Raw genomic sequence first — 210,384 nt, 5'->3', positions numbered from 1 at the left:
TTAAAACAACTTAAAATTTGAGATAACTTAAATATCCAACTTAACTAAACATAATTTTAAGTCAAGCACAAACACTTACTTTTAAGTTGAAACAACACATTATTACTTATTCTAATGTTAATTTTAAGTCGTGTAACTGTAGTATCCTTGGATGTTAATATATTATATAATTATATCTAATATATACAGTAATTGCAACTTCATCATTATAAATGTGTACAAATACATATAGAAATGATCAATATAAATTACATTAAAGTATATTTTAGTTTGCCATGAATGCTTGTCAGTGCAATTATTATATTTCAAAGTCAACAGAATTATGAAATTATATATAAAGATGTGATTAAGTCCTATTAAACAGGGTCAAAAAGTGCTCTTAAATTTAACCAACTGCATTTAACATAAATTTAATCTAAACATTTACATTTAATTGTAAATAACATGCAATTACGTGTCTGAAAACATTTCATTTAGTTCTCAAATACTGTAAGTATATTCTTTTAAAGCATATTATTTCCATATTTTTTTCACAAAGGAGTCATTAACCTTTATACACTTGCTGAAGCACAACATTTTTCACTCATTTCCGGGGTGAGAAGTGTTTGAAAAACTATTATCAGATTCAAAATGTATGCCTCAAGAAAAGTAGGTTGTTTTAAATATCAAATGTCTGTAACCTTAAAATGAAAAAAAAAAAAAAAAACGATTAAAATAGTGATTTTGGCCTGTCCCACCTCAGGTCTATAAATTAAGGTCTATATTAAGCTGTATTTAACTATTGTAGAAGCTGTATCCAACTTTTTTAGAAAATCTATTTTAACTGCATTTAATGAAACACTCCAGATATTTTAATTTTATTTTATTCCATTTTATTTAATTTTGTTTTATTTTATTTTATTTCAATGCAATGCAATGCAATCACACAACTATTGGTTTTAAATTGTATTTATACATATCCCAAATCATGGAAACAGGGTTTCGGATATTGCATACCTCATAGAAAATGAATTGAGTTTATATGATATTTAATTTGACCTCCTGAGGTGGTCATTCAACATTTTCTGAAGCAGCTCCTTTCACTAATTTCATGCATCATTCAACCTTTTCTTAGAAAGTGCCTTTTAGAACAGGCAGTAAGCACAAAACCCATAGGCTTTTATTTTTTCAAGATTTTACACATCCAGGCAGACTGAAGCGCACTGTAGTCTAGCAGGGCACAGCTATATTTAATGAGTCTAAAGAGTATAAGAAAGCTTGAATATAACTCCAGTGTCCTTCGTTTGAACTCACGTCTGTGAATACGATGAGTCCAGCTTGTCATGTGCTTTTAAAATAAAAAACTGAAGGGTAATGTAGAGAGAGAATGAGGAAGTAATGGTGTCAGGGGAAAGCAGCAGTGAATCAATAATTCAGTGTGAGTTCCTGTTATTGCCAACATAATGCAACAGGTGCACACTGAGCACTGAGACATATGTACACATTACTGCGTGCTCGTTTACACTATAATCAATAGATTCTCAGCCAGTCAGTATGGTTGATCCACTTCAAGATCCAGTTGAATGTTTTTCCTGTGGTAAGGAAAATAGAAATATTTTAGTTGGTAAAATGATAGGATTCATAATTAAGGTTTTAACAGAATGAAAAAGAATCATGTATGATTATCAGTACAATAACACAAAAAGGTTTACAGTGTAATCCTGTATTGGTGGTTTGCTTGTATGGGCAAGTAACTGCAATTTCATGTGAGAGCCAGAAGATGTCAGTCTTTATCTCAGAATGAGAAAGTGTCTGGAACACTTCAGTGATGTGTGAAGATTTAATAGTTTTCTTTTCTTTTTAAAATCGAGTTTGCAATGTAAATGCTGTACTGTGATAAGCACATTTGAAAAAGTAGAAGTTCAAAGTAAAAAAAAGGAAAGGAAAAGTAGTTTTTGTAGTTACAGTCCAACTTATCCCCAGCATATTTCATAATAAATAGATCAGCATATGCATACAAAAACATGCTGTGGTTTAAAAACTGAATCAGATATAAAAACTGACTCAAAAACTGATCAGGTATAAAATAAGCAAGAAACAACCCTTTAGTGAAAATGTAACCCCAAAAAAAGTTGTTGATTAATTGTTGAGGCCTACAATGTTTATTACATATTATAAACTATATGCATGACCTAGTTCAAGACCTAGATTTCTTATAAAGCACCAAACTATCAAACAACACCATAATGAAATATATTGCATGAGTATGACTCTTAGTCTTTTGAAGTTTTGTAATGCTTTGTGTGACGAACAAATTAAAAACAAATTAGTGATTCTCGGTCTATCTTTATTTGTTTATGTAAACTATTCCTTCCATATCGACATTCATTTTGCATCCTATGCAGCATTTACTTAGCCAAAACTAATATGATGAATGAACACCGATATATAAGTGTGTGTGATATGACTGTGAAGAGGTTTGAGCTGCTCTCTGCATAGTCAGCCTGAATTAAGATGCCTGCTAGGCAACTAAATGTAAATTACTCTTATGGGCAATCAATGCAATGACAATACTGATGATAACACTCAAAGATTATTGTTTTCAAGCAGCTGCTTCATTTTGTATGTTAAGAGAGAGCATAAATGGAGTGAAAGTAACAAATGAATCATACTGAATAACACCAGGCTCATACTTTTAAATAACATTATTATTATTTAAATATTTATTATTATTATTATTATTATATAAAATATTTATTTATGTATTTATTTATTTATTTGTCTACTACTATCTGTGGTTTATGCCATAGCTCGGTTTAGCCTCTATCAAGCTGAAATGAAAGAGAACCATTGTGCCTAGGGGTGTAACGATAAATCGATTAATGGATCGATACTGTGATTTTCCTAATGCATCGCCATTCTCTCTTGAATCGATTCTGAACTTAGTTTTTAACAGCAGATGGCGCTCTAGGCTCGTTTTTAACTGCACACTCAAACGCTCACGAAGAAGACCGCTTTTTTTTTTTTTTTTTACATTTTCTATCTATCTATCTATCTATCTATCTATCTATCTATCTATCTATCTATCTATCTGTCAAAAATCTTGAATCCAATCCCTCACATAAGTAGCCTACTTTTACACAATTTAAAGCGGGAAACCAACGTTGTATAGCCTGTTAGTGCCATAACAGAGGGTGTATCGTGTATTCTACAGTAAAGGGATAGTTCACAAAAAAAAAAAAAAACTTTCATTGTTTACTCACACAGTAAACAGACGCTTCCATTGTAAATTTTTTCAAAGTTATATATACAGTATGTATATATTACAACAACACATTTTTTTACATGGTTTTTTTTTTTAAATGAAAACTGCATTCCATTAATGAAAATATTTTTTTTATTAATTTTTAAATGATTTATTTACATTGTGCTAACGACAATCGTGAGAACCCTGACAGATTTCATCATGAAATTAACCTTAAATTTACATTTTATTATTATTATCCTTGAAAAGACAGAAACAATTTTAAAAATAATTAATTTCAAAATTAATAATTATGAAAATATTAATAATGTAAATATTAATAAAAACATGTAAAACATATATATATATATATATATATATGTATATATATATATATTACAAGAACAAATATACTTTTGCATGCTTTTTATTAATGCAGTTTAATTTTATTAATGACCTTTTTTATTTTATTAATGTTTCAAAATCACAATTGGTAGATTAACTATAAATATTTTTGTTATTATTACTATTATGAAATTCATTGAAAAAACGAAAATCCTTGTAAAATAGTCGCGCCCCCCACCCCCTGAAAGTCATGGTATAACTGAGTGGTCGCTGTGTACATTCACTGGCTGGTCGGCTGAGAGTGCTATAGTGTACTGCACTGCACTCCCATCTTCCGTGCTATAGGCGGATATAAGCCTCTCGGGTGATGATACACACTCTGCAGGGAGAGGATTTTTTCGATGAGGAAAACATTCTCTGTCAAATCGTCACATGGGGTCAATCGCTTCCTGCATCGCGACTGAACCACTGTACGCGTTTGTGCGTTTTGTTTTTGCCGCTAGACTCGTGTAGGGTCGCATCGTTAAGATTACCGTTCCTCGCGCGCCGCTGATGTCACATATTTTATTGCGATGATAAGCAAAGTTAAAAATGCCATGTCCTCGCTGGTGGGCGGAATTATCCCGCACGGCCACCACCACCACCACCATCAGCAGCAGCATGGATCCGCGCAGAACGGCGGCTCTGACGGACTGCCGCCGCGCTTCCCCTACAGCAGACCCGAGTTTCTGGACCTGACACCGGAGCTGCTGCAGTACTCCACCGAGCACGCGTCCAGACCGGTCATCGCGCTCAAGAGAGACAGCAGGCTGCCCTGGCGAACGGGATACGCGGAGTGAGTCGTCCGTTTTTTGTCTAAGACGCGCATAATAAATCGATTGTGGGTTAAAAACGATACGGCTGGAGTGACGTCATTGCCCTGGAAGGTTATATGTCAAGCCTAACCAAGGGCAATGGCTCATCCTCCTCCTCCTCATCCTCATCCTCCCAGCGTTCTAGAGTCAGCTGGAATGTTGGCATGTTGGAATGTTTTCACCGGAATGTCTGGTACCTGCACCGATGACGTAGCTTACAGTTTGCTGAACTGATACATTTAAACACGAAAATGCTGCATATGTTAGTTTATACGCGTAGCTATTATGCATAGGATACTGTAGCACTCACTGAATGCATCTTTACCACAGTACAGGAAGTAGAGTGCACCACAGTACACTGCATTCCCGCTGCCTGCGCAGCTGAGAGAACACACAGTGTTCAAAACCTGCAAATGCCTGATTCCAGGCCTAAAAGTAAATCTTGAATCTTGTGAATTTCTTTCGTCGTTGCGCATTACTCTGGTTATGCTCAGCTTCAGGGCTGTTGTCCGAGCAGTGGGAGACACCTGGGAGCATTGTCTCAGGTTCCAGTGATGCACTGGGGCACTAAGGCCCTGTATTATATTGCTGCATTCTAGTCATGATACGTGCACTTATTATGGTTGTAATTAAAAGGGAAATCTTAGGTCTTACAACTTTCCTAGTTGCGAAAATAAAATAATTAAAAATTAAGGTGGAATCAAACTGGTAGGCTATTGGTCAAAAATAAGTAACTGTGAATGTTAACTGTGCCATATGCTTATGTATGCATTATGCATTTACTAAATGATCAGTTTATAAGGTTTTCTAGTATTTTTATAAAAATAAAAAAAAGATTTTTAATACATTTTAGTATTTATAATTGTTGATTTTTTAAATATTATATTTTATATAATAAAACATTTCAATATTAATGATTAAATATGAAAGATAATACAATTTATTTAAGACATGAGCAAAAAAGTTACAGTAATGTGAATATAGTGTAGGTGAATATCATTAATGGGTGATAAAGGACACAAGTTGTAATCTCAGAGGAAAACTTTTTTTCTAAAACATTTTTAGCAAAATTAGAACTGCATTATCAGTGGAAACTGCAGTGTATTTTATTTTGTGATTTTTCTTTTTTTGTGTCATAGAAAAGTATTAAGCCAGAAAAGTAATGGTCAAAAGGGATGGGAACCATGACTTTCATCAGGCGTGGTCTGTTGAGTGAAGATCAAGGCCGTACTTGCAAACGGTGGCTAAGATTAAAGCCAGGATGATGATGCAGTCTTTGAGTCATACCATCAAATTAATGAATATAATGTTAGGTTGTTTGGAAAAATTGTAATATTTATGTAACATAGACCTTCTGTGTGGAGTGCCCAGTGTGTGGAGGAGCTATCTGAAGGAAGAGAGACTGCGAGAGAACAGGCGCTGATACTGAAAAAAGCCCTGTTAGCCTCTGGTTATTCAATCTATTATTAACTACAGTACAAGAGGAGAACTTTGTTTGAGGCCGTGTGATGATAGCATTTGAAACTGAGTGCATTCTCTCAAGTGTCGAAACAAACAGACTTTGTAGCTGGTCGCTTTAGCATGTGCTCACACACACGCTAACAAACAAAGGTGAAGGTAAATACAAAAGGTTTTAGCAGACATTGATAGTGATCATTTTCAGCAGCTAGTTCAAGTCCACATGAAACAGTCGTCACAATCACTTTTAGTTCTAATGTGATGTATTTCAGAATAAAATATGCAACTAGAAAAACACAAGATGACTGTATACTAGCTGTTTTCCAAGCAATTTCAATTAATTGAGAACTGAAGCTGTAAAGATGCAAAAGCACCATAAAAGTATCATGGAAGTGTTCTATATATCTTCTGTGATATGTTTTGAAGACAGACTAAATACACCAAAATACAAGCTTCGTAGATCTTGCCTTATCGAATTTAACATGAATGAAAACGAGGCTATGAGGCCATTTTTACCATGGCAAGCACTATATAAAGGTCCTAGATCATGTAATTCTAACTCCCAAAACAGTTTATAGAGTATTTGTTTACTGAAAGCTTTTTCTGAAAGACATGTCCTTAAATGAACAATCATTATTATGTTGTTAAATAACAGTATCCTTTGAATGCACTAGACTTCTGTTACTCACAGCCTCGTTTTCATTCCTGTCAAAAATGAAATATGGCTCTATCCTGACTAAAGTCTATTGATAACTTTTCCTGAGATGAGCTGTTAACCAGATCATTGAATCAGAGGGTTGAGAGTCAGATCAGTTAGATTCATAAATTAATCATTCAAAATAGTGTTGTAAAATATACTTTATACTGTATATGGTTTAAATATGTGTTTCTCACACATGCTATTGTAAGGCTTCATAAGACTACAGCACAAAAGAATAGGTTATAATACCTTTATAGTGCTTTTGCTCTATATCTTGCAAATACAAGTTTCATTGTAATTGCAGCCAGCACAATTCTTCAGAATTTTTCCTTTGCTGTTCCCGAAAAGAATTAAATTCGTACCAGTTTGTAACAATATGAGAGTGAAAAGTCCCTTTTAAATTCTGACAGAGTCTTAAGACTTTAGATTAATGGCAGCACTGTAGACTCTTTTTCTCTTAATCTCTTTCTCTCACACACACACACACACACACACTTACTTATTATCTATAAGATATTGTTGAGTCATTCACTGTGGATCAAGAATATTGGCTTTCTATGAACATGGTGTTGCCAAGCTGGCAAGGTTAAAACAGATTCATGCTGCAGCAAGCACCCACGCCACAATACATGAGTCCCTGTCAATAAATGTATGACTGCAAGTGAATTATAATGTTTGGTTTTCTGTAGGGATGGGTTGATACTAGACATTCAGTCGCCCAACATCCAACTAGTCAATTAGTGAGTTAGACTTGTTTATCTAGATTTTTTTCCATTTCATGTTTCAGTTTTGATATCATAAGCGACAGTGCTTCAATTAGCATGTTGACACTGCTCTTTGTTTAATTTGTATGCTAAAACCTAGTCAGTTTTGAAAACATGCACTTTTGCATTGAAGAATCCCATTCAGAAATCATTTCAGTTGGACCTGAACAGTTTATGTGACACATTTATGTGCGGCTATTAAACGAGGGGTCAGTGCAAACAATATTAATTATCCAAATAATGGGATATACTTTCGTTTTTCTGCTTTTTAGATTTCTTAATCTACTTGACAACTGACTAAGTCAGCAGGCACAAGTCAAGAGAGACGGTGCCATAAAAAGGATTTCATTTATTCTCTATTCTTAAACACAGTGGGTGGAGGTGAAGAATTGCTCATCAGGTTTTTCGAGTTAAATTGAAGCCGTATCCCTCTCCTGAGCTCACAGCTATGTGAGGATAAAACTAGACACAATTATATAATACACATAGTAATCTTCCTTTAAAAAGACACAGAAAGTGATTATTGGGTTTGATTAAGAATACTCTACAGTCCTTTTTATCGCATGAGGAAGGATATTTGTTGAGCACAGATTTCCTGTGTACTAACTCAGTGTATGTGACTGATAAAATGGACATTTGAATGTCGTTAAATGAAGACGTTATGTTTATATAGTCTAGCCTGAAGATGCACTGCATTATTGAAACTCTTCTGAGAGTGTCAGATCAATGATGTGAAACATGAGATTGTTCTCATTTGGTATTTACACACAATACCAGCTTCAATTTTTTTTAAATGCCATGTAATGAATCACTCCGTAAAATCATAATATGTTCACAAGCAAAACATCTACCAAAATGTATGATTTTATATGTTTCTATAAATATTTCATTTTTTCATAATATATGACCAATTTAGAAAAGCCGTCAATGAGAGAAATGTTATTTCCTGTAATTCTACCATTCCCCCAGCAAGCTAACTGGTTTATGATATCGAGCCAATCCTTGACTTTTGATTGTGAAGAAACACGATATTGTTACTATTTAGCGCACATTCTGGGTTCAGTTTTTAAAATGCTATGTAATGAATCACTCAGTAAAATCATAATATATTCACTAGCGAAAAAGTCAACCAAAATGTTTCGAAGAAATATTTTTCAAAATATACAACTAATTTTTAATAGCCGTCAATGGAGAGAAATGCTTTTTCCTGTAGTTCTACCATACTAACCAGCCGAGATAGGTATAAACGGAGGTCGGAGCCAGCTCCAAATGGTTTGGGCCTTGTTAATATGCCCTATACCAAACCCAACCCAAACCTACCCTCCCTCTTGGAGCTGTCCCAACCTACTTGCGGCATAAGTCCCTCCCACTTGGAGGTTTCCGGGCTGCAGCGATATATACTTGAACCTTGTTTTTTATTATTATTTTTTTTATTGTGATGGTTTCACAAATCAATTTGCACTAAATTTGTGCTGCACAAACTTAACATCACGCTGGCATGTTCATAAAAATGAACTTCAGCCCCTTTCTAATGTTAGAAATGGGGATCCTTCAGAAGACTTGGCACGAGGAACACTGACTGCTCTCAAGAAAGAAAACCATTGTTAGTTAACCAAAGTCACCCAAGACAGGAAATGCTAGTTGTGACTTTTTTATCTGGTGTAAAAGCCTTGCTAATAAACTGTTCAGTTTGTGGCTTTAGCTCATTGCTCTACTCTGTATTTTCCACAGACAGTGACTTTAGTTCTGCTTCCTTTGCAGTAAACGTATGGTTGTGCTTCTCTTGAAAATCACTATTTTCCATTTTAAGTGTTACTTTCATTTAAAGAAATTGTACTGTTTTGAAACCTAATGTGGCGGATATGAAGTGACCTCAGAAGAAGGAACTTGCTGCAAGGAGACACTTCCTCTTTTGAAAGTAGCTTATAGTGGGACTTTGTCAGCTGAATCTAAATGTAAAACCACAAGCAGAATTCAGTTTGTATTGTGCTTTTCACGATACATAGTGTTTCTAAGCAGCTTTACAGAAAATCAATATTGATACATTATAATTAAGGCAATATTACACTTATTGTGGTATATTGTTTAAGAAATCATTAGCATTTTTATTTAGATGATGTGTCAACTTGTTTGATAAAAGTACTGTTGTATACCTAAGACTGGCCTGCTTTCTGGTAATGCTTTTGATTATTTTCTATTGTTTGAGCTTAAATATTCAGTCTGAACTTTTGAACTGCTTAGTGTTCCATTTGTAGAAGAAATATTGAATAATAGTCACAAACTTTTGAAGAAAAGACCCCTAACAATTCTAAATATCTCGTCAGGTCTGCTGGCTCATGACTGAGGCCTGAAGCATCTTACTGCTCTCAGCAGATCAGGAAGAGAATGGCTTTTTATAATCCAGATTTGTGAAATAATGGCTTTATGTTTCTCTTCATGTTAGACTGTCGTCGTACCAGAAGTCATATTTAGCTGCATAATAGGTGTTCTCAAATCTGAACGTTATTAAACACAATTAGTTGCACCTACAAACAGGGACAAGGGCTTATTGTTTAGTAATTTCCAATAAATATTTCTGCTTTGGATCTGTTAGACTATTCAAGATATATTGATATTATATATATATATATATATATATATATATGAAAAGTTTATTTGCAAAAACAGATAACTCCGTTTTTAACAATTCTCAGAAATCATGTTTTTTCATTGTGCTTTCCAATTAATCTCAATGGGTTATTTGGACTAGGTTAAAAAAATAACTTTAAAAAAACAGCTAACTAACACAATAAAACAAAGTTATCTGTTTTTGCAAATAAACTCTTCATTTACATATATATATATATATATATATTTGTGTCCCTATGACAATGGAATTGTTTAGCTGGTTATTTTTGACGCATGGTTGCAGCAAACAGCGAAGGTCATTGTGTCGCTCACTGCATTACCTGGTCTCTATATAAAACCATAATTTTTTTTCATGCTTGCAGCTGATGAGGCAAACTTTACATGTTTTTCTCATCATTACAGAACATACAATCTTTACACTACAATTTATGAGACTATACTGTGCAGAATTGCAGTGTAGCACTGATCACGAACCATCTGACATCTTTTGTTCTCTTACACTCTAGTATAAAATCCATTAATCTCTCACTTTATGCCCTCATATATGGATCAGGTTTGCTAGCCCAGACCAGCTCTGCCTGGTGGGTCAGATTACTGTGTCTTTCTGGGATACTCTTTTCCCTCTCCTCTGTGGTAAATGAAATCCTTACATTTTAAAGCTCCATACGGTAGCATTATTTAGACTGTTTAAAGATTACTCTTTCCAACTCAGTATAATGGAAAATAATATATTTAAATAAATGCTGTTCTTTTGAACTTTCTATTCATCAAAGAAACCTGAAAAAAAGTATAATGGTTTCGTGAAAAAATAAAAAATTAAATTAAACTGTTTTCAACACTGATAATAATAAGAAATGTTTCTTGAGCAGCATATTAGACTGATTTCTGAAGGATCGTGTGACACTGAAGACTGGAATAATGATGCTGAAAATTCAGCTTTGCATCACAGGAATAAATTACATTTTAAAATATACTCAAATAGAAAGTAGTTACTTTAAATTGTAATAAAATTTCACAGTATTATTGTTTTTTTAATAAATGATTAAGTGATTTGGTCTCTCTTTCAGAGTGATAAATGCTGGGAAGAGCATGCTGAATGAAGACCAGGCTTCCTGTGATCTGCTGTATATCAGGAAGATGAGTAGCAAGCAGCAGCGCTCCTCCATGCTGGAGGACAGTGGGGTAAGTAAGTCTTAGACACTATATCCTGAAAAGACCAATGCAGGATGTAGACCTGTAGATGTAGGCCAAACTGTATTGAAATCAATGGTAATGTGAGTCTTCACTGCGCTTCAATTCTTGGTACCAATATTTATGAAACCACTGAAACATCTATAAAGAAGATTCCTAATCTACTTTTTAATGGAACTATTGTGGATCAATTGAACTGGGCAAAACTGGTCTCAGGTAAGATTATGAAAGATTTAGCTTGCTGACAGAGCACTGAACTCACTGATCCTGGCGATCCCATTGAGCTCAGGCATCTGTTGCAGAAACCTAATCTAAATTGAAAGAAAATCCAGATATACTTGGAAGGCCTGGCATTTTGAAACTACATTACAGAACAATAACGTTCTTGAAATTTACCAAAGTTCAATTCTGAACGAATCCCTTGGTGATCATTATGAAAGGTAAACTAGCTTTCAACAAGCACACTGACAATTCAGACTTTTATTCTCACAATTGCGAGTTTACATCTCACAATTTTGACTTTTTTCTCATAATTGAGTGATATAAACTCATAATTGTGACTTATAAAGTCAGAATTGCATGATAGAAACTAGCATTTGTAAGAAAATAGTCCTATAGTTTAGTTATAGTTTATATAAAATAAATCAGAATGGCGAAATATAAACTCACAATTGCAAGAAAATGGTAGAATTGCAAGTTTATATCTCGCAATTCTGACTTAAGCAAGTTTATATTCACATCATGCATTTCTGAGAAAAAATGTCAGAATTGTGAGAAAAAAAGTCACAATTACCTTGCTGTATTTTTTATTCAGTGACAGAAACAGCCTTCCATAGAAATGCACCAATCCACCAGTAAACGTCAGCTAACTCAGTTGCATTTGTGGAGTTTGTCTTTTGTGCCTTAATAGGTTATAAAATGTATAGTTCTGGTTCTAGTTGCTGATTGGTCAGTAGGGTGCTCATAGCTATCGTGGGAAGCTCAATTATTCAAAACTACATCAAAATATAGAACAGCATCTCGTGCTTCATTGCATAATTGCTGATCTAGAATGATATAAATGAAGCTGAAGTTTCCAATACAAGCTGACATTCAAAAGGACTTTGTGTCTCAGCAAGCATGTTGAAGTGAAACTTACTTTTTTCCTTGTGAGAGTTTTGATCATGTGATGTGGTCTAGGTAGTGTTTTCACCAATTCTGGACTTATGAACTTCAAAGTGTGTTTGTGTTTGTATGCGGGCATAAGACTGATCTCTCTGATCCTCATCCGCAGTCTTACCCCATAATAACATGTAATCCAGTGCAAAAGTGGAAAACGTCCCCTTAGATAATATTGCATTGACAATTGAATAAGGAGGATTGTGGTGTCTGTTCAGAGGCTTTGGTATTGTGCGATCTGACGAAATCCTCCCTGTTACATTCCTCTCTCTTAAAAGGGTCCTATTATGCGTTTTCTGTTTTTTAAGTGTGTAATGTTGCTGTTTGAAAATAAAAAAAGATCTGCCATGTTACAAAGCTCAAAGTCCATTCTAAGAGATATTCTCTTTAACAGTAAACACTTTTGAAGAACTACAACAAACGGTTCATTTGGACTACAGTGCAATTCGCAAAAAATGTGGTGAGGCCTGGTCAAGCTTCGCTAGAGAAGACAACGAAGAAGAAATGCTTTAGTAGCGTGTCGAAGAGACGTTGTTTTTTTTCACCAAAACCCCTTTGTTTGGGCTTCCTAAGGTGGACGAACAATGAAGCCAAAACATCTCAGTATGGCCCTGTCATCTTGCGAAAATGACGGCATTTGGAACCAGTCTGCTCAGTGGTGCCTGAGTCTGCGCATTAGTGATTATGAGGTGGAGCCGAGGTATCAAAGTCCCACCCACACTCCTGCAGACCCAAATGCAATCATGACCACATCCCATTTTTACGCCATTAAATAACTAACTAAAAGCAAACTGGTTAGAAAAATTAACACTTTAACTTATTTTTTAGCATGGCAAGAACCACCAAAAATGACTGAATCCATCTTTGGGAAAAATTTAATTGAAGTGTAATTTAATGATTTAGTTTGGCTCACGTCCCACTCGTTTACATGGAGAGGGCGGGGCTTATGATCTATACAGCAGTCAGCAACCAGATGGCGATGAAAATGTTTTGGTTTCACTTTGCAGGTCGTGAGCATCACACTCGGGTGTACGGAGCCCCACACATGACATGCATGAAAAAAAGTAAATTGTACGCATGATTTACTAATTCATTCCCTTGTTTTACTAAATCGTGTGGACAATTTACTAATTCTTTCCCTCGGTTTAATAAATCATGCACACGATTTATTAATTCATTCCCTCATTTTAAGTAGATTGTGCACTCGATATAGTAATTTGTTTCCGTATTTTAAAGGGGTCGTATGATGCGATTTCAAGTTTTCCTTTCTCTTTGGAGTGTTACAAGCTGTTTGTGCATAGATAAGATCCCTGAAGTTGCAAAGACTAAAGTCTCAAAACCAAAGAGATATTCTTTATAAAAGTTAAGACTCAACCACGCCCCCCTAAAACAGCTCATTCAAACACGCCCCCACATGTCTACGTCACGGTGTGGGGAGATTTGCAAAACACCGCCCAAACGTATACGCAATGAAAGAGGGCGGGACTTTTATTCTTGCTGTAGTATTGTTGCTGCTGCCGGCGCCATGTCCTGGAGACGCTGTGTTTCGTTGTGAAAGCGAAACTACTTTGTTTGGGCTTCCAAAAGAGGACACAACTAGAAATCAGTGGTTAAGTTGTATTTACAACACTGTTCCAGAACAGTTCAATCCAAATATTCGAGTGTGTGCAGCACATTTTACAGAGGACTATTTCCTGAACCTGCGAGTAGCCTGCCAGCTGTGCTCAAAGACTGTTTCTATAAAGTGGAGCAATTCCAATTTGCAAGGACAGTCTGGCGCTTCTGACTCACAGCCTGTAAGTATGTTTTCATATTTAAAGAATTTGCCACTGACTATAAACGCGAGTTTTGATCTGTGTAGAGTAGTGCTTGTTGTTTGTCGTTTCTCTGATCACAAATGCAGATCACTAATGTTTACGCGGTGCGTTTTATTGTTTTTGTGTCGTCGCACCGGGACATGGCATCACAATACGGTAAGGGGCGTAACATTTCCGTCTCACACTTGAGGTATTTGGCTAATCACAACGCACTGGATAGCTGGCCAATCAGAGCACACCTTGCTTCTCAGAACGATGAGCTTTGTAAAAATCTACGCGTTTCAGAAAGGCGGGGCATAGAGGAGCAACAATAATGTACAGTATGTGGAAAATAATGTGTTTTTTTAACCTTAAACCGCATGAACACATTGTATTACACCAAATACACAAAATAATGTTCTTTTTAGCAACGTCATATGACCCCTTTAAGTAAATCATGCGCACAAATTAATTTGTTGGAATCGCATAATTGCATGGAATCGTTTTAAGTGAGAGGTATCTACATCGGTTTATGAGAATGCAGACAGGAAGTAGAAACTAATTATTATTTTATGCACGCGATTTACTTAAAATGAGGGAATGAATTATATCGAGCACACAGTTTACTTAAAACAAGGAAACAAATTAGTAAATTGTGTGCACGTTTCGAGAGAACAAATTGTGCGCAAGATTTACTTTTTTCCCCCCTATATGTCGTGTGTGGCTCCGTAAGGGTGCGACATTTACAGAACTCACTCTAAGTGGTTAGCCAATCACAATGCACTGGGCCAGCTAACCACTCAGAACACATTTTGTATTTCGGAGGGAGCGGCTTCATCAAAACAGGAAGTAATTGGTGTGTTTGAGACAGATTTGGAAACGAGGTGCTGCAATAATGTAAAACATGAAAAATTATGTGTTTATGGAATAGTTAAGCATGAAAACCTATTCTAATACACCCCAAAAACTAAGTCAAGTAATAGGACCACTTTGACCTTTCTCACTTATGTTCAAGTATCTAATATACTAGTAAAATTGCACAGGATAACTTGGCAATGGTTGATCTGTATTTGGTTTTGTTGACAGTAAAAGGTATAGAACTAGGTTTTGGGTGTTGCTAATGTGTTCTGAGCATGATGCTGTATGGTTACCAGGGAGTTTTATTATCATGTTGTGTTATGGTTGCGAAGACATTAAGCTCTCTATTTAGAGAAACAGTTGAGTTCATTGCCGAGATCTCATTCACAGAATCGCAGGTAGTTTCCAACAATCAGAAATGGACTGGTAATCTCCAGCAGTGTTTACTCATGCGAGGTTGTTAACCAGGACACTGACCTCTCTCCTCTCTTCCTTCGCTTCTGCTTGCATCACGTGATGTTGCCCTCCCCCACTTAATACCCCTCTCAACTCCTCTAAATCAATTATATCATCCTATCATCTGCTGCGCTGCCTGTCTGTGAGAGTCTATATACAGACAAACAGGCTGATAAAAGGATAGCAAGGCCACATATTCACTTGACTTGGACCTCTTGCTCTTTAGAATCAGAGATCCAGCCACAAATGTTTGCTGCTGCCACAGGCCTTCCCGGCTGGCTGTTGATCTTACATGACTGAGTGAGTGTAAGCTCTCTGAGTTAATCTCGTCAACAGGTAATGACAGGAAATTGAGATTGGAGAGTATTTCTAGAAAAGCTATGAAATGGGTCCAGATGCCCCCCGGTGGTTTTGAAAAGGCTTTACATGTTACTGTGCCATCTTGCATTGCTTTTTGATACTGATTGGTCTAATGTATCATAAAAAAATAAATAAAAATAAATAAATATATATATATATATATATATATATATATATATATATATATATATAGATATATATTTTTTTTTGTCGAACATTTTCTAAATTGTATAACTGATCTAAGTTCCAGACTAATCTGCTAGCGTGATTGGTTTATTCAAAACTACTAGCTTTTGCTATGGCAAATTATTAAAGTGGAAGCGTGTCAATATTTTTTATTTTTTTTTACAATACTTCCTCCTATTCCAGCTGTGGGGCAGGTATAAGTAAACCACTGGTATTTCGAGCTCCCAAAGAGTGTAAACATTGTGGTTCATTCAAAACATTGCACTGTTTGTTTGAAGTAAGAGGTCAAGGTTCAGCTAGTTAGCATAAGCCAATTAGCCCCCTACTTGTAGAAATTGTAACTACAACAGAATGAAGCCTCTTAAAAAGCATAAAAATAAAATGCATCTTTTCAAACGTAATCTGACTAAATAAAAAGTGTACATATATATATATATATATATATATATATATATATATATATTTGAATGTACATATGTCTTTATATTATATTACTATGTATATTGTATATTTTTATGTATTAAATTATATATATTATATTTTATATATTTAAATAAATCATTACTAATAATTATCAATTATATGAACAAACAAATAAATAACTAAATAACTTAATTCATTCTAGATAAATTGTTCAAATAATCAAATATTTAATATGATGGGATAGGCTACCTGATAGTCATTTACTTATTCTGACTAAATTAATTTTATGTATTTTTTTTTATTTACATACATTACAATTTATATAATTTAATTCAATTTTCTGTATATATTATATTTTTTTATTGTTTATATACATTTTTACTAACTAATAAATAAATAATCGATCAATCAATCAGTCAAGTAGGCCTGTCCCAAACTTATCCAATTGGGTGCATTATATTAAATTATATACACATTTTTTTAAATTAAATTATTGTTGTTGTTATATTTGTTATATTATTATTAAATGTTTAATATAATAGACCCAATCGCATAAGACAAGTTACCTGTTTATTTGAACAATGACATAGTGTACAGGAGTAAAAATAAGTTATTGTTTTTGCAATTCGGTTTCATGCCGCTAATGGTGCAGAAATGACACACCTTGCCCTCTTTCTCATCCCTTCAGGACACCACGGGCATTCCCATGCACTTCTGGGGAGTGTTTGATGGACATGCCGGCTCTGGTGCTGCTCTCATGGCATCCAAACTTCTCCAACGTATCATCCGCGATCGGCTTTGTGACGTGGCTCATCTTCTCGAGAATCAAAACAATCCTCCACCTATCTGTCTGGCTAAGAACGGGAGCCCCTTCCAGGCTGAGGCGAAGAAAGGGGCCTGTCTAGATGGAGAGGAGAAGGATGGGCTCCTGGATGAGCCGCGGTTCCACATGGAGAAAGACATCAGTGTGGAGAGCCTGGTGATGGGGATCATAGAGACCGCCTTCAGAGAGATGGTGAGAACTGTAAAAGATAAGAAAAGCCTGTTTTTATGGAGGACTAGGTGTACCAATTCAAATTTAAATAAAGAAATTATCAATTTATTCAAAAATACAAATGTATATAAAGAAATTAATCATTTTTCAAATTGACATTGGAAATAATTCATTTAACTCATGTTTAAATGTTATTAGATGTAATAATAAATTGATATAATTTTAAAGGGCAACTTTTATAATGCATTTAGTGTCTTTAAAAATAAAAATTATTGATCAACGTATTTAAAAAATACAAATGTAAATCAAAAAAATGTGTCATTGTTTGAAATGACAAATATTTAAAACAATTTATTATTATTAAATTTATTGAATTTGTGAAGTCATGTTGTTACATGCAACAAATAATAATTTGGTATATAATTTTAAGTGCAACATTTAAAGTGCATAATTATAAAGCATTTACCAGCTATTTTTCTTTATCCCTATGCCCGTTTAGTTAAAAATGTTATTGGACACTTCAATTCAACTACAGAATTTCTAAACATTTCTAAATATGTCTATATAAATGTCTATTTGAACAGTGATATATTAATGTATTATTTTATTTGTTGGCACAGATATTTAAATGTTAAGACTGGGCATTTAATATAGAATTCATCTTGAGATTTTGCTGAATGTTGTGTAGATGTGAGCAAACAGAGGAGATAACTGAGTCTGTGTCTGTGTGTCTTACTCTATAGGACGACCTGATAGAGAAGGATAAAGAATCTTACAGCATCTCTGGCGGCTGTTGTGCCTTGATTGCAATTCACTTGTTGGGGAAACTCTATGTAGCAAATGCTGGAGACAGCAGGTAGGAGGACTTAAAAGATACAGTGATTAAATGTGCATGTTACATTAGCAACTTAAAAGGTCTATTTTAGTTAAAAAGCTTAGTATACAAAATAAATTAGGTTGAATGTCGACCATAATCTTGCCAAGATGCAAATTCTAAACTGTGAACTTATATATCATAAGAGTTTATTGAGTGTGATGTATTTTTGTTACAAAAGGACATTGTATTATATTTGCCACAGTAAACACTGAAATGTCTGTCTAATGAAATATGGAGGAAATTGTTGTTGCCTGAAATGAAAAGATGACATAAATATGTCTCTAAGGAGACAATGTGTCTTCTGCTTTACTGTTATTGCAACAGTACATTCCATGTTAATTTTGCAAAGATGTTGGCCAAATGACTCAATTAATGTGACAGTTACCCATGATGATAATCTTGGGGATTTTAGCAATAAATTAAAAAATAATTGCAGTAGGTACTGTGAATGGCATATATAACTTGCTATTAACAATATCATCCAGTCTTTTATAAGTTGCTTAGAAACACTTGTAAAATTCCCAATGCAATTTTCCCACAGAGCTATAATTGTCCGAAACAATGAGGTCATCCCAATGTCCAATGAATTCACACCAGAAAGTGAAAGACAGCGGCTACAGTACCTGGTGAGTCATGTGGTGTTATTGTCCTAATATAATTCCCATTCCATTTCTAGCTTGATGCTAAATTCTGTGTCTGCTCCATTTCTATTAGATATTCTGTAACCCTTCCACCGCGTTTGTGCTGTTTTTGTCTAGGGCTTCCTCAAACCGGAGCTGCTTGGGAATGAGTTTACACATATTGAATTCCCCAGACGTATCCAACACAATGAACTCGGCAAGAAGATGCTTTTTAGAGACCACACAATGACTGGCTGGTAATTCTAAATGGGATGAACTTTTAAACAGGCTTAATTTTATAAAATGAATTGTTATTTTATGTACATATATAAAACATAACCATTACCTGTTATTATTTCAGGGCATATAAGATAATTGTAGAAGATGATCTCAAGTTCCCGCTGATTTATGGGGAGGGAAAAAAGGTAAGTGGATAATTCTGCTTCTTTTAACTTCAAAAGGTCCAGGTGCTGTAAATGGATTATATTTAAAGCTGCATAGCGGTAACATTTGTTACAGACCTAACATATAATCTAATGAAGGTGTCTGAAGCTTTTTTCCGCACAGTTTTCACAGCTATTTATTACAAAGCAGGAGTAGTGAGGTGTTGCAAATGGGAATTGCTAAAATGTTCTGCCAGTTGTAGGCCAGAATAATGTCTCGTTTGATAAAGTTTGCATGAATATAAAAGAACCTTTTTGCACTAATGGCACATGAATCTCCAGCTGTGAGTGTGTGTGTGTTTGTGTGCTCTTAGGCTCGAGTCATGGCTACTATTGGAGTAACGCGTGGTTTAGGGGATCACGACTTGAAAGTGTACAACTCCAACATTCATATCAAACCTTTCCTATCCTGCTGCCCAGAAGTGAGTATATTATTGAATATTTATATGCAAGGCCATTTATTTACTCATTCAAATAGCTACTAGGTATTAAGTCACTTCTTGATTGAAATGGACAGGTTACCCAAAATGTTTCATTACATGTTATTTTAAACCTGTTTTTGTGTAAATTAAAAATATATGGCATATGAAGCATAACAGCTTCAAAGTAATATAATATCACGCCCATATCTAGGTCAAGGTGTACAACATCTCTGAGCACAAACATGGGTCTGATGATGTCCTGATCATGGGTAGTGATGGACTATGGGACGTTACAACTGACAGAGATGTTGCTGACGCAGTATCCACTTCCTTGTCTGGTCGTGAGCCCAATGATCCCTCGAGGTAAGTGCTAGATTTTTCCATCATAACTGACCTGATCACATAATGGACAGCACACATTTTCCCCACACATTCACGAAAATTTATAAAACATTTACAAATAATAAAACACTAACTACCATTCAAAAGTTTGACCTCGGTAGATTTTTTTTGTCTTTAAAGTCTCTTATGCTTACCAATGCAGCTTTTATTTGATCAGAAATACAGTAAAAACGGTAATATTGTGAAATGTTATTGCAGTTTAAAATACTGTTCAATATTTTAATATTTTTAAAAAGTAATTTAAAGTTATGGCAAAGCTGAATTTTCATCAGTTTCACACAATCATTTAGAAATCATTCTAATATGCTGATTTGTGCTCAATTATTATCAATGCTGTTGCGCTGCTTATTTTTGTGGAAACCATGACTTTTTTTTTTTTTTTTAAGAATTTTTAGATTTTTTTGAATACAACTTAATTTATTTATTCTGAATAATTTGATATAATTTCAATTATATATTTATATTTTATATAATTTCAAATATTATTAGATACAATTTGATTATATAATACAAAATAATTATAAAATATAAAAAGATACAATATAATGAAATATAAAGCCTATATACATACATAGTTTTCTTTATTTGAAATAGGAATCTTGTGTTACATTATAAATGTATTTTCTGTCACTTTTAATCAATGTATCCTGAATAAAAGTTTTCATCTTTAAAAACCTTTTGAATGTTAGTTTATATAATTATGCATAGTCAGGATAGCAAAATAAATGAGTTGATAATTGGCTGAATCGGGTGTGTTGTAGTAGTTAGACCAGTAGATGTCAGTGTACAGTTTGTCATCACCAAGGCCTTCTATTGTTATATTTCATTTACATCAATGTTCAAATGCTGATGGCGTGTTTGTCGTTTCATGTTTTTAAAGGTACACTTCAGCAGCACAAGACCTCCTGATGCGCTCACGTGGAATCCTGAAGGAGCGAGGCTGGCGGCTGCCCAATGAGAGACTTGGCTCCGGTGATGACATCACCGTGTTTGTCATTCCATTGGCCGGGGCAGAGTTAGAAACATGACCAGGTTGGTCCACCTTCACTGGACAAGCACACCAGGACACGTCCCTGGCTCCATCCCAGAGAAAGGGCTAGGAAAACCAAGAAATCCATTTTCAATCCGTCAGATGGCTCGGATACGAGAGACGTTAAATGCCCCTTCCCCTTGTCCTCCTTCTTCTCCTCCGAGTCGTACCATGAATATCGTCAAGTCCATGTCAGGTGTGAGGTGACATCCATCAAGTGCCATTCCTCTCGCTCTCCTTTTCCTTTCTGATTTGTTGAACACACCTCTGCAAGTCAGTACGGGACGGTAGGGCTTGTAACCCTTGAGTATTCTTTAACATCGGTGGGCCGTTTGAATCTCAATCTCAGTGTGGCAAAAGGAATAAGCCAATACTGCTAAAATAAAATAAAAGCCCTGATGGCAAGAGAAATAAAATCCGAAGCACTTTATATGTAGCAGAATCCATTTGAGCTGTAATTTAAACTGCTGATTATATTTCCTAACTGGTCGCTGACTGTCTCCAAAGAATGTTTCTTTTGACTGAGTTTAAGGTTTTCTATAGCAAGATGCAATCAACAACAAAAACCGATGGGCATTTCCTGTGAATGCGGAGTTTTGTTCATTTCAGCTGTTTCGGGTTCAAACAGCATCCTTTTACATGGAAGCAAGGCAAATGTCTATATTCTGGAACTAGTATTAAATATAGTTCTGTAGAACTAGGCTCATTTTCCCTAGACCTTCAGAAAGCCATGTACAAATAACCCAAAACATCTAGTACAGCGTAAGTCATTGGCGTGCACCAGGCTTTCCATTCACAAGCAAACTGATTGCTTGAACTGCTGTAGATTTGAACATCGTAGCTGAATGACCTGTTTATTTTGCTGTAGATAAAACCTAACTTGGTCTAAACCGTGTCAGTAAAGAATTTCAAATCCTACTACCATTTAGATCCAAACCTGGAATTAGTTTCATCATTCATCGTTTTTTTTGTACACCTTGAATGTACCTGATTTCCTTTACTTGATGTTAGTGTTGTGTCTGTGAAGTATATAGTAAATATATATTGATTTCTGCCTTTCAAATAATGATTCATTGTCAAAGGATTACTCTTTGCAAATTATGTGACTAATTCTAAATAAATCTATCCTTTTTATAATGGCTATGTTGTTATTTTTGTGCTACATTAATTTGCTCTATTGTGCATGAGAAATTTGTGTTACTGGCGTTATTTTTGTGCACAGTAGCTTGTTTTTAGAAGCAACTAATAGACCCTTATAAGGACTATAATAAGGATTATGATATATGCTGTTCAGTATAGTGACCAGTCACACTCTGACTCACTCTGACAAAAAGAAATAAAAATAAAGCTGGCACTGGGGTGGTACTTATATGTACTATTTAGGTACTACACTTTAGGTACTGATATGGGTACCAATATGCAAGGTTTAGCACTAAATAAGTTACTAAATGTAGCCTACCTTTTGAAAAGATACTGCCGCAGTGACAGCTTTTGTACCTTTTTTCTAGTGTAGCTTTTCATATTGATCAAAAACACAAAATAAAAACAGATATTAAATCATTGAGACCTACTGAAGGCTAATGATGCATATTTTACAGTGAAAAAAGGTAATATTTTGAAATGTTATTACAAGTTCAAATAACTTTTCTATTTAAAATGTATATTTTAAAATGTAATTTATTCCTGTGATGGCAAAGCTGAATTGAAGTATATAAGTATTATTAAATAGAAGTATTTTGTAACATTATATAAATCTTTTCTGTCACCTTTGATCAATCTAATGCATCCTTGCCGAATAAATATATTTAATTAAAACAAACAAAAAAATCTTACTAACAACAAAAATTTGAATGGTAGCTTATTACAGACTTTTGTGCAAAAATTAAACAGTAAAACAATTATGAAACAATTAATCCAACAAAACAGCATACATAACTTACATATAATTATTAAACCATTGTTTTAGACAAGAAACATTTCAATAATAATAATAAATACATGCATTGAAAACAAGTAACATTTTGCTTATATTAAATATATTCATAAAAAGGCCACATTTTATCCTACTTATACAGACCTTGTCTGAATGCATGGCAGCTTATATGTGATCAGATATGCGACCCAAAAACCAGTCATAAGTAACACTGGTATATTTGTTGCAATAGCCAACAATCATTAGGATATTAATCATGAATATATTTTGTAAATTTCCTACAGCAAATATATCAAAACTTTTTTTTTTTTTTACTAGTAATTAATATGCATGGCTAAGGACTTCATTTGGACAACTTTAAAGGCGATTTTATTATTTTATTTTTTTTGCACCCTCAGATTCCAGATTTTTAAATAGCTGTATCTCGGCTAAATATTGTCCTATCCTAACAAACATCCATACATCAATGGGAAGCTTATTTATTCAGCTTTCAGATGATCTAAAAAACTGACCTTTATGATTAGTTTTGTGGTCCAGGGTCACACATTAGAATAGGAACCAGACTAAGAGCAGTGAGTTTTTGTGGTGTGTGGTGTGTGGTGTATAGCTCTCCACAGCGATCAGAATGATGTCATTATTATCGGTGGCGGAGGGAGGGACCGCAGTGCTCCTCCTCAGCGGCGAACCGCCTCTTCCTCCGGTCAGCATTCAGCAGCGCAGCGGGCGACTGCGATTCCCATTACAGCGGGCGGGTCTTCTGCGAGTCGAGCCTCGTCTCTTAGCAATAATCGCTTGAAATTTCTCCACATTGAGCCTAAAACTTGGACACGAGATCGACAGGGAATTTGAAGCCCGCGAGTAAATAAGGTATTTGTGTTTCCATTTGCGTACATGACATCTTATCTTTGACATGTCGGACTTTAGGAATGTTGGTAGAAAACAAGTTTGTGAGGCGGTGCGGGGAAAGTAAGGTGGTGGCTGGGAGACGCGATAGTTCCTAAACGAGCTCGTTATTGTTTTTAATGGCCTGCGTTTTGTGGGAATTATGCCAGATTTATAGTTTAAACCGACTAGGCAGTGTGACAACAGTGAGAGTTCACATTCACAGTTCTGTAGTGAGTTATAGAGGTATTAAAAATGATACTAAACACATTTGCGAATCATAAAGCTCCGCGCGAGTTTTGGTTATTCTTCGATATGCTGCGAACTAATTAATTGTTTGCTCGCTGTTCGACGTGCCGTTTCTAGTTGTGACTAAATCAGTTTCCTTCAGTCATACAAGGGCGTTGCAGTCGACAGCGCTTCAGTTGTGTGCAAAACTTTTCCTCTAAACCCAGCCGAGCGACTAACTAACCTGTTGTTCCACCGAGGAGTCTGTCAAGATGACATGTCGGCTCGTCTTATAGCGCTGCCTTCTCAAAATGTGCCTTAGGCCAAAGGCTGTGTTCTGTGGCAACCAAATACTTGGATAGGACTTAAGAAAGGCCTGATCTTTAATCCTTGAAGTGTTGTAGGCCATTTTATGCTCATTCCGATAGCCTTGAGCGACATTCCATACACAGATATCAGTATTGTATATGATGTAAGGAAAACTGTTGTCTGCACAGTGTTCCCATGGTTCTGGAAAACCTGGAAATCTCAGGGAAAATCAAAAGTTTTATTTTTCCAGGCCTGGGAGATTTTTCATGGGAATTAATAAGATTGTAAAAGAATGTAGAAATTTTTAATAGCTAGTCATTTCATTTTTCCTAGCTCTTTGACTGTAAAAGGCTTTTGCTTCTCTTCTGATTGGGATCTCTATAAAATTATTTTAATAGTCCTTATCCAGTCATCACAACTGGAAAAATCATGGAACTCAGATAGAGAGGGTTATAATCTCACTTTGTGAATAATAAGATGTTTATAATGTTTAACATGGGAATGAACTCTTGTTTCAACATCAATCATACGTTGTATGATTATACATTTTTAGATTCTATACTGGTCATCATTTGCACTATTTATTTTAATTTTTTAAATTGTATTTAATTTTTTTGTAATGCATTAAAATCTAGTTTGCATGCCCAGAAGCAACTCCACTAACACAAAGAATACTATGTTTTGGGCCCATTTTAATATGGGTTACTTGGGAAATTAAATTTTTGATTTATCAATAAAACCTGGGGTTAACATTACCTGAAGAGACTTTTAGGTTTTGTTCCATACAAGAATCACACATTGTTTTTTTTATTTTTTAAACTCAAGTTCCTATATGAAATGATTGTGCAAGTCAAGCATGTAAACCCCCATCCTTGTGTTATGTCTATAATTAACTTTTTAGCAACTTAAAAAATAAATTGGACTGCTTCATAATGAATACTTATGCTTTGACACTTTGTAATTAATGTTGTAGGACAAAAAGTCAAAATCTTATCAACACCTTGAATTAAATTGAAAAAATGCTATTCAAAAACCAAGAACACATGGCTCAAAAATGCCTAATTCTTATCCAGGTTTTATGACTACAAACTAAGCTGAATAAGTCTTTTAGAAAAATCTAGTTTTAAATACTTTTAGACATGTAGGACAGATATGTACGACATAATGTCAGCCACAAGTAGAATTAAAAGGCTATTAACAAGGCTTGTCGGGAAATGACAAGGACGGAGCGCTGCCTAAATCCAAAGCTTATTAACTGTTGGTTTGCACCTCCTGTTTGTTCATTGTTATTCTGATTATTTAATGCATTTTATATTGGAAGCGAGACGAAGTTGGTGTCAAGACAATTCATCATGCTGCTGATCTAATGACTAAAGACTAAATGACTGCGATTTATATACGCAATAAAAAAACACAAGTTTGATGATAAAACTCTTGTTGCTGTTTTATGCAAAACATCAAAACTTTGAAAAAGTCTGCTCATGTAATAGATTAGAGTCATGGCATAAATATATTACGCCCATGGTGCATTAACAACACTTGGAGTCTGACCCCAGACTGAGATAAATGAGCTAATATGGATTGTAGGTTTGCTGGAAATGCCTCATTGACTGCTTTCAGTCCAGCTCCGCATTACGAACTGCACCCAGAATCCTCAGCCTGCTTCCTGTTGCATTAAGCTTCTGGCTGCCTTTGTCAACCTGCCATCTGGTGAACTTTGCCACACTTTTCAAATATTTTCCTGGAGCAGAAATGCAATTTCAGGTCCACAACCCCTAAGGCACATACACCATTTTTTTTTAAATTACCATGTGGTGTCTTCGAGTCACAGGACACACTGTCAAAACTTTCTGAGATGAAACCCTAGTTAGTCCAAATTCCACAGCAGCCCCAAACTGAATCAAAATATAGTTGAATTACATGAGAGAACCTGGCAGTGAATTAGGAGAGAGGTTCTCCTACACACTCTGATGGATACAAGGAAGGCAAACTAGGACAAACGTTATCACTGTTTACCTAAACCAGATCTCTTCAGTTTATTATCTTCAGCCTTGATGAGGTGTTCATGAGGTCGTTGTGTTACTCCCAGTGTCATATATAGGCCATCTGTCCCTCGTGCCATAAAAAACTTAATTTCATTCATCATATTTTTGTTTTGGTGGTTTTATGCCATTTTTAATGTAAAGTTCTGTTGTTAAAGGGATAGTTCACCCCAAAATAATAATTCTGTCATTAATTACTCACTCTCATGTCGTTCCAAATCCGTAAGACACAAATTAAGATACTTTTGATGAAATCCGAGAGCTTTTTGACCATGCATAGACAGCAATGCAACCGACACGTTCAAGGTCCAGAAACATATTAAGGATATTGTTAAAATATTCCATGCGACATCAGTGGTTCAACCATAATTTTATGAAGCTACGAGAATACTTTTTGTGTGCAATTAACTATGCAGGGTCAGAAAGCTCGCAGATTTCATCAAAAATATCTTAATTTGTGTTCTGAAGATGAACGAAGGTCTTACGGGTTTGGAATGGCATGAGGGTGAGTAATTAATGACAGAAGTATTATTTTTGGGTGAACTATCCCTTTAAGTTTTAAGTTAAATGTAAGTTGTGACAGATGCCTTCTTGAGGAGATTTTGTTCATTTAACTCTAGTCTTTTTTACGTCAGCAAGACTCAAATTGTCATTCTTACCGTTCAACCTAAACTATGAAATGGTTGTCAGCCAACTGGCAGGTACAGTACTTTAGTTTTTTTTTTAGTTTTGGACTTTGATCAGTAAGCTCCTACAAACAGTTTTTTGGAGACATTTCAAGTGTTTGAGTTTGCATTTGAGTACTTTGCTCTGGTTGTGTAACCTTATAACCTTACTTTAGTTTAGGCCATGGGGAGTATTTGACTGTTAACTGCAATAATATATTATATTGCAAGTTACTATGTAGTTTGAATGGAAAAACATATGTGTTTGGGATTAGTTGGACAGTCGTCTCATCCTCAACTAGCAACTTGTTCTAGTTTTGTTGCTAAAAATAATGTTTGTTTAGAAGAACTTCTGGCCTTGTCCAAATGTGTCACAGGAAGCATATTTAAGCTGCTGCTCTTCACATGGATTTGAGTTTCTCAAGTGTTCTGCAAAGAACTGAATCTTTAACAATAGTTCAAGATGTTTAAAGTTCCTTCAGTTTGCTTCTGTAACCTGAATTACCTGTATGTGTGTGCTTATCTTTTGTCAATAATTGTAAAGGCATTTTCATGACTCATTTGAGTGTTTTGAACACATGAATCACTACAGTGGTTAAAGGCCTATTTACAGGAAGATGGAAAACGGCAGGGAATTCCATGCGTTTCAGACTCTGCTGAGTCTACTTAGTTTCTCTTTTGATATCTCAGAAATGGTTTTGAAAAGGGAATTCTCTAATCAAACACGTCACACTTTTTATTTTTTTAAGTATTGTGTAGCATTTAAAATAACGAAACCCTCTTGTCACAAAGAGAAAGGTTAGTTATGAAAGTTAAGATTATTATTATTATTAGTGGTGTTTGGTTGTCAAAGTTACCATGTTAACTTCTTGTGATAAATATGATTTAACGTACATAATTTTATATGATTGTTTCATTCAGTCTTTTAAAAAGATTTCTAAATATTATATATTTCTAAATAAAAATTCTAAATAATATATATATATATATATATATATATATATATATACATAGTAGACTTATTCTATTCACAGTTTGTTAACTGTAACAAAATAGCCTATCTCTTCTTTGCTACATTTATACTATGATATAAAGTAATATTTCTATATTATATAATCAATAATTCTGTTCTGTATAGTATCACATTAGAGCAACAAACGCGTATGATTTAGTCAACTTCTTTTCGCCAGTAATTTCTAAAGTCTTCCCTGTGCTCCGTCTCTTTTGGTAGAAACTAAACCCCTGTGTTTCCTGTGGGTGGATGAAGCTTCGTGTGAGAGAGACAGAAACCCAGGCCGTACTAAAAATAAAGTTCTTTCTGCTCCTAGGAAGCACAATCTGATGGAGGCCTGTTGATAAGTGGTCGTGTTAACATACGCCCAGACAGTGGAGAAGAGTGTGAGATTACTAAGGAAGGATAGATGAGCGTTGGGCGGCTTGGAAGGATATGCACAGCTGTGCTTTCCTACTGGCTCACATTCATCATGGATGCGGGACAAATCTCCCTCATCGCCCACATAAAGACCCAAGCACGACCTCTCTCACTTCTTCCCCAGAATTATCACACTACCACTAGCTCCTATAAGCAAGCGAGTTAGTGTGGAAATTGATGTTGGCGATCAAATGCATGACAGATTAATGCGATAATACATGCTCCTCAGAGATCTCGCTAAGTTGATTATGAGTAAATGCTTTCCACTTCCGCCAAACTGACAACTTGCGGTTTATAGTGCAAATTGATTTGAACTGTGTAGCCAGAGTCCAAAATGAACACTCACCAAATGGCAGATGTCACTAAAATTGGGATTGCTGAGTAAATGCGACATACTACAAGGATGGAATCAAACTGTAAGAACATTGTATGCGATTAAAATAAAAGATGATTGTTTAAAAGATGTTGACAGGTTTGGTTGGGTTCAGAAGCCTTGCGTGTATTTTGATGTGAGTTTTGTAGCCCATGAGGATTGTGTCTGCAGGGTGAGTTTGATATCAGGTTCGTGTTAAACAGATGTTCATATCATGTTTACATACACATTTTCCTCATCTGCTTTTGATTCAGCTGCATTCATGTGCCTTCAGGTCTGTTTTCTGTTATGGTGCACAACATATGGCTGAATGATAAAGAAAACATGTGGCTGCAATTTAAAAAAAGAGCAACACAAGTTATTTTGGTGTTGCATTGGAGCATCAATCAAGAGCTGTTGTAGTTTTGTGTTGAATTTATGAAGAATTTCCTGGCCACTCTTATAAATAATGAAAGTGAATCTATGAAGCTGTTCCTAGGAAAACGCCATATAAATATATCCAAAAAGTGATCCAAATATGACTTCTGAATGTATTAGATTGTGATGTGACAAACAGATGGAAATTTCTTGATCTTCTTTCATGAGAGTGATGACTGATGCAACAAATAAAATCAACGAATAATTTAGGCCAGTTTTGTGAACTGATTCAAATGAACAATTTGCTCTTTTTGGACTGGATCCCAACTTTTTTTATATTTTACATTGAACTCTTACTTTCCAAAGAAAAAAATGTCATGACATGGAGCCATTTGTTGTTATAACGAATCTTATTTTTCCCTCCTAGGTATGGCGGCTATCAGGAAAAAGCTGGTGATCGTGGGAGATGGAGCGTGTGGGAAGACCTGTCTCCTCATAGTGTTCAGCAAAGACCAGTTTCCAGAAGTCTATGTGCCTACTGTGTTCGAGAACTACATTGCAGACATCGAAGTCGACAGCAAACAGGTTGGTATTGATTCTTGGCTGCCTCCAAATCCCCACAGCCTGTTTTTGTACAACTCTTCTCAACAATATTTCCAGTCCTTGAGTTTTGGGTTGGATATGAAAATCTCTGATTGTGAAAGCCAAGCTGAGATCTGTCAGTAAACCAGAACATATTGTGAGTTTTTTTTTTTTTTTTTTCCAGTTTTGCCGTCTTGTTCATTCTGAAACCAATGTTGAATCTGTCAACGTTGTTATTTTAGTCTGATGACAGTATATCCTCTATAGATACATTATCCAGATGTTTATTCACACAATCGAGCCAGTAAGTGTGAAATAATAGTCATTGTTTTGGAACAGTGTTGGTATTGTGAACTAAAACTATTAAAAACTATTTTCCATAATTGAAATAAAATAATATATATGAAATGAAATACTAAATTTAAAAAACAATAATAAAATGTAAAAAACAATTAGTAATTAGTAAACATTAGTAATGTTGCTTTGGTGACTAGCTGAAATAAAATTAGGTTTATGTTGAATTATCAAAATGACTAAAACTAAAATAAACAGAAATAATGGAAAAATGCAAACTAAAAAAAAACATAACAAAATTGCTAATTAAAAAGTAATTGTTTTGGAACAGTGTTGTCATTGTGAACTGCAAGTATTAAAAACTATTTCAATAATTTAAAAACTGAAATAAAATAATATATAAGTATTAAATGGAAAAACTTCAACTTAAACATAAAAACTAAAATTAGTAATGTTGCCTTTGCAACTGTCTGAAATAAAATAGGTCTAAGTTGCAGTACTAAAATTACTAAAACAGAAATTAAATATAGAGGGAAAAAAAGCTTTAAGAAAAGACAAAAGCGCAAACAAAATTACTAATTTTAAAAAGTCATTGTTTTCGACTTTGGACTAAAACTATTAAAAACTATTGGTAACACTTTATTTTAAGATGTCCTCGTTACACAAGTTTCATGCACTTAATATTATAATAACAATATATTACGTGCAAGTAACCCTAAGACAAACCCTAATCCTAACCATATAGTAAGTACATGTAGTTAATTAATTAATTACTCAGTTCTTTAAATATATATATCTCAAATTAATAAACCATATAATAACCGTAAATAAATAATTTAATAGTATATAGATAATACTAAAATAACAATTATTAGCCCATAGTTCTGATGTTTTACAGCTGTGACCACTCCTAAATCTAAAGGGGACTTGGCAAAACAGGAAATGGCTGTTCTCTCTGGTTTCCTGACTGGACTCAAGATATCCCGCCCCCTGCCGCTGTGACTCGCCAACCCTATATAGCATGATTAAACAGACCACTTCATTTCCTGTGATGGAAGAGGGCTTTTTTGGGAAGGTGGGCTCATTCTGTGTCTCCAGCACAGGAAATGTTAAAGTTAAGGAGCAGGATGGCATCTCTTTTAAACCCCCTCGCTCTCTCAGCAGTGTTACGCTGCTTAGTTTGTCAAAATCTAGAAGCTTCCCAGTGGCGATTGAGCATAAATCTTTCCGTCCTTTGGGGAAAAAAGACATTTGTCTTCATAATCTTTCTCCAAAATGTGGTCTGCAACCGATATGATGTTAATTTTTGGCTGATGCAACGCATGTACATGCCAAGGTTATTATAGTTTTGAATTTTAAATTTTCGTTTTCAAATTTGCTATAAAATTCAGTTTAGATTTTATTAGTTGAATTAATATTTTTTGTTAGTTTTAGTTTCCAAAGAAAGACGTAGGCATAATTTAACGTCGAGCACACAAATTTAACGCATGCTGAGATTGATTAGATGGTAAAATTATACAAATAATAAACCAAAGGAAGCAGTCAAGACTTTCTACGAAATAAATCTACACAAGTTGCGCTTAATGTCATATCTAATGGTGTTGAGATATTTAAAATAAATGTAGCCTAATTTGGTTATATGTCTTTTTTTCTTATTTAACCATAATTATGATATTGTAACCGTCGTGTCTTGCTCACTTTTCCGTGAACAGCCGCGCAGAAATCATAACTGGGACTAATGAAATTTAATAATAACGGTATTCAGTAATCACATTTAACAGTAATGGCTCATATTTGAATATGTTCTTTTCTTTATTTATGAAGAATTACAAGCGTGTGTATGATGTGATTTAGCCTATGCTTATTTGCTCAAAAGTTTGGCAGAGTGATCACAAGATGCTATGCCAAGTTTTGTATTGTTTACAGAAAGGATGCGCGTTCTCATCTTTTTTTCTGTTAATTATCATGTTACGCTGCGTGTCTGCTTTTCTTCAAAGCACCAACTTAGCCTAATATTGGTTTGATTGCTTGTGTTACATGAGAAAATAAATAATTTTACCTACCTGATAGAGTTATGCGGGTGCAGTTCGGGTCACGACTCACGGTCTTTGTCAAACAATTCTGGTCTGGTACAGAAATAAATTAGTGCTGCTGTAGGATAACGGGTCGGGTGTTCTGTTAAGTACTGCTGGTGCACGTTTACCAAACAGGACCCATGCAGGACTCTGTTTTAAACTGCTTTGCGTCTCTGTCTGATAACCCCATGTGCGTGATGCGGCATTGACAGGTATTTCCCTAAACTGTCACACAGTTTATATATTTTTCCGCCAAGGTAATGATTACGAAAACTATTATTTATTTTTGTTCATTATTATTTTATTTCAGTTAGTTTTAGTTTTTGTTTATGAAAATAACCTTGGTACACGCTTTGAAAAACTATGAGCCATCCAAAGCATTATGGGCTTGTTTATTCTGCACCTGAACAGATTATTATGCTGTAGAGTTTCAGATCAGTGCACACAGATGGAAAAAAATAGTCTGGTCTCTGAGTGAATTGAGGAAAGGTTGTGTAATGATGTGGCATCAGGCTCGGTGTATGACTCATTGATGCTATGAAGCCTCATTGCTGAGCTTCAGTCCTACAGGAGAGCAGAAGGGATGGAGTTTGATTCCCTCTAATCAGCCGTTCAACTAATTCAATTCATTAGGCTTGTTGTGATTGGATAAGCCAAGCCTTGCTGTGGCCCTGTACAGATATGAAGAATGACATATGAAAAGGATTGAGTTCATTTGCATTTTCCTTAAGGATCTACTACAGTATATCTGAGACCACTTCACTGCAGGTTGATAAATGTTTTTTAGATTATCAGAATTAATCTGACATTGAAAACAGATCAAGGTTTTCTATGACGGGTTAAAAGTGCTATTTATTTATTTTTATTTATTTATTTTTTACATTATTTTCAAAGATTTTGACATGATACTTTCCCCCCTCTATACCTGTTAATTTATTGTAAAAAAAAAAAAAGGAAAATAAAAATTACAAATGTATTTCATACATACAATGACTTAAAAATGACTTAATTTTTAAAGTTTAGTGTTTTTTTGTATACAATGTATTTTTTTTTTTAATATTATTAATATTTGGAATTTAAATATTTGAAATTTTATTTATTTTAAAGTTTTGTTTTAAAATATTATTATTTAAACTATTTAAATATTTGAAATTGTGTTTGATAATTAATTTATTCTTAAAGTTGGTTTTAAGATCATTTTAATATTTGAAATTTAAATATTAAAGATATTTGAAATTTTGCTTGTTTTAATTATTTATTTTAAATATATTTAAATATTTATTTTAAATATATTTAAATATTTTATTTAAATATATTTTTCAATTGCTAAATAAACCAGTATAGAATCGCCAACATGCAGGAAGCCATTTTTGGCACGTGACAGAAAAACTATAAAACAGGAAATTATATACTAGAATATGTATATGTGTGTATATATATATATATATATATATATATATATATATATATATATATATATATATATATATATATATAATTAATAAATGAGTAAATGATCATTTTAAAAGTCAATAATTCATTTTAAATAATTATTTTAATTTCATTTTAAATAATTATTCTAAAATGAAATAAATTAAAATTAAAATAATTATTAAATGTTTTATTTAAATATTTTTAAATGTCAGACATTTTGTTTATTGGCTGTAGCATAAAAATAGTTGTTGGTATTATCGGTATTCCATATTTGTGCATCTGTAGTGTAGAGACGCTAAAATACATTTAGCAGTGCTTAGTATCCTGAATATATCTGGTCAATATAAGTCTAAATTGAAAGGGCCTGTGTACATGTACATTGTTTATCAATTTGCACTGGCTACCAATATCTGCTTGCAAAAAATTCAAAGCATTAATGTTTGCCTACAAAACCACAACTGGATCTGCACCCCTTTGCCTAAATTCATTACTTCAGACTTATGTGCCCTCTAGAAGCTTGCGTTCTGCAAGTGAATGTCGCTTTATTGTGTCATCCCAAAGAGGCACAAAGTCACTTTCACGGACGTTTAAATTAAATGTTCCCTCCTGGTGGAATGACCTGCCCAACTCAATCCCAGCAGCTGAGTCCTGTGAAAAACACATCTCTTCCATCTTTATTTGAGCCTCTAACTCTAGCACTCTCTATTATAATTCTGTTCTTAAAAAAATAAACAAAACAAAAAAACTTGTCCCTTTTAGACTTGCACTCTATTCATTTACTAACTGCTTGTTTTCTTAAAAAACAAACAAACAAAAAAAACCAAACACCAGCTTCTCAAATAATTTTGTATTCTATTTGTTTTCTTTTTATTTATTATACAATTAACAAAAGCAAAAAAGGTCACTAACACTAGCTTGCTCTATTCTTTTTCTATTTTTTTCTTTTTATTTATTATATAATAAAAAAAAAAAGAACCTTGCTTCGTGTACTGCATTAAGCTAACTGAGACTTGTTATAGCACTTGCGTATTATTGCTCTTTTGTTGATTTTTATTGCTGCCATTGTCCTCATTTGTAAGTCGCTTTGGATAAAAGCATCTGCTAAATGACTAAATGTAAATGTAAATGCACTCACATGTTTCTAATTAGCCATCTTAAGCCAGAACTCCTATTAGGGATGTGTAATGCTTATTTTGTGCCTCATTTCTTGGGTTGTACACTCCTAAGTGGATGCTTATTGAGACAAGGTTTATAGGGTCTTAAAATATATATTAAGTGCACTTCTGCTTTTGTGTAACACATTTGATTGCAAATTAGTCATCATGTGAAGTCCAGCATGCTGTACTGATCATAAAAGGCTTTGTGTAGCTGTCACAGCTGAGCTTTGTCACATTCGGTCCAATTATGATCCACAGGTGGAGCTGGCATTGTGGGACACAGCAGGACAGGAAGACTACGATCGTCTGAGGCCTCTGTCTTACCCAGACACAGATGTCATCCTCATGTGTTTCTCCATAGACAGTCCCGACAGTTTAGGTAATCCCATTTCCCGAAAACCAAGAAATCTTGTTCATATCTTTCATTTTGGCTCATCCTTATTTAGGTCAAGGCCTTTCTTACTGGAACAAACGATTCACTGAATCATCACTGTATGCAGGAAGTTCCTGTGTTTTGTCTAAGAGCCGAGGCGCATCATGATAACTCTTGTGTCCATGACATCACTGTCCTTTATCTCCACCAGCTTCCCGAAGGAACATCCTGGTTCTCTTCTGTTACAATAAGTGTCGGGAAGCTTGAACAAATTGGACTCATGCTAGCATTGTAAAAGAGTTATTGCAGACAGTTCTGAGATTATTTGTCTGAATTCAGCCGCCTGATTCAGCAGAGTTCATAAGATCAATATTACATAAAAATATCAGTCATATAATTCATCTAGCAGTGAAATGAGTGTTGGAATGGAACCACCATTATTCTTCTAAACATGAATTACTTCTGAATAATAGGATTGGATTTGTTGGGACAAATCTCTTATTTCACTCATACTTCATTTGGGTCACATTCACATTATAAAACAACGTTCTATAAGACCATATACAAGTATTATTTAACCTTTTCACGTTTTTGTGAACCATACTTTTTTTCACCATATTTTTTCTTCATACAGTACCTACAGTTTGAACGTTTGGAAACACTTTCTTATATATTTTTCTTTCTTATATATCATCTTTATACAATTTATTTTATAATACTACATATATTAATTATATATTTATATAAAATTATATAAATATAATTGTTTTCTTTATTTCAAATACAACTGAATCTAAATTATACATATTATATATATATATACACATTTTAAAACCATATATTTTTTAAAAGTTATATAAAATATAATGTAATATATTAATCATTAATATTCATGCTTATATGAAATTTTTGGAGTGTGTTTATGTGTGTGTGTATACAGTGTATATATATATATATATATATATATATATGTACGCACGCAGACATTTTGAGTACACTTTCTCATATTATATTACATTATGATTTTTATTTCATTGATGTACATTTTATATCAATAATCCACTTTTCTTTTAAACATACTAATGTACATTTACTAATACTAAATACTATACTAATACTAAAGTATACATGTACATTTTCTATATACATATGTGCATGTATATATTATATTATGATTAATTAAAAATATATTTTCATGTATATTTACAAACTTGGAAACACCATCTTATGTTACTTTGTATTATTATTTAATGTATATCCTGTATATATATTATTTATTATACACTATGTATAGCATTTTCAATGTGTTTTTTTCCTTCATTTGAATGAAATCAATCTTGAACGTGTGTGTGATTTCTCAGAGAACATCCCAGAAAAGTGGACGCCGGAGGTGAAGCACTTCTGCCCCAACGTTCCCATAATCCTCGTGGGCAATAAGAAGGATCTGCGGAACGATGAGCACACACGAAGAGAGCTGACTAAGATGAAGCAGGTGTGTTTCCGGGGCCGGCCGCACCTCCTCTATGGGGAGTCCCATTAAAAAGCTCTTAGCAGCCAGCATTACTGCCACTCTAGAAGGCCTGATCGTTATCATTTGTCAAACTCATCGCACAATCAGTCCAGCCTCTAATAACCAATGACTGATGCCCCCCATATGATGCATCAGCGATAGTGTTCAGTAATCTGGGCAGACGGCCTCCGTTAAATCGATCCATTTAGTGAGCAGTATTAACATCGTATGTCATAAGTCGGACAGACAGTGTTATGCAATTTTGACGTCCATCATTCAGTAACAGTAATTTGGTTTTAAATCTTGTTGCATGTAATGATTCAGTTCCAACTCCTCTGTTTTGCAGGAGCCAGTTAAACCGGAGGAGGGCAGGGACATGGCCAACCGCATTAGCGCCTTTGGCTACCTGGAATGCTCAGCTAAGACTAAGGAGGGTGTGAGAGAAGTATTCGAAATGGCCACCAGGGCGGCGCTGCAAGTCCGCAAGAGGAAGAAGAGGAGCGGGTGCTTGCTGTTGTGAGAGAACTTTCCGGTCTTTTCCAGAATGATCTCCATAATGACCAGGAAATACCAAACTCCACACAAAGAAAAGAAGAAGAAAAAAAAAAGAAAAGTTTTTGACCAAACAACATAAATACACTGGACTGTATGTCACATTTCATGCAAACTAACAGGTGGGAAATGGAGGAATGTGAATAAAATATGCATTAAATGAACAGAGGCTGAGCAGAAAGGCAGGTTAGATCAGTATATGATATGTCTTGATTTAGTTTTCCTTATGGCACAATGATTTTCAGAATACACACTTTATTTTTTTTTTCTTCAGTTTGTACTGTAAGGATGATGTCGGTCGTAACGGTATTGTTTTTTTTGTTGTTGCACATTTATCAATCGACTATTATAGCTACGTCTGGTTTTCATATTATTGTAATCAAAATTAATATAACCATGTAGAAATATCTTAATAGCACAGAATTTGGTAATAAATTGAGTGCCTTCATCACCATTCCCTCCACAATTTGAATGTACTCTGGTAAAGTGCTAGTTTTGAGCTTCTCTGTGACTTTACACACTTTTCTAGTAGTGAGAAACTATGTATTTAAATGTATTTAAAAATCTCCAGTAATATTGAGTATGTTTATATCATTCAGTCCCCAAATAAATAGTAATTACTTGTACTTCGAAGGCTCAGTCAGGTCTAGAGCCAACTGCCAATTAGGAATCTGACTTATTTCATTTGTATTATCCTATTTGTCCTCCACACTTGCATAAATGTGCATGCGTTCACATGGAGCTCTAAACTAGTTGAACCTGCCTTGAATATCTGGGCTGAGCTCATGCTGTCACCTAATCTGACTGTGTTGTCCTCACCTTAGCCTGTTGAGTATTGTTAATGCAAACTTTACATTTTTAAGTCGTTATCACTTATTAGGTTTCTAGCACTGCAAAACGTCAAATAAATACACCGATGATTGCTAGCAAATGTGTATTAGTTAGAAGAGGCCTTGAGTGCCTTTCCTTTTCCCACTGAATTGTGTGCCTTTAGTTAGCGGTCTTTAATGGGTTTGGTTTGAGATGAACGTTTATGTGCATGCACACGTTTTGTCGCAATCAGTGTTGTAATGTTGCACGCCAGTAAATCATGAGGTGTTCTGGCCATCCGGGTTTTGAGAATAACCGTAGCTAATTATACAGAGTTGTGCTTCTAGAAAAAGATCTGTAGCTTTTATTCGCTGGTGTAGAATCCATATAGTGCTGTCACTCACTTCCACTGCTGTCCCCTGCTGGTGCCATGAGATGCCTGACTTGAGGTAAATTAGCGATGCTACATAAATCCGCCCCCGTGTTTCCTGTCTGTGTTGACAGTTTGAGCTAGTGCTGAATTCATTAGCATGGTGTAGCTCAGTTTCTCTCGTCTGCTAATGTGAAATTAGAGGATGAAAAGCACAAAAAAATTGTCAAGGAGGTGTCCTGGGTCATATTTCAACCCCCAAAAAAGAACACAGTTTGCATTAAGAAAATAAAGGGATTTTTGTGGAAGATGTGTGCAAATTTCATTAAAAAAAAAAAAATTATCAAATATATATAAAACTCTGATGTGTGTATACATAAACATGTACATTTAATATAGTTTTTTTTTTTTTTTTTGTCTCAAGGTAAAATATGACCCAGGCATCTCCATGTTAGGTTCTTCCAAAAACTTTGAGAAACATCAAATCTTCCTTGTTTCGGTCCACCAGAAGCACACAGAACGCGAAACTAACCATCTGTATAATTCTTGAACACCTGGAACACTCATGGCAATGATGTCTTAAGTTATTAAACTGGGCATTATTAAAACACTGACTGTGCACAAGGAATATCCCATTAGACCAAGTACAAAATACTACCTGCTAATAAAAGAGGAACGTTCTTTAGCTTTTTTTTTTTTTTTTCTCAATGTACTGATTTGTGAAATCCTCGATGCAGATGTGAGAACAGACCCATGACCGTTGTAAAGTCATTGTCTGCATGAGCAAATTACTACAACGACCAGTCTTGGCATACAGAGCTCCTCTTTGGACTCTGAGATCAATCTGCTGTGTGTTCATAATATGGTCTCTTCCTTTTTTCTGGAAGTATTAAATATGATTTATTAATCCTGATTTTTATGAGTAACAATGCTCATAGTAACAATGCTTTGTAAACGGGACTAGTAGTAATTGTTTGAATGAAGTGAAACCAACCTATGTTAATAAACTATTTTTTCGAAACAAAACAATGTTGCACTTTTTTCCTTTTGTGTGAAATTAAATGCAATGAAAAATCATCCATTTTACAAATGCTGGACCATTTAATGTTGAAAAATAATTATTTTGCTAAAGTATTTTCTGCCTAATTTTTAAGTACAACATACAAAACAATACCACCATAGGCATAAAGCCATGCATTCCATACAATATTCTAAACATAACACCATAATGCCATAAAATCCAAGTTTTTTTTAAACTTATCTAAAAATAAAAAAAGCTAAAGATACAGTATATACTGGCATGATTTGCATTGACAATTTATATTATTGTTTTTATATTATTTTAATAGCCATTTAAAATAAAAGACACTTTGTTTGATAGAAACATTTTTAATTAATTAAAGTGCTGCAGTAAAGTGCTAAAAAGTATTTGAAATAAGTAAATCTGCATTTTCAGTGATAAAGAAAAATAAAAAAGATTTATGTAATAAATGAAAAAAATGAAGCATTAATAAAAATACAGTGTTGACTAGTGAAAACAATGATGCGATTTTTAATTTAGATCAGGTTGCACAAGTGCTACAATCTGTCCAGTATTAAATCAGTAGTGAATAAATGGAGTGTTTTGCTGAATTACCAATTGAATCATTCATCTGCATTGTTTTACAGGCAGAAATCAACAATAAAATCAGTTTGTCAATACTGCTTTACCGATAAAAATAAATCAAATTCCCATTTGCTCTGGATGTAAGCGATGGTCTCATTTGATTGTTGTAAATCTGGTCCTCACTGCTCAGATCTCCACTCCGGATGCATATGCTGCTGTAGTGGGCTCTCGTCTATATCTAGACACAAACGCGCAATGAGTCATACCAGCACATAATATAGTTACAGTTAAGGTCTGAAAGTGTTACATAAGGCTGCGTACCATCCGAGCTGATTTTTAAAGACGCCAGCCGGCTGACCACATCCTCCTCTCCTTCTGCATCCTTGTAGTCGAAGCCAGTGTAGCCCTGCTCGAGCTCACAGTACCGGATAAACCTACACAAACAAATACACATTAATGAACTACTCCATACAGACTATCAGTGTGACATTTTGCAACCATTTCCTGAAATGAAACAGAACTCGTTCCACTTTCAAATCCACGAACAAACGAAATCAAGTATCAATCACAGTCCAAAACTGGTGTGTAGTGCTTCTAAATATAACTGTAAGAAAAACAGGGAGATTTTTCTCTTGGGCATATGGCCAGTGTAAAGCGAGGTCATTGTTTTGCATAAGAAATGGTAATATGGTATGTTATAAAAGACCCTGGCAGCCAATCAGATGGTTTGTAAGTTCAAAATGGTTTTGTAAATTTAAAATGGTTTGCAATTGGCCTGTAGGCGTTAAGACTATTTGCCATTGGGTTGGTAGCAGGTTAAGCTTAGAGGAACATACATTACCTCTGCCAAGTAGTATCCTTGCTTAGGATGACTGGGTTTCCCACCACAATGAGCAGGGCTTTGGCTCTGGTCATGGCCACATTAAACCTCTGTGGGCAACAGAAGGGCTTTACTACAGGATGGCATCATTTCTCTAATCTAAGTCCAAACAGATGGTCAGAAAAGTGTTTGACCTCTACTGCTTTGACTATGAGCTTCTGTGATAGCTTGTAGCTAAAACAACCGCTATTCGATTCTACAAATGCCAACCAGTAACTCTTGTTCAGACTTTATAAACTTATGATCAAAAGTTTGGAGTTAGTGTGATTATTTTAAACAAAATGTATTAGTTTATTCAGCAAGGATGGATTAAATTGATCAAAAGTGACAGTAATATTATTTCTGTTCGTCAACGAATCCTGAAAAAATGTATAACGGTTTCTACAAAAATATTGAGCTGCACAACTGTTTTCAACAGTGATAATAATAAAAAGAAATGTTTCTTGAGCAGCATGATTTCTGAAGGATCATGCGACACTGAGGACTGGAGTAATGATGTTGAAAATTCAGCTTTGCTTCACAAGAATAAATTACATTTTAAAATATATTAAAATATAAAACATCTATTTTAAATTGTAATAATATTTCACAATATTACTGTTTACTGAATTTTTGATCAAATAAATACAGCCTTGACAAGACTTTAAAAACATTACAAATATTTCCAAACCTTTCCAAACTTTTGAACAGTAGTGTACAAACAGTATATATATATATATATATATATATATATATATATATATATATATATATATATATATATATACAGGGTGCACATAAGTGGTCCGCAGGTCCGCATGCGCGACCAAAATTAAAAATGCGCTGTGAAAATAAGTTCTGACAGCGCATTTGCGTACCGACATGGTTGACAGCTGTCAATGCACAATTACCATTTTAGATCGACAAACTGTACTGTATAAGATTTCTATTAAAACTGAAAGCATAATCTAGGCTACCCGCTGCCGTTTTCAAAGCAAAACTGTCTGTGACATTTCATTCACTGACGCAATTCCATCAGCAGCGCTAAACCCGGAAGCACATAATACTTACTTACCGGCAACCCGCCAAAATAAAAGCTCGCTGATTTTACGTTTGAAAATAAAAATAAAAATAATGATAATAATAAAAATATTAACATTTTATTTTTAAGTTTACTATAAAATAATTGCATTTTTATGCAATACTGCCTTTTTATTTTAAAATAAAATAGTATTATCACACTTGATTATTTAGTTTATTATTTTTAGTTAGTTATTTTATATATTTTAAAAAAAAAATAACTAAGTAAAGTGCAATAATATTATAATCACTATTATTAATTAATTTTTTTATAGTTATATTTTATGGGTCACACTACATGCCATGGCCCGTGTGAGGACCAAACCAAATCACCAGGTTCTCATATGAGAACCAGGCTGAAAAACTTATGTGCACCCCTGTATATATATATATATATATATATATATATATATATATATATATATATATATATATACCAACTTATTCAATAGAAATGAACTACAGACCTTCTCATTTGAGAGGAAGCCAATGTTGAAGTCTTGGTCCATCTTGACATAGTTGACGCTACTACGGACAGTAGAGACTATGATGACTTTCCTCTCTTGCCCCTGAAACTCTTCCACTGACCCCACCTACAAGAACCAAATAACAAACAGCACAAATGACTCATAAATGAGCTCGGAGAGGGAGAAAAAAAATTAATAAATAAGTTAAAATCACAGGCCAACCTTGATCTCTTTCCACTTGTTCAACTCTGACACAGTGTTCAGAGCTTTCCGAATTTTTTCCACCTAAAATGAATAAAAAATCTTTTGTTAAAGAGTATAGAGGGGTATTTATTTCTAATATTTTTTAATAACTTTTTTCTTTTTGCATAAAATAGCTATAAAAAGTGTTTAATCCAATAGGATTAAAATTATACATTTTATTCATTACTCATTATAAAGTAATTTTACAACACAAAGTAAAAATATCCATTCTCAGTCTTGCCTGTTTCCTGTAAGGAGTGATAATGCCAATGTCATTGGTGCTGAGTTTCGGCAGGCCCTTCTTGCCCTGCGTTTGAATGAGCTCGTTGAGGTAGCTGACGATGACCTCGATCTCAGTCACGTTGAAGAATGAAGGACTGTTGGCCTCCCTTTCATCTTTCCCCATCACTCCATGAAACACGACAGGAAATCCCTGTTCATTACAGAAACAAGAAAAATAAAGGTTCTTTATCGGCATCTATGGTTCCATGAATAAAATCCATGGAACCTTTCAAGGTTCCTAATAATGGAAAATGGTTCTTTAGATTTAAAAATGGTTCTTTTAAGAACCTTTATTTTTAAGAATGTAGAAACAAGATCATACTGATTTACATACTTCACATTGTGTTCAGTATATTTTGGTTCTGATTCTGTTTGGACATCCAATTATCTACAAAACCATGGTCAAACTAAAAAGTTTTTGTGTAGTGGTCTGGTACCTTCTTAGGGAGATGCTCCCAGCGACAGAAGGCCTCCCGCTCCATCTGGTTTGCAAACACCTGCAGTTCATTCTCATAGAAGAGCTCGTTGGGGATCTTGAGGATGGCGGGATGAGATCTGGGATGGGGTGAGCCGAACTTGACAATAAGTGATCCGTCATTACTTTTGACATTAAAAATGTACGAGTGATAAGATTAGAACCTGTAGTTGTGCAGAAGTTTGGTGACGAAGCGGGTGTCAAATCCAGAATGACCATCCTGGCTCTTCTGATAAAGAGGGTTCTGTTTCATCAGCCTCTCCAGGAGGGACTGACCTGTTGCATATTAAATGGTATTAAAAATATCATTTTAGGACTGAATTATAGCTAAGTTTAAGAAGAAGAAATAAATGCAAAATATAATAGAAGTCATGAAACATCTTTGAGTACCCAGTCCGTGAAGTTGTGCCAGTGGAGATCTCAGAATGGGGCCCAACTGCTTCGGGTCTCCGGCCAAAACCAGCTGGCCCTTCTCAGGGTCGAGCAAACCTTGGGCAGAGAGAGAAAGCGCAGTGTATAAATGAACAATCTGTTCTTCTAATTCAAGTTCTCAATCTCCTCTCCCAACCTTTCCTCATTTACCCGCGATCCCGATGATACACTCAGGCTCCATGGCTTGTCCGGCCTCATCTATGAAGATGTGTGTGAAGTGACCCTTACCAACACCTCCTGTCACGAGCCTGAAGAACACACAAATAGATATTCATTTTTAGCCAGCAGAGCAGAACATCCCAGCTAGCACAAAGCAAATTGAGAGAACATGACAGGACTATTATGATACTGCACACAACCAGAATGGACCGAGTTTCAGGTGCTATATTAGTGTTACGATTGAGCTTCCTGTACCTTCCAGCGGTGACCAGAGTAACAACAATGACACTGTAGCCCATCAGAGCTTGTATAGATGGGAGCAGGAAGCTGTCCTCAGCCTCATTCCAGTTACTGTGTTTCTGTAGGGTACAGATATAAGAATTATATATATATATATATATATATATATATATATATATATATATATATATATATATATGAGATGGAAATATATAACATTTTATTTACATGAAATAATTATTTTGAGATATTTTTGCAGTACATCTCTGATAAATGTGACTACATATACATATAAATATAAATGATATTAATATACTATATTTAGGTATACACCTTTTTGGTTAATCTGAGTAAATTGAGTGAACAGATAGATAGATAGATAATTACATATATATATATTATAATATATTCATAATATTTACCTATATAATATAAATTATAATACATTTTGTATTATATACGTAAATATTATTAATACATTATAATTCATATAATATTATAACGAAAGGTGAAGTTGAGTCATTGGGGTAGAGTATTCTGCGCAGTGTGCTGGTGTTACCATCTCCATATTCCATGCATCCTTTTGTGCATGATCTATACTACATACAGCAAATACGAGTAATGGTAGTATGTCATTCCAGACACTCCCCATGTGTATGTCTTACCAGCAGTTTCTGCGGTAAAGTGCGTGGGTCTCTACTGGGGGCACAGAGTCGGTAGAGGCGATGGCCATCCACATATCCTAATAACCTCTCACACAAGAGGTCACAGGCACTGTTTGAGGGAGCGCAGGCCAGGATATGGGTTGTAGCCTTGGATTTATTCACCTGGAAGCAATAAACAAACACAAAGTCATGTGTCACATGGCTGTTTAAGGCTGCATTAAACACGTGAATGAAGTAGTCCTTATGATTGCTTTTACCTGCTTTATGGCTTCCACCACTGTGACAGTTTTGCCTGTGCCAGGGGGCCCAAAGATCAGGTAAGGTGCTGGTTTGGATGTGCCCGACACGATGTGCTGCACTGCCGCCTTCTGCTCAGGGTTGTTCTCTAAATCTTTATTGAACATGCTAGAGGACAAACATGGTAATGTTTGACAAAAACGCACAGAGTGAGGACCAAAACTCTAAGACCACTATTTTTCCCCTTATTTTACACAGTGAAACATATAGCTCAGGTTACAGTATCTTTGTGTTCCTATCATTATCAAAGAGGAAATTCCTAACGCATGTGCAGATGTGCTGTAGCTGTCCATAAACTGATGTGTGTGAGTGTGTGCACTGTGCATGCAGACCTGAGGTGTGGTAGTGCAGTGTGTCCAGTGCCCTTGTCAGAGGGGAACAGCACATCTCCCAGTCCATGCTGGCCAGCGAGCTCCACTGCCCTGTGCTGAAGCCTTATGGGGAAGCGATTGATGTTGAACTCTACATTGAACTTCATATTGCTAAGAAACTTCTGGAGAAGCCTAGAAACACAGAACCAAAGACGTTAGTTCATGTTTTTTTTTTCTTACGCTTACAAAGGCTGCATTTATTTGATTAACAATATTGCAAACAAGTATTAAAAAAAAATAGTAAAAAACAATTATTATTACAATGTTACAAATGTTTTTTGTTTTTTATTTAAAAATATTATAAAATATAATTTATTAAAATGTAACTTATTCCTGTGATGCAAAGCTGAATTTTCAGCATCATTACTCCAGTCGTCAGTGTCATATGATCTTCCAGAAATTATTCTAATATGCTGATTTGTTGTTCAAGAAACATTTCTTATTATTACCAATTTTGAAAACAGTTGTGCTGCTTCATATTTTTGTGGAAACTGTGACTTTAATGAACATAATGTTCAAAAGAACAGGATTTATTTGAAATAGAAATATTTTCAAACAATGACTTTTGATCAGTTAAATGCATCCTTGCTGAATACAAGTATTCATTTATTTAAAATAAAATTAAAATAAATAAGTTTCTTTAAAAATAAATAAAAATCTCACTGAACCAAACTTTTGAACAGTAGTGTATATATAAAATTTATGTAATTACTATCCATGAAAGCTACGTTTCGTGTTCTCACTGTTTGTAATATTTCACATTTCTTACTTCTTGGAGAAGCCGAGTTTAACTCTGTCAAGTTCTACACGATGGACATAGCCTTCATAGACAGTGATGGGCTGGTTCCTGTCCTCTGATAGACAGACGTTCAGTTTATCTCCTCTTAGTACAGATGGTCTGTTCTCTGCCACCCCTGGTACCTGAGTTAAAGACAGAGACAAAGTAGTCAGAAAAATAAAAAATTCAGTCCATCTGGCATGAATAAGAACACATCTGGTTTTAGATAATTGTGCTTCTCACTCACTTTGAGAATGAGCAACTTTTTGTTTGATTTGTCGAGGGTCATGGTCTTGCCGTAGAGATCGTACTTCTTGATGTCCACCTCCATCTGAATCTCTTCTAGGTGTAGGAGGAGGTGAAAGCGCTCAGTGTAGTTCTTCATGCATAGCTGACTGTCCAGCACTCGCCTGAGAACATACAGATACATACTCAGAGAGAGATCTGTGTAACTAACTTTAAACTTCAGTACATCAGTTCAACACAATTTCCTTGCTGTAAAAATGTCCATGCTTGCTTGCCTCACTCTCAGAAGTTGCTGTCGTACTGAGAGTGAAAGGCCCTCGGAGTCCTCCAGCTTGTGTTTGGCCAACTCTTTCAAGTAGGCTGGGTACTTATATAGATTCAACTTCACCATAATCCTCAGAGTATGTGTGATGAAACTGAAAAATACAATGGGAGAAAGAGTGATTCAACAATATTGAACACAATAGATAGACAGATAGACAGACAGACAGATAAATAGATAGACAGACAGACAGATAAATAGATAGACAAGACAGACAGACAGACAGACAGACAGACAGATAGATAGACAGACAGTAAGAGACAGACAAGACAGAGAATAGACAGACAGACAGACAGATAGATAGACAGACAGACAGTAAGAGACAGACAAGACAGAGAATAGACAGACAGACAGATAGATAGATAGACAGACAGACAGTAAGAGACAGACAAGACAGAGAATAGACAGACAGACAGATAGATAGATAGACAGACAGTAAGAGACAGACAAGACAGAGAATAGACAGACAGATAGATAGACAGACAGACAGTAAGAGACAGACAAGACAGAGAATAGACAGACAGACAGACAGATAGATAGACAGACAGACAGTAAGAGACAGACAAGACAGAGAATAGACAGACAGACAGATAGATAGATAGACAGACAGTAAGAGACAGACAAGACAGAGAATAGACAGACAGACAGACAGATAGATAGACAGACAGACAGTAAGAGACAGACAAGACAGAGAATAGACAGACAGACAGATAGATAGATAGACAGACAGTAAGAGACAGACAAGACAGAGAATAGACAGACAGACAGATAGATAGATAGACAGACAGTAAGAGACAGACAAGACAGAGAATAGACAGACAGACAGACAGATAGATAGACAGACAGACAGTAAGAGACAGACAAGACAGAGAATAGACAGACAGACAGACAGATAGATAGACAGACAGACAGTAAGAGACAGACAAGACAGAGAATAGACAGACAGACAGATAGATAGATAGACAGACAGTAAGAGACAGACAAGACAGAGAATAGACAGACAGACAGATAGATAGACAGACAGTAAGAGACAGACAAGACAGAGAATAGATAGACAGACAGAAAGACAGACAGATAGATAGTTAGATATAGATAGATAGATAGATAGATAGATAGAGACAGACAAGACAGAGAATAGATAGATAGATAGATAGATAGATAGATAGATAGATAGATAGATAGATAGATAGATAGATAGATAGATAGATAGATCTAACCTCTCAGGTGGAACCCCTTCTTCTACAATCCTTTTCTCCGGTCGGAGTCGCCGGTTCTGTTTGGGGTTATATGGACTCTCTGGGCCCAGTGTCTCAGCTAGTCCCGACTGAACCACTGCCTCCAGTTCCCGGACTATACAGAAGGGCTTAGCGGAACCTGGAGGATCTGCCTCTGGACAGAACTCAAAGTACATGGTGGCTGGAAAGTGCCCATGGTGTTGGACTTTGTAATGCACTTCAACAGCATAACTCTCACCTAGCAGATAGATATCAATTTGACATTTTTGTGAGCATCTTAATTTCATTTGAACATCAACCAATCAATCTATCTATCTATCTATCTATCTACAGTATCTCACAGAAGTGAGTACACCCCTCACATTTTTGTAAATATGGTATTATATCTTTTCATGTGACAACACTGAAGAAATGACACTTTGCTACAATGTAAAGTAGTGAGTGTACAGCTTGTATAACAGTGTAAATTTGCTGTCAAATTTACAACACACAGCCATTAATGTCTAAACCGCTGACCGCAAAAGTGAGTACACCCCTAAGTGAAAATGTCCTAATTGGGCCCAATTAGCCATTTTCTCTCCCCGGTGTCATGTGACTCGTTAGCGTTACAAGGTCTCAGATGTGAATGGGGAGCAGGTGTGTTAAATTTGGTGTTATCGCTCTCACTCTCTCATACCGGAAGTTCAACATGGCACCTCATGGCAAAGAACTCTCTGAGGATCTGAAAAAAATAATTGTTGCTCTACATAAAGATGGCGTAGGCTATAAGAAGATTGCCAAGACCCTGAAACTGAGCTGCAGCACGGTGGCCAAGACCATACAGCGGTTTAACAGGACAGGTTCCACTCAGAACAGGCCTCGCCATGGTCGACCAAAGAAGTTGAGTGCACATGCTCAGCGTCATATCCAGAGGTTGTGTTTGGGAAATAGACGTATGAGTGCTGCCTTCACAGGGCAGCATTCCAACATGATAACGACTCCAAACACAGCTTCAAGACGACCACTGCCTTGCTAAAGAAGCTGAGGGTAAAGGTGATGGACTGGCCAAGCATGTCTCCAGACTTAAACCCTATTGAGCATCTGTGAGGCATCCTCAAATGGAAGGTGGAGGAGCAAGGTCTCTAACATCCACCAGCTCCGTGATGTCGTCATAGAGGAGTGGAAGAGGACTCTAGTGGCAACCTGTGAAGCTCTGGTGAACTCCATGCCCAAGAGGGTTAAGGAAGTGCTGGAAAATAATGGTGGCCACACAAAATATTGACACTTTGGGCCCAATTTGGACATTTTCACTTAGGGGTGTACTCACATTTGTGGCCAGTGGTTTAGACATTAATGGCTGTGTGTTGAGTTATTTTGAGAGGACAGCAAATTGACACTGTTATACAAGCTGTACACTCGCTACTTTACATCGTAGCAAAGTATCATTTCTTCAGTGTTATCACATGAAAAGGTATAATAAAATATTTACAAAAATGTGAGGGGTCTACTCACTTCTGTGAGATACTGTATCTATCTATCTATCTATCTATCTATCTATCAGATGACGGCCTCTTTTTCTCACCTGGACAGAGGAGAAGAGGAGAAACACGGTTCACTCTCCTCTCATCTATGAGAGTGAAGCAGCGCATCTTGTGCAGAGCTGTGTAGTATGTGAAGTACACACAGTTCTCGCCACGGTTTACGATGTGAAACTTCACCACAAATAGCTTCCCTTGCTCCTTGATGATGAACGTAACCTTCCCTTTGGTGGCCTTGGGGTCAGAGGTTATTTCGACACCTCCTTTGTCCTTGATGAGTTCAGCTCTGAAAGAGAAACATGTAACAATAAGTTTCAAAAGTAAAATGTGCCACTGAGAAGTGACGCCTGTGATAACATTCATATTATTAATTTTTCACACATGCATCATGCATTTAAAGGTGATTTTGTTCAAACAAGCAGAATTATATCTCTGATGATGATCACCGTTTCACTCTGAGTTTGTTGAGGATTTCTGAAGCGAGCTTCCTCTTCGGGGTCAGGACAGGTTTGGGGGAAGAGGATGCTGGGACAGAATCTGGGGCCAATGTGCTGGTGTTCTGCTGTGTGAAAGATTTCCACTGATCGCAGTAGTACACACGCACCTGTCAGAGGAGGGGAATGATGAAATGAAAATATGCAATATGAGTTTCTTGACAAATGGACTTAAAGACACAATACATGTTCATTTGATTTCACCTTTGGTTTCCCGTGAAAAATAACTTTCCCAGGCCTTATACTGGCTTTATTAAAAAATGATAAGGCACTGATCACATTGGAAAATTTAGGTTCTTTGCTTCCATCCCTGAAAAAACAAAGGAAAAAAAAGGAAACAATCACATGCAACTGAGTTAAACCTAGAAAAACCTTACAGTCTATGAGAAAAACAAAGCTATTGCATCAATGCAGATCCTGGACAGTGATATCACACACAACACTTGTCTACAAATGGCACACTATGTTTTATTCCAAACTTTGTATATACAAAGACAAAATAAAGCAAAACTTGACATGAATGAATCTTGTAAAACAGATGTGGCAGATACTGAACAGATGACTCTGAGTCATTGTGGCAAACCTTTTAAACTCAAAGTTGTAAATATCCCGAAGCTCGTTTCTGTCTGTTTTCGAGATCCTCTGCCCCAGAAACTCCAGGAAATCAAGCCCTACTTCGTATGATGTTCTGAGAGAAGGCATTGTGCTGTTGTTTATATGTCAGTAGTTTGGGATGTTATCTAGACTAGGCGATTCCGGAATCGAAACTGACTGTACGCAGTCTAACGGTGATCAAGCAAGGGTACATCGGTAAAGTATCGTATTTGGTCTCAAACGAAGGAGCCCTGACAATTTCTTCACTACTTATATAAATTACTTGACTGCTTGAATGCTGAATTATTCCAACAATGCCAATGCATTAACAACTTAAACATCAAAATGAGTCAATGCTTTGCAAACACTGCGCAGTTACCGGTCTTAAAATTTTATAATGAGATACTCTCTTTAGTGACACTCCCTAAATCCGTTGAGTTACATAAGATCCATAGAGGAGATACCCTTTTCATGGATAGTTAATTATCTGGATGGGGTTATTTAATTAAAGTTTTTTTTTAAAAACTCAGTGGGGATTGGTAAATCTAGAACCTAGAAACGAGACATCTCTATTTCCGTCAAATCAGAGAAACTTGTAGTCATAACCAAATATGGCCTGATTCAATTTTTATTCAGTAGATTATATAATGGAAATTTAAGTATGACCAGTTAAAGCAAGGTAAATTAGTTTATAATAGTAGTATTATGAACAAGTGCAAAATAAAATAAATTAAATTAATATTTGGTATATCATACTTATAGAGATGCTTTTTTAATAACATTTTGTATTGAGAGCAACATACAATATATAATATAAATTCAAGAGCATAAACAGGATACAAAACAAAAATTCTACAGGTTATATGCCTGGATAATCGTGTAAAGGATTATATATTTTGATACAAAGACTTTTTAACTTTTTAAGTTACATACAACATATTATTATTATTATTTATTTATTTTTTTCATTAAATCTCATATGGTAAACAAAGTGTAATAACCAAATTTCAGTAGCTAAATATAACGTTAAGTATGTAAATGTGTAATTTTGAACTCTTTAGTCATGTTTATGATGGTTTTCCCGTGATGCAGTTTGACAGGGCAGGTCCAGTTGAGCCAAGATGGCGGACTTTGAGGAACAGCTTTCCGACGAGGAGAAGGTATGTGATTATTGATTCAGGCTTCCTGATTTATCTTCCCTCCTCTGTTACTGGGATATGTATAACTTATATATTGTCACGAACATGTCATAAATGTTATTACGCACATTGGATGTTTTAGAGTTTACAAAATCCGTGATGAACAGCGTGCTAAGGAAGCTAGCAAGCTAACTGAAACTCGATCTAATCGATGATCGCACTCCTCACAGACGCTAGAACGTGTATATAGTGACTGAGATTAGAGATTAATGTTATTAATACTTAACTACTGTATGTAGAAAATGTATTCTATTAGATAATATTTGCGGTTTCACATCAACATTGGAAGTATTACTGAGTTTACGGACTATTAGAAGAGGCTCGGATTGGTGCATCTAAATCAGGAAAAATTACTTCATCAACTTAATTAAGACAACATTATAAGATATATTCGTATATATTTGCGACCATGAACTTTTTTTTTTATTATTTGTCACATTACTTAGTCTCTTAGTACAGTTAATTTTCATACAAAAACTTATTTAAGATCAGTTTTCCCGTGTTGCTATGTATTTGTTTCTAATAGTATCCAATATATAAATGGTTACATTTAATTGTCGTTTTAGATTCATGTAATAAGATCAAGGGGAAGTGTTTTTCTTGCACTAAAAAAACAGGGGCGCAACCTCAGCTCTGGTCTTGTTTGTATTCTCAGCTGAGTGTCGGTGACCCAGCCCTCTTTCTGCATGCTCTTACATGCGAGCGGCTCTTCCTGCCTCACGCCCCCACCCTCTGCCGCCGAGCCGATGCGAGTCAAGGGCTGTTCTAATGCGTGGACTCGCCCCTCCGCCTCTGCAAAATCGAAACAGTCGTGTTGAGGCCAGTTGAAGGAGGGAAGAAGCATTTCAGAAATGCTTAGATGTGGAAAGTGTGTTGCAGCTGCAAACTGCTCAAGATAAGCTAGATGTGATATTTAGATTCCACTGTTATATTATTCAGCACACCAGTGGGAGATAAAGACAAAAACTTGTCTTGTGCTTCAGGGTTACAGGTTTCCTATGATTGAAAAAACAAAACAATGAAATTATTAGTCGTACAGGATAATATAGGATATGTATGATAATATTGAGCAAAAGTGTTAAATACACTAATTAGTATTTAGATGTTTTGTCATATTAAACAAAAAGCTATTGTCTAGTGGGAATTGAGCAGTTTCCTTCTTCCTACTAAAAGTGTGAACAAGATGGAGAACACAACCACAAAAAATTATTTTAGTATAGCAGCGGAAAAAGCCAGTTGTTCGAATTCTAGATTATGAGTGATTTGTCGATTTTCAGTTATTATTGTGTGTACCAATTATTAATGCAACTACAGTAAGGCATTGATTTCCCTCACTGCGTATCAGTAATCAAGGTTTTTGAACATGTGATTAGAAACCAAGAATAGCAAATTGTTTTAGTCATCTCGTGATTAGAACAGAAATGAACGTATGCTTTGTTTTCTATGCACGGATCGAAAACCATTTTCACACAGATGCTGTATCATTTACTGGCCGTTTCTATTTCTTACTGTTCATAAAATGGTGTATTTTGTATTTATAGAAACTATACACGTTTTCCACTACCCTTGAAATGTTTTGGGTCAGTAAGATTTAAAAAAATATTTTTTGAAGAGTCTCTTATGCTCAGCAAGGCTGCATTTAAGGTAAATATAGTAATATTAGAATTTTAAAAAACAGTTTTCTATTGTAATGTATTTTAAAATGTAATTTATTCCTGTGATGCAAAGCTGAATTTGCAGCATCAAGTATAAGCAATGCTTTATACTTTTGTCTTAGTGATAACAGAATTATTTAACTGTTTTTTTTTCTCCCCTTGCATATTTGTCAAATCTTTGTCACTAACAGCATAATATAGGAAATGGCACCCATCAGAATAGCATGATTTTGTAGTGACAGAAGTAGTGACACATTTTCTTAAAATCTTACAGTGTGATTTAAACCATTATGTTGCATTTCTATTGTGAATTATTATTATTATTTTTATTTATTTATTTTTTTTTTTTGCAGCTTGACTATAGTTGTTTGTGGACAGAATGCTCTACATGTGTTCTTTACAATATTTGTTGTTAGTCTGTTTTTGTCACTGAAGACAGAGCCTGTAAAGGTTTCCACATTCAGAAGTGCTGGAATGGGTCCAGAATGGGAAACATCCATGGAGCCAGAGCTGGACTCAGTGTCACCGGCCCTTAATGCTTACATGTGCACTGCTAAGAAAAGCCGCAATTCTGCAGCCTTCTAAGGAGTGACACAGAGAGGGGCTCAGTGTGTCATCTCAGGCAGAATTTGACCTGTTTTCAAAGGAAACACAAAGATATACCAGCTTCCTTTAGTCGATATGTGTTGTTTAAGTTGCTTTTGGCTCCTAGATTCTCTGGAAATGTGTGACAGTGGCATTAGGCTGTGATTCATAAAAATCGTTTGTATGTGTACCATTCCGCCTATTCTTGAACGAGACAGTTTTTCTTGGGTATTTTTGAGGTGTTAGATTTTTTCTGCAATAGTTTGAATAAACACTGACATCTCGGTTGTGAGTTGTGCATATGCAAACACCGCTCTTGTTTTCTTCATAAGTGCTTTTGTTTTTCATCAGGTCCGCATTGCTGCAAATTTTGTCATTCATGCTCCCCCTGGAGAGTTCAACGAAGTCTTCAATGGTAAAATATTCATGCATCATATATAGAGGCATAAAAAAATAAAAATTATTCAGACAGTTTGGGGTTGGTAAGATTTTTTAATGTTTGTGTAAGAAGTCTCTTATGCTCTCCAAGGTTGCATTTATTCGATTGAAAATACAGTAAAAACAGTAATATTGTGAAATATTATTACAATTGAACAGTTTTCTATTTTAATATATTTTAAAATGTCATTTATTCCTGTGATGCAAAGTGAATTTTCAGCATCATTACTCTGATCCTTGATCCTTCAGAAATCAGAAATTTCCTTCAGAATAGTTTTTTCCCAAAAAGTCTGTATGATTGCATCCTACTGAATAAAGAGTTTTTTTCTTTCAAAAACAAAAAACTTACATACCCCAGGTTTTTGAACAGTAGTATACTGTATGTTAGGAGTGATTTCATTATATTTTTATGCCAGAATATGACTTGTTGTCTGACATCATAATGTTCTCATGATATCACATGATGTCTTTTCTTTGGTTTCAGATGTGCGGCTACTGCTCAATAATGACAATCTGCTCAGGGAAGGGTCGGCTCAGTGAGTATCCTGTATTTATTACAGTATATGAATGCATATTATTTTACTGTCCTCCCTGTCTCCTTCATAAGCCTGTTTTCTGCAAGCAAAATATATAAATCTAGATTCTCTTCAAGATATGCCATGAGTATGCAACCAGTTTTCAGTGTCTCTTTCAGTTTAGATTCCCCTTCACTATATGAATAGATCTATGGAGAAGTGGTATATTTAGCTCCCTGGCTTTATCAAAAACCCTTTATTTAAATTAGATCAAATTTTGTGAATCATTAATCTGTGATGAACTGATAATGTTGCAAATTTTGAATATATTACACTAAACACATTGTTTTCTGTTTGTGATAGTGCCTTTGCCCAGTACAACATGGATCAATTCACACCTGCTAAACTTGATGGAAGTGAAGATCAGGTGATTATAACAATTACTTTTGAACTGAAAATACACCCTAATTAATATCTTAACATACATTCACATAGGCATATTGTGCATGATGTACCAGTCCACGTTATTCCAAAGAAACTGTAAACCACCTTGTCAGAAACGTGCTCTCCCTCTGAAATAATGTTAACCAGTTGCCAAATATACAACTACAACTTCCACAGTAGGAAAGAAGAGTCTATTTAAACTGAATGTTGTATTAAATTGTATGTGAACTGCTTCCAAACTGCAGGTTTTGATCACAGAGCATGGAGACCTTGGCCACGGACGTTTTTTTGATCCTCGTAAGAAACAGTCGTTCAAGTTTGACCACCTGAGGAAAGAGGCGACTGACCTACAGTCTCATGAGGGTGAGGCGGCCCTCAGGCCGTGGAGGGATGCTTGTGACGAAGCTCTGAGGGCGTACGTCAAAGATCATTACCCCACTGGAGTCTGCACTGTGAGTTCACTAGATAAAGGAACAGCTCATTTAAATCTGCAGTCCGTAACTTTTTTGGGGTTAAAAAATGATCTGAAATCAATATTTGAGCAAGTACATAACCAGCCAGTATTCAAAACTATCACCTTACTTTAGCCCGATTCACTACGGTTAGCTGATAATAATGTTTTCTAATTTGAGTGGTACGGGTAGGTTTCCGCGGGAAATTCGAGCAATGCGCTGCGTCATTACTAGGGATGTTCATTTTAACCGTTTAACTGTTAACCGACTGATAAGAATTTTGACCGATTAATACAATCAGTTAAACGGTTTAAAGTCACTTATTTATTTATTTTTTTCAGTAATTTATCAAGATATTTTAAAAGGTTTAATGCATGGTTAAAATAAGCTACGCGTATGAAAAAAGTTTTTTAGAGAGAGAGAAAAAAAAAAACATAAGTCGCATTTTATTATTTCATTCAGAAATAGGCAGACGCGAATTACAAATATTATAATAAACACTGTAAACATAGCTATGCTATTTTAGTTCCCCTCACTCCTCAACAAATCCTTTCAATCAACAGTAGGCTATTTAGAAAAGAACAAGAAATAAAAATGTAAGAAGCTATAGCGACAAACCAAAACGAATTAAGGCTAAAACGAAACTGAAACCAATGTTGGGTCTCTCGTTCGACACAAAATCAAATGTTTCCGTATTCGTGATGTATTTGAATGCCAAAATATTATTTATCTTTTATGTATAGGCCTACTTCACTCGCGTTCCAATATCCACGTAAAACAAAATGTTTTGCATAACTTCACGGCAGTACGGTGATAACGCTTAACGGCACAGATTTTACTACATATTTAAACTGAGCAGTGGTTTGTTTGTGTTTTGTTTTTTCCCATATGTTTTTTTTTTTTTTTTTTAATGAACAGGCTACTATGTGTGGCGCTGGAGAAATCACTTGATTTTTTTTTTTTTTTTTTTGTTCTTCCTTCTAACAGTGGAAGCAACTACTCCTTTTAGTCATGAAGATAATCGGAATTGTAAAAGGTTAGGGTTGTTTGCTGCTTTTTGCACATGTAAAATTAATCCCCGGAAAACAAATGTTAGTATTTTTAACGGGTCACAGACACTTATTCTTTCTAATTTAATTTTAGTTCTAATTTAAAATAATCTCGGTTAATGGTTAATAATCGGTTAATGAGCGTCGGTTGTCAGGTTAGGAAAAATAACCGAAATGAACATCCCTAGTTATTACGTCACGTCTGTAAACATAAAGAAGTTTTCCCGGCTAGTAGGCTATCGCATGTGAAGATCCTGCAGGTGACAGATCGTTTATAGCCTTTTCTCACAGCAGCTAGAATAATTAAATGTATCATTTTGATGGCGGATTGTAATCCAGAAAGGATTATGTGTGTATATGAAACACATGTGAATGAAATTAAATTATATTCCAGTTTTAAATGCGCTTCTGATTGCAGATAGCCTGGGATTACACAGGATTTTTATTTTAAAGACAACCAGTTCGAAGGGAGCATAGTTTGCTTTTTGGGTTAAAAGATAAAATTAGAATGGTATGACAATTACATATTAGACTGCACAGAAATTTAAATCTACACGCTAATACACACTATACTCATTGTCACGCAATGCTGATGTTGTTAACATTAATAATTTGAGAATAAAGTATATAATGATTTGCACGGTTAGATGTGATATGTGCTAACCGTTCGTTAGATTTAATTACCATTGGTAGCGCGATTTATTGTAATTATTTTTTCCTCAGTTGGTCAGAACAAACGTGGCAGACTTGTTACTTGTTCAGATGGCAATATATGGTGAAAATTCTTATTTGCTTCATATATTCCAAGACGTAGGCTAGAATCTGTTATTCCTGAGTACAGTATCCACACCGATGCGGTGACTGACTGTCACACATTGACCTCAAAACATTAGATTCATCCGCGCTGGAGCCGTGCCGGAACACCGTATCACAACCCTGTGCACGGAAGACAATTCCGCACAGAGCTGCAATTCCAGGTTTTCAAACAGAGTAACAAAATTTACGGACTGCAGCTTTAATAAAGCAAGTTCTTAGTGTTTTTTGCAACATTTTTGCTGACAGATTCTTGCATTGTTTTTAGGTTTATGGGAAAACCATCGATGGACAGCAAACTATCATTGCTTGTATCGAGGGTCATCAGTTTCAGCCCAAAAATTTCTGGTAATTTCTTTATCCTCCTCCATTTAATGGTATGACTTGAGCTTTAAATCACATATTCAAGTAGTGGTGCTCTTGCAAGTGACTCAGGTTTGAGTCTGACCTGCAACATCTACCAATATCATTTCTCACCTCCTCAATTTCCTGTCCCTCATTTATCTTTCTGATAAAAAAGTAAAAACATAAAAATAATAATAAAAGCAAGCACATACCCCTAAACGTAGTGTATGAATTTTATAAGGTTATTTTGTCTTTAATAATCGGAGTCTGATAGCCCCTCCCCCTTAGCGATGTAATCAAAGCCGCGATGGTTGAGTGCATGAAGTGCTCAACATTCCACACTTCGTTTTTTAGATTATTTAAGTGCATCATCCAGGTATTTAAAGTGCACTTTTTTGTTTTAGAATTTTCTATGCAAATGCACTACTCGCACAATTTATTCTACAAAACATCATAGAATAGTGCATAAGTATGCGATTTGGGATGCACCTCAAATAAAAAGTTTGGACACGACAAATTTTTTCTTTCTTTTTTTCATGATTTTAATGGCGGTTTAATCTAAAATCTCATGCTTGAATGCATTGGTTTTAATACATTTTTAATAAACCAAATATAAATTCTGCCCTATTCAGACAGGAATTGTTTCTCATGCAGACGTTGGTTAAAATATATTTACACGGCTTCTCAGTGATAAAACTGATTTTATATGATTTATTTTCAATGGAGGAGCAAGTTGTGTGATCCTACAGACCCAGACTTGCGTTTCTCATATGTTCAGTCACAACACAACAGTCACAATTTTATCATTTCAAATGGTTGATGGATATCATTTTTGAAATGTGGAAATTAGCAGGAATAAGTTAATGCAGCCTTTTATTACATTAGGTAAAAATCTGACCCAGCTGCTGCTTGGTCAGCTAGTAAAATGATTATATAAATAATACATATTTAGGGCCCGAGCACCGAGGTGCGAGGACCCTCTTGGAATTGCTCCGTTTATTATTCTTCTTCTTCTCCAAAGTAAATCGCATTTTTGAGGGCCTAAACATGCTCCAAAACTCATGAAACTTTGCACACGGGTCAGAACTGGCGAAAATGTACATCTGATATGGGTTTCAGAAGTGGGTGTGGCAAAATGGCTCGATAGCGCCACCTATACAATTTCAAAAGAGTGCACCTCGAGCTACGTTTTATGTACATGCACGAAAATCGGTACACACGTGTAACTCTATTACCTACAAAAAAGTATCTTGGTACAAAATCCAAAACCCAACAGGAAGTATGTTATTTTGAATTTCCTGTTCAATTTTTGTGCAGTTTTTGCAATTTCCAGGCTTCGTACTTTGACGAACTCCTCCTACAGTTTTAATCGGATCGTCTTCAAATTTGCTGAGTGTAATCATAAGGCCTTTGCGATGTTAAATTACTTAGATCTAGAGTTTTCGTCAAGGGGCGTGTCCCTGGGGGCCTGACAAAGTTTGATGTTTCGCCATGAAACAGGAAGTTGCTGTAATTCAGGCAAGCAATGTCCGATCTGCCCCAAACTTCACACGTTTCATAGGAGTTGAGTCCTGAACAAATCTGCATGCTCATATTCAGATATAGTTATAGCGCCACCTGCTGGCAACAGGAAGTGACATGTTTAACACTGTAATGGACTCCTAGGTGCATATTAAAAAGTGTCAACAAGTGATAAATAGGCTGGCAGCATGCTACAAGCATACTAAAACATGCTAGCAACACTTAGCTAAGTGCTAACGCATGCTAGTAATGCAGTGAAACGGGAAGTTGCTGTAACTCCGGCATGCAGTGTCCAATCTGCCCCAAATTTTATAAGAGGCCTGTCCTGAACACATTTACATTCCCGTATTTGATTATAGTCATAGTGCCACCTGCTGGCAACAGGAAGTGACGTTTTAGACTGATGCACTATTAGCAACACAGTAAAATATGCCATTGTGTGCTAAACATGTTAGCAACATGCTCAAACATGTTAGCAACAAAGGGCTAAAGTATGCTACTAACTCCATCAAACAGGAAGTTGTTGTAACTCAGGCATACAATGTCCAATCTGCCTCCAACTTCACATGTTTGATTACAGTCCTGGCCTGAAGACATCTACATGCTCAGATTCGGTTATAGTGATAGCGCCACCTACTGACAACAAGTGGAAGTGACATGTTTTACACAGTGATGCACTTTTAGCAACACTGTAAATTATGCCATTGTGTGCTAAACATGCTAGCAACACTTACTAAGTACTAAAGCATGTTATTAATACCATGACACAGGAAGTTGTTGTAACTCACGCATACAATGTCTTATCTGCCCCAAACTTCACACATTTTATAATAGCCTTGGCCTAAACACATCAAAAGGCCAATATTCAGTTATAATCATACCGCCACCTGCTGGCAACAGTAAATGACTTGTTTTACACTAACTTAAACATGCAATGTCCAATCTGCCCCAAACTTCACGTTTGATAAGAGTCCTGGCCTGAAGACTTCTACATGCCAAAATTCAGTTATAATCATAGCACCACCTGTTGGCAGCAGGAAATTTGGCATATATAAATTACTTTTACATATTCCTCCCGTATTTACCACTTTAAAAGCATATTGCCCGCTGTTTGCTGTTTTTCTATGGCCACGGGGTGGCGGTGAGCCTGGGTGCGAGGGCCCGTTCATCGCTGCTTGCAGCTTTAATTTAAAATTGTCTTGCATTGTATTGCAACTTTAAAATATGAAAATCTTTTTTTCCTAACAGCTGTTACTTTTCTTTTTCATTTCAGTTTTAGTTATTTTAGTACTTCAACTTAAAACAGATGAAAGAGAAGTGTAGCCTTGGCAACAATCTGACGTAAAATGCATTACATTATATTCATACTTTATATATACATTAAATATATTTTATTTAAGTTAATGTTCATGTAACATTACTTTTTATTGTTTTAGTTAAAGATAAAACCCTGGCAGTGATACATTATTGTATGATTTCCCAGGATTCATCCCTTGAATTTGTTTGAGAGAAATCCTCTTGTACTAAACTGTGGAATAACAAAGAATTATGTGTTACTAGACTTTTCACTAATACTCTTAACATGTTAAGAACCATAATAATTGTTCACTCTTTGCTTTGCATGATGCTTTATGCCTGACGCAGTTACCGGCTTTGTTCCAAGTATGATATATGATCTTTAGATGTGGGGAATGAGCTCTGCCCCCTCCCAGATCATGAGACTATTATGTGTCTTTGAATGGAGAACAGGTGCACTAGACTGCAAAGGTCACCTACTTGTAGTACTGACAATCTAGTTTGGCTCTTTCACACATACAGATAACACAACACATGGCTTAACAGCACAAAAGAGCATCATCTTTAAGCAATGTGCACAAACACTGAGATGTCATGTTATATCCGTGACGTGGATTTCTAGGAACTAAACAGTGAATGGTTTTTGCATACTATGGTAATTATGACGGATTGCATGCAACATTGGTTTTTGTAGGACAATATAGCTACTAGAAATGCCATCAGTCTTGTTCTTCTTGTCCGTAAGACCAATTTCTGATAAACTTCCTCCATTTGCCTGCATACAGGAACGGCCGCTGCCGATCGGAATGGAAGTTCACCATTTCTCAGCCCACTGCTCAGGTGGTGGGAGTGCTGAAGATCCAGGTTCATTACTATGAGGATGGCAACGTGCAGCTGGTCAGCCACAAGGATGTGCAAGAGTCTCTGATCATCTCTGTAAGTTATTTGAGCCTGAGCTGCTTGGGTTTTTGAGTGAGTATGCTTCCTGTTAATGAGTCAGTACAACACAAACAACCTGCCTGATAAAGGAACAGCCGACTGCCCCGTGAATGACTTGTCTAATGACAGTGGGTGTGGTGCCGTTTTGATAGATGAAGCACATGATGTCTTTTTGGTACATCTGTTTTCTGGACTTTGAATTCTTGCTGCCTGGCATGGCAGAATATTTACTAGTTAAGTTTAGACTACCGTTCAAAAGTTTATTTTTTTAAATAATGTTACATTTATTTTTAAAGAAATTAATACTTTTATTCAACAAGAATGCATTAAATTGTTCAAAAGTAATAGTAATTAAATTTATAAGGGATCTACAAGGGATTTCTGTTACGTTTTTCAACATAATACTAAGCTAATACCAAGAAATGTTTCTTGAGCAGCATGATTTCTGAAGGATCATGTGATACTGAAGACTGGAGTAATGATGCTGAAAATTCAGCTTTGCATCACAGGAATAAATTACATTTTAAAATACATTCAAACAGAAAGCAGATATGTAAAATTGTAATAATATTTCATTATATTACTGATTTTACACCAAATAAATGCAGGCTTGATGAGCAAAAAGAGACTTCTTTCAAAAAAATCTTAGCAAACCCCAAACTTTTAAACAGTAGTTTATATTAACGCCATTTCGAATGGATTTTCTTTAAGTGGTATTAATTAAAATAGCTTTTTTTGTGAATATACAGTTTGGCTTGCCAGAACTTGTTTTTCATTTAGTCAGCCTGCTGGCTCAAACTTTGACAACAAATCTCTTTTTCCAATATCCCAATGCTCACTTATGACAGCATTAGAATGATCAATTAGAAAAAGGATCAGTTAAACACCTGATGTTCTTCCTTTTCCTTTAATTTTGTTGTACTAGCGCCATATGCTGCTTTGTTGAGAGAAAACAAGAATGAAATTGCCCTGCAAATCCATTTAATTCTGACCAAAATGAACAAATTAAACACTAAAAGAAACAAATACTGTTTCTGGAATACTTCTGGAATTTGCGCAAAATTTTGGTAATTTAGTGATTGTTTTTGCTCTTCTTTTCCAACAGAATGAGGTAAAGACTGCCAACGAGTTCGTCAAAATCATTGAAAATGCTGAGAATGAATATCAGGTTTGTTGATTTTGATTGGTTAGTCATTATTTTACAGTATTGCGATTGCATGTTAGTCTTGATGGAGGAAGAAATGAATTATTTTTATAGCACCTGATCATATCTATGATGTGCGAAAAGTCATAGATTGAGATTTCCTGTCGTTTGCCTTCCAGACGGCCATCAGTGAGAACTACCAGACCATGTCTGACACCACCTTCAAGGCCTTACGCCGGCAGCTTCCCGTCACCCGTACCAAGATCGACTGGAACAAGATCCTCAGCTACAAGATCGGCAAAGAGATGCAAAATGCTTAGACACACGGCATGCCTCCGCTCCTGCTCGCGTTACAAGCAAAGAGACAAGCTACGAGGGGCCCATATCTAAACCTGAACCTATACCTGAATCAAGGGCAGGGCCAAGGCGAGAAGGTCCTTCAAGAAGTGTGCTAAAAATGTGTCTGTCCTTTTTTTTTGTTTGTTTGTTTTCCAGAAGCCACGGTTTGACCTCAGCTGAAGAGACTGCCTCCTTTTCTGTATTGTAGGAGGGCTGCAAGCTTGTTTTAATGGGTTTAGCAAAAGTTTTTGCTGTTGAACAAATACCTCCCACGACACCAGTGTACAGCGTCATAAATGGCCCCCCTAATATCACTTACGCCTCCCCTAGATCAGCTTTCCCAATGCTTGACACACTGAACTTTTTATTGCACTTGGCCCATATGATCAATTGAGTCCACTTTGTTTACTTTTTTTAGCAACTCGACAAAGTTTTACTTCATGTTGAGTCATAAGATATAATTTATCAATACGTAGCCCGTCAAAGCTCTCTGTCTGGTCATAAAGAATGTCATGACACCAGTTTTCTGATCAGTTTATAGCATTGTTGTAAGGTGCCATCATTTGAATGTGCTGTCAATTGATCACGGAGAGGGTTGTGCCAAAGTGAGCATTGTATTTGTACAGTAAGTTGTTTCAGGTTACTGTTCTGTGTGGAAATGGTCCCATCGTCGTACTCTGGTGTCTAAGAATGGTATATATACTGTATGCAGTTACACAAAATATTTCACTTCACTTCAGCCTCCTACCCTAGCTTTTATTGCTAACTATTTTTTACAAGATGTAAGAACAAATATGATCCCAGAGGAATAAATGATTTGCACCAAACTGACTTCATTACTATTATTTTTAATGTATTGTAACACCGTTTAATGTCATAATATTAAAATGCCGTTATACTTAAAATGAGGGGTGTAAATTTGCTCTGATGTCAGTTTCTTTTTTATCATTTAGTAATGCATTATGAATTCTAAAATTTGGCCCTGAATCAGTTTAACATTAGTTGTTTTGGTGTTCAGAATTATTGTTATTATTTTAATTAGTAAGCTGTTTTTATGTTGTATTTTTTAGTGTATTATTATTATATCAAATTATAAAACATTCTGTAATTTGTGCATTTTTACACCCCTGCTTAAATTGCTAGAATATTTGTTTGGTTCTTGCCATAAAAAGGATTTTAAAAGATTCAATAGATATACTATACCTATATACATTAGCCCTAGAAATTAACTTTAATTTTTTTATTTTTTTCAATTAAATTTTATTTGGCAAATGGTGGTATTTTTCCTCTGAATTGATTTTAAGTTTATTTTATTTTTTAATATTTAAATGTTTTTTTTTTCTATTTATTTTAATATTTAAATGGTCTTTCTAATATATCCATTAAATAGGTTAACAACAGAAAATGTTAAAATATGGGCATTGTATTGTTATTTTGTGAATAGTAAAATAGTAGTACGTTAGAACGATATTCTGATCAGCCAGTTTCACTTAAAAAACGTTGTATACAGTATATACTGCAGTATGCTGTTTTGGAATTCTAATAGGTTTGAAGCCGTTGAGTATAAATGAACGGGAGCTGCGCCCTCTAATGGAGAGCGTCGGTACAGCACACTCTCCTCCACTATCCCACAATTCTAATGTTTACGGCTAGTCGGTGAAAGATGGCGGACAGCAGTGGCAGTAATCCTCAATCACCCGGTTTCACGGAGAAATTAAAATCGTGGCTGTGCTGGTCGTGGACGTACATATGTGCGCTTTGGTTCGCCATGGTCTTAACGATGGTTTACGTGCTGAGGAGCCCACTGAAGCTGCAGGAGACCGTTAACGCAGGTGTGTGTTTATGATCAGCTGTGTGGATGTTTACAGCTCAACACAGGATATCTTTCTGCTCATTGAAGGAAAAGTTAACACAAATACACGAATTCTCTCGTCTCTATGCAAACCCATGTGCGTTTAATTTTCTGTGGAATATGAAAGGAGAAATTTGGAAGTCAGTGCTTGTCGGAGTTTTCCATGCAATGTCAATGAATGGTGACTGAGGATGTCAAGTGTCCAAAAGGACTCTAAATTGCCATTAATGATCATAACAGCACTCGTATATAGTCGTGCAGTTGTTTGAAGTCATACTATAGCGCTGTGAGAGAAACAGACCTGCGTTTAAATTCATTACTGAATCACTGAATGTGATGTTTACTTCAGATAAAAGCAGCTGTCAAATGCAAGTCTAGGAAATGTTATGTTTTGTACATTAATATAATTCTGAAATCAGTGCACTGAAGCTTCGCTCGTATGTCTCATAATTGTCACATTTTGTTATGGTATTATTAATATCCACAAATGTTTTAACTTTTACATAGTGAAGTGTGCATGTGATGTTTATGTAGTAGCATTGCTATGACACAGTAAACAAATAAAAATATGTTTAGGTTTTATCATCATTATTTTTTATACTAAAGACGTTTTTCAAAGTTCTACACAAATAGTCGAGTAGCCTAACTTGTATATATATATATATATATATATATATATATATATATATATATATAAGCTACTTCATTTTTCATTTACTGTTTTTAAGATTAATTATTTTAATATAAATTTAAAATGTAATAATTGTATAACCATAATTTATGCAGGATATGAGTTTAATTTTATTTATTTATTATTTAAATTTTTGTACATTTGTTTAAAAGAGTTGTAAGACAATACATTTCTGGTGTAATTAATTATTATATATTTAAAATTTACTAAATACATCCCCACTACATATATATATATATATATATAACTATTTTGCATTGCTTTAAGCTAGTGCTTTGAAATGATTAATCGTGATTAATCGCATCCAAAATAAAAGTTTTCGTTTACATAATATATCTGTGTGTATTGTGTATATTTATTATGTATATATAAATACACACACATACAGTATATATTTTGAAAATACATGTATATATTTATATTCATATAAGTTATATATAAATATATTTATTATATAAACAGTATATTTTACTGAAATATGTACTTGCATGTTTGAGTTTTTATATATACATAATAAATATACACAGTACACACACACATATATTATGTAAACAAAAACTTTTATTTTGGATGGGATTAATCGCGATTAATCGTTTGACAGCACAACTTTAAGCATTTTTCAAGACTGACAGGTGTTACAATTTTTTCTTAATGTGAGTATGTAAAAATGATTAGACTTTCTCTGTCTTACTATATTGTTATTCATCCACAGCATCTGTGTTTTTAAACACTCTTACGCCTAAATTCTATGTTGCGCTGACTGGAACCTCCTCGCTCATCTCGGGCCTTATATTGGTGAGTCTTTTTCTTGGCTTTGGTGAATTGGTTGTCAAATAACTTAACTTAAATACTTAATAAAATAAGTAATAACTATACTAAACAACTAACTTCAGTTTCAAAGCTGTGTAAAAAATCACACTCTTTGTGTTTGTCTTCAGATATTTGAGTGGTGGTACTTCAGGAAGTACGGCACGTCCTTCATAGAGCAGGTGTCTGTCAGTCACTTGCGCCCTCTACTCGGAGGAGTGGAGAACAGCAGCTCTACGGGCCTCTTCTCCTCTGTAAACGGCGATACCGAGCCGAGAACCAATGTTGCAGGTTTCTGAACGTTACTACATGTTTATCTTTCTAAATATTATAAAGTGAGTGGAATATGCAGCTATTATTTAAATTTTCTTTCAGAATGCAAAGTGTGGAGGAACCCACTGAACCTATTCAGAGGTGCAGAGTACAGCAGGTATATTGTTGGACGTTTCTTTAAGGTTTCAGTTCATTTCAATAATATTTGACTTTTAAAATATGATATAATTTTATTATTTAAAAAAATCATATTCATTCATGATCCTTTCATTCCAGGTACACTTGGGTGACGGGAAAAGAGCCCCTGACATACTACGACATGAATTTATCAGCACAAGATCATCAGACCTTCTTCTTGGGAGACACTCAGCAGCTTAGACCAGAGGACTCTGGTTAGTCTCATGCTCTTCCACTTGAAAAAAAACCCTAAATTTAATGAGAATTGATGTTTAATAATGATTGGTATCTCTCTTGTTTGTTCTGCAGTAATGCAGAAGGCCTGGAGAGAGAGAAACCCGCAGGCACGAATTCGAGCAGCTTACCAGGCAATTGAACTGAACCGCGAGTGAGTTCCACGCATCCTTGTGATTTGATTCAATTTACCATCGTCAGACGTGCCTCATCCAGTCAGATTTTACAGCTGAAAGGGTCCATTTAATAAACAGCCATTTTTGTTTTTAATTATATAATAAATAAAAACAAAACGGATAGAATAGAATAGAAAAAGAATAGAGCATGCTAGTGTTAGAGGCCTTTTTTGTTAGTTGTGTAATAAATAAAAAGAAAAAAAATAGAATACAAAAAGAATGAAAAGAATGGAGAAGCTAGTGTTATATATATATTTTTTTAAGTTAAACGTAATATTTAAAAACATAATAACGCAGTTAAATGTAATCTTATTTTTCATAATGTGCATTATAAACATGATGCCTAAATTCGCTTGAAACTTGTCATTTAAAAATGCTATTTTAATTTTTAATGTTATATTTTAAATTTATTTAAATATACAACAGCATGAAGTTGTAATATAAGCCATGCATCGTTATTTAATTACTGGCTTTCTGTTTCAGCCAGATGTGAACATTGATTTTAGTTTTTCTAATTCTCTTTTTATTTTTTGATTCTATTTATATCTATTTTATCATATCGTATTGGATATTTAATTATGTATGTTCATTTTCTGTCAGTTGAAGCTAATCTTATCACATTATAATCACATAATCTTAAATATAATAATAATAATTTAATAGCACTATTAAATGTAATATTTTCAAAATTAATATATAATAATTTTTCACACTGTGCATTATAATGTTGATGCCTATTTTTATTATTTCAATTATTTTTATTTTTATTATTTGATTCATAACAGTATGTTATTGTATTATAAGTCATGTATTGTTACTCACCCTAACATATGAGTAATTACTGGCTTTTCTGTGAATTTTATCATCAGTGCATCTCTAATGTTGGCATCAAATGGACTTTTTCTGACTCTCAAGCATATGACTCATTTATTTGCAGATGTGCTGCAGCATATGTGCTCCTGGCCGAGGAGGAAGCCACAACCATCACAGAGGCTGAACGGCTTTTCAAACAAGCGCTTAAGAGTGGTATGAAACTTTCACACTGTCACACGCATATATAGCCAGCATACAGTAACTCACACTGTTGCTTATTCTCGTTGCTTTCACAGCCGGTAAAGACACCAATCTTGTGGTCTACATCAAGCGCAGACTGGCCATGTGTGCAAGAAAACTGGGTCGCGTCAAAGAAGCTGTAAAGATGATGAGAGATGTGAGCGAAGCAATATAACACTTAACGATGTTTAGGTGTTGTAGCTGTAAAAAGTGTGTGTTTTAGTGATTATCTTATGGCGCTTATGCCTTGCCACATAGACTTTTATAGAAATTGTTTTACAGTAAATTAGATTTAGGTTTTTTCTTTTTGAGGATCTAAATGATTTTCTGTGGTTTTCCACAACATTATTGAACATTCCTGTAACTTTAGTGCAGATATAAAAATAATTCAGCCTTTTTCTATTCAGTCCACATCTATAGAATATCCTCAGGGCTGGTTTACATTTAACGTTTACCTGAACTTACCTTAATATTTTCTTTATGGTTCTGTACATTAAAATATTTTCTTTAGGATTCTGTACATTAAAAAAAAAAAAAAAAAACTGAAAGAGAAATGTTGAATTACAACAATAGATTTAAAAATGTGAAAATCTTATATAGCATTTTTATGCCTAAAATGTTAATGTTCTGTAATCAACAGAGAGTAATTTCTGGTATAATAATTGAACACTTACCATTTTTTATGAATGCACTGGAGCTCAGCCTTTACTTGAAATGTAACATATTACTGGACACATTTTATATTATTTTATTTTAGTGGTATCTTGCACTTGAATTATGTTCTGTTGTGTAATATTGGCATTTTCTTGTTTCCTTGTACAGTTAATGAAAGAATTCCCCTTACTGGGAATGTTAAACATTCACGAGAACCTTTTAGAAGCATTATTAGAGCTGCAGGCCTATGCCGATGTACAAGCAGTCCTCGCAAAATATGACGGTAAGCTCATTTAGCTGTCATGTTACTGTATATTTCAGAGAGGACAAGGAAGAGATGCTAGTATCCTTTTTATTAACTGTCTGATGTTTTCCCCCCTCAGATATCAGCTTGCCAAAATCAGCTACTATATGCTACACATCTGCCTTACTGAAAGCCAGAGCAGTGTCAGATAAGTAAGTTTTCAGCACCCCTTTTTTTATTATCAGTTATGTATAATATTGAATAGCATATTACCATATCATAGCATAGGTGATGTTTATGGATGATAGTTTGCTGAATGAGTCTGTATGTGTGTTGTATGGCAGGTTTTCACCTGAAGCAGCGTCTAGACGAGGTCTCAGCACAGCAGAGATGAACGCAGTAGAGGCCATACACAGAGCTGTGGAGTTCAACCCACACGTACCAAAGGTTCGAAAGATTCTTTTTAAAGGGTCCAAAATTCTGCATCATATGGTGATGACCAGTGAAATGAAAACATTTACAGATTTATTACTGTATTTTGCATAACTTAAAGCCAGGAGATCAAAATTATTGGTAACGAAATGTTAAACCACACTTAAATTTTGTTTCTTATACACTAACATTTAGGAGGTCTCTTATGCTTAATAAGGCTGCATTTTTATTTCCATTAAAACAGTAATATAGTGAAATATGATTACAATTTAAAATAACTGTTTTAATATATTTTAAAATATAATTTATTCCTTTGATGCAAAGCTGAGTTGTCAGCATCATTATTCCAGTCTTCAGTGTCACATGATCCTTCAGAAATCATTTTAAAATATCCTGATTTGCTGCTTAACAAACATTTCTTATTATTATCAATGTTGAAAACAGTTGTGCTGCTTAATGTATGTGGAAACCTTGATCATTTTTTTTTTAGCTTTCTTTGATAAATAGAAAGTGCAAAAGAACAGCATTTATTTAAAATTCAAATGTTTGTAACATTATAAATGTATTACTGTCAATTTTAATAAATTTAATGCAGCCTTGCTGAATAAAAGCATCAGTCCGACAAAAAAAAATCCAAAAAACTTTTGAACGATAGTGTATATGCAGTACTATTTATGCAATCGCGATTAATTTGTCACCACATGGAGTTCTGGAATTACAACAGCAAAACAAAACTTTTGACTTTTTATCTCAATTTCTGATACAAAATTTTGATTGGTTTCGCTAACGTCCAATAATAAAAAATAAAAAAAATACCAGTTTCAAGTCATTTATTTGAGACATTTCTAATTCGACTTTATTTGGAGTACTACTTGTGCACAATGCACATTTCTTAATATTAAGCTTAAAATGTGTTTTAATGTCACTTGATGAGGATTGTATGATCTTTCAATAATATCAGTCTTTATACTTCAGGTGCACTTTAAATATCTTGCATGTACTTCCAGTAGTTCCACTTTAGCACAATCAAATACACTTCAGTATATCTTTAGTTGGACTTCAGAACTATTTCTGCACAATTAAAGTGCTTTAAGTACAAAAGTACTTGTTCCAGTTTAGCTGATTTGAATCATACCAGTTTAGTATACTTATAGTACAATTGCAGGATATTTTTATTAAGTACATAAATATATAAATGGATTTGTAGTATACTTAGCATGAAATAAATGTATTTCAATGTGTTGTTACTTGCCCACACATCAGCTTTATCTCACTGTTATGCATGAGTGCAGACTCATTGTCATGACCAGGAGGTGATGCTGTTGAAGCACACTGCAGTCCTCTGCACTAAACAGAAACCTTTCTAATATTCACGTCAGGAGTTCATCGTACACAGTTTTACATTGAACATAGTTGCAGGTGGGCTTGTCGACCCAAGACTGTCGTGCATAGATTTTCGTAAGCTGTGTTTAGGGTTTAAGTTGTATCACCTTTTTGCTCTTTAAAGATGTTTAGACCCTCATCAACTACTTCTTTCTTTGTACCTGGTTCCAACTTGCAACTTTTCAAAACACTAGATCGGACTTCAAAGTGCTTAACCTCTTCACACCCAAACACACTGTCTCAGTTGAGGGGTATTTACGCACATGCGTGCAACTCAGACGTGCTGTATCAGACTACAAAGAGCACCTGTTTGAGATGTGCAGCAAATATCAACACACACACACACACATACACCTGGTCTTTCATTTGCCAAATCTGCCCCTAGAGCAAAAAGGATGATCCAAAATGAGCAAAGAGGGTGTTGAATGTCAGTAGTATTACTATTACATTTGTGTGATCACTTCAGACAGAGACTTAAGGATATACCGCCAGCTTTATAGATTGAGTATTAAAGATGTGGACTTGTAGAATTTGGGCAATGCAGTTACTTTTATGCTATTACTACACAAACATTAAGACACAAGAGACCAAAATTTGTGTCCTTTATATTTTTATTATGTATAACAGTTTTATAAAAGGCACTTGATTACTTGCTAAATATTATGGTCTCTCCTACTTATTGCTTATTTCGGTGGTTTTCAAACTTTTTGATGGAAATTTCCCCCAAATGTGATCCCATTGATAAAATAAATACTCAGCTGTAAAGCAAACTTTACAAGTTTGATATTCTAATAACATGTTGTTTCGTAAATGCATTGTCATTGTACTGAAGCCAATGAAAATTACTAAAATATTATCTGGTGAATATATTTACTTTTATATTAAGTTGACAACATATACCACCATTCCAGTTTGAGGTTGATAGGATTTTCAAGAAGAAGCCTCTTGTGCTCACCAAGGCTGCATTTATTTGATCAATTTGTGTAGCTTAAAATATAAATATAATTATATTTAAAAATATAACTTATAAATAAATATAATGTATATATATATATATACACCAGTCACATTTGATGAATTTAATGCATCCTTGCTGAATAAAATCTAAAAAAGACAAAAAAAAATTAGCCCCAACTTTTGAACGGTAGTGTATCTTTTTCACCTTTACAGTGGGCAACAGTGGTAATATTAGTTTTATAGTAAAAAAAAATAAATAAAGTACTATAATTTGTTAAATGTATTAAATTATTGTTAAACATTGAATTAATCTCTTAAATGGTAACTTTGCCATCCCAGAAAAATTATAATGCATGATGTCATCTGTCAGTGTAAACCTGTACCTCACCTTTGCATCTCCAAGACCACCGCAGTGTGATGTCATCATACAGGGTCTGTACGTTCAATTGAAAAGAGATATGAGACAGATTGAGACATAGGTTTATGGGAGTTCAGCAGGGGCTTAGGAGGAACCTCCACATAAAAGAGACCCATCAGTGACACTTGATCCGCCATTAAAAGAGGTGACCGTGTTTGTGTGCGGGCATGTTGTGTAGAACAGCTGCCTGTCGAATGTCAGCATGATCATAAAAATTACCCATGTCTGCGCGCATATGACATATCCAGCATGGTGATTGTTACTGAAAGACATGTTTGGATATTTGTTCATAATTCAGAAGGTGCGCTTGACACATTGTAGAGGGAATCAGTCGAATTGAGCTGTAATGTACCATAATCACAGCCAGGGGCATTTGGGTAGTTTATCCTCTGGATAATACCATTTAATCCTGCTGTATTGCCCTCCACAACATTCACCCCGGGGCCCAGAGCAGGGGAGAATTTAAGTATACAGGCTCAGTATAAGTATAAAGCTTTCATATGTACACTTTAAGAAATGTTTGGCCTAATACACAGTGTTAATATGAAATAATTTTTCATATAGATTTTTTCACAGGTGTTGTACCAGTTTTTTTTTTTTTTTAAGATTTATTTTTGGTGTTTTGCCTTTATTATGATAAAAGGCAGACAGGAAGCAAAGTGGGAGAGAGAGGGGGTGGGATGAGGAAATGTCCTCAAGTCAGGATTCGAACTCGGGACGCCTGTAACGGCGTTATATGTCTGCGCACTTGCCTACTGAGCTATGGGCGCCGACATTATACCAGTATTTTGAATTATGCATTGCATTTTGTAGTGTTTTATGGTTGAATGTCTGGAAAATGTACTAGTAATTTTCTGCCAGGAAATTATCCTTTTTTCTTCTTTTTTAACAGTGTGTGGGTAAATATCTAGGTCACATTTCACCCCAATATTAAAGGGGGGGAAAAAACATTATATTTAGCATTAAGAAAATAATGACCATTTTTGTAAATTACTTATTTTTAATATTTTTGTCATTGTAACATTATTTTCATGTCACATAATTGCCTGAATGCATTGTTTTTTTTTTTTATTATTTAAGTTTGATAGTTTTTATGTATGTATGTATGTATTTAAATACTTTACCATTTATTAATAATGTAATGTTATACATAATATATTTATATAATGAAAATAATTGTTTCTATAATACCTTTTTGCGTTATGTAAGAATTGAGAATGCTTAATTTTCTTTTAATTTCTTTTGTTTCATTGAGTTAATGTAATTAAAATAGTTTTGCTTTGTGTGTCGTTGCAGTATTTATTAGAAATGAAGAGTCTGATTTTGCCACCTGAGCATATTTTGAAGAGGGGAGACAGTGAGGCGGTGGCGTATGCTTTCTTTCACCTGCAGCACTGGAAACGGGCTGAGGGGGCGCTCAACCTACTACACTGCACCTGGGAAGGCAGTATGTACAGTGCACATCTGTTCTTTTTTACATACAATCACATTCATGTATAGAATATGATGATTACCATACTCATTTACCATGAAAATTACAAGGTACTTCTGTAATACTTATAAAATCATGGCATGCTATTATCATCATGTAGTATCTGAAAACAAAAAATGTACTTTGTTGTAAGCTGTTTACTGTAAAACAAAATGTAATTCATCTCACTTGATATCAGTTGACACCTTTTAACTCTTGTAGCTTTTCGGATTATTCCATACCCCCTGGAAAAGGGTCATCTCTTCTATCCTTACCCAGGATGCACAGAAACTGCAGACAGAGAGCTTCTGCCTTGTAAGTATACACTATATATTTTTATATATCCGTTGTTATGCATAAATTGTTAATGTGCCATCACTTTAGAGTGATTTCAATAAAAATTGTGCATGCAAAAAAAGGCCCATTGTCAATAGTGTAGAGATGAAGCACTGCTCACACAGACGTCACTTTCTGTTGGCCAGTTTGCCAAATTCACAACCTGAACATGAGCGAAATCTGTGTGATAAACTACAGATTATGTAGATTCTTATTGGAATGACAGGATTTCGCCCCTGAAATTTCCCTGAGCAACAGTAAATGTGACCATACCTTTTGCATAAGCAGAGTGTTAAAAGTCAAGTGGTTCGAAAATGATTAAAAATAACAGGAAAATAGGGTATTTATTGACCTGTTTTTAAGATAAATAAATCTGTCTTTATTTTTTTTATTTTTCTTCCAGCATTTCACGAGGTCTCAGTGTATCCGAAGAAGGAGCTTCCTTTCTTCATCCTCTTCACAGCAGGCCTGTGCTCCTTCTGTGCCATGTTGGCCATGCTCACACACCAGTTTCCAGAGCTCATGGGGGTCTTCGTCAAAGCTGTGAGTATCTGCATGCCTCACCAAACCCAAAAGTTTTGTTTTTTTTCTCTTGTCCCTCTGTGCCCTTATTTATTTCGTTTTTTGTTTAGAAGAGAAAGTACACAATCACTGAACTCCCAAGATAAACATTTCTTTGTGTTGCAATATAAGAATGAAGTCTGTCAATGGTATTCTAGATGGTACAAACTGCGGCTCATTATGAGACCATATATATATTTAGTAATTTCACTTTATTGGCAATGAATAGGTCCTTTTCGTTGTCGTTAAAGTGAAGTAACTGAACATAAAATATAGGAGCCTAATGCTAATTTTAGAAGAAAATTTCAGGCTTTTGCATTTCAAGTATAGTATAGATGGAAAGAAACACAGAGAGAGAGAGATACATTTATATTATCTTATAATTCTTAAATAATATATGTATAAATTATTAATTTATTGAATAAATTAATAATATAATATACATAATGCAAACATATCAATATTATTAATATAGATTAATATATATTTTATATAAATATATATTGAAGAGTTAATTTGCAAAAACTGACAACTCAAACAGTTGGGTTGTTTTGATTAAGTAATAATAACATAACTTAAACAAATACAGGTAATTTACTAAATTAAAGTTAAATTTTTTTAAACTTTTAAAAAATGTAATTAAATTTTTTTACATATTAAAAGTTTGTTTTATAGCAAAAGCAGATAACTCCAACAGTCGTTTTTTGGCAAAAGCAGATAACTCCACATTTCATGTTTTAGAGTTTAAGAAAACACTCGTTAAATTTTTGTAATGTCCTCAGATGACAATGTAGATGCCTGACAAACGTTGTTGTTGTGATATGTATGGTTGTGATTACACGCAGTACAATGAGCTTTTTCCTCACCATTGTAACGCGCTGCTTTTGCAAGGTTACGTGAAAATGTTTCAGCTTTTATTTTCCATTTACGCCCTTAAGAAGATATCACAGGTTCATCAAGTTCGTCGAAATTATCCATCCTCGATCACTTTTAGTCAGCTTTGACGAAACTTCTTCTTCTTCTTCTTCTTCTTCTTCTCTTTTTTTATTGGCGGCTCACAATCACAAATTGAGCATTAACGCCATGGATCAGAGATTCTAATCCCCTAGTCTCGTGTAGATTGACGGCTGAAGGTCTGGAATGCATGGCTGCTTATACTGGCCAAAGCCCGCCCATGAGGCCGTTTGACCGACATGTCAAACAACCAATCACAGTTCGTTTCGTTCAGTGTCACGTTTCGGGGTGTGGAAATGTCGCCACAATAACAGACCATTGTGTAAAACTCCCGGACGTATTTTAAAGATTCTATGCTGCGAACTGTTGTAAACACGACGGCTTTCTTGTTTCGTGAGGGGGTTTGGCGTCACGGCAACTTTGTTTCCAGGCGGAACGTTAAAGAACGCGACACACACGTCTCCCGGAAATCCTGTATAATTCAACCAATCCGATGACGACTTGAGATTGAGGTCTCTGCAGAGCAAAATTGGGTGTTTCTGAATTGCTGGGCGTTTTCAAACTGCTGGGTGTTTCTAAATCATGCAATCAAAATGATCCCCTTGACCTAACCCCACCCCTAAACCTACCGTCACTATGACTTCAGCCAATCAGGTAACATGGTCGAAAAACGCCCCGATCTGGTAACTCCCATTACTTCGCTGCAGAGACCTATACTTGGACGACTTCGAAACTCCTGAAGTGTTTCCACTTTTCTGTGCCGTATGCATCAGACGTTTAGCCAACGTTCCGCTGCCGTGACATCTGAGGCTGAGACTACTAATCCCCTTACCTCAGACCTACCAGGACTCGAGCTTTCGATGTTGCTACATGTTCAGCTCCTCCATCTACAGCCCAAGTCCCTTATGCTCCCTCCCGATAACAACATAATAATAACAACAGTAACACTAATAATAGTAATAATAATAATTAATAATAATAATAATAATACAAATAATAATAATACCAGCCTATTTTCTATGAATTAAGTGAGTACTTTTTAGAAATTGTATTACAAAACTCCTCTCAGCTAGCAAGTCTTTTCAAAGTGGAAGTAGCCTTGTCATCTGACCTGAATACAGCGCGCTGATTCGCTAAAATGGATTTATCGGCTTCTGTTAAAAAACAACGAGGGCACTTGTGGGCTGCTGCAGTAAAACGTGTACTCGCGATGCCTTGGAAGTGGACAATACCAGCTTTTTTGACAAAACGTTTTTAGGATTCAGATCACGCTATATGTGGAGATCTACTATATCGCTCATTTTTTTAAAAAGTGGCGTTTATCGGTTTTTGCAAATGAACTCTTCACATATATATATAATTAATTTATTTTATTTTTGAGTTAAAGCTGCAGTCCATAACTTTTTTTGTGTTCGAAATTTACAAAATTTATATAACAAGCGAGTACATCATGAATCCATTTTCAAAACCGTGTTTTTGGCTTGTCCTGAATCACTACGGTACAAGTTTTTATATTCTGAAATTTCTGGTAGGAACCGCTGCGGAGTAGCCCAGTACCGGTGTGATTTGCCATAGACATAAACAGAGAGAAGTAGCTTCGGCTACAGTGTTCTTCCACAAGACGCATGCAGTTCTATTTATTAACTGCTAGAGCACCAAGCAAATTTATAACTTGTTTATATGATTTTATATTTTTTATTTGTAATTTGTATATAGATTGACTTGCAATACTTTGTGCAGTAACTTATTTGCAGTACTTAGTCAATGAGGTAGGTAGCAGAATGCAGAAGAGAAAATAAGGAGCAGAAGTGAAGCCAAGCCAAGCAAGCCTTTGAACTGTTCGTACAACAACATTTAGCCTCTCCGAAGGCCAGGATGCCCATTTCATGGCGGCGCGTTCTTCTCTTATCGTTGTTTACATTCATTTGGGTGAATTAATAGCGAGTGATTGATTTCAGAACAAGCTTGAGTTGTTGCACTAGATGCCACGGAAGGGCCTCGCCTCCGACTTGCATTTGAAGTCGCTCTTTTTCCATTATACTCCCTCGCTTGCCTGCGCACATACACACAAGCTTTGTTCCCCGTCCACTCCAAACATCTTGTTTTCCTTGGGGAACAATGCACTAATTTGTAATTGCAATAAACTCCTGAATGTGAAGACATGCAGCCTCATTGGCCTTTATCTTTTTATCAACCTCGTTTATCATGTTACAACATGTATTTACGCTAGCACTATCTATTTCCTGGATCTGGGTTAAAATGGATGATACCTCTCCAGCCTCCTCTCTTCCCGTTTTCCTCCCTCTACGACACGCGGCCCCGGACTTCCTTTCCCATATTCCGTCATAAACATCTGTTCATCCGTGAAATGTATCGCTTCATAAACACATTAGAGGCTTGTTTATGGTGGATTGAATCATGGAGGTTTCAGTGTTTTTCAAAGGGACTGTTTCACACCAGTTTTATAGTCCTGAAGTTTTTTTCTCCTCTTGTTTGTGTCTGTCAGGACCTCCATGTAATATCCCAGAGGGACAAACTCTGTCATACTTATGTCTAGCACTTCAGGCACTTTAAAGGCAACTTTATGACAGCTAGTGGCTCAGCCACACTGAATAGTCTATGAATGAAGTAGAAAAGATGAGAAAAAGCACTGCTTTCATATTTTTTCTTCAGGTTGGACAAGCATTTCTCATAGATTTCCTAATGTCAACATCAGCTCACAGCGGCCATGATCACACTTCAGTTTATGGCTGAAATTCATTAATTTCACAAAATTGTTGTTTGGTAAAAAGGTGTTTACTGTACTACAACACCAAACTACTGTACAGTCACTACCAGAGATTGGAAATTAAACCTCAAATATTAATTAATTTATAATTAATATTTAGTGTTAATAATTATTAACTATATTTTTTCTGTATGTTTTTCTTATTAATGAAAATATCAGTTTAATTTAGATTTCAATAAATTACAGTTATCGGGGGCAAACTTGAAATCATTATATGAAATTGCAATATTTCTAAATAAATACTAAATACAAAGTTATAATTGTAAATCCAATATATACTTAAATCTAATTAGTCTAAGTCTAATATACTTAAGTGAAATTTAGCTCAGGAGCATTCATATTGCTTGTTGATGTTACTACACTTTGAGTGAAGGTAACCTGTGGCAAATTCAGTTGAATGGGTGTTATTTGGAAATGCACACACTTCTTAATAAAAGGTTTAAAAGCTGATAATGCATATCAGAGCAAAAATCAAGCCCTGAGGTCAAAAGAACTGCGTCAGAAACAGGTTTGCGTCAAACCACACATCTGGGGAAGAGTTCAGAAAAAAAGTCTGCTTCATTGAAGGGTCACAGAAGCATGTAGTCTCTGTTACCCTTAATGAAAGATGTTTGAAACAACCAGGACTCTTCCTAGAGCTGGACTTCTGGCCAAACTGAGCAATTGATGAAGAAGGGCTTTGGTTAGTGTGGTGACCAAAGAACCTGATGGTCACTCTATTTGAGCTCCATGATCATACAGAAGGACAAACATCACTGCAACACTCCACCAATCCAATCCACTTTATGCCAGAGTGGCAAGACTCAATCCTCTCTTCAGTGAAGACACATGAAAACACACTTTCTGCAATTTGCAAAACAGCACCTAAAGGACCCTCAGAGCTCAGACTATGAGAAACAATATTCTCTGGTCTGATGAACCTCCTCAATTCCAAGCAACATGTTTGAAGGAAACCATTTCTGCTCATCAGCTGCAGAGTACCGTCCCAAAAGTAAAGTGTGCTGGTAGCAGCCTCATGCTGTGGGGCTGTTTTTCAGTGGCAGGGACTGAGGGACTTGTCAGAGTAGAAGTAAAGCTCAATTCACCAAAATATAGATTCACCAAAATATAGCCTTAATGAAAACCTAGTCTGGAGCATTCAGAACCTCAGACAGGGCAGAAGGTTCACCTTCCAACAGGACAATGAACCTAAACACAGCAAGAGTGGCTTATAGACAACTCTGTGAATGTCCTTGACTGGCCCAGCCACAGCCTGAGCTTGAACCCAATCAAATATTTCTGGAGAAACTTGAAAATGTGCATCTGACCCCATCCAACCTGACAGACTTGAGAGGTGAAGAAGTGAAGGGAAGAATGGCAGATAATTGCCAAATGCTGATGAGCAAAGCTTGTCGCATCAAACAAAAAAGACTTGAGGCTGTAAAGGTGCTTCAGCTAAATATTTAGTTAAGGGTATGGATACTTATGCAATGTACTTATTTCAGTTTTTTTATTTGTAATAAATTTACGAAGTTGAGACAATTCTGTTTTTGCTTTGTCAGTATGATGTATGGAGTGTAGACTGATGTGGGAAAAAAAGTAATTTAAAGCAGTTTAACATAAGGCAACATAACAAATCATGAAAAAAAAAAAAATAAAGGGGTATGAATACTTTTGCAAGGCACTGTATATGCAGTTATAGATCTAAAATATAGTTGTAAATCTGAAAATATGATTGTGAATCTCTCTCTCTCTCTCTCTCTCTCTCTATATATATTTTTTTCAGTATTTTACATTATATAATTATAATATAATTCTATAAAATATAAGTATATAATATAATTATATAACAGTTTTCATTCTGAATAAATAAATGTAAAATCCTGAATATGTAAATTTGAACCGCATACATATTTATAAATTCTGAATGTAAATTTTACATTTTTCAATTTATGCTTTCAACTCAAAAATTTGGTTAAGTTAGGCAAAGTACCCATTTACCCATTTACTTTAGAAATGTAAAAGTCTGTTTCTTAAATATCTTGCATGAAATGTAAGATGTTTGTGATTGTTAATTCAGACTGTTTTCTCTCTCTGTCTGCAGTTCTTCAGCACCCTCTTTGCACCACTGGGCTTTTTTGCAGACAAGATGGAGAGTTTTATGCCCTCCTGCCTGTGGCATCAACTAGCAAACGTCTGATGTACACACACAGCTCACACATACTTGCACTTGAAAACACTACTGTACATGTAACATGTGTAAGGTGCCCGTTAGCCACCTGTACTGACAATAAAAATGTTATGGCTCTTTGACGCACTTTGCCGTCTCTTTTTCTGTAGTATTTAATTCCTTCTGACACGGTTAAGTAGAACAGCAGAAGTCAATATGAACATGTTGACTAAATGCCTGTTTCTCAACCTCTGTGTCGTGACTGCCTCTAATCCCGCTTAAATATGCCTGCTATGGCCGCAGGGCAGGTTGCCACAGTGATATAGTGCTGATGCAATCACTGAAGAAAGAGACTGGCCTTGTGTACCCTGAAGATTCAGCAGTAAATCATGTGTCTGTTTTTAGGGGACCTCACTAAACAAAAGTTCAGACCCACAAGCATGAGGGTGAGTTGGTTGCACAGATGAAACTGTGTGTTCATACAATACTATTATAGTCTTTATCATCTTTAGAATGAAGGCTTGAAGACATTGTAATTAAGAGTTTTACATTAGAAAAGACTGTCATGCATTGCGGTTGTGGTCATGAATACCAATCTGTTTAGATATGATGGTATGTTGTTCTACAAATAGGACAGATTTGGATGATATTTTTTAAGGCCAGTTCACTCTAAGGACGATAACTACATAACAATAAAGATAGTTTTGAAAATCATTCTGTTTACACCACAACTATAATGGAAACTGTATAGAGGAACAATATTGCCAGAATCACTTTTAGAAAGATTTTAATAATCCATCCTGCTTGATAGAGCTCAAGTATTTTAAGCGGCAGACTACAAACCTTCAGTAGGCTATGCTTATAATAAACAGAACATTATCATGCGTTAAAGTTGACTCTAATGTATTAACAGTTTAGTTATAGTTCTCTTTATAGTTATAGTTCTTGGTTTTAATGGGCAATGGTTCTGGAGAAAGTTGATGAAATCATGTTGCACGTTCACATAATTGTCAGGCAGAAAAGACTTATCAGAATGTTTCACTAAAATATTGAATGTTAAAAACAAGGGCAGGACATTTTAATGGCGTTGTTTAAAAAAAAAGACTTGCGCTATAGGGAAGTAACCAGAAAAATAACAAAGTGCAGTAAAACTGTTTGCACAACAAACCAGTGTGTTCATAATTAAGACAATACATTAAAATAATAACAATAAGACACAGCAATTTGCAATATCAAGCAGCAAAATTAGCTGTTTTGTACATCTAAAAATAGCAGGAAGCGATGAGACCGGAAGCCCGACACGCACTTTCGGGAAAAATAAAGTGGTTAACTTAAGTAATTCTGTTTTATTTATGTAGCATCATTCTAACATAAAAAACTCATAGTCATATTTTAATTTTACAATCTTTTATGCAGGAATCATGTTATTTGCATTCCAAAAAGTTTTCTTTCAGTTGTTGTATACTTAAAGGTAGGTTTATTGGCGGGCTTTGTTTTCAAGGCGGCAAATGTATGTTGCGCGCGGGAGGCAGGTCAGTACAAAACATTCAATTAAATAAGTACACTTATGTTTAATTAATACACGCAAAGTGTTGCCATTTGTCTCATCATACACCTTTTTAACGGAATAGCGGACGCATTTTTAACGCTAACGTTCTGGTTTCTGCCGCTTCCAGTTATTTCAACTGTAATGTTTATTCTGTCGTTTGACTAACGTTACTAACGGTTACAGTTTCTCAGTGTGTCATTATTCAGGTGTAAATGATTATCCAGACCGCTCCTGACAGAGTCATCATGTTATATTTGAACCGTCTTCACCATAGACATGGAAGGACAAGAAGTTCCTCTGATGTGTGAGGAATATTTTAGTGTTTTTCTTCTTCTTTCTGTTATGTGCCATTTTGAGTTTTGTAAGTATTTCCTGATTGATTTAACTTTTTTCTTCTGTGTATATGGCTACTGTAATAGTAAACATCACTAAGTGGGTTTTACCAACCTGTAAATAAACACACTTCTCCTTTAGTTCCAGTCCTGCTGTGAGCGCGACCACCTCTGATGTGGGGATGGAGTCTTCTAACTGGGTTTCATCATTTTCGTTATTAATATTTTCAATGGAATAAATAGCACAATCCTTTCTGCATATTGTACAGTATACACTAAATATGGCATGTGCATATATAATATATACTATTGTTTAAAATTATAAAATATAAAATGAAGCAGTGCTAAACATTCTATTGTTGTTTGACCTCAGGTCTAATTCAGCAAATTACATCTAATTATAATAAATAAAATAAAAGAACTGTTATTTTGTATTACACTGCTGTTCAAAAAATGGGGTTCTGTAAGTTTTTTAATGTTTTTGAAAGAAGTCTCTTATGTTCATCAAGGCAGGGTTCATTTGATTAAAAAAAAAATTGAGTAAAACTAATATTGTGAAATTTTATTACATTTTTTAACTAGTTTATATTTTAAAAACTAATCTATTCCTGTGATTCCAAAGCTGAATTTTCATTATCATTACTTAAGTTCTCAGTGTCATGCAGTCCTTCAGAAATAATTCTGCTGATGCAGATGATATAATATGCTCAAGAAACATTTATTATCAATATTGAAAACAGTTCTACTGCAAAATAACAAGAATAGAAATACATGTAGTTGTGTTTTTAACATTGGTTTTATAGTTTCTTAAAGTCATGTGTGTTATTGCCCAAGTAAGGCAGCTGAAGTTACACGGTGTTGTTCAAAATTCTTTCCCAGGTTTTTGCTCCAGTGTCTTTAAAGCGCAGCTATTCCTCTCAACATATTTGGCATGGACATGGATGTTCACAGCTACATATGAGACGAATGCATAGTGTCTGATCATCAAAGGTCCCGCTACCACCTGCTTTCTTTGGCAGTCGTCCATACAACGGTCAGCTGGGGTCATGCAGGGTCTGTATGAAGCTCCATAAGGTACTGCATGTAGAGTAGAAAAGAGCCAAAAAGACCGGTGATGTTTATCCAGTGTTTATAATGTTTATTCTGTGATATATTTACAAACAAACACTGCTTAAAGAGGTTAATGTCCCAGAAAAACAACACGGCGAATGCCTGTGAAGGATGAAGACATGTTTCGCTTGATATCATCGTAGGCCTTGACAGAGCTGGTGGCCTACAGCTGGATTAAGTACATTTGGGGGTGTCTTAACTGGCGCTCTCCAGGGGTCTGGATTTGTTCAGGTTGGTAGTTTACTGCAGGCTTTAGCCTCCGAGTGTAACAAAAGCTAGTGACAGCCAAGCAAATAGTGTTTGCAGCAGATACTGTCGCATGAGATCCTATGCAAGTCTTTGCTGTGTTAAATTAAAGCTGTGTCTGTATTACAGCATATCATGCCTCTCTTACTAAAGGGGTGTTTACACGACACTGTTGATTAAAAATGAAAAATTTGTGTTTTAACGGTTACCATTCATTTACATGACAACTGCATTTTGGAGGCCTTAAAGCGCAAACTTTTGAAAACTGGAATGAAAGTGCAACTTTTTGAAAATGATACCATTATCTGTCTAAACTACAAAAATGCAAATTTGTGAAAATGGTGTCATCGTGCATGTGTGTATTATGTGTTCAGTTCAGTCTATAGGTATGCGCAAGTACTTGAAGAATGCATATGTGCGCAAGTGCGACTGAGGTGTTTTGTTGTTGGATGTAATAATGAACATAGCAGTCATCATTTACTCTCGACATCTGAGCCACTGAAGACGCAGTGGATTTCTTTTGTTTTTGAGGGGCCCCCACGTTCTACCTAAATGCATCTATGTTCATGCGAATCATTCGTGATCCAGCTTCACCTACAGAAGCAGTGAGTATAAGGTTCATTTCAATGAATTTTTGCAAATCGCCTTTCCTAATAATGTGCTAGTTAGCAAGTTCCACGACAAATGCGGCTAAAGTTTACTGTCTCACGAGAACAGCTCGTTTTTGACCAGGTGAAAAGGGTGTTGTTTTACACTGCCATTGAGAAATTTTAACCAAAGTGTGTTATAGACTTTTAATTAAGGCTGTAAAGAATCATATCAACTTGTGGAAAATGGGCATCCAATGACCCCTTTAAAAAGGGCGTAAGTAAATCAGTATTTTCAAAAATCTCATATACTGTATGAAATACATGTGATTCAGCAAAATCGCATTCACATAAAGTAGCCTTGTTGACAAGTTTGGGTGAGTAAAGGCAAAGCACAAAATGTAATACCTTCAATGCTCTATAGATGGCGATATCACTTCTTTTGTAGCAGAAATACACTGTTGCAGAAATAGTTAGGCACCATGTAAAATGTTACTCATCACAAGTGTATTGGAGTAAAGAGTACATATATTTATTCAAAAATGAAGTCAAGTAGAGAGTAAAAGTTGTTAATACTTTTAATTCTCAGTAAAACTACAAAGTAGCGAAAAAGATACTTAAGCACAGTTGCATGGCAAATCCGAGCTATTTTATGTTTTATCGAATTGTTGGCAAATTCATATGAATTTGTACGTACTCAACTGTATGTTTTCACATGATCTGCTTAAGCTCCATTGACTGTTAGGGTTCGGAATGAGGTTATAGGGTCGCATCTTTATTTTTTTCTAAATATCGTACATTTTTGTACAATTCAAATTGTGCAAATTTGTTGCCAATTTGCTGAAGTGTAAAGTTATGTAGTTATGTTTTATCAAGTCTAGGGACTAGAATATTGTAGACGCTATGGATAGGCCTGTCATCTAGCAACTGCATAACAACATCCTGACATCTTGCTAAAATGTTGCTAATGTTGCTTGCTATTCTGGGGTGCGTTTTCCAAAAGCATCGTTAGCTAACTATGGTCGTTAGTTCTACTGAACTCTATTGGTAACAACGGAACTTGCGACCATAGTTCCTTTTGGGAAACGCACCACTGGCTGGTTGCTAGAGTGCTGCTATATTTGCAGTTGCTAAGGTGTTTCTCATATCTCTTCACAGATCTCCATCTCGCAACGTGTTTAACAAAAATAAAGAGCTCTGTTTCTACTCCCTGTAGTGCTGCTGTGCCTCTGTTTTGGAAGTTTTGGAAGAGCTACATTCTTGCCAGCTGACTCACAAGATAAGAGTTTTTATGTGTTAATCCAACGCCGCCGGCCTGTAAGCTCCGTCTGACAGCAAGCGTGCTAACGCTTCCAACCGCCCGCTTCTGCGAGCCAAGCCACACTCGTCCCCAAAGGTCACATATATATAACGGTTATCTCCCCTATAAATCTGCCCTCAAGACCAAACACTTGCTGTGGATCTGTGGGCCAAAGCCTGCAGTGGGAAGTACATCGTTCCCAATGCGGCTTTCCTGTAGGAGCAAGAGTATTCGTAAGGACGCAAAAGTATTTTCAAGTGGGGTTAAAGTAACCAGTACTTGGTTTAGAGCAGGGGTAGGCAACGTCGGTCCTGGAGTGCCGCTGTCCTGCAGAGTTCAGCTCCAATCCTAATCAAACACACCTGAACAAGCTTATCAAGGTCTTCAGAATTACTAGGGCTACAGGCAGGTGAGGTTTTTTTTCAGGGTTGGAGCTAAACTTTGCAGGACATTGGCACTCCAGGACCGCCGATGCCTATCCCTGGTTTAGAGAATTGTGAGGATACGAGACTAAAATAATATTTGCTTATGCAAAATCCAGTGAATGTCACATTCAGTATCGTTTGCCATGCAAAAATTTTAATTAAAATTGCTTAGAAAAGTAATAGCACACCTCGCTTGGACACATTCATGATTTAAGGCAAGTCATACTTTTTTTTCATGCATCTGTCAATTTTGAGATTAGTCTTTCTGAATTTTCATGGAGTATTCTTTCAGACTTGTGGAAAGAAACCATACAAAACACACTTTTAAGTGTTTCTTTTATAGCACTTTATCTATTTGCGTCTGTAGATTTCCATTACAGTCCATAGAGTTGGGCGATATGACCAAAATCTTATATCACAATGAGTAATTTTATTTCACGGTAATGACATATATCACAATATAGTTGTTTTGCTTTAAATAAGGTATTTATGATATCTTGATAGAATTTTTGATAGAAATTTCATAATTATTGACACCAATGTCGAAACCACAAAAAAAAAATTATTCCAGCCAAAATTTAAAAAAGTAAACAGTTAGCAATTAAATAAGAAAGTTTTTACATGCAAAAAGTCAAAAAAGTAGAACAAATAAATAAGAAATGCTACATGCATTGTATAAAGTAATCAAATGTATAACAATTCTGTATATTCTTCACTGTATAAATTATATATATTTATATTATATATAAATTCTTCTTATTAAAGTTACAAAAGTGATTTAGCTGTCACTGCCCGGATCCAATGCTGTTGTACGTGTTTTATTTCTCAGTTGTTTGGTTTCACTTAGAGCCTAAATTGCTGTTTATGAGGAGAATTGCAAAGATGGGCATTTTGACACATACAAGTGTGTGTATTTAACCCATTCAAGGCCTATAAAGCAGCAAAAATAATTCCTTTAAATATGCACTTTGAGCACCGTCTTCACATATGCACACCTCTCTTACAGCGCTCAGAAACAGTCTCTCTTACAGTGCGCACATATAGCAAAGTAAGTTCTCTTTCGCTGCTGATTGCATTTCAATGGCTTGAAATCACTTGTTTTTAAACCACAATACATAAAAATGCATGTAAACGAAAAGTTTTATTCCTGTCTATATTCCTGTCTTAAGGTTCTTACAGAGGGATTTGTTCTAAAAATGTATGCAAATTATTCCCTTAACATCCCTTAACATAATATTCAGGTCCGCAGCACAAACAGTTATGCGCTAAAGTGTAACATCTAAGGTTATAGGGTTTGAAAAACTCATTTGCTACCCTATTCTTTGCCTATATGCTTCATTGAATTTTTAACCTCAATATTAACATTTTAAAATCCAGTTGTTCACGTTTTTTGAAACAGCTGGTTTGTTTTCAGCATAACAAGATCTGTATCTTGGACAATTGACTGAAAATGAATGCAGTTGTAAAGACCACACACATATTGGGCTCTGAGGACATGATCACGTGACTCAACGAATATACACAAAGTCTTCGCCAAAGAACAAAAGTTTTGAATGCTATTTTAGCTTTCAGCGCCTTGACTCTATCAATACGTCCTTGTACGGATTAGTGCGCTAATTAAAATGTGAGCCGATTCTGTTTAGGAACACACATAAATTTCAACACTAACCACATAGTGGTTACGCGCTGCCAAGGGGGTAATTTTACAATGTTCAAAAGTAAACATACTCTGACATGTTTTCCACAAGTCTTTCTCAACACAGAAGTTTTTCTGGCAAAGACGAGGTGTGAGGTGGAACTGTTGAACAACGGAAAACATAATCAGACTAGCTGTGGGAAATTTCTGACATTCCACAATTGGAAAAATGTATCTTTGGATGAGTTGCTGAAAATGAAGCAACAATAGAGAGCTATTGGCGCCCTTTGAGACTTCAATCTTGATATAAGAATTACAGAGGCGAAATCAAATCCGGTCAAACAGCTACAAGCAGCTCTGTCTTACAACGTGACACAAATTAGAGTGGCTCGAGATCAGAATCGCTTGTGTCTAGGGGCCAAAATTAACACTCGTCGAGTGCCAAAAATGAGTAAACATTGGCTTTGGCGAATTAATCGAAACAAGTTAGGGTTTTTTTTAGGAACTGCAACATAATACATGGCTAAAATCAAATAGTGAGAATGATCATCTAAATTTTGATTATGGGTGATTTTCATTTTTTTCTTCAGTTCTAATAATCAATATACAGTACAAACATATGATTTAGAAAATTCTTTGGAAGTTCATATATATATATATAGATAGATTGTTTGTATAGCAATAGCTTTCCTTTTGGGCCTCTTTCGTCAATTGCAATTTGTACAATGACAAAATGAACTTCCACAGTCTTTACCTGACAAAGTTTCAGGTTGCTTTTGATTAATGGTGCCACCAATTTGGACATGCATTACTGACCATCGTGACAACCCAAGCACTTCGTTCACCCATCCATCTTAGCAAATTTAGAAACAACCATGTTGTCAAACCAAGGTGCTTCATTCAGTGCAGCAAAATTAATGGCGAAGAATGCCAGTCATGCTTACCTGACTATTTTTGCTGCTCAATCTCAGTAAGCTGCTGTCTTATTTTAGCAATGATATTTGACATTTAGTGTGGGTTTTACATGAGGACATATATATGAAGCAAGCAGTAAAACATTCAGAGAGGCCATTTAGCTTTAGAGTTGTTGTTTTTGTTTGTTTTTGAGTAACTGTTAGGCTATTACGAGCATCAACAAGCTTGTTTGTAGCAAATTTATACCTTTTTTATTCTCAGAAACTGCACAGAATCTATTCCACTGAAAAATTCCACTGAAAAATCCATCAGGGAAAATATTGCGATACTGATTGTAGACAAGTTTTTGGAACCAAACTCTACCAAACCAAAAAAAAAAGTGCTCATATTCAAAGGGATGTTTAAGTGCTTAGATATTAAAAAGATAACATGAAAGATATATTTCTCTGATTATACAATGACAATGGGATGTCACAATAGGCACTTTCGCGCCGCATAGTTCTAGGATCTAGCCTGCATCGTGGATTCTAGAGAACCAATTTCTCCCTCGGGCCGTTTTCCTGGTTGCATTCGCACCAACAGTGACGTCTTTATTCGTGGTAATTTACAAACATCGACAACCGGTGAATGGAGGATGATGTGATTGGAGCTGGAGGGTATTGTGATAACGGGGATGGAATGTAAATGCACAATTTATGTGATGAATTGAGTATGAAAATCTGACTAAATCTCCCATGACAGCTGAGAAAAGAACATAACGCTGCAGACAACAGGTAAATGCCGTTATGGCTGTTTTCCATGTTCTGTGGAGTAAATATTTTTCAAGGTTTTAAAAATGTTTTGTATGCGTACTACATCACTGGTAGTTCCTATAGAACAGTTTTAGTCCTTACTCTGAAGTAGGAGCTATTTATTTTCCCCAAGTTCCTAGAGCAAAAACGTTCCTAGTTCCTGTGGTGTGAACACGGCAAAAACCAGGAACTATGAAAAGGTTCCTCCGGTGCGAAAGCGCCTAATTAATTGATCATTGATCAAATTCTTTTGTGTGGAAGTTGTGTATCAAAATTGTGGTCCATGAAGTAAATAAAAGGAAGCACAGTTTTCACTGTTGAACATTTTTACAGCACCCTTCAAAGTATTATTTTGGACCATGAAGTGTAATTGTTCTTGGCGTGAAATGCGATTTGTTGCTATGTTCTTTGGGAATCTTGTACTGATGCTGTATATTGTTCTTTCCCTAAAACTCCATCGATGCATTTATCAAAGCTGTCCAAAAACATAATTCGATTTAAAAAGGCACAGATATTATCAGTAAAAGGTGTTTACAGTTTGAAAATAGTGAAAGGATTGTGTCCTGATCACAGTTCATTCTATTAAACACCAGACAATGCCCATTGTATGATTTCCCATGACACCAACCGTCTACCAGTGCTCCAGACTGGCCTGTGATCTCTGCGCTTGCTTCATTGAAGGCGGGTAAAGTTCAGGGTTCTGCAAGTGGAGATCAGAGCGTTATAGTCAGAAACTACACATTCCACAATGCGGTGTCCCACTTCAAAAACCTGAGAACAGAAAAGCACCAGTAGCTGCTGATTGGTCATGGTCATGGCAGTCAGGTTAAATCGAGCCAGTCGGGTTTCTTGTGTGGTTTACAGGTGTGGACGTCCACAGTTTCCTCACAGTCCCTGCACTCCACAGCGCAGCACCATTTGAACTTGCACTCGCATTTGCTCACACGATTTACACGCGTGGTGTCGTATCCGCGGCCGCAACACATGACCTCGCAGCCGTCCATGGCTCTGGAAGACTTGTTACACACCCGTCCTGCTGTACCCAGAGAACCTGAAATATAGATGCAGAAATGGAATAAATCAGGCTCATTATTTTCCATTTAGTACAATTTTTCCATTGTGAGTCAATAGGCCATTCACTAATTCAGATCAAGACTTTTTTTCTTTAGAAAAATATTACATGGTAGCTATAGTTTTTCCATGGGGCAACTGGGTATTTTCAAGTCTGGGTCATATAGTTTTTCACCTCAAAAATGAAACAAATAAATTATAATAAAATATAAATGTTATTTATTTTTAATAAAAATAAACATTTAAAAAGCTTATAAAATTAAACAGATTTTACTTGCTATTATAACAATTTTTTTCATGATGATTAAGCACATTTTTCTTGCGTAGTTGTCATAACTGTAATGTGTCTGAGTGCTTTATCATATTTAATTTTCTATTTGTCATTTCAATATTCTGGTTGTTCTCATATATAATAATTGTAATCATTTTAATTATTACTGTATTACAAAAAATATATACTTAAAGGCAATTATTTTTGTCTAAATTGGCGTCAATTAATGGTAGTGCAACAAATACTACGATGTATAAATACTTTAGAACACAGAGAAATGTGTTTAATTTTCATGAAATACAACAACGCAAAATCTAAATAGTCCTTACATAAGTTTTTTATTCTTTAAAATGCAAAATACAATTTCTTATTTCCATCTTGGGACTTATATGACTATAATATGCCCAATTACTTTTTGATATCCCAACTATCATTTGGAAGCATGGTATAAAAACATTTATCATGCTCTTTGTTACTTACCTGCTGATCGGTCCATCAGACAATAGTCTGGAGAGTTCTCAATGTATACTAGATCATTTTTGGTCGTTCTCTTGTAATCTCGGTCAGCAACCATGAAGCCTGAACCATCCTGGTTCATCGTGACCTCCACAGCAGTATTGTACTTCTTTCTCAAGTAGTCCCCCGTTCGCCGGAAATCAGACATAGCCAGCCAGCATGTCCTGAGAGCACATGACCCACTGACTCCATGACACTTGCATTCAGTCTTCATAAAACGCTTTACTGCCTAAAGAAAACAGAACTCAACCCATGACCTATGAACCTCTCAATGGCCCAGATTAAAAGACAAGCTCAAGTTTTTATAATTAGCTTTTCTAATGTTAGGACACCCCTTCAGGATCATAACCTGCCTGTTGGGTTTTTTTTTTGCAAGGATAATCAATCAAATGTGATCATCTTGGCCCTTACCATTCTCCCACAGCGGTTGTTGTGCAGATTCATCAGCGCTCTGGCATCTTTGACCATCCTCTCTCTGGCATCCACAAAAGCTTTGGCAAACTTGATACCATAGTTGATGTTGTCGCTACAGCCGCCCCAGTCAAAGTCGCCTTCTTCATCGCTTGCCCGGCCTCTCCTGTTGGTGTCGCAGCCACAGATCTTTAGCTCTCCTTGACTGCACGCTCTGGTGATGGCATAAACCACACCGGCAGAGGAGACTGCATAAACGAATGCTGCTTCACGGCTACCTGATGCAAGAAAAGTGAGAGATTTTTCTTCATAGCATGTTAAAAATGCAGTACAGTTCTACTGTAATCTTCAAAAAGAAGATGTTTAGTGTATTATTTCTGGGTTACGCACAGCATTTTATGTTGACTTTAGTGTCAGCCGACAGAAAGTGTTTTAACTTTAAAAACTTCGCTTTTCAGTAGTTTAATAGAGCCAAGCAAGTTGATGAGGCGTAAGGCTCTTACTATGGTGTTAAATCCACTGTGCTTTTGTTATATCAGCTCTCTAACATCATCCCTAGATTTAAGCCCCTTGGCTGGCCTAAGTGCGGGAGGCCACCCTAGAGCTTTCAGACATTCGACTGATTCAGGCTGACACTCCTTCACCTTTAGTTTCTTTGGTCGATTGCACTCATAGCCTTGAGGTGTGTTTTTTTGCCAAAGTAGCGCAAAATGACCCCTATTTTGCTCATTTTCCTCCTCCAGCTCGCGCACTGAGCCAGAACAGAGGGTGATATGTCAAAAAGAGCAGCTTTGTCTGTCTGCCAGAGTCATCTGCACAAATATTTACATCTCCTATTACTGTTTATACATCAGCTTGTAGAGAACCCCCTCTGACTAGCCACTTGTATTTGGAGAATATCCACTCTCTGTCAGCCTTTCGCTCATTCTTGGGAAGTGGAGATTTTAAAGCCCTTTTTCCCGACATCTATCCAACAGACATATTGATGGGATTGTTGTCTTGACTTCATGCTTTACACAGATTTTGTTCTTGTAGCAAGTAAAGCTGTTATGCACCATTTACTGTACAGTTATATGCCAACACCTCAAGCTGATTGAGTAAAGCATAACCTTATGGGCAAATATGCATGGGTGAAAACATGTCTATGTTTACCCAGAAATAAAAAAGGCTATTTTAGGACATTTTTGGTCAAAATTCTCATCTTTTTTTTTTTACTTTTAAGATTTTGTTTGTTTGATTGTTTTGATGTGTTTTTATTTTTCGTAATTTCCATTATTCTCAATTGTAGTTCACTTTGGATTCCCATTTAAAAATTACTTCAATGCAACATTTTTACATTTAAAACATTGCATAAACAACCAATATTACCATTCCACTACTAGTGTAAAAATATTTTACAATTTAAATAATATATTTCATATAATGTTTGTATAATATTATATATGTATTTAATAATATAACATTTTGTTTTATATTATTTAATGTCCTTAAATTGCCTTTTTCCTTGTGAAAAATTAGCTTTTCATGTCTTTCTTTTGATTTCGGGGTGGTTCTGATATACAAGGTTTGGTAAGACTCGCATCTCAGCTTGATACTTTATGGAATATGATGCTTTTATACGTGATACAAGGTTGCATGGTTTATGCACGCCATGTCTTATTACTGTATGATTTTGATCTCAGCCATTGTTAGGAATAAAGTATAACACAAACACTGACTGCGCAACATGACGCGGCCGAACACAGTATGGTCTCGCTCCAGCGTGCTGCAGTTCCAGCGATGGTGTCGGAACTGGTGCTGGCATTCTCGGATCCACTCTTTGGCTCCTTCTCCCATGGATTGCATGAGATCTGGGTGTCTTTGGCAGAGCTGCCTCTGCTTGTTCACCAGCCCTGGAATGTTGTCACATATGACCCGTGCACCTAACGCACCAATGTACCTGCAGAAACAAACATTAGACACATTAGTTGACCTAGCATCTTCTAAATGAATAAATGTATTGTACAAATATACATTACTATTGCAGTAGTTGCCCAGTTGTGATTATAAATCAATTTAATTCATAATTATTGAATCAATCTCACTGAACATGAGAAACCCACTTTAGAGTTGGGTAAGATTGTTGTTTCAGTCAGCCTGCTCTTCTGGGTCCATCTCTTTTATAGACTGAACCTTCAAAGTTCAAGTTAGCCACACTTTAATACACAGTTTTCTGGAATGCTTGATTCTGACTTGTCAATCATTTTGTGGTCAAATATTTTTTCATAGTGACCACTAAACTGAATAATTGCCTGTTTTCCCAGCCAATTGATTTCCTATAGCTGTGCTAGTTTCATGTCTCAGTCTGTTTCTTCGCACATAATAAAATAATTTCAACTTAAATCAATATTTCATGTCCCTTTATTTAAGTTTTTGCAATAATGATACCCCTATCATACTTTACCGTGTCTGCAAAAACTTAAAAATGTCTTTTCACAGAGTCTTAAATACATAGTTCACCCAAAAATGAAACTTCCAACCCAATCTCATGAGAAAACATAAAAATTTTACAAGATGGCCATTTCATATGAATTTGTATGATGTGATTCATGCAGAAGTGTACGATTTTTAGACCACGGTCCACCCCAACCCCATTTCATTACACTGTCAGTGGAGCAAAAACATGTGAACGAACAGTTTGTACAAATTTATGAAACATAAAATAGTTGCGAATTTCCATGATATTGCATTGGAAAATTCTGTCATCACAAACTCAGGCCATTCAAAACCTGTGTGACTACCTTTCTGCTGTAAAACACAAAAGAAGATATTTTGAAAAAGTGTTTTTTTTTCTCCATGCAATGAAAGTCATTGGGGTCCAATGTTGTTTTTGTGTTCCAGAAATGAATAAAAAGTCAGACAGGCTTAGAACACTATGAAAGGGAGTAAATGATGACATAATTTTCATACTGAGACAAGCTATCCTTTTAAGAGCTACTTCTTTCTCCATAATTTAGATACACACCAATTTGTCCCATATCCCATGGTTCTCTGTTGACAAATCTCTACTCTAAAAGTGCAGCAACAATTGACAATCTTGCATTAATATTTGTCATTATGTTGCAGGTTTTTTGTTGAACAGCCTGACAAATACCTGGTGGACCCTGTCTGTTCAAGCGCACCACAGAGACACCCTCGGCAAGGTTTACGCTGTGCTCACACGCCCTTGTCTCCTTCCCGGATCTCATTATCCAGTCAGTCGTGTCTGGGTTTGTGCGACAGCACTCCGTACAAACCTACTGAACAATTTCCACTCCTCTTATGGCTGTCTCTATCGCTCTCTCTCTCTCTCTCTCACACACACACACACACACACACTGACATAGTGCAAACATACAGCCCAGCGAAAGACTTATTTCTCTTGCTATAGCATCCATGGGAGGGCCTGCTGTTGCCGGCTTTGCACGGTTGCCCTGTTGATCCTTGACACACAGAAACACAATCTCGCTCTCCCACTCTGTTCCAGAACACTTATCAGCTGTATGCGGCTGGGATTGGGAAAGGCCGCTGCACGTGAGCCAGAAAAGCCCTACGCGTGAATTGATTGCAACGATGACAACAATCCCCATAACTGTATAAATTACCGTAGGAACTGAGAGATATTTATCACCACTGGCTTACACGGTTTTGGGCACTCCGCCACGGCTGTCTTGCGGACTCACGCCGTCGAATCCCCGCTGCCTTATGGAGGGCAAAAGGAGCCATCCGTATAGTTATTTCAACATAGATGATACAAACGATAACCCTTCTTTTCCCATTCATGAAATACGGTATTATTGTCTATTGTGAGAGAAACCCAGCATTCATTTTAATTGAAAGTATCAAAAAATAGCATGGACTGAGATTATGTTGTTTACTCAGCTGTGGGGCACTAGGCAGTGCGCTGACTATGTTGATATTGCTACCTCTGAGACGTGATGGGGAACTTATGAATGCTGCAATTAGAGACGTTTTTAAAGGCAAAGTCTGCCATTGTGTCATCGTGTCTGGTGTTATACAGTGAAGAAATGGAGATGAAAAGCAATAACTTCAGAAATAAGTCACTTCAAATCTCTATCACCCTAGCAAGTGTGTTTATCTGGTGCGTTCAGCACACAAGTAGGTCTGCTGATCCAGCCAAGACCTGTCATAGTACAGTCTGGAATGTGTTGATCAATGTCACTTTAAGACATCAGACTCCTCTGTCTTTACTAACAACTGCCCTGAGAAATGATTAAACACAGTACTATATGCATTTCTGCCATCACCTGCCATCTAGAGCTATTTTTTATTTTTTCTGAAATTTTATCTGATTTTTTTCACCTATATTAGTGTGATTGTACTTGGCTTTTTGCTATTTATTACTATTTATTTGCTATTTTAGTATTTTTCATTTGTGTCATACATACATATATCACTAACTGTAAATTAGCTCTTCCTTTTGTTATCATGCTCTGGACCAAATTGGTCTAGACTGAAAAAAAAAAAAAAAAATCAATTTAAAGAGAACTGAATTATATAATAGTTTTAATATAATAATATAAATAAATTATATATATATATATATATATATGTGTGTGTGTGTGTGTGTGTGCACCACAAGCACACATTATATACCTTTTCCATAATGTTAAAGTCAATTTAGACTCTCAAATGTATATTTATATTCTCTGAAAATTACTTATAATGTTATTATTTGGACATAGGCTTGTTTTTTTTTCTTTTCCAAACTTTAAATCCATTATGTCTCTACTGTAATCTGAAATGCTTTTTTATTTTGTACTCTACTTAGGTCATCAAATGTGTGAGTTTTTTCTGGCAGGTGGATCATAAAAAAGATGATCATAATCACATAATTTAAGATCTATAGTGATGGACAGAAGTTGAAATTAGTTTACTGAATTCAGCCTGTTACTGCATTAAGGAAAAATACGTGCTTCCCACTCTTGTACAAAAGTGAATGTATTAAATATGATGTAAGCCTACTATATAAACTAAATAAAATTTAAACACTTTACAATGGTTTTGTCCCGAAAAACGTTGCTTTTCTAGAATTGCTAAATTCTTAAGAATTTCTCTGAACTGCAATTCATTTTAATTTCAATTCTGCTTTCCTGCATCATAATTTGGAACCATTCCTGAGATTAAACAAATATTTTTTTAGTGTTTTTATTTGATTCTAGATTATTCTATTTATTGTTATTATTTGTCCCAGATTGTGACATACATTCAACGTGCGTACTTGTTATTGGGAACAGTTCTGTTTTATTTAGGTCTGCATGTACCTTACAGCGTTAGATTTCCGAAAGAAAATGAAGATGTGCCAATGAGTGGCTCTTGTGCCACTTTAAATAAACACTTAGAAACACCTACCACCAAGACGAGTCCACACTGGGAGTGAACATGAGCAGCAGTAAGATGAAGGGCAGGTAGATCCTGTGAGCGGAGCCGCTCGGTTCACGGCGTGACGGAACTCCATCAAACTCTCGCATGATTTACACGGTCAGTTTGTAAATGCTTCCAAATCCAAAAAAAAAAAAACGAAAGAAAGAAAGAAAAATCAGAGGTTCATAACAGCTATTGAGATATTTTATATCATATTCATAATAAAAATAGTGTATCTTTCCTCGACAGAATCGATCAAATTACTCAGAACGAAAACAGAAACATCCATACAAAATACTGAGTATTCCTTCGTATCCAAATTGAGTTCCTTTAAGTCGAATCTGAATCTGGTCGTTAATAGTTCAGTGAGTGAGGTACAGTATCTGTCCCGCAGAATCAGATCCAGAGGCAGGTCTCTGATTGGTGGGAGAGTCTTCGCGCTCATTGGCTGATATCGGCACGAGGAGACGAGATGAATGAGCGGAGCGCGAGATGCTGTCACAGATAACAGCCTCGCTTCCCAACACACTGTTACTTACATTAACATAAATACATATTTATATAATTTAATGTCTATTTTAGTGAGGTAATAGTGCTGTACCGTGGTACGTATGCAGTGGCTAACTGTCCGAGAAATATTTAGACACTTAATTACACGTTTAAAGATGTCTGAATAGTTTTGCGTTCATAACAAATATCAAACCAGGTTTCATTTATTTTAAAGACAGATAGCACAAGTACAATTTTGAAGCAAAACATTGATAGTTTGATTGGTTTTAATTGATAAAGCTGATATATATACTAGGCTAAAATGGAGGCAAAAAGTATATCTATCTATCTATCTGCCTGTATCTGCTAACATGCTTCATTATAATGTAATATCAGACCAGACGTCCAGTGTTTGTTTAGGTATCAACATGCCAGAGACTGGCGTATGCTAGTCTATATATAACTCAACGAATACCTTCTAAACAAAGATAGTAGCCATTGCTCATATATTTTGGGACGTGACATTGTCGATGTACATAATCACCCCAGCTTACTCATAAAATTGACCACTGTTATTAGATGGAGGCTGCTTTACACACAGTAATACAACGTAAACAACAAAGAGCTCCAGAAAGAATGTTTCTGGTCACTTTGACTCACACTCTGTCCTTTAGCTTCCTGCCAAAGATCATTAAAGGAGGAAATAGGCGCATTAGGAGATAAGTTGGTGTAGAATCCACTTTGTTTGCTTGCCATTTATTTATTCATTGAAAGAACATAAATATGTATTTGAAGTCTTGGAAATAGACACTTAAATGTATATACTAAATATATATTAAAATAAATGTGTATATATATATATATATATATATATACAGTATCTCACAAAAGTGAGTACACCCCTCACATTTCGGCAACAATTTTAGTAGATCTTCTCAAGGGACAATACTATATAAATGAAACTTGGATATATTTTAGAGTAGTCAGTGTGCAGCTTGTATAGCAGTAACGATTTACTGTCCTCTGAAAATAATTCAACATACAGCCATTATTGTAAAAAAAAGCTGGCAACAAAAGTGAATACACCCTAAGTGATAACAGCTATACGTCGTTTAACCATGCAAGGCCACATGTCCTATTCATCATGTTCATGTTTTTTTCTGCTTGACAGGACCATACAAATTTGTTTATCTTGTATTAGAGCAGTTCAAATTTGGTGCTTTGAGTACAATTCTCTCATACTGACCACTGGATGTTCAACATGGCACTTCATGTCAAAGAACTCTGAGGATTTGAGAATTAGAATTGCTCTCCACAAAGATGGCCGAGGCTATAAGAAGTTGGGTAACACCCTGGAACTGAGTTACAGTACAGTGGCCAGTGGCATACAGAGGTTTTCCAAGACAGGTTCCACTTGGAACAGGACTCGCAAAGGTCGATCAAAGAAGTTAGGTCCTTGTGCTGTGCGTCAGGTGCAGAAGCTGACTTCAAAAAACAGACGCATGAGTGCTGCCAGCATTGCTTTAGAGGTGGCAGAAGTGGAAGGTCAGCTTGTCAGTGCTCAGACCATACGCTGCACACTGCAACAAGTCAGTTTGCATGGCAGTCGTCCCAGAAGGAAGCCTCTTCTGAAGCTGGCTCACAAAAAAAGCCTGCAAAAAGTTTGCTGAAGACAACCTGGCCAAGAGCATGAATTACTGGAACCATGTCCTGTGGTCTGATGAGACTAAGATAAACTTGTTTGGCTCAGATGGTGTCCAGCATGTGTGGTGACACCCTGGTGAGGAGCACCAAGAAAATTGTGTCTTGCCTAGAGTCAAGCATGGTGGTGGTAGCTTCATGGTCTGGGGCTGCATGAGTGCTGCTGGTACTGGGGAGCTGCGGTTCATTGAGGGAAACATGGATTCCAACATGTACTGTGACATTCTGAAGCAGAACATAATGCCCTCCCTTAAACGGCAGCTTTCCAACATAATAACGACTCCAAACACACCGCCAAGATGACAACTGCCTTGCTGATGAAGCTGATGGAGTGGCCAAATATGTCTCCAGACCTGAACCCTACTGAACACATGTGGGGCATCCTCAAGCAGAAGGTGGAGAAGCACGTGTCTAACATCCAGCAGCTCCGTGAAGAGGATGCCAGCAATAACCTGCGCAGCTCTGGTGAATTCCAAGCCCAGGAGGATTAAGGCAGTGCTGGATAACAATGGTGCCCCTACAAAATATTGACACTTTGGACACAGTTTTGACATGTTCACTAGGGTGTGCTCATTTTTTATTGCCAGTTATTTGGACAATAATGGCTGTATGTTGAGTTATTTTTAGAGGACAGTAAATCTTTACTGCTATACAAGCTGCACATTGACTACTCTAAAATATATCCAAGTTTCATTTGTGTAGTATTGTCCCTTGAGAAGATATACTGAAATTGTTGCTGAAATGTGAGGGGTGTACACACTTTTGTGAGATACTGTATATATATACTAAATATATACAATATGACTTTTGCCTCAATAAACTCCTAATATGCTGCTTATTAATAGTTAGGAAGGTAGTTGTTAAGTTTAGGTATTGGGTAGGATTAGGGATGTAGAATATGGTCAAGCAGAATATGGGCTTTGTAAATATTTGTAAGCAACTAGTTAATAGTGAGAATTGATCCCTGTACTAAAGTGTTACCATCTCTCTCTCTCTCTCTCTGTGCCATAGTATTTCAACTACCTAGGTCTACAAGTTTGTTCAGATCACTAACACTGTCATTAAGTGTGACCTAGTAATAGTAATGCTTGCCTTAGAAACCACTACTAAATACGATTAAATGCCAAATCCACCACTGGTCATACAGAGGAGAGCATCACCTTTTGTTGTCTCTAAACAGTGAGTGACTAGAATACTTAACCCATTGGGACTCAGGATGTGCACCAATAATTAGTGATGTGTCCTTTCTGTACTGAGAGGTCAGTGCCCTCCCCTCCCCTGATCTAGAGGAGCTGGTGATTATAGCAGTGTGTGGGAGACAGATTTCACCAGGCCAGGCATGCGTCCCTGTCGGCCTCGCAACCTCGACCTACTGTCCCAAACAGGAATGTTAATTAGCAGCATCCACCAGAGGGGGTGACCATCCACTGACACACAGGACATCTACAGATAAACCAGTGTAGTCAGCAGAAATAGCAGCGCTGATATTTTAGGGGACATTAAATGAGTAGTTCACAAAACATTCAAATACATAATTAATATATAATAAAATGAAGTTATTATTATATTATATAAATATATAATTTATTTACCTTTGTTGTATCAGACTTTGCTGTGATTTTTCAGTACATGTAAATAATAACAGAATTTTTATTTGTTTTTCTATTTTATATATATATATATATATATATATATATATATATATATATATTTTTTTTTTAAATAATTTTTTTATGTTATATTTAATTTATATTATTTTAAATTAATTTATATTATAATTTTTTTTAATAGATTCAAATTCTATTTTTCAAGCCAAGTCCAGCTCTAGACTATAAGCTGTGAGTTTGCGCTTGATTGGAACCTGGTAAGACCATTGTGACCGGGGGGCAGAGTGGCACATACTTCATGCGTGTTTGCCTCTCTGTTTCCCGGGCCACACACACTCACACACATATACACACACATAAAGAGGGGATTTAGGATTTAGGGAGAGGCTCCTGGCTGGTTAAACTGTGATCCCCGCTCCTGTTAGTCTCACATGGATGCTTGTGATGCACACACATTTTTCACATGCTTTACCCCGAGTTTTAGACAGCAGATGCTTTAAGATCTAAGGGTCAGTCGTGCTTTCATTGTGACATCAAAATGAGAATCATACATTGACTCATTTCTGTGGTTTTGAGCTTGTAGTGAGTGTTTAATATTATCCGTTCATTATAGAATAAAATTTTATACTGTAATAACGTTAATTAGACTTGATTCTGATTTGTCAGTTTAATATTAAAATTAATACAGCAATGCAATAATGCAGTTTTTAGTGTAACAAATAAATGAGTATCATCTGCGAATAATGATCACCACCATTATTTGAGCAGACTACCACATTTATACACAAAAATGGATTAAATCTCAAATTAACTTTATTTCACATACTATTTTTAAAATACAGAAGGCAGTATATAGAGTATACTGTGCGTAAACTAGTGTACTAGTATTCCTTTCCAAATATAGCCTATGAATGGCCGAGGATGGGTGATACTGTGCCCTCTGCTGGCTGGATTTAGGCATTACAAATAAGCAAATCTAAAATCTTTTGCTCCAGCCCATGTCTACAAGTGTAACAAAAAATGTAAAAATTATATTGGTTATAAAAATAACATTCATATCAGATCACAAAATGAATACAAACTTAAAAGATAAACAAAACAGAACATTATAATGTGATACAAACATCTGTAACATGATTCTGAGCAGAATGTAAATATTAGGCTAAATATCCGATACCTTTAGATATACAAAACAAACTGCTATGTGAGAAAGCAGAGGATTGTTTGCACATGCAATCTGTTAAATATATAATTCAGTGTAAAAACTAGATGACAGGGTAAAATGTTCAGATACACAATCATGTGCACAATTCAAAATTTTGGGGTTGGTAAGATTTTTTTATGTTTTTGAAAGAAGTCTTTTATGCTCACCATGGCTGCATTTATTAGCAAAACAGCAATATTGTAAAATATTTTTACAATTTAAAATACCTGAATTGCTTTTACTATTTGAAAAACCTGTACTGACCCCAAACGTTTGAATGGTAGTTTTTATATAAATATTTGTCTGAATAACAATATATAAAACTATTTATAGAAGCTGGTGATTGTCAGTGATAAACGTGAAAAGTGATTTTTCTCATGGTAAAATACAGAATGCACAATGTATTCATGCACACAATCAACATGCATCTGACTGAGATATGGTAACATTGAAAAATTACTTAGAAAATGATTTTAAAAACCTGAAATGTCCCTCACAAAAAATCAACAGTGTTTGACACGATCAAGTTCATTATTTGTGCTTGCTAGCCGCTAGACGACAGCACCAGGTCTGGTTCTTTGCTGTTGTCTGAGTTGCTGCTGCGTCCGCAACCGGCCGCCGTTTGAACCAAGCGAGCAGCTCGGAGCGTGGCCGGTGAAGGCGGCGTGTCGGCGAGGCCTGGTTTCTTGGGTGGGATGGGAGGTGGGTTCCCTCTGTCGACTCTGGGAATAGTTGGAGACCTGATAGTGGGAGACAGCATCCCAGAGTGGGTCAGTGTGCGGTAATCTGTGCCAAAAGGGGAACTGTTGGGGGATGTTGGTTTGCTGGGACTTTGCGGAGTGCTGAGGCGATTCAGGGCTTGTGTGACAGTGCTGCAGGCCGCTTGTTTAGAAGAAACGCTGTCTGGTAGAGCCACATGGGCTGCACAGGGTGAGAGGTCACATGGAGAATTTGGAGGGGAAGAGACGGTCTGAGAATCTTGATCAAAGTTGCCTTGGAACTTGTGACGGGCTGCATGGAAGCGCTGGTTGATGCCAGCCTGGTACGCCGCTTGTATACTGGGCATGTCAAGTGAATGATTGCTGTTTGTAGGGCTGTGAGCTTGTGGATTGGTCTGAGAGCTCCCATTGGTTAACATGCCTTGCTTCTCAACATTCCAATCTTCCTCTGCAGGAACATGGTGTCCGTTCATTTGGGTCTTGTTTGAGTTCTCCTCTGCATTGTTCATCTCTCTCCTCAGTTGCTCTAATTCTTCCTGTACCGCTCTACAACGCGCTTCCTCCTTTCGTAATCTCAGCCCAAGCTGCTCCCGTTCAGTGTCAAACTCGGCCAGCAGCTCCTCTCGCCTCGCTTCCATTTGCATAGCCCGCTTCTTTTCCTCCTCGATCTCCACTCTCAGAGCCTGATTGGCCACTCGTTCACGATCGAGGCGATGGCTGAGTTCGCTGGCACGCTGGGACTCCTCATGTGCACGCGTGCCGGAGCGTTTGCATTCCCGACTCAGCACCGTCGTGAGCTGTTTATGCTGGACTCGCTGGTCTTCCAACTGATCGTGCAGTCGTTTGTTCTCTCTCTCCATTCGAGACGTCTTTGCCTTCTCAAACTCCAACTAAACACATGTATAAAAAAATACACAAATTAGTAGAAAATGCACTGATAGATTCATAGTTTTGCAAAAAGAAATTTTGTTTTGGTTTGGAAGTTTGGAGTTGTTTTTAAAGTCTTTTATACTCACAAAGGATGCATTTATTTGGTCAACAATAGAGTAAAATACTAACACTGTGAAATATTATTACAATGTAAAATACCTGTTTCGGTTTTAATATATTTAACAGTTATAAACCTTTCATATTAGCATCTGTCAAAGCTCATAAAGTGAAAATTTTGCACAAAAGTGTCACTTTCAAAAGTAATATCTCATGTTTTATGCAGGTTGAGACTGCTAATTTGACATTTTTCTTCCTAAATTATATTGCTGCTAGTTGTCAGAAGGATTTTAGAAAATATTTTATATTTTTCCTTGATATTTTATGTTATATTATGTTTATGTTAAAGAGCATGTTTTATTAAATATTTAAATGTCAAATAACTTTAACAATTAGCTCTTTTAATCATTGACATTTTCTGTGGGATCAACTGTATATCGCTTTTGTTGTAGTATGAAAAATATTTAGGATGATGCCTGCATATTTGCATGTTTAAATTTGTAAAATAAAAAAACTTGTTTTCATGTATTTGAGGTACTGTAGGGGAACAGGCTAGAATTTTTATCTTAATCAAAATTAGTCTTTGCTTTGTTAAAATAACAGAGCTAAGACTCATTTTGATTATGATAATAAAAATCCCTGTAGTAACTCAGATTAAGATCACATAATATTTTCAGTTCTTTGTACCTGCTGCAGGAGGCGCTCTCTCTCCTTCTCCAGAATGTAAGTGACATCATCTCCTTCTGCAGTATCCTCAGCATGCTTCCTCTTCTCCTCCTCCAGATCAGCAATGACCTGAAACCACCACAGAGGGGCGACAGAATGAGATAGAGATTAGCCTATAAACCAATCCAATCTCTCCTTGACCTGGTAAATCCAATTTAAATGATATGATGCTCACATCAGTATCGATGTCAGTGGCTTTCAACTGTTATGCAGTATAAACTCACCCTCCTGTGTCTGTTCTCAGCAGCTGCCAGCTGTTTCAGCATCTTCTCCTGCATCCTTCTGCAGTGTCCGACCACCAGCTTCAGCACCGTCAAAGGATCCGAGCGAGCCGTGGCCCCACAGACCCCCTCTTGTCTCTGGGAGGAACTTCCTTCGTCCCCCCTGGTCTGGCCGGAGCTCTGGAGGACCTCACTGTCTCTCTGCAGAGCCAGGAATGGGTCGCTCAGGTTGTATTTGCCATATCGCTCCCACATGTAGGAATCTCTACGCTGGGCCTGTAGCAAGACAGAGACAGATAGGGATTTATTGGACTATTTTAGATTGATTTCTGCACATTTCAGTTTAAACATTTAGTGTTTCAAATCCAATTTTCCATAATCTTTTGAGTTAATCCCCACTCACAACTGCTGCTTCTGTCTCTTTTTTTTCTTGACAAGAATTGCCTCTTTTCAGACGCGCACTTCGGCTCAGCGCCAGGCGCTAGATAAACGAGCGTGAAAAAACTACAGGTGACGAGGAGCTTCAACTGAACTGTAGTCAGATGAGATGTTGTCAGGCTATGTCAGTAAAAACAAATATTTATTTCCTGTCTGCCGTTATACTGTGCTCATAGCGCATGCTGTTCAACTGCACGCACAAATACGACGGCGCTTGCTGTAGCCTTTATCATTTCATATTAAAGCATGAGTGAAATTATACGAGCATGCATGTCAGATCTTCGTCACATTCAGCAGCAGCAGCTCTTAAAGTAATAGCAGCCAAATAACCTAATAACCAGCTGCTGTGATGTCTGTTAATCACAGAACAAAAGAGAAAAAGAGCAAATCAATAACTTTTGTAGCTTTAAGGATTCATCTATATTTAATTTAGAATTTAGTGTTTGATAAAGTTTATTCAATTTCTGTATATTTCCTACTTGCTGAAGGGAAAAGGTAAATATGACATTTATTATAATGGGTTTATGTGAAGATTGTTTTAAGTTCACTTAAATGAGAAGTTATTTTTTAAAGTCTAATAGTTTTTAAAATTGATAGCTCACAATTATACTGTAATGTTGAATGGTTATAGTCAATGGTTAAATATTAGGGGGAAAAAGTACAATTTCCTAGAGACATCAGTAGTATTGGTATCAGTGATATTGGCCTTCAGTCATAAAAAAGATGCCATTAAACAAATATGATAAATATACTGTCTTTATGTTGTTTCTACATTAATTTGAAGATTGAATGTGAAATTATTGCAATATCAAAGTATATTTAAAAACATTACCATCAGTTGGGATTAACTGTGATTAATCACGATTAATTTAAGAAAAAAAATGTGTGATTAATTAGTTATTTTTTTCTCTGCAAGACTCTGCAAGCCTTGTAGAGCGGTCTCTGCTTTTCTCTTTCACACAGACACACTCAGTATATACTTGCTTTCTAAACAGGAAATGAGATGATACAGAGCATATGACCCTGCCAAAAGCAACATAAACCATTCTCTTAGGCTGTGAATGTGTGTATGTGCGTGTGTGTGTGCGCATTCAGCTGCCGGTGTTTGTTGTTTTAAGTAAGAGGTCAAGCAAGGGGTGCATAAAATAGGGATGAAACAATCACTACAGTTTAGGTAGGGTCAATGCAGTCAACGGGACACCAAAAAAAGTTCCAGCTGGAGTAATTTAATACCTCCTGAAATGACTCTGAGCTAAAAGAGCTCATTTGACCCAGAAAAAAACAAAACACAAGGATAAGGAACCAAACGGAACTGCTGAACGGTGAAGAGAGAGTAGCTGATAGCTAAAGAGAGTCTTAAATTACAGCATTCAAATAGTGTCGACAACCTGAGACAAACAGCAAAAAAAATAAAAAAATAAAAAATTACCCAGGTTGCTAGGTTATGGCTGCATAAGGTATTCTGGGTGGTTGCTAAGGAGTTACTAGGGTGTTCTGAGCAGTGTGAGTTCTGAGTGTTGTGGGTGGTTACTTAAACTAACAAATGTACTTGATTGCAACTAAAGCGGTTGAAGCTTAAACTTGAAGAGAAAAGCGTGATGAAACACTCCACCTCATACAGGGTAGTTTGGAATGAGACGGCAGGTTTTATGAGTCCAGCTGAAAGCTGTAAGACTGGGAGCTTCTGAAAAATGACTAGACGTCTACGGGGAATAGAGGTATGAAAATGAATGTCAGGAGGAGGGTAAAGGCACACAGATGGACATACATCAAAACGTTTTGCCACACCTGTCAATAGAGGATGAAAATTTATTGATCATAAATAATCATTAGCAGCCACAAAACTGTATTTTCCATTATTACCCTATACACATTGATGTTGTTAAGACAACTCCCAAAAAAGCGAGTATATACTAGGGCTCACATTTTAAGCGATTCTCATTTTTATGAAACAATATAAGTCTAGCCTGTTTTCAGTTAATGAACGGAACATTGTAACGTGCCTCCCACCCAAAAAAAAAAAAAAAAAAGCAATAAGCTTTGATACTTTTTTTTAACTTTGTTATTTAACTTTATTATCATAAAAACTTAATTGAGTGTAATTCAAGCGCTTGTACACAAATCAGTAAATTTTAACCTTCAATATAATAGTAACGTAGTACCAACTGACTCTCATATTTATTTTACAACATTAGTTGGGAGATTTTTTTTCCTTTAGAAAATTTGGCATGTACTGTACCTGATAAATATCCAAAATAATCCAAATCGAATCAAATCGGAAATCGAATCGCAAGCTTGTGAATCTGAATTGAATCGTGAAATTTGTGTCAAAATCCAGCAGCCCTAGTATATACCATGTACATATACTATGTTGAAATGAAGAAGTCAAAGAAATGTGGATAGAATAGAGAGAAGGCTCGATGCTAAACTAACACAGAGATGCCTGATAGAATGACTGATACACCACAGGTTCTCCACTGCATTGTCAAATCTCTTGGCTCATCTTCTCTTTAGAGTGACGGATTCAAGTCGGAACATGCATGTCCATCTGGTGAGTGTGTGTGAGAGAGTATTTGCTGTTTAATGGATTACTCAATTCAGCAACATAGAACCTTGCCATTTGAGGCAGAACTAAGACTCTGCTTCTCCAGGAACTAGCCATGGTGAATGTGGTACATGAGTGTAAGTCAGTACGCTTTGACTCTTTGTGAACCTCTGTGGCACTGATGCTGGAGCAGATAAACGTGCTGTGCAGACGTGACACAATGAATGAGTGAATCTCTGAAGCAGAAGGGGTGGGAAAGAAAGAGGGTAAAAGCTGTGTTTTTGTCTAGAGGAGGCCTGCTGGAGGTGCTTAACAAGAATCTGAGGTTGATGGTGGGTGACATTACCACCAGTACTTTAATGAAAGATGTAAAAATGACACACAGCAGCTGTAATGATGAATGGAAGTTGTTCCATGCAACCTGTAACAAAAATGCATGCCTTGGGATTTGTGGGATTTCATAGTTGTCACTAAGGTATCCAAATGACAAACTGGAAATAAATAAGCATAAATAAGCATTCACTGGGTAAATTCCTCGTTCTGGGAAACATCCTGTGAATTATGGGAAAAAACTATAAATTAAGGGAAGGCATTTCTGAAGTATACATCTTTAAGATAGGCATCTAGGAGCTGTTACATAATGAGTAAAATATTTTTTATATTATATAACTGCTTTGATTTATATTTATACTAAGTCAGAAAAGAAAAGTGGGGGAAAGAAGGGTCAAATAGGGTTACAACATGATAGGTCAGACTATATATATATATATACACACACACAGTGGGTACGGAAAGTATTCAGACCCCCTTAAATTTTTCACTCTTTATTATATTGCAGCCATTTGCTAAAATCATTTAAGTTCATTTTTTTTCCCTCAATGTACACACAGCACCCCATATTGACAGAAAAACACAGAATTGTTGACATTTTTGCAGATTTATTAAAAAAGAAAAACTGAAATATCACATGGTCCTAAGTATTCAGACCCTTTGCTGTGACACTCATATATTTAACTCAGGTGCTATCCATTTCTTCTGATCATCCTTGAGATGGTTCTACACCTTCATTTGAGTCCAGCTGTGTTTGATTATACTGATTGGACTTGATTAGGAAAGCCACACACCTGTCTATATAAGACCTTACAGCTCACAGTGTATGTCAGAGCAAATGAGAATCATGAGGTCAAAGGAACTGCCTGAAGAGCTCAGAGACAGAATTGTGGCAAGGCACAGATCTGGCCAAGGTTACAAAAAAAATTCTGCTGCACTTAAGGTTCCTAAGAGCACAGTGGCCTCCATAATCCTTAAATGGAAGATGTTTGGGACGACCAGAACCCTTCCTAGAGCTGGCCGTCCAGCCAAACTGAGCTATCGGGGAGAAGAGCCTTGGCGAGAGAGGTAAAGAAGAACCCAAAGATCACTGTGGCTGAGCTCCAGAGATGCAGTCGGGAGATGGGAGAAAGTTGTAGAAAGTCAACCATCACTGCAGCCCTCCACCAGTCAGGGCTTTATGGCAGAGTGGCCCGACGGAAGCCTCTCCTCAGTGCAAGACACATGAAAGCCCGCATGGAGTTTGATAAAAAACACCTGAATAAGATTCTCTGGTCTGATGAGACCAAGATAGAACTTTTTGGCCTTAATTCTAAGCGGTATGTGTGGAGAAAACCAGGCACTGCTCATCACCTGTCCAATACAGTCCCAACAGTGAAGCATGGTGGTGGCAGCATCATGCTGTGGGGTGTTTTTCAGATGCAGGGACAGGACGACTGGTTGCAATCGAGGGAAAGATGAATGCGGCCAAGTACAGGGATATCCTGGACGAAAACCTTCTCCAGAGTGCTCAGGACCTCAGACTGGGCCGAAGGTTTACCTTCCAACAAGACAATGACCCTAAGCACACAGCTAAAATAACGAAGGAGTGGCTTCACAACAACTCCGTGACTGTTCTTGAATGGCCCAGCCAGAGCCCTGACTTAAACCCAATTGAGCATCTCTGGAGAGACCTAAAAATGGCTGTCCACCAACGTTTACCATCCAACCTGACAGAACTGGAGAGGATCTGCAAGGAGGAATGGCAGAGGATCCCCAAATCCAGGTGTGAAAAACTTGTTGCATCTTTCCCAAAAAGACTCATGGCTGTATTAGATCAAAAGGGTGCTTCTACTAAATACTGAGCAAAGGGTCTGAATACTTAGGACCATGTGATATTTCAGTTTTTCTTTTTAAATAAATCTGCACAAAATTCCAACCTATCATTTAAGTAAAAGATTTATTTTGTGCTCCGTGACCCATTTTTGTGTTTATTTTGATGTTTGTTTGGGATTGTTGTCCAGGTGGAAGATCCAAACTTGGCCCATTATAAGATTTCTAACAGAGGCAGTCAGGTTTTGATTTTTTTTATCTGTTGGTATTTGATAGAATCCATGATGCCATATCTGAACAAGATGTCAAGGACCTCCGGCAGAAAAACAGGCCCACAACATTAAAGATCCAGCAGTATGTTTAACCGTGGACATGGGGTACTTTTTTATCCCTGCCAAAAAGCTCTTTTTTTCAGTTTCATCTGACCATAGAAGCCATTGCCATTTGAAGTTCCAGATGTGTCTGACAACTGAATATGCTGGAGTTTGTTTCTGGATGAGCGAGGAGAATTTTCATTGAAACCCTCCCGAACAACATGTGGTGATGTAGGGGAAGTTTGATATATAGATTATTTTTTTTAGGTTTCTGACCCAAAGACTCAACTAATCTCTACAATTCTCCAGCTGTGATCCTTGGAGGACGATATAGACGCGTCCTCTTCCAGGCAGATTTTTAACATCTTTAGTTGATTGGAACCTCTTAATTATTACCCTGATGGCAATGCTTTAACTCTTTTCTTACAGCCACTTTCTATTTTGTGATGCTCAACCATCTTGTTCTGTACATCAGAACTATATATTCTTAGGTTTTACTCCTTGTGATGGATGATTTAAGAGAATTTGGCCTTTGTGTTCCTCGTATTTATAATCCTGTGGAACAGGAAGTCATGGCTGGACAATTACATGCTCCTAGTCACCCTGGTGTGCTAAAAAGTGTAAATATGAATTGGAATATACTTCAGAGATTTTCTCCCCACTTTCAATTGTTTTACTTCAATGATAGGTTAGAATTTTTTATTTTTTGAGTGAAAGATCAAAAGGATAAACAATGCAGCATTATTTTCACAGCCCTATATTTATCAAGGGTGCCAATATTAGTGGAGGGCACTGTGTGTGTGTGTGTATATATATATATATATACATATATACACACACACTTTTAATGATTGCATTTCTGCATGATTTAATTATGTAATATTATATAAAAAGTAATAAATATATTAATTAAATATCAATTATTTTTTTACTAATTAATATTCTTCCATTCTCCATTTGGTACAAAATTTAAGCTAAATGAAAAAGACTTAAAAGTATTGTGTACTAATTACTTGGTCATTTAAGCTCCAAATAGCCCAAATAAACAACAGCTGTATGTAAAAACCTTTAGTTTATCAAGTTAATGGATGTCTGCTTTCCATTCTATATTTATGATGCTTTCAATTGTGTGTGTGTGTGTGTTTAGGCTAATAGCTTGAGCAATTATGGGGGCCTTGGGAAGATTAACCTTACTAATGACTTAAGATAAGTCAGCCAGTCTGGTGCCTTCAAACAATCTGTGTGTGTGTGTGTGTGTTAGTCTATCTGATAGATAAAGATACCATAAAGAGTATCTTCACTGAGAACATTAGAGAGACCAGGGATAAAATAGTGAGATACTGTTGGTATCTGCTACCTGCACTCTCAAAATCATCCATACTAGCCCCTCATTTGACAGTAAAATATATAAAGCTATTTTTGATAATATATTTACTCGCTGAACACCTGGAAGGCATTCTTCCTGGAACTCAACGTCTATTTACTTGTTAGTCATGAAATGTTTTCAAGTTTTCCCACAAAAGTCAACAGCTGCTAAGGGGCAGAAATAAGCATGGAAATGATTATTTGAGCAAGATACCATTTAGTTCCCCTCTTTTTTCAGAGAAAGCACCACAAGCAAATAATGAATAGTGTTTTTATGTACGATTAGCATGGCTAATGAAGTTATACAGAGATTAGGAGCTACTGTGAACGCGACTTCTGCCCTCCTGTTGATTTTCCCCTTTACGTTTGAGCAAATGCATAAGGGTAATTTATAATGTGTATGTGTGTGAAAGAGTCAAAGCAGAAAAGTCATGCCATAATGACCTCATTCAAAGCAGGCAATGAGTGACAGAGATTGTAATCCCAGCATGCCAGAACATCGCCCCTAAAAACCACAGAGAGTTTTAGAAGAAATATGCAGTTGTGTTAAATATATGCTATCTACTTAAGAAGTCGCTTAAAAGTGATTCAGAAGAATAGTTAATACCCCAAATGTACTGTTTGTGATGTTCACATAGCCTCAGTCCAATGCTTTCAAGAACAGGAATGCAGCAGATAATATCTGTTCAGCCTTCCATAGAGATTTACCACAAAAAACATGATCTGAGAGCACAGATGCTGAATTTTATTACCATGCTGACATGATCAGATGAACAGACGGCACTGCAATAAAGTTTAAAGCTGATACTAGACAAAAGGAAATGTGCGTAATAATGTCTGACATGTTTGTGTGTGGCTTTGCAGAGAACAAACAACATTCAAAGGCTTGACCAAGGGCCCAGAGTACTGGCGTTTGTACGGACGCAAATCATATGCTCAAAAACGGAAGTTGTCTTGCTCACTGTCTGGCTGATTCTGAGTCATTCCTACATTGCCAAATCATTATCTCAGTAACTGAGATTACTAATATATATATATATATATATATATATATATATATATGTGTGTGTGTGTGTATATTTTAATATTCATATTATTTTATACATTTTTTATATTTTAGAATATATATCATTTTAACAACTTAATTTATTAGTGCATTAAATGTGCATACTTATTGTGACTGAAATATGATTTAGAGGGCTAAAATAAGAATTTAACATTTTTGAACTGCACCATTATAATGGTGCTGAATGATTGCTATATATTTACATAGCACTCTAAAATGCTTTAAAAATAAAAAATAAAAAATTTGATTGATCATCCTGAGTTTAGTTCAGCCTGCTGGATCTGAGGCTGCGTTTGGAAGCCTAGTGTCCACCAGAAGTGTGGGATGAGGCCCAGCAACAGCACTGGAATGTAGTAGGAGACTCACAGAAAAAATAAATAAATACAAATTCAGCAGAAAAGAGTTTGATGAAAAAGCAAAGTAAATGAGATCCAATCAACTCTAATTAAACCCTGATGAATGCTGTTGAAAATAATGTGAGAATGCAGTTGAACTGGGAACAGGAAGTACAACAAACCAAGTTTTTCCATTGGTATTTAGTTAAGTGTAGGTTCTTGGCAGCTATTCCAAAAATTCAAAAAATGATGAATTCTGCATCATTCGAAACCAACGACATCGTTTGTAGTGTGAGGACAAGTTTTACGAAAGCTAAAGTTGTTTTTATATATAAATGTATAGCCTTTACAAGTCTTAAAATGAGTTTTGTCGTAGATGAACTGTACACTGAGGTTTCTTAGTGTTTAATATACTAGTTTTTAATGTGTTAACGTGCACAATTGAGCTCTGAACCAGACAGACATCTGGCTTTCATTGAGTGATACAGCTATAATGTGCAAAGAGTTAAATGTATTTGATGGCAAACTACTGACTTTCAATTACACAATTATTGAAGCATACTATTATTGAAGAATTGACTTATTTGTACTGATATAATTTCTCATAAACAAGCAAAACCTCACCAGTAAAACTATGAGAACCAGAGATGGACTGAAAATTAAATGTATTTAAATGAATTATATTAATATTAGAATAATTACAATTGAATAGAATTAATTAATATTTTAAATAGGGATATATATATATATATATATATATTATTATTATTTTTTTTCATATTCTACATCAAACTTTGTAAAAAGAAAAAAAGAAACTAAATACAACAATACTAATTGATTGCAGACAGCAACAGCAACAGCGCTGTGCATAGCTGAACATCTAAACATCTTGAATGGATAAATTAGCCCAGATGCTCCTGAATAAATTGTACATGACAAAGGAATGATTTTCTTTTTTTATCAAGTTCACTACTGGCCCACCATGCCTATTTTCTTTCTGTTCCTCACACAAAACTGTCATATAGCTTGAGAAGACTCAAGATATGTAGTGCACTTTTAGGGTTCATTTATAGTGTTTTTGATCCAAATTAAGGGCTGTATGAAGATTCTCCAAAAATTCCACAGAAAAAAATAACACCATATGGGTTTGGAATGAGTAAATAATGACAGAACATTCATTTGGTGAACTGTTCCTTTAAGAGCCAAGAGCAGCACGATTTGCCCCGTATTGTCATAGACTGCTGCTTACAAAGAAACTATAAAAACATTCTTATCCATTGACGGGACTGGACTAACCTTGAGTGCCTGTATGACAAAGTCTCTGGCCTCCAGCTCTCCTTCAAGAACACTGAAGAGCAGCAGCACATCTCTCTTACTCAGAGCCTCCACATTCAGCCTCGACTCCTGAAAAAACAACAAAACCGAGCAAATGAGTGGGCGACTAAATACGAAATAGAACTCAAATGCAATCGGAGATTCTAATGGCTGTTTTCAGCAAACGATACACTACATTAGGACAAAGTCTATACTAAATTGTTTGGAAAACATGCAGTCAGGCAACAATCTCCATGTCTACAAATCTTCTCCCTTCCTTTCCATCTGCAGACCAAATGACTGCAGTCTGTTGTTTTCTCTCCATGTGCTTGTCTTGATTATACAGTGTGCAGCTTATTCAGTGCATGGTATAATAAAATAAACAATACAAACCCACAGTAAATAGATGAACTATATCATTTTTCTTTAGGTTTCCAGTATGGATGCAGAATGCAAATATTTTCAGTTACCAATGCCATTAAACAACAATACCACTTGCAGGCATATTTGACACACACGCACATGCATGCACACTACATTCAAAAGTTTGGGGTCAGTACAATTTTTGTAAGGCATTTAATGCATCCTTGCTGAATAAAGTGTTCACAAAATCTTACTGACCCCAAATATTTAAATGGTAGTGTAATTACTTTAGAAGTACATTTTAGGTTACTTTAAAAAACACTTTTTATATTGTATATTTATATTGTTTATATCAACAAAAAAAGAAAAGAAAAGTTTTTGCCATGTTCTTAGCATCAAGAAACAAGCCGTAAAATGTATCTCACAATTTTGCCTTTTTTTCTCAGAATTGTGAGATAAAAAGTCTTATAGTTTATATTTCACAACTGTGACATTTTTTCTTAGAATTGCGAGTTTATAGTTTGTGATTCTGACTTTATAGCACACAACTGCAAGTTATGTCAGAATTTCCCCCCTCAGAAAATTTCCCCTTCAAAAAATTGTATGAAGTCAGAACTGCGAAAAAATAGAAAAGAAGAAGTCAGAATTGTGTGTTTTTATCTTGCAATCCTGACTTCATTTCACGCAATTCTGTGGAAAAAAACGGAAAAAAGAATAAAAGAATATCTTGCAAGAGATGAAAATTCACAATTGATTTTTAAAATTTTATTCAGTGATGGAAACAGGCTTCCATAATAAACAGACTTTCTTTGATAGTTGAAAAATTACATACCAATCGGGCCATGATTAAATGAATTTTTGCTTTACTCCTTTATAACTAAGTGCACTAAATCGACAGACTGAATTAAACCCATCTTTATCTTTGAGCGGTTTGTTAGCAGCCATTACACTTCATCAAAAGCAATTTATTTTAAGCCAGTCCTCCTGGAGTAATCAAAGGGTTAACAAGCTTGTCCGAGAACATAATGGCTATAGATCACAGCTGTGATCTCAGAAAAACTCCCATTCCCATGTTGTGTTTCTTTCTGTGCAGTTCACAGGAAAAGAAAAAAGCAGGTCACTTTTTCCATTTTACTCTTATGAGTCAAAGCATCTGTCACACATCAAAGCTAAAGCAGCATTCCACGACTTTTCTATTGATAGACAGCTAGAGAAAGAAACTTCTTGTTGGAAGACTGAAATTCCTTCCTGAGCTCTCGCTTCTAAATACTCAGTAATTGTGCATGGATAACCTTGAAAGTATCGAATTTCACTTTCCCATATAGCTGCGCACACCATAAATGCTTTGACCCTGTGCTGCAAGCTTCAACTGAAATAATCTTATGAAACTCAATCTAGATTTCTTCCTTCTGACCCCACTTTGCTTTTAATGGTGCTTCATGTCGAGATTTGTGTGGTTAGCCAAAGTTTCCACATCATGAAGTCACGAAGGAGTCTCATAGAGTGTTACATAATATGCCAGAGACGGAAGAAGTCCAGCTACTGTGCTCCAGCTGAAATTTGGAAGCTTGACTTCCACGTCAGAGTTGCCATAAATCGCATTACTGTATTTTGCAGTGCATGAATTCAAATTCTCCTTTTCATCCGTGTTGTGCAACCTTTAGTCGAATTTGTGCTTGTAAATAGCCGTCACATGTCTTTTGATGTATTGTGCACTGATGGGAACTGCGTACTAGATCTGAGGCCGTGAGTATGCAAGAAAGCTTTCATGGTTTGTGGTTTACCCGTTCAAACATTGCTAATTTGAAGTGTGTTCCAAAGCAAAGCCATACTTTATAGACGCGCTAATTTCACAACTTCACTTTGCCTTTTATAAAACCCAAAGAAAATGATATCATGCATCAGTAAGTGCTTTCAACTAACGAATAGTTATATAGATCACATGTGAAAAATACAAAAGATACACTTGCTTTTTTTTTTTTTTTAGCAAGCGAGTGTCTCTTTACTAAAACTTGTGATTTAGAATGAAACATTATAGGAAAAGGTGATAAAAAGAGTCAAAACATTCTTAGAGATCATTATCCATCTACAAAACCTTTCTTTCATGTGCACTTGAGGATTAGCCGATAGTGTTCTTCATGGTTGACTAATTTGGCATTTCCTTTTTAATGGTGCCCATGCCTTTCTGAATTAAAGGGTGCTACACTATTCAACATCGGCCCGAATGCTTCTTAAATTACCCAGCATTTCTCCCTGGAGCTAGACTGAAGCAGTCAGTGTTTGAGTCCAAGCTCACCCAACATGTCAGAGGGTAATTAATTTAATCCTCAAGCTGCTTGTGAGCTACAAAACAGATGGCCCAATGTCAACTGCCTGTTGATGTGATCAGCTGCACAAACTTCATAAAGTGTTTTAACCATTTAAGCAGTTAAAAATAGCATTCTAATAGATTTTGTTTTATTGTTGTGCATATTTCAAAATCATATTTTTTCAGGTTCAAAGAACTAAAAAAAATGTTTAAATTAAAAAATTTTTTCCCCAAATAGGATTGTGAAAATGTAAAAAAATAAATAAATACGAGACCATTTTCTGAGACCTAATTTAGTTATATAATATAGTATAAAATGATATAATACAATACATGATGTGATCAAAAGTTCCTTTTTTCCCCCGTTGACTTTCTGTGATGTTATGCATCCAAACCTAATGTTACTGCAGTTTTGGGCATCATATGCGTGCAGCATTTTTGGGCTCATTAGAGTTCGGAACGCGTAATATGCATGATGCCCAAAAATGATGAACGCCTATTGATGCAAAAATGCTACCTAGGTAGACAGCATACTACGTTTCGAGACACAGCATCTGGCTATCTGGTAAAATTTTACATTTATGCAGACCTCACACAAAGCAAAAAGCAGTAAAATAAGACTGTTTACTTTAAAAAGCGATGTCTCGGGAAGTTTTCTTTTTTTCTTTTACATATACTTCTCATATAACAAACTCCGTGTAGGAAGGTCTTGTGTACTGGCTTAAGTTGCTATCAGAACTGTTGGCTACTTAAAACTAATTAGCATTAAGTATTCAAACTATTCATACAATCCTAGAAAAAAAAAAAAGAAAGAAAAAAAAACTTTTTCTGCTCTCGTGCTCGTTTTCTTCTACTTTCTTTCTTTATAAGTATTAAGCGATATGTTATAAAGATAACGTTCTCACCGTTGTGGGTGCCATGCCAGGTTTGATCAGTTTCCAATATCGCTCATCGAGCAGCACCGTTGTTGAAGATCGGCTTCACCGAAGTTCATCTGTGTGAAGCAACGCAAACAGACATCTTACATAGCCAATAGGGTGTAAGCGTTTTAGCTCAATAGACCAATTAGAAACGAGACGCAGGGACAGGAGGCGGGACGTAACAGGAAAAGTTTATAAAATGGGATTCTTTGTGCAGCGGTGAGACTTTAAAGCACTCTTCCAAACACGTCTTAATCACGACATATTTGGACGGGTTTCTGTGAAAACAAAGTTTTTATGGTATCAAGGTCGAGTTAGACAGAGAACCACTCTAAAACTCATCCTAAATGTTGATGTAGACGGGTTAGTTAAATTTGACGAAATGCACGTGTGCCACCTAGCGGTGTCCTATTGTAATTCTAAGCACACAGAAGAGCAGCCCCAAAAAGTTTTTGAACATTCATCATGTCAGAGTTTAAAATAGATAAATGTCTTTAACAAAATATCAAGCTGGGTAGCATTTTATTTAAAGAAAAATAAAGCAGAACGTTTCACAAAAATAAGTGTGTTAGATTTTAAATGGCAAAACAATATATTTATTTAAAGGCTTGGTTGGGTATTTTATCTAATCCATGTAATGGAAAATTAAATGTGGAATAAATAAAATAATAAATTAAGCTGTGCGAGGAAAATGTGAGACAAATGAAACAAGCTGACAGAAAAATCCTTCATTAAAAATGTTATATTACAAATTTCATTCATCTGATAAATACAGGCATTTCACAAAGCATTGTACAAAAAACACAATTCATCATCACAATCCTTTCTAGCAACATACAATGACAAATCTGGGCACAATTAAAACCAAACATAGTGTCATTCCCAATATCCAAGACAAATACAATTTAATGTGCATCTTAAAACCAGAGCGTCTGTATGGACACACATTGAATAAGGCGCTGTTGACAGGAATTTTTCAGACTGGATCCCTTCTTACAGGTTTTATCGGTTTTCAGGTTTAAAGTTGAATATTCTGTTACTGTGCTTTTGTTATTCAAGTCTTCTCAAAGTAAATATGACAGTGAAATAGCACCAGTTTGTTGTGATTCAACTCTGTTACAAATACTCACACACAAAGGTAAGAATAATTTACTTAAACATATTTGTACTGTACAAAAGCATCTGACATGTACAATAAGACAAAATCATACCTGAAAACAACAAATGTACAATCCAGAGACATTGGGCCAAGACGTGGGATTGTAAAACCACATGATAATATTAGTTCTGTTTAGACAGCACTGTTGTGATACGTACATTATTCAAAGATTTCTTCTGAGCACCGATACTCCTAGTTAAATCCAGTCGCAGTCAGAATTCCAAATCACTGATTCATAATGCCTTCCATTTGGTATAAGTCACTATTGTGCGATTTTTTTTATAGGTAGTCGGGTCATTTTCTGTTCCAGCTGAATTTATTTAATTTATTTTCTTGAGGAGGTGCAGTTTTGGGCTTTAGCCCCAATATTGTATAAAGTTTTTAGATATTAATTATTAAAAAAAAAATGTTGTAGTGCAGTTGGGGTGCTGTAGTCACTAGGTCAAGGTCAGTGACATCAGAGGACACACACACACACACACACACACACACACACACACATACACTTGCTGCCTTTTCAAGGCTTGGAATCTTTCAGCATGTTTATGCGAGCGAAGATCTTGAGGGCGGGTCCTAATTTAATATTCATGGCACTCATTAGGTGATCTTCCTTCAGTAGCAGCATGGCCTGTCCATCAATCTCCTGAGCACGAAACTCATCTGCAATCTCCTGGCAACCTAATTGTGTCACAAAAATTTGCACCATTAAACAGCATATTTGTAAATAAATTTGAAGTCATTTATTGTTGTAGAAAACCTGATTTTCATCATAACTTTCCATTTATTTCTTTTTTTCCCTCCATTATTATATTATATTGTAATATTTAATGACAGAATATCACATCAAGTGCATGTGTATACACTACTGTTCTAAAGATCAAAAAACAAAAAAGAAAAGTTTTTATAAGGGGTCTCTCATGCTCACCAGGGCTGCATTTATCTGATTAAAAATACAGTAAAAACAGTTTCTGTTTTTTATGCAGACCTACACTCTCGGTAATGTGTGGTCTGCTTTGGTTTTTAAACACAGTTGTTTGTCGTTCCTTGGTTTTTTGTTTTTTTTCTATGCCCTTCAACAGACATCAATACGTTTATTTATTCTGCTTTTCTTTTAAAAGAACTATGCATCTAGGTGGACTGGTATCTAGGATACATTCTAATGTTTACATGTCACTGGCAGTATGGTATTGCTTTTGTTTCTCTTCACTTAGACAGAATTTTGGCATTGCGAACACACAATGCATGTTCTGAATATCTTATCATGGGTTAGTGAATGGGAATGTGAATGGCTTAAATTCTCCTATTAAGCGTACCTGGATATTATAATATTTGCACCGTAAATCGATTTCCTGTACCCTGATACAAGAGTCTCATTTAAAACAATGCGATGTGGCACGTTTTCAAAACAAGTATTACAAACTGGCAGCCTTCTCTTGTGCTCGTAATAAAACTAAGGGGGTGCTTATCTTAGTCGATAGGAAGTTACATTTAACTATTGAACATACCAGGAATGATGATGAAGGCAGATTTGTTTTTGTACGCTGTAAAATACATAATGACAGGTTAGCACTGGTCTCCATTTACTGCCCGAATGAGACAGACAGTGCATTTTTCACAAATATTTCCAATATATTACTTGAGCAGATTGATTGGAGGTGATTTTAATGCTGTTTTAAATACTGCACTGGATAAATCTCACCCTGATACTACAGCTAACCCATCCTCTAAGTTATTGAATAAATGTATCACTGAACTTAATGTAATCGATCTTTGGAGAATCCAGAATACTACATCTAAGGACTTTTTTTTTTTTCTTCTAAAAAGGGTGGAACGTCTGATGGGAGGACCTTTCACATTTTGTAACATCACACCCTTATGGCACAACTTTAATTTTTTATGTTGAAATCGGCCATTTGTCCAGCCCTCTTGGTCTACATTGGGCAGAAACACATGCGGTGACTTATATGATAACCAGGGACTCTGCTCACTTCAAGAATTAAGAACTAAGTTTTGTTTACCAGCATCATCATATTTTGTCTTTTTTCAGTTACGTTCTGCTCTCAAGGCCTATGGAGTTCCCTGGGCATCCCCTATTTCCTCTCATCCTATATGGGATTGGATCGCACCACCTTCTGGTCAGCCATCTGTTTCTTTAATATATAATAAACTTAATGATCACACTGCAAAGTCTCTTTCTATTAAATCTATCTGGAATCGTGAATTAACAGATTTTGATTTATCGGTCGACTGGGAGAGGGTGTGGTCTAATCTAATCTTAACTTCTAAAAATTTGGCTCATCGTCTTATCCATTTCAAAGTCATCCATAGAGCATACATAACTCCTTACGAGAGGTTTAAAATGAAACTGCAATCGAAATATAACTGTCATATAAAACAGTATCAGCAGGTACTTCTCTCCACATGTTTGGGGAATGTTCAATTGTTGTCAATCTATGGACTCATGTGAACTCTGTTTTGTCCTTTTTACTACCAATTGAAATTGTTGATGGTGTGTCTGTTGCTCCCCCCTCCCTGTTGTTTGTTTGAGTGGATGTTGTTTTGTTGATTTGGGTAAAATAAAAAGTTGATCACAAAAAACAAAATACAGTAAAAACAGCAATATTGTGAAATATTATTACAGTTTAAAATAACTATTTTCTGTTTTAATATATTTTAAAATGTAATTTATTCCTGTGATGCAAAGCTGAATTTACAGCATCACTACTCAAGTCTTCAGTGTCACATGATCCTTCAGAAATCATTCTAATATGCTGAATTTCTGCTCAAGAAACATTTCCTATCATTATCAATGTTGAAAACAATGTGCTGCTTAATATTTTTACGGAAACCATGACACTTTTTTTTTTTTTTTTCTTTGATGAAAAGCCCAAACATCAGCATTTATTTGAAACTAATCTTCTTCTTTTTTTTACTGTCACTTTTGATAAATTGAATGTATCCCTGTTTCCTAAAGAAAAATTAGCAGTAATATCTTTAGAGCACTTGGAATATAGTACAAAATATACATATACCCAAATGATACGAGCAAATTACCTGGCAAAGAGCGAATGAACTCAAACACCTCCTGCACATTCCATTTGGTGGGGTCAATTGGCAGGAAGTGCTGACTGAGGAGAGGAAGCTCTTCGGGATCATTAGCAACGACCCCACCTTGAGAAACGATTGGGCCAGAACTGGCTGCAGAGAGTGGGGAAGTTGCTTCCTCATAGCTGGAGATATCCGAGCAGGGGCTGGACTCTCCTTGACTAGGCTGAGATCGGAGCGGTGAGGATATAGATTCTCCCTGAGATTGCTGAGACACAGAGAACCGCTGTCGGATAAAACAAGAGACTATATGAGGATGATTTACTTTATATACTGTATTTATACAAAAACATTGTGGGATGAACCACTACCACATTGTATTGAAGTAGCTGTTCACCTGCTTTTTGGCCTCCCTGCCCCTGGGACTATGAGAGCTCCTCCTTCTCCACTGATTTATCTGATTGGTTTTTTTAGTTCTGTCGGGGTGGAACAGACCAACCCGCTTCGTGCAACTTACACTGTATCTGTTCAAGAGTGTTATACATTACCATACAGACAAAATATTGCACGTCACAAAAAAAAAAAAAAAAAATATATATATATATATATATATATATACAGCTTTGTTTAATCATTAATTTCTAGATATTTTCATTTGTGAAATGTTTTGGAATCTCTAACCTTTTAGCACAGACCATGGAACAGAAGCGTTTTGAACGTTTGAACTTGTAGGCAAAATCGACCCATCCACAGAGCTCACATGTGAGCTTGGGCTCCTCCGGTTCCTCCTGAGTCCTCGTGTCTGATGAAAAATGATAAAATAGTAAGTATTCAGTTAAATATTAAGTTACGTTTTATTTATGATTAGCTGAAACAGTGTTTGTGTGTAATCATAGGAATGGTGAGGCATTATGCTGCACCTTGATTACACAAAGTTTCAATGGTAAAGTTCACAAACAGGAAATTCCATATCTTATCATCTCTTATCACTAATGCATAACAACGCTCCCTTCTTCATAACAATGCAGGTTTCCAATCTTTCAAAACTGAAAAAGCCTGACACTTAAAAAGGTCATGCATCTTAGAAAAACAGTATTTGTTTGGATCTTCTAAATTAAATGTCTACCTTGTTGTCCAGTCTCCTCCATGTCTGAGTTTGTGGCACTGAGGGAATTACTGCTGGCCGTTTTCTCTGGATCTGAGGGAAGCTGCGTGTCTGGTTTCTTGGGGCTGTCTGCCTGCACCGGAGGTCTCTCCACCTGACAATAAAATATACAAACGTAATGATGTCAGGCTGATCACTGGAACACTGCAGACCCTTGTTTTAGGTTGGAATAAGCAGATCAACAGACAATATTTTTTTCTACAGTTTAGTCTGATGTTCAGTGTTGCAAATCATGTCAACTCACCAACATACAATCAAATACATGATGTACAAAACAAATAAAAGTCATTCATTAATGAATAAATGAATAATAATAATACAATGATGATGATGATTTTTGTGTAATAACATAATAATAACAATTTTGGAACAACAACAATAATTATTAACAACAACAACAATTCATTTTCAGTTTAAATTTGTATTACTTTTTATAATTCTTTGAAATAATAATAATAATAAAAGTTTTACTGTTGTAGTGTTGCATTAAAATGATTATGAATAATAATAATTTTAGAACAACAACAATTCGTATTAACAATAATACCAGAAAAGTGAATTTCCTGTTTAAATTTATATTAGTATTTATAATTAATTTCTTATAACTAAACTATAATAAAAATAAATGTATTATTATTGTTGACATTGTATTATTATTAGATCAAATTAAACAATTATGATTAACTGAATTAATAATAACAATAATCAATCATAATTATTATTGTTGTTGTTGTTATTATTACTACTGTTATTATTATCTTAAAATTACTATTATACATTATTCTAAAATTGTCCACTGTTCGAAAATTATTATTCTTAGTGGTGGTAGTAGTAGTACTAGTAGTAATTTTATTACAACTCACAGGGAATGGCTCAGCTCCCTCCTGAATGACAAAACCCTCGATAACGTGCGTGAGAACGTGTGGCTTCACAATAGCTTGGGGTGGCTTGTTCTCGCCGTTTTGTGCCACACTTCCCGTCACAGCTGCCGGAGGCGGCTCGCTTGGGGCTGCCGAGGTCATGGTCGGTGTCACCGGTGCTCCCGTGGGGTCGCGCGCTGTCTCCACACAGCCTGGCGGCACAGAAACAAAGCATCGGCTCATCACCATAGTAACCACAACAACATCGGCAGCACAAACATCAGCGGGGGGGAAAAAACAGCTGCTGGAAATAAGACACAAGTTTACGAACGTTCAAGGAATACTTCAGCTGGAAAATAATATCTCTTTAACCAACCAAAGCCAAATAGCCATAATTTACCCTCCCATGCCATTACAACCCATTATTATTATTTATTATTATTATTATTATGTATGCAATAATTTTATATGTAAAACATCAGACAGCTGACGTTTGTACGTAAATCGCGTCAAAATCAATCAAGTGACACTTCAATGGCGTTTGACATCAATGACGTCCAATTACAGCGGCGCGCCATTTTTAATCTTGACGTAATAATATTTGAGCAACGTCTGAGGAGAAGATTATCAGCCAATAACGACACAAATTTTCTGTTCCTCACACAAAAACTATCATATAACATCAGAATACTTAAAATATTATAGTATGGACTACTTATTTGAAGTGTTTGTAATGGCATCCACCGTCACTGTATGGACAAGATCAAGATGTAAGGTGACATAACCTTACTGAAGTTCACTGAAGAAAGGAAATAAGGTTGGAACGATATGAGGGTGAGTAAATTATGTCATCTTATGAAAACTACTACTTTAAGAAAGATCCCATTATCATTAAGCGTCTAAAACTTAAATCGCTGAAATGAGAATACATCTCTCCTGCTGTATTTTTTTTTTTTTTTTTTTTTAATGCGTTCAGTCTGCGCTGTTTAAATGGACCGTAAACTGCCGTCAGTTGCGTCGCGTTTTAAAAGCGTCCAAGTCTACACAGTTCAAATAACCGCGCCTCTGGACCTCTTTTAAGTCAACTAACCAAAACTACTGACTCCAAAACACAAGACATACTGTAGCTTACCGACAAAGCGCAATAAAAAGTCATTTCCCTCAGGGGCGCTCTTCAATTCCGTCTCAAAACACGGGGGGAGCCTCATTCCCACAAGCCTGTTGCGATTATATTAATGACAGAATATCCAGACTCCGCCACGCGTGCGATTCTACGCAACATGCACTGTGTGCTGCTCCTTTTCTAGTGCTCCACTCCCACGCACAAGCAATGCACATTCTGCCAGAGAAGGCGGTTCACTCTTTCCCTGGATGGCAGCAGCAGCCTCAAGCTGCAGGTCACATGACTGTAGAGGTTCAGTGAATCTTTCACTGGCTGGTGGCAGCAGTTGTGTCTTCTATGCAGGGCAGGTTATATTGGGCATTATCTGATGGTAGGAAAGCACCCTGGTCCAAAACCAGTTTGTCTGTTAAGTTATTGACAGACTAGTGCCTTTTGCCAGGCAAGGAAGTCATGTGACTGGCCCAGAGTCAATTCTGGTCCATTTTACTGTACGTGGGAATTGCATGCCACCCCTCATCCTACTGCCTTCTCTTTTGGCAATTCTGGTTTACCGTGTGGGTGTTGAAAGCTTTGTATTTTAATGCAGCTGTGATTCTTTAATTCCTCAAACGCCTGCAAGCTGCGTGGTATTTGATATAGTGCCCTTAGAACGTATTTGGACACTTAAGTTCATACATAAATACAATGTATGAATGTCATTGCATTAGATAAGAAAATACAAAACACACTAAAGTCCGTTTGTAGTCAAATAGCTGCACACGCACACATTTCAAGCAAAACGCTACACAAAGCGTGATCTGATGCATTGAAATGTATAAATTTTTATTGAAACTGTATTTTGTTTTACTGGTTAGTGTATTACACTCAGTCTTTATTGATCGCTCCAAAATATACATTATAATAAAAAATATTTGTAGGGTATCCACCTTTGTAATGAGCACAAAAGTCTAAATTAATTAATTAATAGTGTTTTTAATTAATCATTAAATTAATCATCATTCTCTGTATCTTAAATTCTACTAATACTGCATTTTTTGATTATGAAACTATGCATGTAATCTTTTTGGCCACTGTACCTTGAGTTTGAGATGTAGCGTTAACAGTGTCGATTTTGGATTGTTCAGGGGGGTCGGTGCCTTGGGTCATAGTGGTTGGCTGCATTTGTACTGGCGGACAAATCTCTCTTACCACCAAAGACGTGGCCTTCTCCTTGTCATCCTGAGCAAGTCTTGAAGCCTAAATAGCATGGAAGAAGTTAGCTGCTTCTAAACTGTATACATTGGGCCTCATTCATGGTGTAAATATATGAGTAAATTCTGAGTAATTTGCTCCTAAAACAGACCTTCCTGAAAACTATTCTCCAAATTCACAAATGATTCATAAATGTCAGATTTGATATTTAAACATGCCAATCATTCATAAATAGGGCGCATGTGCACGCTCATTCACAATTAGCATAATCCCCGCCTATGAATTACAACTAGGTAAATTACATGTCCAGGAACGCAGTGGAATATTTTGGACTCCTTTCTCAGGTTTTGATCCAGTACATTGCATAAATGCAAAAAAGACTAATAGGCCATATGCCTAACAATAAATATTCAATTAACATGTGTCCACTAAAACATTTTTAGCCTGGCGCTCTTCTGAAAATGGCCAGTTGGTGGCATTTGAGAATGCTTTGGTGGCGCAACATTTTTCCAGGTGCTTTGGTTTCTATGATTTGGAATATCCACAGCAGTAACTTATTACTAGGATCTAATTTTGAAGAATATTACTGAATATAGAAATGCAGTAACCAGCAATATTAGCTTCTTCATTGTCCAGTCGTTGTACAAGTAGGATGGTTGGTCAGTGAAGTGTTTGACCCGCCCCTCCTACAGTGATTGGACGGCTAGGTAAAAAATGACAGTGACGAGCGCTGTGTTTTACGCAAAGTTGAACCGTTTTCAACTCTCAGCTACAAAAAAACGAACTTGTGAAATCATATAATGGTAGTGCATCAAAATGCAGTAATGCAGTGTCATTAATTTGCCATAATGAATTATTATTTACACTATTTATACATGGTAGGTAGCAGGTGTACATTTCTTTCATACCAACTAACATTTTGAAAATACAGTATAAGTCAGCACGGCTTTAGGAACGATTTACACAAAAATTCATTCTGCTCTTGTTCCATGAATGAGGCCCATTATCTTTAATCTGCAATACGGCTCTAGTAAGTGAGTACCTTACCTGGCTTTGTGCTGGTTGGATTTGGAGATTGATGGCTGTCAGTTGGACCGGTTGAGCTTTAGCATGGGCCAGGGCTGTGTGTGAGCCGTGCTGGCTGAGTGCATGGTGGCTTACGGTTGAATGGAAGATGGTGGCCTGTTGATTTTGAGCCAATCCCTGGTTGTGAAGTGCTGGTTTAGGCAAAACCGGAATGATTCCTGCTACCGATGAGGTCTGGGCGGAGCTCTGGATGGCCAGCGAGGCTGTCTGTTGGTGGGGCTGGACCGAGGCGGTCTGCAGTAACTGAGGCTGGGTTCTTGAGGTGGGTGGGGCTTGGGGTTGAATGACAAACTGTTGCGGTTGCTGTTTAATCAGGGCCTGCGGCTGGATTTGGGCATATGCTGGAAGGAGAAACCACAGACAAACATTTACTATTACATACACATACTGTTTCACATGACTACACATTAAACTGACAGTTCCAAATTTAAACGACAGTAAGGTTTACATGGAATTTCATACATTTGGACAATGTTTCTTTTTTTTTTGGATAGATGGCATAGGTAAGCTCCTAAACTGCACAAGTTTCCCTCAGTCATGGGAATTTTAAAATTGTGTTTTCTAGCCCTGGAAACTTGCACTTGTTAAACTGACATTGCAAGCCATTAGTGAATTCTGATTTGTAAGCAAATTCATTTAGTCAATGAATCCATTTCGAACCAGTTCACAAATCCATCTGATTGATTCAGTAGTGAATCAGTCTGAATATAAATGATTCTTTAAAATAGTTATCCAGCAAATCATAAACATCTGGAAAGTACATGGAAAAGTCACCGCAATTCCTTGAGCCCAATGTGTGGGAACCTTGATTACATCTCAATAAATGTAATTTTATTTTTATTTTATTTTGTTGTTCAGTTTGTCCTTTTCGCTGTATCCAATAACATTTGTCTCTGTGCTTGGGTTTTCCAGTACAAATTCTGTATCCAGGACGACGACATTGGAAACTGGATGAGCTTTAAAACTATGATTAGGTGTTTGACTGGAGGACTTGCAGGAAAGTGTGTTAAAATGTAATATTAACTCAGCAGGAGAACATTCAAACACAAAACCTTAAGAGTCGGGGCACGTTGAGATCACAACCTCAAAAGTTTATGAGCGGTAAAGGAATCTGAGGAACTCCAACTGGCTGGAAAGTTAGCTAGTGTGTGGTTTTTATGTTTATATATATATACGTGTGTGTGTTCTGTCACATGAAATGCACACCGGATATGTGAAGCAGACGTCAGGAACAAATACAGTCTTTCTTTAAAACTCTTAATAGCAAACAGAAAAGGTTCAGTGTGGGAATGTTCTTCCGTCTAATGTGAATGGTGTGGGATGGTGTGTTCAGATGACTCAATCCTCTGTGCTCACTTTCTCTCACTCTTTCTTTCTCCCGGATGTTCAGAATAAGGAGTTGATGAGTTATTCCCTGCAGAGTGCAACCCTGGAAAACCCCGAAATTTCCTGTCGAACGTTCAGATATGCAAAGCCACAACACATAACACATTAAAACAATGACATATATGCTTGAAGACATACAGTATCTACTTTTTCTCACATGTTGGGCCAAATCTCAACGTATGTTTCTTGTGAATAGAGACACACTTTTCCTGATATAAAGATCCCAGATGAAGACCTGAGATAAAAGACCTGTGTCTCCTCTAGGGTTTCCGAAGAGATCAGTGTCTCAAACTGCGCTCAGTTTCCTAAGCCACGAGAAGCTATTTTTGAGCAAGATTTTCCTATGTGGGTGCATTTTCTCTACAATAAGTAATGTCATTTTCATTTTAGTAGTTTGAGTGCAGTATAATATTCGGTATGTTAATATATGTGGCTCTTTTCTTTCCTACTTTCTTTTAGCAAGCCCTCTAGTGCGTGGTTGTGTTCAATAGAATAGTTTCAATTATTTGATACAAACAAAAGTATCAAAATAGACAATACATTCAACTTCAAAACAAGCTATTTTTACTGATTTTGACATTGCCAGTTCCTACAAAACAAAAGCGAGGAGTGATATCTGACAGTCAGTTGGGAATCATATTATCAAGAGATGTATAAGCAATTAGTTAGACTCTTTATAGCGAAATTTCTTGTGTCCAGTCTCCAGTATCCACATTCACATGATTTTTAATCTAATATTCAGATTTTTATAACATTTGGACATTTCTTGAAAGCAAACTGAATGATTCATCTAAGAGAATAATCCAGGATGAGTTTCTGTGAATATCGTTAATGCACAAGGGGAAAACCATGCATCATAATAACACATATCACATCAACTCTCTGGAGCACACTGCTATGGAAACTACATCCCAACACACGTCAGGTTTTTACCCTTCCTCTCAACTGAGGCTCACTTGGACCCTCTCAAACACACTTGTTCAATCAAGTTGAAGCTTGTTTAATCTTCATTCATTCTAGTTATTTGTGTACATAAACAGTGGCATAAACCTTACACCTGCAAATAATCACTGACATAGTATAATGTGAAAGAAATGCAGCTCTCTAATGAGAAACTGAAATGAAGTGAGTTGTTGTAAATGCACAAATGTAGCTGCAGTGAAGACAAGCACAGTTTCATTACACATTACCTCTTTTAAATAGCCATTAGTCATTAGTCACAACAATCAATCATCAATATTTATGAATAATTTTATTCCAGAATTTTTCTTTTCTGGAATGCGAAAGTTTTTATTTTTATATTTTTGTGCCATTTTCTTTCTTTTTTCCCTTTTTTTCTGGTAATATGAAAATGTATTTTGCATTAGTAATTTTAAGGCTTTATTACAATTTTTTATGGCCTGGATTTAATTTGGTCACACAAGACTCCACAAAAGGCCTATTTTTACTTCTTTTGGCACTTGACTGGTACTATTATTGGACCCTGGAGCTACCCTTAGATACTTTTATTTTTTGTAAACAAAAATCTGAGGCCTTTTTTATTCTTCTACCAAAAACACAACTAAACACATAGCAAAGTCTCTACCGGCCTCGACACGCCCAAGTACCTGCTTCTAAATGTGCAGGATAATTGCCCTGTGAGCTGTTATGATTAGAGACCGGTGGAATGATGAATGGCGTGTATGTCAGATGTTGACGGGCACTGAAAGACTTATCTGAGAAAGTGTGTGTCTTTCAAAGGCCACGTATGCATTAATGCACTTGAGCATAAGCCATGTAGAACAAATGTAGCCTTGGGTGCATTTCTCCTTTCTTTGGTACTTAGTGTGTGACGTGATGGACAGACAAGTGAAGCTGGATCTTATTAGAGTGCACATGTCAGAAAGCATTTCTGTTGAAGTGAATCGAACCTTTCAGTTTGTTTAAAGACCAAATGTGCGCACACACTAACATTTCTGGACCACTTCTGACAAAAGGTGCTTGATGGCAACATTACTGGGTCAAATGTCAACCAAAGTGAGAGATGTTACTGTAACTTCTTAAATCCACTAAAAAAACACTCATCATTGCAAAACAAATGCCTCAGCAAAGTGGAATAGTTTACTATTACTATTTATATTTTTAGAAGCACTATAGGCCATATGGGTCTGAGTTTACCTGGTGCGATTAAGGGATGTGACGAGGACACGTTACGACTCATGTTAACTGCTTTCATCTCTGTTTGCCCTTCCTCTCCTTTCTTCACTCCATCCGAGGAAGCAGCGTTCATGTTGCTTTTCCCAGTGTCTGAGCTGGAAGCACTCTGGCTGGGTGTCTTGATGAGTGGGGTGGGCTGAATGGAGACAGGGGTCTGCTTTAAACTCAGTGCCTGGAGGCCTGAGGACTGAGAGGTGGAAGACGCCCCCTGCTGGTTGCGCAGGGCAAGGTTCTGCACCTGTGACAGTCATAAATCAACCAATAAACCTTTAAATTCAAATATAACAAAACATTTCAATTATAGTATTTAAAGTTATATTTTGCACAGAATCACATAGGCTAAAGATCCTAAAGTAATATACACAATATTCCTGTTGGAATTGTTATTATAATTCGGAGCCAGTCATAATGATTGTAATCCTAATCAGATAAGAATCTTTAATGAATGAACTATGATCCTAATGCATAAACTTGATTTTTTTAATTATTATTATTCTTTTTTTAAATATCAGAATATTTATGGTATTTTTAATTAGTATTATTAGTAATTAGTAATATTATTAAGAGTATTGCATTGGACACAACAGAGGGGCACTACATGCTTCCTTCTAATGTCCCAGATGAGGCATTTTATCCTACTGAGACAAACTAAAAGATCAAATATAAAATATAATTTTGAGTTGTGCTATATCGGTAACGTGTAAAATTCCTTTTAGGATCTTTTAGCATTGATTCCTTAAAGTATTTCTGGATAAAAGAGTCTGCTGAATCAATACATGTACTATAAATGTTCAAAATTATAACTGAAATACCAAGTAATTCTGTAAATGTTCCTTTAGGATTTTTATGAATGTTTCATGAGCATAATTGTTTTAAGCACAGCATATTCATGAATGCAAATGAGAAATGTTTGTAAAATTGTGGGTACGTTTGAATGTGCATGTATTACAGTAGTGTATATCAGCATATGTGTGTGTACCTGTGCAGAGGCAGACTGTGTGTTATTGGCTGTATTAGTGTCAGACTGTAGAGCAGTTACTGTAGCTGTAGGAGCCAGAATCAGCTGAGGGGACAGAGGGACGGCTCGGCCCAGACTCCTGGCTACATGCACAAGATTACTCTGCTGAGCCTAAAATATTCAAACATAAAGATGCTCATTAACACCACATCCTCCGGAAACTCTCCATCATATTCAGGTTGATCTAGAATGATTGAGAGTGTTAACAGGAGCTAAGGAATGCGCATGCAGCATCAAACATCATAAGTATAGCAGTTTTAATTATCAGGATCAGCTGGTTAATAATAAAAGCAAAGCAGATAATATTAGGATTCCTTTTTCAGTTACAAAAAATTAACTATATTAACTATTTAGTAACTAATAAACTATTAATTACCAGAAGCAATTTAATACCAAAGTATTAAATATCAGCCCTTTTCTGTAGTACATTTGGATGCATAAATTGATAGGCCAGCATCAGTTAATTGCTATAACATAAAAATAATTGGAATCATTATTACTGATCAAACAGCTTACCCCTAGAAAAATTGTGGTACCACTTTACTTAAAGCCTTTATGTATAACACATTATAAATGTATTCATAATGTACATTTTAATGCATTATATCTTTATATAAATAATTGTAGCCAAAGGTAAAATGCATTTGAATATTTGAAGGTTTGTTTGCCATCAGTTTTAATGTATTATACGTTCTACAGGTGTAACAGTCAATAGATTAGTTAGTATTATAACGTATTATAACTGTGATTATAATTATTTTTAAGATCATACAGTGCATTATAAGGTGCATTACAATGCATAATAAATACATTAAAACTACTCTTATGATGCATTACACAAAGGCTTTAAGTAAAGCAAAATGATTATAGTTCAGTTAGAAGGTATATGGAGCACTATTGTCCCCTGATTTTAACCTCTTAGTTGGATGAATTCAAGCAAATAGTGCCACTAGATTGACCGATATGGCCTTTTTATGACTGATGTAATACAAATGTTATGTTTGATTAACCAATAAGCAGAACCATTTCTAATTGTTGCATCATTTCTTCCTTTTGACAATGATCATTAGACTACAACAGTAAAAAAATGCATTATGCATATCTTTATTAATTATTAGAACTATTGTTGTTTACGCCATTATATTTATGCAATAAATGTAAAATAGTTGCAAATTTGTTTTCATTCTGGACTGTTTTATTGTGTACATTGAAAAAGTTTGGAGTAATTATCTAGACAGTAGATTTAACGTTACTTTAAAAACACAGTAAAATGATGTTCACACCAATTATCAGTGGCCTAATTTAGCTGAATTCATCCTAATTATTTCTGGCATTTAGCAAAAAAGCACTGACTGATTAAAAGTGAGTATTTCGCTCCTTAAATATACATAAAATATGGAAAGCAACCTCAAAAACATGAAAGATTTTTGTGTTTGTGGCTATACAGGTGTGCTCACCATCTGTGCTCGCAGGTACATTTGAGCTTGGCTGGCTGTCAGGGTGGAGCTTGAGGCGTTGCCTAGCAACACAGCTTGCTGGGAGATCCCTGAGGGGGCGGAGTTTACGCTCTGGGCACGACTGATCAGCTGAGCAGCGGCAGGGGACGTGGTTAAATTAATCTGAGAGACAGAGTTGTGACATGAGCAGCCTGAATGTTATGTCACATGCAAACAAATATATTGATGTGATTATAATGTGCTTGTTTTAAGGGGCTGCATCAAAACAAAAGCTTACTGTGGTCTGTGATGGCCCGCTCTGCGTAGATGAGGTCCCATTCTGGTTTGAAGTCTGTCTGCCGGCTGCTAAACTGGCCTGAGAGGGAGAAACCATGACAGAGAGAGTAAGAGTGTATTTGGGTGTATTATGCTTGCTGTAGGAGACAATGGATGCTAACTGACCTGCTGCACTGCTGCAAGGCTCTGGAGCTGCGCTGTGCTGAGGTGCTGCTGCTGTAGAGCTGCCGTTTGCAGCATCAGATGCTGCTGTTGAGCTGCATACATCTGCTGCAGGTACTGCGCCGCTGTGCTGGGCTGCCTGTGTAGAGCCTGCTGGATCACCTACCATTCAAATGAGACAGAGAAAAGTAAGAAACCAGATTCGATCTCAATAATATCTTAATTGCTTCACATAGAGAGCAATGAGATTAGATGGAGTCAAAATGGAGACTTTAGCTGAAGTCTCCATATTCTAAGGTTTTGTTTTGGTAATCTCACGTCTCCTCTAGTGTTTCAATCTCAGTAGTGTCTCAAACGCTGCTCATATTTGCCAAGATACCAATCAAATTCAGAGATCTCAATATAAATATGTAGACATGTCAGCATTTTTTATAGCTTTGTACCCTTGCTGTATGTCAACAATTCGTCTCACGTATTTCTATTGTATTCACCTCTGAGAAAAAAATATGTGACAAAAGTTGATATTTAAATCATAAGTAGCTGCAAGTTGCAAGCTGTGATTCAAGGTGGTGTCGAATGTTTGGTATAGGTCAGATTACAATCCTAATCTTTTAATGTTTATTTAGCAACTTTTTGTTTCATCACAGTCTCAATAATATGCATTTGTCTCCTCCTTTTTTTTTTTTTAAATGAACTGCAAATGAACTGTTGTATTTCATTTCCCATATTGCTTTCAAGGTCAGCCTTGATGTTTAATATGGTTATATTATCATAATATTATTTTAATAGGAAGATGTTTAATATTAGCCATTGTATTACAAGGCTTCTTTATGCACATATGCCACTGCAAGTCTAATAACGCATAATAGCAACAATAACGAATTGACATTGTATAGGATAACAGTTACATTTTATGATATTTATGTTTAATGACAGCCAAATAGATACTTAAACATCCAATATAAAAATAAAATGTTGTATTGTCATACTCTAATAATAATGTTACTTAATAAAGATTGCAAACCATGTGGACAAGGATTGAGAACCTACCTAGATTAATAGTTGTTCTGTACTATGAGCTAGCATCCCGTAATAAGACAAAAACATTCAGAACAAAATCAAAACAAGATTTCGAAATACCTGAACAAGAGCAGACGTTCAAAAAACATGTTCTGTATGTGATGACATTGTAGATAAGTGCATCGCTCTCTTCACTAATGATACCTTCCTATCTTTTTCTCCCAGTTATAATATGTTCTCCGTCATCCCGCACTTCCTTTATGTCCTCACTGAACTGCCCACAACCGCACAGTTGCTAGGCAACAGGCATCCTGACCCCTGGTCTTGGTGTGAGTAAAGTGCAGCCTGAACTGAGTTTAATGAGCAGTGCTGCATGTGTCTGATCGTGCACCGATCTGAGAATACTCTGAATGAAGCAGCTGGGTCTTACCTGTTTCCAGTACATTTTATGTCACTATCATATGTATCACAGTTTTTAAAGACAGAAATGTAGTTAGGTTTCTTTACACAATTAAGTGAACTTAGGGGGTGCAGTTGAAATAATTTAACTACTTTGGATTGATTGGATTCTGCCATTTATGCCATTAACTAATGTCATATGAATCATTTTGAGCAGCATTTTATGCATGAATGTGCTATACTACATCATCATCATTAATAACAATATTAATTATAACAACAACAACAATGTATAGGACCCTTTGTATTACCATTATTGTTATAATTTAAAAAAGAAAAAAATCATAGAATTACTCAGTCATAAATGTACTACTATTACTGTTTAAATAGGATAAAAGATTATTAATATTACATTCGGCTGAAATCTAGCAGCAGTGTCTTTAATTCCCAGCCTCTTAATTTATTAGTAGGGAGAGGTCAAAGGTCAACCCTTGAGTCCATAATAAACAATAACACTCCACAACAGAGGAAAAAATATGAATATTATGAAGCATGGAAATCATTGTCTTTCCCCTTCTGACTGCAGTAATAAACACACCAGCAGATGGCAGTATGGATTAAAAGTCCATTAATTAAACATTTAAGCAAGAAAAAAGTGATGCATGGTGCAATGCAGTGAGTGATTATACAAGAAAGTTTGACAAGAGAGATGTGGTGAATCTCAAACATGCACGCAGATATTATCAACACAATTACTATGCATTTCTGAGCTCAGTTGTCTATATTTGAAGTGATGGTAGTGTTTTAGGGTGAGTGTGACGCGCACCTGTACAGTCTGTCGGTCAGGTATGCCGCTGTATACCGATATCTGTGGAACAGCTGCTCTTCCGCTGCTCGTGCTACTACTGCTGCTGGAGCTGACAGTGCTGGCAATGGAGGCACTGGTGGTGCCTGTGGAGTTTGTGGTGGAGGTACTGGTGCCTGTACTGCAGCTGGCACTGGAGGCAGGAGTGCTCCGCTCGCCCTCCATTGTGCCGCCCCGATGCCTCACCTTTGAACCACGACCGCCCCGCTGCCACACTCGACGCAAGCTGAGACAGACAGAATAAGAATTGGTAAGATCCAGTTACTAAAATTGTTGAGATCGTTGAGACACTGAAGCAATTTCTAGCTAGTAGTTAGGAAATTTGACGTGTTAAAAAAAAAAAAAGAGTACCATAGTACTATCATGTTATTTACACAGTACCAAGGTAATATTATGTTTTTGAATATGTACCATGGCAGTTATGGCTGCAAAAAATATTTTTTTGATTAAAAATTCAGTAGCAATTGAAAATGCAAATGATTTATTTATTTATTTATTGCTGTGCTGCACAATTTGGCCAGAATTTTGTTATTATATATCAATATTGCTATTAAATTAATAATAATAGTAAAAAATTATAACTCTCTCTGTGTGTGTGTGTGTATTATTATTTTTTTATTATTAAATCAACAATAAAATCACAATAAGCCATATCAGGGTTTCTGTTTTATTTCGATTTATCGTACAACCCTAATGGTAGTACAATAGTGTTCTTTGAAATATTTTGAAGTCTCGTGTATATACCATGATCTATAAATACAGCAGTCATTCAGTATCATGGTAAATAGCAACGTATCATGGTATTACCATTTGATACCATCAGTACTTTTTTATAAAGGTAATATACAAAAGAAAGGTCCGAGCTGGTAGCCTCATTCGCATACTGTACTTTTCTGGAAATTACATTATAATTGCATTTGAGTTCATCCCGGACACTGAATTTGAGTGTTACGTTTCAGTAAACCTTTTTTCTCAGCAGTCTCAAGTTACCAGCACATGAATGGCCAAGGAAGATGGATTACACATCCAGTCAGAAGAGTTTCCCATGTCAATATACGATACAGAACCATGCTAAAGGTTGTCAAACAATACTTGCATCAACAAAACATTACTTTTTTGGTTCAGTCTACTTTTATACAGAGTGATTAAATAAATTATATTGGTCAAGCTTTTTCAGCATGCTCTCGATTACCACAGACAATAATTTCAACTTTTAGTTCTTTTTACAGTAATGCACTTATTGATTGGGCCAAGAGAATTGCACATTTTTGCACATTGAGTTTTGGAGGGGGTGTTGATAAGTTTCAATAAGGATGCATTCAGTTGGTCAATTACTAATTACTAGTAACAATTACTAATGTTACAAAAGTTTCCAATTCCAAGTAAAATCTGTTCTTTCAAACTCTTATTCATCAGAATCCTGAAAAGGTATCACAGTTTCCATAATAATATGAAACAGCACAACTGTTTCAGCATTGATAATAAGAAATGATTATTGAGCAGCAAATCAGCATATTGGAGTAATGATGCTGGAAATTCTGCTTTGCATCACAGGAATAAATTACATTTTAATATATATTAAAGAGAAAAGTTATTTTACATCATAATTATATTTCACAATATTACTGGTTTACTTTATCGGATAAATGCAGATTTGGTAAAAATAAGAGACCTAAGTATTTCAAAAACATTACCAACCCCAATTCTCCAGAATGTGTTAGCATAAACTTCCATTATAAGTGCATTTGTAAACATGATGCCTGTTTTTAGACCGAATCCAAATCATTTTCTGTTATAATCAGCCACATGCCACAGATGCAGTGGACAGAGCTTGTTTTGATTCTGAATCATTCTTTAAACTAGACATAGACAGATACAAGTATCACAAGAGAGTCATATGTCGGTTCATCCCATCATATAAACATGAAGCATGTAATCAGGGCTAATGAATGAAAAATAGGTGCTTGGGCTGAGGGTTCTACATCTCATCACCAGAATCGCCATAGGCACTAATGTTTAAATGACTTCTCTCCTTTCCTTTCTGTCTCTCTGTCTTCTGGGGCTTGTTATTCAGGGACAGAAAGTGGTAATGGGATTGAGATGGGGGACAGAAAGAGAAGGAGTGCGGACGGGGCGGGGGGCTTTAGAGGGGAAGTGTGGCATGGTTTCAATTATACTCATTTAATTACTCACACGCACGTGGTTGAGAGCCACTAACCCCACACACTCTTCACCCCCTCCCTATCTACCCTGAATCGCCCCCTCTTTACCCACAACAAACCATTATGCCTCCCCTTTCTAGGTCTGTTATTACGCCAAGAAATGGTGTAATATCAATGAGCCCTCCCCCTAAGCCATTTCCTGTGCTCCAAAGAACTAATGGAGTTGGGCATTGTAATTAGATAATCTAAATATAAGTCCTGAGCCTCATTAATATGCATTAATGGAAGGGCCATAGGGATATCTGGAAACATGGTTACAGAATTAGAATATTATTAAATGTTGGTCAAACGCAAAGACACTGGGTTTTGCACAAGTTTACTTTAGCATGTTCGCAGTGGCATACTAGCATGCTCCTTACTGCATACTGTGCTCATATAAGTATACAGTACAATAAAGGATTCAAATAGTATGCTAAATGTCACATGACCACCCTACTTTGCATGTTTAATTCAGCGAATAATCAGTTTTTACTTTTTTTTAAATTTTATTTTATATAAATAAATAATATATATATTCATAATATATATATATATTATGCATTTAATGTAAACTGCGACTTTTGCAGTTGATGTTGGTGAATTCATAATTTGGAACTGGACAGTGAAATTGGGAAATTTTGGAAAGAATGTAGGTATATCATGCATTTTCAGAGTTTGTCTACTGCATACTTACTATTCATACTGTATACTACAGAAATAGTACACATAGTACTATGGTAGTACTCCATCACAATCTTTTTAGATGTTACCAGCTGTGTTCCTTAGTAAACACTAGAATGTGCCATGGTGGAAATGCATCATGAAATGCCGTACACTCATGATTAAAGCCTGCTTGGTTCATATTTAGCATTTGAGTGGGTCTGCTAATGAGAGGGAAGCTCTTATGTTGAGTCCAAGTCCCGGGCCCCTCTGAGGCTTCCGATCCAACCAACCATATGCATCCAGCCAATAAGAGGCTCTCTACAGCGTACAGTTTAAACAACTATTAAATGCACTGTCACCTTTAGTAGAGCTAAAAATAAGTCTGTCAGTAATTCCAAAACACAGAACAAACTAACAATCTGTTCCAAAAAGCAAAAAAAGTTACAAGGACATTAGGTAAGATGGAAGGATGAGGATGGAAATGGAAGACAGACATGCATCAACATGCATGCACTGAGAGATTTCACAGACATCCAGGTTAGCCAAGGGCCCACCTCCCAGACAAAAACCCAGCTCCTACCTTTTCTGAGGGGCAGCACGAGCTCCGTTTGGCCCCGTGGTGAGCCCCATGCCTCAGGACCCTTATGCTTCTTTGTCTAGTGTGCGTTCTGCACCCCAATCCTGCCAGATCACCGCTAGCATCCACCGTCCCAGTCGCCAGGCACAGACACTCTCTCTCTCTCCCTGTTTCTCTCCATCTAACACACGCATACGAGCCCCCGGTTCTGTGGTTTCCTAGCGACAGCCAACTGGGGGTGCCTTTTGGAGCCCTATTGCAGAGCTGTGTGCTGATTGGACAATTGGTTCTTCTCTAATGAGGATGATAGCAATGATTTTTTATCCCCCTCTATAAGCACCACCGGCTCCCCCTTTCAGAATATTCACTGGTGATGCTCGTCCTGCCAAAACAGAGGAAAAGGCCTGTTCCGGAAAATGAGACTTTGATGGAAGTCATATTGATATTTAGTGTTGTAAAAAATGTACTTAGAAATGCTGTTTTGATAATAATTAAGGTTAGGGACTTCAATAAACCTCAATTATGAGTATTAAAATTTGGCATCTCATTTATGTAACATGATCCTATGCTAAAACACACTAGCTTCCTTTCAAGTTTATTTTGGCTTATTGATTTTTGTTTCACAACAACACACCCAGAATGCCCTAGCAACCACATAGCAACACCCTGGCATTGCGGCAGCAAGTTTTGCTAGAGCAACTATAGCACTCAAATTTTTCTTGGAGCAAATGTAATATTCTAGTAAAGATAAATTGTAATTAAAGGTGCAGTATGTAATATGGCCAGCTAGTGGTTGAAATGGGTGCTGCAGTCCATATTCAAAATATTGGAGAGCTTTGTTTCTCCTGCCCCTCCCCCTCAGACTCATCACTCACGTGGGTTGCCAGATTGACGATATGCAACAGGAATGATTGCAGTTGACAATAGAAGGCGACAGGCTTTACACCGTAAGTTGATGTGTTAAATTAATCTGAGTATTAATGTGCCTCTAGTCACGGATCTTTTTAGATGAATGCTTGGTACAATATGCGATCTCTGAGGCAGTTTGTTTGCTCGCTTCCATGGCAGCAATATGCTGTCTTTTCAGACAGCTGGCAACCTGTGGGCAGTGGGCGGAGTCAAACAGACCAAAACAAAAACAGACATTCTGACACGGAACAAACCTATGAAAACAGAATAACTGGCTGTAGCATTGTTTTTCAGAGAAACGCATATGTGAACTTTCATGTTTCCTAAATATTTGCAAACATACTATGGTATTTTTATGCTTTAGCACAGTCAAAATATTACATACAACACCTTCAATGGCAGTGCTAAAAACAAAGACAAAGAAGAGACACCAAGCACAGACACAGTGAAGTCAGAAAACACTGCAGTTCACAGTGTTGGTTGATGAAGTGTTGTGCTGATGAGGCTGCCTCTTAATAATCAGTGATTAGAGCATCACTTAGCAAAGGGTATAAACCCCCAGCCGCTGTGGCAATCACAATCAAACCACACACTCATGAAAAACAGACGGCATGCGGCCATGTTATTCAGACTGTGTGTGCTACAGAAAGTGAATAGGGTTTTGGGACCGGGGCACAACAAAAGACCATTCTGGTCATTCTGAAGAGGCCCTACTAAATTGAAAATATACATACAAGGGGGCCTTTCTGACCTTGGAGGAGGAGATAAGAACGGCACTGTCCTGAAAAGTAAATTGAGGCACTTATTGTGTAACACCTCTGGGCTGTGTTATTCTGAAATGTACTCTCTCATATAATGTATTGATTGCACACAGACGGGCATGAACGTCATTGATTGCCATCTACTTATTAGCATATAGATTAGCTTCTGGTGGGGCTGGATAAATTAAGGTGGAAGAAGGAAGGTTAGAGAAGGAATGAGGAGGATGAAAGAAGGTAGGCAAGGTGGAAATGAAGAGAAGGAACGGGCAGAGCAAGGTGACTGCAAACTACAAGATGGGAAGATTCTGTTTTTGTTTTATATATACAAGGGATATAAGTAAAGAAAAAAATTACTTCAGTGAATAATATATATTTGTATTTCCATTCTGTTTTTTGTTTTTTTTTGGCACGATTGTTCAATCCATTCCTTCTCTTTATGTTGTCTAAAAATTGTCATTTTCACATGTGCTTCATCCATTCAGAAGACAGGATAGAAAGAATAGAGTGAACAGAAAAAAAGACAAACTGGGAATATGTGATGAGACAGTCAAAGATATAGACAGGAAAATCAAGATGGACAGATGAGGAAGAGGCAGTAAACTGGGATGGGATGGGGGTGCTGCTGTCTGTCTGGTCTGGGTCTGATCCATATTAGTTACTCACTCATCCACTCAGCATGAAATGAATGGGGGGCAGGGAAATGAGGCGGGGGTGGGCAGCCACAAGGAGCGGCGGAGGGGGCGAGGACAGATGCAAGAGCATTGAGAGATGGAGGAATGCTGATTTTACGGTCTCTCACATCACTAAATTTGGACTCATTTAGCGCATTTTAATTGACTGCAGTAAAAGTCATAGTAAACCTCAGTCTCTCAGTGGGAACTAGTCTGGTTATGTTGGTAACAGTGCATCTCATCAACGAGTTCCTTTTTTAAAATTTTTCTACTCATTTGTTAGTGTTTTTTTTATTTACATTTTTATTTTTATATTGTATTCAATTTAAATTTTTTATTTTAGAAATATTTTTGTATATTTTTATTCTATACTATTTTATTGTTTTTATATTTGACATTTATGCTTATTTTATTATATTTTATAATAGTTTTATTTTTATTGTATTTATATTAGTGCTGTCAAACGATTAATCGCATCCAAAATAAAGGTTTTTGTTTACATAATATATGTGTGTGTACTGTGTATATTTATTATGTATATATAAATACTAGGGGTGGCACGGTACACTCGGTTCGGGGGTCACGGTTCGATACGATTTCGGTACAACAGGGAAAAAACACCAAATCTACTATGCTCGGTTTCTTTTCATTTATTTTGAACAGAGAGTAGTACAGTAGTAATACGAAATATTACATTACATTTTATTTATATATATATATATATACCCTCACGACTGAGGTGAGACCCTTGAGCAAGGTACCGAACCCCCAACTGCTCCCCGGGCCCCGCAGCATAAATGGCTGCCCACTGCTCTGGATGTGTGTGTGTGTGTGTGTGTGGGGGGGGGGGCTTGTTTAGCTATACTTGTGAGGACCAGATGTCCCCACAAGGATAGTAAAACCTAACATTTTTGACTTTGTGAGGACATTTGGCCGGTCCTCACAAGGGAAATAAATTATTAAAAATACTGAATGAAGTTTATCTCAAAATGTAAAAATGCAAAAAGATTTCTGTAAGGGGTAGGTTTAGGGGTAGGGTTGGTGTAGGGCAATAGAAAATATTGTTAGGTCAGTATAAAAACAATAGAAGTCTATGAAAGTCCTCACAAGTATAGAAAAACAAACATGTGTGTGTGTGTGTGTGAGTGTGAGTGTGAGTGTGTGAGTGTGTGTTTGTTCACTACTCACTGCTGTATGTGTGCACTTGGATGGGTTAAATGCAGAAAGCACAAATTCTGAGTATGGGTCACCATACTTGGCCACATGTCACATCCTTTCCGTCTTTTCCTTTTCTTTATAGTCGCATTTGGCAGATTAGAGTTGGGCAATAATATATTTTACATGCAGTAATACTAGCAATCAAGCAGTTGAGATATGCATGCCATACTATATGGCCTGAACAACAAATCACAGCCATAGAACACTTGCCGGTGGGCTTCACTTGACTAATAGCAGCGCACAACAGCGAAATGTCTAACCATAACCCTTTTTCACCTTCTTTCCATCCTGCTCTCTTTTCTTTCTCCTCTGAGACCCAGTTAATTGGTGTCCCTTCAGTACCCCATTCTATGGCAGTAGAGCCGCTACGGCCCCAGACAGACATTCCCAAGTGACTCTGTTTCCCTCTGCAGAGCCGCAGCATCAATGCAGCGGAGAGGGATTAACTCTCCCTAAGAAGGCTGTGAATATAGTACACTGATGATGACCACTAAGATGGGCTACAGAGGGGGCCCCTCATACTTATTAATGGGAAGGAGGATATGAATGTCAGTAATGAGCACCTCTGGAACCACAAACCTTATTATGATTGTAAAAAAAAAGAATAATGATGTTTGAATTGGTTGCTAGGCATTCATTGATTTATTATTTTATATAGCTAGCGTAGTTTTGTTTATTTATCAAAATTTAAATTGAGTAATTTTTCATACATTTTTCTCCTCATTTGTTTAAAATAATATATACTCTCATTAGAGGACGATTCCAGTCATATTAGCCTATTAAAAGTTATTGTATTTTTCAGTCTCACAAGAACCAATGTAAGATCATATAAGTAGCCAAATACTACTAACTTTGTCTTAGTGGCTCCCTGTTATTGGACATTTTTGTAGTAAATGAATGGTGCATGCAAATAGCACATTTGTGCAATGGATTTCTACAGTAAATTTTTGCTTTTGCCTGATGTTGCATGTACATGCATGTTTCAGTGGTGAGAAATTGCACTTTTAGTTATAAAAAGAAATAAATGTTGCTCCAGGCAGCTCATACCTTTGAATGTCCTGCCAGAAAAGTAGTTTGTGGAAAAACTGCACACTTTTTTTTTTTTTTTGAAAAATCAGCCCATGTTCTTTCTGTTTAACATTTGTTGTCTTCAGTGTCACAGTGCTACAAAGCAGAACACCTCTATGGCTATCCTGGAGAATGTAGACATCAGCACTGCACTGTCAGTGACGCAGCACACACTGAACATCATGTGGACACTTAGACTTGTCAGTGAATCCAAGAGCACATAAGTTACATTTGGACTTCTTTAATTAAGCTGGACGATCATATCTACTGGGACAGCATGGACTGTGCAAACCCACAATTTAAGCCGGGTAAACACACGTTTATATGCACACTGAGGGATCTGTCTTTGACTCTGGGTTAAAACTGAGACACTCGAAGCTCTAATTCCTTCAAGTAATCGGCACGTTAGAGTAAGCGCACACAATCAGGCTCCCAGTGCAATTAACCTTCAGTCCCACTCACAAGAATTCTGGGTCACTGCACAAAGGAGGGAAGATGGTTTATTTAATAAAAGCACTTTAACAGACAGCTTGAGAAAAAGCTTCTGGATTAAAGTATGGGCGGATGGGCAGACAGGCAGATTCTTTCACACAGACTGTATTTTCTAAGACAAGCATAGCTATTATTACTCCTATTAATTGTGTTATGGATGTGAATGATACATTAAATCATGTGTATTGTTGAGGAGAGGTTTGCTATTTATTTCCTAAACAGTCAGACTAACGATTTATATCTGTCAAATAAAAAAGGGTGGAAAAATCATTAAAAGAGGGACTTGAGCCATATGTAGAGACTAGAATATCATGGAATATTGCAAAACTAGTATAAATCCACCTGAAAGTCCAGAACACGCTAGCAACAAAGTGGTGAGTTTTGCATGGCAAATCAGCTCTCACATTTTCTTCTGAAAATGTATAGCTAGTTTAAATTCATTGCTTTGAATCTGTAAGAGTAATTTTATACAATGATTGTATTCACTTTACAACAACCAGTCAGAACGTAAACAACACTGTCCTCTGGAGCTGCAAACCTTATTATGATTGTAAAAACAAAGTAATGATGTTGTCATTGGCATTCATTGATTTATTCTTTCATATGGCTAGCCTAGTTTTGTTTATTCATCACCTTAATAAGCACATCAGCGTTTAAATTAAAGGTGCACTGAGTAATTTACTGTCTCTATCTTCATTTAATTGATGTATACTCATGAGATGCCTCCAGTCATAGTTGCCATATTTGTCAGGTTTGTTGCTTTGGATCTATATGCATGATTTTATGATTTTAGTCTCAACAACTAATTAAAACTTAAATAAACCTGTCCTGCCAGAAAATTGATGGAAACGCTGAGGCAGTTGCTTTGCACCATGTGAAACTGGTTCATTTACTGCGACAACAAAAAGGCCCAAACACACCTACCATAAGTTATCAACAAAGTAATCAAAATAATGTGAGTGTGTTTATTATAAAGGCAAACAACCTGAACCAAGTGGCAGCATTATAATTCCATGAGGCAGAATGGAATTTTGCATGTTTGGGAATCTGCAGATCAGAACGTTCTGGATTTAATACGATGCAGAAGTTTTTTTGTCACAGGATCTGGTTTGGAACGATTTGCGCCTCTCCTTTTAATCCAGCTGTGTTGTTATTTGGCTGAATCACCAACTTGGAAGTACTAAACAGAAGAGCAGTTTAAACGTACGCACACATGCACATGCACACAATCATCCAATTGCACTGTGGTCTGGCGCACTCATTCACATGGTATCCATTCTATATAATCTGGCCTAATGTGGGTCACATGGAATGCCAAGGGCACAATGACCCGGCCCTGACCCCAGACTCGACTCTTTCAGCTTCACATAGATACTGTTCTTGGCCTGAAAGAAACTGACCATTAACGGAATATCTTTCAGGTTGACTGTTTTGAATTTCAATTCTTTATGCTGTTGAAAAGGCTGATAATATTCCTTCCATTCTTAAGATTTGGAGTTAATCTAAAGTAAGTAATGTGTTATGCATTCAAGCTTATCATTATACACAAGAATGGCAGTTTGTGTTACGAAATAGGATTGTTGTCTTACTAAAAGTGTGTTTTGTCTATACAGGTTTGCCAACCACAGGCCAGTGTCCTCACATCCACATTGTCGTCCCTTGAGCTGTCAGATCTGGGCTGGCTGGTTTAGAAACAGGTCTGGAAGCATGCAGTAAGAAAACAAACACATTCCCTCTGCCTAAATCCTTCCACCTTGTTTAAGAGCCACCAGAAGGAAGGAATTTCACAACATGCATATAAATAATGCCTACCTTACGCTTTGGCTTTGCCTTTCCTTTCCTTCCTAGGATTTGATTACGTCCTGCTTTCCTGCTATCCTACACCATTTCTGGGTTGTGTTTGTGCTGTAAGCTTTACCGCAGAGAAGAGAGAGAGAAAGTAGGGGGGGAATCTAGGCATTAGCATTCCAAAGGTCACATGTGACACGACCTCAGCCAATCACAGGACGGCGTGCTTTCATGACCCTCCCCCTTCTTCCTAAATCCCTCCCCTGCTCCTTGTTCTGTCAGTCTATCAGCACCATGGCAACACAAAGGGCTTTAATTCCTCTTTCGGATTTCATGGCGGCTCGCTTGAAATACATGCTGAAAAGTTTACTGACGCAAGCGAGAAGCATATGAACGATGCCTTCAATAATGATCTGTTTACACATTAATTGTTTGACCTGTGAAAGTATAGCCATTTGTCAAATATATAATGTAGCTGTTGACTTCTGTATAAAAATAAGTGTTACACTTTATAATGATTCAGTTTGGTTACATTTTAAGCATTTATTAATCTTGTTTAATGTTCATTTTCTATATACTAATACATTAACATTTTGAGTTAGGTAAATTAACCTAAGCTAGTGTATTATGAATGAACATAATGCATAATAACAATAAATATTTATTTAGAAGATTAATAAATACTGTAAAAATAGCTGTTCTTTTTACATAATGCATTAACTATTATTAACAAATTGAAGAAGTGATAAAAGTGATAAGTTGACTTAGTTAACCCGTTGCCTTAAAATTATTAAGTAAATAATAAATAAAAAAATACACTTAACCTTTTTTTTTAAATTATTATTTACTTAATAATTTTAAGGCAACGGGTTTCCTACATTTTCTTAAGTTAAGTCAACTTATCTTTTTTTACAGTGTTGTTTTAAAGGTTTGCCAAATAATGAAATTATGAAGCATAAAATCATTTTCATTTATCCCATGTTTGATATTGTATAATCTTAAGTAATTTTCTTCAACCTCTATCTCAGTTTTTTTGTGATAAAGACAATGCTAGCATCCTATGGGCTGCTGGGTTCTGTGTAGGCAATGGGGTTGCAATATATGCAAATATATTCAAATAATGGGGCACCGAGATCACAGTAAAACACAGTCCTCAGAGCCCTGGGGTTAAGCTGATTGGTTGAAAGGCTAATTCCGAGTTTGTTGATTGGTTAAGAGGGTGATTGGCCTTCATTTCAGTGGTCATGTGTTTGTTCCTCATCATGGGGGGAGGTGGAAGCTGCTGGAATATATCTAGCATGTCCATGTATTTGTAAATGCAAGGCTGCAATATTTATAACCAAAAAATGTACATTTATGTACCCTGATATGTTTATGTTACCTCAGTTTTTTTATGGAAAAATCAGAACCGCTTTGAACACCTTAGCAACTGCTACCCTAGTACCTTAAGGTGTTGAGTTTTGGACCAACAAGCACTGCTTATATGTTCTTAAGAAAATTTGGAAATCTTGTTTATTTTTCAACAGTTATGATTTATCATAAGGCAGAGCAGATGGATCCAAAATAGCAATTTATTTAACATAAAATTAAATTGATTGTAGCTAATGTGAAGAGTTTGCATATTACATGCCTTGTCTTTTTATCATGCTCTTGCAAATCAGTATTATATATCACAGCAATATGATTGCTAGGTACAAATCATGTTTTACACTGTATTTTAATTTCACACACCTCCCTATCTAGCATCAGATGTCTGATATTCATAAATCTCTGTATGCATCATAAGGATTATTCGTAAATAATTAATCTGCGATATGACTTATCTGGTTTGACCAGTACTTAATTATCTGGTCCCCAACAGCTCCCCTGATACTCCACTTCCAGACACAGTGACCCACTGCCTTAACCTGTTTTCCAGTAAAACAGTAATTCCCATAAGCCCCAGTGTGGAGAAGCAGAGGCATCCGGCGGTATATCACATTTCACCTGAGAGGTGGATTTCATAGCCGTCACCCTGTAGAGCAATGGACCTCCAAATTGACATGAGCATCATATTATGTGGGCGTGTAATAGAATATGCATAATTCATGGGCGAGAAGATGAAATATTTATGTGGAGTCCCTCTGTGCCACTGATGTCCTGTTGTAGCACTGAGAAATACCTGCAATGGTTCCTTTGATGTCCCCTGAGTATTTTCTGCAGTATGATCGTGTGTGGAACACAATAGCCTATTAATTGAGGAGAACTGAGGGTTTAATTTGTTAATCAAATTAGTAAGTATTTTTATACTGTTTGGCTGAACCTTTGCAAGCAGGGGTCTATAAAGTGTTCTTAATATCAGGTTGGTATGTTATCACCTCATTTGACCTCAAAGCAAAGAGGAAATGTACCATTAAATGAGATCACAGCTGGCAGAAGTGTTCTGCCATTTATAATCTTGAATGAAAGGCCGATTTATTTAGCATAAAGCTTTTCCACACTGTAGGTTTTAAATGTGTATCGTTTTTCTATGTTGATTAAGGATGGAGGCATGTGTTGATTGGTGTGATATCAAAAGTAGGTCAGTGTAAGGAAATACTTAAACTATGTTATGACTGCCATCTAGTGGTTATAATTAGATTTACAGTTTGAATTTTGAGCTTTTGTCATAAGAACATTCATGGCAGACTGCTTGACAGTTAGTTATGTAATTGATTTAGTGTGGTTTAGTATCCACCTGTCATCCCTCTTTGTGAATTTAACCACTGTGCTTTGCTGTCTGGATCGGTCATATAGTCATCCCAACCAACATTTTTACAATCCACTAACCTGATTCACTTGATCCATATTACATATAGTAGAGCACACCGTTTGTTTTCCATTTTAAAACACATTTTTTAATTGATAAATGATGTTCTCTCCCGTTCTTGCACATGACAGGTCTCTGACAGGTGCCATTATTTATAGCGAACTGAACTGTAATCTATCATTGCATTTTATTGTGGCAGGTCCAGGTATTGAAAATGACTAATATCACATAGAATTTAGGATGGATAGTATGCACATTGGGACGCAGGCCTAGTCTAGTAGTGACTGCTAAGCTCCTCCCTCTGCTGTCTGTGGCATTGTGGGATGGTTGTGGCACTGCTGTGCCCTCTAATGGCCTGGTGCGAAATACCAGACCTACAACAGAGGAAAGATGTGTGTTTAGTGAGGACACGGGTCAGAAATGAACAGGCAAGTCTCAGAAGGCCGCTGGCTCATGAGGTTGTGGGAATCTGAAGATCTGAATCTTTTGTCAGGACATCTGTTCATCAGAATAAGCCATTGTTAAAAAAAGAACAAAAAACTCACTCTTCCACAAGGGGGCTTGCATGGGTTCTTTTCAGTTCTTATGCTCAACCAAGACTTCATACAGTAACTGAAACATGTAATCAACTGTAAGCATTTTGTGCAGTGAAAACGGATATAATAGTGATGGATAGTTACTTCAGTGAACATTTCTCAGGTCGAGTTTAATTCTGAGTCAGTTCGTACCTTGATCATCTATATTACAAAAAAGCAATTTAATATTGCCTGTAAAAGACAACAACACTCCAACCTTTGATCTTTTGTCAATTGCTGTGCATAAAGTAATAATAAAAAAAACTATTCCGGTTAAACCTTTTTTATATTGTTGATTTTTGGCAGTAGCACTGGCAAACATTAATGAAACATAAATGAAAACAGCAAAAAAATAAGAAAACCTGTGTGTATGTGTTTCCGCCTAGGTGCGCTATGTAACAGAGTAACACTTTAAAATGTCACATTTAACCACAAGATGAATTTCTTTTCATCTAACGTCAGTGACTTAACCACTTCCTGCTGATTGAGATGAACCCTCTAAAGAAGATACATATATATACATGCACATATTTATGTGTGTGTGTGTGTATTTGTATATATATGTGTGTGTGTGTGTGTGTGTGTGTGTATATATAGCATATGCATATCACAAATACAGCAGTTAGTTCCAGTCATCTAGCTATACAAAAACAGAATTACAGTAAAAGTCCATTTACACTTGAACACACATAATATTGCATTGCAGATCATTTTTCCTTCCTTTCCCTCAGAAATGCAAGGGAGTCTCTCTCAAAGGAAGTGCGGTTGGTGCTTTGATTTGGATTGGTCACTGAGCTTGTATATTTACATAATGGTTGTCAGTATTCCTCTCTCATTGTTACTTGTTTATTTGTCTAGTTACGTGACTGACTTGTGACCTTTGCAGTCAGGATATTTAGTCTGACGTGAGAAGACGGTTCCCTTTTCCTTGTAGCTTGAATGGCTATGAATGGTCTTCAAAGAGCCTGTTTGATTCTTTGCATGGTGACCTCGAAGGACTGTTTCCACGTGGGATTTGGTGTTCATGTGTATGATCAGATCTGAGAGATGGTCTGCCTTAATGGCACAATGAGAACTTTATTTTAAGTGCAGACTGACCAAAAGTAATCACACAAAGTGACCAAAATAACATTCTTATCTATTCTTAAACTAAAGTTCCTAGACCTGAGAATAATAGTTGTTATACTACATTATATGTATGTATTATTCTTAAATGCAAAAAAAATCTAATGAACTTTTAAATCATTTTTGCCTAGGAAAATTATTGATCATTGAACCACATTCTGACCTTTTGTGTGTATCCCTATAGCAGATTATTTGAAGTATTTTGAGAGTAATGCTTTATTTGAATTTTTATTTCTGTTAACTGATTTACTGTTGTTATGTGACTTAATTTAAAGTCAAATTACTAAATGGAGAATAAATAAAGTACCTGGCATAGAACATTAGTGAGAAAAAGATCCCGCTGTACCTGTGAAGCCAGTCAGTCCACACTTCAGATTTTGCAACATTTTACGCACTGATCAAAAAAACTAAACAAAGAGTGAGACTAAAATGATGTAATATGAACTGGCCCATGATGAGCTAATTTTAAGCTGCGTTTGTCTGGCTATGCAGTTTCCACAGTTACAGTGGGAACGAATAAAGTATTAAAGCATTCACCGCACGCTCTCTAAGCTTCTGCAAGGACCAGTAAGCAAATACTAACACTCACTGAATGCTGTCAAAGCCTTCTTTGGGTCTTTTTTAATTCAGTCGCTTGGCCGCTGATCTGAATGTGACGTCTTGCAGACATTCAGTGAGCTTTGAGTTTGTTTTTGGATGTGTCTTTGTGTGATTGAAAGGGAAACCCAATCCTCCCCTTACGAGTGTTAATGTTATTTGTCAGCAGGTGATTCTACCTTTCACCAGTACTTGGCGGTTAGTGCCAGCGCAGTCTAACACAGACCGTATTACACACCATGCAACACATTTCCCCTGTGGTGGTTATAAGTTTTGCATTTCTGCATCCTGAGTTCTCATTTTCAGAAGTGTGACTGTGGCCTTAGACAACCTTTGTGTACAACAATGAAAAGTGGTTGTGCATCCATTTTGCAAATATTATGAGATTTTTTTGAGCAATTGCTTTTAATATTAGATATTACTTTTACTGAATTATAATACCAAAATTTAAACTTAATAAGTCATCAAAACTATTCATGAAAGTATTGAATTATATAGTGACAAAAAAATACAAATACAAAAATAAAATAAAAATTATATTAATACAAATATCAGTAAAAAATCTAATAAATAAAAACCATTGATTTTGCTTTTCTCTGAGCAGCTTTTCACATTCTTTATTGGCAATTTTTATTATTTTATGATTATTTATTTATTCATATTATTGATTGATATGATTATTATTATTATCTTATTTGATTTATTTATTTTTGTCAAGAAAGCTTAATTCAAGCATTTAGTTAATTCAGAAATGAATGTTCTCATATGAAGTTGTATTGACTGCTTTTTTGTGTCCTTTTTAAGGCTGAAATCTTCAGGAATTGTATGGAAAAGAGCATCCTTGTTCCATGGAAAGAAAGTAAGTCATATAAGTCTGGAACGAAATGAGGGTGAGTAATTTATTCTTTTAATTCATTCTCTCAACCAATGTTTTGACTGTACAGTACTGCATCTGCTATTTCAGTGAAAACAAAGCAACTGAAATAGACGTGTATGTGCATGTCGAAAGCCACTAAATAGCCAATTAAATGCAGAACCTGGGCTTGCAGAGGGTTTTATTTGATTTATCTATTTTTTTTATTGCTTAGAGCTGCTGACTATTCCAATGACAAAGGGTTTTAAGAAAGCAGCACGATACAGTATGTGATGCTACCACGAAATGTCATTGTTTCCATTCAGCTGATTTTGACTGAAGCTGGGCTGATGCTGCGAGGTCATTATATTTTTCCATGGCTCTATAAGGCAAGATTAATCATCATAACAAGTTGTGGTTAACACTTCAGAAGCTGAGCTGCTGTTTTATTCAAATTCCTGTTTAAACAAATAGATGTGAGAGGGCAGAGGTGGGACGTGCTGTCAGATGGCAGACGTGCATGCTCGCAGACACGCACACATCTAGTGGGTTTGGCTTTCAGGGTGTGTATGAGTCAGCGAGAGCGTATTACTTCCCCAGTAATAGGAATTAGGTTTAGGTAGAAAGAAAGAGTGTTTGTGAGTGTGTGATATAGTGTAAAAGGGAAAGAGAGAGGCAGAGAGATGCAAACTTTTTTCAAATTAACGAGAACTGTGGATACTGAGAGGGACCAGTAATGGAAGTAAAAAAACAAAAAAACAAACAAAAATAATAATACCAATAGACTGTGCTTGACCTCCCAGGGCGAATAGAATAAGTCTGATTGCTTAGAAAGCTAGTTGTATGATTTGAGGTGTCATTTATTTCCTTAATAAATGGAAGGGGATGCTTACCTACAGTATATACAAACAATGTATGAAATAATTTTGTTTTATATTTTTATTTTTATAGTTATTGCAAATGCAATTTTAATGAATGAAATTAAATTAAATTATAAAATTAATCAGCATTTTGGTCAATATTTGATCATTTTTGTTAATTAGAAATACATTTTTTAAATAAAAACTGTAGCAATTCTTTTATAATTATTGCACATGCAATTTTAATAAAAATGTAATAAAATAATCAAATTAACCAGCATTTTGATAATTATTTCATGATTGTTTTACATTCAGTATTTTGATCTCATAAATATTGTACATGCAATTTTTATGAAAAAACATTATTATGTGATACATATTATCAAATGCATCCAAATGCAGATTCAATTTTATTATTTTATTTTTAGTTATTTTTTGGTTGTATTTGCTGTAAGATGTTGTATTAATTAGAAGACTAAAAATGGTGAAAAATTTGAGACAATGGAATTATTATTATTATTTTATATATATATATATATATATATATATATATATATATATATATATATATATATATATTTTTATTTTATTTATTTTATTTATTTTTACTTTTAAAACTAACTTTTCTACTAACTTAAACTAACTTAAAACTTAACTTTTCCTAGTGCTGGGCGGTATGACCAGAAATTTATATCACTGTATTTTTCAAAATTATACCGGTTTCACGGTATATGACGGTATTTATTTTTTTCATCCATGACCGGGTGTTAACCACATTTTCTACTAATTGAGAGAGGAAAAACTGCAGTAGATTGACTTAGAATGCACTATTTTACTGTCATGATGTGCGAATATTGTAGAAAAATTCCACACTAAATAATGACTAAACACAACTCATTAATACATGTTAACCAGGAGTCACTCATTTATAATCGCGACATCATCTGATAAAATCAACATGCATCTAACGTTACACTAAAGAGCGGCTATGCTGTGGTTTTGGCTATATTACTTTTTTGTCTCATGCAGCGCACCGCTTGCATCTGAGTAACAAACTAAAAAAAAAAGTTTTTTGCACTGGCGACAACTTCCAACTGAACCATAGCTAAGGTTTATCCACAAAAGTTGCTAGGTTAATCAGTTTGTACATTCTATGGAAAAAAGCTGCTAAAAGGGTCTGAAAGTTGCTAAATATAGTGCTAAAGTTGCGCTCGTGGATCGGTGGATATTGTGGATGAGTTCTTCTGTCATCACGTTCTACTAGTTCTACAGCTTCAGTTTCTGAACTTTCATGCTTAGTAACACATACAGCTGTGTCCTCGCCACAATGCAATTGTGAAAAGAGCCCCTCTCAAACAGTGTCGCGTTCCGAACGTTATTTAAATGACACCGGTATTGCGGTATTTTAAAAATTCATATCATAAGAAAAATAAACACCGGTATTCGGTATGAACCGGTATACCGCCCAGCACAAAATTTTCCACTTTCTTTCAGGTAAAATTTAACCATAAAGTTTGATGCACATGTTATTCTTAGCTGCCTAAATCAATCATGGTCCATGGAGGGGGCCATCATGAGAAAATATTTAAGACTGAAAGGTTGAATAGGAGACTTTGATGGCAAGATAGCAGGATCAGTGGGGGTTGTAACAGAAAGAGAGTAAAAGAAAAAGAGACGTGACATGGCACACAAGCGTTATACCTCAGTATCACGTGCTTGTAAATCTGAACCAGTCTGATCCTGATTGCAAACCCACACAGAAAAGATGGTGACACTTGATGACTCAAATGATAAAGTATGCCACTTCCTGTATAATCACTGACTACTTTGCAGTCATAAACCTGACCTGTATTTTCTGGTATATCCACATGCTTTCAAAACACTTCACAAAAATATTCTGTTTACTAGTGGAATGCTAATATGTTCGTAATGAAAGCTTATAAATGCCCACATTCATCCTGCACCTGTCTAAAGGGATGGAGTTGTGGATTTTCCTCTGTCAAACTAATCTGATGAAAACTCTGGTCCATTAGCGACTTTGACAAGCATTTTGAATTACGCTCAACAGCTGGATAAAACATATAGACTCCACACAAACAGATACGTGGAATTCAAATATTCAATCAACTGAAGGGAAAATACAACCATTTTTTTTACATTTGTTTAGTCTGTCTGCATGCTTTTAACCCTTAAAGACCTAGAACATTTTTGGGGCACCTGACACGCCTGTACTTTTAAAAGTTTTTTCAGTCCTATTCTAGCAGTCAGCATCAAGTGCCATATATCATTATAAACAGGAAAACTTGAAGTTTCTGTAATGAGGAGGCAGTGGCGTCAGGATCCATGTGCAGTTTTATTGAAACACAAGAGAAGTCAGACAGGCATAAATCAGTAACTGGTGTCAGACATAGCAGAGGCAGGGCAGGATCAGAAACAGAGTTCGGGCTGAGGGTCAAGGCAGGCGGCAAACAGACAATAGAGATACTCAGTAAGGCAGGCAGAGTCAGAAGAGGCAGGCAGCAATCCTTCGGAAACGGGTAAACAATCCAGGTCATCAACAGGTAAGCAAACACAGGGAAAACGCTCAGAAATGACTGCATAGCAAAACAAGACTTCGCAAGGAGAGCAAGGGCGGCACAGTTTAAATAGACCAAGCAATGAGGAACACCTCTGCAGGTGATCAGTCTCTGGCACGGGGTACATGGGAAATGAAGTCTTAATGAACCGGTTAATACTCTGGTGATAGTTCCCTCTGGTGGTGATTGGAGGGAGCCACAGAGGCTGAATTTGTGACAGAGCCCCTCCCCTGTGAGCGGCTCATGACGCGAAGAGGCAAACGACACCGGGGTCTTCCACGGGGTCTCGGGGCCGGCCTATCCGGGTGGTCACGATGAAAGTCTGTGGTAAGAGAGGGATCCAGAATATCCTCTGCATTGACCCAGGACCGTTCCTCCGGGCCGTACCCCTCCCAATCCACAAGGTACCGAATTATTCTGCCCCAGCGACGAGAGTCCAGAAGCTCCCGAACTTGGTATGCCTGTTCGCCGTCTATGGTGATGGGAGGAACCCTCTGGTCACCAGCCTCCTCCTGGTCCTCCGCTCCTCTCAAACCACCAGCGGGCTTGAGCAAGGACACATGAAAAGTGGGTGAGATATAGGGCTGCAACAACGAATCGATTAAATCGATAAAAATCGATAAAAATCGATTACTAAAAGCGTTGGCAACGAATTTCATAATCGATTCGTTGTGTCGCGCGACGCCGAGACGCTTGATTATTAAAAAAAAAAAACTTTAGTTGAGCGGAGCGGAGTGAACACACTCGGTCTCTCTCGCACACGGATGCTAGCAGAGTTTGGCGCCTCATAAATAAAAACAAAAGTAAAAAAACAAAAAAAACGAGCGGAGGTAGAGGAAAGATACATGGCGGAGGCAGAGAAATCCGTGCGACCCAAGTCATCCAAGGTGTGGGAGCAGGGCGGCGTTTGCGTATGGCAGAGTATGGCAGTTGCCATACCTAGCCCAGTCAGGTGCTGTGAAAAATTATCCAAACTTGAGTCGCTTATAATTCGTTTTATTATTTTAAATCAGAGAGTTTTAAAAATAGTAAACCAATGATAAGCATTAAAATAACTTGTCAGTAAAACTTTGTAACGCCATTGGATCATCGAGCTCTCAGCGAGACCTCGCACCTTCACCCCGCCTCCGTTCAGATTGACGCGCCGCGCACAGCCTGGAGAAGATGAGATCTCTGCTTTTTCGCAATGCAAGGGTGAATAAATAATTGGTGTTTGAATAGTACAGCGTTTTCTTTACTCAAACACTATGTCAGTAAAGGATAATGTTTTTGTGTGTTTGAAGAGTGGAGAAGAATTAGTTATTTGCTGTCTATATACGTTTTAAATATCCTGTGCATTATGTGCATAAGCGCTTAATTTGAGATTTTGGCCAAGTGTATTAAACAACAAGAAAAACTAAGCGCCCATATAGCTACAATCAAAGTTATATAACCTGTAAAGTTGATGAAAGCATAATGCACTTAATGCACTTATGCACTGCATAACAGTTACAGCCGTTCTAACGACAGACAAAACACTCCATCTCCGTCATTCTCTGGTCAAAAACATTATTAACTCCATTTGAGCTTGATTTTCATATAATGTTAAGTGCAGGTGTCTGATACAATACCAACGCTAACGACGCAGTGTTGTTAAATTATTTAATTTTTGCACTCCCCAGATGTAAAGCATACATGTGTATGTTTTTGTGTTAGTCCATTTTATTTTATTTTATTATTATTATAACAGCTCAGGGATGTTCAAGGAGCAACATGTTTGTGCACTTTCTAAAGATTTTAGTTCTGTTTTTGAATAAAGGGTTGGAAATGAATGCTTTTTTTTAATCCGATTCATCGATTAATCGAAAAAATAATCGACAGATTAATCGATTATTAAAATAATCGTTAGTTGCAGCCCTAGTGAGATACGATAATGGGCAGGTAGAGCCAAACGGAATGAAACAGGAGTTATTTGTCTAAGAATTTTGAATGGACCCACGTACCTGGGACTGAGCTTCTTGCAGGGTAATCGGAGATGAAGATCCCGAGTGGATAACCAGACCCACTGACCCGGCGCCGATGACGATTGGCTTGTTCCCTTGTTCGACGCACTGCCCTTTGGAGGAGAGTATGAGCCTCATTCCATGTCTCCTCGCTTCTTTGCAGCCATGAGTCAACGGCAGGGAGTTCTGAGGGTTCTCCGGACCATGGGAACAGTGGGGGTTGGAAACCCAAGACACATTGGAAAGGGGTGATACCAGTGGCAGGTTTGCAGAGTGAATTTTGAGCATACTCGGCCCAGAATAGATAACGGCTCCAGTCGGACTGATTTCGATGGCAGTATGATCAGAGGAATCTCTTTATTGAGACGTTCCACCTGGCCGTTGGATTGAGGATGATATCCGGAGGTAAGACTGACATTGATGTTGAGTTTTTGGCAGAATGCGGTCCAGACTCGAGAGGTGAATTGTGGACCCCGATCAGAGACCACATCCTCAGGAAGACCGTAAAACCTGAACACGTAGTTACAAAGAGCGGTTTCGAAGGCTGTGGGTAGTTTGGGTAGAGGGATTAGGCGGCAGGCCTTGGAAAAGCGATCGATAACCGTGAGGATGGCAGTGTGACCCTGCGAGGTCGGTAAATCTGTTACAAAGTCAATGGCTATGTGTGACCAAGGGCGTTGTGGGATAGGTAGTGGTTGGAGTAGACCAGCGGGCAGTTGATGAGATGATTTGGTCATGGAGCACGTAGAACAGCCTCTTATGTAGGCGATTGTCTCCGCTTGTAGAGTGGGCCACCAGAAGTGGTTATTCAGTAATTGCAGTGTGGCTGCTATACCTGGGTGTCCGGAGCTAGGAGTTGAGTGAACTAGATGGATGACTCTTTGTCGCAAAGCTTGAGGCACATATATGAGATTAGGTGGGGTCTCAGCTGGTGGTGGTTCAGCGATGTGAGCGTTGGTTATCTCGGTCATGATATCCCATTGGATGGGTGCGATGAATTCTTGGTTGGGAGTCAATGTGGAGGACTCGTAGAGTCGAGAGAGAGCGTCTGCCTTAGTATTTTGAGAGCCCGGACGGTAGGTTATTCTGAAGTTGAATCTGGTGAAGAAAAGTGACCATCTTGCCTGTCTGTGATTGAGTCTTTTGGCCGAGTTCAGGTACTCCAGATTGCGGTGATCAGTGAGGACCGTAAAGGAGTGTTTGGCTCCCTCAAGCCAGTGACGCCACTCCTCAAGAGCGGCCTTCATGGCGAGAAGTTCCCGGTTGCCCACATCGTAGTTTTGTTCGGTGGGGGTGAGCTTGCGAGAGTAGAAGGCACAGGGATGTAGTTTCGGTGGATTACCTTGACGTTGAGAAAGGACCGCTCCAATGCCTGTGCTGGATGCATCCACCTCCACTATGAATTCTTGTTCAGGATCAGGATGGTACAAGATGGGTGCAGTTGTAAACCTGTCTTTGAGGGTTTGGAAGGCCAAACGGGCTGCCGGAGACCAAGTGAGGCGCTGACTACCCTTCTTAGTCATCGAAGTCATGGGAGCCGCTACGGTGCTGAAGTTGCGAATTAATCTCCGGTAGAAGTTGGCAAATCCCAAAAAGCGTTGTAGTTCCTTTAAAGTGGTAGGTTGAGGCCAGTTGACCACTGCTCGAATCTTCTTGTCGTCCATGGCTACCCCTCCAGAACTAATCACATACCCTAGGAAGGACACTGACTCTTGGTGAAACTCACACATTTCGGCTTTGGCGTATAGCTGATGGTTGATGAGACGTTGTAAGACTGCCCGAACGTGTTTAACATGATCTTCGTATGACTCGGAGTAAATCAAGATGTCGTGAATATAGACGATTACCCAGCGATTTAACATGTCTCTGAACACATCATTGATGAAGGATTGGAACACCGAAGGACTGTTGGCAAGCCCGAACGGCATAACAAGATATTCGTAGTGCCCAGTTGTGGTGGAGAAGGCAGTTTTCCACTCGTCGCCCTCACGGATACGAATGAGATTGTAAGCACATCGCAGATCTAGTTTGGTGAAATACCTTGCTTTTCGGAGCTGTTCCAGAGCTGCAGGGACTAGAGGTAAGGGATAGCGAAATTTGATGGTTATGTCGTTGAGACCTCGGTAATCGATGCAGGGACGAAGTCCTCCATCCTTCTTCTTGACGAAGAAGAACCCAGCAGAGGCAGGTGATGTGGATGGTCTGATGAAACCTTTAGAGAGTTCCTCTTCTATATATAGTTTCATAGCCTCTGCTTCTGGTTGTGATAAAGGGAAGACTCTTCCTTTGGGAGGATGAGAACCTGGTTGGAGATCAATGGCACAATCGTCTGTAGTATTGTTGAGGCAATTCTGACGGCAGGAGTCGGACCATTCAGTAATTTGTCTTTCGGACCATGAAATAGAGGGGTTGTGTCTCTCTAACCAAGGCAGGGGACATAATTACTGATTATAATGACTTATACTGCCTTTAAACATTACCATGTCTGCATTTGTGATTGGAGAAACGACAAACAACAAGCACTACTCTGCACAGCTCAAAACTCGCGTTTGAATAGTCAGTGGCAAATTCTTTAAATATGAAAAGGTACTTACAGGATGTGAGTCAGAAGCACCAGATTGTCCTTGCAAAGTTGGAATTGCCCCACTTTATAGAAACAGCCTTTGTGTATAGCTTGCATTGTAGGCTACTCTTTCCCAGGTTCAGGAAACAGTCTTCCGTAAAATGCGCTGCACACACTCTAATATTTGGGTTGAACTGTTCTGGAACAGTGTTGTAAACACAACTTAACCACTGATTTCTAGTTGTGTCCTCTTTTGGAAGCCCAAACAAAGTATTTTCGCTTTCACAACGAAACACAGCGTCTCCAGGACATGGCGCCGGCGGCAGCAACAATACTACAGCGAGAATAAAAATCACGCCCTCTTTCTTTGCGTGTTCATTTGGGCGGTGTTTTGCAAATCTTCCCACACAGTGACGTAGACATGTGGGGGCGTGTTTAAACGAGGCGTTTTAGGAGGGCGTGGTCAAGTCTTAACTTGTTTATAAAGAATATCTCTTTGGTTTTGAGACTTTAGTCTTTGCAACTTCAGGGATCTTATCTATGCACAAACAGCTTGTAACACTCCAAAGAGAAAGGAAAACTTGAAATTGCATCATATGACCCCTTTAAGAAAACCAGGTTGTTTGGACCACGAAGTGTTCTCTCGAATTAGGCAGGACGGTACTCCGATGCTCCGCTGGTTTAAAAGCGCTTTGGCTTAACTCTGGCTGACAGCCTGTTTTTATATTGTGCTCAGTTGCAGGGAAAAGCTGGAGTGGCAGATGCTTAATTGGACATAATGAATGCCAGAGGGGATGAAGCATGACTAGGTTCAGTGGTCGCTCACTATTTCCTCATCAGTTTTGCTTATTCAGTTTTGTTTAAATCATTAAAGATGTACAGTGTGGCCAAAAGATTATCTACACTATACACTATCATTCAAAAGTTTGGGGTTGGTAAAGAATTTTTATGTTTTTGAAAGAAATGCTCACCAATGCTACAATTATTGGTCAAAATACACTAGTAATGTTGTAAAATATTGTTATAATTTAAAGTAACAGTTTATATATCGGTTTTGATATGTATGTACTTGTGTGCTATGTCTTTTGGTTTAATATTTTATTATGCAATGAAGTAAGTTTAATACATTTTTCGGGCTATAAATTCCTAAGCTAACAGGCATATAATGGCATTCTTCAGTGTAGTTAAAATGCATAGGCCTGTTGCCACAGACTGTGCTGTTCCACGTGTCAAGCTACTGAATAGGACCTAGCAATAATTAACCATTGAATATATAAAGGAATAAATTTAGTCAGTAAAAACAAGGACAGACTATAATTAGCCCAGCTCAAGATTACATATTTTTGCTTTTAAGTGCTTTAGTGGAAATCTTTTTTAATTTTTTGGTCATTTTAATATTTTGACATTTATTTAAATTCTTATTTTGTTTATTATATTTTATCATTTCATTTTAACAATATAATTAGACAATCTAATAATCTAATCTAATTAGATAAAGTTGGAATTTAGTAGATTAATCCTTTAATTTTAATTTTTTATTATTATAAGAGTTCATTTTTAAAGATAATTGTGTGCAACGCTGTGTTTGGTAATGTCTATATATTCTCGCCTCTCTACAGTCAGATGCTATAAAAACTCTTTACAATTGCATCAGCCAATAGAAAATGTTGTAACCAGGGCTACTTTTTCAGGAGGGCGGCATCTACCTACTTCATGTCAGGTAGGATGGATCTCTTTAGCGGCCCAGCCAAGAATGAGTTACAACTTTCTGTATCCCACACTTACCAGTCACTATCTTTTTGTAGTTTTACCAGGAAGTCTAAAGGAATCCACAGAGAACCTGATGATGCTCCATGGAGATGAAGCTTCACGTTCAGAATCGAATGAAGAAGGCACGTATTACAGAATCCTTTAAGAAAAGAGCTAAGAAAAATGGCACATTACCCAAATAAAATGGCTGCACGTAGCAAAGGAACCCTAGGAAAATCTATAAAAGGGTTGCATGTTTACAATAGGCCCGTATATTTCCGACTGTCCCCTTTCTAATGCCCCTTTTTAATTACTTTGAGATTAAGTGTTGCCTGTAAACCCCTCTCAATCAATCAAAGTGGGCCCCCAGGTCCCGAGGGATTGAAAGTCATTGGATTAGCAGTCTGCACATGAAGATTTGTGAATTATAATCAAGAATCTGTGGAACTGAGGTCTCACAAAGATCCCTACTGAACAAGCTCTTTAATGAACAACAGTAGCAATCGATGTATGAATGCAAGTACACTTATCACAGCTGAGCTCCTTAGATTATAAATTACCTTAGTAATTCACATTTCCAGGCAGTTGATATAGTAACCCATGGTCACCTTCCAAGCTTCTTTCTATCAGCCACCCTGGACTATCATTAACAATTCAGTTCCTGTTTGCTCCAGACATGTATCAATTGAGTATTTCCTCATATCATAGTTGCACTGCTGCTAGGTTCCTGTTTACACTGACACAAAACAAACATCCTCACAGGTTACTGAACGTCTGTAGTGACAGGTATCAGCTGCTGATATATATTTATGTTTCTATTATTATTAACACATTAAACATATTTAAAGGAATTGTTCACCCAGAAATTAATGTTCTGTTCGTTTTTGGTTGGTTGTTTTTATCCTTATATCATTCCAAACCTGCATGAGTGCTTTTGTCCATTTAAAAAAAACAAACAAAAAAAAAACACTGAGACATGTTTTTGTATGTATGTGTGTGTGTGTGTGTGTGTGTGTGTGTGTGTGTGTGTGTGTGTGTGTGTGTGAAACAAAGGGTGGGACTTATCAAAGTGCTCATCTATTTATTTATTTATTTTTTTACATAGCCACTAGGCCTCAGTTTACATCACAGCTGTGAACTACGATGTTATTACTTGCTATTGCTAATCAGAAACGTAGGTCAAGTTAGAGTGAGGGATTTTATTGAACTTTTTAGACAAATCTGAATGACTGTAAATATTAAATGCATATACTGTATTTAAATTTGCAGCTTTTAATATGTTAACTAGTATTTACAGTAGATGATGTCCTAACTAATAGACATAAATTAAAAGCTACAATTTAAGAACTATGAAAATATTTTATATGTTAGCAGACAGTTTTTATGTGACATTTAGGGAGTAAAACAGATGATACCACAGTAATGTCTGCAACCCCGGTTACTGCATTTCGTTGCCCTGTACCTGTACTTGTGTAATGACAATAAAGTTGAATCTAATCTAATCTAATCTAATGTATGAATTGTAGCTGATTCTAAATACAAGAAAGAATGAATCAGCGAGTGGAATTTTATTAAATTGTTCACAGAATATAAAGTCATGCTTGAGGTTATCTTGTTTACTTGCTCCTAACTCCTTTGTTATCTTTCAGAGATTTGATGAAATGAACCTTGCAGACTTCATTGAAGTATCATTCTTCCTCAGAAGTACTCACTGCAACCAGCAGGTAACTTGTCAACAAAACTTTGCTTCCCAGTGAACTGATAAACCTGTGCATCATGCTGGCATACCGTCTGAGGCTGACACTGGTCATCCTATGACATTATCAAATCAAAGTGGATAGAATAAATAAGCAATAGTCATTTATAGTTCAGGGCTCATACAATTCCAGCTCACATCTGTACAGCTAGTCACTGTTGCATCAGCCAGACATTTCCAGCTGATATCAGTATAGAAGGTGAATCATTATTAACAGAAGCCTAGCCTTTGTGTAATCTTGAGAAATCTTTCATTTGTTCAAGGAAATACTATGGAAGTAACATAATCGGACAACTTTTTATTGATAACAAGTAATCCTGAGTCTATTTGGTGGCTCAGAACAAGATTATGAACGACCGTACTAAAAGTGCCTCACCTTGTTGGAATCTACCACATTCATTCTGAATCAGAGAAGAGCTGGCAACTATGTAAGGATTTCACTAAACCGTTAAAAATCCTTTGAATGCAGAGCAAAGCACTTTTACTGTTATGTCATTGTTTAGTATTTGCACAATATTGACCTAATAAACAAGTTTTGTGGTCATTTTTTGTTTACAAAGTGAAAAACTTCACATATGGACTTTTAAATCAAATCCTACTATTACTATTTAACATACTGATATGGGATATGGTTATCAAAGTACAATCAGTTTGTGATTGGTTGAATTTTAGGTAGCTGGCATTAGATAACATAATAATAGATAATGGCAAAAAGCCAGCAAAGCCATTTTAGGAGCCTGGTGGTCCTTATGGATTAATGTATGTTGACAGGAACTGTCAGGGGTGAATGCATTTGAGAATTTTCTCAGACATCTTAAACACGCTATTATATAAAACATCTGCTATATGTAACTGTTTAGATTTTAAATGTTTTCAAATGAGGATTATTTACTATATAATTAAACTTTAGCAATGAGGCACCTGTCAAGACCATGTGACAAATGCCCTTTTAGAGTTTTTATGAAATTGAACATTGCTATTTAAGAATGCAGCATTGCTGTGTTTGCATTCTGTCAGCCAGCAGATATGAGATGTCTTTTGTTGCAGTATTACACATTCTACAGTAACGAGGTTTTGTTTATTTTTGGTTGTTGGTGAAAGATACTATTGATTGGCTAATTAATCTTTTAGACCTACATTTGATACACTGAGATTAGCACTAAAATTGTATTTATGCTACACTTTATCTCTTTGATGCAGTTACCATGTAGATTGAGGCGGATTAACATTGGACATTGAATTTTGCACAAAGTTGAATGAAAGGAATTTAATGACCAAGATTAGACACAAATACTACTTTGTTAAAATGTTATCACTTCAAATTCCACCGCGTTGATCTGATTATGTAATGTACCACTTTGCCTATTTCAAGTAAATACTTCTAAATCTTCTATTCAACCTGTAAAAACAAGTGCAATAGGCTTAGAGGTCCAACATCAACCTTTGTGACCTGAAATGAAATGCCGTTGTTTTACACATTTAAAATAAAATCTTTTATGTATGCATATTTTAAGCTTTCTAGCTGCATTAATAATGTGTTAAAACATAAACCTTTTAATGGCATTGAGATTATTATTTTTCAGACATACATGGCACACGTACAAACTGATGGAACTATGTGACAAATTAAAATGTACATTAAATATTCCTTATCTCTGGTAGATGATGTCAGCAGTTAACCCTCAACCCAGCATAGTGATTATACAAAATTCATCTGTATGCACAAAATGAATGAATTCATAAATATTTATTAGAAAAATAAAAAAGTTTTCTGATTTAATAATCTGTACATTCAGAAGGTAAAAATGCTGCTGCTACTACACTTTTTTATATGAATATACACTGGGAAAAAATGCTCAGATTTAAAAAAAAAAAATACTTTAAAATAATTATATAAGAAATTTTGCAGTAGAAAAACTAAAACATTCTTTCTTTTATTATTTTCTTGAAACAAATCTACCCCTAAAAATAGCTCTATAGTCTAATATCTGATTTAATGTTTTAAAAAAGCCTTTGTTAGGTTAGCTGTTCTTTCATAGTCTTTTTAGAAAGAGTACTGATTGCTGTAGTCGTTATAAATCTGCTGAGGTGCATGCTCAATTAAACAATGCCCTGCAGTGGTCCTATTAACAAACCCATTAGATATGCCAGGCCTTCTCCAGCTGGCCTAAATGGGGGCAGTGACTCAGCAGGGCGAAACTGGCAGAGAGGGCATTAGGCGTTTCAGCGCTGTTATAGCGGTCTTGTCAGTTCTGCAACCAATGTATCAGATTTCACAGCTATGAAAGCCCTTGCCTCAACTGTCCTGGTGCTAAAATGTCATAGGTAGACTGAAGTTTAGATTACCAGTAAGAACGTGCATATGCAAGGCCAAAGTATGAGCTGGCCAGGGCTGTGCCTGGATTCACTCCCAGTGACTCAAACGACACAAAGACATACTGACCAGGCCATTCATCCATCCTGTGCATAGAGGCCAAGGATGCCAGCTGACTGGGCATTAGTCTGGACAGCTAAGATATATAGATAAAAGGTCAGTCTGTGGCCTTGACCGCCCAGATTTTCTGGCATGATGCTATGCTAATTCAGCTATACGACCTTTTGACCTTAGCTATGCATCGTTTTTGGTTCTAAATAAAGCTGTTGCTCATATCAGAATAGATGTCTATATTATATGCTCTACAGTATATACTCTTTCTAACTCCTCTAAAGTTTTTTTTTGTTTTTTGTTTTTTGTTTTTTGTTTTGCGGATTGCAATTAAATGCTAGAGCTAGAAGTGATTCAAAGTAAAGGTAAGATTTCCCAAATAAATCAACTTCTTGTGTGTGTATTCTTGAAAGAACTTGTCTTTAGGGCTGGGCAATGGCACTTATTTTCTGACCTCTTAACAACTACTATCAAAGCCTACAATAATCATAAAACATCAGTGCATTTAGTGACTTCTGCATTATAAAATTATATCAAACATAAAAAAAATAAATAAATAAATAAACAAATAACAGTGTAGATGTTCAGTTAAAAACCTTAAATATTAATAAGTTTTTCACACAAATCTTGTATAGTTTCAGAAGACTTGGAATATAGTGCATAAGTGTATGGTCTACTTTTATGATACTTTATTGATTTTGCATCTATTTGATGTTTGATAACCACAGTTCTTTTTTTTTTTTATTAATTTTTTTACTTTCATTATTTTTTAACAAATTATTATTATTTTTTTTTCCAAATAAGGGTAAGTAAATAATAATACAAATTTGTGATTTCTTTCTGATTCTGAAGTGACTGCTGCAAATTTAGCACTTTGTGTCTAACACTTACCAGAAGCATTTCTTGGCCAGTAACACTAGATTGCTAGCTGAACTGTGTATTGGCTTTTCTTTTAGCAATGATTGGAGGCAAAAGGTCAGACAAGGAGCACCCTTTTTCACAGTTATACATGCATTGTCCTGTTTTATTATTTGCATTTGAATTGCATATTGTAGCATTCTTTTCAACTGCAATCTTGAGAACGTTCATATAGTGTCAGCATTAAAATATATATTTTCCTTAAGTAATGATCCATACACCCATTACTTGTAAAATAACTATTAATTTTGCACAAAAGTGTGAACTTTTTCATCTTCTTCTTGATTTCTAAATCTTTCAATTTTATTGTAAACTAAAATGCCCTTTTGATACTTGTTTCGTAATAAAACATCCTCTTTTGAAGACCTGAACCCAGACCTGAGGGGGTCCCAAGAACGCATATTCCAGCACAGTTGAAGGAAAACCACCCGCTTAGATGCAAGGTGTGATTATTTGTCTGTTGTATCTCGATGTTGTAAGATACATACTTTACTATTGTCCAGTTTCCGTATTCAAAGGTCAATTTTCACAACTCAGTCAATGAAACCCCTCACCACCTGCAATTTACTGGAAACCCAATACTGTGTCATTGTGATCCCACCAAGGTAATGGTAAAAACCTTTCAGTTTTATGTTAAATTTATCCTTTGCAAACATGGATGAACAAGGTAGAAAATAAAAACAACCCCAAGCTGATTTATATTAAACACATGGCTTTCTCCATCCAGGCCTGCAGATCTGTAAGGAAACATTTAGTTGTCAGCTGATACACAGATCATGTTTGTTTTCTAAAATGTGAAGTTATATCACCCTCATGAGCAGCTTTTGTGTTTTGACAACAGTCTGAGATTGCCCTGCCTGTTGTTTGACAAGGAGAATGAAATGTGAGGCAAGGTTGTCTTATAACTGAGTACTGTTATTTACTTTATTAAAATTCCCAGAAATTCACTGCTAACTCCTAATCAGAGTTCTCACAGTGAATGAAGCACATGGTTGTTGGTTGGTGCGGTTGATACACACTATGGAATGAGTTTAGATGCTGTCTAAGCACATTAGCGCAACAAAAGAGCACATTAGTTAGCCCCTTACGTGCAGGAGTCCACAAACCCTGCCAAGAGAGTGTATGGCTGCTTGTTCTGCCTTTGACAGATTGACTGGGCAGTATTTCTGAATGAGGCCAACACACCATTGCATGCTGCCTGCAAAGGGAAATCCAAGCAGGAACAGATTTAAGGAACAATAAAAAAATGACTAATATAAAATTTTATTTCTAAAAATGTAAATATTAAGTGTCACAATTCCATTTAAACTGCATGTGACTAGAAATATTTAGTAAGCTTTAGATAAACAAAGGACAATGGTTTTATATGTTCTGATTTAAAGTATATATTCAAAACTTAGCATAGTGTAAATATCAATAAAATTATAGAATTTTATGTAGTTCATATATATACACTGAAAAAAAAAACAATAAGTAAGATTTACTTCATTTTTATTTTGCAAGTTTTTGCACAAAGTAAAATTTAAGTATTAAAATAAGTCAAATCTACTTAACTAAGTTGGGTAAAATTACCAGTTTGATGAGTAATTTCTACTTAATAATTTTAAGTTAAATCTGCTATTCTCAAGTACATTTCACTTAGTCACAGTTTATAAACTTTACTCAAACTATGTAGCACTAAGAAGAAGAAAAAAACATACTATTAAAGCATGTGGTTCACTTACTCACATATTTTTAAGATAATATGTCCACTCAGTGAAATTATTACCCAAATGAACACAGCTACTCAATACTCAATAACTCAATACTTGGTACACCATACACATTGACGGTAACCATCAGTGGTTATTATTTGAGAATGAATGGGTCATTTTGAGTAGAAAATGAACTCCAGATGTCGCAAAATAGTAAGTTACTAAACCTAACCTCAAAAGCTACCATAAAACAGTGTAAATACAACTTGAAAACAGTGAAAAATTTTAACTTTTTAATTATTCATGCCCCAGTGCATGATGGGAAAAACAGGATCATAACTTTGATATTTACTTAAAGAATCCTTGTAAACATAAACAATTCCAAGCAATATATACTTATAAGTTCAAATTTTTAATTTCTACAAGATTAAATTCTTGCCTGAACTAAATTATTTAATGTAGAAATTACATTTGTTTTTATGTAGTATTTACTTCGCCACAAAATCATTTTTATCAGTGTATATATATATAAATGTAATAATAATAGTAATAGCCTATACATTTATAATATTTATATTTAAATAATTCATTGTAAATAATATATAATTATAATATAATTACATATAATTGTTTTCAAGAGATTATATTCTGATTGAAAATCTTTTCATTTTAGCACTTTCCTGCGTTGTATTGTTTCAGTGCTTGATTCACTCGTTTTACGCTCTTCTGAAGGCTTGAGATGACGAACATCCTGGACTGTCATGCTTATTTTATTATTTTCTTTTCTGTCTCCCAGGTTTAGAACATCCATCATTGATTGTTCAGAAATGTCTGTTTTTGTTTTTCTTAGCATATCAAAGAAATGTAACAATGAAACAAAAGGTGCACACTCTTGACTTATGTCAGTTTTTTTCTCATTTGTGTGTAGTTTTGATTATTGTGCCAATGCATTGTTGTTTCCTGCTCTTGCAGGTTGATTATTTTACTTATGCGATAAGCAGATACTTCCCCACCAACTCGAACAAAACCTCTGTGTCGTAATGAGTTGTTACGTATTACACCCTCTCATCTCTCGCTTTCCCACGATCCAAAAGGAATTGTCTGTAAGAGTGAGACACAATCGCTCTTTGAGCTTCTCTACAAACACTTGTTCAGTTTGACTGCAAGTCTGGTGGTTTAATCACTGATCTGGTACAAAGGGTCCTGAATAGGCAGCTCATGCAGCACATAGTTCACTGGACACCCGTTTCTTCTTTTGGCAGGATATGATGTCTTTGCACAAGTGATTCTGCCACATAAGCCTGTATATCTCTTAAGACTTTTTTTTAATGTGTTCAAATATATTTGCCAACATCTTTTAACATATAGAGTGGATCATGGATCAGTATTTATTTACTGACATCTTATAATATAATAATAATAATAATATATTAATAATAATAATAATATAATAATAATATAATTATATAATATCTTATAATAATCAATTAAATTATTAACTATATAAATAAGTTTAAGAAATGAAGAGTTGAGAAATAGTATTACAATTATAACAGCAATAATTAGCATTTTGTTCGTATATTAGTGTTTTTTTTTTTTTTTCTTCCCTGGATACCCAGACTTTTCTGTCGCCAGTACCTACTTTTGTTTTCATTAGATTTCAAAGGAATAACACATGAAAGGTTTCTTTCTATTTTGATTATGCAAACAGTTTTATTTGGAAAGATTGTTTTCCCCTTACACAATTCCTTAAACACTTTTTAAGAAAAACATTATTATTATTATTAAGAATCAGAGATTCTCTATCATGCACTGCATTTTCAAAATATTTTTGTGCACCTCTCACAATGAAACTATTCTATACAGTTATGAAATCTTATTATGAAAAGAAACTCAACAGTAATGAAAGCATATTTTTAATACTGCTGAATCATGGCTTAGTGAACATTGATGGAGTTTGTATTAAGAGTTTTTAAAATGCACTTGTTGGTAAAAAAAAAAAAAAAAAGTAAAATATTAATAGAAACATTGACTGCATTCTCCAAAGGCATGCTAACTCATCACCGTCTCGAAACAGAAGTGTACTATGGTAAGTATTATCAAAGAATAACTCAATCTTTGATTCTCTTGATGTATAGTTAGGCACGCGCTTTTAAGCATTTGGTATGAGCCAATCACAGATCGCTATTTCAGTCCATCCCAATTGTTGCGTCATACATATACCCGGCGAACCAGACAGTGTCTCAGACTCACCGGGTCGAGCTGATAACTGTAGTTTTGTTAAAATAGACCAGATAAGAAAAAGGAGGAGAAATAAACTTGTTTAAGAACGAGAGAGCTGTCAGAAGAAGTTGAAGAGAGGCATCTGAAGGCATTTACTCGGTCTCCCTTTTAAGCTACACCATACTTGGCGAAGCTGTATTTATTTATGTATTGTTTTTATCCTTATTTTTATTTAAAAGTTGAATTCTGAGGAAAACCAAAGGAAAAAGGCGAAGTTTCATCTGAGTTAACGTACGTTCAGACGTCATCGAACATTTGACAAGACGTGATGGAGGGCGGAAAGGTAACGCAAAAAACTATTGGTTTTTCTCGTCAAAATGCAAAAATAATCAAACACAGCGGATAACCTATAACAAAACATTATGTGGAAAATGTTATTGGTCTGTAATGGTAATACTGTGTAGTTAAATAGTGTAGTTTAATAGTTATCTAAATGTCAGTCAGCTATTAGCCGCATAGCCTCGCGAGCTTTCATTTCGAGCTCTAAAAAAGTTGACAAACTAGTTGAGTGACAAAAAAGGCTAAATAAACCCGTACCACATGTTGAGAGCTGTCACATGGTAACTGAGTTGTGATGAACACACATAAAACGTGTTACAGTTCCTAAAAACTGGTAGGTGTTGGTCAATGCCGGGAACTCATTTGTTTAAAGAGAAAGGCTGTGTTCTAAAAACCTTTAAAACTGCTACATAGACAGCGTTTTTGGGCATCATACTCGCGTTTCCTAGCCATGTCTCTATAGAACAATCAGCTGCCCTTGTAGACTGCATCTTTAGGTATCAGTGGTGGCGCCTGTGATGCCCTAAAGTGCTAACTTTGTAGTTAGCATACAGGGTTTGCAGACACAGCCAGAGAATCGTGGTGTACGTGCCCACTTTAATCCATCGGTGGCCAGCTCTTTTCTTTTCTTTTCTTTTCTTTTCTTTTCTTTTCAAAGTAATTTGTTGGCATTTTTGGGTTTACATAAAATATTACCATTTATTACAATATTACTACACAAAGCAATAATATACAATATACTATTCTCTGTATATTTGTTTGCTTGTATCATATGATTATAATTAGAATTATAGTGGTGTTTTGGTATGTGGTGTGTGCATACTACACTTATGTTTATATATTTTCAATAATGTGGTATATTTATTTAATTGGATTGTGTGTGTGTAAGTAAATATGACTGAATCTTCTCGACTAAATTTACCTTAGAATTACCCTTAAAATTGATAATTATGTTTTAATTGGAAAGCTTCATCTCTATCATCCAAACTAGTGACTAATACTGCTAGAGCTAGAGACTCATACGTGACTAGTAGGCTGTTATACATGGCTAACCTAACCACAGCTGCATGATAGATCAAGTGTCTTTCAGATTTCCTGAGTTTAGCGACTTTACTTGATCTTGTGGGTTTTATTTTGTCTTTTATCACGATAAAGCAAACCATAGAAACAAACAATTGGGATGCTTTAGAATTTAAGATGACTGAAATTCATTGGTTTTATACTAAATAGCGTGGTTGATGTAAGTTTCTTTAGTTAAATTAGACCTAAAGAATTAAGAAATAAATTCAGCTGTTTTATGCTGTTTCTGCATTTATTCTAGTGTTTGGTTGACGTGCTGGGAACGATGGAGATGTCCCTAGGGAAAGGAGAGCTACAGCTGGCTTCAAGCTAGGGAACACTTAACATAACCCTGCCAGTAAGGTCGTGTTCTTGACCTGTTCCCAGCACACTGCCTAGTGTTTTGCCTTTGTTGTACAGGGCTCTTCATTCAACGTGCACACTTGCGTGATTCTCTAATGCCAGAGAAACATGCACACGCATTGTCGTTTGTTAAGACAACCCTCGTGCTTAGTCTTTTCATACTGAACCAGCTTCTGATATTAAATAGGCTAACATATGAAGAATGTATGCTTGACGGGAAGGTTTTAGATATTATGACCGACCATGAAACATGCTTGCTTAGACATTTAAAGTATATTTATCACTTTGTATTGTATGAACAGACAGCAGTGCCACACCTGTCACTCACCTGTCAGGTTTTAGTGTTTGCGTAGGAGGACAATTTTGTCATTTTCTCTTTCTTTTCTTCTCCTTTTTGTCCAGATACCTTGGTTGTTATGAACCTATCTCATAAGGAAATTGGTTTCATAAAGACTTCCAAGGCACTATGTCATATCTAATAATCTACAATGCATTCTAGTAAACTTCAGATAACCATGCAAATATTTAATAACTAAACAAAGATTATTTCCAGGTAAAGATGGAAAGATAAAATGAAAAACTGATAATTTATTAATTAATTTTGTTTTTTTAATACTTCCTTCCACCAGTCACTGAACTGCAAGCATAAAACTGTGGGATATTATTGGCTACAAAAGATAAAACCAACCAGAAAAAGGCATCTGAGTTAGACATTCATTTGAGACGTGCATTGATGTCTTTACCATCATATACTGTGTACGAAGGCAGTGTTATTCAGATTTCAGATATGGTTCAAAACATGTTATTCGGTCTAATCTCTTCAAACTGTTGAAAAATTACAGCTGAGCTCCAGGACAGATGTAAAATCAAGTAATTGGGGGCCGGTGTACAGTTGACCTGTACTAGCAGACCTAACAAGCTTTTAACGGAAATCTCGATTTGCGAAGAGACATTTGAAGCATTTGATTAAGGATTAAACCTAAAGCAGACTGTCAGAAGACTTAATTCTATTTTGCTTTCTCTGGTCAGGCTGGTTTTCTTTTCTTATTCACCCCTGCATGACTGCGTCTCTTGTATGTACTTCCCTGTTAATGTCATTTCACCCTAATGGGCGCTAATAAAGGGATTTCTAAGCAGAATCGGATTATGGAACGATAGAATTCCAGTGAGGTAATTTACTTCCTTGAAAAATCAAGGGGCGAATCGGTGCTGAGCTGTAATTGTTAATGCCAGACTTTTAAAAGAGAGGGCAGAGTTTTTGCTTGAGGTCATTTACTGTAGGTTACATAATATTGTTTGTAATACAGCAGTGGCAGATCCTAGTGGGGCCCCGTTCCAGTGAAGGATAGCATTGTTAACACTGAAAAAAATGCAGAAATGTATGTGTTGCAGTGTGTAAAAGCAATTCAGTGTAGTTGTGAGTGGCTTATGTTAAATCATGATATTAGTGGAGTGACTCCCAGACTTTACAGAAGTAGAAGCTGGCAGATAGATGCTGCTTGAGAAAGAGGACGTGCCAGTCGGAGCATCATCTCAGAGAGAGTGAGAGAGGCAGAAAGAGAGAGATCATTGTCTTTGTTGCCAACTAAGCTCTTCTCCTTGAGTACGAACCAGACAGCTTCTCTTCCTCATCTTGCAGGCCTGTATTCATCATTAATTGGCTCAAAATATGTTTGGACACTTAATTTGACTAAAAATGTTTAAATGCCATCGGAATGCCAAACCCGAGTGGCATGTCAAATGCTGGATTTCTCAGATCTAACATACCTTCTTACCAAGTAGTCCCAGGTGATTTGGGTGATTATTAGTGACAAGTTAGTTCCCCATTAACATCGTTCATCAAGTTTGCCAGCAAGAAAGTGTTCTAATACTTTAAACAGCATATATATCGTTTCATTGTTTAAAACTATTTTTCTTTCTTTAAAGCTGGAGTCCGTAACTTGTTTTGGTTAAAAATGATCCGAAATCAATATTTGAGCAAGTACATAACCAGCCAGTGTTAAAAACCATTGCCGTACTTTAGCCCGATTCACTGCGGTTAGCTTATAATAATGTTTTCTAATTTGAGTGGTACGGGTAGGTTTTCGCAGGAAATTCGAGCATGCTGCTGCGTCATTACGTCCGGTCTGTAAACATAAAGAAGTAACCCAGCTATTAAGCTATAGCACGTGAGGATCCTGCAGGTGGCGCATTGTTTATAGCCTTTTCTCGCAGCAGCTAGAATAATTAAATGTATCATTTTGATGGTGGATTGTAATACAGAAAGTATTATGTGTTTATGAAACTTTTTTTGTTGTTTGTTTAACTATAGATACAGATCCTCACACCACTGGTTTTTAAGGTTAATGAGGCTACAAAGTAAGAAAACTTCCAGTAGCGTTGCTGTTGTTAAGTTGGTAATCTATAGTTAAGTAGTTATTGAACCTAGTTTATGATGACTATTGATCCTGGATGACTGAGGATACAGACATGCATAGACACATTTTTAAGGAGGGTAAAATTAAACTAAAATGAAAACAAATTATTCTTATTTTTTATTCTTATTTTTTTAATGTAAAGTACATTGTAAAGGACAAAAATAAATAAATCGAAGCAATAATAATCCAGCTTCAGCGTCAGCTGTAGTCCAGAATCTAAGACTTTAAATGTTTTAAGCAATGTGATGATCATCTCAAATTTGTTACATAACTCAGAGGGGCCCGGAATCCAAAAAAAAAAGAAAAAAGCCTCTGCGCTTTGCAATGAATAGTGAGGTTTATTTGCATGCTAGTTTGGTTGCTACAACAGAGCCGGCATCCAATTGCCTGTTGAGGAAAATTGTGTTTGCATTTTTCTACAGGAAGAGACCAAGTTATTTTGCCTCTACGGGTCATGTAATGATGACATTTAAAAAAGTCCTTTTATTGTTTGAACAGTGAAAAGAAGTCCTAACCTTCCCCTAACCTAAATATAATACCTTACACACAATGAAAGCCCTGAGCCAAAATATGTGTCCAAGTCAACTGTCAGTATGTGCTATCAGCAGAAGGGTGTGACTGTTTATGGTGTGAGCGGTGTGTATTCAGGATGATGAAGCTAAAATTTTCTTTTCATAAATATGTAGCACCTAAACCATTAATGTAACTTTTACAAAATTCTCCAAGCACAACACACATCAATATATTTAATGGAGAGGGCCAGGCCAACTTAATATATCTTTTTGATTTGTGTTTATGTAGTTACAGGTATGCAGTGTGCAACTAGGCATGTCTGCGTAGTAATATAGGGTAAAGACAGGAATCTCAAGGGGAATGTTTCATAGCCAAACCTACACCCTCCCTTCAAGTCAGATGTAAGTCAAATCTTCCATATTTAGAGGTTTCAACTTTCTTATAGAGATACAGGCCCTCTCCCCGCATCTGTTCTGAGTTGTGTTTGCCATAGGAGCTAATGTTTTAGCGGTAGGAAGGATGTAGTTAACTACTGAGGGAAGTCGTCTGTGCCGAGGCTACTGTTTACTGCCTTTTCATTTGTGTCGGCTTGGTTAACATGTACCTGTGTGCGATTTTGACTTATATTTTAAACTACAGAATGAATATTTAAAAACCACCTAGAGGTTTTGTGTTTGTGTGTATTTGGCTTCCTGTTTCAGGGCTGGTTAAACAGCATAGTCGTGAACTCCATGAACTGCAGGCTCTGTACACCAACATGAAGTGAAGGTGTGTCCACTTCCCGCCCCCTGTAAGCTCTTGCATCTTGTGCAGAGGAGTATACGCAATACGCATGTGTATGCAAATGAAAGGAGTGCACACGTCCAAAACTGGTATCTTTCTCATCGCCGACTGTCTGTTTATAAAGGAGCTCTGAAAAATGTTCAGAATGGAGATCTGTTTACAGTCTCATCTAGCATGCTACTGTAAATGCTAGCTCGAATAAGAACATCTTGACATTTAAAGCTCCTTTTTAGAGTTGTTTTAGCTTTTAAAATGAATCAACAAACCAGAGAACTTTAACAGATCCCCCTTAAAATTTAGACTCTAAAATTCTTTAAGGTTGATTTCCTTGAAAGGAATACAAAAAATGTGCTTGAGGCTCTGTATGACTTCTGTATGTATCAGTGATGCAACGACAGTATTTGGGCTTAAGTTCGTCATCAGACATTCATATTTGCAAAGCTGTTTAAAGGTGGGGTAAGTGATTTATGGTAGCCAATGTTGATATTTAAAATCACCAACACAACCTGCCCCTACCCCAAAAGGGTCTCGCCCCTATTTTGATAGCTCCGCCCCACACATACTGTACGTACACAACCCAGGTAACGATTAGTTCTGTGAAACAAAGCAAAACCAATGCTACTCACCGATCGAGAAGAAACAAAGCATCCTCTGTGTCCGATCGCAGGCCTTCCCGCTCCATGAGTTCTCTCCAGCGCTGGAAAGCTGATCCGATATTTACACTGGTCTTACTTCTTGCATTGTCGTAACTACTATACGTACTATAGAACTCATAGCGCGACACGACAAATCTCCGACAGTAAACTGCTGCCGCGTTCTATTTATGACATATTGACACAAATTTCAAATGACTTTCAACGGTCGCTTTGTCCAGTGTAGACAGACTTCAGCTGTTGCGGCGCTACATGGGTCAAGTGGCATTTTATATAGTAAACTAAACAACAAGCTTTAGATGATTTTGCTTTATAGCTGTGGATGGGTAACCATGTGGAAGAAAATGTCCATCCGAGGTCCTCTCCGTGTGAATAATCCAATTCAGTGATTTCTGAAATAACAGGAACCCAAACAATGGCGATGATGCCTTCAGAGGAGAGGAGGGTTTACACAAACCCATTCTTTATAGGGGCTGATTAAACCACTAGAAATTCTTCCCTAAGTCGTCCAGTAGACTTGAATCATAGTCTTTCACAAGTTCATATTCAGTCTTTGTAGTCCTCAAGTACAGTTTGCTTCAGGTCAAGAGGCACAGCCTCGTTTTGATGTCATTTCACCCAAATTTGGGTAGATTATGTTGAAACAAATATAGTAAGAGGTTGAATCATGTGAAGCCTTTCATGTCCCAGTCACATTTTGCTTCTAGAAACACAAGAAAAAAATAGGTAATTATATTTTTAATTTTTTTTGTACCTGAAGACTTTTTGCACTGACATTCATTTTCATGACAGTTAATCCTCCTCTGTTTTCATAGTAAGTAAATGATATGCTTAATTTAATGAAAATAATGTTAAATCATCTTATTGGTACATAATGTTTTTTTTCCCTCTTATTCTTATTTAATTAGTTTATTATCATTTTATTATAATATAATATGAATCATTCAGGATTGACTAGTATGTAACATTGCATTACTGCAATATTAGTACACTATATTGTTGTAAAGAGCTTTCATTTCCCTTTCACCTCCAAGGTTTCCTGTGTTGCAGACAGATTTCATCACATTTTGTCCAGTCATTTTCAAACCAGCCAGTCTGAAAACAAATATATTTCAGTTTTTGTTTTTTTTGTTTTTGTTTTTGTAGGAATTAGAAAAGAGATTTATTCTCTGAGAACTTCCTTGAGAATTATTAAAATAAATCTTCCAAACCTGCAGAAAAATGAATAAAACCTGTCTGGGAGTCATCCGTGCGAGTGAATACTTCTATTGTATTGAAAGAGAAGGAAATGCTTGTCATTTTACGCAGCACTAATCTTTAATGTCCACCAGGAAGGGGGGTGATGCTGGATATTTGAACAATAGAATTCCTTTGAGAATACTGAATACTGGAGAAGAAATATAAATATGTTTGGGTTGTGTTTCTTTTTTAATCTTTTAGACAAAAGACTCTTAAACTTGAGCAGTAGCCTAGTAGTTAGCACAGTTTGGCTAAAATGATGTGTTGTTTTTCATTTTTGAGGAAGAATAGAATAAAAAGAAGCTCTACAGCTACCATGACACTTATCAGATGGTCAGACAATAGGTCACCACACCTCTGAGAATAGTTCTGATTATTGGAGTCGGGTCTGGCCAATCTTCGCTTTTGTCCTGTGGTTAATAGAGCTCTATTGGACAATGAGACGTGAAGAAGATTTCAAAACAATTCATTGTGTAGCACAAAATGACTCACTCTATTTTATTCTTCCCTCAACAGCAAGTGACCTTGCCGCTGATGCTGACTGTCGGGACGGCTGTGATCGGCTCCCTTCAGTTCGGCTACAACACGGGTGTCATCAATGCCCCGCAAAAGGTGAGTGACAAGCATATACTAACACATGCGCAAACTCTGAGTGAAAAACTCTTTACTGTTCACCCCAATATCCCAGGTGTGTCCTTGGACTTTGAAATGATCGAAAGCTGCCCCTTCACTTGGTCGTTATGTACCGCTGCAGCTGTTTCCAAATCCCTGTCTGTCAGTAGACAGACACACACACACACACACACACACACACACACACACACACACACACACATCAACATAACACAAATGCCTTCTGTTCAAATCCAGGAGGACTGCAGAGTTACTCTATAAATCTCCTTGGGGAGATTTGGCCTTTAATTCACATATTATAAGGCAATTTACATTTGTTAAGTAATAAGTGACTAACTGTCTATCAAATATACATTAAATATGCTCTGTTCTGGAACAGGGTGTAGGTCATCTCTCACACATAGCACAGCTTGTTCAGACATGCGTATGGAACTAGGGGCCAGGCTTTGCTGATGTGAATGGAGCTTTTCTGGCTTTAACACTATATGGAGTGAATAGATTCTGTATTCTCATTAAATACTCACACTCCTCTTCCTGTCTAGAGAAACCAGAGGAGAATTTGACTTACCAATACCTTCCGTAAAGAAAAAGATTTGTGTGTTTTTATGTATGTATGTACAGTATGTATAAATATGTTTTAATTAATTTAGACAAAAAAAAAAAAGAGTACGATTTTAACATCTGCCATTTATCTGCCTATTGTTATCAGCCAGAGTTTTATTATCATAGACAGTGTTTCAACTACTTAAATACCACTAGACTCTGTACATACTGGCCTCTGGCAAAGAATGGTGTGTTTAATTTCACTGTCGGCATTTCTAATGGTTGTAACAATAGTTTAAGCACGTGAGATAGGGCTGTGCTGAGGCCTTAATAGGAGTAACGTGTATGTGTGTGGGTCTGACGCAGACCCTCTCTATAAATAATCGCTTTGATAAGATTACTGCACCCTCAAGGGCTCGTTGTCCACAGCCCCTTGCTGAGACTACACTTACAAATCATCAAAACTACACTGTTGTAATGCACAATCTAGCGTGTAACTCCTCTATGAATGGACTGTATTATTTGTGACCAGGTGGATCTTTGCTGCACTCCTCACTGCGGGAGTTTATTCAGATAATGAATCATTAATGGTCTGATCAGCATGGTCAAATGAAAACTATTATCTGTTTCTCACATTCATGTCTTTCCAAACCCATTTGATTTTCTTTTTTCATACACTGGCAGTGGATTGGGACTGTGGACAACTGTGTTCAGCATTTACTTTAACTAAAAATGCTTTCTAAAACTATTGTGTTTTAAGAAATTATTTGATAAACAGTTTAGCCCTTCAAATGGAAAAAGATTACATTTAGTATATGTTATAAGCTTGTGTAATAACTAAATATCGCTTCCTGTGTGCATGTGTCTAATAGTGATTTTATAAAAACGAACACCACGGTGTTGTGTAACAGGTTTGTTTAATGGCGGATCGAACCTTGAGGCACATGACTTTAACCATGCATGATATTTATGTGATGCTAATGCGCTGAAGTGCTTTCTGCATACCTAAAGTGTCAGACAGCTGATGACGAGAAAGGACAGACAGGAAGTAGTGCAGAGAACTGGCTTCCTGACCTTAATACATCAAAAGATCATACAGAACAGACTTCATTTCTCCCCCTTTATAACGCAGCTTTAATCTTATTGGGTGACATTCCTCTGAACGCTACAGCAGACAGTCTGTGTTTATCAACAAAACTTCCTGCAGAGATCCCAGAGAAACCTGACTCCCGCTGTGGGTCTCAGTTTCCATCACAAAACCTTGTTACCTAATACTGAACGAGACAGTGAGCTACCTGCTGGACAGAATTGCTCATTACAACATAAATCTCCAGCACTCAGAGCAAATTGGTGATATTAAATTTTGTGGATGTATTAGTCTTGGTGATTTGGTGTAAAATAAATAAATAAAAAGCAAAGCATAAACTGTACAATTTAAATTATATTTAAAAACATAAAAATAATGATTAAGAATTGCACTTTTTATTTTGCAGAATACTTTTGTTGTTTGTAATTTTGTTGTTTTTGTCATTTTTAATTTTTTTACACAAGTCCTGTATAGTTTTTAAATTTTAAAAAAAAATGTTTTATCATATTAAGCTAAATTAAAATGAGAAATGTTGCCTTTGCAAGAAGCTGAAACAATTTTTTTTTTCAGTTAACATTTGTCTTCAGTTTTAGTAACTGTAATGACACTGGTAATAAGTGACTGTATTTGTGTTGTAGACCATTGAGGCCTTCTACAATGAGACATGGACTAATCGATATAAGGATACCATCCCTAAAACAACCATGACTACCCTGTGGTCTCTGTCTGTGGCCATCTTCTCTGTGGGCGGCATTATTGGTTCCTTCTCCGTTGGGCTGTTTGTCAACCGCTTTGGAAGGTGAAATACAGTTGTAACCACTGATATTGTTTTAACATTAATAATGGCACAGTCTTTTACATTTTTTAATTTCTTGTACACTATTCAGTCCTTGTTTCTGGTGATTTTAATGTTGTATTGTAAATCTCTTCCTATTTTTCTCATTTCAGGAGGAACTCCATGCTCATGGCTAATGTCCTGGCTTTCATCGCCGCAGCACTGATGGGCTTCTCTAAGATGGGGGCGTCCTGGGAGATGCTCATTATTGGGCGGTTCGTGGTGGGCCTCTACTCTGGTCTGTCCACTGGCTTTGTGCCCATGTACGTGGGTGAAGTGGCCCCCACAGCCCTCAGAGGAGCCCTGGGCACCCTTCATCAGCTGGGCATCGTTGTTGGCATCCTCATGGCTCAAGTACATACGTACTTAGGACGTTTTTGCAGTTTCAGTCACCGTTTGGGTGTTTCTCCATATTTATGTGCTGTTTATTGTATTGTAGGTCTTTGGTATGGACGTAATCATGGGTAATGCCACCATGTGGCCATTCCTCCTTGGCTTCACCTTTATCCCAGCCCTGCTGCAGTGCTGTTTACTGCCCTTCTGCCCCGAGAGCCCTCGATTTCTCCTCATCAACCGCAACGAGGAAAACAAAGCCAAAGCAGGTGAGCACAGACCCACAACACCTAAACATCTCCATTTATCCAGCGTAGGAGTGTTTTCATCAGTGTAAACAAATGTTTTCATGTGCCTTTAGTGCTTAAAAAGCTACGTGGAACGACAGATGTGAGCGCAGACATGCAGGAGATGAAGGAGGAGAGCAGACAGATGATGAGAGAGAAGAAAGTGACCATTCTTGAACTGTTCCGCTCTCCGCTCTACCGACAGCCCATCCTTATAGCCATCATGCTGCAGCTGTCCCAGCAGCTGTCTGGAATCAATGCTGTGAGTACCTGCACGCACACACGTTTACTAGTACAACAAAGACAAACCTTGGACCTGTACCTTTACTGTTTTTATATAAACTCGATTTTCATGACTAACTTGTGTTAACGTTGTTGTGTAGGTATTCTACTACTCTACAAAGATCTTTGAGAAGGCAGGTGTGCAGCAGCCGGTTTACGCCACTATTGGAGCGGGAGTCGTCAACACAGCTTTCACTGTCGTGTCGGTGAGTATCAGTATGCAAACAGACATCAGCATGAACATTATAGAACCATTATTTATTTATTTACATAGCATATATTATTAATTATATGTATAAAATAAAAGAACGAATAGTGAATTTACGTTTACTAAAATTCATAAAGATGTAAAATAATACATATTTAAGAATTGTTATTATTTTACATAATTTGCTCATTTCCCTCAAAATTCACTGTGTTAAACTAGCAGAAAATGTGCCTGAGTAATGAATATTGCATGATATTTAATATAAATATTAAATATTTAAAATAATTAAACAGCATACATTGAATTTACATTAATTTATATATATATATACACTATTTATCAAATGGGAAATTTCCGATATTTGATAGATAAAATTGATAATGAAAATGTAATAAAATTTATTTAAATTGTTTATTTAATTATTATTATTTTTATTTATTTTACACAATTTATTTACATAAATTCATTAAAATTTTAATGCAAGATGGTGCTAACTCTTCTGATAATTGTTCAAGCAGACAGTTATTCAATGATGATATTAATCACAAAAAGAGCAAGTATTAATCAGCATTTTGCATCATATTAATATGAGTTGTTGTTGTTACGCAGCTGTTTGTGGTAGAGCGAGCGGGCCGCAGGTCTCTGCACCTCTTGGGACTGCTGGGAATGGCTGGATCTGCTGTACTGATGACCATCGCTCTTGCCTTGCTGGTATGCAAATAATATATATTTACTTAAATGCTATGGTGCTGATGTTTAAAGTTACTAATCATTCAAATAGTCATCCTTGTGGTCCAAATGTTTACAATATATTTGATCTGACGGCATTATTGCCCATCTCTCTAACAGGAAAAGTACGACTGGATGTCATACATGAGCATCGTAGCAATCTTTGGATTCGTGGCCTTCTTTGAGATCGGACCGGGCCCCATCCCATGGTTCATTGTGGCTGAACTGTTCAGTCAAGGCCCAAGACCCTCTGCTTTTGCTGTTGCTGGATTCTCCAACTGGACAGCGAACTTTATCGTGGGCATGTGCTTCCAGTATGTCGAGGTAAGAGACCGGTGAGAATTACATCAAGGAAACAGACACATTTGTATTTGGCTGGGTTAACTTGATTCTCTCTGCGCTTTAACAGGAGCTCTGTGGGCCGTATGTGTTCATCATCTTCACCATATTTTTACTGTGCTTCTTCGTCTTCACCTACTTCAAAGTCCCAGAGACCAAGGGCCGGACTTTCGACGAAATCTCCGCCGGTTTCCGTCAGGCAGCATCAGGTGCTGAGAAGCACTCGCCAGAGGAGCTCAACAGCCTGGGGGCGGACTCTCAACTTTAAACCCCTCCTCTAACCCCGCCTCCCTCACCTGGTCACTCTTCTGCATGCAACTACTGAGGAGAAGGGGTTGGCGGGCTGTCAATCAAACATTTCCCCCTTCCCACGGCTGCACTCACCTCTTAGTCCCCCTGCGCTCCCCGATGGCTTCAGGCAGACGCCTGGTCAAGAGACACAGGGTTTGAAAGGCAGGGAGTAAGAGTAGTTCTCATATTCCTTTTAATCAGAAAGATGATCATTTTAAGACATGTTTGAGGTGTCGTATTTTGCGTTGGAATCGCTTTGGCTAGTTTTACTAGGTTTTGTAACTAGAACTGTTACTTCTGCTGTGCTATGAGAGAGTAAAAGAAAATGATGGTCATCGGGTCACAGTATATGCATACTGATAATTCAATACTGTATTCCAGATAACTGTATATCCATCATAAGAGGCATGTGGCCTTGATAAACTGAAGTTAGCGTTATTAGCTTGGCGAAACAACATAACATGCATATAAACAATTTTTTTTAAATAGGATACAATTGAAAAAAAAGAAATATATATATATATATTTAATCATAAAAATAAAAATACAGTTTAACTACAAGCCCCAAAATACTTGTATGTACATTTAATGTTAAAATTTAATGTTCTGCATAGCATTTTTTATTTTAACAATGTCTTCTGCTCTTGCTTTTCAAGTTGCTTTTAAATGTATTTATATTTTGTAACAAGTTCACTTGCTTTCTCTATGAAATGCATAGTTGTGATCACCCCAGGAGGAGACGAAAAGAACATTTCTTAAATCGTTTCATTATGTTACTTGTCACCGAATATTACAGCAACCCAACTTTTTAATGTAAGGTCGTCACTTTATAATGCACAGATGTACTCTTTAATGAAAGTATTAGCATCAGTGCAAGTGAATGTTGATTAAGAACAGCAAATATCTGACATTCATAATGTCACTCATGAGTAATAGTTCAGATGTCAGTAGTTTATGCGTTTTGCACAGTCGACTCCCTCCAGTTGAGGGAAAATTGTCAAGTTGGGAAACACGGAGAGTGACCAAAATGCACTGTGACTTGTGGCATGATTAGAGTGCACTGAACAGCCTTCCTCTTCCTCTTCATCTAATGGAAGAGCTGCGAAACCAGACCATTGATGATGCTGTTAGTACAAACCATGTGTCTGTTGAGCACCATCTGCTGTTCAACTTGCTCTGACAGACATGTTTGGAAACACAGTATGCCTGGCTCCAATGTGCCTTTTCATTTTTTTAGACTTGTAGTTTTCCTTTTTTTTTCTTTTTAACCTAGTGTTCACCCTTGATAGTTCATCCATAAGTATTTGTGATTTTATGCACATCAAAGTCATCAAATGAGGTTTTTACTTATGTAAGTATATATATATAATCTGCTATTAAACATTGTTTTGGTTTTTAAACACTCCAGAATCAATTTTAGTTTTTAGGTAAAAGACCTACATACTTGCTGTTCACCTCTAATAAATCACCTATACTATTTGTGAATTTTTAGACATATCAAATACCTGTAAATGAGTTGTTGGTTTTTTTTTACTTTTGAGTGGAGTTTGAGTGTGTGCATGTGATATTTGGCCAGCGATACAACAGGTCAAACGAATTTGTTTCAACACCAGCATCCTGAATACATATTCACCCTCACAGCATTCCAAATGGGAGCATCTTGTGTGTGTTTGAGGTTTTGTACACATCGGAAAGAAACAAGTGTGTGTGTGTGTGTGTGTGTGTTTCAGATCATATGCATGTTCACGTGAACTCTCAGAATGAGCGTGTCACACTGAAATCACTGATGTGTGTTGTGTGGAATTGTCAAAGAAACAAATATTTTAAAGCCTATGGAGAGTTTGGTGATTTCCCGCTGTAACTGTAAATAATGAATGTAAAATAGGTGAATTTTATGTCTAAAACGTAGTTTTATAGTGTAATTTTTATAGCTGTACCATTTTCATCTGTTTTTATAATGTAGAATATATTTCTTTCTTTTCTTTGATGCACTATCATGGTAGTCAATACTGTAAGACAATGTAAACATCTTACTGTTTTTTTTTTTTGTTTACCATACTGTATTTATTAGACCTAATTTATTTAGTTTTTTTGCTTTCAGTTTTACTCCTGTTATGGAAATAAAATTGTTAGAAAGAAATACTGTGTTTGTGAATGAATTGAGGATCCGTGTGGGTAGTTGTAGCAGTGGTTTCAAACAAGTGGTTCTGATTAATCAAACACACCTGATTCAACTTCATAGATAAAACTCCAAATTAGTGCTATTTTGAAGACATATAACTACTACTTTAGCTTAAGAGCTACAGAAATCAAGACCCTCAAGAAAAATATGTTTAACAATTTAATTTAAAGTCAGCAAAGCACATGAATCCTGGCAGTGTTGTGTAGTGAAGTTTTGGCCTTTCATAACAGCATTTGTGAGGGTGTGGTGAAATTCTCTGGTCAGTCATAGATAAATGAAACCGGATTCTTCTCATTGTGTTTAATATGTATAGATGTGTCCCACACTAGGGAATGCATATGCAAAACAACTTCTGAAAAGTTCGGGTAAAAACAAAATACTGCCACCCTCTTTATTTATTAGTATTAAATGCATGCAAGTGATAGAGATATGTATATGTCTGAGGTCACATGCAGAAGTTTGAGATGCATGTGAAGAAAGTGTTTTTAATGCTTTTTTTGCATGTAAAAAAAAAGCATAGCATATAGAATTTGAAGTCAAATTAAAATTGATCCAGATATAAAATATATGTTGCTGAATTGCCAGTGTATAAAACCATGAAAATGATTTGGATAAACTTTAGCCATGAATTATTAAATAAAGCATGGACAGTGCAGTGCTATACATGCGTATCTGCATGAAAATGTCTTATGTGTAGAACTCATGCATTTATATAGGCATTCACACAGTATTATGTACCATCTCAAATTTATTAAAAAAAAAATAAAAATCCTATTTCTTACAAAATAATATGACAGAAACTTCATGTAAACTTGCCAAATTAACATCAAAGCTCTATTAAGATTGATGAGAAAGGACGCCAAAATAAATCAAACAAGACAATGCAAATATTTATACTTTTTAAGTGTGCATTTGAAAAACTGCATCATTAAGCACATATATACAAATAGAGGACAACAGAACAATATAATCTGGGACAATCAAGAGCACTTTGGTTTGAAAACCCAAAACCTGAGTTTGACTCCAGTCCTCCCCCGTCCCGCAGAGGAGACGTACACTATCTGACATTTTTAGTACCCATCTATACTCTTCAGCCGGGAGGGAAAATAATGTCTCAGAGTGCAATCAGAAGTGCTGCTCAAAGAAAACAGCATTGTTATATATGGACATACCTAAACAATCAACTATTATAAGCTTCTTAAGAGGTATATGGTTCAATAATGATGTGAATAAACACATTTCAGAACCATCTATCATTGCAAAACACATACTGAGGATAAAACAAATGTAAAAGGCAAAGCAAAATAACACAAATGCTGCTTTATGGTAATTCCAGCTAAGCATGACACTTTTTGTCCTTCATTTGGTTTTATAAACCATGTTTTCTGTTGCACACAATATAATAAGCCTGACCTTCATATGAGAAAAAAAAAAAAATATTAAAGACATCAAAGTTAATTCAAAACTGTATAAACAACTAAAAATGTACACCTATTTGACATTTCCTATCAGCACTTGAAAATCAATGTTTGAGGAATGCAAAACTGAAATATTTTTTGAGAGGGCAAATGATCTACATCCTGATATCAGTCGAACGTTTTTGTGCGTTTTTTTGGTATTCGTACATTAGGAAGCTGTCTGATTCATTCTTTAAGAATCCAGTGCATTTGAGCTTTACATTTTTTTTTTTTGTTGTTGCATAGAGTAAACCAAAGCTGAAGAATCATTTCAGATCCTCTTCCTCTCAGACGAATGAAAGTTCTCCGTGAACCCTGAAGCGATACACACAGGTGTACTCCAGGTGACCCCAGTTGCTCAAGATCCTCAGCTCTGCCATGCTATAGATCTCTGACGCTTCCTGCAGCCAAGAAAACAGAAACAATTTTATTAGAATTTCAGGATAAACTTCACAAGATCATATATATAGGTCATACCTAGGTACCCCAAAAATGTATTTTTTAAAATAAATGTATAATTAATTTATATGTATAAACTATATTTTACATAGAAAAAAAATTACACTTATATTAGTAACTTTTTTTATTAGTAAAATTTTTTTGCCCCCAATTATTACTATTATAAATGTTCACAGACATTTTATTATTGTTCATCAATAATACAATTATTTTATTTAAATCAGTGTAAATAAACGCTACTGTTCAAAATTTTTTATTTATTTGTTTTATTTGTGAAAGTAATTCATTCTTTCATTCAATAAGGATGCATTGATCCTACGTGACAGAAAGAAAATATTACTGTTTTATTACCTTTCTGATAAAAAAAAACTAAAAAAAAATGTAAAGATTTCAAACTTCTAAACAGTATTGTAAATATTAAATACAGAAATACAACATGTACTACTATGATATAATGATGATAGATAATAAATTGTCTATTTGGACTCACCGCAAGCTTGAAAGTCTGAATGGGCTCTCCATCCTGGTCATACATGAATGTCCCAAGTAACTTTCCATCTTCAGTCTCATCAGACATACCCTGAACACAGGACAGCCGAGGAATCTCAAAGCTGTTGCTTCATTGTTATGCAGATAAAAAAAACCATTGAAATATCACGACTCACATAGACAGCAAAATCCTTAGGCGCGCTGTCAATGCGGCCCGTCGGTGAGAGTTCTTTGGGAAGGTGTTCGAGTGTCACATGGGTGATTCTTACTGGGTAAGACAGTGCGATTACCAGGAAACCCTGGGAGCCTCGGAATGCCCAACACTTCCCGGGATACAGCTCCGGCTACAACACACACACACACACACAGAAGCTTAGAGAGTCAGATCTGTGTCGATGTGACAGTGTTTGTGTGATCCGTTACCTGTATAACAGTCCGAGGGCTTTCTGAATGATACCACAGAGGAACGCCGAATAAACTCAGACATGCAGATCTGGTCTTATACGTCTCTGAACAACGCGTGTTGACCACACTGGCACCTGCACAAACACACACACACACACACTCTTAGTTGTGTCCAGTAACGTTACATATATACACTACTTTTCAAAAATAAGATTTTTTTTTTTATTTCTGAAAGAAGGCTGCATTTATTGATTAATAGGTACAGTAATATTATTGCAATTTAAAATAATTGTTTTCTATTCTAATATATTGTAAATGTAATTTATTCCTGTGATACAAATCTGAATTTTCAGCATTACTCCAGTCTTCAGTGTCACATGATCCTTCAGAAATCATTCTAATATTCTGATTTGAGCTAAAAAAAAACAATTTTTTATTATTATCAATGTTGAAAACAGCTGTGCTGTTGTTGTTTTTATCTCTGTATATATTTACTGTATACATATACACACACACACACACACACACACACACACATATATACACAAGGGAAACTAGTACCAGAAGATTCCAAGGCATAGTCCGCCAATCCAATCCCATCCGCCCTGTACAGACTAACTGCCCTGTGGACGATTTCTTTCACATCCTGTTACATATTAAAAACAAATCTCATTAAAATGCATCATGATCCTGATGTATACTTCAAACTAATACTAAAAAAACTGTAAAAAGACTGAATTTGACTTTTTTAACTATACTAATTCTGCTTTTGGCATACACGCAGACACACACTTGTATAGTGACGGCTCCGGCTCCTTCCTGTTGCAGCGTCTCTCCCACAGTCCTCCAGACGTCTCTTCTGCTCTCTTTCTCATGCACTAGTTTGTCTAGTATCCGTTTCTCCAGATCCTCCAGTGCCCTCTGCAGCTCAGGACGGAGCACTATGGTCGATTCCAATGAGCTTGGATCTTTCAGGAGTTTTATCAGCCAATCGGATAGCTCTGCTCTCAGCTGCAGAGGAAATTATATCATTAGCTGAATAATAAGGAACTGTATTCATCACATCAAAGGAATTTAAATGCGCTAAAAGCAGCCTTACGTTAGTGTTGAGAGTGTCTTGTGCATCAACTCTTTCTTTGAGGAGGTGTTGGGCTGACTGCAGGTTTGAGATGCTGGACTTCAGATTAGAAATCTGCTGCTCATGTTCAGACTCGGCACTAATGAATATTAAACATATTTATTTTATCGCTGCATAAAATAATGATGCAACGTGCAAAAGAAGATTTAACAAACTCAACAAAATCAAAGTAAAAATCTGACAAGACACTAACTTCCTCATCTGATCATTCATAAACTTCAGATCAGTTTGCATCATCTAGAAGACAAGCACACAAATACATAATTAGGTGGATGACATCATTTCCTGTTTTTTTATGCTTTGTTGCTATGACAGAAGAAACAGAGGAGGTAGCAAGGAAGAGGGAAGGTTTCGTTTCGTTTCGTTTCCTCACCTCAGATGTGACCTTCTGTCTCATGCTCTCCGTCTTCAGCAGTTCGATGTCTTTCTGAGATTACAGACAGACAAAGAGAAAGAAATTGGGACACTTCCTCTTCAAAAGACACAGACATAGATGATTGTGATTAGATTTTAATTACCATCAGTCTCGCCTCCCTTTCATGCAAGCTGACGATCTCTTCTTTCAAGTTAGACAGGCTGGCATGCTGGAGATGATCCTAAAGAGCAAAAAGTGCATTAAATTAAACAATAATTAGGTTAAGAGAAATAAAAAATAAAAAACAGGACCTTTCTGAGGTCTAATGAACCTGGAAACAATCTACTCACAAATGTTTCTTTCACAGGTCTATCTGTGTGTTTAACAGATGGAGTCTTGGAAACAACATCTTGAGGAGGAGGACGAGAAGCAAATGGGAACCAGTACCATATTCCTGCAACACAATATTAGGTAATTGCATATTAATGTTTATTACTCAATGAGAAATAATCAGGCATGAACATGCATAAGCATTTTTACAGCTACATGTACTGTATGCAGTCTTAAAGGTTCAAAGTGGGTTATCTTGAAATACACAGATTTCATTTTCGATATTTTAGAAGAGTCACTATCTGGTGTCTCACCAAAAATGAGAAAGATGAGAAGGAGGACCAGCATGATGGCCTTTTTCATGTCTGATGTGCATCTACAGAGAGAGAAAGAGGAAATGTGATCATGTGTAAAAATAAATGTTCTTCAATAGTTCTTCGAAATGAACAAATAAGTTTGAGTGCATCTAGAAAACTATTTAATTCACTTAATTTAAGTTTTTAATCATTTCCAGAATTGGAAATCACAATTCTCTGATATTCTGAAGTCTGTAAAACATTTTGCGTTCTTATAAAGGTTCTAGTTTAAATGCACGAAAGCTGCAGTGAACTATTACATAACTATCATGCATATTCTTAAGGTCTCACGTTTGCAATTACGACACATACAGTACACAAACACAGAGCACTGTACCTGCTGAGCAGAAACACATTGATCAGAGACAGTCGAGAGGTCAGGCTGTACCATGAACTTCCCAGCCACCAGTAGAACATAACCAGAGCCTGAGCTGCAACACACACATGAGCGCATGACTACTGCAGGAGAAAACGCCCGATTGTGCATGTTAGTGTGGTGAAGGGAGGGTTTATACATTTAATACCTGGTGAATGAAACACGTCCCACACGACAAAATGTGGTTCAGCTACAGACTGGGCAGAACCTGGAGAAAAGGGAAAACAAAGAGTAGATGTTTTTCAACCTTCTTTGCTTGACCAACCAACCAATGCAACCGACTAACTAGCCAGTGATTCTTTTTCCGTTTATAAAATTTGTAATGCACACTTACTAGGGTTTGATTTTATGGATTGTTCGTAATGCTCCTCAGCCGAGGAATATCCAGAGGAGAATCCCTGAGTAGCAAAGGGCATACCTGAAAAACAGAGACACAAAAAATAATATATTTCATAATTTTGTTATATGTAATTATATATAAACTATTGAAATATATATTTCTAATATGCAATGTAATATATTAATATTATACATTATTTATAATAAATGTATTATTTAATAAAATATATAAATCTATATAAATACAAATTTTAAAAAAAATCTTTTTTTATTTCTAACAGATTCCATATGTGCAGATACTAGCTTTTTATTCATGCATTTATTTTTTACTAACCATTCTCATTCTCAGTGGCAGTGAATTCACTGCGCTGCCCAGTCAGTATCTGACTCACACTGCTCGCGCGACTTGAACTGCGGGAAACACTGCCTGCGCTCTTGCGACCACTTCTCTTCTTGAAGATCCTGCAGGAAAGCATCTATATCAGGTGAAAACGCACATGCAAACTATCTATGATGTACTGAGAGCTCCAGCAAATACAAACAAACCTGGTTGGGCTCTCTTTGTAAGAGATGTGGCCAGTGGATCCAGTGGAGCTCGTGCTGGCAGCGTCATCATCAGGGAAGGACGTCCCTTTGGACACTAACCTTGTGCTTCGCCTTGACATCTCTGTAGAACACATGAATATATGCATTGTGTAGAAAGTACTTTACCTTATTAGTGGTGACTGATAACTCAAACATCCCTAAGACTAGCACGACTGCTCATATTTAGGTCATTATATATATTTTTTCAGTGAACTGCCAAGGCAACATTCCATCTAATGCTTTTATTTTATTTGTTTATTTTATTTCAGCTTTTATCTCAATTAACAAAAAATGTTTTAAAAGTATTTGTTTTAGTTAACAATAATAACCCTGATTAAATGTTCCCATTTTATTATTACATTTACTCATTAAGAAACATCCTTACTGACTCACTGCTCACAGGAAAACAAGAAAACATTGTGAATCAGATCACCAGATGAAAAACACGACAATATACGTGTCATTTAATAAGACACTGCCCACAGCTTGTCATTGCAGTCACAAAGTGTAGTCAGATACTGATCTTTGTGTAATTCCTAATCTCAAACGGCAGGCTCATCCCGTGCAGATTGACGGAGTTTTTTTGCAGCAGATTATGTGAAGGAGAACACGTGGAGCAAATTCCCAAACCACGGACCTCCAGTTCCCCTTCAATCAGTTACATTAAGTCCCTTTAGTTGGATAATCTCAACAATAGAACGCACTTTACACTTTAATGATCTAGGAATCCACCCTTCTGTGCAGATAGAGAAATACAAACAAACACTCATTCGACGCTCTTGTTTATATTAATACAGCATTCATGGTTTGTAATGAAAGCACCTATTCTTTTTTCCCTGCAAATCCTTAATCCTGATTGAGCTAATACTCTCAAGCTGCATTAAAACATGCCTGTACATTTACAAATTGCTCAATGGCAAATGCTGGTGGAAAACACTGAATGTATCAGTATCTCTGTCAAAACCTATACATATCAAATAAGCAACAGATGCTTTCAATGTGCAAAATAGAAACTAATGATTGAGAACTGAAGTGTTATTTATGCCAACTTTAGAGGCTGTTTGATGCAACACGTCCAGTGTTTTAAAACTAAACCCGTCTTCAGCTAATAATCCCTCTAATGGCTATTTTAAACGAACAGTGTTGTGTTTCAGATCAGCTGTGTTTATTAAATTCATTCATCATCTCTCCTATTTTTTTTGAGTTTATTTATTTTTTATTCAATTTTTTGTCCAAAATGTAACTGGTAAGAGAACTGTTTGGAAAGAATATTGTGTATATTCTGTATTATTATTATTATTATTATTATTTTGTACACTTTATTATTGTTTCGTACACTTTTTTCAAGGTGAAAGGACTACTAATATACTACAGATGTTCATGTTATGGCCAACAACAAATGTGACCCTGGAGCACAAAACCAGTCATAAGTAGCACAGGTATATTTGTAGCAATAGCCAACAATACATTGTATGGGGTTAAAATTGTTCTTTTATGCCAAAAATCATTAGGATATTAAGTAAAGATCATGTTCCATGATGATATTTTGAACATTTCCTATCATAAATATATCAAAACTTTTTGATTAGTAATATGCATTGCTAAGGACTTCATCTGGACAACTTTAAAGGCGATTTTCTCCTTATTTTCATTTTTTTGCACCCTCAGATTCCAGATTTTCAAATAGTTGTATCTCGGCCAAATATTGTCCTATGATACCAAACCATATACATCAATGGAAAGCTTTTATAAAACTTTCAGGTATTGTAAATCTCAATAATCTCAAAAAATAACCTTTATGACTGGTTTTGTGGTCCTGGGTCACAAATATATTCTTTTATATTATATATTGACTACATCATTTTTAAATAATATTAACTAACATGAATAACCATGCAACCACAAGCACCAAACAACCCGTTATATAACACGGTAATGATCTGGAGTTCACAGAAGGGGGCAAAGCGAGTTTCCATTCTTACTTTGGCGGTTCTCTTGATATTTGCGCCAATTTTAACCACAAAGAAACGTTTCTTGTAAAAACAGGGTCATTTTGCTTTAAATTAAATGCTTTCTCGGAGGGCACAGCACATAGTTCTGTGATGAATAATCACGAGCGGACTTTCCAAATGACAACTACACATTATATAGCTATGCAGCCTTTGCATGGAAATGCGTTCATTTACTAACGTTAGCGCGTTTGCGGCACGTCTATAAAACGCCCGCTCAGCATCATATCTACAGCACGTATGTTATGTTGACCGAGTTAGTCCCTTAAACAGACAACGCTGCTTTTGAAAACGTAAGTTAGCGTTCATACACTCTCGTGGTCGTCTCACCTTCTCCGTGGGTCTCCAGGAAGACATGCAGTCTGTCAAAACCTGCCAAAGTGCGAACCGCTCATCCGAAACGGCTCCGCAATAACGGAATAGCGACAGAGACGTCGTTACACTCACGAGTCACGGAATACTCACTTCAATTACGTGGCTTATAACGGATTCTAACGCGCCACGACAAGATGCTTTGAGGACGGAAGGGCTCGTCTTATCAGGAAGGCTCTTTTGACAGTTGTCAGCGCGGCGGCTCCACCTCTCGTCGTCGTTTCTTTGGGGTTGTTTATAGAAAGATGAAGTAGGCAGCGACCGCTACTGTCCTGCCACGCTGCGCCTCCTAGTGGACTCACGCACTTACGTAGAAAATCTAGCTCCTCAAACGATAGCTTTGTTTCACACCCTTACTCAACATAACGTTAATCCTTTTATGTAACGGTTCTTCGTTGTTTGTTCAAACACTTATTTGAAGTATGTTTTTAAGCACTCACCTTCTGTCGACCAGCTGACTTTACGTAGCCGCAGCATATGTGAACGGTTTATGTGCGAAAATTCAGAAGTAAATAATAATAATCGTCACTTCATCTCAGGCCTTAACGAAATTTTCTCGTCTTTTGAGTGATTTTGCCAGTTTTGGTAAAATAATACGCCATAAACACTTTTTAATAAAGCCTATATATATTTGTATAAAATAGTATATTGTTTTATAGTGTTATATTTGTTGCTTTTACAAAACGGAATTTAAATAGAAATGAATAAAATAAAAATTAAATGCTTCAGATTCACCTTTGACCTTTTGGTCTACATGTATCTCTTGAATATCATTTTCTACTAAAAACTTTACTATTGTAAGCTATGTTCCTTCACACACACACACACACACACACACACACACACACACACACACATGCATGTTTATTTCTGTGTGTTATACTACAGTATATTCCTTTATACATACGTTTCTGTGAATTGTGGGGACTTTCCATAGACTTCTATTACTTTTAACCCTAACCCTAAACGATATTTTTATCCCCTAACCCTAAACCTACCCCTTACAGAAAACCTGTTTGCATTGTTACGCTTTCAGATAAACATCATTACTATTTTTAATCTTTTTTTTTTTCCTCGTGAGAACCGCAGAATTTCAGATTTTACTATCCTTGTGGGGACATTTGGTCCCCACAATGTAGCATAAACAAGTACAGTATGTTTGTATGAAGGAATATACTGTAGTATAACACACACACACACACGTCTGGTCAGCTATCCTTGTAGGGACTCTCCATAGGCGTAATGGTTTTTATACTGTACAAACTGTATTTTCTAACGCCCTTCACCAACCCTACACCTAAACCTACCCCTTACAGGAAACTTTGTGCATTTTTACTTTCTCAAAAAAAAAACACAGTCTACCCATGGGGACCTCAATTTAGATCCCCATCGTGACACGAGTCCCCAAGAGTCTGTGTGAATTCAGGTTTATGTCCTCACTAGGATATATAAACCTGTACACAGACACACACACACATAGTCTACCACAGAATATTCTCTTATATATATATATATATATATATATATATATATATATATATATATATATATATATATATAGGAATAAAGTAATGTTTTATAATTATATAAAAATACTATTTATCACAGTTTCCAAAAACAATGGACACCTGATTTCAACACTGATAATAATAAGTAAATATTTCTTGAGGGTCAGCATATTAATTAGAATAATTTCTGATGGATCGTTTGACTCTCAACACTGGAGTAATGATGCTGAAAATTCATTGTTGTCATGATAGGAATAAATTAAAATACTATATTAACATATAAAACATTTATTTTTAATTGTTATAATGTTAGAGTATTACTCGTTGATTGTATTTTTGACCAAATAAATGCAGCCTTAGAGACTTTTAAAAAATTAGATAAACTTATACAACTCCAAATTTCTGAAGGGTGGTGTATTTTATTATTTCTTTATATACAGAAGATGGCGCTATCGAGCCTTGTTAAGCCTGAACTGTCTGCTCGAAACCAGGAACAATTGCTTTCAGAATCAGATCTAATCAAATTCATTTCAATCATAGTCTGCATTTGTTTGCCCATGTCAACCACTATCAGCAGCCGTTTATCCACCTGCCAAATCTCAGTCTTCCTTCAAGTTCTTAATGGAGTTTTAACTCAACCAGCGTCGAAACGCATTTGCCTTCCTATCCATTCAAATTCAAAGGACATTTAACTAAACATTATATTAAACACACACTCACACTGAAAAAAAAAAAAAAAGGTTATACTTAAAAATAAATAAATAAATTAAATAATAATAATAATAAAAAAAACTCTGCTCTAGCTGAATATAGAAAACTTTTTTATTTATTTATTTTTTTCAGCACAGACCAAGCAAATCCTCATATCATACTGCTTTAGATTCAACAAATACGAGTTTGGCTGTGAGGACAGAAGCATTGTGAAAGAGGTTCAGACAGACAGGGTTAATGCATTCAGAGCTCTGCTGTCATCAAGTGCAATACAATTTGCACCATTCTCTGAGTCAATGGGGGTTAACCAAGAGCTATCAAATCTAATGTGGTCTAGAGGGATCAGATGAATGTTTAAAATGTCACACACGCCTCAAACCGTGTTCACCTTGAAGGAAACATTCCAATCAATAGTACATCCTTAAGGGCTTATCTTATCCTTATCCATTTAGAACCAATTTGAATTTTGACCATGTCTAATTAATGATAAATTAACAGAGCTTGACAAAGACCCTCAGCTACAATATATACAATAAATACGTACAGCATTAGTCACGAGCTGTAAGGACAATAAAAACAAATCAGAATCATAGCTTTCACATATTTTTATTTATAGCCAATAGGCAGAACATTTTTTATTTATAGCCAATAGCCTATAGCTTCAAGCCAACCTGATCTCCCAGGAAAATGTAACTATTTTACAAGGTGGCGATTTTGTATGAATTTGTACAACGTGAATTATATGAAAACATAGTATTTTAACCTTAAGGTTCACCCCTAAACATAATCACCACGGGGACATGAGAAGATTGTAAAATAGTTATGAAATGTACAATAGTTTTTGACTTATACTGTGAGATTGCGTTGTTTTAGCTGATGTTGCTGCTGTTATATAAAATTTGCTTCTTGCTATTGCTTGTCATATTAAGTTATATTAGCGGGGGAGGCTCTTTCTCATACTAGAGAGCATTTGATTGGACAAAAAATGTTGAGCACAAGATGCATTATTAGTAATTCAGGTCCGTTTTGCTGGAAGACGAAATTTTACATAAAATGCAGACACAGTCTAAGATCCACAAAACTTCCATTTAATTTTCATGGGGATTTTAAGAATGCAGTGCAGTAAGCTTACAATCTCTATTACCAATCTGTGCACCTTGATTAATTAAATGAGGCGATGTGCGGTGATCATTTATTTCCTGCATGCTCTAAAGATTACATTGCTTTATCAGACCCAGATGTTTTGCTCAAGGTCACAGATACGCACTATAAGTGATGTCAGGCCCAATTGTAACTGAAAATGTGATTATTTTATCACTTATGCAAGGTACAATCACATAAAGGTTATCTGGAATGAAAAGCAGATGAAGAATGCAAGGAAACGAGAAGCACTTCTCAAAATTTGCTTTTTAGTGCCTTTCTGCTGTTGCCAAGGAAACCAGTTGCACGTGTGTGTGTGTGTGTGTACATGTGTGTCAGTGTATAGTTTGTGTATAGCAGCTATAAGATCACATAATCAAAGGAAAGACTACTCAATTTGCTCTTTTTGTCTCTCACACACAGATGCACACGAAAATGAGGATGAAAAAAATCCCAACTGAGTGCCCAGACTGAAAAGACGTCAGGTTTTAAAGCTTTTGTCCTGGACATTCTTCATCGACTTCAACCTGCTGGGTGATTTATTCATTATTCGGAAAGCAAGTCATGATGAAGCAGTTTTTCAATTGTATGTGAAAGGCAATCAAGCTCACTTGTGCATCTAACAACCTCTAAGGTCCTTAATAAGATGTGGAACACCGACTTCTGATGCATATGGATTTGTCTGAACAGGTGTCAGGAGCTGAGAACAAAGAGGAAAAAACACAGTTTGCCATCAGTTGCCAATACAACACTGACCAGTGCATTTCACCTTGAGCTGAGTCACACTGTCAAACGAGATGAAGACATTTCCACTAAAGAGATATTTATCATTAAACAACAGTTAGGTCCTCAAACCTGACTGGCCCGAGCAGTGTTCAAAGACCATTTTTCATTGTTTTCTGTCAGTCTGTGCATGGCAAGGATTCTGCTTCGGCGTTGTTTGGAGTTTAGTTGGCTGGCTTATTGCTCATTTTACTAAGGATGCCCTTACAGACTGTTATACTGTATAGGCTAACTCCTAATAGTAGATTTTTAATTTAATTATTTTTTAATTATTTTTTTATTTTAAGAATTAACATTTAATATTTTATTTTTATATATTTAAATATATATATATTTATATTTATTATTATTATTTTTACTGTAATATGTCATTAATTTCCCATTTTATAATATATATTTTCTCAAATATGCTGTTGGCAATGCTTCATTAATTATGTTTGATAATCAAATATAAATCAAATTTCCTGAACAAATTGTGGATCTCTAACTATAACTATAGGAAGAGGTAATAATTGAAGTTCATGCTTGATGTTAGCCTATTTTTAAAACATGTGAATTGGAGTATACCATGTGTTTTTGCATGTGCGCTGTCAAGTCAAAATATGACAGTGATCACTTTATGACTTTATGACATATGAATCATTTCCACTCAGTTTCACTTTCCGGACTGAAATTTAAATCCTGAACTGTGAAGAATACCGATTTTTTCCCCCCAGCTACTTCTGTTTATGCAGCTTCTCATCTGCTTCTCAGGTAATCATTTCATGCACTACAATTACAAGCCTCTACATTTTTGAATCACTAAGCAGCGATTCTAGTTAATAATTTAGCTTTCAGATTATCAACGCTATACTTTGCTGTATTGTAATGTTTTCATTTTCACAAAGTAGGCCTTAAAAGGCCCTTTGACACCAATTCTTATAGTATAGGGTATGAGACTACCACAATGAAATATTAATAAAGTTTTAAATGTATTATAGTATTGCTCTAAAGTGTATTTTAGGGCCCTATATTTGTCAAGAGACTTGTCTATGTGATTATTTGTACCTGTGACAAGGGAAATGCAAATAAACGGTTTTCAGACTGATTGCATCTTTTCACAGCAGAGTGACTGCGTCACAGAAATATCTCCGAAACAGAAAATTGTATATGGATTGCTGACTTCCTGTGAAACAAATTATGCAATATAGCTGTCGTGGATGGCTCCTCACAATTGCTTGGCAAACTAGAAAGATTGACTGTCATTAGGCTGATCACCAGAATGACAGTACAGACTCTGTTGGAAAGGGCTCTAGGGAGAGAGAAAGAGAGGGAGGGAGGGAAAATATGAAGGAAGTGAGGGATACAGAATGCCAGCCGGAGAAAAATAAGCAGGCCAAATGGGAAAGACAGAAAACAGATTAATTATTCATCAGTACTCAGGACCTGGTGCAGTCCCTGTGGGGGGATGTCGTATGGAAATATAGTGCCGTGCTGTCATATGTTTCCTTTCAGCCTGAATTCACCATCACGCTCAACCCTTGACCTAAAGCGTGCTAAGATTAGTAGTATCTGAGCTCTCAAACGCTACTCCAAAAGACCACTTTGTCCATGCAAAGTGAGGCTATATCTTCAATTTCTGGTCCTCCACTTCAAGAGATTAATACCTGGCTTAAATGCACCCAACTATTTTGATACAGAGAAGCAATGATACTGATGTAGGATCAGCTTCTGCTCCAAAGGCTTAGCTGGAAATGAATTGGCTACTGCATTTATTTTAAATAGAACTGCAGCACAAAAGAAATGCTTTCATTTTTTATCGCATTGTAATGATGATAATGCTGTCTGGAAACCACTTGTGTCCGTGAATAGAATTTTTAATACAGAATAATGTGAAAGTTTTCTGACCTCAACATATTATACTGCTTTACTTTGATATAATTGATATGAAAAGCAATAAACTTGCAGCAGTCTATTTTAAATCATGTTTTATTCTTCCTGATTTAGTTAGATTTATAAATACCTACAACTGTTATGACGTACTGTTATGTGTGTACAAATGTAAAGAGACATTTTTATTTGATTTAACCCTTAAAAAGGATTTTTTTTTGGTAGAAATTAAAGTGTTTAGTTTGATTCAGTGATGCTAAATTATATTTTATTTCAAATGAAACCTGTTAATTTAGATTTAATTTAGATTACCATTATTAGGTTTCCAGTTAATTCTTCCCCCATTATTTCTTACATATTTTTTTTTAAATATTGTGCATTATTATTATTGCTATTATTAGTAGTAGTAATAAAATGTAAATTATAATGGAAAAAATTATTTGAGTGATTTTATTTACAATTAAATTATTTTACATTTATTTGATCACAGCTAGATTTATTATTATTTTTAAAATTTAACATTTAAAATAATTTGATTGGTTTTTTTTTATTATTATTTTATTTTAATTTAAATGGTTTTACATATATTTGTTATAACCTAGATGGAAATCAAGTCCTTTCTTATCAAAGTCTGGAAAAGTTATAGATTGTTTGGACAAAACACCATATCTTATTAACAGCTTTCTTGTTATGTTAACATGGTATCCTGTCGTTTCCATGGAGACGAGAGTGTGATAAACGCAGTCTGTCTTTCTGATTCATCTGTCCATTTGTTTATCCTCCTGTCATTCAACATGTACAAACACTCACTTACACACAGAAAGCCTTTTGACCTTTTAATTAAAATCAGCCCATAATTATGCGTTTTTATAGTCAGTTTAATGATTCAAGAGTGACAAAGACTTATTGCATTTTTATCCATTTTCTTCATCTCACTTCTATTATTGCATGGACAAGAACTGCACACATATACATCCTGCCCTCCCTTAAAACTCTACGGTTCAATAGATCAGATTGTATCGATCAGTAGGGTTAACAGTCCAGAGAAAGCAGCTCTCTGCCACACTGCCAGGCTGTCTCTGTGTGTGTAAAGTTTATCTCTGTGCTTTATCCCCCTGCAGGAGAGCAGGTTTTTTTATTTATTTTTTATTTTTTTATCTCCATCGAAGTGCTGCCCACTTCAGACACTTCACAAACACTGATGTCTCTTTCCACGGGGCTCTAAACCAGCTTGAACCAGCCCCAACCAACCTCAAAATCCTCTCAAATGATTATTCAGCAGGTATTTCATTGTACATTATGTAAAAAAGCGAAGAAGCTGACGCAAGATCAAAAACTCTGAAAATGCTAATAGAATAACATAAGGGAGATCAAATGTGGTGCAAAAGACCCAGGAAAAGACGTGGACTGAGTGCTCTAAAGAAGGTTTTGAAGTAGATTTCAAGTTGTTAGTGGTCCTGATGTCCAATAGAAAAGAGCTGAAGTTATAATGTGAACTTTAGGATTTTTTTTCCAAAAATTAGTGAGCTGCCTAACATTGTAAGGCATCATATGATTGTAGATTTGCATAGACAAGTCCCAGAATGCACTGCAATAAGTACCAATAAATAAATAAAATGTATATTATGTAACAGCTTAGTAACATGCTAAAGCCAAACTTTATGCGTGTCATGTACAGTATGAATCGTGTTTTCTTTTTTTTTTTCAAAAGTAGTGTGACCCAAACCAGCCAATTTTTTCTGTCAGTCCTCTGTCGTGTGTGTCATGTGTTCCCGCCTCTTGTTTCCTTATTTGGTTTGCTTCCTGTCCTTGTTGAGTGTGATTGTCTGTTATTCAGTTCTGGTGTGTGTTATTATCTGTGTTGTCATGTGTATTTAGTTCCTGCCTGTTTATTTAGTTTTGGTCTGGTCTACTCGTTTCTCCCCGGTGTTCCTGTGTGTCCCAGCCTTGTCCTGTATGTCTTGCCATGTCTGTTTTGGAGTTTATCCTCGTCTCCTCGTTCCTCCCTGCGGTGTGCACCCTGACAATTTCGAATTTCATTAACATTTTTTTTTTTCTGTGTGTTCTTTCTCTGATGCACAAGAAACACTGTACTACTTATTTCTGCACTAATTCTGAATCTACAGCGCGATAAATGTGCGAGCCTGTTCTTTTTGCTGAATCAAAAACATACTAGTATTATTCGATTTACGAATGAATGACTCTTCCAAGGTGATTCTTTTATCAATATCTAACTGTGAGACCTCATTTTTGTTCATATGGCGAGATGCAGTTTTGTTAGAAGTACTTTATAAAAGCAAAATTAATAAAATGTGCTACCACATTGTGTATTTAGCATTTTTAATATATAGTTTTAATACATTTAAAAAATGTATGCTCTCTCTCTGAAAAGAGATATTTATTCCTTACAAAATAATAATAATAAATAAATAAAAATTGAGCATTCTGAATGCTTACTGCACTATTCCTGTTGGAACCATTGATAATTCTTTGTCAAAAGGTTAAGACAACATCCTAGTAGTGTGACTCACAGAGACATCATTATGTGCCCCTCTCTCTTTCTCTCTCTCTCACTCACTCACTCTCTGTCTGTCTGTTCAGTAACAGCTCCACTAACAAGCAGGCTTTGTGTAGATTTAGTTCACAATGATTATAGTGCATCCCCTCGATTATTGCACTCTGATGTGACCATGCTCTGGGACTGAAGGTCATTACCTCTACTGGAGCTTTTTTCACTGGCCCAATTATCTCATTTGAAACTAAAGTGGGCTCTTATGTTCCTGCAGTGCATTCTGGGTCACTGTACAGTGTGTGCTCTCTAGAGCCTGTGGACAATTTAACCACCTCCAGATTGTATGAAATAAGATGAGAAAGTAAAGGTAGCTTATGGATTTTACAGTGTCAAATGCTGTCATTTGTGCTTCCACACAATTCCCACACATGCACATAGCTGACAAGGAATAGAGTGTAAATGCCTATGTATTGATTAAATCAAAGTTTTCAAAACTCTTAAGTATAGCACTTTGGAACTACCTTTCATTCACCGTTTGTGCTACAGACATGAATGAGGTGCTAAATTATATGGTTTGTTTGAGGAGAAAGGTATTGTTACTTTTGAAAGCAATCAGACAGGCGATTTTGACTGACCCCAAAAAAAAAAAAAAAACAACAAGTGCAAAAATACCATTCAAGATGAAGGACCTCAGCCATTTCTATAAGAGAAAGCAGGAGTAGGTCTCTCTAAGAATAACCAACAAAACAGAATACACTAGCGCTCACATAAAAACATGATAAAAACGACTCAAACACATTAGCAGCTGCATAGCAATGCCCAAGTAACCATCACTAGCATCATGTTAGTGAGTTTTGCATTTCTGCTTTTCTCCCTCTTGCTTGTTGTAAGTCATAATGATTGCTGATTGAATCTGCTGTAGGGACTGGTGCTTCAAAGGAATCGTTTACTTGATATTTACAGTGAGGTGGGCAATCAGTCAGGCTCAAACCAAGGTGACACATCCCCACTGTGACTCCCCATGTCATTCCAGTCCTTACTGATGCCTTCTTCTACAGTAAAAGGATTCACAAATCTTTGTGAAAATCTTTGTGCAAAATATATTCTGAATTTATAAAAGGATTGATGGTTTAAAGACACCTGATTTGTTGTCCTGGTCAGTCATGTGCATCAATTACAAAATAATTTAAAAAATATTTAGCAGACTTTTTAAAATCCAAAGTGATATACATTTAATTCAAAGTACTGGGAATCAGTGCATGGCCTTAGTGTTGCTAGTGTATGTTATATGTTATAACAATATGTTATAACAATGTTTTTATAATGTTCCTATTAAGCTATTACATTTTTTTTTTCCTGAATGTTCTCTGCACATTCAGAAGGTCCATTTTTTATTTCTTGGTTATGCAAACACTAGAGAAAACATTAAGGGAATGCTCCATTTAATTTTTTGGCAAACGTTATGAAGGATCTTACCTTTGAGTGTTCTCTAAAACAAGTAAGTAATAGTATTTAAAAAAAAAAAAAAAAAACATTAGACAAATGCCCATCTAAAACATTTTAGAAAAAACTTCCATGATTGATATAACGTATATGTGCAAACATTTTGCATGCATTACAAAAAATGAACCAACATTCTATTGATGTTACTAGAAGATGTTTATTCATAACTTTGGGAGAACCTTGAAAGACCATTTTCCAGCTAACACACAATGTAGCAGTTGTGTAATTTATTGGTACTTTTTGGTAATTTCATTACTTAATTGACAACGTAACTATTACATTGTACGCTCATAATTTCATTGCTATCAAAGTACAAACTCCAAGAATGTTTCAGTTCACTTTGGTAATTGGCAACGTAATCTCAACATTGTGTGCCCACAGTTTCATTACCATAATATTACAAACTAACAACATTTGCCAGTACAGCCTCAGAAGGTTATAACTAAAAATGTTCAGTTACATACGATATTCGTAATATTTTGGTAATTTCATGATTTATTGGCAAAGTTGCAGCATCACAAGTCCATAATTTAATTGCCATCAAAATCCACATTCTTTTCATGTGTTCTGATAACCAGAATTATAGCTAAAGTTCTGTGAAAGTTCCCTATGTGAGATCATTGAGCAACAGCAATGTTATATGTTGAAAAAAAGGTATAATTTTTTTTACAGTGTTGTTGTAGACTTATGACAGGGTGACAAGCTTCAGTCTTGTATGCCCTTGACATAATATTATATACAATAATACACATTGCAGAGTTGTGATTGATTGTTGATAGATATATCTGAATTGATCATTTTGAGAGCTTCATTGCACAACTTGCATAAACAATCATTTACTAAGCTCTTGAACGGATGAATTTCCCCACTTATGCCTCTATTTATTTCTCCTCTCCACAGCGTGTATTCATTGCTTTGTTTTCCTAGAGCTGCTCTCAGCTGCAATCTCCATCTTACAGGCACCTATTGATCTGGATCTTACTATGATTGGAAATCTGGACCGGGCTGCCTACACACTGCTCCAAAATTACCTGTGTGTGTGGGAGCACAGAGGATGTGGCAGACTGCCAGAGATACATGAAAACTCACAGATTGTGAAAGAGCATACGTCTTTATTGTTGGCAGTTGTTCGGTGCCATTTGGATGGTCGCTTTATCTCGACCAGATATTTTGGGGAGGCTCTGAGCTCTTTGTTAGATCCTCAACACACCTATAACTACACAATATAGCTACACGCACTAAAAATACACACGCTTGAAATGAAAACTAACAAATGCGGGTGCGGAGGATGCTGCTGGGCAGATATCTCTGCGGGATCCAGTTGAGAATAAAATCCTGGATTTGTTGTGTCTCTTGGCAAAACCCGTAGTGCTATTTTTCCCGAGCCGGCTGCACAACTGGACAATGGTGCACACATTAGAGTAGACTTTGCAAATGTTATTCATGGCATGCACCTTTGTTCTTTTTCTCTTCTGTTGGTTTTAAATTTACCCAGAACCGAACAACCCTAGTAATTATGCTTCAATTAGCCTGGCAGTAAAGCTCACTAATTGGTGCCACAACATGAGCAGAGATTTCATTGCCGGAGGCTCTTTTGCATGTATTTAACAGTCAAAGAGACAGTCAGCAGGAAATTCTTTCTAATGCAGGGTCTCCCATTTCCATGTAAAAATTGCTCAGTATGTGTCATACATGCAGCGACCGACGGCTTTGGCAGAGATGACAAAGGCAATGCCATTAATAATGGGTTTCTGTGTGCGGTAGTTAACAGCCTTTTAGCTGTTGCTCGATGGACCACGAGTAGTTGGTGAGAACATAATTATATATCAGAGTGAGTGGTTTCCTCATGGGTTAAAAAATGTGTTAGGGACTATGAAAGTGAACGATAAATGGTTCTTGTGTTTGGAAACATTCACATCGTAATGAGAGAGCTGTGAGTTATTGCTAATGGTTTTTGTGTAAATTCATTTGAAGGGATTCACTTGAAAATCCATGTTGGTTTCATATTTTTAAAAAATGTGTACAATTTTCTGAGATTTAACTGCTTTTTACGAAAAGCTCGAATGGTTTAACCATCAAGTAAACACTTAAATACTTTTCTTTTTGAAGTGAATTTTCCCTTTTTTTTAAATAAATTTACTCAAATACTACACTGATTATTATTTTCAAATAATCTTCAAGGGGTAATTTTTACTGTCAATGGACAAAAAAAATGGATTTCTGCATGTTAGTTAAGCCACATTGACTTTGAATATTTTAAGACAAAACAGTTTCATGTTTTTTATTTTGTTGCGATATCCAGTCTTTAACAAACAATGTTGGCTATCATACATATATGAAATTGAGTAACATTTTATAAACAGCATTTTTAAAAATGTTATAATGAAAGTAAATATAAAGCACGGTGCATTTTCGTGCTGTGACTGGTCACCAAGTTTCTTATTATTTTTATTTATTTATTCTTTGCATTTCACTAAAATAGTAATGCAGTGTGACAAATTAATTTTTAAAAGTTCAAATAGCCTATTCAATGCAGTCTTAAAATGAATGTGAGAATTAAAATGTGCATGTACAAAACTAAAAATACAAAAATGTAAAGCAGTTTCATATTTTTATATACCCCAGAGTAATGTGTTCATTGTGTTGTCCGCGTGTTATAAGACAGTGAGGAGCGATGGTCACGTGACGCGGGCGTTCTGTACTGTAGCCTCAGCTTGTTTCTTTGAAAGAGGAAACGTGCCGCGTTCATTCCTCACTGGCATCATCTCTGAAAGGACAGAGCTCAAAATATTTGCACTACAGTTCACCAAGATACCTAGGCAACCGTTCGTTTTTAACCTCATCATTTCGCCGTTTTACCACTATTTCGCCCAACAACATTAGAAACGCCAACCTTGCTTCGAAGACTACACCTGTCCCAGCATCATCTGAGTGAGATTCCGCACAACTACTGGTAATCCACATTACTTTGTGATGCTTTATACGTATTTTATGCATTGATGCGAAAGTTGCATGGTTTATCTTAAATGCCATATTAGAGCAGTCGAATTTATATTTGACATTTTATGTGAATTAACTACTGTGCATGTTATCAAGCTGCCCAATTAGTCTTGTATCAAAATGCACTTGATAACAACTTAAAATGCCTCCCCAAATTTTCCTTTTCCGAGCTTAATTTTGTCTTTCATTTCTTAATTCGGACACCCGGTTGGTTGTTGGCGTTGTTGTTGCAGCAAAGCTTCATTGTTCCAGTATGTGTTATAGTAGAATCGAGTAGCATGCTATTAAAAATGAACCATGCTGCTTTTTGTGAACAGAGATGAGAGGAATTTTGAGAGACGCGCTCAGAAAATAACTTAACAAGCCTGCTATTTTGTGATTCAGTCAAGTCCACCTCTGCTTTATTATAAGGGTTCAAACTGCGATGCTCTTCCAATGTATTAAGGGAGCAGTATTAATCATTTTCTTACCTCATGTTGTTTCTTTTTTTCTGCGGCCCACAAAATAAAATGTTTTGCAATATTCCCAAACTGCTCTTTTCCATATAATAAAAGTGATTTGTGCTGTCAAGCTCCAAAAAGTACACAAAAAGCTATAAAAGCACCTTAAAATACCATATGATGGACCAGTGATGCCAAATATCATTTGTTATCACATTTCTCTTGTTTTGAGCTGAACTCAAGCATGAAAGAACTTTGAGTCCAACGATTAAGAAGATTTTCAGCCAATAAGCAAAATTTGCGACTCTTTTTCTGACAGAGTAATGTGTGATGACAGAAGACTTGGAATATAGTGGAATGCAGACTACTTTTGTGGTGCTTTTTTGGAGCTTGATAAGAGCAGCTTATGTGTTTAGCGTAAGAAAAAATAATTTGAGGTTTGGAATAAGAGAAATTCAATATTTGGGTGAATTACTTCTCTAAAAATGTTTTTGTGGCGTAAACCAATTCATATTGATGGTGTTTTGGGGCGTACTCAACATATTTCCACCTGCAGCTGTACTTCTACAAGTCACTGCGGTTAACAGCCTTGATACCAGTTCAAACAGATCCATTATAAAAGGATTTCTGAGCTTTTCTAAACACTGTCACTAGCTTTTCACTAACCGCCTTTTACATTTTATAATGTGTAACTATAAGAAGTGTCTAAATCTTAGTTGAGCCTGTAGTGGGACGTACGAACAGTGTTTGTCCAATGGTCTGGTTCTTCCGCCCTGTTATCACCCATGTTCCACCCTCCCTTCTGTCCCTTCAGCGTCTCTTATCTGCTTCCCCCATTCCTCTCGCTCTCCCTCGCTCTCAATCTCACTCTCTCACCTTCTCCATCTCTCCCTTACTCTTCTATCACACTCTTTTATCCTCTATTCATCCTCCCCTCTCCCTCCGCTCTCTTCCTTTAACACCCTTCACCCCCTCTGCTTTCCCCGCCTGTGGCTAGCATTATTCTGTGGTCTGTCTGTTTAAAGAGATGGACAGCTGTCGAGATGCCATGGAGGGCAAGAGTTCCCTCAGCTATTTACTGATTGTTGGCTTTT

General features: G+C 36.2%; 10 protein-coding genes and 2 long non-coding RNA genes across 18 annotated transcripts; 7 read left to right on the top strand and 5 right to left on the bottom strand.

Moving 5' to 3' along the window:
* The first annotated feature begins 3,826 nt into the window (after positions 1-3,826).
* ppm1j (protein phosphatase, Mg2+/Mn2+ dependent, 1J) lies at positions 3,827-22,319 on the top strand. Its single transcript, XM_058778253.1, has 10 exons — positions 3,827-4,403; positions 11,040-11,154; positions 17,089-17,415; positions 18,138-18,250; positions 18,813-18,897; positions 19,030-19,148; positions 19,253-19,316; positions 19,649-19,756; positions 19,968-20,119; positions 21,039-22,319. Exons 1-10 carry the CDS (start codon positions 4,141-4,143, stop codon positions 21,184-21,186), a joined length of 1,494 nt encoding a protein of 497 aa, XP_058634236.1. The 5' UTR covers positions 3,827-4,140; the 3' UTR covers positions 21,187-22,319.
* A 1,475-nt stretch (positions 22,320-23,794) lies between these two features.
* rhoca (ras homolog family member Ca) lies at positions 23,795-37,550 on the top strand. Its single transcript, XM_058778254.1, has 5 exons — positions 23,795-23,988; positions 29,837-29,994; positions 35,210-35,330; positions 36,686-36,816; positions 37,181-37,550. The coding sequence occupies exons 2-5, from the start codon at positions 29,839-29,841 to the stop codon at positions 37,352-37,354; spliced, it is 582 nt and encodes a 193-aa protein (XP_058634237.1). The 5' UTR covers positions 23,795-23,988; positions 29,837-29,838; the 3' UTR covers positions 37,355-37,550.
* A 2,113-nt stretch (positions 37,551-39,663) lies between these two features.
* Positions 39,664-51,127, bottom strand: mov10a (Mov10 RISC complex RNA helicase a). Its single transcript, XM_058778933.1, has 22 exons — positions 50,918-51,127; positions 50,539-50,644; positions 50,287-50,444; positions 49,885-50,126; positions 48,306-48,561; positions 47,042-47,182; positions 46,768-46,930; positions 46,512-46,663; positions 45,704-45,874; positions 45,332-45,479; positions 45,075-45,236; positions 44,425-44,528; positions 44,161-44,258; positions 43,969-44,067; positions 43,743-43,854; positions 43,541-43,658; positions 43,063-43,254; positions 42,801-42,863; positions 42,579-42,704; positions 41,014-41,102; positions 40,494-40,606; positions 39,664-40,410 (listed from the first exon to the last, which is right to left on the bottom strand). The coding sequence occupies exons 1-22, from the start codon at positions 51,034-51,036 to the stop codon at positions 40,352-40,354; spliced, it is 2,991 nt and encodes a 996-aa protein (XP_058634916.1). The 5' UTR covers positions 51,037-51,127; the 3' UTR covers positions 39,664-40,351.
* Positions 51,128-52,020: 893 nt separating this feature from the next.
* capza1a (capping actin protein of muscle Z-line subunit alpha 1a) lies at positions 52,021-64,489 on the top strand. The gene is made up of 9 exons (XM_058779785.1): positions 52,021-52,088; positions 54,719-54,782; positions 55,290-55,341; positions 55,684-55,747; positions 56,010-56,216; positions 58,347-58,426; positions 62,026-62,176; positions 63,285-63,347; positions 63,503-64,489. Exons 1-9 carry the CDS (start codon positions 52,050-52,052, stop codon positions 63,641-63,643), a joined length of 861 nt encoding a protein of 286 aa, XP_058635768.1. The 5' UTR covers positions 52,021-52,049; the 3' UTR covers positions 63,644-64,489.
* A 771-nt stretch (positions 64,490-65,260) lies between these two features.
* st7l (suppression of tumorigenicity 7 like) lies at positions 65,261-81,415 on the top strand. The gene is made up of 15 exons (XM_058780111.1): positions 65,261-65,494; positions 66,918-67,000; positions 67,144-67,303; positions 67,388-67,442; positions 67,562-67,677; positions 67,772-67,850; positions 68,810-68,898; positions 68,982-69,082; positions 69,748-69,862; positions 69,963-70,035; positions 70,168-70,270; positions 74,310-74,460; positions 74,707-74,799; positions 75,224-75,363; positions 81,207-81,415. Exons 1-15 carry the CDS (start codon positions 65,326-65,328, stop codon positions 81,300-81,302), a joined length of 1,623 nt encoding a protein of 540 aa, XP_058636094.1. The 5' UTR covers positions 65,261-65,325; the 3' UTR covers positions 81,303-81,415.
* Positions 81,416-82,579: 1,164 nt separating this feature from the next.
* Positions 82,580-83,722, top strand: LOC131542341 (uncharacterized). The gene is made up of 3 exons (XR_009271705.1): positions 82,580-82,804; positions 83,013-83,125; positions 83,296-83,722. It is a non-coding gene; the product is annotated as an uncharacterized LOC131542341 (long non-coding RNA).
* Positions 83,723-83,850: 128 nt separating this feature from the next.
* wnt2ba (wingless-type MMTV integration site family, member 2Ba) lies at positions 83,851-98,188 on the bottom strand. 2 transcript variants are annotated; one of them, XM_058778936.1, is made up of 5 exons: positions 97,824-98,188; positions 94,151-94,371; positions 92,433-92,710; positions 91,986-92,250; positions 83,851-91,214 (listed from the first exon to the last, which is right to left on the bottom strand). In XM_058778936.1, the coding sequence occupies exons 1-5, from the start codon at positions 97,940-97,942 to the stop codon at positions 90,985-90,987; spliced, it is 1,113 nt and encodes a 370-aa protein (XP_058634919.1). In that variant the 5' UTR covers positions 97,943-98,188; the 3' UTR covers positions 83,851-90,984. The 2 variants fall into 2 exon arrangements, with proteins under 2 accessions (XP_058634919.1, XP_058634920.1); XM_058778937.1 differs by lacking the exon at positions 97,824-98,188 and adding an exon at positions 95,566-96,753.
* A 4,014-nt stretch (positions 98,189-102,202) lies between these two features.
* cttnbp2nla (CTTNBP2 N-terminal like a) lies at positions 102,203-118,684 on the bottom strand. Its single transcript, XM_058777798.1, has 5 exons — positions 118,585-118,684; positions 114,991-115,098; positions 105,493-105,765; positions 105,230-105,337; positions 102,203-104,445 (listed from the first exon to the last, which is right to left on the bottom strand). Exons 1-5 carry the CDS (start codon positions 118,597-118,599, stop codon positions 103,381-103,383), a joined length of 1,569 nt encoding a protein of 522 aa, XP_058633781.1. The 5' UTR covers positions 118,600-118,684; the 3' UTR covers positions 102,203-103,380.
* A 420-nt stretch (positions 118,685-119,104) lies between these two features.
* Positions 119,105-147,485, bottom strand: phc2b (polyhomeotic homolog 2b (Drosophila)). Of its 4 annotated transcripts, none has more exons than XM_058780312.1 (15): positions 147,380-147,485; positions 136,969-137,233; positions 134,727-134,885; positions 134,563-134,640; positions 134,286-134,447; positions 132,790-132,939; positions 131,772-132,048; positions 128,190-128,569; positions 127,028-127,187; positions 124,832-125,040; positions 123,930-124,062; positions 123,485-123,605; positions 123,201-123,327; positions 122,813-123,089; positions 119,105-120,436 (listed from the first exon to the last, which is right to left on the bottom strand). In XM_058780312.1, exons 2-15 carry the CDS (start codon positions 137,170-137,172, stop codon positions 120,276-120,278), a joined length of 2,598 nt encoding a protein of 865 aa, XP_058636295.1. In that variant the 5' UTR covers positions 137,173-137,233; positions 147,380-147,485; the 3' UTR covers positions 119,105-120,275. The 4 variants fall into 4 exon arrangements, with proteins under 4 accessions (XP_058636295.1, XP_058636294.1, XP_058636293.1 ...); XM_058780311.1 differs by lacking the exon at positions 147,380-147,485 and adding an exon at positions 140,452-141,519 and having other exon boundaries at positions 132,850-132,939; XM_058780310.1 differs by lacking the exon at positions 147,380-147,485 and adding an exon at positions 140,452-141,518.
* Positions 125,054-154,100, top strand: LOC131543091 (uncharacterized). Its single transcript, XR_009271847.1, has 3 exons — positions 125,054-125,662; positions 147,181-147,279; positions 153,245-154,100. It is a non-coding gene; the product is annotated as an uncharacterized LOC131543091 (long non-coding RNA).
* An 8,997-nt stretch (positions 154,101-163,097) lies between these two features.
* Positions 163,098-187,065, top strand: slc2a1b (solute carrier family 2 member 1b). 2 transcript variants are annotated; one of them, XM_058780316.1, is made up of 11 exons: positions 163,098-163,166; positions 164,673-164,747; positions 179,922-180,017; positions 182,307-182,467; positions 182,617-182,857; positions 182,943-183,105; positions 183,198-183,385; positions 183,507-183,611; positions 184,223-184,324; positions 184,463-184,666; positions 184,752-187,065. In XM_058780316.1, the coding sequence occupies exons 1-11, from the start codon at positions 163,128-163,130 to the stop codon at positions 184,947-184,949; spliced, it is 1,572 nt and encodes a 523-aa protein (XP_058636299.1). In that variant the 5' UTR covers positions 163,098-163,127; the 3' UTR covers positions 184,950-187,065. The 2 variants fall into 2 exon arrangements, with proteins under 2 accessions (XP_058636299.1, XP_058636300.1); XM_058780317.1 differs by lacking the exons at positions 163,098-163,166; positions 164,673-164,747 and adding an exon at positions 172,047-172,382 and having other exon boundaries at positions 184,752-187,064.
* Positions 187,066-187,571: 506 nt separating this feature from the next.
* sun2 (Sad1 and UNC84 domain containing 2) lies at positions 187,572-196,111 on the bottom strand. 2 transcript variants are annotated; one of them, XM_058780315.1, is made up of 18 exons: positions 195,918-196,111; positions 193,405-193,525; positions 193,193-193,320; positions 192,854-192,937; positions 192,668-192,727; positions 192,481-192,574; positions 192,102-192,163; positions 191,808-191,911; positions 191,621-191,698; positions 191,476-191,529; positions 191,296-191,339; positions 191,064-191,181; positions 190,757-190,975; positions 190,526-190,610; positions 189,983-190,098; positions 189,736-189,903; positions 189,561-189,650; positions 187,572-189,012 (listed from the first exon to the last, which is right to left on the bottom strand). In XM_058780315.1, exons 2-18 carry the CDS (start codon positions 193,521-193,523, stop codon positions 188,899-188,901), a joined length of 1,737 nt encoding a protein of 578 aa, XP_058636298.1. In that variant the 5' UTR covers positions 193,524-193,525; positions 195,918-196,111; the 3' UTR covers positions 187,572-188,898. The 2 variants fall into 2 exon arrangements, with proteins under 2 accessions (XP_058636298.1, XP_058636297.1); XM_058780314.1 differs by having other exon boundaries at positions 187,575-189,012; positions 195,783-196,111.
* Between the last annotated feature and the right edge of the window lie 14,273 nt (positions 196,112-210,384).

Source organism: Onychostoma macrolepis, chromosome 06, assembly GCF_012432095.1.
Source record: "Onychostoma macrolepis isolate SWU-2019 chromosome 06, ASM1243209v1, whole genome shotgun sequence".
Classification (NCBI taxonomy): Eukaryota; Metazoa; Chordata; class Actinopteri; order Cypriniformes; family Cyprinidae; genus Onychostoma; species Onychostoma macrolepis.
Note: the sequence above shows the minus strand (reverse complement) of the source record. Positions and strands in the feature narration are given on the sequence as shown.

What these genes read in the sequence shown, in the direction of transcription:
- sun2 (XM_058780315.1), bottom strand. Translation starts at nt 193,523, where the DNA reads ATGTCAAGGCGAAGCACAAGGTTAGTGTCCAAAGGGACGTCCTTCCCT. An exon ending in TCTCATCTTTCTCATTTTTG is followed by an intron (nt 191,912 to 192,101) that starts GTGAGACACCAG and finishes ATTGTGTTGCAG; the next exon opens with GAATATGGTACTGGTTCCCA. An exon ending in CTATGCCTTGGAATCTTCTG is followed by an intron (nt 190,099 to 190,525) that starts GTACTAGTTTCC and finishes GTGTTTGTGCAG; the next exon opens with GTGCCAGTGTGGTCAACACG.
- st7l (XM_058780111.1), top strand. Translation starts at nt 65,326, where the DNA reads ATGGCGGACAGCAGTGGCAGTAATCCTCAATCACCCGGTTTCACGGAG. An exon ending in GCCAGAGCAGTGTCAGATAA is followed by an intron (nt 70,036 to 70,167) that starts GTAAGTTTTCAG and finishes GTTGTATGGCAG; the next exon opens with GTTTTCACCTGAAGCAGCGT. An exon ending in AGACAGAGAGCTTCTGCCTT is followed by an intron (nt 74,800 to 75,223) that starts GTAAGTATACAC and finishes TTTTTCTTCCAG; the next exon opens with CATTTCACGAGGTCTCAGTG.
- wnt2ba (XM_058778936.1), bottom strand. Translation starts at nt 97,942, where the DNA reads ATGCGAGAGTTTGATGGAGTTCCGTCACGCCGTGAACCGAGCGGCTCC. An exon ending in AGTGTGGACTCGTCTTGGTG is followed by an intron (nt 94,372 to 97,823) that starts GTAGGTGTTTCT and finishes TTGTTTCTGCAG; the next exon opens with GTACATTGGTGCGTTAGGTG. An exon ending in ACAACCGCTGTGGGAGAATG is followed by an intron (nt 92,251 to 92,432) that starts GTAAGGGCCAAG and finishes TGTTTTCTTTAG; the next exon opens with GCAGTAAAGCGTTTTATGAA.
- mov10a (XM_058778933.1), bottom strand. Translation starts at nt 51,036, where the DNA reads ATGCCTTCTCTCAGAACATCATACGAAGTAGGGCTTGATTTCCTGGAG. An exon ending in TACAACTTTGAGTTTAAAAG is followed by an intron (nt 50,645 to 50,917) that starts GTTTGCCACAAT and finishes TTGTTTTTTCAG; the next exon opens with GGATGGAAGCAAAGAACCTA. An exon ending in AAACTTCTGCACAACTACAG is followed by an intron (nt 43,659 to 43,742) that starts GTTCTAATCTTA and finishes ACCCCATCCCAG; the next exon opens with ATCTCATCCCGCCATCCTCA.
- slc2a1b (XM_058780316.1), top strand. Translation starts at nt 163,128, where the DNA reads ATGGAGATGAAGCTTCACGTTCAGAATCGAATGAAGAAG. An exon ending in AGCTGTCTGGAATCAATGCT is followed by an intron (nt 183,386 to 183,506) that starts GTGAGTACCTGC and finishes GTTGTTGTGTAG; the next exon opens with GTATTCTACTACTCTACAAA. An exon ending in TGTGCTTCCAGTATGTCGAG is followed by an intron (nt 184,667 to 184,751) that starts GTAAGAGACCGG and finishes GCGCTTTAACAG; the next exon opens with GAGCTCTGTGGGCCGTATGT.
- cttnbp2nla (XM_058777798.1), bottom strand. An exon ending in TTGTCATACAGGCACTCAAG is followed by an intron (nt 105,766 to 114,990) that starts GTTAGTCCAGTC and finishes GTCTTGCTACAG; the next exon opens with GCCCAGCGTAGAGATTCCTA. An exon ending in CTGAGAACAGACACAGGAGG is followed by an intron (nt 105,338 to 105,492) that starts GTGAGTTTATAC and finishes TGGTGGTTTCAG; the next exon opens with GTCATTGCTGATCTGGAGGA.
- rhoca (XM_058778254.1), top strand. Translation starts at nt 29,839, where the DNA reads ATGGCGGCTATCAGGAAAAAGCTGGTGATCGTGGGAGATGGAGCGTGT. An exon ending in AGACAGTCCCGACAGTTTAG is followed by an intron (nt 35,331 to 36,685) that starts GTAATCCCATTT and finishes GTGATTTCTCAG; the next exon opens with AGAACATCCCAGAAAAGTGG. An exon ending in AGCTGACTAAGATGAAGCAG is followed by an intron (nt 36,817 to 37,180) that starts GTGTGTTTCCGG and finishes TCTGTTTTGCAG; the next exon opens with GAGCCAGTTAAACCGGAGGA.
- ppm1j (XM_058778253.1), top strand. Translation starts at nt 4,141, where the DNA reads ATGATAAGCAAAGTTAAAAATGCCATGTCCTCGCTGGTGGGCGGAATT. An exon ending in TGGCGAACGGGATACGCGGA is followed by an intron (nt 4,404 to 11,039) that starts GTGAGTCGTCCG and finishes TCTCTCTTTCAG; the next exon opens with AGTGATAAATGCTGGGAAGA. An exon ending in GACAGCGGCTACAGTACCTG is followed by an intron (nt 18,898 to 19,029) that starts GTGAGTCATGTG and finishes GTTTTTGTCTAG; the next exon opens with GGCTTCCTCAAACCGGAGCT.
- capza1a (XM_058779785.1), top strand. Translation starts at nt 52,050, where the DNA reads ATGGCGGACTTTGAGGAACAGCTTTCCGACGAGGAGAAG. An exon ending in AGCTTTCCGACGAGGAGAAG is followed by an intron (nt 52,089 to 54,718) that starts GTATGTGATTAT and finishes GTTTTTCATCAG; the next exon opens with GTCCGCATTGCTGCAAATTT. An exon ending in ATGCTGAGAATGAATATCAG is followed by an intron (nt 63,348 to 63,502) that starts GTTTGTTGATTT and finishes TTTGCCTTCCAG; the next exon opens with ACGGCCATCAGTGAGAACTA.
- phc2b (XM_058780310.1), bottom strand. Translation starts at nt 140,501, where the DNA reads ATGGGGCTCACCACGGGGCCAAACGGAGCTCGTGCTGCCCCTCAGAAA. An exon ending in CTGACCGACAGACTGTACAG is followed by an intron (nt 134,886 to 136,968) that starts GTGCGCGTCACA and finishes TTTGAATGGTAG; the next exon opens with GTGATCCAGCAGGCTCTACA. An exon ending in TCCATGGTCTGTGCTAAAAG is followed by an intron (nt 123,328 to 123,484) that starts GTTAGAGATTCC and finishes ACTCTTGAACAG; the next exon opens with ATACAGTGTAAGTTGCACGA.